The sequence below is a fragment of the Salvelinus alpinus genome, chromosome 11 (assembly GCF_045679555.1).
Source record: "Salvelinus alpinus chromosome 11, SLU_Salpinus.1, whole genome shotgun sequence".
Taxonomy (NCBI): domain Eukaryota; kingdom Metazoa; phylum Chordata; class Actinopteri; order Salmoniformes; family Salmonidae; genus Salvelinus; species Salvelinus alpinus.
The window spans coordinates 12,856,471-13,093,336 of record NC_092096.1 but is presented as its reverse complement, the minus strand read 5'-3'; the positions used below and the strand labels follow the sequence as shown (position 1 = coordinate 13,093,336).

Sequence of the window (236,866 nt, the reverse complement as noted above, 5' to 3'; positions counted from 1 at the left end):
TTGAATTGAATTGACAGAGAGAGAGAGAGAGAGAGAGAGAGAGAGAGAGAGAGAGACAGAGAGAGAGAGAACCAGATAGAGAGAGAGAGACAGAGAGAGAGAGAGAGAGAGAGAAACAGAGAGAGAGACAGAGAGAGAGACAGAGACAGAGAGAGTGAGAGAGAGACAGAGAGAGAGAGAGAGAGAGAGAGAGAGAGAGAGAGAGAGAGAGAGAGATATACAGAGAGAGAACCAGAGAGAGACAGAGAGAGACAGAGACGGAGACGGAGACGGAACGGAGACGGAGACGGAGACGGAGACAGAGACAGAGACAGAGACAGAGACAGAGAGACAGAGACAGAGACAGAGACAGAGACAGAGACAGAGACAGAGACAGAGACAGAGAGAGCTCACGAAGAACAATGTTGGAAGTCTGATTTGGAAGTGTTTCCATCTGAAGTCCAGTGGTTATTCAGCGTTGTCCGTTTGGGAGGTCTGACAGCATGCCAAGCCTGACTCTCATAACACAATTTAGGCTGATCATTATTTGTGTATATTTTGAGAGAGATTACATCGCATTTGTCTCGACCGGAGGGCTTCAGGGGAGGGAGGAGTAGATGAGAGGGGGCTGACTATACCAACAGGGGAGGGAGGAGGAGAGGAAGAGAGGAGAGGAGGAGGGGAGAGGAGGAGGGGAGAGGAGGAGATGGGGTTGACTATACCAACAGGGGAGGAAGGAGGAGAGGAAGAGAGGAGAGGAGGATAGGAGGAGAGGAGGAGAGGAGGGGAGGAGAGGAGGAGATAGGGTTGACTCTACCAACAGGGCATAGTTCCAGCCCTTTCCTCTCTCTCCTCTCTGCTCGGGCAATAATCAGTCCAACTATCTTGAATCTCAGTATGCCAGTTTTACATCCTCTGTTGTTAAAGAGGAAAACGTTAATGCCTCCCCTAGGAGTTTAGCGAACATTCACAAGCCTCACTTTTTAACTACATGTGCAGGTTTTTGTTCCACCCCAGCACCACAGCTGAGCAGGGACTAATTCAATTCCCAAAGGACTACTTGATCTATCCTTTTGGATGTGCTATAGATTTGATACCTAGCCAGGAGTTGTATTAGAATACATCTAGGGCCATCGTCCTCTCCCTCCATGGCCAACCAGCTAACATAAAGGTAGTATATAGTAGTATAGCTAGTAACGCAGCAGCATAAAGTACAAAAAGAGTATAGCTAGTATAGTGGTAGTACCTAGTAGTATAGCAGTATAGCTAGTATAGTGATAGTATATAGCAGCACAGCATTATAGCTAGTATAGTGGTAGTATATAGCAGCATAGTATTACAGCTAGTATAGTGGTAGTATATAGTAGCATAGTTTTATAGTTAGTGTAGTGGTAGTATATAGCAGTATAGTATTATAGCTAGTATAGTGGTAGTATATAACAGTATAGTAATACAGCTAGTATCGTGGTAGTATATAGCAGTACAGTATTACAGCTAGTATAGTGGTAGTATATAGTAGCATAGTTTTATAGTTAGTATAGCGGTAGTATATTGCAGTATAGAATTATAGCTAGTATAGTGGCAATATATAGTAGTGTGGCTAGTATAGTGGTAGTGTACAGTGGTATAGTAACATAGCTAGTATAGTGGTAGTATATAGCAATATAGTATTATAGCTGGTATAGCAGTAGTATAAAGTAATATAGTAGTATAGTGGTAGTATATAGTAGTATAGTAGCATAGCTAGTATAGTGGTAGTGCATAGTAGTATAGCCAGTAAAGTGGTAGCACATAGTAGTATAGCTAGTATAGTGGTAGTATATAGTGGTATAGCTAGTATAGTGGTTTTATATAGCAGTGTAGTATTATAGCTAGTATAGAGGTAGTATATAGTTATATAGTAGTGTAGCTAGTATAGTTGTAGCATATAGTAGTATTGTGGTACAGCTAGTATAGTGGTAGTATACAGTAGTATAGTATTATAGCTAGAAAAGTGGTAATATATAGTAGTATAGCTACTATAGTGGTAGTATACAGTAGTGCTGTAGTATAGATAGTATAGTGGTAGTATATAGCAGCACAGCTAGTATAGTGGCAGTATATAGTAGCATGTAGTATAGCCAGTATAGTTTTAGTATATAGTATTATAGCTAGTATAGAGGTAGTATATAGTAGTATGTAGTATAGCTAGTATAGTGGTAGAATATGGTAGTATAGCTGATATAGTGGTAGTATATAGCAGTATGTAGTATAGCTAGTATAGTGGTCGTGTATAGCAGTGCAGAAGTATAGATAGTATAGTGGCAGTATATAGTGGTATAGTATTATAGCTGGTATAGTTGTTGTATATATAGTAGTACAGTACCATAGGTAGTATAGTGGTAGTATATATAGTAGTGCAGTACTACCATAGGTAGTATAGTGGTAGGATATAGTAATATTGTAGTATAGCTAATATAGTGGCAGTATTTAGTCGTATAGTGGTATGGCTAGTATAGTGGCAATATATAGTAGTATAGCTAGTATAGTGGTGGTATACAGTAGTGCAGTAGTATAGATAGTATAGTGGTAGTATATAGTAGTATAGCTAGCATAGTGGCAGTATATGGTAGTATAGCTAGTATAGTGGTAGTATATAGTAGTGTGGTAGTATAGCTAGTATAGTGGTGGTATATAGCAATGCAGTAGTATAGATAGTATAGTTGTAGCACACAGTATTATAGCTAGTATAGTGGCGGTATATAGTAGTTTAGTAGTATAGCTAGTATAGTGGCAGTATATAGTAGTATAGCTAGTATAGTGGTAGTATATATACTGGCGTAGTATTATAGCTAGTATAGTGGCAGTATATAGTAGTTTAGTAGTATCGCCAGTATAGTGGTAGTATATAGTAGTTTAGTGGTATAGCTGGTATAGTGGCAGTATACAGTAGTATAGTATTATAGCTGGTATAGTGGTAGTATATATAGTAGTGCAGTACTATAGATAGTATAGTGGTAGTATATATAGTAGTATAGTATTATAGCTGGTATAGTGGTAGTATATATAGTAGTATAGTATTATAGCTAGTATAGTTGTAGTATATATAGTAGTGCAGTACTATAGGTAGTAAAGTGGTAGTATATATAGTGGTGCAGTACTATAGATAGTATAGTGGTAGTATATATAGTAGTATAGTTTTATAGCTGGTATAGTGGTAGTATATATGGTAGTATAGTATTATAGCTAGTATAGTTGTAGTATATATAGTAGTGCAGTACTATAGGTAGTATAGTGGTAGTATATATAGTGGTGTGGTACTATAGATAGTATAGTGGTAGTATATATAGCAGTATAGTATTATAGATAGTATAGTGGTAGTATATATAGTAGTGCAATACTATATATAGTATAGTGGTAGTATATATAGTAGTGCAATACTATAGATAGTATAGTGGTAGTATATATAGTAGTGCAATACTATAGATAGTGTAGTGGTAGTATATATAGTAGTGCAGTACTATAGATAGTATAGTGGTAGTATATATAGTTGTGCAGTACTATAGATAGTATAGTGGTAGTATATATAGTAGTGCAGTGCTATAGATAGTATAGTGGTAGTATATATAGTAGTGCAATACTATAGATAGTATAGTGGTAGTATATATAGTAGTGCAGTACTATAGATAGTATAGTGGTAGTATATATAGTAGTGCAGTACTATAGATAGTATAGTGGTAGTATATATAGTAGTGCAGTACTATAGATAGTATAGTGGTAGTATATATAGTAGTGCAGTACTATAGATAGTATAGCGGTAGTATATATAGTAGTGCAGTACTATAGATAGTATAGTGGTAGTATATAGTAGTGCAGTACTATAGATAGTATAGTGGTAGTATATATAGTAGTGCAGTACTATAGATAGTATAGTGGTAGTATATAGTTGTATAGTATTATAGCTAGACAAAGAAAGCGTACATATCTCTCAAAACTAATTGTAATATTGGAACCTCTGAGATGCGTGTCAGAACGTTGAGACAGAGTCCAGATTTCATTCCTCACATTCTTGGAGATGACCCCGAAGCAACACTTTCCACAATATTTGAGATCACACACACACACACACACACACACACACACACAGACACACACACACACACACACACACACACACACACACACACACAATACAGATGGAGTGACAAGTCGAAAAGGTCATTGAGGGTAGAGGGCTGAGGTCCAGAGGTTTGAGGGTGGAGGGTGGAGGACTGAGGTCCAGAGGTTTGAGGGTGGAGGGCTGAGGTCCTGATGGTGGAGGGCTGAGGGCTGAGGTCCAGATGGTGGAGGGCTGAGGGCTGAGGTCCAGATGGTGGAGGGCTGAGGTCCAGAGGTTTGAGGGTGGAGGGCTGAGGTCCAGAGGTTTGAGGGTGGAGGGCTGAGGTCCAGATGGTGGAGGGCTGAGGTCCAGAGGTTTGAGGGTGGAGGGCTGAGGTCCAGATGGTGGAGGGCTGAGGGCTGAGGTCCAGATGGTGGAGGGCTGAGGTCCAGAAGTTTGAGGGTGGAGGGCTGAGGTCCAGATGGTGGAGGGCTGAGGCCCAGAGGTTTGAGGGTGGAGGGCTGAGGTCCAGATGGTGGAGGGCTGAGGCCCAGAGGTTTGAGGGTGGAGGGCTGAGGCCCAGAGGTTTGAGGGTGGAGGGCTGAGGTCCAGAGGTTTGAGGGTGGAGGGCTGAGGTCCAGATGGTGGAGGGCTGAGGTCCAGAGGTTTGAGGGTGGAGGGCTGAGGTCCAGATGGTGGAGGGCTGAGGGCTGAGGTCCAGATGGTGGAGGGCTGAGGTCCAGAGGTTTGAGGGTGGAGGGCTGAGGTCCAGATGGTGGAGGGCTGAGGCCCAGAGGTTTGAGGGTGGAGGCTGAGGTCCAGAGGTTTGAGGGTAGAGGGCTGAGGTCCAGAGGTTTGAGGGTAGAGGGCTGAGGTCCAGAGGTTTGAGGGTGGAGGGCTGAGGTCCAGAGGTTTGAGGGTGGAGGGCTGAGGTCCAGAGGTTTGAGGGTGGAGGGCTGAGGTGCAGATGATGGAGGGCTGAGGTCCAGAGGTTTCATTATTCCTGGAGGCTGGACAACAATATAAATGTTGATAGGAAAACAAATCCAACAAAACTACGGTCCATCTGTTCTGTCGTATCCACCTCCAATTCAGCTTCATCACTTTCTGCATCCATAGTCTACCTCTCGTGCAACCTTTCTGGCATAGTGTTTAATAATACCAGCCACGCTGAGTTGAAATGGCTCAAAGGTCAAGGAATGTCTGTCTTCTAAAGAGTGGGCTGCAAGTTCATCTACTGTACTGACCAGGCCCTCTGTCACACACACACACACACACACACACACACACACACACACACACACACACACACACACACACACACACACACACACACACACACACACACACACACACACACACACACACACACACACACACAGACACACACACACACACACACACACACACACAGACACACACACACACACACAGAGACACACAAACAAGCCATCTCCTCGGCTCCATCTCTGCACAGTGGAAAATAAACACCATGCAAACAGGATGTCACTTGTCAACATAGCCCTGGTTGAATTGGCCAGAACGAATGGATGTCAAACATCATCCTCCAAGACAAGTCCTACTAAACTGGCTGGATTACCCTTTAGCGTTTTAAGGTCTCAATATTCAATATCATGATTGCACTGATAGCTTCATCTGTATGTAAAATGGATGTCAAGCCCAGAATCCATCTAATCTGCTTTGTGGGAAATTCTTCCTTGTTTTTTTGTGATGCATCCGATTACGAAAATTGATAAACAAACTGTAACTTGTTAAATATTGCAAAAATACTCCACTACTTTTCTCCAATAACCAACATGAGTACATGACCATGTTCTGGTTGTCAGGATCAAAGATGGTAGAGACAGCTGACAACAGACAATAAACAGACACAAGCCTACAGCTCAAACCCAACGTCTGTAGCATTAACGTCTGTACCATTAACGTCTGTAGCATTAACGTCTGTAGCATTAACGTCTGTACCATTAACGTCTGTAGCATTAACGTCTGTACCATTAACGTCTGTAGCATTAACGTCTGTAGCATTAACGTCTGTACCATTAACGTCTGTAGCATTAACGTCTGTACCATTAACGTCTGTAGCATTAACAAATATGGGATCCCATTCGGGTTTCGCTGACCTAGGATTTGTCCTTTCACTGAAGGACAGACTCTTGATCTTCAGACAGGAAACCTTCATCACTTTAATAGTCTTCAATATAATGTGGACAGAGCAGGACAGGATGACAGTGAAAAATAAAAAATGAACTAATGCCGTGAGTGGAAGCTGGGATGCTCAAGTTTCAAAAGGGTGTATGTTACATTTGATAATCAATGTCTATCTTTAATACTGTGGCATAACAGTGACGTGGTTCTCCTGTCTCAGTTGATAAGAGTGTGTTGAGGTCAGGGGTTAAATTCCAAGAAGGATCACAGACACTACAAACATATTCAGTCACTGAACTGTAAGTCATGTTGGATAAGTAGCACATATTATTCTATTATCGTCCATACTCGCTACCGGAAAACATTGTTTAAGAGGACAGTTACTACTCTTAAAAAGATAATGGGACTTATCTTTACGACCCAGCGGTTAGCTGTCCTTTTGTTCACATGAGATCTCAGAAAGCTGGGCGGTAGTATCAGAGATGGAATAGAGCTGGGACCTCTCCGTGTGTATAATGCATAGGGTTTATCATGCTGCACATCTGGAGAGCAGATGAGAAGAGGGAAAAGGAGAGAGAGAGAGGGAGGGAGGGGAGAAAAGAAGGAGAGAGAGAGAAAGACCGAGAGAGAGAGAGAGAGAGAGAGAGAGAGAGAGAGAGAGAGAGAGAGAGAGAGAGAGAGAGAGAGAGAGAGAGAGAGGGAGAGGGAGAGGGAGAGAGAGAGGGAGAGAGAGAGAGAGAGAGAGAGAGAGAGAGAGATGACAGTAAAAGGGGGATCCATAGTGTTTAATTTGGTTCAGCCTGTGAAGCTGAGGAGGGCACATCAAACTTCGTTGACTGTCAACATTACAAAGTAGCCTGACCGCCCAAGGAGACAGGGACATCAATATTGTGTGAGAAATTAAATGAGTAACACTTGAGCAAATCTGTGCGGTGAGCATGTGGGTAATCAGTGTGTGTGTGTAAAACCAGCCTTCTTTCAACAATGAATCGTCTCCAAGGTCTTGTCAGATGGAACGTGAGCACTTTTTTTATACAGAGAGGCAGAGCTATCTGAAGAGACATGAAACAAACAATAGACGGTTTGATTGGATTTAACAATTATATTTTAAAAATCTGATTACACAATTTCGAAGAAGGGACTGAAAAAGGCTCTTAAACAGGTGTGCTTCCTTCTTCATTCTCCCCACTAGAACTGAAACGTAAACGTTTCAAATCCTTGATTGTGCTTAGAGGTTAAACCCGTTTGTTAATACAGATAAATAAATGTTGAGACATTGAAACCATAGATATGACTGAACTTGTCACGCCTGCTCCCGCTCTCCCTCTCTGGCACTCAAGGGCGCCAGGCTTCCCTTCATTACGCACACCTGTCACTATCATTACACGCATCAGCGCTCATTGGACTCACCTGGACTACCTTCACATTTTGATTGCCTTCCCTATATCTGTCTGTTTCATCCCCGTCAGCATTATTGTCGTTTACGTTTCCCCTGTCCAGATGCTGTCCGTATTCTGTTCCTGTTCGGGGTTATTAAATGTTCACTCCCTGTACCTGCTTCTCATCTCCAGCGTTGATCCTTACAGAACTAAAGAAGTACTCCACCTAGACACCTCCATGCTTCCCAGCCCTAAGACAGAGATATGACTGAAGGAAAGAGATACACCTCCTAGACACCTCCATGTTTCCCTGCCCTAGACAGAGATATGACTGAAGGAAAGAGATACTCCACCTAGACACCTCCATGTTTCCCTGCCCTAAGACAGAGATATGACTGAAGGAAAGAGATACACCACCTAGACACCTCCATGCTTCACTGCCCTAAGACAGAGATATGACTGAAGGAAAGAGATACTCCACCTAGACACCTCCATGCTTCACTGCCCTAAGACAGAGATATGACTGAAGGAAAGAGATACACCTCCTAGCCATCTCCATGTTTCCCTGCCCTAAGACATAGATATGACTGAAGGAAAGAGATACTCCACCTAGACACCTCCATGTTTCCCTGCCCTAAGACAGAGATATGACTGAAGGAAAGAGATACTCCACCTAGACACCTCCATGTTTCCCTGCCCTAAGACAGAGATATGACTGAAGGAAAGAGATACTCCACCTAGACACCTCCATGTTTCCCTGCCCTAAGACAGAGATATGACTGAAGGAAAGAGATACACCTCCTAGACACCTCCATGTTTCCCTGCCCTAAGACAGAGATATGACTGAACTAAAGAAGTACTCCACCTAGACACCTCCATGTTTCCCTGCCCTAAGACAGAGATATGACTGAAGGAAAGAGATACACCTCCTAGCCATCTCCATGTTTCCCTGTCGTAAGACAGAGATATGACTGAAGTAAAGACATACTCCTCCTTGACACCTCCATGCTTCACTGCCCTAAGACAGAGATATGACTGAACTAAAGAGGAACAACAGCTCCTAGCCACCTCCATGCTTCACTGCCCTAAGACAGAGAGGTATGACAGAACTAAAGAGGAACAACAGCTCCTAGCCACCTCCATGCTTCACTGCCCTAAGACAGAGATATGACTGAAGTAAAGAGGAACAACAGCTCCTAGCCACCTCCATGCTTCACTGCCCTAAGACAGAGATATGACTGAACTAAAGAGGAACAACAGCTCCTAGCCACCTCCATGCTTCACTGCCCTAAGACAGAGATATGACTGAACTAAAGAGGAACAACAGCTCCTAGCCACCTCCATGCTTCACTGCCCTAAGACAGAGATGGTGCTAGAGCTGAGTTAGAGGTATCAGGTGTCGGGCTTAGTGTTGTGGACACGGTGGCTGCCTCCTTCAGCATCAGTCTACAGTAGAGCAGTATCTGAGGCATCTGGGAGCAATGTTCCCTCAACATTTTGGGTCTTGTGAGCGGAAACTTGAACATTGTGAGAATGTTCTTTATATTCCGCCGCGTTTACAGTGAACACAAAACCAATGATATGATATAGCCCACAGTAGCCTATTTGTGGTGTTCAATGCAGGTCTACATTGCATGAGACTTTAAAAAAAACGTTTTTACATTATGAAGGGCTTGACATTAATTTATGATTTTTTTCCTTGGTCTGTAACACCATGGGCTAAATAGGTGACTGTACATTGCATTGTGTTGTATGATGCAAGAAACCACTTTCCAAAATACAATGTATTATTATTACCATACAGAGAATTAGACAATGTAGGCTACCCCTCTGCATATTGGCTTATTTGCATATTCAAGACTGTCTCAAAATACAACACTGCCCCTTTAATTAAGACATACGATTTTTTACCTGACGGGGTTTTCAGAGACAGCTTGAATTGTAACCTACAGGTTTTGTGCTTTTGTAGGAAGCGGTACCTCCCCATTGCTGACCTATACTTATCTATAAGTACGCTAATAACGTTCTAACTGGCAAAGAATATCACAAAATGTGCACACGTGCGGCACTGCGCATTGATCTGAAAAGCGCACCGCTCGTGGGCCCGAATTCTACTCCGTTGCGCTCTGGCTCTGACTACAACAAAATCACAGATTCAGTCTTGCAAAGGTAGATTTGTTTTGATTTGTTGCTTTGAAAACGAGCTGATATAATTTTGATTCGATCACAGAAAAAACGTTGATCTATATAGTGGAAACTAATGGGCGAACTCAGTGACGTTCAATCCCTTGCATTTCTACTGCGTGTCAGTCCTGGAGGGAACATTGTCTGGGAGTGTCTCCTCCCTCCTCAGACATTATCACTCAGTGTGACCTCCCCTCATCCCCTCCCTCCTCAGACATTATGACTTGGTGTGAACTCCCCCATCTCCTCCCTCCTCAAACATTATCACTCAGTGTGACCTCCCCTCATCCCCTCCCTCCTCAGACATTATGACTTGGTGTGATCTCCCCCCATCTCCTCCCTCCTCAAACATTATCACTCAGTGTGACCTCCCCTCATCTCCTCCCTCCTCAGACATTATGACTCAGTGTGATCTCCCCTCATCCCCTCCCTCCTCAGACATTATGACTTGGTGTGATCTCCCCTCATCTCCTCCCTCCTCAGACATTATCACTCAGTGTGACCTCCCTCACCTCCTCCCTCCTCAGACATTATCACTCAGTGTGACCTCCCTCATCTCCTCCCTCCTCAGACATTATAACTCGGTGTGATCTCCCCTCATCTCCTCCCTCCTCAGACATTATCACTCAGTGTGACCTCCCTCACCTCCTCCCTCCTCAGACATTATCACTCAGTGTGACCTCCCCTCATCTCCTCCCTCCTCAGACATTATCACTCAGTGTGACCTCCCCTCATCTCCTCCCTCAGACATTATCACTCAGTGTGACCTCCCCTCATCCCCTCCCTCCTCAGACATTATCGCTCAGTGTGACCTCCCCTCATCTCCTCCCTCCTCAGACTATATGACTCAGTGTGGCCTCCTCTCATCTCCTACCTGCTCAGACATTATCACTCGTCATCTCCTCTTGCCTCAGGGCGCCACCTGTCAGACTGTTCAGCCATCATTTATCTTCCTTCAGAGAGCTCACACCGCCTCACCGCTCCGCTGCTCACCACTGTGTGTGTGTGCGTGTGTGTGCGTGCGCGTGTGTGTGCGTGCGCGCGTGCGTGCGTGGTGTCAATGCCCCACTGCTGAGGCCCTCTGATAAACATCCATACTGTATCATCTGAACCAGATAGACCCTACCCACAGGAAAATATACTACAGTTTACTATAGAATACTACAGTACTTACAATATAATTATTTCGTAAACTATAGTATACTTTAGAATAATATACTACACACTGTAGAATCCCTTGATCATGTGGATGGCAGGTAGCCTAGTGGTTAGAGCATTGGGCCTGTAACCGAAAGGTTCCTAGATCGAATCCCTCAGCTGACAAGGTAAACATCTGTTGTTCTGCCTCTGAACAAGGCAGCACTGTTCCTGGGCTGTTTGTTCTTATCTGACTTGCCTAGTTAAATAAAGTTTAAATTAAAAATTATAATGTGTAGTACTTGTTGTAGAATACTACAGTAAATAGTACAATGTTACCCCCCAAAAACACTGTAGTAAATACTACGGTAATGTCAGCAAAAACACCACAGTCCACAAAAACTCTACACTTTTTAAACTATAGTAAATACTACCGTATTTAATTTGCATATAACCTCCCTATTCCCCTCTCCATATCTCAATTTGTGCCACCCATAAGTGAGAAACCTATATGCCAAGTATAGTACATATTATGTTACCTACAGTTTACAGAGAAGAACAGAAGCTCTGAGTTACCCGTTCAGACTGCAGTCCTATCTACCTACAGGTTATAGAGAAGAACAGAAGCTCTGAGTTACCCGTTCAGACTGCAGTCCTATCTACCTACAGGTTATGGGAAATGTGCTATTTTAGTATTTCTCCAGTCTCCTGAAGGAGAAAGCCTCCACCTCTATGTTCAGGATAGTAAATACTACAGTCCGCAAAAACACTACAGAAAATACTATCTTATACTACAGTCTGCAAAAACACTACAGTAAATACTACCGTATACTACAGTCTGCAAAAACCCTACAGTAAATACTACAGTATACTACAGTCCGCAAAAACACTACAGTATACTACAGTCTGCAAAAATACTACATTAAATACTACAGTATACTACAATCTGCAAAACACTACATTAATTACTATAGTATATACTACAGTTTTCTTTTAAGACAGTATTTATGCTATAGTTAACTGGAAATACTACAGTATAATATAGTAAATACTACAGTATAATATAGTAAATACTACAGTAAATACTACAGTATAATACGGTATAATACAGTAAATACTACAATAAATACTATGGTATTCAGTGTAGTGTTTTTACAGACTTTAGTCATTAAAGTCTTCAAAAACACTACGGTGAATACTGTAGTATTTATACCATAGTACACAATAGTATGTTTTCATGTGGGTATTCAGCCCACACAAATCCCCTGTGGACGCCTCATGAAGGACCAGATTATCATTAGTCTGTTTACCATGACAACTGTTGGAGCTGCGTTCAAGTGGCCCGTCTGATCCATCACTAGAAAAGTCAGCTCGTTTGATAAATGCTCTTTGTTTCCAAAGCTAGATGGTCTTGTATCTACGTCTCTGCGTTTCTCCGTTATTTAAATATCTAATTGATTCCAAGAATTCCTTCCCGGGGGAACAACAGCTCACAGGAGATATGATTTTATTTAAGGAGGTGAACGCTAACGTGATTCACTCTGTAAGTGTCATCTAACGGTCGGAATAACGTTTTAACAAGCCTGTTTTTCCCGAAGCATTCATTCCACCATGTTTTCCCCTCAACTGATTCAGCCTGACTTCACCTGACGAGTCAACGCTATGACTAATGCTATAATGAGCCATACATACGGCCATGACTAATGGTTTTCTTTCATCTTTCATTCCTCTAATCTCGGTAATGTTCCGTTGCCAGAGAAGGGGCTGTCTCCTCGGCAACCTTCACTGATGGAACTCTCAACGATCTCTCAACGCTCCATGAGGAGGGCGAGCGTAAAGGCAGGAACTAGAAAACAGTCATTTAACAGGATCTCTATGAGGGAAGAGAACATTCTAGAATACAATAATGCCATTCTTCTCCATTATTGCTCAACTGCTTTTTACATTACATGATGCTTTGATTGTGTGTGCGTGTGTGTGTGTGTGTGTGTGTGTGTGTGTGTGTGTGTGTGTGTGTGTGTGTGTGTGTGTGTGTGTGTGTGTGTGTGTGTGTGTGTGTGTGTGTGTGTGTGTGTGTGTGTGTGTGTGTGTGTGTGTGTGTGTGAGTGGAGTCATAGATTAGATACTAGGTTCAAGTGGTCAGAGGGCATCCGGGGTTTGAGTTGGTCACTACTCTGACGTAATGGCTCAGTTTCGTGCCGGGAAGTAAAAACCTGACCACAGTCACACACACACAACAGAAACAGTTTTATCCCTCCCATGAAATCAACAGTCAACGTCACGGGTGTGATTTATACACTCAATACCTTCTTTGTTCAAATCCAAAAGTCAAATTCGGAGGTAGGAACAATTTCTCTTCAAAAAATCGAATGACCTAACATAGGTCGATAAAATATATTTATAGGTCGATATGTTATAATATCTTTGGGTGGTCATAAAAGAGGGGGATGACCTGGGGTTTGTCTCTCTACTTCCTGGGGTCTAGACATTCAACAGTGACTGCTGAGGATGGAAGAGCATCAGAAACATACAGTACCTATAGAACCCAGGACATCTGTTGAGATGAGGTGATCCTCGTGTTCATAACCAGCTGTTATAGCGTAGCCACCGACTGAACACTGCACAGTGGAAACCAAGCAGGCATGATGCCTGGACGGTGTGTTCACCATACTGTGGCAGAGGGAAAGTCTTAACGCCATGTCACATCATTAATAACCCACAGATCTGAGTTAGGAAATAACATTAGGGGAGAGTGGGGTAAATTGAGCCAAAGGGGTCAATTGAGCCAAAGGGGTCAATTGAGCCAAAGGGGTAATTGAGCCAAAGGGGTCAATTGAGCCAGAGGGTTAAATTGAGCCAAAGGGGTCAATTAAGCCAAAGGGATAAATTGAGCCAAAGGGTTAAATTGAGCCAAAGGGATAAGTTGAGCCACACTTGTTTCTAGGAAACCATACACAAAATGTATAATTTGACCAAATATTTAAGAAGAGGTCATCGTTTCATGGAGTCTGGGAAGGAAGAAACCACATGGTTAAAAGTGGTAGGTAAAGATACGTCCAGAAAACAGATTTTTCCCAAGTCAAATAAATGTATTGTGTTAGAGGATTCATGGTGCGTGTTTCCAAACCAAATTAGATCATTTTAAGATTGTTCTATACATCAGTTGGGGTCTCCAAAAGCTTCAATATGAGGTTCTAAACCTGGCATGAAAGTACATCATTATAGCTGTGTGGGCTAATATAGTCAAAATGTCTGCCTTGGGGTAAGTTGAGCCAATGGCCTTGATGTAAGTTGAGCCAATGGCCGTCGGTTGAGTTGAGCCAATGGCCATCGGTTAAGTTGAGCCAATGACCATCGGTTAAGTTGAGCCAATGGCCATCGGTTAAGTTGAGCCAATGGCCATCGGTTAAGTTGAGCCAATGGCCATCGGTTAAGTTGAGCCAATGGCCATCGGTTAAGTTGAGCCAATGGCCATCGGTTAAGTTGAGCCAATGGCCATGGGGTAAGTTGAGCCAATGGCCATCGGTTAAGTTGAGCCAATGGCCATGGGGTAAGTTGAGCCAATGGCCATCGGTTAAGTTGAGCCAATGGCCATCGGTTAAGTTGAGCCAATGGCCATGGGGTAAGTTGAGCCAATGGCCATGGGGTAAGTTGAGCCAATGGCCATGGGGTAAGTTGAGCCAATGGCCATGGGGTAAGTTGAGCCAATGGCCATGGGGTAAGTTGAGCCAATGGCCATGGGGTAAGTTGAGCCAATGGCCATGGGGTAAGTTGAGCCAATGGCCATCGGTTAAGTTGAGCCAATGGCCATCGGTTAAGTTGAGCCAATGGCCATCGGTTAAGTTGAGCCAATGGCCATCGGTTAAGTTGAGCCAATGACCATCGGTTAAGTTGAGCCAATGACCATCGGTTAAGTTGAGCCAATGGCCATCGGTTAAGTTGAGCCAATGGCCATCGGTTAAGTTGAGCCAATGGCCATCGGTTAAGTTGAGCCAATGGCCATCGGTTAAGTTGAGCCAATGGCCATCGGTTAAGTTGAGCCAATGGCAAGTTACGCAAATTGAAGGGTTTTCTTCCCAGGCGTAATGCAAGGCATTATCACCGGTTTATGAGGTAACAACAATTACAAAGTGTTTGTTAGGTATTAAGCCTGTGTTAAAATATGCTTCAAAAGACCAAAAAGTGATTGTGATGAATTGTGTTGAAGAAATAAAAATAGACATGATTTTTAAGTCGTCGTGGTAATATTTCATTCAGTACAGACATTTGTAGGCGGCTTAACTTACCCTGTCCTGCAGACAAGCTACGTTTTCAAAGCTGTTATGTTTACATGAATTCAGATTGTTTCCAGGGATACAGAACATCCTGGAATACATTTAGAGATCTTTGTTAGAAGGAATATTATATTTCCCTTTGACAGCGTGATGCTGATTGTAAAAAAGGGCTCAACTTACCCCACTCTCCCCTACCTCAACAAGGGGGGAGATTCTAAAGAGCTCAACTTACCCCACTCTCCCCTACCTCAACAAGGGGGGAGATTCTAAAGAGCTCAACTTACCCCACTCTCCCCTACCTCAACAAGGGGGGAGATTCTAAAGGGCTCAACTTACCCCACTCTCCCCTACCTCAACAAGGGGGGAGATTCTAAAGAGCTCAACTTACCCCACTCTCCCCTACCTCAACAAGGGGGGATATTCTAAAGGGCTCAACTTACCCCACTCTCCCCTACCTCAACAAGGGGGGAGATTCTAAAGATATCCCAGTGACTGAATATATCCATGATCATTTCTTTGTCCCCATGGTAGGTCATAAAGACAGACATTGTTGTTTCTGCTTTGAGGTTGAATGGGCATATAATATATCCCTATCCGCTATCCTATTGGCCTACATTCACTCATTCATTCTGCAGAAGAAAAACAAACTGTGGTAACCGCATCCTCGGGAAGGCCATGTTAACCTGATGACCTCATCCGGTGACCTCATAGCTTAGCTCAGAGTTCTAAGGTCCTCTGAAGTCCCTGAATCCCATCACATCCCAAATGGCACCCTGCTCCCTAAATAGTGGACTACTTTTGAACAGAGCCCTATGGGATTCTGTATGGACCCTGGTCAAAAGTAGTGCACTATGTAGGGAATAGGGTGCCTTTTGGGATGCACACTGGGTTTCCTTTCCGACAGTAATGTGGATCATTGTTGTTACGTTTGATAAATCACCCAGAGATCAGAGGACAGCTAATTGGGAGGTTTTCTGTGCCTGAAGGGGTGATTCTATTAGGCCAGTTTTGAAGGAACGTTTCCTAGTTCTTCCATGTTGTTATATTGCTCATCTGTGTGTGTGTGTGTGTGTGTGTGTGTGTGTGTGTGTGTGTGTGTGTGTGTGTGTGTGTGTGTGTGTGTGTGTGTGTGTGTGTGTGTGTGTGTGTGTGTGTGTGTGTGTGTGTGTGTGTGTGTGTATGTGTGATCTACGAGAGAGAGCAACGCACCACCCTGCACCTCCACCCTTTGAACCTCCGCCCTGCCCTGGGTTGGGTTGCCTCTAAGTCAGGGCTCTGCTTCCGGGCCCCAGGGTGAAACTGAGGGATAGAGGGATAGATTGGGTTAACAAGGCCAGGCAATGTTTGTGTTTCTGTGTTCTATTCACCCATTGTGATTTCTGACTGAATGGACCAGATGACCTGGACTTAAGTGGTGTGGTTGGGTAGTCTATCTCTTTCTCCTGGAGGGGTAGAGTTACCTTGCTGAAATCGGAGGCCATTCAGAGTGTGAGACAGGAAGTGGGAGTGATATGCTTGTGTCATTCCTGCACTGACAAACCTGTTCAAATGACCCGGTGACCTTCTATCCTTCCAGTTGTGGAGAAGAGAGCTGGGAACTGGGACAGCTAGAAGCTGAAGAAATGTCTAGCCTTCAGTCCTCCTACTGGACACATGAAGTACTGTAGCCTTCAGTCCTCCTACTGGACACAGGAAGTACTGTAGCCTTCAGTCCTCCTACTGGACACAGGAAGTACTGTAGCCTTCAGTCCTCCTACTGGACACATGAAGTACTGTAGCCTTCAGTCCTCCTACTGGACACATGAAGTACTGTAGCCTTCAGTCCTCCTACTGGACACAGGAAGTACTGTAGCCTTCAGTCCTCCTACTGGACACATGAAGTACTGTAGCCTTCAGTCCTCCTACTGGACACATGAAGTACTGTAGCCTTCAGTCCTCCTACTGGACACAGGAAGTACTGTAGCCTTCAGTCCTCCTACTGGACACATGAAGTACTGTAGCCTTCAGTCCTCCTACTGGACACAGGAAGTACTGTAGCCTTCAGTCCTCCTACTGGACACATGAAGTACTGTAGCCTTCAGTCCTCCTACTGGACACATGAAGTACTGGAGCCTTCAGTCCTCCTACTGGACACATGAAGTACTGTAGCCTTCAGTCCTCCTACTGGACACATGAAGTACTGTAGCCTTCAGTCCTCCTACTGGACACATGAAGTACTGTAGCCTTCAGTCCTCCTACTGGACACAGGAAGTACTGTAGCCTTCAGTCCTCCTACTAGACACAGGAAGTACTGTAGCCTTCAGTCCTCCTACTGGACACATGAAGTACTGTAGCCTTCAGTCCTCCTACTGGACACATGAAGTACTGTAGCCTTCAGTCCTCCTACTGGACACATGAAGTACTGTAGCCTTCAGTCCTCCTACTGGACACAGGAAGTACTGTAGCCTTCAGTCCCCTCCTACTGGACACATGACGTACTGTAGCCTTCAGTCCTCCTACTGGACACATGAAGTACTGTAACCTTCAGTCCTCCTACTGGACACAGGAAGTACTGTAGCCTTCAGTCCTCCTACTGGACACAGGAAGTACTGTAGCCTTCAGTCCTCCTACCGGACACATGAAGTACTGTAGCCTTCAGTCCTCCTACTGGACACAGGAAGTACTGTAGCCTTCAGTCTTCCTACTGGACACAGGAAGTACTGTTGCCTTCAGTCCTCCTACTGGATACAGGAAGTCTGTAGCCTTCAGTCCTCCTACTGGACACAGGAAGTACTGTAGCCTTCAGTCCTCCTACTGGACACAGGAAGTCTGTAGCCTTCAGTCCTCCTGCTGGACACAGGAAGTACTGTAGCCTTCCGTCTTCCTACTGGACACAGGAAGTACTGTAGCCTTCAGTCCTATGAACTGTACTGTAACCTTCAGTCCTATGTACTGTACTGTAACTTTCAGTCCTATGTACTGTACTGTAACCTTCAGTCCTATGTACTGTACTGTAGCCTTCAGTCCTATGTACTGTACTGTAACCTTCAGTCCTATGAACTGTACTGTAGCCTTCAGTCCTATGTACTGTACTGTAGCCTTCAGTCCTATGAACTGTACTGTAGCCTTCAGTCCTATGTACTGTACTGTAACCTTCAGTCCTATGTACTGTACTGTAGCCTTCAGTCCTATGTACTGTACTGTAGCCTTCAGTCCTATGTACTGTACTGTAGCCTTCAGTCCTATGTACTGTACTGTAACCTTCAGTCCTATGTACTGTACTGTAGCCTTCAGTCATATGTACTGTACTGTAGCCTTCAGTCCTATGTACTGTACTGTAGCCTTCAGTCCTATGTACTGTACTGTAGCCTTCAGTCCTATGTACTGTACTGTAGCCTTCAGTTCTATGTACTGTACTGTAGCCTTCAGTTCTATGTACTGTACTGTAGCCTTCAATCCTATGTACTGTACTGTAGCCTTCAGTCCTATGTACTGTACTGTAGCCTTCAGTTCTATGTACTGTACTGTAGCCTTCAGTTCTATGTACTGTACTGTAGCCTTCAGTTCTATGTACTGTACTGTAGCCTTCAGTTCTATGTACTGTACTGTAGCCTTCAGTCCTATTTACTGTACTGTAGCCTTCAGTCCTATGTACTGTACTGTAGCCTTCAGTCCTATGTACTGTACTGTAGCCTTCAGTCCTATGTACTGTACTGTAGCCTTCAGTTCTATGTACTGTACTGTAGCCTTCAGTTCTATGTACTGTACTGTAGCCTTCAGTCCTATGTACTGTACTGTAGCCTTCAGTCCTATGTACTGTACTGTAGCCTTCAGTTCTATGTACTGTACTGTAGCCTTCAGTCCTATGTACTGTACTGTAGCCTTCAGTCATATGTACTGTACTGTAGCCTTCAGTCATATGTACTGTACTGTAGCCTTCAGTCATATGTACTGTACTGTAACCTTCAGTCCTATGTACTGTACTGTAGCCTTCAGTCCTATGTACTGTACTGTCTGGATTCTCAGGGTTTTTTCTTCTGCCAATCTCAATCCCTTTACTCTACCTCTATCTCCTGCTCCCTATTTCTGTCACACACTCACACTCACACACACACACACACACACACACACACACACACACACACACACACACACACACACACACACACACCCACACACACACACACACACACACACACACACACACACACACACACACACACACACACACACACACACACACACACACACACACACACAAACTGAAAGGTTACGATTTGATTACAAACTGAAAGTGTCTCTCTCATAAATCAGAGGGAGGCTCTGTAAACCAAGCTGGCAGAAAAGAGGTAAAGTTCTTGGGAAATCAAAAGGCCAATACAATCATTGAGTCCCAAATGGTACTGTATTTCCTATAAAGTCCATTCGGTTCTGGTCAAAAGTAGTGCACTATGTAGGGAATAGGGTATCATTTAGGGCGCAGATAATCACTCCATACATCACATAGATACCTGCTGTTTTGGCACAGTGAACACACAAGCATTGTCTTTAACTATCTGGCACAGAGACAACAGATCGCTTCGGCAAAATATAAATCAATAAAAGAAGGAGAGAGAAACCTTTAAGTAAATCCATTCATCCATGGATTCAGACATAGAGTTGTCTCCCTCTATTTGGTGGAAGAAACGGTGGACAAGCTAAAACATGTAGCATCTGAATGATCTTAACTATCCTCCTCCTGGATGAACAGGAGTCACTGATCTGATCTGTCCTCCTCCTGGAAGAACAGGAGCCACTGATCTGATCTGTCCTCCTCCTGGATGAACAGGAGTCACTGATCTGATCTGTCCTCCTGGAAGAACAGGAGCCACTGATCTGATCTGTCCTCCTCCTGGAAGAACAGGAGCCACTGATCTGATCTGTCCTCCTCCTGGATGAACAGGAGTCACTGATCTGATCTGTCCTCCTCCTGGATGAACAGGAGTCACTGATCTGATCTGTCCTCCTCCTGGATGAACAGGAGTCACTGATCTGATCTGTCCTCCTCCTGGAAGAATAGGAGTCACTGATCTGATCTGTCCTCCTCCTGGATGAACAGGAGTCACTGATCTGATCTGTCCTCCTCCTGGATGAACAGGAGTCACTGATCTGATCTGTCCTCCTCCTGGAAGAATAGGAGTCACTGATCTGATCTGTCCTCCTCCTGCAAGAACAGGAGTCACTAATCAGACACACACACACACACACACACACACACACACACACACACACACACACACACACACACACACACACACACACACACACACACACACACACACACACACACCACTGGAGAAGAGCCTTTAGATGATCCAATCACAGTCTCACAGGAGAACTGTTCCAGAAATATGTTTTTCTCTGGAGTGTCAGTAAGGCATGCTACAGTATATGAAGTGTCAGTAAGCCGTAAGGCATGCTACAGTATATGAAGTGTCAGTAAGCCGTAAGGCATGCTACAGTATATGAAGTGTCAGTAAGGCATGCTACAGTATATGAAGTGTCAGTAAGGCATGCTACAGTATATGAAGTGTCAGTAAGGCATGCTACAGTATATGAAGTGTCAGTAAGGCATGCTACAGTATATGAAGTGTCAGTAAGCCGTAAGGCATGCTACAGTATATGAAGTGTCAGTAAGCATCCAATACCCACCTCCCTGGTCCAACTCCCCTCACTCAAGTCTCTCAGCACAATGTCAGGTAAGGGTGTCAGGTAAGAAGAATGTCAAGGGCCTCTAGGCCATAACGTATATCAGGTCAAAGTGGATCGTTTACTGTATACTGTAATTCTATATAAAGTAGGGCTGTCAGACTTAACCAGTAAACTCAAGTTAACTTTTTGTAATTTCAGTGCACAATAAAAAATATAAAAGACATTGTTAATCACATTGTTTGACATTTTCATGTAGGAGTGATTGTGTGCCAGGCAGTGTCAACAGCAGACAGACAGACAGACAAGACAGGGAAACATTGTGGTCTGTACACCACAAGAGCTTCTGCCACATTTGGTTTTGCATTCTGAAAAGTAGTGTTAGAAATGACAGCCTTGGTGGTGAAGAGCTGACAGACAGCCGAGCCATGTGTCAGACCACAAGGAGACCAATCTTTTTCTCTCTCTGACTCTCTCTCTTTCTATCTCTCTCTTTTCCTTTCTGTCTCTCCCTCTCACAGACTTGCTCTTTTCTCTCTCTCTCTCTCTCTCTCTCTCTCTCTCACTCTCTCTATCTTCTACCTCCCTCTCTTTCTGACTCTCCTTCTCTTTTACCTCTCTCTCTCTCTCTCTACCCCCCCCCCCCTTTCTCTCTCTCTCTCTCTGAGACACTACCACATGATACAGCATCCAAGCTGGCAGCACTGTCAGACCATCATCTCTCACATCGGGCCATTACCTCCATCAATGTCTTATCATCCAAATCTTATCAACCCAAGACACTACATCCTCCACATCGTGTAGCTTGGCTGACATGTCTCCTCAGTCTCTGACAGCTATGGCATCAGGGGAAAACAGAAAACAGCAGAGTGGGAGTTTCCATGCTTCCAATGTCTTTCCATGACTAACGTTCCAAATGGCACCCTATTCCCTATATTGAGCCCTATGGACCATGGTCAAAAGTAGTGCACTAAATAGTGAATAGGGTGCAATTTGGGACGTAAGCCCATGTTTTCGTGGAATTACTACAGTATCAGTCAACTGGCACAGTTTTTAAGCAATTTCTATCAAGGGCAGAGCGCCTCCCTTTACCCGGTGTGCTGTGTACACTGGGGCTGCGTCCAAACCGAACTCTACTCCCTTTACCCCGGTGTGTTGTGTACACTGGGGCTGTGTCCAAACCGAACTCTACTCCCTTTACCCCGGTGTGTTGTGTACACTGGGGCTGCGTCCAAACCGAACTCTACTCCCTTTACCCCGGTGTGTTGTGTACACTGGGGCTGTGTCCAAACGGAACTCTACTCCCTTTACCCCGGTGTGTTGTGTACACTGGGGCTGCGTCCAAACCGAACTCTACTCCCTTTACCCCGGTGTGTTGTGTACACTGGGGCTGCGTCCAAACGGAACTCTACTCCCTTTACCCCGGTGTGTTGTGTACACTGGGGCTGCGTCCAAACGTAACTCTACTCCCTTTACCCCGGTGTGTTGTGTACACTGGGGCTGCGTCCAAACCGAACTCTACTCCCTTTACCCCGGTGTGTTGTGTACACTGGGGCTGCGTCCAAACCGAACTCTACTCCCTTTACCCCGGTGTGTTGTGTACACTGGGGCTGTGTCCAAAAGGAACTCTACTCCCTTTACCCCGGTGTGTTGTGTACACTGGGGCTGCGTCCAAACCGAACTCTACTCCCTTTACCCCGGTGTGTTGTGTACACTGGGGCTGTGTCCAAACCGAACTCTACTCCCTTTACCCCGGTGTGTTGTGTACACTGGGGCTGCGTCCAAACCGAACTCTACTCCCTTTACCCCGGTGTGTTGTGTACACTGGGGCTGCGTCCAAACCGAACTCTACTCCCTTTACCCCGGTGTGTTGTGTACACTGGGGCTGCGTCCAAACGGAACTCTACTCCCTTTACCCCGGTGTGTTGTGTACACTGGGGCTGTGTCCAAACGGAACTCTACTCCCTTTACCCCGGTGTGTTGTGTACACTGGGGCTGCGTCCAAACCGAACTCTACTCCCTTTACCCCGGTGTGTTGTGTACACTGGGGCTGTGTCCAAACCGAACTCTACTCCCTATGTGGTGCACTACATTTGACCAGGTCCCACAGGACTCTGGCCTAAAGCAGTTCACTAAATAGGGAAAAGGGTGTCATTTGGGATGCAGCCAGGCGCCTTCTTGTTTTTGATGTCCCTCTTCTACTCAAGTCAAAATGGCTTCAACTCACCTTGACTACTGGGTGAGCAGCATGCCACAACTTTCAGACAGACCACATCCAAGGAGTGTTTGGAAATAACATCTCACTTTCCCTTCCCATCTCACTTTCTCTTCCCATCTCACTTTCCCTTCACATCTCACTTTCCCTTCCCATCTCACTTTCCCTTCCCATCTCACGTTCCCTTCACATCTCACTTTCCCTTCACATCTCACTTTCCCTTCCCATCTCACTTTCCCTTCACATCTCACTTTCCCTTCCCATCTCACTTTCCCTTCCCATCTCACTTTCCCTTCACATCTCACTTTCCCTTCCCATCTCACTTTCCCTTCACATCTCACTTTCCCTTCCCATCTCACTTTCCCTTCACATCTCACTTTCCCTTCCCATCTCACTTTCCCTTCACATCTCACTTTCCCTTCCCATCTCACTTTCCCTTCCCATCTCACTTTCCCTTCACATCTCACTTTCCCTTCCCATCTCACTTTCCCTTCCCATCTCACTTTCCCTTCACATCTCACTTTCCCTTCACATCTCACTTTCCCTTCACATCTCACTTTCCCTTCACATCTCACTTTCCCTTCACATCTCACTTTCCCTTCACATCTCACTTTCCCTTCCCATCTCACTTTCCCTTCACATCTCACTTTCCCTTCACATCTCACTTTCCCTTCACATCTCACATCTCACTTTCCCTTCACATCTCACTTTCCCTTCACATCTCACTTTCCCTTCACATCTCACTTTCCCTTCCCATCTCACTTTCCCTTCACATCTCACTTTCCCTTCACATCTCACTTTCCCTTCACATCTCACTTTCCCTTCACATCTCACTTTCCCTTCCCATCTCACTTTCCCTTCACATCTCACGTTCCCTTCACATCTCACTTTCCCTTCACATCTCACTTTCCCTTCACATCTCACTTTCCCTTCACATCTCACTTTCCCTTCACATCTCACTTTCCCTTCCCATCTCACTTTCCCTTCACATCTCACTTCCCCTTCACAGTGCTGGGAGTATCATCCTTAGTTTATATAAGGCAGCCATTGGTGAAATAACTCTATATGGAAGTGTCCCAAATGGCACCCTATTCCATATATAGTGTAGCACATTAGTCTGGATAAAGCCTGGTCAAATGTAGTCAGCGACATAGAGAATAGGGTGCCTTTATTTCATTAACCCCTCTCTGTCTGTGGTCATCAGTAGGGTGCCTTTATTTCACCAACCCCTCTCTGTCTGTGGTCATCAGTAGGGTGCCTTTATTTCACCAACCCCTCTCTGTCTGTGGTCATCAGTAGGGTGCCTTTATTTCACCAACTCCTCTCTGTCTGTGGTCATCAGTAGGGTGCCTTTATTTCACCAACCCCGATCTGTCTGTGGTCATCAGTAGGGTGCCTTTATTTCACCAACCCCGATCTGTCTGTGGTAATCAATATGTTGCACATGGAGACACTAACCATCTCTGTCTGTGGTAATCAATATGTTGAATATGGAGACACTAACCATCTCTGTCTGTGGTCATCAATATGTTGAATATGGAGACACTAACCATCTCTGTCTGTGGTAATCAATATGTTGAATATGGAGACACTATCCATCTCTGTCTGTGGTAATCAATATGTTGAATATGGAGACACTAACCATCTCTGTCTGTGGTCATCAATATGTTGAATATGGAGACACTAACCATCTCTGTCTGTGGTAATCAATATGTTGAATATGGAGACACTAACCATCTCTGTCTGTGGTCATCAATATGTTGAATATGGAGACACTAACCATCTGTCTGTGGTCGTCAATATGTTGAATATGGAGACACTAACCATCTCTGTCTGTGGTCATCAATATGTTGAATATGGAGACACTAACCATCTGTCTGTGGTAATCAATATGTTGAATATGGAGACACTAACCATCTCTGTCTGTGGTCGTCAATATGTTGAATATGGAGACACTAACCATCTGTCTGTGGTAATCAATATGTTGAATATGGAGACACTAACCATCTCTGTCTGTGGTCGTCAATATGTTGAATATGGAGACACTAACCATCTGTCTGTGGTCGTCAATATGTTGAATATGGAGACACTAACCATCTCTGTCTGTGGTCATCAATATGTTGAATATGGAGACACTAACCATCTGTCTGTGGTAATCAATATGTTGAATATGGAGACACTAACCATCTCTGTCTGTGGTCATCAATATGTTGCACATGGAGACACTAACCATCTCTGTCTGTGGTCGTCAATATGTTGAATATGGAGACACTAACCATCTGTCTGTGGTAATCAATATGTTGAATATGGAGACACTAACCATCTCTGTCTGTGGTCGTCAATATGTTGAATATGGAGACACTAACCATCTCTGTCTGTGGTAATCAATATGTTGAATATGGAGACACTAACCATCTCTGTCTGTGGTCGTCAATATGTTGAATATGGAGACACTAACCATCTCTGTCTGTGGTCATCAATATGTTGAATATGGAGACACTAACCATCTCTGTCTGTGGTCATCAATATGTTGAACATGGAGACACTAACCATCTCTGTCTGTGGTAATCAATATGTTGAATATGGAGACACTAACCATCTCTGTCTGTGGTCATCAATATGTTGAATATGGAGACACTAACCATCTCTGTCTGTGGTCATCAATATGTTGAATATGGAGACACTAACCATCTCTGTCTGTGGTCGTCAATATGTTGAATATGGAGACACTAACCATCTCTGTCTGTGGTAATCAATATGTTGAACATGGAGACACTAACCATCTCTGTCTGTGGTAATCAATATGTTGAACATGGAGACACTAACCATCTCTGTCTGTGGTCATCAATATGTTGAACATGGAGACACTAACCATCTCTGTCTGTGGTAATCAATATGTTGAACATGGAGACACTAACCATCTCTGTCTGTGGTAATCAATATGTTGAACATGGAGACACTAACCATCTCTGTCTGTGGTAATCAATATGTTGAACATGGAGACACTAACCATCTCTGTCTGTGGTAATCAATATGTTGAACATGGAGACACTAACCATCTCTGTCTGTGGTCATCAATATGTTGAATATGGAGACACTAACCATCTCTGTCTGTGGTAATCAATATGTTGAACATGGAGACACTAACCATCTCTGTCTGTGGTCATCAATATGTTGAACATGGAGACACTAACCATCTCTGTCTGTGGTAATCAATATGTTGACATGGAGACACAAACCATCTCTGTCTGTGGTAATCAATATGTTGAATATGGAGACACTAACCATCTGTCTGTGGTAATCATTATGTTGAATATGGAGACACTAACCATCTCTGTCTGTGGTCATCAATATGTTGAACATGGAGACACTAACCATCTCTGTCTGTGGTAATCAATATGTTGAACATGGAGACACTAACCATCTCTGTCTGTGGTCGTCAATATGTTGAATATGGAGACACTAACCATCTCTGTCTGTGGTCATCAATATGTTGAACATGGAGACACTAACCATCTCTGTCTGTGGTAATCAATATGTTGAACATGGAGACACTAACCATCTCTGTCTGTGGTAATCAATATGTTGAATATGGAGACACTAACCATCTCTGTCTGTGGTAATCAATATGTTGAACATGGAGACACTAACCATCTCTGTCTGTGGTCATCAATATGTTGAACATGGAGACACTAATCATCTCTGTCTGTGGTCATCAATATGTTGAACATGGAGACACTAACCATCTCTGTCTGTGGTCGTCAATATGTTGAATATGGAGACACTAATCATCTCTGTCTGTGGTCATCAATATGTTGAACATGGAGACACTAACCATCTCTGTCTGTGGTAATCAATATGTTGAATATGGAGACACTAAACATCTGTGGATGGATGCTTCTGTAAAAGTAACTAAACTCAGCAAAAAAAGAAACGTCCTCTCACTGTCAACTGCGTTTATTTTCAGCCAACTTAACATGTGTAAATATTTGTATGAACATTACCAGATTCAACAACTGAGACATAAACTGAACAAGTTCGACAGACATGTGACTAATAGGGGAGGCAAGTAGCCGAGTGGTTAGAGCATTGGACTAGTAACCGAAAGGTTGCAAGATCGAATCCTCGAGCTGACAAGGTAAAAATCTGTTGTTCTGCCCCTGAACAAGGCAGTTAACCCACTGTTCCTAGGCCGTCATTGAAAATAAGAATCTGTTCTTAACTGACTTGCCTAGATGAATAAAAATAGAAATGGAATAATGTGTCCCTGACCAAAGTCGGGGTGAAAAGTAACAGTCAGTATCTGGTGTGGCCACCAGCTGCATTAAGTACTGCAGTGCATCTCCTCCTCATGGACTGCACCAGATTTGCCAGTTTTTCCACCAAGCTCCTGGACATTTCTGGGGGAATGGCCCTAGCCCTCACCCTCTGATCCAACAGGTCCCAGATGTGCTCAATGGGATTGAGATCTGGGCTGTTTGCTGGCCATGGCAGGAAATCACTCACAGTATGAATGGTGGCATTGTCATGCTGGAGGGTCATATCAGGATGAGCCTGCAGGAAGGGTACCACATGAGGGAGGATGATGAGGAGGATGTGTTCCCTGTAAGGCACAGCGTGGAGATTGCCTGCAATGACAACAAGCTCAGTCCGATGATGCTGAGACACCGCCCCAGACCATGACGGACCCTCCACCTCCAAATCGATCCCGCTACAGGCCTCGGTGTAACGCTCATTCCTTCGACGATAAACGAGACTCCGACCATCACCCCTGGTGAGACAAAACCACGACTCGTCAATGAAGCAGCACTTTTTGCCAGTCCTGTCTGATCATAGGCAACAATGTTGCCGGTGATGTCTGGTGAGGACCTGCCTTTGAACAGGCCTAGTGATATGAATGTAAAGGCTGTATGGATAGATTCAGATGGAGAATTTAAGGTCGATGTAGGGCTCTGCAGAGGCGAGCGAGGCTCTTCTGAGTGGTTCTGTTCTCTTCTGGGTATTGGAAACACACCAATACCCATTGGGTTGATTGGTTGACTGGTTGATTCTGTTATTGTTCCAAGAACTGCCATAGGCTAAGCACAGGACCAAATCTTTATTGACCATGGAATCCAAAAGATCCATCTCATGGTTGGTAAATAATGTCCTAGTTTTTCTGTGTATTTCATCTCTCTCTCCTTCTCTCTGTCTCTCTTTCAAGTATGCATGCACACACGCACATGCACACACACACACATACACTACACATACAAACACCAACACACACACACATACACTACACATGCACACACAAACACACACACACACACACATACACATACACACATACATTACACATACAAACACCAACACACACACATACACTACACATACACACACATAAACAAGCACCGCCGCCCCACCGTCCACACACAACTACTGGGAAGCAACACAGAGACTTGCTCCCCGAGGGAGTGCATTATGAGCATGATGGCCTGGGCCAGTAAAGGGAATACTGGCCATTCTTCCCCAAGCAGACTGAACATCGTGACATCACCTAGTTCTGGGAACAGAGGTCTATGTATGCACCCATAGAGATACAACTGTGTTCTATGTTCTAGAATCTAACTAGTGTTCTGTGTCCACCCTAGTGTTCTGTTCTAGAATCTCACTAGTGTTCTGTGTCCACCCATAGAGATACAACTGTGTTCTATGTTCTAGAATCTAACTAGTGTTCTGTGTGTCCACCCATAGAGATACAACTGTGTTCTATGTTCTAGAATCTAACTAGTGTTCTGTGTCCACCCATAGAGATACAACTGTGTTCTATGTTATAGAATCTAACTAGTGTTCTGTGTCCACCCATAGAGATACAACTGTGTTCTATGTTATAGAATCTAACTAGTGTTCTGTGTGTCCACCCATAGAGATACAACTGTGTTCTATGTTCTAGAATCTAACTAGTGTTCTGTGTGTCCACCCATAGAGATACAACTGTGTTCTATGTTCTCTAACTAGTGTTCTGTGTCCACCCATAGAGATACAACTGTGTTCTATGTTATAGAATCTAACTAGTGTTCTGTGTGTCCACCCATAGAGATACAACTGTGTTCTATGTTCTAGAATCTAACTAGTGTTCTGTATCCACCCATAGAGATACAACTGTGTTCTATGTTCTAGAATCTAACTAGTGTTCTGTGTCCACCCATAGAGATACAACTGTGTTCTATGTTCTCTAACTAGTGTTCTGTGTGTCCACCCATAGAGATACAACTGTGTTCTATGTTCTAGAATCTAACTAGTGTTCTGTGTCCACCCATAGAGATACAACTGTGTTCTATGTTCTAGAATCTAACTAGTGTTCTGTGTCCACCCATAGAGATACAACTGTGTTCTATGTTATAGAATCTAACTAGTGTTCTGTGTCCACCCATAGAGATACAACTGTGTTCTATGTTCTAGAATCTAACTAGTGTTCTATGTATCCACCCATAGAGATACAACTGTGTTCTATGTTCTAGAATCTAACTAGTGTTCTGTGTGTCCTTGTTCTAGTGATGTACTGGGCCGTCTACACCACCCGCTGGAGGGCCTTGTTCTAGTGATGTACTGGGTCGTATTCACCACCCGCTGGAGGGCCTTGTTCTAGTGATGTACTGGGCCGTCTACACCACCCGCAGGAGAGCCTTGTTCTAGTGATGTACTGGGCCGTCTACACCACCCGCTGGAGGGCCTTGTTCTAGTGATGTACTGGGCTTACTGATGTACTATACCATGAGACATACCCCACTATAACATGAGACATACCCCACTACACCATGAGACATACCCCACTACACCATGAGACATACCCCACTACACCATGAGACATACCCCACTATACCATGAGACATACCCCACTACAGTGATCCCTCGCCACTTCGCGGTTCACTTATCGCGGATTCGCTATTTCGCGGATTTTCATAATGCATTTTTTTTTTTTTTTTGGTGCATTGTGCTCTGCATTCTGATTCGCTAAAAACTCACTCCCGCTTCTTGTATCAAAACATGCTACGAATTGTGCTATCATTTTGTCGTCTCGTGCAGTTATGTGTACGTACATAAAACAGCTTGGCAAATTTACATTAAGTTGGCCAAATTATCTTGTAATTTCGAACATCTCCTAAACCCATAATGTCGACGAAACGGCCTACACGTGAGTCACTGTATTTGTATACATGTAATAGTTGCTAATTGTAAAAAAAAAAAAAGTTTTCTATTTCGCGGATTTCACTTATCGCGGGTCATTTTCGGAACGTAACCCCCGCGATAAACGAGGGATTACTGTATACCATGAGACATACCCCACTATACCATGAGACATACCCCACTATACCATGAGACATACCCCACTATACCATGAGACATACCCCACTATACCATGAGACATACATGTCTTCATCACCTCATACCCCACTATACCATGAGACATACCCCACTATACCATGAGACATACATGTCTTCATCACCTCATACCCCACTATACCATGAGACATACCCCACTATACCATGAGACATACCCCACTACACCATGAGACATACCCCACTATACCATGAGACATACCCCACTATACCATGAGACATACCCCACTATACCATGAGACATACCCCACTATACCATGAGACATACATGTCTTCATCACCTCATACCCCACTAGACCATGAGACATACCCCACTATACCATGAGACATACCCCACTACACCATGAGACATACCCCACTATACCATGAGACATACCCCACTATACCATGAGACATACCCCACTATACCATGAGACATACATGTCTTCATCACCTCATACCCCACTATACCATGAGACATACCCCCACTATACCATGAGACATACCCCACTATACCATGAGACATACCCCACTATACCATGAGACATACCCCACTATACCATGAGACATACCCCACTATACCATGAGACATACCCCACTATACCATGAGACATACATGTCTTCATCACCTCATACCCCACTATACCATGAGACATACCCCCACTATACCATGAGACATACCCCACTACACCATGAGACATACCCCACTATACCATGAGACATACCCCACTATACCATGAGACATACCCCACTATACCATGAGACATACCCCACTATACCATGAGACATACCCCACTATACCATGAGACATACCCCACTATACCATGAGACATACCCCACTATACCATGAGACATACCCCACTATACCATGAGACATACCCCACTACACCATGAGACATACCCCACTACACCATGAGACATACCCCAGTATACCATGAGACATACCCCACTATACCATGAGACATACCCCACTATACCATGAGACATACCCCACTATACCACGAGACATACCCCACTATACCATGAGACATACCCCACTATACCATGAGACATACCCCACTATACCATGAGACATACCACACTATACCATGAGACATACATGTCTTCATCACCTCATACCCCACTATACCATGAGACATACCCCACTATATCATGAGACATACCCCACTATACCATGAGACATACCCCACTATACCATGAGACATACCACACTATACCATGAGACATACATGTCTTCATCACCTCATACCCCACTATACCATGAGACATACCCCACTATACCATGAGACATACCCCACTATACCATGAGACATACCCCACTATACCATGAAACATACCCCACTATACCATGAGACATACCCCACTATACCATGAGACATACCACACTATACCATGAGACATACCACACTATACCATGAGACATACATGTCTTCATCACCTCATACCCCACAATACCATGAGACATACCCCACTATACCATGAGACATACCCCACTATACCATGAGACATACCACACTATACCATGAGACATACATGTCTTCATCACCTCATACCCCACTATACCATGAGACATACCCCACTATACCATGAGACATACCCCACTATATCATGAGACATACCCCACTATACCATGAGACATACCCCACTATACCATGAGACATACCCCACTACACCATGAGACATACCCCACTACACCATGAGACATACCCCACTATACCATGAGACATACCCCACTATACCATGAGACATACCCCACTATACCATGAGACATACCCCACTATACCACGAGACATACCCCACTATACCATGAGACATACCCCACTATACCATGAGACATACCCCACTATACCATGAGACATACCACACTATACCATGAGACATACATGTCTTCATCACCTCATACCCCACTATACCATGAGACATACCCCACTATATCATGAGACATACCCCACTATACCATGAGACATACCCCACTATACCATGAGACATACCACACTATACCATGAGACATACATGTCTTCATCACCTCATACCCCACTATACCATGAGACATACCCCACTATATCATGAGACATACCCCACTATACCATGAGACATACCCCACTATACCATGAGACATACCACACTATACCATGAGACATACCCCACTATACCATGAGACATACATGTCTTCATCACCTCATACCCCACTATACCATGAGACATACCCCACTATACCATGAGACATACCCCACTATACCATGAGACATACCCCACTATACCATGAGACATACCCCACTATACCATGAGACATACCCCACTATACCATGAGACATACCCCACTATACCATGAGACATACCACACTATACCATGAGACATACATGTCTTCATCACCTCATACCCCACAATACCATGAGACATACCCCACTATACCATGAGACATACCCCACTATACCATGAGACATACCCCACTAAACCATGAAACATACCCCACTATACCATGAGACATACCCCACTATACCATGAGACATACCACACTATACCATGAGACATACATGTCTTCATCACCTCATACCCCACAATACCATGAGACATACCCCACTATACCATGAGACATACCCCACTATACCATGAGACATACCACACTATACCATGAGACATACATGTCTTCATCACCTCATACCCCACTATACCATGAGACATACCCCACTATACCATGAGACATACCCCACTATATCATGAGACATACCCCACTATACCATGAGACATACCCCACTAAACCATGAGACATACCCCACAATACCATGAGACATACCCCACTATACCATGAGACATACCCCACTATACCATGAGACATACCCCACTACACCATGAGACATACCCCACTACACCATGAGACATACCCCACTATACCATGAGACATACCCCACTATACCATGAGACATACCCCACTATACCATGAGACATACCCCACTATACCATGAGACATACATGTCTTCATCACTGGAAAAGATAAACGGTATCATTTAAAAGCTTACAAACACGGAACTTGTCAAACGTTTTAAAATAATTTCTTGAGACAAAATAGATTTTTTTTAACCTTACATATCAATTATATAAAACGTGTAAACTTCGATTTGTTTTCATATTCACATATGTTGTAGCTTAGTCACTATCTTACATCATCTTAGGTTTTTGTGTTGGGCCCACCATCAGTTGAGACACAACATGCTCTTGAATACAGGGTGGGTGTCACGTTTCGCCTGATTAATGTACTAAAATAGGAATATAATTGAAATGTAAACTTTCAAATGTTACCACAAAGATGGTTGGAGGTCCACACATAAGAGAATGTTGACTCGGTGTCCACATCACTAATGAATTATCATGGTCCACACACACCAACACAGTCGTGAAGAAGGCACGACAACATCTCTTCCCCCCTCAGGAGCCTGCTCAGATTTGGGGCCCTCAGATCCTCAAGAAGTTATACTTCTGTACCTCTTGGTATGGCAACTGCTCGGCGTCTGACCGTAAGACGTCACAGGGGCCGGTGCGTATGGCCCAGTACATCACTGGGGCCGAGCTACCCGCCATCCAGGACTTCTATACCAGACAAGGTGTCAGAGGAAGAGCCTAAAAATTGTCAAAGACTCCAGCCACCCAAGTCATAGAGTGTTCTCTCAGCTACCTCACAGCAAGCGGTACCGATGCACCAAGCCTGGAACCAACAGGACCCTGAACAGCTTCTAACCCCAAGCCATAAGACAGATAAATAGCTAGTTAAATAGTTAATCAAATACAGTAGCTACCTGGTCTATCAGCCAGTCAAAATCATGAATCAGCTGGCATCATTTTGATGGATATATGGAAAGAAATGTCAATTGAAAAAAAGTCAAACGAAACGAAGTGCAGCTAGTTTTCAGACTTTCCATCTTCAGTTTGAAGTGATTGTGTTAGCTGTGTTGTTAGCTGTGTTGTTAGCTAGCTCCTCTGAACAACAGTGTCCTGACGACTGAGCACATTTTCTATGCCAGGCAAAATCGCTCCACATTAGCTCATTGTTATTGATGTATCCAAATAAATGTCGCTAGAAAACAGCTTAAACAAATGAAAATGCAGCTACTGTTGTTATTCTGGCTGCACTGTTTGACGTGACTGTAAGTTAGCCATAGTTGGCTAGCTAGCTAGCTAGCACGGGATAAGAACTTTGCCAGCCAGTATGGAATGGAACTTTTAGAAGGAACGACTGGGTAACGTCCATAGATACAGACATAAAGACTTAACGATTGGGTCCTGTCTCTGGCAACCGAACCGATAGAACGAACGACCAGCCGGGTTTAGGTAGCAACAACCCTAGATTTGTGTTGGGACTATATCTTGTGGAAGGATGAAATAGTATGAATAAATTAATAAAAATAATGTTTTTAATGAAAATATGTCAATCATTATTTGAATATGTTGCTAACCCATTGTATAAAAGTGATAATGCCGTCGAAGCCGGTGTTTGGAGGATATATTGGCACGGTTTGCCGGCCCTCGACGAACTACACCCCCGTGTCAATATATCCTCCAAACACCAGCTTCTCGGGCATTATCACTTAAACGCCAACTGCTTGAGAGTGCTTAGTCATTATGAGTATAATGTGTGTCTGTCATATCCTTTATATTGATGTTCTAGACTGAGCAGAATACATGGGTTGAAATCTGGATGGAAATCTGGATTGAGTGGATTCATTGATCATGGATTGATGTGATTCAAAGTGGGGTGAGATCCCCCTCTACTGGGCGGATATTGTAACTACAGGTATCCTGTTCTACTCTTGAAATAGTCCACTGTTGTCTAGGCCCAGGCCTGGGGTTTTATTGGGTGTTTTGTAACTCTGATAGGCCTATTCATTAATTAGTCTCGGTCCAGCCTTGGGGTTTATCGGGGGTTTTCAACTTTGATAGACCTATTACTTAATTAGTATGTCCAGCCTGGGGCTTTATCAGGCGGGATTTGCAAATCTGATTGGCCTATTCCTTAATTCATGTTGCAAGAATTTCCCCCACAGATGTCCCACAGAACAGACGTGGTTACTACTCTGACTTAGATACGGTCTAAACCCTCTATGAATGTATATAAATGTAATGTATGTCTTTCAGTTCGTCTTTCTAGAAGGCAGGGCACATTGAAAATAATAATTGGAACTAATAAATATTTTAACGACATACTTCTGAGATAATGTCCGTGTGGTTGAACTGTTGGAACCAACACGCCACTGTGAAGCCGTGGTTTCCTGGTATTACAGGAAAACAGCTATGAAGTTTCCTGGTATTAGAGGGCTCAATCAAAGAGTCCTCAGTCAGTGGCGGGGGCTTCTTGATATCACGTCATACGACAAATTATTTGACATGCTTTTTGATTCAGGGTGAATCCAAGTCCGCTTTAATAAAAAGTCATTATGACTATTTGATTTCAGAAGCTAGTGATAGAGGATTTTCGACCAGCAGACAATTTCGTTATATTTGGGTAGGTAACAAGGGCTTTTAACCATAATGCTTTATAGTGTACACACTATTGTACTTTGATGGTAAACTATTGATGGTGAGTTTGTTTGTAGAAAGAGTGTTATGTTTAGCTTTTATTTGAACAGAAGACCACTCCACTCCCTGGAACTGAAAGTTGATCGTTTTATGAAATCGCAGTAATAGCCAATGCCTGCTAATGACTACTCTTATATTGACACACAGGTGAATTAATTGTACATAAGTATATTAAACATGTAAAATAGGCTAGTGGAAAGGTTGTCTCGGTACTTGCTTAGCTAGTACCACTTCCTCGGATTCGATCCACATCTGACGCGAACTCGGGACCTCAGCCTTCTTCCATTAAAAGAACGGTCATGTTACCTCAACAGCTAGCTAATGAGGTGATGCAAGCGGGACACCTAGGCTAAGGAGGAAGTTTCACACATCTCCATGTGCCACGCTAGCCACTATAACATGCCTGGTTTACACTCTTTATAAAATATCAGGGGCCTCATTTATCAACATTGCTAGAAACTATTCTAAAATACTACTTATGAACGGAATGTAGAATGTTCCTACGCATAGAAAAAGTGTGATTTGTTTATTTATTTTATATAAACAAATCACACTTTTTCTATGCGTAGGAACATTCTACATTCCGTTCATAAGTAATATTTTAGAATAGTTTCTAGCAATATTGATAAATGAGGCCCCCTATAAATATATATATATATATATATTAATTAACCTTTATTTAACTAGGCAAGTCAGTTAAGAACAAATTCTTTGGCGAACGATATCTGATAAATCAATCTGTACTTTCTGTAAAAAGTACCACCGGTCTCTAAAAACGCGCTCTGCGAAATGCAGTGTGTGCCAGATCTTCTAACAGCGCATGATAAGCCATCTCTCATTTGATTTCCATTATCTCAGTCTTTTATAGTATTTCTACAATGGTTTAACTTTAACACTTGCCTTTAATTTAACATATTACTGTACATTATATGGATTATTATCATAACAAATGCACCGATGTGGTCAAATTATATATAGCCTGTCAATATGTATGTATGTGTTGCATGAATTCACAATTGAAATACAATTCAATCGAAAAATGATGTAATTATTCCTCGAAAAAATTTCACACATTTCCAACATATATTTTCCACACGCTTGACAAGCAGTTCCCTTAATCCACCACTTGGCACTGTGCCTACGCATGTTTATGGCTGTGCGTAAATTTACTCAGTCACACTCAAGCAAACGTTCATATTGATAAATCTCACACTTTGCGTGGAAATGATCCCACGCATGGTTTATGCACAGATTTGTGCCTGCACATGGTTGATACATGAGGCCCCTGAAATTCATGATGTTTAAATGTATGTAAGTAATACATGGATATCCTAATAGTGAAAAAAATCACATAAACGCTCAATAATATATTTGATTTTGTATTTATTACTCAAACGTATTGATGGATTTGTGTTTGGTGAATCATTTATTTTTATGAAATATGAGCACTGAAGCTTTAATCTGACAGATTAGCGGAAATACGCATTTATTTCTTTAAATCCACATCCAGTTCTCAGTCAACAATGAAAGTGACCCGCTGGGAAATCATAAGGGAATGTAGTATTTCATTATGCATTACGTTTTCTTAGGGAGTTGAGAAAATTGGGTAGGATTTAGACATTCCCTGTCTTTGGTCCACGCTCCAGTCCAGTTGGTGGCGGTAATGCACCTTAAAGTTGGATTCCAACCGCTATAAAACATCCACAGAAGATAAACAAAGAATCCTGTGTTTTGAAATCTGACTACGCTACAGTACTGTGACAGCTGTGAATCGTCTCATCTCGCTAAGTTATCTTATAGGGACACGTTACATTAGCTAGTTGTTTTGGCACTTCTCCACAATGGAAGAAGCAGGATACACAAGCCATGGCTTCGGCTACTTCAGGTGCAACCTTTACCCTATTTTCTTTATCCCACTTTCTGACGTATTAGCTTGCTAGCTAGCTGCTAGTTCCACACCAGTAGACATCTAACGTTAGTTAGCTAGTTGGCTAGCGACATATGGCGCAGTCCGGTCAGTCTTACGTTTTTAGGGGTAATGGCCTGGTCCTACCTAGCCTGGTCCTACCTAGCCTGGGCAGCTGTTAGTGGGTTTATGATGGAGATCCATAAAGCCCACCAGCGTCTGCCCAGACTAGCCTGGTCCTAGATCTGCCTGGTGTGTCAATGTGCCCACAGGAGTTGGCAAGACAGTACAAACAGACCTTGGACCAGGCTACTAACTGTCCCCTGTAAGCCATCTGTCATATAACTAAACAAGTGCCTAAGGTAATGTCGATGACGTCCACAGGTTCTATTCACTTCTTCCACAATGATTTTTGAGGATGAGATACTAATGAAAGAATACCTGAAGATGATGACTGATATGATTGTGTTGTGTGCCACCCTGGCCATCTCCCTCTTCTTCTGGATCATTTCCATCACAGCCAGCACATATTATGGTAAGACACACGTGCGTGCACATGCTCACACACACCTTGTCAGTATGTCCAGTGTTTTCCCTAACATAGTTGGTTATAAAAAGTTTGTTAACCCTTTAAAAAAATAATAATAATCTTCTGCATAAATGTGCCCTAAAATGTCATCAGATCTTCATCTAAGTCCTACTCCTAATAATAGATCAAGTTAATCTGATTTAAACAAATAACACAAAAACTATTGTACTTTTGAATTTCTTTATTGAGAAAATGTATCCAACATTTCTTCGTGGGAAAAAGTATGTGAATCTCTAGATTAATGAGCTCAAAGTGGATTAATGTAGTCAAAAGTTTAGTATTTGGTCCCATATATAAGTAAGAATAGAAGATGTTTCAGAACACTTAAATTAATCCTGATAGTGCCATGATTAAGAAAAAACATGAATCATGAATACGGATGAGTGAGAAGTTTAGAGGCTGCAAAACATGCTCACATGCTCTCACCGTTACCCATAAGAGGGGAGAACATGTTTTGTTGCAGAAATAGAGACAATGCTAAAGGGTGGAAACTTTCTCTCAACACTATATAAACAAGATTGGTACCTCCTTCCTAGCTCTGTTGCCCCCCCACCTAGCTCTGTTGCCCCCCCCCCCCCCTTCCTAGCTCTGTTGCTCCCCCCACCCCCCCGCCTAGCTCTGTTGCTCCCCCCACCCCCCCGCCTAGCTCTGTTGCCCCCCCCCCGCCTAGCTCTGTTGCACCCCCCACCTAGCTCTGTTGCCCCCCCCCCCACCTAGCTCTGTTGCCCCCCCCACCTAGCTCTGTTGCCCCCCCCCCCACCTAGTTCTGTTGCCCCCCCCACCTAGCTCTGTTGCCCCCCCCCCCACCTAGCTCTGTTGCCCCCCCCCACCTAGCTCTGTTGCCCCCCCCCCCACCTAGTTCTGTTGCCCCCCCCACCTAGCTCTGTTGCCCCCCCCCACCTAGCTCTGTTGCCCCCCCCCCACCTAGCTCTGTTGCCCCCCCCCCCACCTAGTTCTGTTGCCCCCCCCACCTAGCTCTGTTGCTCCCCCCCCCCCCCCCCCCCCCCGCCTAGCTCTGTTGCCCCCCCCCACCTAGTTCTGTTGCCCCCCCCACCTAGTTCTGTTGCCCCCCCCACCTAGTTCTGTTGCCCCCCTGCCTAAAAGTGAGAGGCTTCTATTCACCTCATTCCAGAGTATAGACAAGGAGAGCTGGTTTCAGTAGTAGATGTTTGTTCAAGAGGAGGAAGCACTGCTTGATGAAACACTATTATCTAGAGCTATAACCTAATTCAATGCGTACGTGTGTGTATAGCTGACCTTCTGTCATTCCAGGCACTCTCCAGCCGGTGTCTCCATGGCGATGGTTGTTCTCCATCCTGGTTCCTCTGACTCTCACCACACGGGCCCTGAAGAGGAGGAGTCTGGACCACAGCGGAGCCCTGGGAGGTAAACAAACATTAGAACAAGAAATCAATGAATCAAAATAAAACATTCCTGCTCATGAGGTTTTCTATGACTTCCAGGTAAGAACTGCCTGTGTCTTCACCTTGTAGTTCTGTGTGTTTAATCAATCAAGACGTGTTATGACAGCCTCAACTACATTTTAATTCCCACGGATGTGTTGTGTAACCAGCAGCACGCCCCTGCACTTACTTAGGCCTACTTCATGTAGGAATTCAGCAGGAAATATGTAGCAAAGGAAAAAAGGTCACTTATATACAGATATTTAACTTGGCAAGTCAGTTAAGAAAAAAAATCTTATTTACAATGGCGGCCTAGGAACAGTGGGTTAACTGCCTTGTTCAGGGGCGGAACGACAGATTTTTACCTTGTCAGCTCGGGGATTCGATCCAGCAACCTTTCGGTTACTGGCCCAACGCTCTAACCACTAGGCTACCTGCCGCCCCAATATGACAAATATGGGAAAAAATAGTTGTTGTGTGTTGATGCAATGTCTTCCACTATATCCTCAATCCCTCATGGGACCAGCTGCTTATCTATTGGTCCTGTGGTGACTCGCCTACTCAGGAATGGAAGGTGCTCTACCAACAAGTCTGAACAATTTACCACTGCTGCCTGGGGGGAATTACTTCCAGACTGAAGTACAGTCCTTCAGTTTCACCAAGTCTGCACACGGAATAGGAGCTTCCCTTAAACAGACTCACTTGGCGTTGAGGACTCTGGAGGACTGCTTTTCCTTCTTAAGGATTCGGACAGGTTCAGACTTTGACTGTAAACGGGACAGGTTTTGACAGTTCATATTATGAAAGAGGATCTTCTGAATGATAGCTGCACAGCGGATAATCTGCCCTTGTACACATTTTACGCCTCTGTGATGATTGTGGAGTTCACCCTGGCTCTGCCTCTTAACCTCTCAGTGCTTTACCTCTTCATCTTCAAGCTGGAGTTCTGGAAACGGGACTCCAACAACCTTTTCCTGTTCAATCTCGTGTTGGCTGACCTTCTTCTGCTCGGCTGTTTGCCGGTGAACACGTACAACTTCCTTCACGGAGAGCGGCAGAGTGTGGACAGAACCATCTGCAAAGCCATGCTCTTCATGCTGTTCCTGAACCGAGGCGCCAGTATCGGCTTCCTGGCTGTCATTTCACTCGATCGCTACTTCAACGTGGTTCATCCTGGGAACAAGGACGTTGTCCTCAAAAAGTCCCCTCATATATCTGTCATGATCTGGCTAGTACTGCTCCCTTTGACAATCCCCACCATGCTGAAGACTGGCTGCTGTAGCAGTCACGGGGACATCACTGACACTCTGAGAGAGGTTGTGTTCTTCACCCAGATTCTCATCCCTTTCTTTGTGTTGGTCTACTGCACGGTCCGCATTGTCAACAGACTCAAAAAGAAGACAGTAGGTGACACGACCAAGCTGCGCCGAGCAGTGTTTCTGGTCACCTCTGTCATGCTGGTCTTTTCTTTCTGTTTCCTGCCTTGTACCATAGCTAGAATTGTTCTGTTGATTGTCAGAGCCATGGATCTACAGAATGCTGAGAATATAGCTGTTCAGGTCTATGATGGTTTCATAGTTTTTTCCCACATGGATTGTCTAGTGGACCCAATTGTTTACTGCTTAAGCAGCACTAAGTTCAAACGCCTCTACCTGAGAACTTATTGCCCCTGTCTACTGAGAAACAACACAGAAACGGCTGAAAGAACAAACCCAACACCAACCAACTTAAATCTAAAACGCAACAACAATACACTGTAGCTAGTAGGTAATAATGCTTCTGGGTGTGGTAGTGGGCGTGGCCACCGTTTTTAAAAGAGTTTCTTGCAATTATACACTTTCATGGGGCTGAGAATTTTTGGTATTTAAAAAAAAAAAAAAGATAATTTCCTGGAATTCTACACATTTTGCCATGGCTTATGCCGTATAACTAAAACGTTCTTAATAAAACAAATCTATTGGGGCCCCATGCCATGCCATTTCTAACATTTTAGATTCTCTATGACTGTCTAGTTTTTATTTTGGTGATGGTTAGTTCTCAAAGATGATCTTATTTAAAAAGATATAGCTCCATTATCTTTTCGACATACTTTATATCTGGGTTTTAGTCGTTTAAAGTTCACACTGAAAACGTTTTTACCGTATTCATATTTATTTTGGTGTGGCGGCCCGCCGCTGCTAAATGAATGTAGGGGAAGCACTGGCATGTTCAGCTTTTGTTTGCCAAATCAGACTGTGATTCAATACTGGTTTCTGTTATGATCAGTCATCGGTTTCTTTCCCCTGTGATGTCATCATGTTAAACAAACAGATTAATTGTCTGGGTCAAATAAATATTCTCCACAAATGATGCTCCCATAAAAATGATTGTTACTACTACTACTACTACTACCACGACAACAACAACAGCTGATAAGAGCTACCCCCTCCTCCCTTGGAGAGGTAAGACCACATTATATACTACTACTACTAGTACTACCACCACTACTACTTCTAGTACTACAACAGCTGATAGGAGCTACCCCCTCCTCCATTGGAGAGGTAAGACCACATTACAGTTGAAGTCGGGAGTTTACATACACTTAGGTTGGAGTCATTAAAACTATTTTTTCAACCACTCCACACATTTCTTGTTAACAAACTGTAGTTTTGACAAGTCGGTTAGGACTTTTACTTTGTGCATGACACAAGTCATTTTTCCAACATTTGTTTACAGACAGATTATTTCACTTATAATTCACTGTATCACAATTCCAGTGGGTCAGAAGTTTACATACACTAAGTTGATTGTGCCTTTTTAAACAGCTTGGAAAATTCCAGAAAATGATGTCATGGCTTTAGAAGCTTCTGATAGGCTAATTGACATCATTTGAGTCGATTGGACGTGTACCTGTGGATGTATTTCAAGGCCTACCTTCAAACTCAGTGCCTCTTTGCTTGACATCATGGGAAAATCTAAAGAAATCAGCCAAGACCTCAGAAAAAGAATTGTAGATCTCCAGACGTCTGGTTCATCCTTGGGAGCAATTTCCAAACACCTGAAGGTACCACGTTCATCTGTACAGGCAATAGTATGCAAGTATAAACACCATGGGACCACGCAGCCGTCATACCGCTCAGGAAGGAGACGCGTTCTGTCTCCTAGAGATGAACGTACTTTGGTGCGAAACGTACAAATCAATCCCAGAACAACAGCAAAGGACCTTGTGAAGATGCTGGAGGAAACGGGTACAAAAGTGTCTATATTCACAGTAAAACGAGTCTTATATCGACATAACCTGAAAGGCCCCTCAGCAAGGAGGAAGCCACTGCTCCAAAACCGCCATAAAAAAGCCTGACTACGGTTTGCAACTGCGCCTGGTGACAAAAATCATACTTTTTGGAGAAATGTCCTCTGGTCTGATGTAACAAAAATACAACTGTTTGGCCATAATGACCATCGTTATGTTATGAGGGAAAATGGGGAGGCTTGCAAGCCGAAGAACACCATCCCAGCTGTGAAGCACAGGAGGTGGCAGCATCATGTTGTGGGGGTGCTTTGCTGCAAGAGGAACTGGTGCACTTCACAAAATAGATGGCATCATGAGGAAGGAAAATTATGTGGTTATATTGAAGCAACATCTCAAGACATCAGTCAGGAAGTTAAAGCTTGGTTGCAAATGGGTCTTCCAAATGGGCAATGACCCCAAGCATACTTCCAAATTATTGTCAGGATTAAATGTCAGAAATTGTGAAAAACTGAGTTTAAATGTATTTGGCTAGGGTGTCTGTAAACTTCCGACTTCAACTGTATATACTACTACTACCACTACTACTACTAGTAGTACTAGTACAACAGCTGATAGGAGCTACCCCCTCCTCCATTGGAGAGGTAAGACCACATTATCTACTACTACTACCTCCACTACTACTACTACTACTACTACCACCACTACTTTGAGGTCAATTAATAAATACTTTTTATATAGTGTGAGAGTATTTGTATTAAATTCTAATTATACATACTGTACCTCTCATTTTATGATATCTATATCCACTGTATAATACTATTCAGTGTCTATATATGTACTGCATGCTAATATTCAGTATCTTTATATCTACTGTATAATACTATTCAGTATCTTTATCTACTGTATAATACTATTCAGTATCTATATATCTACTGTATAATACTATTCAGTATCTATATATCTACTGTATAATACTATTCAGTATCTATACAGTGGGGCAAAGAAGTATTTAGTCAGCCACCAATTGTGCAAGTTCTCCCACTTAAAACGATGAGAGAGGCCTGTAATTTTCATCATAGGTACACTTCAACTATGACAGACAAAATGAGAAAAAAAAATCCAGAAAATCACATTGTAGGATTTTTAATGAATTTATTTGCAAATTATGGTGGAAAATAAGTATTTGGTCACCTACAAACAAGCAAGATTTCTGGCTCTCACAGACATGTAACTTCTTCTTTAAGAGGCTCCTCTGTCCTCCACTCGTTACCTGTATTAATGGCACCTGTTTGAACTTGTTATCAGTATAAAAGACACCTATCCACAACCTCAAACAGTCACACTCCAAACTCCACTATGGCCAAGACCAAAGAACTGTCAAAGGACACCAGAAACAAAATTGTAGACCTGCACCAGGCTGGGAAGACTGAATCTGCAATAGGTAAGCAGCTTGGTTTGAAGAAATCAACTGTGGGAGCAATTATTAGGAAATGGAAGACATACAAGGCCACTAATAATCTCCCTCGATCTGGGGCTCCACGCAAGATCTCACCCCGTGGGGTCAAAATGATCACAAGAACGGTGAGCAAAAATCCCAGAACCACACGGGGGGACCTAGTGAATGACCTGCAGAGAGCTGGGACCAAAGTAACAAAGCCTACCATCAGTAACACACTACGCCGCCAGGGACTCAAATCCTGCAGTGCCAGACGTGTCCCCCTGCTTAAGCCAGTACATGTCCAGGCCCGTCTGAAGTTTGCTAGAGAGCATTTGGATGATCCAGAAGAAGATTGGGAGAATGTCATATGGTCATATGAAACCAAAATATCTCTATGTACTTTGCGCCGTTCATCTTTCCCTCAATCCTGACTAGTCTCCCAGTCCCTGATGCTAAAAAACATCCATGGTGCCAGGTTTCCTCCAGACGTGACGCTTGACATTCAGGCCAAAGGGTTCAATCTTGGTTTCATCAGACCAGAGAATCTTGTTTTTCATGGTCTGAGAGTCTTTAGGTGCCTTTTGGAAAACTCAGAGGGCTGTCATGTACTTTTTACTGTGGTCTGAATATGTAAATAAGGTATTATTTAAAAATGATTAATAAATTTGAAAAAATTCTAAACCTGTTTTCGCTTTGTGATTTAAGGGGTAATGTGTGTGTATATTTAATGTTTAAATCCATTTTAGGATAATGTGGAAGAAGTCAAGGGGTCTGAATACTTTCCGAATGCACTAATATAATACTGTTAAGTATACAGTACTAGTCAAAAGATTGGACACCTTCTCATTCCAGGGTTTTTCTTTATTTTTACTATTTTCTACATTGTAGAATAATAGTGAAGACATCAAAACTATAAAATAACACATATGGAATCATGTAGTAACCAAAACAGTGTTAAACAAATCTAAATAATATTTTAGATTCTTCAAAGTAGCCACTCTGGAATGAGAAGGTGTCCAAACGTTCTGAATATCTCAGTGTCCAGTATGAAGGAAGTTACATGTAGTTTCGTGAGCCAACGCTAACTAGCATCACCCATATACTTCCAGGCAATGTGCTATCTACATCTAACTTCCTTTATACTGGACACGGAGACATACAAATGTTATCCGAGAGTTCATCGGACTCTGGGGAAGTAGATAAAGGACCTCATTGCCAGAATCCCAAGTATCACTTTAACCTTAGGGGTCTCTGTTGGCTGTTTTAATGCTATGATTCATTCTAAGATGCATTCCACACAGTTCCAGCAGCCCCAGGCGTACGCGTGTGAGGAGAGTGGTTGCTCCTGACGCCAGTCACACATTAGCCAGGCCATCAGCAGTCCTCGTGATGTAGTGATCTGGATCTGGGAGGAATTAATTAGTCACCATTGTTTTAATCAGGGTCTGGGCTGAGTCACATTATTCAACTGACTGAAGCAGTCTATTCATGTACTAATTGGTACATTCCACAGCAGAATAGCCCAGAAATATTTTTGGTATAGCAGATTGTTCTGGCAATTCTCACATAGAATCTGTGAGGAAGGTCATTTTGACATTTGTATCACAAACTATTTTTGAGAAAATCATGAGGGAATTGTTCATTTTAGGCTCTTTTTAAAGCTATACATGCCTCCTGTAAGACCCTATGACCCTTACCTTACATGATACAGACAACATCTTGGAGTCAATATACTCATTATAGTGTCCTCTCAAATATGGAGTACATCTAGATTCAGAAATAAGTGTTACCACATTTACTTTACCCAACATAACAAAAAATATGAATATTAATTCAACAATATACTCTTCAAAGATGTCAAATTTCAGATTGGATTCTCTGGTACTTTAAGATATAACCCATTTTATACATAGAAATGTACATTATAGGTCATTAACCAATCACATGATTGCACATTCAGCAAATCACCAGCAGAGGGAGTTCTTTTTGAATCCATTTTCCCATTCACTGTGTTAGTGGTGTTCATAAAATGTACCATAACTTAAATTATCAGAGAGCCCACTCTGGTAATGTGATGTATTTGTAGAGTATATTGTTCCAAACAATGTCTTAAAATGAACTAAATAAAAAATAAAGAAAAAATTCAGAAATTTATATGAATATTTAATGTTTAATAAATGAATGTTAAAAAAATAAAAAAATGTATTTCATAATCAAGACATACTCCATATGGTACACTATAAGGAGTATATTGACGACAAGATGTCTGTATCGTGTACAGATCATAAGGTCTTACAGGAGGCATATATACAGTAGGTCTAAAAAGGGCATAAAATGGCCACTTTCATCAGGATTTTCTCAAACATTATACGGCGAGAGTAGATGTTCTGATAAGGTAGTTAGACCTAGTTTGTAACCTGGTCCCAGATCTGTTAGAGCCAGCTCCTGTGGCTGTTGTTATGTCAAACAAACACGTGGTCGTAACAACGGCCAAAAGAGTTGGCTATAAACAAGTACAAACAGATCTGGGATCAGGCACGTGTGTTAGAGTTGCATTGTTTTCATGCTCTTGTTCCCTGTCCCTACAGCCCTGCTGGTCGGCTTCATCCTCACCATGGCCAACATGAGTTTCTTCTCCGCCCTGCTGGCTTTCTTCATCACCTCCTCCAAGCTGACACGCTGGAAAGAAGAGGTCAAGAAGAAGCTAGACTCTGACTATAAAGAAGGTAACGAGTTACAGCAGCTAGGGACCAGCAGCTAGACTCTGACTATAAACAAGGTAACGAGTTACAGCAGCTAGACCAGTAGCTAGACTCTGACTATAAAGAAGGTAACGAGTTACAGCAGCAAGGGACCAGCAGCTAGACTCTGACTATAAAGAAGGTAACGAGTTATAGCAGCTAGACCAGTAGCTAGACCAGTAGCTAGACTAGCAGCTAGACTAGTAGCTAGACTAGCAGCTAGACTAGCAGCTAGACCAGTAGCTAGACCAGTAGCTAGACCAGTAGCTAGACCAGTAGCTAGACCAGCAGCTAGACTCTGACTATAAAGAAGGTAACGAGTTACAGTAGCTAGGCCAGCAGCTAGACCAGCAGCTAGACCAGTAGCTAGACCAGCAGCTAGACTAGCAGCTAGACTCTGACTATAAAGAAGGTAACGAGTTACAGCAGCTAGGCCTGCAGCTAGGCCTGCAGCTAGGCCTGCAGCTAGGCCAGCAGCTAGGCCAGCAGCTAGACCAGCAGCTAGGCCAGCAGCTAGGCCAGCAGCTAGGCCAGCAGCTAGGCCAGCAGCTAGGCCAGCAGCTAGGCCAGCAGCTAGACCAGTAGCTAGACCAGTAGCTAGACCAGCAACTAGACCAGCAGCTAGACCAGCAGCTAGGCCAGCAGCTAGACTCTGACTATAAAGAAGGTAACGAGTTACAGCAGCTAGACCAGCTGCTAGACCAGCAGCTAGACCAGCAGCTAGACCAGTAGCTAGACCAGCAGCTAGACCAGTAGCTAGACCAGCAGCTAGACTCTGACTATAAAGAAGGTAACGAGTTACAGCAGCTAGGCCAGCAGCTAGGCCAGCAGCTAGACCAGCAGCTAGACCAGCAGCTAGACCAGCAGCTAGACCAGCAGCTAGACCAGCAGCTAGGCCAGTAGCTAGACCAGTAGCTAGACTAGCAGCTAGGCCAGTAGCTAGACCAGTAGCTAGACCAGCAGCTAGACTCTGACTATAAAGAAGGTAACGAGTTACAGCAGCTAGACCAGCAGCTAGGCCAGCAGCTAGGCGAGCAGCTAGAACAGCAGCTAGACCAGTAGCTAGACCAGCAGCTAGGCCAGCAGCTAGGCCCGCAGCTAGGCCCGCAGCTAGCAGCCCGCAGCTAGGCCAGCAGCTAGACCAGCAGCTAGACCAGCAACTAGGCCAGCAACTAGGCCAGCAGCTAGGCCAGTAGCTAGGCTAGCAGCTAGGCCAGCAGCTAGACTAAATGACTCTCTAGAGACATTCAGTCCACACCCCAGTCAGGCCACACTCCAGTAAGCAACAGCCTGCTACTGGATGGCTTAGTCTGCCTCAGTCAGTGATATGTGTTTTTTTAAACATACAAACACCTGCGTAAGTCATTTGATCTTAAAGGGATAGTTCACCTTTTTTGAAGTGTAGCTTATTTAACAAAGAAACCCACCCCCAGGGAAGTCAAAAGGAAGTGAAACATTTTGGAGGTGAACTATCATTTTAACGTGTGTCCCCTTTGCCCTCCAGGTGGTCAGAGGAACTGGATACAGGTGTTCTGTAACGGTGGTGTCCCTACAGAGCTGGCCCTGCTATATATGATCGAGGTCAATCAATCAATTCATTATATATTTGAATACATATAACAGCTGCCTCAGCCAAGTGAGCCAACCTTACATCTATCACTCATCTGAGGTTATTTCCATTGTGTGGTCCTGGTTCTAATCAGGTGGGTCCAGGGGAGATGCCGGTGGACTTTGGGAAGCAGTACTCAGCCTCCTGGATGTGTCTGTCTCTGCTGGGGGCCTTGGCTTGCTCTACGGGGGACACCTGGGCATCAGAGGTGGGGCCCGTCCTCAGTCAGACCAAACCCCGCCTCATCACCTCCTGGAGAGAGGTCCCTACAGGTACACACTCACCTGGGCATCAGAGGTGAGGCCCTTCCTCAGTCAGACCAAACCCAGGGTCATCACCTACGTAAAGGGCCATAGAGTGTGTGTGTGTACACTACCATTCAAAAGTTTGGGGTCACTTAGAAATGTCCTTGTTAAAAAAAAAAGAAAAAAAGAAATGGTCCATTTAAAATAACATCAAATTGATCAGAAATACAGTGTAGACATTGTTAATGTTGTAAATTACTATTGTAGCTGGAAACGGCTGATTTAAAAATATATATATAATAATAATCATAATGGAATATCTACATAGGCGTACATAGGCCCATTATCAGCAACCATCACTCCTGTGTTCCAATGGCACGTTGTGTTAGTGAATCCAAGTTTATAATTTTAAAAGGCTAATTGATCATTAGAAAACTATTTTGCAATTATGTTAGCACAGCTGAAAACTGTTGTGCTGATTTTAAAGAAGCAATACAACTGGCCTTCTTTAGACTAGTTGAGTATCTGGAGCATCAGCATTTGTGGATTTGATTAAGGACTCAAAATGGCCAGAAACAAAGACCTTTCTTCTGAAACTCTTCATTCTATTCTTGTTCTGAGAAATTAAGGCTATTGCATGTGAGAAATTGCCAACAAACGGAAGATCTCGTACAACGCTGTGTACTCCTCCCTTCACAGAGCAGCGCAAACTGGCTCTAACCAGAATAGAAAGAGGAGTGGGAGGCCCCGGTGCACAACTGAGCAAGAGGACAAGTACATTAGTGTGTCTAGTTTGAGAAACGGACGCCTCACAAGTCCTCAACTGGCAGCTTCATTAAATAGTACCTGCAAAACACCAGTCTCAACGTCAACAGTGAAGAGGCAACCCCGGGATGCTGGCCTTCTAGGCAGAGTTGCAAAGAAAAAGCCATATCTCAGACTGGCCAAAGAAATAAAAGATTAAGATGGGCAAAATAACACAATCTTATTCTTTTATTTCTTTGGCCAGTCTGAGATACGCCTATGTAGATATTCCATTAAAAATCAGCCGTTTCCAGCAACAATAGTCATTTACAACATTAACGATGTCTACACTGTATTTCTGATCAATTTTATGTTATTTTAATGGACAATTTTTTTTTGCTTTTCTTTCAAAAACAAGGACCTTTCTAAGTGACCCCAAACTTTTGAAAGGTAGTGTATGTATGTATGTATGTATGAATGCCAGTCAAAAATGTGGACACCTACTCATTCCAGGGTTTTCTTTATTTTTACTGTTTTCTACAATTTAGAATAAGTGAAGACAAACTATGAAATAACACACAAGGAATCATGTGGTGTTAAACAAATGAAAATATATTTTAGATTTTAGATTCTTCAAAGTAGCCACACTTTGCTTTGATGACAGCTTTGCACATTCTTGGCATTCTCTCAACCAGCTCCATGAGGTAGTCACCTGGAATGCATTTCAATTACCAGGTGTCCCTTGTTAATTTGTGGAATTTCTTTCCTTCTTAATGCGTTTGAGCCAATCAGTTGTGTTGTGAAAAGGAAGATAGCCCTAGTATACAGAAGATAGTCCTATTTGATATAAGACCAAGTCCATATTATGGCAGGAACAGCTCAAATAAGCGAAGAGAAACAACAGTCCATCATTACTTTAAGACATGAAGGTCAGTCAATTCTTGAAAATGTCAAGAGTTGGAAAGTTTCTTCAAGTGCAGTCGCAAAAACCATCAAGCGTTATGATGAAACTGGGTCTCATGAGGACCGCCACAGGAAAGGAAGATCCAGAGTTACCTCTGCTGCAGAGGATAAGTTCATTAGTTACCAGCCTCAGATTGCAGCCCAAATAAATGCTTCACAGAGTTCAAATAACAGACACATCTCAACATCAACTGTTCAGAGGAGACTGTGTGAATCAGGCCTTCATGGTTGAATTGCTGCAAAGAAACCACTACTAAAGGACACCAATAAGAAGAAGAGACTTGCTTGGGCCAAGAAATACGATCAATGGACATTAGACCGGTCGAAATCTGTTCTTTGGTCTAAAGAGTCCAAATTTAAGATGTTTGGTTCCAACCGCCGTGTCTTTGTGAGACGCAGAGTAGGTGAACAGATGATCTTTGTATCTGTGGTTCCCACCGTGAAGCATGGAGGAGGTGGTGTGGGGGTGCTTTGCTATTTATTTGGAATTCAAGGCACACATAACCAGCATGGCTACCACAGCATTCTGCAGCGATACGCCATCCCATCTGGTTTGCGCTTAGTGGGACTAACATTTTGTTTTTCAACAGGATAATGAGCCAAAACACACTTCCAGGCTGTGTAAGGGCTTTTTGACCAAGAAGGAGAGTGATGGAGTGCTGCATCAGATGACCTTGCCTCCACAATCATCTGACCTCAACCCAAATGAGATGGTTTGGGATGAGTTGGACCGCAGAGTGGAAAAGGAAAAAGAGTGGAATAGCAGCCAACAAGTGCTCAGCATATGTGGGAACTCCTTCAAGACTGTTGGAAAATCATTCCTCATGAAGCTGGTTGAGAGAATGCCAAGAGTGTGCAAAGCTTTCAAAGCAAATGGTGGCTGCTTTGAAGAATATAAAATATACTACATGATTCCATATGTGTTATTTCAGAATTTGTCTTCACTATTGTTTTACAATGTAGAGTAGGTAAAAAATGTAAAGTAGTAAAAAATGAAGAAAAACCTTGGAATGAGTAGGTGTCAACTTTTGACTGGTACTGATATAGAGAGAGAGAGTTCAGACCTGGTGAGGTCTGTCAGTGGGCAGGGTTGGGTCACGCCCTGTGAGGTCTGTATGTGGGTGGTGTTATATAGTGATGCAAGCCCGGCTAGCTCAGTCGGTAGAGCATGAGACTCTTAATCTCAGGGTCGTGGGTTCGAGCCCCACGTTGGGTGCTGACCTTTTGATTTGAAAGCCTTTCTTCTGATAAATGTGTAATCAAATCAAATTTTATTTGTGTATATATGTACATACATATATATTATGATACACAGTACCAGTCAAAAGTTGACTCACCTACTCATTCAAGGGTTTATTTTTAATACATTTGGAACAATTTCTACATACCTGTTTTCACTTTGTCATTATGGGGTGTTGTGAGTAGATTGCTGAGGATTTTTTATTTAATCCAATTTAGAATAACGCTGTAACGTAACAAAATGTGTAAAAAACCAATGGGTCTGAATACTTTTTGAAGTCACTTGTATATAAGTAACGAGTAACGACTAAACTAATGTTTATAATGGTGTTATTGTGCTCTGTAATGGTGCGTTGTCGTATCACAAGTGAAAGTTCAGGGTATAGGACAGGATCAAAGGTCATGTCATGCTGCCATGAGGCTTGTTAACAGGAAGTTAAAGGATTTATGCATATTCAGGCTACGTCTGGCAGGCTCTGTCTCTCTACAGGGGGGATCATGAGACCTTTTGGACCATGGCTTTCAGCCCCACACTGAGTCCAGATGGCACAAATACCCTGGTCAAAAGTACTGCACTATATAGGGAATAGGGTGCCATTTGAGTTGCAGACTGTATGTAGAAAGAAGGTAATTATGTTTGAGAGTTGTTACTATATGTTACTGTCTCTAGACTAGACTAGTCATTTACTAACCTGGTCTAACAGTTATTTCATGTTGGTGTGTTATTTACCAACCTGGTCTGACAGTTATTACATGTTGGTGTGTTATTTACCAACCTGGTCTGACAGTTATTACATGTTGGTGTGTTATTTACCAACCTGGTCTAACAGTTATTACATGTTGGGCTGGTGTGTTATTTACCAACCTGGTCTGACAGTTATTACATGTTGGGTTGGTGTGTTATTTACCAACCTGGTCTGACAGTTATTACATGTTGGGCTGATGTGTTATTTACCAACCTGATCTGACAGTTATTACATGTTGGTGTGTTATTTACCAACCTGATCTGACAGTTATTACATGTTGGTGTGTTATTTACCAACCTGGTCTGACAGTTATTACATGTTGGGCTGGTGTGTTATTTACCAACCTGATCTGACAGTTATTACATGTTGGTGTGTTATTTACCAACCTGGTCTAACAGTTATTACATGTTGGGCTGGTGTGTTATTTACTAACCTGGTCTAACAGTTATTACATGTTGGGCTGGTGTGTTATTTACCAATCTGGTCTGACAGTTATTACATGTTGGGCTGGTGTGTTATTTACCAACCTGGTCTAACAGTTATTACATGTTGGGCTGGTGTGTTATTTACCAACCTCGTCTAACAGTTATTACATGTTGGGCTGGTGTGTTATTTACCAATCTGGTCTGACAGTTATTACATGTTGGGCTGGTGTGTTATTTACCAACCTGGTCTGACAGTTATTACATGTTGGGCTGGTGTGTTATTTACCAACCTGGTCTGACAGTTATTACATGTTGGGCTGGTGTGTTATTTACCAATCTGGTCTAACAGTTATTACATGTTGGGCTGGTGTGTTATTTACCAACCTGGTCTGACAGTTATTACATGTTGGTGTGTTATTTACCAATCTGGTCTGACAGTTATTACATGTTGGGCTGGTGTGTTATTTACCAACCTGGTCTGACAGTTATTACATGTTGGGCTGGTGTGTTATTTACCAACCTGGTCTGACAGTTATTACATGTTGGTGTGTTATTTACCAACCTGGTCTGACAGTTATTACATGTTGGTGTGTTATTTACCAACCTGGTCTGACAGTTATTACATGTTGGGCTGGTGTGTTATTTACCAACCTGGTCTAACAGTTATTTCATGTTGGGCTGGTGTGTTATTTACCAACCTGGTCTAACAGTTATTACATGTTGGGCTGGTGTGTTATTTACCAACCTGATCTAACAGTTATTTCATGTTGGGCTGGTGTGTTATTTACCAACCTGGTCTGACAGTTATTACATGTTGGTGTGTTATTTACCAACCTGGTCTGACAGTTATTACATGTTGGGCTGGTGTGTTATTACCAACCTGGTCTAACAGTTATTACATGTTGGTGTGTTATTTACCAACCTGGTCTGACAGTAAATACATGTTGGGCTGGTGTGTTATTTACCAACCTGGTCTGACAGTTATTACATGTTGGTGTGTTATTTACCAGCCTGGTCTAACAGTTATTACATGTTGGTGTGTTATTTACCAACCTGGTCTGACAGTTATTACATGTTGGGCTGGTGTGTCATTTACCAACCTGGTCTAACAGTTATTACATGTTGGTGTGTTATTTACCAACCTGGTCTGACAGTTATTACATGTTGGTGTGTTATTTACCAACCTGGTCTGACAGTTATTACATGTTGGGCTGGTGTGTTATTTACCAACCTGGTCTGACAGTTATTACATGTTGGTGTGTTATTTACCAACCTGGTCTAACAGTTATTACATGTTGGGCTGGTGTGTTATTTACCAACCTGGTCTAACAGTTATTACATGTTGGGCTGGTGTGTTATTTACCAACCTGGTCTAACAGTTATTACATGTTGGGCTGGTGTGTTATTTACCAACCTGGTCTGACAGTTATTACATGTTGGGCTGGTGTGTTATTTACCAACCTGGTCTAACAGTTATTACATGTTGGTGTGTTATTTACCAACCTGGTCTGACAGTTATTACATGTTGGTGTGTTATTTACCAACCTGGTCTGACAGTTATTACATGTTGGGCTGGTGTGTTATTTACCAACCTGGTCTGACAGTTATTACATGTTGGGCTGGTGTGTTATTTACCAACCTGGTCTAACAGTTATTACATGTTGGTGTGTTATTTACCAACCTGGTCTGACAGTTATTACATGTTGGTGTGTTATTTACCAACCTGGTCTGACAGTTATTACATGTTGGTGTGTTATTTACCAACCTGGTCTAACAGTTATTACATGTTGGGCTGGTGTGTTATTTACCAACCTGGTCTGACAGTTATTACATGTTGGTGTGTTATTTACCAACCTGGTCTGACAGTTATTACATGTTGGTGTGTTATTTACCAACCTGGTCTGACAGTTATTACATGTTGGTGTGTTATTTACCAACCTGGTCTAACAGTTATTACATGTTGGGCTGGTGTGTTATTTACCAACCTGGTCTGACAGTTATTACATGTTGGTGTGTTATTTACCAACCTGGTCTGACAGTTATTACATGTTGGTGTGTTATTTACCAACCTGGTCTGACAGTTATTACATGTTGGTGTGTTATTTACCAACCTGGTCTAACAGTTATTACATGTTGGGCTGGTGTGTTATTTACCAACCTGGTCTGACAGTTATTACATGTTGGGCTGGTGTGTTATTTACCAATCTGGTCTGACAGTTATTACATGTTGGTGTGTTATTTACCAACCTGGTCTAACAGTTATTACATGTTGGGCTGGTGTGTTATTTACCAACCTGGTCTGACAGTTATTACATGTTGGGCTGGTGTGTTATTTACCAATCTGGTCTGACAGTTATTACATGTTGGGCTGATGTGTTATTTACCAACCTGATCTGACAGTTATTACATGTTGGTGTGTTATTTACCAACCTGGTCTGACAGTTATTACATGTTGGTGTGTTATTTACCAACCTGATCTGACAGTTATTACATGTTGGTGTGTTATTTACCAACCTGATCTGACAGTTATTACATGTTGGGCTGGTGTGTTATTTACTAACCTGGTCTAACAGTTATTACATGTTGGGCTGGTGTGTTATTTACCAACCTGGTCTAACAGTTATTACATGTTGGGCTGGTGTGTTATTTACCAACCTGGTCTAACAGTTATTACATGTTGGGCTGGTGTGTTATTTACCAATCTGGTCTGACAGTTATTACATGTTGGGCTGGTGTGTTATTTACCAATCTGGTCTGACAGTTATTACATGTTGGGCTGGTGTGTTATTTACCAACCTGGTCTGACAGTTATTACATGTTGGGCTGGTGTGTTATTTACCAACCTGGTCTGACAGTTATTACATGTTGGGCTGGTGTGTTATTTACCAACCTGGTCTGACAGTTATTACATGTTGGTGTGTTATTTACCAACCTGGTCTGACAGTTATTACATGTTGGTGTGTTATTTACCAACCTGGTCTGACAGTTATTACATGTTGGTGTGTTATTTACCAACCTGGTCTAACAGTTATTTCATGTTGGGCTGGTGTGTTATTTACCAACCTGGTCTAACAGTTATTACATGTTGGGCTGGTGTGTTATTTACCAACCTGATCTAACAGTTATTTCATGTTGGGCTGGTGTGTTATTTACCAACCTGGTCTGACAGTTATTACATGTTGGTGTGTTATTTACCAACCTGGTCTGACAGTTATTACATGTTGGGCTGGTGTGTTATTACCAACCTGGTCTAACAGTTATTACATGTTGGTGTGTTATTTACCAACCTGGTCTGACAGTAAATACATGTTGGGCTGGTGTGTCATTTACCAACCTGGTCTAACAGTTATTACATGTTGGTGTGTTATTTACCAACCTGGTCTGACAGTTATTACATGTTGGTGTGTTATTTACCAACCTGGTCTGACAGTTATTACATGTTGGGCTGGTGTGTCATTTACCAACCTGGTCTGACAGTTATTACATGTTGGGCTGGTGTGTTATTTACCAACCTGGTCTAACAGTTATTACATGTTGGGCTGGTGTGTTATTTACCAACCTGGTCTGACAGTTATTACATGTTGGGCTGGTGTGTTATTTACCAACCTGGTCTAACAGTTATTACATGTTGGGCTGGTGTGTTATTTACCAACCTGGTCTAACAGTTATTACATGTTGGGCTGGTGTGTTATTTACCAACCTGGTCTGACAGTTATTACATGTTGGGCTGGTGTGTTATTTACCAACCTGGTCTAACAGTTATTACATGTTGGGCTGGTGTGTTATTTACCAACCTGGTCTGACAGTTATTACATGTTGGGCTGGTGTGTTATTTACCAACCTGGTCTAACAGTTATTACATGTTGGTGTGTTATTTACCAACCTGGTCTGACAGTTATTACATGTTGGTGTGTTATTTACCAACCTGGTCTGACAGTTATTACATGTTGGGCTGGTGTGTTATTTACCAACCTGGTCTGACAGTTATTACATGTTGGTGTGTTATTTACCAACCTGGTCTGACAGTTATTACATGTTGGTGTGTTATTTACCAACCTGGTCTAACAGTTATTACATGTTGGTGTGTTATTTACCAACCTGGTCTGACAGTTATTACATGTTGGTGTGTTATTTACCAACCTGGTCTGACAGTTATTACATGTTGGTGTGTTATTTACCAACCTGGTCTGACAGTTATTACATGTTGGGCTGGTGTGTTATTTACCAACCTGGTCTAACAGTTATTACATGTTGGTGTGTTATTTACCAACCTGGTCTGACAGTTATTACATGTTGGTGTGTTATTTACCAACCTGGTCTGACAGTTATTACATGTTGGTGTGTTATTTACCAACCTGGTCTAACAGTTATTACATGTTGGGCTGGTGTGTTATTTACCAACCTGGTCTGACAGTTATTACATGTTGGGCTGGTGTGTTATTTACCAACCTGGTCTGACAGTTATTACATGTTGGGCTGGTGTGTTATTTACCAACCTGGTCTGACAGTTATTACATGTTGGGCTGGTGTGTTATTTACCAACCTGGTCTAACAGTTATTACATGTTGGTGTGTTATTTACCAACCTGGTCTGACAGTTATTACATGTTGGTGTGTTATTTACCAACCTGGTCTGACAGTTATTACATGTTGGTGTGTTATTTACCAACCTGGTCTAACAGTTATTACATGTTGGGCTGGTGTGTTATTTACCAACCTGGTCTGACAGTTATTACATGTTGGTGTGTTATTTACCAACCTGGTCTGACAGTTATTACATGTTGGTGTGTTATTTACCAACCTGGTCTGACAGTTATTACATGTTGGTGTGTTATTTACCAACCTGGTCTGACAGTTATTACATGTTGGTGTGTTATTTACCAACCTGGTCTGACAGTTATTACATGTTGGTGTGTTATTTACCAACCTGGTCTAACAGTTATTACATGTTGGTGTGTTATTTACCAACCTGGTCTGACAGTTATTACATGTTGGTGTGTTATTTACCAACCTGGTCTGACAGTTATTACATGTTGGGCTGGTGTGTTATTTACCAACCTGGTCTGACAGTTATTACATGTTGGTGTGTTATTTACCAACCTGGTCTGACAGTTATTACATGTTGGGCTGGTGTGTTATTTACCAACCTGGTCTGACAGTTATTACATGTTGGGCTGGTGTGTTATTTACCAACCTGGTCTGACAGTTATTACATGTTGGGCTGGTGTGTTATTTACCAACCTGGTCTGACAGTTATTACATGTTGGGCTGGTGTGTTATTTACCAACCTGGTCTGACAGTTATTACATGTTGGGCTGGTGTGTTATTTACCAACCTGATCTAACAGTTATTACATGTTGGTGTGTTATTTCCCAACCTGGTCTGACAGTTATTACATGTTGGTGTGTTATTTACCAACCTGGTCTGACAGTTATTACATGTTGGGTTGGTGTGTTAATTACCAACCTGGTCTGACAGTTATTACATGTTGGTGTGTTATTTACCAACCTGGTCTGACAGTTGTGTTATTTTGGGATGTTGTGGGTTGTATCTCCAAGCCCGGCTAGCTCAGTCGGTAGAGCATGAGACTCTTAATCTCAGGGTCGTGGGTTCGAGCCCCACGTTGGGCGATGACCTTTTGTTTTGGATACCATTGATCCTCAGAGGCTCAGGGACAGTTTCCTGGACACAGATTATAGTCCTCGACTGAAAAGCACTACCTATGAACAATATCAAATGGGCATGCTTTTTAGACTAGGACTTAATGGGTGTCTGGGAAACCAGCCTTAGGGGTATAGTGGTTAATACACATGCTACATAAATGACCAGTAGTTGTTGGCTGTGTAGCTTCATCACCCGAGGGATAAGTACTAGGGTGATGAAATAGAGGACTGGTAAAATCCACGAGGCAGGGTTGGTTCACGCCCTGTGAGCTCTGTCAGTAGGCAGGGTTGGTTCAGACCCTGTGAGGTCTGTCAATGGGCAGGGTTGGTTCAGACCCTGTAAGGTCTGTCAATGGGCAGGGTTGGGTCACGCCCTGTGAGGTCTGTCAGTGGGCAGGGTTGGGTCACGCCCTGTGAGGTCTGTCAATGGGCAGGGTTGGGTCACGCCCTGTGAGGTCTGTCAGTGGGCAGGGTTGGTTCAGACCCTGTGAGGGCTGTATGTGGGGGGTGTTATATAGTGATGCAAGCCCGGCTAGCTCAGTCGGTAGAGCATGAGACTCTTAATCTCAGGGTCGTGGGTTCGAGCCCCACGTTGGGCGCTGACCTTTTGATTTGAAATCCTTTCTTCTGATAAATGTGTGAGCAAATCAAATTTTATTTGTGTATATACATACATACATATATATTATGATACACAGTACCAGTCAAAAGTTGACTCACCTACTCTGTCAAGGGTTTATTTTTAATACATTTGGAACAATTTCTACATACCTGTTTTCACTTTGTCATTATGGGGTGTTGTGAGTAGATTGCTGAGGATTTTTTATTTAATCCATTTTAGAATAACGCTGTAACGTAACAAAATGTGGAAAAAACTGAGGGGTCTGAAATCTTTTTGAAGGCACTTGTATATAAGTAACGAGTAATAACTAAACTAATGTTTATAATGGTGTTATTATGCTCTGTAATTGTGCTTTGCCCTATCACAGGTGAAAGTTCAGGGTATAGGACAGGATCAGAGGTCATGTCATGCTGCCATGAGGCTTGTTAACAGGAAGTTAAAGGATTTATGCATATTCAGGCTACGTCTGGCAGGCTCTGTCTCTACAGGGGGGATCATGAGACCTTTTAGACCATGGCTTTCAGCCCCACACTGAGTCCAGATGGCACAAATACCCTGGTCAAAAGTAGTACACTATATAGGGAATAGGGTGCCATTTGAGTTGCAGACTGTATGTAGAAAGAAGGTAATTATGTTTGAGAGTTGTTACTGTCTTTAGACTAGTCATTTACCAACCTGCTCTGAGAGTTATTACATGTTGGTGTGTTATTTACCGACCTGGTCTGACAGTTATTACATGTTGGTCTGGTGTGTTATTTACCAACCTGGTCTGACAGTTATTACATGTTGGTCTGGTGTGTTATTTACCAACCTGGTCTGACAGTTGTGTTATTTTGGGATGTTGTGGATTGTGTCTCCAAGCCCGGCTAGCTCAGTCGGTAGAGCATGAGACTCTTAATCTCAGGGTCGTGGGTTCGAGCCCCACGTTGGGCGCTGACCTTTTGATTGGGATACCATTGATCCTCAGAGGCTTGGGGCCAGTTTCCTGGATACAGATTATAGTCCTCGACTGAAAAGCACTACCTATGAACAATATCAAATGGACATGTTTTTTAGACTAGGACTTAATGGGTATCTGGGAAACCAGCCATAGATGTATAGTGGTTAATACACATGCAACATAAATGACCAGTATTTGTTGACTGTGTAGCTTCATCACCCGAGGGATAAGTACTAGGGTGATGAAATAGAGGACTGGTGAAATCCAAGAGGCAGGGTTGGTTCACGCCCTGTGAGGTCAGTCAGTGGGCAGGGTTGGTTCAGACCCTGTGAGGTCTGTATGTGGGTGGTGTCATATAGTGATGCAAGCCCGGCTAGCTCAGTCGGTAGAGCATGAGACTCTTAATCTCAGGGTCGTGGGTTCGAGCCCCACGTTGGGCGCTGACCTTTTGTTTTGGATACCATTGATCCTCAGAGGCTTGGGGCCAGTTTCCTAGACACAGATTATAGTCCTCGACTGAAAAGCACTACGAACAATATCAAATGGGCATGCTTTTTAGACTAGGACTTAATGGGTGTCTGGGAAACCAGCCTTAGGGGTATAGTGGTTAATACACATGCAACATAAATGACCAGTATTTGTTGACTGTGTAGCTTCATCACCCGAGGGATAAGTACTTGGGTGATGAAATAGAGGACTGGTGAAGTCCAAGAGGCAGGGTTGGTTCACACCCTGTGATCAAATCAAATTTTATTCGTCACATGCTCCGAATACAACAGGTACATTCAAATGCTTACTGACAAGGTCTTAACCAACAATGCAGTTCAAGAAATAGAGTTAAGAATATATTTAACTCAATAAATAAAAAATAAAATAAAAAGTAACCTTAAAGAACAATAAGGAGGCTATATACAGGGACACCAGTTAGTCAGACACGAGAGGCTTGGTTGGAAAGAAAGTCAATAATCTGTTGACTGACTGTTCAGTCAACAACTTTACACATTGAGTAAGAGGATCAAAGACTGGGTGAAATGTGAAAGGGGACAGGGTTGGAGGCAGTTAATTGAAATGTAATGTAAATAATGTCTATCTATTGACAGTGCGTCTCTACTAACAACTATTCACAGTGTTGCGTAAGAAGAGCCTGACAGTAACTGACTGTGGCAGGTGATGTGAAAACTAGGAAGGGGCGGGGTTCATTTTGACATGCCTATGTGCGGGGGAATTCCAGTTTTCCCTGAGGCCCGGCTAGCTCAGTCGGTAGAGCATGAGACTCTTAATCTCAGGGTCGTGGGTTCGAGCCCCACGTTGGGCGGCAGTGTTTTGTGTTGAGTGCTAGCCTCTGAGACAGACTTTGACACAGTTTCAAAGTAGATACAGTCATCACTTACTGTAAATAGTGTAGTCTTTCTGCATCCTGTTCCTAACAATGCTCCTCCCCATGAGACTAGTGAAACATGTTGTAAAGGGTGTTAACTGTTCAACTCTTCTTTTCACAGGGACCAATGGAGGAGTGACCCCAGTGGGTCTACTGGCTAGCTTCCTGGGGGGCCTGGCAGTGGGCGTGGCTTACTATATCTCTCAGATCCTATTGGTCCGTGACCTTCACCTGGCTGATCCCCAGTGGCCAATCATAGTCTATGGAGCCATGGCTGGCCTAATTGGGTCCATGTTGGACTCTGTCCTGGGAGCACACTGGCAGTACTCAGGTGGGTCTGTCAACGATGAGTTATTCATGTGTTATTATCAGGGATTAGTTATGTTATTATCAGGGATTAGTTATTAATGTGTTATTATCAGGGATTAGTTATTATCAGGGATTAGTTATGTTATCATCAGGGATTAGTTATGTTATCATCAGGGATTAGTTAATGTTATCATCAGGGATTAGTTAATATTATCATCAGGGATTAGTTAATGTTATCATCAGGGATCAGATATTCACGTTATCATCAGGGAAAAGTATACATAGCTAACTCAAGATATAGATTAATATATACAGTGCATTCAGACCCCTGAATATATACAGTGCATTCAGACCCCTGAAGATATAACAGTGCATTCAGACCCCTGAATATATACAGTGCATTCAGACCCCTGAATATATATGCGGTGCATTCAGACCCCTGAAGATATACAGTGCATTCAGACCCCTGAAGATATACAGTGCATTCAGACCCCTGAAGATATAACAGTGCATTCAGACCCCTGAAGATATACAGTGCATTCAGACCCCTGAAGATATACAGTGCATTCAGACCCCTTGACTTTTTCCACATTTTATGTTACAACCTTATTCTAATTTTTACATTTAAAACAAAAAGTCGCTCAATGCCCCATAATGACAAAGCAAAAACTGTTTTTTAGAAATTTGAATACATAAGTATTCAGACCCTTTATTCAGTACTTTGAAGCACCTTTGGCAGTGATTGCAGCCTCGAGTCTTCTTGGGTATGACGCTACAAGCTTGGCACACCTGTATTTGGGAATGTTTCTCTCATTCTTCTCTGCAGATCCTCTCAAGCTCTGCCAGGTTGAATGGGGAGTGTCGCTGCACAGCTATTTTTTAGGTCTCCAGAGATGTTCGATCAGGTTCAAGTCCGGGGTCTGGCTAGGCCACTAAAGGACATTCAGAGACTTTTCCCGAAGCCACTCCTGCGTTGTCTTGGCTGTGTGCTTAGGGTCGTTGTACTGTTGGAAGGTGAACCTTTGCCCCAGTCTGAGGTCCTGAGTGCTCTGGAGCAGGTTTTCAACAAGGATCTCTCTGTACTTAACTCCGTTCATCTTTCCCTCGATCCTGACTAGTCTTCCAGTCCCTGCCACTGAAAAACATCCCCACATCATGATTCTGCCGCCACCATCCTTCACTGTAGGGATGGTGGCAGGTTTCCTCCAGACGTAACGCTTGGCATTCAAGCCAAAGAGTTCAATCTTGGTTTCATCAGACCAGAGAATCTTGTTTCTCATGGTCTAAGAGTCTTTTAAGTGCCTTTTGGCAAACTCCAAACTCTTGGTGACCTTCAATGCTGCAGACAGTTTTTGGTACCCTTCCCCAGATCTGTGCCTTGACACAATCTTGTCTCTGAGCTCTACGGCTATGACCTTGTGAGCGCTGCGGACAATTCCTTCGACCTCATGGCTTGGTTTTTGCTCTGACATGAATTGTCAACTGTGGGACCTTTATATAGACAGGTGTGTGCCTTTCCAAATCATGTCCAATCAATTGAATTTACCACAGGTGGACTCCAATAAAGTCGTAGAAACATGTCAAGGTTGATTAATGGAAACAGGATGCAACCGAGCTCAATTTCGAGTCTCAAAGCAAAGGGTCTGTATACTTATGTAAATAAGGTATTTGTTTATTTTTTTATACATTTGCAAAAATTCTAAAAACCTGTTTTCACTTTGTCGTTATGGGATATTGTGTGTAAATTGAGTTGTTTTCTTCTTCATTGAATACATTTTAGAATAAGGCTGTAACAAAATGTGGGAAAAGTCAAGGGGTCTGAATAATTTCTGAATGCACTGTATATGTTATTCATTTATTTTTATTTTTTCATGTTGAATTGACCCCTTTTTAAAAAAATATATATTTATAGATGTTTGATATCCATGTATTAGCAGGTTCTTGAAGTGTCTTTCTTGAATTTTAAAATTAATTAAAAATGTCTGCTCCACTCTTACACATGTATGATGTCCCTTCTTCCCCAGGTTACGACGAAAGCCTCGGAAAGGTTGTTAACTATGCGTCTGTGACAACTAAGCGGATATGTGGGAAGCCTATCCTGGACAACAATGGCGTTAACCTCTTCTCTTCCATCATAGTAGCTCTGGTTCTTCCTGGTGTTGCATGGAGCTTCTGGCCTCACTAGGGAAGGAACTCTTTACGTTTCCCTGATTTCTGTTTTGTCAACAATTTTTTTTTTTTGCAAAAAAATGTTTTGCTTGTTGTATTGAAGTCGTGCCACTACTGTTTTATACTTTACCTAGTATGGTGTAGCTTGCTGTCTAAGGAAATAGAGTTACCATGCTATAACTAACCTCACAACTCTGTGTTTGTCTCCATGGTAATACATTTGTTGACCTTAGTTTAATCATCTAGATTTCAGTTGTTTACTAAAATGCATTAAGTGCATGGACTATAGGAGAGTCGTTTTTTTCTGTTTGATTGATTGAATATTTTGCTAAACTTGTTGTAATACTCTTGAGTAGGCCTACACCCTACACTCTACACCCTACACAAGGGAAGGGGTGAGAGAAGCCTACACCCTACACTAGAGAAAGGGTGAGAGAAGGGAAGGGGTGAGAGAAGCCTACACTAGGGATGGGGAAGGGGTGAGAAGCCTACACCCTACACTAGAGAAAGGGTGAGAGAAGGGAAGGGGTGAGAGAAGCCTACACTAGGGATGGGGAAGGGGTGAGAGAAGCCTACACCCTACCCTAGGGATGGGGAAGGGGTGAGAGAAGCCTACACCCTACACTAGAGAAGGGATGGGGAAGGGGTGAGAGAAGCCTACACCCTACACTAGAGAAGGGAAGGGGTGATAGAAGACTACAACCTACACTAGAGAAGGGAAGGGGTGAGAGAAGCCTACACCCTACACTAGAGAAGGGAAGGGGTGAGAGAAGCCTACACCCTACACTAGAGAAGGGATGGGGTGAGAGAAGCCTACACCCTACACTGGAGAAGGGAAGGGGTGAGAGAAGCCTACACCCTACACTAGAGAAGGGATGGGGTGAGAGAATCCTACACCCTACACTAGAGAAGGGAAGGGGTGAGAGAAGCCTACACCCTACACTAGAGAAGGGATGGGGTGAGAGAAGCCTACACCCTACACTAGAGAAGGGGTGGGGTGAGAGAAGCCTACACCCTACACTAGAGAAGGGATGGGGTGAGAGAAGCCTACACCCTACACTAGAGAAGGGAAGGGGTGAGAGAAGCCTACACCCTACACTAGAGAAGGGAAGGGGTGAGAGAAGCCTACACTAGAGAAGGGAAGGGGTGAGAGAAGCCTACACCCTACACTAGAGAAGGGAAGGGGTGAGAGAAGCCTACACCCTACACTAGAGAAGGGAAGGGGTGAGAGAAGTCTACACCCTACACTAGAGAAGGGATGGGGTGAGAGAAGCCTACACCCTACACTAGAGAAGGGAAGGGGTGAGAGAAGCCTACACCCTACACTAGAGAAGGGAAGGGGTGAGAGAAGCCTACACCATACACTAGAGAAGGGAAGGGGTGAGAGAAGCCTACACTAGAGAAGGGAAGGGGTGAGAGAAGCCTACACCCTACACTAGAGAAGGGAAGGGGTGAGAGAAGCCTACACCCTACACTAGAGAAGGGAAGGGGTGAGAGAAGCCTACACCCTACACTAGAGAAGGGAAGGGGTGAGAGAAGCCTACACCCTACACTAGAGAAGGGAAGGGGTGAGAGAAGCCTACACCCTACACTAGAGAAGGGAAGGGGTGAGAGAAGCCTACACCCTACACTAGAGAAGGGATGGGGTGAGAGAAGCCTACACCCTACACTAGAGAAGGGATGGGGTGAGAGAAGCCTACACCCTACACTAGAGAAGGGATGGGGTGAGAGAAGCCTACACCCTACACTAGAGAAGGGAAGGGGTGAGAGAAGCCTACACCCTACACTAGAGAAGGGAAGGGGTGAGAGAAGCCTACACCCTACACTAGAGAAGGGAAGGGGTGAGAGAAGCCTACACCCTACACTAGAGAAGGGAAGGGGTGAGAGAAGCCTACACCCTACACTAGAGAAGGGATGGGGTGAGAGAAGCCTACACCCTACACTAGAGAAGGGAAGGGGTGAGAGAAGCCTACACCCTACACTAGGGAAGGGGTGAGAGAAGCCTACACCCTACACTAGAGAAGGGATGGGGTGAGAGAAGCCTACACCCTACACTAGAGAAGGGAAGGGGTGAGAGAAGCCTACACCCTACACTAGAGAAAGGGATGGGGTGAGAGAAGCCTACACCCTACACTAGAGAAGGGAAGGGGTGAGAGAAGCCTACACCCTACACTAGAGAAGGGAAGGGGTGAGAGAAGCCTACACCCTACACTAGAGAAAGGGTGAGAGAAGCCTACACCCTACACTAGAGAAGGGAAGGGGTGAGAGAAGCCTACACCCTACACTAGAGAAGGGAAGGGGTGAGAGAAGCCTACACCCTACACTAGAGAAGGGAAGGGGTGAGAGAAGCCTACACCCTACACTAGAGAAGGGAAGGGGTGAGAGAAGCCTACACCCTACACTAGAGAAAGGGTGAGAGAAGCCTACACCCTACACTAGAGAAGGGAAGGGGTGAGAGAAGCCTACACCCTACAGTAGAGAAGGGAAGGGGTGAGAGAAGCCTACACCCTACACTAGAGAAGGGATGGGGTGAGAGAAGCCTACACCCTACACTAGAGAAGGGAAGGGGTGAGAGAAGCCTACACCCTACAGTAGAGAAGGGATGGGGTGAGAGAAGCCTACACCCTACACTAGAGAAGGGATGGGGTGAGAGAAGCCTACACCCTACACTAGAGAAGGGAAGGGGTGAGAGAAGCCTACACCCTACACTAGAGAAGGGAAGGGGTGAGAGAAGCCTACACCCTACAGTAGAGAAGGGAAGGGGTGAGAGAAGCCTACACTCTACACTAGAGAAGGGATGGGGTGAGAGAAGCCTACACCCTACACTAGAGAAGGGATGGGGTGAGAGAAGCCTACACCCTACACTAGAGAAGGGAAGGGGTGAGAGAAGCCTACACCCTACACTAGAGAAGGGATGGGGAAGGAGTGAGAGAAGCCTACACCCTACACTAGAGAAGGGATGGGGTGAGAGAAGCCTACACCCTACACTAGAGAAGGGAAGGGGAAGGAGTGAGAGAAGCCTACACCCTACAGTAGAGAAGGGAAGGGGTGAGAGAAGCCTACACCCTACACTAGAGAAGGGATGGGGTGAGAGAAGCCTACACCCTACACTAGAGAAGGGAAGGGGTGAGAGAAGCCTACACCCTACCCTAGAGAAGGGAAGGGGTGAGAGAAGCCTACACCCTACACTAGAGAAGGGAAGGGGTGAGAGAAGCCTACACCCTACACTAGAGAAAGGGTGAGAGAAGCCTACACCCTACACTAGAGAAGGGAAGGGGTGAGAGAAGCCTACACCCTACACTAGAGAAGGGAAGGGGTGAGAGAAGCCTACACCCTACACTAGAGAAAGGGTGAGAGAAGCCTACACCCTACACTAGAGAAGGGAAGGGGTGAGAGAAGCCTACACCCTACACTAGAGAAGGGATGGGGTGAGAGAAGCCTACACCCTACACTAGAGAAGGGAAGGGGTGAGAGAAGCCTACACCCTACAGTAGAGAAGGGAAGGGGTGAGAGAAGCCTACACCCTACACTAGAGAAGGGATGGGGTGAGAGAAGCCTACACCCTACACTAGAGAAGGGATGGGGTGAGAGAAGCCTACACCCTACACTAGAGAAGGGATGGGGTGAGAGAAGCCTACACCCTACACTAGAGAAGGGAAGGGGAAGGAGTGAGAGAAGCCTACACCCTACACTAGAGAAGGGAAGGGGTGAGAGAAGCCTACACCCTACACTAGAGAAGGGATGGGGAAGGAGTGAGAGAAGCCTACACCCTACACTAGAGAAGGGATGGGGAAGGAGTGAGAGAAGCCTACACCCTACACTAGAGAAGGGAAGGGGTGAGAGAAGCCTACACCCTACACTAGAGAAGGGAAGGGGTGAGAGAAGCCTACACCCTACACTAGAGAAAGGGTGAGAGAAGCCTACACCCTACACTAGAGAAGGGATGGGGTGAGAGAAGCCTACACCCTACACTAGAGAAGGGAAGGGGTGAGAGAAGCCTACACCCTACACTAGAGAAAGGGTGAGAGAAGCCTACACCCTACACTAGAGAAGGGAAGGGGTGAGAGAAGCCTACACCCTACACTAGAGAAGGGAAGGGGTGAGAGAAGCCTACACCCTACACTAGAGAAGGGATGGGGTGAGAGAAGGGAAGGGGTGAGAGAAGCCTACACCCTACACTAGAGAAGGGAAGGGGTGAGAGAAGCCTACACCCTACAGTAGAGAAGGGATGGGGTGAGAGAAGCCTACACCCTACACTAGAGAAGGGATGGGGTGAGAGAAGCCTACACCCTACACTAGAGAAGGGAAGGGGTGAGAGAAGCCTACACCCTACAGTAGAGAAGGGATGGGGTGAGAGAAGCCTACACCCTACACTAGAGAAGGGATGGGGTGAGAGAAGCCTACACCCTACACTAGAGAAGGGAAGGGGTGAGAGAAGCCTACACCCTACACTAGAGAAGGGATGGGGTGAGAGAAGCCTACACCCTACACTAGAGAAGGGAAGGGGTGAGAGAAGCCTACACCCTACAGTAGAGAAGGGATGGGGTGAGAGAAGCCTACACCCTACACTAGAGAAGGGATGGGGTGAGAGAAGCCTACACCCTACACTAGAGAAGGGAAGGGGTGAGAGAAGCCTACACCCTACACTAGAGAAGGGAAGGGGTGAGAGAAGCCTACACCCTACAGTAGAGAAGGGAAGGGGTGAGAGAAGCCTACACCCTACACTAGAGAAGGGATGGGGTGAGAGAAGCCTACACCCTACACTAGAGAAGGGATGGGGTGAGAGAAGCCTACACCCTACACTAGAGAAGGGAAGGGGTGAGAGAAGCCTACACCCTACACTAGAGAAGGGATGGGGAAGGAGTGAGAGAAGCCTACACCCTACACTAGAGAAGGGATGGGGTGAGAGAAGCCTACACCCTACACTAGAGAAGGGAAGGGGAAGGAGTGAGAGAAGCCTACACCCTACAGTAGAGAAGGGAAGGGGTGAGAGAAGCCTACACCCTACACTAGAGAAGGGATGGGGTGAGAGAAGCCTACACCCTACACTAGAGAAGGGAAGGGGTGAGAGAAGCCTACACCCTACACTAGAGAAGGGAAGGGGTGAGAGAAGCCTACACCCTACACTAGAGAAGGGAAGGGGTGAGAGAAGCCTACACCCTACACTAGAGAAAGGGTGAGAGAAGCCTACACCCTACACTAGAGAAGGGAAGGGGTGAGAGAAGCCTACACCCTACAGTAGAGAAGGGAAGGGGTGAGAGAAGCCTACACCCTACACTAGAGAAGGGATGGGGTGAGAGAAGCCTACACCCTACACTAGAGAAGGGAAGGGGTGAGAGAAGCCTACACCCTACCCTAGAGAAGGGAAGGGGTGAGAGAAGCCTACACCCTACACTAGAGAAGGGAAGGGGTGAGAGAAGCCTACACCCTACACTAGAGAAAGGGTGAGAGAAGCCTACACCCTACACTAGAGAAGGGAAGGGGTGAGAGAAGCCTACACCCTACACTAGAGAAGGGAAGGGGTGAGAGAAGCCTACACCCTACACTAGAGAAAGGGTGAGAGAAGCCTACACCCTACACTAGAGAAGGGAAGGGGTGAGAGAAGCCTACACCCTACACTAGAGAAGGGATGGGGTGAGAGAAGCCTACACCCTACACTAGAGAAGGGAAGGGGTGAGAGAAGCCTACACCCTACAGTAGAGAAGGGAAGGGGTGAGAGAAGCCTACACCCTACACTAGAGAAGGGATGGGGTGAGAGAAGCCTACACCCTACACTAGAGAAGGGATGGGGTGAGAGAAGCCTACACCCTACACTAGAGAAGGGATGGGGTGAGAGAAGCCTACACCCTACACTAGAGAAGGGAAGGGGAAGGAGTGAGAGAAGCCTACACCCTACACTAGAGAAGGGAAGGGGTGAGAGAAGCCTACACCCTACACTAGAGAAGGGATGGGGAAGGAGTGAGAGAAGCCTACACCCTACACTAGAGAAGGGATGGGGAAGGAGTGAGAGAAGCCTACACCCTACACTAGAGAAGGGAAGGGGTGAGAGAAGCCTACACCCTACACTAGAGAAGGGAAGGGGTGAGAGAAGCCTACACCCTACACTAGAGAAAGGGTGAGAGAAGCCTACACCCTACACTAGAGAAGGGATGGGGTGAGAGAAGCCTACACCCTACACTAGAGAAGGGAAGGGGTGAGAGAAGCCTACACCCTACACTAGAGAAAGGGTGAGAGAAGCCTACACCCTACACTAGAGAAGGGAAGGGGTGAGAGAAGCCTACACCCTACACTAGAGAAGGGAAGGGGTGAGAGAAGCCTACACCCTACACTAGAGAAGGGATGGGGTGAGAGAAGGGAAGGGGTGAGAGAAGCCTACACCCTACACTAGAGAAGGGAAGGGGTGAGAGAAGCCTACACCCTACAGTAGAGAAGGGATGGGGTGAGAGAAGCCTACACCCTACACTAGAGAAGGGATGGGGTGAGAGAAGCCTACACCCTACACTAGAGAAGGGAAGGGGTGAGAGAAGCCTACACCCTACAGTAGAGAAGGGATGGGGTGAGAGAAGCCTACACCCTACACTAGAGAAGGGATGGGGTGAGAGAAGCCTACACCCTACACTAGAGAAGGGAAGGGGTGAGAGAAGCCTACACCCTACACTAGAGAAGGGATGGGGTGAGAGAAGCCTACACCCTACACTAGAGAAGGGAAGGGGTGAGAGAAGCCTACACCCTACAGTAGAGAAGGGATGGGGTGAGAGAAGCCTACACCCTACACTAGAGAAGGGATGGGGTGAGAGAAGCCTACACCCTACACTAGAGAAGGGAAGGGGTGAGAGAAGCCTACACCCTACACTAGAGAAGGGAAGGGGTGAGAGAAGCCTACACCCTACAGTAGAGAAGGGAAGGGGTGAGAGAAGCCTACACCCTACACTAGAGAAGGGATGGGGTGAGAGAAGCCTACACCCTACACTAGAGAAGGGATGGGGTGAGAGAAGCCTACACCCTACACTAGAGAAGGGAAGGGGTGAGAGAAGCCTACACCCTACACTAGAGAAGGGATGGGGAAGGAGTGAGAGAAGCCTACACCCTACACTAGAGAAGGGATGGGGTGAGAGAAGCCTACACCCTACACTAGAGAAGGGAAGGGGAAGGAGTGAGAGAAGCCTACACCCTACAGTAGAGAAGGGAAGGGGTGAGAGAAGCCTACACCCTACACTAGAGAAGGGATGGGGTGAGAGAAGCCTACACCCTACACTAGAGAAGGGAAGGGGTGAGAGAAGCCTACACCCTACACTAGAGAAGGGAAGGGGTGAGAGAAGCCTACACCCTACACTAGAGAAGGGAAGGGGTGAGAGAAGCCTACACCCTACACTAGAGAAAGGGTGAGAGAAGCCTACACCCTACACTAGAGAAGGGAAGGGGTGAGAGAAGCCTACACCCTACAGTAGAGAAGGGAAGGGGTGAGAGAAGCCTACACCCTACACTAGAGAAGGGATGGGGTGAGAGAAGCCTACACCCTACACTAGAGAAGGGAAGGGGTGAGAGAAGCCTACACCCTACAGTAGAGAAGGGATGGGGTGAGAGAAGCCTACACCCTACACTAGAGAAGGGATGGGGTGAGAGAAGCCTACACCCTACACTAGAGAAGGGAAGGGGTGAGAGAAGCCTACACCCTACACTAGAGAAGGGAAGGGGTGAGAGAAGCCTACACCCTACAGTAGAGAAGGGAAGGGGTGAGAGAAGCCTACACCCTACACTAGAGAAGGGATGGGGTGAGAGAAGCCTACACCCTACACTAGAGAAGGGATGGGGTGAGAGAAGCCTACACCCTACACTAGAGAAGGGATGGGGTGAGAGAAGCCTACACCCTACACTAGAGAAGGGAAGGGGAAGGAGTGAGAGAAGCCTACACCCTACACTAGAGAAGGGAAGGGGTGAGAGAAGCCTACACCCTACACTAGAGAAGGGATGGGGAAGGAGTGAGAGAAGCCTACACCCTACACTAGAGAAGGGATGGGGAAGGAGTGAGAGAAGCCTACACCCTACACTAGAGAAGGGATGGGGTGAGAGAAGCCTACACCCTACACTAGAGAAGGGAAGGGGTGAGAGAAGCCTACACCCTACACTAGAGAAGGGAAGGGGTGAGAGAAGCCTACACCCTACACTAGAGAAAGGGTGAGAGAAGCCTACACCCTACACTAGAGAAGGGATGGGGTGAGAGAAGCCTACACCCTACACTAGAGAAGGGAAGGGGTGAGAGAAGCCTACACCCTACACTAGAGAAAGGGTGAGAGAAGCCTACACCCTACACTAGAGAAGGGAAGGGGTGAGAGAAGCCTACACCCTACACTAGAGAAGGGAAGGGGTGAGAGAAGCCTACACCCTACACTAGAGAAGGGATGGGGTGAGAGAAGCCTACACCCTACACTAGAGAAGGGAAGGGGTGAGAGAAGCCTACACCCTACACTAGAGAAGGGAAGGGGTGAGAGAAGCCTACAGTAGAGAAGGGAAGGGGTGAGAGAAGCCTACACCCTACACTAGAGAAGGGATGGGGTGAGAGAAGCCTACACCCTACACTAGAGAAGGGATGGGGTGAGAGAAGCCTACACCCTACACTAGAGAAGGGAAGGGGTGAGAGAAGCCTACACCCTACACTAGAGAAGGGATGGGGAAGGAGTGAGAGAAGCCTACACCCTACACTAGAGAAGGGATGGGGTGAGAGAAGCCTACACCCTACACTAGAGAAGGGAAGGGGAAGGAGTGAGAGAAGCCTACACCCTACAGTAGAGAAGGGAAGGGGTGAGAGAAGCCTACACCCTACACTAGAGAAGGGATGGGGTGAGAGAAGCCTACACCCTACACTAGAGAAGGGAAGGGGTGAGAGAAGCCTACACCCTACACTAGAGAAGGGAAGGGGTGAGAGAAGCCTACACCCTACACTAGAGAAGGGAAGGGGTGAGAGAAGCCTACACCCTACACTAGAGAAAGGGTGAGAGAAGCCTACACCCTACACTAGAGAAGGGAAGGGGTGAGAGAAGCCTACACCCTACAGTAGAGAAGGGAAGGGGTGAGAGAAGCCTACACCCTACACTAGAGAAGGGATGGGGTGAGAGAAGCCTACACCCTACACTAGAGAAGGGAAGGGGTGAGAGAAGCCTACACCCTACAGTAGAGAAGGGATGGGGTGAGAGAAGCCTACACCCTACACTAGAGAAGGGATGGGGTGAGAGAAGCCTACACCCTACACTAGAGAAGGGAAGGGGTGAGAGAAGCCTACACCCTACACTAGAGAAGGGAAGGGGTGAGAGAAGCCTACACCCTACAGTAGAGAAGGGAAGGGGTGAGAGAAGCCTACACCCTACACTAGAGAAGGGATGGGGTGAGAGAAGCCTACACCCTACACTAGAGAAGGGATGGGGTGAGAGAAGCCTACACCCTACACTAGAGAAGGGATGGGGTGAGAGAAGCCTACACCCTACACTAGAGAAGGGAAGGGGAAGGAGTGAGAGAAGCCTACACCCTACACTAGAGAAGGGAAGGGGTGAGAGAAGCCTACACCCTACACTAGAGAAGGGATGGGGAAGGAGTGAGAGAAGCCTACACCCTACACTAGAGAAGGGATGGGGAAGGAGTGAGAGAAGCCTACACCCTACACTAGAGAAGGGATGGGGTGAGAGAAGCCTACACCCTACACTAGAGAAGGGAAGGGGTGAGAGAAGCCTACACCCTACACTAGAGAAGGGAAGGGGTGAGAGAAGCCTACACCCTACACTAGAGAAAGGGTGAGAGAAGCCTACACCCTACACTAGAGAAGGGATGGGGTGAGAGAAGCCTACACCCTACACTAGAGAAGGGAAGGGGTGAGAGAAGCCTACACCCTACACTAGAGAAAGGGTGAGAGAAGCCTACACCCTACACTAGAGAAGGGAAGGGGTGAGAGAAGCCTACACCCTACACTAGAGAAGGGAAGGGGTGAGAGAAGCCTACACCCTACACTAGAGAAGGGATGGGGTGAGAGAAGGGAAGGGGTGAGAGAAGCCTACACCCTACACTAGAGAAGGGAAGGGGTGAGAGAAGCCTACACCCTACAGTAGAGAAGGGATGGGGTGAGAGAAGCCTACACCCTACACTAGAGAAGGGATGGGGTGAGAGAAGCCTACACCCTACACTAGAGAAGGGAAGGGGTGAGAGAAGCCTACACCCTACAGTAGAGAAGGGATGGGGTGAGAGAAGCCTACACCCTACACTAGAGAAGGGATGGGGTGAGAGAAGCCTACACCCTACACTAGAGAAGGGAAGGGGTGAGAGAAGCCTACACCCTACACTAGAGAAGGGAAGGGGTGAGAGAAGCCTACACCCTACAGTAGAGAAGGGAAGGGGTGAGAGAAGCCTACACCCTACACTAGAGAAGGGATGGGGTGAGAGAAGCCTACACCCTACACTAGAGAAGGGATGGGGTGAGAGAAGCCTACACCCTACACTAGAGAAGGGATGGGGTGAGAGAAGCCTACACCCTACACTAGAGAAGGGAAGGGGAAGGAGTGAGAGAAGCCTACACCCTACACTAGAGAAGGGAAGGGGTGAGAGAAGCCTACACCCTACACTAGAGAAGGGATGGGGAAGGAGTGAGAGAAGCCTACACCCTACACTAGAGAAGGGATGGGGTGAGAGAAGCCTACACCCTACACTAGAGAAGGGATGGGGTGAGAGAAGCCTACACCCTACACTAGAGAAGGGATGGGGTGAGAGAAGCCTACACCCTACACTAGAGAAGGGAAGGGGAAGGAGTGAGAGAAGCCTACACCCTACAGTAGAGAAGGGAAGGGGTGAGAGAAGCCTACACCCTACACTAGAGAAGGGATGGGGTGAGAGAAGCCTACACCCTACACTAGAGAAGGGATGGGGTGAGAGAAGCCTACACCCTACACTAGAGAAGGGATGGGGTGAGAGAAGCCTACACCCTACACTAGAGAAGGGAAGGGGAAGGAGTGAGAGAAGCCTACACCCTACACTAGAGAAGGGAAGGGGTGAGAGAAGCCTACACCCTACACTAGAGAAGGGATGGGGAAGGAGTGAGAGAAGCCTACACCCTACACTAGAGAAGGGATGGGGAAGGAGTGAGAGAAGCCTACACCCTACACTAGAGAAGGGATGGGGTGAGAGAAGCCTACACCCTACACTAGAGAAGGGAAGGGGTGAGAGAAGCCTACACCCTACACTAGAGAAGGGAAGGGGTGAGAGAAGCCTACACCCTACACTAGAGAAAGGGTGAGAGAAGCCTACACCCTACACTAGAGAAGGGATGGGGTGAGAGAAGCCTACACCCTACACTAGAGAAGGGAAGGGGTGAGAGAAGCCTACACCCTACACTAGAGAAAGGGTGAGAGAAGCCTACACCCTACACTAGAGAAGGGAAGGGGTGAGAGAAGCCTACACCCTACACTAGAGAAGGGAAGGGGTGAGAGAAGCCTACACCCTACACTAGAGAAGGGATGGGGTGAGAGAAGGGAAGGGGTGAGAGAAGCCTACACCCTACACTAGAGAAGGGAAGGGGTGAGAGAAGCCTACACCCTACACTAGAGAAGGGATGGGGTGAGAGAAGCCTACACCCTATACTAGAGAAGGGAAGGGGTGAGAGAAGCCTACACCCTACACTAGAGAAGGGATGGGGTGAGAGAAGCCTACACCCTACACTAGAGAAGGGATGGGGTGAGAGAAGCCTACACCCTACACTGGAGAAGGGATGGGGTGAGAGAAGGGAAGGGGTGAGAGAAGCCTACACCCTACACTAGAGAAGGGGTGGGGTGAGAGAAGGGAAGGGGTGAGAGAAGCCTACACCCTACACTAGAGAAGGGGTGGGGTGAGAGAAAGAAGGGACAGTGTTATGTCGCCAGCCCCCCAAACATAACACTGTCCTATAATATAAGTGGATGAACTCCTTTATGAATGTGGTTTGTAATGGTTGTTTTGATAAAGTGTCGGCATCCTGTGGTAAGTGATTCATTGATGCTGTAAAGCAATTAGCGTTGGAATAAATACTTAATGGATTTTTTGCCTTATTGCATCATATGAATGTTGAGAGGGCAACATTACCAGGGATGATTACCCTTTCTAGGACCATGACCTGAGTACATATTACACCAGCAGCTGATCTATAATCAGGGCCTGTATTCACAAAACCTTTTAGAGTAACAGTGCTGATATATGATCAGTTTTACGTTTAGATTTATATTGAATAAGATGACATGGACAGGAGGAACCTGATTCTAGATCAGCACTCCTACTCAGACGCTTTGTGAACGCAGTGGTGAACACGCCGTGTAATTACATCAGTCTTGGAGCGAGTTCTGTGTGAATTCCAAGAGGGCTGGAAGGGGGCAGGGTTCGCGCCTCATGGTTTGTAAAGGGGGAGTTTCCTTATGTTACGCAAGCCCGGCTAGCTCAGTCGGTAGAGCATGAGACTCTTAATCTCAGGGTCGTGGGTTCGAGCCCCACGTTGGGCGCATACCTTTTGAAAGATCGCTTTAATCCTTCTCAATAAATAATATACGAAGAAGTTCTTAGTTTGAACAAAAATGTTGATATTCTCTGTACACTTGAAGTCTGGTGCTGTGTGTTTGATATATAGAAAAAGTGCCTGTTCCTCCTGCACACAATGCTGAAGAATAGGGCTATCTACTTTTGAAAATGGCTTTTATGTGTTTGACAATAATTAAAAGTATTCGACTTGGAGTTTATTTCCCCCCCATAAAAATCACAACGTACACTGAGAAAATAAATTATGAAGTATGTCAAAACATGTTTTCTGAGAGGGTGGGGTTTGTTATGCTTGTGCCGTGGCAACTACCAATGAGAGGAGCGTATTTGAAAACGTCATGGAGCACCACTTTCGAAATGTCCTATTTGACATGAACTCAGCTGATCGTTACTAAACTAACTGGATCTCAAGCCTTGACTACTTTTTCCTGCTGCTTGACTGTGGCTAATAACATTTTTAAAAAGAAGGTGGGTTCTTAACGACTACAATTAAAATGTACTTGGTATAATCAATGACATAATTTCAACGATTAACAGTTCGTATTAGTAACAATATTACATGCAGCAACGCTACAGCGTACGTTATTGTATGCAAGTTACAACAATGTTTACATAATTGGCTATGGATACAATGTATCAAAACACTAAACTGTCGCTAATGTCATGATGGCTTTCTGCAGGGAAAATGAGCTCTGGAAAAGCACTGCAGTCGGTGTCTCCTCACAACAATCAACAGCCGCCGACACCAAGCCTGGCGAAAAGAAAGACAATTCAAGAGAAGTAAGTTGTGAAAGTAGGAATGATTGTTAGATTAATGCATGTTAAACCTACAGTTTTTATACAGTATCATTTATGCAATGTGTATTACAATAGTGGCTTGTCGCCTTCCTTCCCGCCCGAGAGCCCCTCAGTGGAGGTGTCATAATACCCATAAAACCTAGCGGTCAAGCAGGGAAATGGTTCCAATCGAGGGATTTGAAAAACACTCAAATAAGGGCTGTGTTTTGTGTAGGTTTACCCTGGCGTGACATTTTGATAACCATGTAAGTCTCTCGCGGACATGGTGATTTCTCAATATATACTGCTCTATATACTGTGTGATTTGAAAATGTTATTTAGCGTCAAAGTGGACATCGTGCAAGACTACAAATCTCTGCAAGCTCCAGGACATTATCTCTAGCTGGCACCTTTGCAAACAGGTGCATTTAAAGACATTTAGCCAATTTATTCATTACTACGTTTAGTTAGTTAATCCAGAGATTCTTACCTTTGCCTCGATTCGACTGTCTCGTCCAGAACATGGCATTTGTAGTTCTTTATGATAGCCACATTAGCAGCCAATTGGCATTTCATTTGTTGGGGGTAAATACAGGCAAATATGTTGATAAGAAGTCACCTTGTCCCGAGAGACTTGTTATCAAAACGTCAAGCCAGGGTAAGCCTACATGAAACACAGCCCTTATTGTACGTGTTTCTAAAATCCCCTATGAGGAGAAATGAATGGTGAAAAACCATTTAGAACCATTTCCCTGTTGGACCGCTAGGTATTATGATTCATACTGTGGTACTCTATTTTTGGGGTGGAGACATGAGCATCTCATATACAGATTTGTCTCCCCTCCTCAATTCAATTTAGAGAGGAAAATCTGTCTTCCTCCAGCAGGTGGTGTTTTTTTCTGCCCACCAAGTAAGGAGTTTGTATGGAGTGTTGAATTTGTTCAACCAAAAAATAATTCCACCAATCCAAAGCAAGGACAGGCGGGAGCTAGACAGTCCGCCGTGCCGCTTTGTGGACAACAACTCCCGTTAGAGCGGCGAGACGTGTATCTTGCCAGTATATACATTATCTTCATTTCAATTCACCCACTGGGGTATAATAAGCTCTCCCCTTGGCAAATAGTTCTGGTTACCATGTGAGAGATGACTTATAACCCACGGGAGAGTGCCCCTAGTCAGGGTCATGGCTAGAAGGGATTCAGCTTTACTCAAATTAATATAAAAATATATTTATTAGCATTTTAGCTAACCGTAACCCTTTTCTTAACCTAATTATCCTAACCTGCTACTGTAATTATCCTTTAACTACCCTGCTGTGTAAGTTCTCCTAACTTGCTACGAAAAAGTAAAACCTGACGTTAATTTGACAAAAGTTGGAATCCCTTCTAGCTAGTCAAAGCCAGAGGGTTGTTTTTTTTAAATCTTCACATTTTCAAACGGTCAATTTATATTTTCCAACGGGGCTGTACATTTGGGTGAGTTTTTTTTTTCTCGCCTGAGTAGCCTCGTTTCACTGCCAAAAATAAAATGAAACCATCTAATGTTCAGCGGAATAACAACACAATGTCAAATACATGTAGCCTAGTCAAATGATGAACATCAATCACATTGACCGTTACTCTCTGGCGGGAATTCCACTAAAGGTCCGTATGTAGCCAAACGTAGCTGCTGCTCATTCCCTTTGTTCGATAAATGGTTTTTAAAAAGTAAGCCCCCGCCCTATGGGACTCCCGATTACGGCTGGTTGTGATACAGCCCGGGATCAAACCAGGGTCTGTAGTGACGCCTCTGGCACTGAGATGCAGTGCCTCAGACCGCTGCGCCACTCGGGAGGCCATCTATACACACATAGTCTAAGTTCAAATACACCCAAGCTGCGTTAATTGTATGGTAATATACTTTTTATGAATTTTAAATCCGATCTAATTAAATGATGGACAGTTTTCATTGATCCAAGAAGTGATCTTGTGTGAAAACCCCTATGGAGGAATGTTGGTGTGCTGCCTGTAAACTAGTGGTATGTTATATATTTTATTTTTTAAGGGGGTAGATCAGCTTTAGTATTGTAAAGCTGTAATGTAATTGTTCTGCATAATTTCCAATCCCCCATATATTTTGTTTGTAGATATAAATACACATGCATACATACCAATACATATACAGTACCAGTCAAAAGTTTAGATACACCTATTAATTCCAGGGTTCTTCTTTATTTTTCTACATTGTAGAAAAACTATGAAATAACACACATGGTATCATGTAGTAACCAAAAAAAGAGTTAAATAAATCAAAATATATTTGAGATTCTTCAAAGTAGCCACCCTTTGTCTTACGTTTTCCAGCTTCCACTTGCCTCTTCCATTTTTGCGATAGTGCTGTAATTAGTTGGTTGTAATTTTGGGTAGAGCAGACATTTCCATGTGTCTGTGTTAGCTGCATGTGTGACAACTCCACCAGTTCTATTTATGATATCATTTACAAAGATTATATATTTTAATTTTTATCAACAATATTTTTATTTATTTTTTATCAATTACTATATTTGAGTTTAACCACTATTTGTTGTACTGTTTGTTCTGTCTGGTGGATTAAACTGAAATTGCAACCAATTTTCTACGGCTTGTTTTAAAAATAACGATATTTTGGAGATGATTTCGTTTTCAAATAATCAGAAGTGAGGTTGTAATATGAATAAAGGGGGAAAAAGCCATTCTTGAACATGAGGTGAGACATTCTTAAAACTTCGGCAGACCGAGTGAGAGGGTCGTCACACCCTGGATTTCTAAACCCTTAATATTATTGTTGGATCTGATTTTTAACAACTAACATTTCAATGGCAATAATAAATAGATATGCTGATAGTGGACAACCTTGTTTTACTTCTCTTGACAGTTTTTAAAAAATTCTGAGAAGTAGCCATTATTTACTATTTTACACCTAGGGTTACTATACATAACTTTAACCCATTTTATAAAAGATTCTCAAAAATTGAAATAATCCAGGCATTTGTATATAAACTTCAGTTGTACTTTATTAAAGGCCTCTTCAAAGTCGGCTATGAAAATCAGGCCTGGTTTCCCAGATTTTTCATAGTGTTCTATTGTTTCCAGTACTTGTCTTTATATTATCTCCAATGTATTGTCCGTGTAAAAAAAAAAAATGTTTGATTAGGATGAATAATATCCGGCAATACCTTTTTAATTCTATGCGCTAAGCATTTTGCTTGATTTTTTGCGTCACAACACTGAAGTGTAAGAGGCCTCCAATTTTTTTTAAATGGACTGGATCTTTATATTTACCACATGGCTCCTGTTTCAATAATAATGAAATCAGACCTTGTTGAGTATCTGATACCATGTGTATATAGAAGTGGTTAAAACATGCTAATAATGGTCCTCTGAGTATATCAAAAAAGGTTTGGTATACCTCCACTGGGAAAACTCAAGGGCGGGATGGCATACCAGACTTAAAGGCTTTAATTGCATCAAGAAGTACCTCATCTGTAATTTGGCATTCACTAGTTGGATGATTGCTTGATATATTCTCTTGCTCTCTTTCTTGCGCTACTCTCACTCTCTTTCTCTATTGCCTTGTGTGGCAATGTAGGTCTGCAATAAGGAGTCCAACAGACAATGTGATGTCCCCATGTACAAGACAGCTCATGAAGAAAGCTATCAAGGACATGTAAGTATAATTAAAATGTCTCTGTCAGACAAATGTTATTTGTTTTTGTTTCATTTGACTGACATTTGGAGTATGTGGAATTGACTAAATTTCTGTAACTGGAGCAGGCTGTGTAATCTAAATGCCATTTTTACATTTGTTTATTCTTGATTCCAGACCGTCATCTCCCAGACCCAGACGGGAAGCAAAAGAGAACACTGCAAATAAATGAATTACCTTTTTATGTACAGTGTGATGTCTTTACGGTATTCCTCTCTCTGCTACGATGGTCAGATCAATCAATCATTGACACTTTCCTGACATTATACTGTCTTAAGATGTTCTTACTAACCAAGCTGCTCACACTTTATTGATCCATTATGCAATATGGTGTATATGGGGGGGGTATATTCTACATTAATATGGTGTATATGGGGGGAGGGGGTTATATTCTTCATTAATATGGTGTATATGGGGGGGTTTATATTCTTCATTAATATGGTGTATATGGGGGGGGGGGGGGTATATTCTTCATTAATATGGTGTATATGGGGGGGTTTATATTCTTCATTAATATGGTGTATATGGGGGGGGGGTATATTCTTCATTAATATGGTGTATATGGGGGGGGGGTTATATTCTTCATTAATATGGTGTATATGGGGGGGGGGGTTATATTCTTCATTAATATGGTGTATATGGGGGGGGGGGGTTATATTCTTCATTAATATGGTGTATATGGGGGGGGGGGTTATATTCTTCATTAATATGGTGTAAATGGGGGGGGGGTATATTCTTCATTAATATGGTGTATATGGGGGGGTTTATATTCTGCATTAATATGGTGTATATGGGGGGGTTTATATTCTTCATTAATATGGTGTATATGGGGGGGGGGGTATATTCTTCATTAATATGGTGTATATGGGGGGGGGGTTTATATTCTTCATTAATATGGTGTATATGGGGGGGGGTTATATTCTTCATTAATATGGTGTATATGGGGGGGGGGTATATTCTTCATTAATATGGTGTATATGGGGGGGGGGGGTTATATTCTTCATTAATATGGTGTATTTTGGGGGGGGGTTATATTCTTCATTAATATGGTGTATATGGGGGGGGGGGGTTATATTCTTCATTAATATGGTGTATTTTGGGGGGGGGTTATATTCTTCATTAATATGGTGTATATGGGGGGGGGGGTTATATTCTTCATTAATATGGTGTATATGGGGGGGGGGGGTTATATTCTTCATTAATATGGTGTATATGGGGGGGGGGTTATATTCTTCATTAATATGGTGTATTTTGGGGGGGGGTTATATTCTTCATTAATATGGTGTATATGGGGGGGGGGTTATATTCTTCATTAATATGGTGTATATGGGGGGGGGGGGGGGGGGTATATTCTTCATTAATATGGTGTATATATGGGGGGGGGGTTATATTCTTCATTAATATGGTGTATATGGGGGGGGGGGTTATATTCTTCATTAATATGGTGTATTTTGGGGGGGGGTTATATTCTTCATTAATATGGTGTATATGGGGGAGGGTTATATTCTTCATTAATATGGTGTATTTTGGGGGGGGGGGTTATATTCTTCATTAATATGGTGTATATGGGGGGGGGGGTTATATTCTTCATTAATATGGTGTATATGGGGGGGGGGGTATATTCTTCATTAATATGGTGTATATGGGGGGGGGGTTATATTTTTCATTAATATGGTGTATATGGGGGGGGTATATTCTTCATTAATATGGTGTATATGGGGGGGGGTATATTCTTCATTAATATGGTGTATTTGGGGGGGGGTTATATTCTTCATTAATATGGTGTATATGGGGGGGGGGGTATATTCTTCATTAATATGGTGTATATGGGGGGGGGGGTTATATTCTTCATTAATATGGTGTATATGGGGGGGTTATATTCTTCATTAATATGGTGTATATGGGGGGGGGGTATATTCTTCATTAATATGGTGTATATGGGGGGGGTTTATATTCTTCATTAATATGGTGTATATGGGGGGGGTTTATATTCTTCATTAATATGGTGTATATGGGGGGGTTTATATTCTTCATTAATATGGTGTATATGGGGGGGGTTATATTCTTCATTAATATGGTGTATATGGGGGGGTTTATATTCTTCATTAATATGGTGTATATGGGGGGGGTTTATATTCTTCATCTAAATCGCACTGTTTGTGTTTTTCTTGTGAATGTTTAATGCTATTTGCACTTTAGAGGACATATGCTGTTTATTGTACACTGCTTTAAGTGGTGGGGGTGTTATCTCAAACAAGTGTTCTGTATGTATGCCCTTTGCACAGGTTGACTTCCATGGTTTAAAAACATTAAGTAGACTACTTTATATTCTGTTTGTACATTGGCTTTATGTTGCTCAGTTTTCAATATGTAACTAGCAAAAAAAGGACTTGGCTCACTGCTTTCAATAAACATATTTGATATGGAGGAGATCACTTGTGTGACTGAGTCATCAGGCATGTATGACAATTCCTGTCTTACGTTTGTTTTTTCCATTGAAGGTGATATTCAAGAGGTTTGTTGTGACCGTAACTAGTGTTGGATAAGGCTGTAGTGAAGCTCTGTTTGGTTTGATATGTCCTAGAGATCATTTCAATACCAATTTGACCAGAAGTCCCACCAGCGCGTTGCGACTCACATGAGACCCTGAACAAGGCCGGTGAGCCGCTCGTCGTTGGTGTGCTTAATTTTTTTTGCTATGCGATAGCTGCTAAAAGAATGGTGTTTTAACTTTTCCACAACAGTGCCTTAGATTTTTTGAAGTATGATCGTTATCTAGTTAAGATTAGGGTAGACATTGTAATAAATATCATTTATTATAACACAAGCATATTTGCTAATACATTGTTATAACTAACTTCTTTCCAAACAGGGTTTCTCACAAACTCATAGCAGATACGGAGACCCACACAAACCCAGAGACAGATGGCTGACACAGGCCTTTTCATAAAGACTGATAAGAAAAGGGGTGCCTGGTACTGCATATCACAGAAACTGAGACACACACATACCCAAGGACAGAGGGCTGACGTAAACCTTTCATAAACACAGATAAGACAGGAACATCTACGCACACACAAAAACTCCTCTTCAGTCTGAACATTTTACAGAGACACACAGAAATGTCAAAATAGGAACATCTACGCACACACCTAATCTCCTGTTTTAGCTGAACATTTCTGAAGACAAAGAACTCTACTCAGAGCCAATGGGACAGTGATACTGGCCTGAAGGAGACCTCGCCCAACTCATCAGAACCAACCAGAGGACCAGAACTTCCAGACTCAACCTACTTTCTGTACTGTATAAAATGTATATGCACTCTGTTATCTGGGCTTCTTTCAGAGAGTTCCATTTGAGCTTGATGAAAGGGTCCGTGCACGCTATTTCAGATATTTTTACCTCTGAATAAATTGCTTTTAATTAAACCTAATCCACCCTGTCCAGAGTCTCTACTTCGTCTCAGTTCTCCAGTAAATTTCTTTTATCAACAACATTCAGAAAATGACCCCTACGTCTCTAGTAGAAGTTTGAACAAAAAAAGCATACTTCTTTCTGAAACGAAGATTCAAAGCTTCGCTCACTGTGTGTATGTACAGCATGGGGGATTTCCGCATCTTGTTCTGGGAGCCTTTCAATAATTATGATATTTTGATGTGAAAATAAGTAGATTTGTCAGAAATGCATTAATAAAATAGCACTGCCATATGGCTCAGAGGAGAAATAGATTCCTCATGATTTATGTGTGACAAATTATTCTCACTTGGGAGGGTCTTGCAGTGATAATGATCCTGGTAAACCAACCAACCACAGTAATGATAACCTATCATTATACAATCAAAACAATATTCTGTTTTTAGGAGTTATTATACTGACTACTGGGCTTCTTACTTTTAGTCTTTCAAACTGTCTTATTTTGTTTACAGTTTTTCTAAATGTCCTAATTTCTGTATTCTTTACTCTAACATATAATATTATGATTGATGATCCATTGGGAAAATAGACTGAGCCTCTGTTCAGCTCCAGCACTTTCGGTTGTTGCTGTCCAGTTCATCATATGATCCCATAGCATGACGTAGAAGAGACGCCATTAGTAGTGGTTGAGAGGGGAGAGCAGAGCGAACCAGCGAGCTTAGGGTGGGGGAAATCAGTTTGGTCTACAAGAGCTGGGCGAGTGAGATTTGTTCCTATTCTGATTCGTAGGGGATTCGTGTCCTCGACTTCTTGATTTCGATTTGAGACATCTAATGTGATTAGAGGGAGATACTTCGACTGTGCTACTTATATTCCTAATCATATTTATTTCACCATGGCGGCTGGCGGCGGAGCAGGCAACAAAACCTACTCTTTCAAGGTGGTTTTGTTGGGAGAGGGCTGTGTTGGCAAGACATCGCTCGTGTTGCGGTATTGTGAAAATAAATTCAACGACAAACACATCACCACACTTCAGGTACGTTGATTACGTGGCTAACTGGATGTGTGATTCAATCTTGTCCAGACTCCAAAGGGTTAAATGTGCTATGTAGAAAATAGAAAAGGCGAGCTAGCTAACGTTATCCTAGCTGCTAGTGATAGCCTGTCACTAACACCACCAGTCATTCATCTGTGTCGCAGCTAGCTAACGTTAGCTAGTTTTTGGCAGTCCACTACAAGTCACTGCAACCTGTTCAACATGCTTATTTAGGGTGTTTACCAAGACGGCTAGCTAGTTAACAATTCTGATAACGATAATGTATTCTAATAACGATAAGCTAGCCAACTAAATTGATTAACGCCCGATAGCTATTGTAGTAAGCTAGCTTTTATAGTAGCCAACTGTCACAGCTTTAAAAATAAGCGATCTAAAAGCTTTATCTCAACTATACATTGGTGCTATTCATCATGAAACAAGTGTTCTTCAACGTGAATGTGGTAGAGGTGAATTTGCCCCAATGAACAGGAAGTAGCCCACTCACAGAGTAACCAAAACAACAACAACCAGCACCCAGGTTTAACTTCCTGTCCAGTGGTCAGAAAGCTTCGCCAGCTGCCCCAAACGTGGCCCTGCAGGACACTTGACTGAACGGAACAAGGAATGAACTACTATGACATAGCATTTTTGCAGAGTAGAGAAAGGGCAAGTTTACTCCACACCTAAAATCGCATTGAGATGGACAACACAGACCGGATCTGTCAGTAAGCTCAGTGCTTCTCATAGCAGTAGGTTGCACAATATGTTGTTTTGCATTGCTGGACGTGATAAGGGTTCTAGGTGTTTCTAGTAGGCCTTTCCAGTGCTGTTGCCAAACGTATCTTCTTCTATGAATCAATACGATTGTGCTGCCACATAATCACACATTACTAGGGTATCAAATTCAATCCTCTACGATCACAGTTGCTGTCAAGCAGTCTTAACTAGTGTACTAAGCAATTTCTTTGTACTTTGCATTAATGCAAATAGTTAAACCTGTTGCTGACTCTCTGGAAAGTGTTCAACTGTAGCGAAGTTGGCTTACCGGTAGGTTAGTTATGAACTTAGAATGGCCTGTGTTTATTGCTCTCCTGAAAGAAGAGGCAGCATAACTCCTTGTCATTTCCTACCAGGACATCCCAAGAGGGTGTTTATTACTCAAGGCAATGATGAGAGGAGATGAATAGGAAGGTGGTTCACTGCTGCACTGCCAGTGGGCCTCGAGTCTTAGAGACTAGAGAAGTGGTCTTCTCGGATCCTGAAAATGAGCTCCAAACTGAATAGGATCTGTGAAATTCCCATCCGAGAAAGACAGGACGCAGTCATTTCTTCTTCTTCAAAATCAGTATTGGATCTGAGATGGACCAGTGTCTGTATCACATCCAAAAGATTAAAAATGACGTTTTATTTACGCAAAAGCAAGCAAAATATACTGAAAAATATAAACGCAACAATTTCAAAGATTTTAACGAGTTAAAGTTCATTTAAGTAATTTATTAGGTCCTTATCTATGGATTTCACATGACTGGGAATTAAATAATGCAACATCTTTGGTGGACATTCCTGCATGCCAGTAGCACATAACCTCAACTTGAGACATCTGTGGCATAACTACATATTTTAGTGGCCTTTTATTGTCCACAGCACAAGGTGAACTTGTGTAATTATCATGTTTAATCAGCTTCTTGATATGCCACACCTGTTAGCTGGATGGATTATTTTGGCAAAGCAGAAATGCTCACTAACAGGGATGGAAACAAATTTGAGAATCTTTTTGTGTGTATGGACATTTTCAGGGATCTTTTATTTCAACACTTTACACATTTTAGTTGTGTAGTTTTGACTTGTCTGGCAGTGAATGTTAATGTTGCACATTTATTTTTAGATGTATTTAAAATAATTTATTTGTTGTTTATTATTTTAATAAATGACATCCAGAATTTAAAATGTTGGGACAAGAAGGGATAGGGTGTGTGGTGGAGATGCACCTGCGTGTCTCTCTACAGAATGCGCTCTGTCTCCTGCTAATTCGTGCACATTCATTATTTAATTGTTTGAGTTTACACTTTTTAATGTCTATTTGTTTTAATATATTTTGCTTGAGCACGCATAAAGTACCTGGCCTGCGTGCAGATGTAGGCCTATAGGTCTAAAAGTTTCCATTTGGTGATGTCTGATAGTATTTCTCATTAACGCACCATAACTTGAGCTGCGCAGCTTCTGAGTATTTTTTTGTGTCACATTACGTCAATGCCTCCATTGCAAATAGTTCCTTACTGTATTCAAAAAATCTTTTCAACACTCCTTTTTGATAGGCCTAACCATCGTGCCTCGGTGTGAATTAGGATCATATTTCTGAAACCCATATTTCCACTGGAAACGGGTCATAAAATAGGCTACCTTAACACTTATCCTTTGCACAAATACAGCTGTCTGTCCTGAGCGCATCATTGGCATGGGAGACAGTGAGGGCCCAAGCGGCCCAGTTGAAACAATGTGGCAAGTTCCCTGTAGGGAGAGCTCAAGCCAGACAGAGACAGGCGGAGGATAGGGATTAATATATTGAAAGAACCTGAACCAACTCTGCCATGCGCAGCAAAAGTGATTTTAATCTGGATATTTTCTTCTTCAAATATAATTTCAGATTGAGTCGGCATTTCACATATTTTCACACAGATCCGAGTTCCTTCTCGGGGTAATGGGTTTCGGGTATATTTGTGAAGACCTCTAGACTAGAGTTTGCGCTCTACTGCACTGCCAGTGAGCTTTGAGTCTTCAAGCTCAGACACTCCGGTAGGATTGTCAAATGTTTCCTGGAGACAGTACTTGGCACCTCTGACTGTCGACACTCAATCTCTTTTGTGTTCACACAGCAACGACCTTGGAAGTCGTCAGCCACTCAGCCTTGTTAAAATACTCCAAACCAGAAGGTGGCAGTGGCATTGTTTGGCAATGCATATCCGTGCGTATTGCTTGTGGTCTAGATTCCAAGCTGTCTGCGCTAATGTTGCCATTTTTTTGTAGAAAGCCCTTGTTTATACTAGCCAGATGGCCACAGCTAGATAACTACCTAGCAAGATGACAAATAAACATTTTAATTCACTCTCCATAACATACTCCATAGCATATTTGCTAGCTGGCACAACATTGCTAGCAAGCTAAGGACACTGCACTAACTCGGCAGCTGTTTCATGGAAACTAGCTAGTCCATTGTGATTTAATTATGTCAACTAGCTACAGTGGTTAGCTGGCTTGGAGGAAGCATTTAGTGTTGTGTGTATTTAGGCTGTGTGATGGTAGCTAGCTATGTAGCATATGAAGTGTGATTGGCTCATCCTTGGCTGTATGGAGAAAATGGCCTCTTTTAGTTAACTTTTACATTTTACATGCTCTCTGATTGGCTCAAAGTCAACTTGTTGGCCACTGACGAGCATTGTGATAGGTTGGTCGCCACCGGGTCGGCACGCCACAGGTACTGCTTTTGTTCTAGCAGGAGAAGGACCCGCCTCCCACTGTGATAAGTACCTATCGGCAGTTACGGTGTATCAAACAGTTGTTTCAAGGCCTATTGCAATAGGCCTAGTTGTCAGGTGACCATTGTCTCTTGTCAGTAGTGCTGTTATTGTTTTGTTTACAGTAGTAGGCCTACATTATTATTGTGTGATGCCTAAGTAAACAGACTTTCAGTGCCAGCTCATTGACAGCAGTAGGGTAGGCTACAGTTTCCTCATGACGATGGTGCTCTAATCTCACACCCACTAAGCAAGGTAATTGTGGTTAAAAGGGCAGCTGTGATACCAACAGGCTGGTATCACACCCGTATTACTAATACCAATATAATCTCTCCGGGAGTTTGCCCTTGCTTGTGGACTCTCTCACAGGTGACTGGTAGGTCTCTCTTGTCAGTGCAAAGTGAATATTAGTCATTCTTTGCTGTCAATCCTTTGTGGTCAAAGTAAAAATGTGGTAAACCTGTCTTGAATGGCCAACTTGAAACTGCTATTTCCCAGCGAACATCATTTCAATATTTGGAAACCCCCCCTTTGAAACTACACTCTCAGGCATAAAACAGTTGTGACACTGCTTGTGTGTGAACCAACTATAATTTCCACCTTGGTCCTACTTTATTTCCTGTTCACTGTGTGGTCATTGCACAGTTTCCTGAGATACAATAGGCAGCAAGAGACTGTTATTCATTTATTAGACATTTTGCAGGATAAAATCTCTTCAGATGCATATTCTCATTTTCAAGAGTCCACATTCTCATTTACAGGGGCATAGTTACAGGGCAGAGGAGGGGGGGGATGAAGGAGCCAATTGGAAGTTGGGGATGATGGGGGCCCATGGGGGCGCATGATGGTATGAAGGCCAGATTTTAGCTAGGACACCGGGGGTTAACACCCCTAATCTTACCATAAGTGCCATGGGATCTTTAGTGACTACATAGTCAGGACACCCTTTTAACGTCCCATCTGAAAGACGACGCCCTTCACAGGGCAATGTCCCCAATCACTGCCCTGGGGCATTGGGATATCTTTTTTTTGTTTTTACACCAGAGGAAATAGTGCCTCCTACTGGCCCTCCAACACCACTTCCAGCAGCATCTGGTCTCCCATCCAGGGACCGACCAGGACCATCCCTGCTTAGCTCCAGAGGTGGGATGCTGCTGGCTTTTATACACAAAAAAAACTCAAACAATCCTTAGAAACAAGAATAATATGTCAACTATTGTCTAATTACAAACAACTTAAATTAACAGAAAACAAGGCATCAGTAAACATGCCGTCCCCCACATGCACTCCCCTCCCCTTGGGCCAATTGAGATGGCTTGTGACCAACACGTTTCAGGAAATTACTATAGCTCCCACCTAGGGCCAATCAGCGTCATTTAATGAATGCTGGATCTCTATGGCAAGACTCATCATTTCACCCAAGTTTTGTCAAAATCGTGCCAGTGCTGTCTGAGATTGCGTGTGACTAATGTACTAATGGACGGAGACAGATCCACAGTTGCCTCCCCGATTTCATCGTGGGGGACAATGATATGTTGTACAACTAGGTATCCTAGTGGTTAGAGCTTGTAACCGAAAGGTTGGAAGATCGAATCCCCAAGCTGACATGGTAAACATCTGTCGTTCTGCCCCTGAACAAGGTAGTTAACCCACTGTTCCTAGGCTGTCATTGAAAATAAGAATTTGTTCTTAACTGACTTGCCTAGTTAAATAAAGGTAAAAAAATATAAGTTTATTAGCTAATGGTTTGTTTGAGAAATACAATGTGTGATCAGTGTAAAACAAAGTTCAATGGATAGATAGTGATGGCCTATAATGACCGGTGTTGTGGATCCTGGAAACAGGATGCACCTGTGCTCAATTTTGAGTCTCATAGCAAAGGGTCTGAATACTTATGTAAATAAGGCTACATTTGCATAAAATTCTAAAAACGTTTTTTGGCTTTGTCATGATGGGGTATTGTGATGTCATGATGGGGTATTGTGATGTCATGATGGGGTATTGTGATGTCATGATGGGGTATTGTGATGTCATGAGGTATTTTGTGTAGATTGCTGAGTATATCTTTTTTTGACTCCATTTTAGAATAAAGCTGTAACGTAACTAAATTTGGAAAGGTCAATGGGTCTGAATGCTTTCCGAAGGCACTAATTAAGCAGCCCATATGATAGGGCAGAACTTGTAGACTAGAACAGAAAGCAGCAGCACAGATCAAAGGAGGAACTAGTGATCAAACCTGAGTTGGTAAGTAGCCTGTCTTTGATCGAGCGAGAGCGGTTTTCCTTGCTCCCTCCCACTATCAAACAGTGAGGTTTTTTTTCTTCATTAAAGTAACACAGTAATATAACACATTACTTTCCACACAAAGTAATTTTGTAAAGTAATGCATTTACATTTAGTTAAATGTAACAAGTAATATTACTTTTTCAAGTAACTAATCCCAACACTGATTATGACGATGTCATAAACTGTTGCTTACAATCTATTTACCTAGTTTAGTAGGCCACTTCAGTGTCCAAATAATATGGTAGCCTAAACAAGCCTAGTAAACACACAGGCCTAGTGTTCAATCTTTTATTAATGATCATGATCTGTCCCGATGTTGGCGTACCCTAGGCTAGACTAAATGTCAACATCCATTGATGCCATGGAAACATCAGCCGAAATGACAACAGGAGAAGATTTGCCTGTACAGCCCCTAGTAGATGTTATGCCATGTTTGCTCTTTCCTCTGAAATGAGCCATGAAATGAGCCACTTAGAGACCACTACAGGCAGTCAGACTAGACTGTGAGTGAACTTTGGCACCAGCCCATAATTCTACTGTCATGTAAGCTAGTTGTAGTGTAGTAGTCTTGCCAACCCCAAGCTGTTCTGAACCCTGTCTTCAGGCCATCCTAGGCCTCAGACCCTTTTCACACTACTGAGCCAAGCTGTTCTGAACCCTGTCTTCAGGTCATCCTAGGCCTCAGACCCTTTTCACACTACTGAGCCAAGCTGTTCTGAACCCTGTCTTCAGGCCATCCTAGGCCTCAGACCCTTTTCACACTACTGAGCCAAGCCTCAACGACGCACTTAGTGACCGTTCTCTCTTCATGGTTTTGGGAAACATTTTACAACTTTGGCCGTTGTAGGAAAGATGCATCAATAAAACACTCGTAAGCCTAAGTTCCATCGCTATCTGGAAACTGGGCCCCGGTTGTTAGCTTAGCCTAGACGCGCTCAGGTTGTTAGCTTAGCCTAGACGCGCTCAGGTTGTTAGCTTAGCCTAGACGCGCTCAGGTTGTTAGCTTAGCCTAGACGTGCTCAGGTTGTTAGCTTAGCCTAGACGCGCTCAGGTTGTTAGCTTAGCCTAGACGCGCTCAGGTTGTTAGCTTAGCCTAGACGCGCTCAGGTTGTTAGCTTAGCCTAGACGCGCTCAGGTTGTTAGCTTAGCCTAGACGCGCTCAGGTTGTTAGCTTAGCCTAGACGCGCTCAGGTTGTTAGCCTGGCCTAGACGCGCTCAGGTTGTTAGCCTGGCCTAGACGCGCTCAGGTTGTTAGCCTGGCCTAGACGCGCTCAGGTTGTTAGCCTGGCCTAGACGCGCTCAGGTTGTTAGCCTGGCCTAGACGCGCTCAGGTTGTTAGCCTGGCCTAGACGCGCTCAGGTTGTTAGCCTGGCCTAGACGCGCTCAGGTTGTTAGCCTGGCCTAGACGCGCTCAGGTTGTTAGCCTGGCCTAGACGCGCTCAGGTTGTTAGCTTGGCCTAGACGCGCTCAGGTTGTTAGCCTGGCCTAGACGCGCTCAGGTTGTTAGCCTGGCCTAGACGCGCTCAGGTTGTTAGCCTGGCCTAGACGCGCTCAGGTTGTTAGCTTGGCCTAGACGCGCTCAGGTTGTTAGCTTGGCCTGGACGCGCTCAGGTTGTTAGCCTGGCCTAGACGCGCTCAGGTTGTTAGCCTGGCCTAGACGCGCTCAGGTTGTTAGCTTGGCCTAGACGCGCTCAGGTTGTTAGCTTAGCCTAGACGCGCTCAGGTTGTTAGCCTGTCCTAGACGCGCTCAGGTTGTTAGCCTGGCCTAGACGCGCTCAGGTTGTTAGCTTGGCCTAGACGCGCTCAGGCTGTTAGCCTGTCCTAGATGCACTCAGGTTGTTAGCTTAGCCTAGACGCGCTCCCGTTGTCCAGAGGTCAGCAAGGGTCAGGTGAAGAGAAAGTGTCCTGAATTGACTTGGCCTGCCACCACAGCCGTTTAACCTCCACAGTAATGGCTGCTGTGAAGTGTAAATGATAAATGTTAGGGCTATATATTTTCTTCTTGCATGTAAACAGTTAGGCCTAGATATCACCCATGTTTATGTATGGTTAACCTAATCAACCGTCCATTTTTAGAAGGCACCAAAGGTTTCGTCGACTAACTCTGAATTGTAATCAATAGCTCTTCACTGGCTTTGTGCTGTCAGTGTTGTAAACTCTTTAACAAACCCTCCCACACAGGCTCGCTCCTTGTTTCTACATGTCAGAAAAGGAAAGTGACTGTTTTCTAGCACAGCTACCTCAGAGCCAAGTTGCTTTTGTTTCTAGTGAAAACGCTGCCTTGGCTGTAACCTGACCCTCCCACAAGGAGAGAGGAAGGAAGGAAGGAGTACGAACTAGGGTCGTATTCATTAGGACACACAAATGAAAACAAATGTGAGTTTCTTATTGGACTCCAGGTTAAGTAGTCCGTCCCCTCGTTTCCGTCCTGTTTCTTCCGTTTGTTGCCTAATGAACACAACCCAGGCCTATTGTTTTGGGTAACTGTCTTTTAGGTTCACACACTCCTCAGCTGAACAGTAAAGGAGAAACGGGGGGGGGGGGGGGTGAGAATAACTTGCAGTTCGTTAGCTGGAGAGAATTCAGGTTTAGTTAATCATGACTGACTCTTAACTCTCATTTAAATACTCGTCCAAACTGTCAGCTCGATTAGGCAATGTTTGGACATAATCCCATGGTGACTAAGAAGTATCCCAAATGGCACCCTATTCGATATTTAGTGCACTACTTTAGACCAGGGCCCTATGGTCAAAGGTAGTGCACTATATAGGGAATAGGGTGCCATTTGGGATGCAGAGCTGTAATCCAGCTTTGTTTCATCACACTCAAATATGAATATAAGTTTTAGCCTATTAATCTTTTAAGCTACAGAACCCGGTAATATAATTCAATCATGGTTGGTGCGTTGTGTGAATAACAGTCTGTGTTTCTCTGGTCTAGTAGGCTACATGCTGGACTGGATCTTCTGGAGTGTTACAAAACCCAAACACGCATAACAATCATCCTTTTGTTGTGTGTCCCTGGGAAGTCATTGAAATGGCCAGTTAACAATGAATCTATAAGGATCTCATGTGTGTTGTTTTGAGAGAATATTCTTATTAGGTCACTTTTATATAATACCCATATTTATACTTTTCCCCCCATTTGCAATACAGCTGAATTGAGCTGTTTCGGAATATTGTTCCTTTCAAGAGATTCCAATCATTCACATGCAAATGAGGCCTAACTGCCATGTATACCCCTCTCATGTGAGCTGGGCTGTCCTGGGAGAGGCAGCCATGCCCTGGGCTGTCCTGGGGGAGGCAGCCATGGCCCGGGGGAGGCAGCCATGGCCCGGGGGAGGCAGCCATGGCCCGGGGGAGGCAGCCATGGCCTGGGCTGTCCTGGGAGAGGCAGCCATGTCCTGGGGGAGGGAGCTATGCCCTGGGCTGTCCTGGGTCGGAGGCAGCCATGTCCTGGGTCGGAGGCAGCCATGTCCTGGGTCGGAGGCAGCCATGTCCTGGGTCGGAGGCAGCCATGTCCTGGGTCGGAGGCAGCCATGTCCTGGGTCGGAGGCAGCCATGTCCTGGGTCGGAGGCAGCCATGTCCTGGGTCGGAGGCAGCCATGTCCTGGGTCGGAGGCAGCCATGCCCTGGGCTGTCCTGGGGGAGGCAGCCATGTCCTGGGGGAGGCAGCCATGCCCTGGGGGAGGCAGCCATGCCCTGGGCTGTCCTGGGGGAGGCAGCCATGTCCTGGGGGAGGCAGCCATGCCCGGGCTGTCCTGGGGGAGGCAGCCATGTCCTGGGGGAGGCAGCCATGTCCTGGGGGAGGCAGCCATGCCCGGGCTGTCCTGGGGGAGGCAGCCATGTCCTGGGTCGGAGGCAGCCATGTCCTTAGTCGGAGGCAGCCATGTCCTTAGTCGGAGGCAGCCATGTCCTTAGTCGGAGGCAGCCATGTCCTTAGTCGGAGGCAGCCATGTCCTGGGGGAGGCAGCCATGTCCTGGGGGAGGCAGCCATGCCCTGGGCTGTCCTGGGGGAGGCAGCCATGCCCTGGGGGAGGCAGCCATGCCCTGGGCTGTCCTGGGGGAGGCAGCCATGTCCTGGGGGAGGCAGCCATGCCCGGGCTGTCCTGGGGGAGGCAGCCATGTCCTGGGGGAGGCAGCCATGTCCTGGGGGAGGCAGCCATGCCCGGGCTGTCCTGGGGGAGGCAGCCATGTCCTGGGGGAGGCAGCCATGCCCTGGGCTGTCCTGGGGGAGGCAGCCATGCCCTGGGGGAGGCAGCCATGCCCTGGGGGAGGCAGCCATGCCCTGGGGGAGGCAGCCATGCCCTGGGGGAGGCAGCCATGTCCAGGGGAGAGGCAGCCATGTCCTGGGGAGAGGCAGCCATGTCCTGGGGAGAGGCAGCCATGTCCTGGGGAGAGGCAGCCATGTCCTGGGGAGAGGCAGCCATGTCCTGGGGAGAGGCAGCCATGTCCTGGGGAGAGGCAGCCATGTCCTGGGGAGAGGCAGCCATGTCCTGGGGAGAGGCAGCCATGTCCTGGGGAGAGGCAGCCATGTCCTGGGGAGAGGCAGCCATGTCCTGGGGAGAGGCAGCCATGTCCTGGGGAGAGGCAGCCATGTCCTGGGGGGAGGCAGCCATGTCCTGGGGGGAGGCAGCCATGTCCTGGGGGGAGGCAGCCATGCCCTGGGGGGAGGCAGCCATGCCCTGGGGGGAGGCAGCCATGGCCTGGGGGAGGCAGCCAATCCCTGGGCTGTCCTGGGAGAGGCAGCCATGGCCTGGGGGAGGCAGCCATGGCCTGGGGGAGGCAGCCATGCCCTGGGGGAGGCAGCCATGCCCTGGGGGAGGCAGCCATGTCCTGGGGGAGGCAGCCATGCCCTGGGCTGTCCTGGGGGAGGCAGCCATGCCCTGGGGGAGGCAGCCATGCCCTGGGGGAGGCAGCCATGCCCCGGGCTGTCCTCTTCTCCTGGGTCATATTCATTAGGCACCAAACTGGAGAAAATTTATAGAAATTGGGAAGGACTCCCTGAGTTTGAAATGCATGTTTTTCTGTTCCAAAACGTGTGTCCTAATGAATAGGAAACAGCCCCCAGTGATCCAGTTTCACTGACATCCTACTGCTGCTACCATCACCCACCTTTGTCTGCCCACTAATCTGGAAGGTCTGGTAGGAAGGCCCACTGTAGACTTGGTAAGTGGATAGATCAGTTGAACGATGGGTAGGTAGGTCATGGTGAAATATAACAGATCACATCGAACTGCTTTCCCTCTTCCTTACACATAGGCCTAGTTCTCACACACACACATTACACACAACCATGTGACGTATTGCAGATCAGGCATGGTCAGTGGAAAGGCCTTAGCAGCCAGCCAGAGATTTGTAATGATGTAAGTCTAGGTCAAAGGATCGTCATCTAGCCCAGCTCACATGAGAGGGGTACGCTTCTGTGCTGCTAATAGCTTCACCTGCGTGTTTCACATCCCCCAATGTTAAGCGTTATGGATCAGGATTGGAGGTGGATGCTCTAGGCCTATTTTAGTGTATTTTTCCATGCAGGTGGCAGTTAACCTTGTTCCTGGATCTGTTGGTGATGTCTTGCCAACTCTTATGGTTGAAATTAACATAGGGTTGGCCTGGCAAGACTGCACAAACAGATCCAGGATCAGGCTGACCAGTAAGTCTGAATAATGGGTTATTTTGCCTGGCAATTAGAGGTTCTGGGCCCTGCTATCTGGACCCAGCCCCTGGTCCTCTGCTGTACTATTGTCGTAGAAAATCACTTCAAATATAACTCTTACAAGAACTTTGTGAACTCAAATAAGATTTTTAATACAAATTGTATCACAATCTGGAATGTCCGCGGAACACCCCCCGCGGCACACACACCGCGGAACACCCACCGCGGAACCCCCCTCCTTTTCCCAGAGCCTTAGCTCCTATATTTATACACACATAGCACTATGTCCATCCCTTATGCAAATGAAGTCTCCCTTCTCAAGTCATTCGCCACCACTATCCTCTAGTTCAAGCTTCCCGCTTGTTCACGCCCAATAACGCCCACATCTGCTCTCAGCTAGACTACAATGGTGGCCGGACCCTCCATCCTAGTGTGTCAGCATAATGTGTCAATGTACTCTTTGTTTTGTTTGCCTTTATTGGAATCAGCAGATTCTGTCTTATAAACCTCTGTTTAGAAGCAGCTGACTATGGATCCCTCTATCTTTAGTGTGTCAGCATAATGTGTCAATGTACTCTTTGTTTTGTTTGCCTTTATTGGAATCAGCAGATTCTGTCTTATAAACCTCTGTTTAGAAGCAGCTGACTATGAATCTCTTTATCATTAGTGTCAGGTCAGCAGACCATGTGTTCTCTCCCTTTCATTAGTGTCAGGTCAGCAGACCATGTGTCTAATTGTCCTAGGCATATTTCTCTAGTATGTGTCTTATTGGAATTGTCAGACTATATGTCTCTTCTACCATTAGCATCCAGTTGCCTTGCCTTATGTTACTACTACAATCCCCCCTCTGGGGCTATTTAGCCACATAAATGATACAAATAAGACTTTGGGATAGTAAAAGAAAATACCTATGATAAACAAGAAAATACAAAAAATAAAAACAAAGTGAAGCATATAAACCAACTAGACCAAACATCTCCAATGTGAAATAGGAGTAAAAGATCTAATCAGAAACATAAAAAAAACAAAAACTAACTAGACCAAACATCTCCAATTGTCATAAAAGTAATAGATCAAATTTGGTATAAAAAATATAAGGATAAAATATTACATATTTGATGAAGCATGAGATATATCTAATTCTGTTGCTTTTTCAATGTTCTTATCTTGAGGTAGATCATTAGAGTTTATCAGAAAGTTTCAAATATCAGTAAAAACTCTCCTGACTGATGTCTCAGATTGCTTTGTTGGCACGGTGGTCTGCTTGGTAAGGGCAGTCGATGTCATCTAGTGGTAGCTACTGTGGTCGTCACAGCAGCCGCCACCCTTGTTGTTGTCACAGGTTCTTCCTGTTCAGGTGCAGGGGTAGGATCAATCTTAATGACCGTGGTGCTACTCCCTTCGGTCACTGTTGTTCTTGTTATTTCAACTATTAATTCTTCACCTTCAACTGGTTCAATCTGATTCATGATGAGCACCCTCTCGTCTTTCTCTTTGATTAATGTCAGGTCACATCCTTTCGGGTCCCAAACGACTTGTCCCTTTGTTTGGTGATGTGTCCATCCACAGAGGGCCATCTCCAGTAAGGGTTTGATCCTTATGATTGAGATAGACTTCAGTTCTCCTGCTTCTGTTATAAATTGAGGTGGAACAGAGATTCTAACCTTGTCAGTCTTTTTGGATTGTTCGGCTGATTCCTTTCTTCTCTTCCTGCTTCCACCATACATCTTGATTGTGCATTAGTCTGTTGTTTCTATACTAGCATTCACTGTTGCTTCTGTTATGTCAATGTCATTATTCTTTTGTTGTTCTAACTTCAATTGTCTGTAAAGGAGACCATTCAAAAGTTTAAAAGTCAATTGTGAGGAAATCCCCATTTTCTTCAGCTTGCGGGACTTTTCCTCCTCTTTCTTCACCTGAAGCTCCCTCCTCAGGCCGGACTTAGCTTCCATCTGGAAGGGTTTCAATTTTAGGAAAGAAACGTTCTTATTCTGTTCCTTGTGAGGCCTCTCCTCCTCTTCTGGGTGCATTAGTCGGTGCACTTGTCGTATTTTGGCTTTCACTTCATTTGCTGTTTTCTTGGCTCCTCCCTGGCGTCTCAATCGTTTCCGCTGCTCCTGCTCCCTCCAGGCTCCCTCCTGGTGAATCAGCATCCTCAGTGTCCTCATCTCTATGTGGTTGTATCCTTCTCTCTGTTGGGACTCAGCTGCAGTGGTTCAGATGGTACCACGTCTGGCTTCTTTTCACTTGGACGGCCGTTCTTGTTGCTTTGGCCACCTCATAGGGTCCATCTCTCCTCGGTTGATCCCACTTCCTCCGGAACACTCGAACGTGGACTAGATCTCCTGGTATCACTGGGAGAGGTCCTTCTGGTCCCCTTGGATCATCAGACGCAGAACCTCTCATCCTGGTTCAGGTTTCTGCCTACTTTCTGTGAAGCATTCATACTTAGAGACTTATGGCCTCTGTTCTAAGATTGCACCATACATCCTCTTACTTCCATCACTCATCACACAACAAACAGACATTCCAGCTGAAGCTGGCGAACCCCTCTCCTTCTGGTTTCCTAAACATAAGACTTGGAAAACAACAGACAAAACATAACAGCATTGACAATGTTATGTGTTATGCATAAATATATTCATGCAAACTGAAATCTGAGACCATGACAATTCCCACTCTCTCTTTACCTGACTCTATGCCTCCAGGATACTTTTCTGCTGGACTCCACAAAAATAAAAGCCCTAAAAAGCTTCCTCATGCTTCCACCCAGTCTTCCCCTTTCAGCCACAGGTTCTGAGAGGTGTTCCCAAATCATGTCATTTTTACTTAGTTTCCCATCTACTCCATTTCAACTGATAATCATGTGCATAACCTACAATTAACATTCTCTCTTCTTGAATTAATTCAACACTGTATATGCTTTCATATCAATCCCTTTAACATGTTTGTTTAGAGTATAATATCCTATTATCCATTCTCTTTCACATGATGTATTAAAAATAAAACAAGTAGCCTCCAAACTCAACCCAGTATGTCTATAGTGGAATCTAATCTCTCTCTCTTTCTCTCTCTGATTCCACATCCTCTGTCATGGTGTTTTCAAGCTCACCCATTATTCAGCTGGACCTTACTTCTCGTGAGACTTATGCACCCACCAAAGAGAGACATAAAGAACTTTACCACTGCAGTGTTGTAAGCAGTATACCACCAGCCTGGTGTATCTTGATGTACACTCAGTCTCCAGAATGCAGCCCAAGCCCTTCCATTTCTGGCTGTTTTTTCCTGAGGACATACACACTAACACATGGGTTATTTCCTGACAACATTAGCAAGATCACTAAATCTTAATTTTTAATAACAGCCCTATGTAAACATTCTGCCTCAATACCTGGCCTCCTGCCACAGAAATATTCATAATGATAGTTAAATGATGGTCCCTACGGCAACTGCTGTAAAATAACATGTAATCAGTCAAGCGTCTTCCAGTTGGAAGAATATCCAATCCTAACAAAACTATGTCATAAGTTTCTTAAACTTTTGCTCTAATGTTCAAAATGCCACCACTTATTCTTTTTACCATATCTTTAGATATGTGAATTGTTCTATTTACTTTTAGAATTGTCCCTATAGTTTACACAGCCAGCTGTCTTTCCTTTTCTGTGAATTATCTCTATTTTTATACATATTTCTAGAAATAACACCCCTTTACTACCATTACCTTCATTTATAAGTCCCCTAACCCATAACTGCCATTGTTTGATACATACTTAAAACATCCTTAAGTCAAAAATAGATATCATTCCCTCCTGAGGAACATATTCACAACCTTATGTTCCTCAAAACAAAGAAATTGACCAAACGAGAAAAAGAGAAAAAATAAATTATAATAATTGCACATTTGCAATATTACCACTATTTTTAATGTAATGGAAAACGTCCATCCGTTTCATTCTATGCCAATGTTATTGTTGGTCTCTGTCTTCTTCATCCTTGGGTAACATTGCACAACAGAATACCTTTTTATTCCATTATGTTATAAAAGTTTTATCATTACAATTCCAATGATATTATAAAACAAAATAAACAAAAAACCTTATCCAATCCTCTGTAAGTTGTCAACCTCCTTGTCTCAGGAGTATTTTCCAGAGTGGCCCTAGGCCTATTAAATTTAAACAGTGCTACATCTAAATAACTAAACAATTATTTTGAAATACTTTTCCCAATCCAATATTCAGGATAACAGTCCTTAGTGTTTACTTTAACTCAAATTTGACCTTATCTATTCAATACACAACATCCCTTTAATAATTAACATTTATACTAAACACTTTTATTACCAGTACTATCTATTTTCCCAATAGCCCTTTTGTCTCAGTTTCTCTCATGAGTGGCCTGATAATAAAAAAATCAGTACCCCAATAACCTTAAGTCATTATTCTCCCAACAAATATAACATAATTTCAGCATGTCTTTTTTTTTTTAGATACAGTTCACAGGTCATCAGACACAGTTGTCCCTCACTATTCAGTCGATTAGGGCGGGTTTGAGCTCCACACCCACTAGTAGTGATATTCTCTCCCATGCCTTAAAGCATTCTGACGTCACCTTCTATGATAACTCCCTTATTCTACCGGTGATTTCTCAGACGAAGTACAGATGAGGTATTTATCAACAAAACCCTTTGGAGTAACTTTCATCACTTTCTATATGCAGAATGAACAAAACACATTTGTGTATTTATCCAAAGACCATAACCCCAAGGAACTGATAGTTTTACCCATGAACCCATGTTATATCAAAATAAAAATTAAAATAAACCTATTCGAATAACTTATTCAATTTAAGGGTACAACTCTTCATAATTTTCCCAGGGACATAATAGATTTTCAAAGTAATTATACAGTTTGAATAGAGTCTGGTGTCTTAAACATTTTATAAGTATATCCCACCTGTTCCAACAATTTCTAGTAAAAGGTGATCAGTCTTTCACAAGAAATTCCTAGGATTCAGGGCATTTTGAGACCATTAATATGTTTCCACTCCCCCTTTCTTTAGGAGCAACTTAAATACATTTTTCAAAAACATGTTCATCCTTTTGCATACCCAATTTGAAACTGAATTGGAAAAAACCCTTCCAATAAACCTACTAATGTATATTCATTCCCAGTACATGGTGCACTTAGTAGTAAATCATAAGCCAATAATCGCAAAGGGACTGGACTCACTCATCCAGAACTCCATGTTTTAGCCTTATCCAGATATTTTTTATTTTTAAAGCGGCTGACTTTAATTAACTGCTTTCTACAGTAATGCAGTCTCCAATGACATTGTTGACCAGAGAAGATTAAAAAACCCTTTTTTTCCCTTATTCTTTCTGGAAAAGAAAGTGTACATATTGTTAATATTCACAACGTTACCTTTTAGTCAGCAAACCAATAATTTTACTTATCCATAGATTTTATTCTAAAGTGTCTTTAACAGTTCCAGAGAATTGTGGTATAGAATGTCTAACAATTAAAATTCCATCGTTATTTTACTAGATGTCAAACGTGATCCAATACTTCTTCTTGACCACATATAAACTGTAATCTCTATGAAACACTCATTGTTCGCTCAGAGACTATACACCGACAAGTAAAAAATTCCATTCTCACTAACCTCAAACCAATTAGTTGTTTGTTATTTTGACAAGGAAATAAACTCTTGTATAGCGGCATTTCCTACTACCGCACTAAGTTCTAATGTACACTACCCGATATACCTATATCCAGAACAGAGAGCTATTTTCTTATTGGTTCTTAGATCTTGTCAATAGTTCTGCCAATCACCCGCACGTCTGCGAGGACTAGAGGAACCACACACACAACCTCATCGCAATGTATTTTCTGATGATAGAATGTTGACATAAGAACGCCTACAAATCGAGCTTCACATTTTGGTCCCATGCGACTATTTATTTATTTATTTTTCCTAAATACTCCCATGTATTTCTACACCTTTTATTTACTATTTTTCCGAGTTAGAGCCAATCTCCTTTCCAATTAATAATTCATTTGTCACATCACTTAATTTCTTTTATCGAAGCCTACTCTATACAGTACATACATTATTTCTGAATACTACAGCATCAACTCTACTCTGTCACAGGAGAGCTGCGCGCTCCCTCTCCTGGACGTTCTGCCTACATACACACACAACTCGTCTTTCCTTCCTAATCTTCTATTTTTACACAGATCTACTCATTTCTTACAACATTATCATTCATCCTTTTATGTTTCATCCGTTCATTCAATCCCTTTGTTTTTACCTCAAAACAACTCAGTCTTTCTTTATTGACTTAATTCACTTCCTTCTACATAAGCCTAGACTTCTACAATATGACGAGACTACTGTCTAATCGGATCAGCTTGTCTTCATATCCTATTCAACCCCCAATACTTATCTTTTCTTCTATTCTTAGAGTAGTATTGTGGCATGACCTACTGAATTACCAAACCCTGGTAGCTAGACAGAGCGGTTTTTTATTCGCAGGATTTCTTTTGCATTTGAACGCCGCACAATCGGGCCAACGTTTTTCCTGCACCTACTACTTCACCCATACAATCCTCCTTTCAGAGCGGAAACTATGAATATTTATTTAACTACTGATTTATGTTTTGACCGTATAAGTTACTTTTGCAGTTGAACGCCGCACAATCGGGCCAACGTTTTCCTACAACCTACCGATTTATGCTTTGACCGTATAAGTTACTTTTGCAGTTGAACGCCGCACAATCGGGCTAACGTTTTCCTACAACCTACTGTTTTATGCTTTGACTGTATAAGCTACTTTTGCAGTTGAACGCCGCACAATCGGGCTAACGTTTTCCTACAACCTACTGTTTTATGCTTTGACTGTATAAGCTACTTTTGCAGTTGAACGCCGCACAATCGGGCTAACGTTTTCCTACAACCTACTGTTTTATGCTTTGACTGTATAAGCTACTTTTGCAGTTGAACGCCGCACAATCGGGCTAACGTTTTCCTACAACCTACTGTTTTATGCTTTGACTGTATAAACTACTTGTTGTAGCCCTGCGCCTGAGCCCAGCCGCTCAACTAGAGAGTACAAACAGTTGCGCCGATCAGCCCACACAAGGCTGCTCAAAATGAATGGTCCGACGAGAGGGGCAGTCCGAATCACACACACCCGACACGAGTCGCCCGCTCAGGTTGACTGAGGTGTGTTTACGCACATCCCAAAACAGATCCTGATACGGTCGAACCCGGCCAAGCAGAATCAGACGGAACAACTCCCCCAATCAAACCAGACACATGAACCTGTCTCGAGCAGTCCAACCAGAACAAATGCCCGCTCCCCCCAGCCAAACACCCGACACAATCAAAGTTCACAGTTCCAGTTCACTCAATCTCTAGACATGCGCATTCATACAAAACCCAAACTCACACATGCATGCACATTTATTTGAATTCAAAAGTTCTTTCGTTTTTATCGTTTTTAGGAAATTTGAGAGAGAGACCTACATGACATTCCTCCCGCTGAGACAGGACTCTGAAGCAATCTACACAAACATTTCAACTATTGTAAGAACTTGCTTACCGTATATAGTTGGGCGGCCACCTCTGTTTGTTTAGATTGTCCAAAGAACCCATCATCAGCCAAGAACGTCCCAGTCCCTATCAGCTCCTGGCTAGCTCGCCAATTATGTCGTAGAAAATCACTTCAAATATAACTCTTACAAGAACTTTGTGAACTCAAATAAGATTTTTAATACAAATTGTATCACAATCTGGAATGTCCGCGGAACACCCCCCGCGGCACACACACCGCGGAACACCCACCGCGGAACCCCCCTCCTTTTCCCAGAGCCTTAGCTCCTATATTTATACACACATAGCACTATGTCCATCCCTTATGCAAATGAAGTCTCCCTTCTCAAGTCATTCGCCACCACTATCCTCTAGTTCAAGCTTCCCGCTTGTTCACGCCCAATAACGCCCACATCTGCTCTCAGCTAGACTACAATGGTGGCCGGACCCTCCATCCTAGTGTGTCAGCATAATGTGTCAATGTACTCTTTGTTTTGTTTGCCTTTATTGGAATCAGCAGATTCTGTACTATACGCCTTCTTTTTAGAAGGAGCTGACTATGGGTCCTTTTTATCATTAGTGTGTCAGGTCAGCAGACCATGTGTCTCCCCCTTTCATTAATGTGTCCAATTGTCTTAGGCATATTTCTCTAGTATGTGTCTTATTGGAATTGTCAGACTATATGTCTCTTCTACCATTAGCATCCAGTTGCCTTATGTTACTACTACAATCCCCCCTCTGGGGCTATTTAGCCACATAAATGATACAAATAAGACTTTGGGATAGTAAAAGAAAATACCTATGATAAAAAAAAATACAAAAAATAAAAACAAAGTGAAGCATATAAACCAACTAGACCAAACATCTCCAATGTGAAATAGGAGTAAAAGATCTAATCAGAAACATAAAAAAACAAAAACTAACTAGACCAAACATCTCCAATTGTCATAAGAGTAATAGATCAAATTTGGTATAAAAAATATAAGGATAAAATATTACATATTTGATGAAGCATGAGATATATCTAATTCTGTTGCTTTTTCAATGTTCTTATCTTGAGGTAGATCATTAGAGTTTATCAGAAAGTTTCAAATATCAGTAAAAACTCTCCTGACTGATGTCTCAGATTGCTTTGTTGGCACGGTGGTCTGCTTGGTAAGGGCAGTCGATGTCATCTAGTGGTAGCTACTGTGGTCGTCACAGCAGCCGCCACCCTTGTTGTTGTCACAGGTTCTTCCTGTTCAGGTGCAGGGGTAGGTCTTCACCTTCCACTGGTTCAATCTTGTTCATGATGAGCACCTACTCGTCTTTTACTTTGATTCATGTCAGGTCACATCCTTTCGGGTCCCAAACGACTTCTCCCTTTGTTTGGTGATCTGTCCATCCACTGAGTGCAATCTCCGATAAGGGTTTGATCCTTATGATTGAGATAGACTACAGTTCTCCTGCTTCTGTTATACATTGAGGTGGAACATAGATTCTAACCTTGTCAGTCTTTTTGGATTGTTCGGCTGATTCCATTCTTCTCTTCCTGCTCCCACCATACATCTTGATTGTGCATTAGTCTGTTGTTTCTATACTAGCATTCACTGTTGCTTCTGTTATGTCAATGTCATTATTCTTTTGTTGTTCTAACTTCAATTGTCTGTAAAGGAGACCATTCAAAAGTTTAAAAGTCAATTGTGAGGAAATCCCCATTTTCTTCAGCTTGCAGGACTTTTCCTCCTCTTTCTTCACCTGAGGCTCCCTCCTCAGGCCGGACTTAACTTCCATCTGGAAGGTTCCAATTTTTAGAGAAAAGATCTTCTCATTCTGTGCCTTGTGAGGCCTCTCCTCCTCTTCTGGGTGCATTAGTCGGTGCACTTGTCGTATTTTGGCTTTCACTTCATTTACTGTTTTCTTGGCTCCTCCCTGGCATCTCAATCGTTTCCGCTGCTCCTGCTCCCTCCAGGCTCCCTCCTGGTGAATCAGCATCCTCTGTGTCCTCATCTCTATGTGGTTGTGTCCTTCTCTCTGTTGGGACTCAGCTGCAGTGGTTCAGATGGTATCACGTCTGGCTTCTTTTCACTTGGACGGCCGTTCTTGTTGCTTTGGCCACCTCATAGGGTCCATCTCTCCTCGGTTGATCCCACTTCCTCCGGAACACTTGAACGTGGACTAGATCTCCTGGTATCACTGGGAGAAGTCCTTCTGGTCCCCTTGGATCATCAGACGTAGAACCTCTCATCCTGGCTCAGGTTTCTGCCTTCTTTCTGTGAAGCATTCATACTTAGAGACTTATGGCCTCTGTTCTAAGATTGCACCATACATCCTCTTACTTCCATCACTCATCACACAACAAACAGACATTCCAGCTGAAGCTGGCGAACCCCTCTCCTTCTGGTTTCCTAAACATAAGACTTGGAAAACATCAGACAAAACATAACAGCATTGACAATGTTATGTGTTATGCATAAATATATTCATGCAAACTGAAATCTGAGACCATGACAATTCCCACTCTCTCTTTACCTGACTCTATGCCTCCAGGATACTTTTCTGCTGGACTCCACAAAAATAAAAGCCCTAAAAAGCTTCCTCATGCTTCCACCCAGTCTTCCCCTTTCGGCCACAGGTTCTGAGAGGTGTTCCCAAATCATGTCATTTTTACTTAGTTTCCCATCTACTCCATTTCAACTGATAATCATGTGCATAACCTACAATTAACATTCTCTCTTCTTGAATTAATTCAACACTGTATATGCTTTCATATCAATCCCTTTAACATGTTTGTTTAGAGTATAATATCCTATTATCCATTCTCTTTCACATGATGTATTAAAAATAAAACAAGTAGCCTCCAAACTCAACCCAGTATGTCTATAGTGGAATCTAATCTCTCTCTCTTTCTCTCTCTGATTCCACATCCTCTGTCATGGTGTTTTCAAGCTCACCCATTATTCAGCTGGACCTTACTTCTCGTGAGACTTATGCACCCACCAAAGAGAGACATAAAGAACTTTACCACTGCAGTGTTGTAAGCAGTATACCACCAGCCTGGTGTATCTTGATGTACACTCAGTCTCCAGAATGCAGCCCAAGCCCTTCCATTTCTGGCTGTTTTTTCCTGAGGACATACACACTAACACATGGGTTATTTCCTGACAACATTAGCAAGATCACTAAATCTTAATTTTTAATAACAGCCCTATGTAAACATTCTGCCTCAATACCTGGCCTCCTGCCACAGAAATATTCATAATGATAGTTAAATGATGGTCCCTACGGCAACTGCTGTAAAATAACATGTAATCAGTCAAGCGTCTTCCAGTTGGAAGAATATCCAATCCTAACAAAACTATGTCATAAGTTTCTTAAACTTTTGCTCTAATGTTCAAAATGCCACCACTTATTCTTTTTACCATATCTTTAGATATGTGAATTGTTCTATTTACTTTTAGAATTGTCCCTATAGTTTACACAGCCAGCTGTCTTTCCTTTTCTGTGAATTATCTCTATTTTTATACATATTTCTAGAAATAACACCCCTTTACTACCATTACCTTCATTTATAAGTCCCCTAACCCATAACTGCCATTGTTTGATACATACTTAAAACATCCTTAAGTCAAAAATAGATATCATTCCCTCCTGAGGAACATATTCACAACCTTATGTTCCTCAAAACAAAGAAATTGACCAAACGAGAAAAAGAGAAAAAATAAATTATAATAATTGCACATTTGCAATATTACCACTATTTTTAATGTAATGGAAAACGTCCATCCGTTTCATTCTATGCCAATGTTATTGTTGGTCTCTGTCTTCTTCATCCTTGGGTAACATTGCACAACAGAATACCTTTTTATTCCATTATGTTATAAAAGTTTTATCATTACAATTCCAATGATATTATAAAACAAAATAAACAAAAAACCTTATCCAATCCTCTGTAAGTTGTCAACCTCCTTGTCTCAGGAGTATTTTCCAGAGTGGCCCTAGGCCTATTAAATTTAAACAGTGCTATATCTAAATAACTAAACAATTATTTTGAAATACTTTTCCCAATCCAATATTCAGGATAACAGTCCTTAGTGTTTACTTTAACTCAAATTTGACCTTATCTATTCAATACACAACATCCCTTTAATAATTAACATTTATACTAAACACTTTTATTACCAGTACTATCTATTTTCCCAATAGCCCTTTTGTCTCAGTTTCTCTCATGAGTGGCCTGATAATAAAAAAATCAGTACCCCAATAACCTTAAGTCATTATTCTCCCAACAAATATAACATAATTTCAGCATGTCTTTTTTTTTTTAGATACAGTTCACAGGTCATCAGACACAGTTGTCCCTCACTATTCAGTCGATTAGGGCGGGTTTGAGCTCCACACCCACTAGTAGTGATATTCTCTCCCATGCCTTAAAGCATTCTGACGTCACCTTCTATGATAACTCCCTTATTCTACCGGTGATTTCTCAGACGAAGTACAGATGAGGTATTTATCAACAAAACCCTTTGGAGTAACTTTCATCACTTTCTATATGCAGAATGAACAAAACACATTTGTGTATTTATCCAAAGACCATAACCCCAAGGAACTGATAGTTTTACCCATGAACCCATGTTATATCAAAATAAAAATTAAAATAAACCTATTCGAATAACTTATTCAATTTAAGGGTACAACTCTTCATAATTTTCCCAAGGACATAATAGATTTTCAAAGTAATCATACAGTTAGAATAGAGCCTGGTGTCTTTTAAACATTTTATAAGTAAATCCCACCTGTTTCAACAATTTCTAGTAAAAGGTGATCAGTCTTTCACAGGAAATTCTTAGGATTCAGGGCATTTTGACACCATTAAAATGTTTCCACTCCCCTTTCTTTAGAAACAATTCAAATACATTTTTCAGAAAACATTTCCCTACCTTTTGCATACCCAATTTGAAACGGAATTGGAAAAAACCCTTCCAATAAATCTACTAATGTATATTCATTCCCAGTACATGGTGCACTTACTAGTAAACCATAAGCCAATAACACAAAGGAACTGGACTCACTTATCCAGAACTCCATTTTTTAGCCTTATCCAGATATTTTTATTTTTAAAGCGGCTGACTTTAACTAACTGCTTTCCACAGTAATGCAGTCTCCAATGACATTGTTGACCAGAGAAGATTAAAAAAACCTTTTTTTCCCTTATTCTTTCTGGAAAAGAAAGTGTACATATTGTTAATATTCACAACATTACCTTTTAGTCAGCAAACCAATAATTTTACTTATCCATAGATTTTATTCTAAAGCGTCTTTAACAGTTCCAGAGAATTGTGGTATAGAATGTCTAACAATTAAAATTCCATCGTTATTTTACTAGATGTCAAACGTGATCCAATACTTCTTCTTGACCACATATAAACTGTAATCTCTATGAAACACTCATTGTTCGCTCAGAGACTATACACCGACAAGTAAAAAATTCCATTCTCACTAACCTCAAACCAATTAGTTGTTTGTTATTTTGACAAGGAAATAAACTCTTGTATAGCGGCATTTCCTACTACCGCACTAAGTTCTAATGTCACCTTACACTAATTTTCCCCATAACCCGCTATATCCATATTCAAAACAGGGAGCTATTTTCTCATTTGTTCTTAGATCTTGTCAATAGTTCTGCCAATCACCCGCACGTCTGCGAGGACTAGAGGAACCACACACACAACCTCATCGCAATGTATTTTCTGATGATAGAATGTTGACATCAGAACGCCTACAAATCGAGCTTCACATTTTGGTCCCATGCGACTATTTATTTATTTATTTTTCCTAAATACTCCCATGTATTTCTACACCTTTTATTTACTATTTTTCCGAGTTAGAGCCAATCTCCTTTCCAATTAATAATTCATTTGTCACATCACTTAATTTCTTTTATCGAAGCCTACTCTATACAGTACATACATTATTTCTGAATACTACAGCATCAACTCTACTCTGTCACAGGAGAGCTGCGCGCTCCCTCTCCTGGACGTTCTGCCTACATACACACACAACTCATCTTTCCTTCCTAATCTTCTATTTTTACACAGATCTACTCATTTCTTACAACATTATCATTCATCCTTTTATGTTTCATCCGTTCATTCAATCCCTTTGTTTTTACCTCAAAACAACTCAGTCTTTCTTTATTGACTTAATTCACTTCCTTCTACATAAGCCTAGACTTCTACAATATGACGAGACTACTGTCTAATCGGATCAGCTTGTCTTCATATCCTATTCAACCCCCAATACTTATCTTTTCTTCTATTCTTAGAGTAGTATTGTGGCGTGACCTACTGAATTACCAAACCCTGGTAGCTAGACAGAGCGGTTTTTTATTCGCAGGATTTCTTTTGCATTTGAACGCCGCACAATCGGGCCAACGTTTTTCCTGCACCTACTACTTCACTCATACAGTCCTCTTTTCAGAGCAGAAACTATGAATATTTATTTAACTACTGATTTATGTTTTGACCGTATAAGTTACTTTTGCAGTTGAACGCCGCACAATCGGGCCAACGTTTTCCTACAACCTACCGATTTATGCTTTGACCGTATAAGTTACTTTTGCAGTTGAACGCCGCACAATCAGGCTAACGTTTTCCTACAACCTACTGTTTTATGCTTTGACTGTATAAGCTACTTTTGCAGTTGAACGCCGCACAATCGGGCTAACGTTTTTCCTGCGTCCTAAATATTCATCCGTTCAGTCCCCCGTTCTGGGGCGGTAGCCATGAAGTATTTATTTACTAAATATCCATCCACAGATCATTCTGCGGTAAATATCCCACCCAAGCAGACCTCTTCAAAAATGTTCCTTTTTTAAAGAGCGGTATCATGGCTTCCTACATACTTATTTATGCAGCTCTCTCTTTTTAAAGCCGCATCCATAAGTAACCTGTCCAAGCGTTCCTTCTACTAATTTTATTGAAGAGGTATTACAGGATTTTCTACCTACATTATCTGTTTTTACCGTATGGGCTGCTAGTTGTAGCCCTGCGCCTGAGCCCAGCCGCTCAACTAGAGAGTACAAACAGTTGCGCCGATCAGCCCACACAAGGCTGCTCAAAATGAATGGTCCGACGAGAGGGGCAGTCCGAATCACACACACCCGACACGAGTCGCCCGCTCAGGTTGACTGAGGTGTGTTTACGCACATCCCAAAACAGATCCTGATACGGTCGAACCCGGCCAAGCAGAATCAGACGGAACAACTCCCCCAATCAAACCAGACACATGAACCTGTCTCGAGCAGTCCAACCAGAACAAATGCCCGCTCCCCCCAGCCAAACACCCGACACAATCAAAGTTCACAGTTCCAGTTCACTCAATCTCTAGACATGCGCATTCATACAAATCCCAAACTCACACATGCACGCACATTTATTTGAATTCAAAAGTTCTTTCGTTTTTATCGTTTTTTAGGAAATTTGAGAGAGAGACCTACATGACATTCCTCCCGCTGAGACAGGACTCTGAAGCAATCTACACAAACATTTCAACTATTGTAAGAACTTGCTTACCGTATATAGTTGGGCGGCCACCTCTGTTTGTTTAGATTGTCCAAAGAACCCATCATCAGCCAAGAACGTCCCAGTCCCTATCAGCTCCTGGCTAGCTCGCCAATTATGTCGTAGAAAATCACTTCAAATATAACTCTTACAAGAACTTTGTGAACTCAAATAAGATTTTTAATACAAATTGTATCACAATCTGGAATGTCCGCGGAACACACCCCGCGGCACACACACCGCGGAACACCCACCGCGGAACCCCCCTCTCCCAGAGCCTTAGCTCCTATATTTATACACACATAGCACTATGTCCATCCCTTATGCAAATGAAGTCTCCCTTCTCAAGTCATTCGCCACCACTATCCTCTAGTTCAAGCTTCCCGCTTGTTCACGCCCAATAACGCCCACATCTGCTCTCAGCTAGACTACAATGGTGGCCGGACCCTCCATCCTAGTGTGTCAGCATAATGTGTCAATGTACTCTTTGTTTTGTTTGCCTTTATTGGAATCAGCAGATTCTGTCTTATAAACCTCTGTTTAGAAGCAGCTGACTATGGATCCCTCTATCTTTAGTGTGTCAGCATAATGTGTCAATGTACTCTTTGTTCAGTTTGCCTTTATTGGAATCAGCAGATTCTGTACTATACGCCTTCTTTTTAGAAGGAGCTGACTATGGGTCCTTTTTATCATTAGTGTGTCAGGTCAGCAGACCATGTGTCTCCCCCTTTCATTAATGTGTCCAATTGTCTTAGGCATATTTCTCTAGTATGTGTCTTATTGGAATTGTCAGACTATATGTCTCTTCTACCATTAGCATCCAGTTGCCTTATGTTACTACTACACTATCTGGGCACAGCCCCAAGCAGAGGGACCTAGCCTAATTATAGTGTCATGTTTATTGGACAACCTGTTGATATGACAACTTAACAGAACCATACCAAGACAGTGTTGATGACCAACCAAGAGTATCAGGATACGATCTAAGTGTTGATGACCAACCAAGAGTATCAGGATACTATCTAAGTGTTGATGACCAACCAAGAGTATCAGGATACTATCTAAGTGTTGATGACCAACCAAGAGTATCAGGATACTATCTAAGTGTTGATGACCAACCAAGAGTATCAGCATACTATCTAAGTGTTGATGACCAACCAAGAGTATCAGCATACTGTCTAAGTGTTGATGACCAACCAAGAGTATCAGGATACTGTCTAAGTGTTGATGGTAAGCAGAAAGTGTCAGTTGAGGCAGGCTAGCACTGCAGAGATGAGGCTTTGCAAATGGCACCCTATTCCAGGTGTCTAGGTCCAAAAGGTTTCTTCACAGCTTCTACCCCCAAGCCATAAGACTCCTGAACAGCTAGTCAAATGGCTACCCAGACCCCTCTTTTACACTGCTGCTACTCTCTGTTTATTATCTATGCATAGTCACTTTACCTCTACCTACATGTACATATTACCTCGACTAACCAGTGCCCCCACACGTTGACTCTGTACCGCTACCCCCTGTATATAGCCTCCACATTGACTCTGTACCGGTACCCCCTGTATATAGCCTCCACATTGACTCTGTACCGGTACCCCCTGTATATGGCCTCCACGCTGACTCTGTACCGGTACCCCCTGTATATAGCCTCCACATTGACTCTGTACCGGTACCCCCTGTATATAGCCTCCACATTGACTCTGTACCAATAACCCCTGTATATAGTTTCCACATTGACTCTGTACCGGTACCCCCTGTATATAGCCTCCACATTGACTCTGTACCAATAACCCCTGTATATAGTTTCCACATTGACTCTGTACCGGTACCCCCTGTACATAGCCTCCACATTGACTCTGTACCGGTACCCCCCGTATATAGCCTCCACATAGACTCTGTACCGGTACCCCCTGTACATAGCCTCCACATTGACTCTGTACCGGTACCCCCTGTATATAGCCTCCACATTGACTCTGTACCGGTACCCCCTGTATATAGCCTCACTATTGTTATTTTACTGATGCTGTTGAATTATTTGTTACTTTTATTTAAAAATGTTGACCTAACACTTAAACTCAGCAAAAAAATAAACGTCCTCTCACTGTCAACTGCGTTTATTTTCAGCAAACTTAACATGTGTAAATATTTGTATGAACATAACAAGATTCAACAACTGAGACATAAACTGAACAAGTTCCACAGACATGTGAATAACAGAAATGGAATAATGTGTCCCTGAACAAAGGTGGGGTCAAAATCAAAAGTAACAGTCAGTATCTGGTGTGGCCACCAGCTGCATTAAGTACTGCAGTGCATCTCCTCATGGACTGCACCAGATTTGCCAGTTCTTGCTGTGAGATGTTACCCCACACTTCCACCAAGGCACCTGCAAGTTCCCGGACATTTCTGCCTCACCCTCCAATCAAACAGGTCCCAGACGTACTGAATGGGATTGAGATCCGGGCTCTTCGCTGGCCATGGCAGAACACTGACATTCCTGTCTTGCAGGAAATCACGCTCAGAACGAGCAGTATGGCTGGTGGCATTGTCATGCTGGAGGGTCATGTCAGGATGAGCCTGCAGGAAGGGTACCACATGAAGGAGGAGGATGTCTTCCCTGTAACGCACAGTGTTGAGATTACCTGCAATGACAACAAGCTCAGTCCGATGATGCTGAGACACCGCCTCAGACTATGATGGACCCTCCACCTCCAAATCGATCCTGCTCCAGAGTACAGGCCTCGGTGTAACGCTCATTCCTTCGATGATAAACACTAATCTGACCATCACCCCTGGTGAGACAAAACTGCGACTCATCAGTGAAGAGCACTTTTTGCCAGTCCTGTCTGGTCCAGCAATGGTGGGTTTGTGCCCATAAGTGACGTTGTTGCCGGTGATGTCTGGTGAGGACCTGCCTTACAAAAGGCCTACAAGCCCTCAGTCCAGCCTCTCTCAGCCTAATGCAGACAGTCTGAGCACTGATGGAGGGATTGTGCGTTCCTGGTGTAACTCGGGCAGTTGTTGTTGCCATCCTGTACCTGTCCCGCAGGTGTGATGTTCGGATGTACCAATCCTGTGCAGGTGTTGTTACACGTGGTCTGCCACTTCGAGAACGATCAGCTGTCCGTCCTGTCTCCCTGTAGCGCTGTCTTAGGCGTCTCACAGTACGGATATGGCCACATCTGCAGTCCTCATGCCTCCTTGCAGCATGCCTAAGGAACGTTCACGCAGATGAGCAGGGACCATGGGGATCTTTGTTGTTTTTCAGAGTCAGTAGAAAGGCCTCTTTAGTGTCCTAAGTTTTCATAACTGTGACCTTAAATGTCTACCGTCTGTAAGTTGTTAGTGTCTTAACGACCGTTCCACAGGCGCATGTTCATTAATTGTTTATGGTTCATTGAACAAGCATAATGAAGATCTGTGAAGTTATTTGGATTTGTACGAATTATCTTTGAAAGACAGGGTCCTGAAAAAGGGACACTTCTTTTTTGCTGAGTTTATTTTTCTTAACTTCTTAAAGCATTGTTGGTTAAGGGCTTGTAGTGCTACTTTTGACCAGAGCCCTACATCGACCTTAAATTCTCCATCTGAATCCATCCATACAGCCTTTACATTCATATCACTAACAGCCCCTGAGTGAAGCTATTCTTACACCCCCTCTGTATGTTAATTTCCTTGCCTCCTGCGCTGCGATTGGATGCCAGGAAGCATGCTAGGAAATGCATTAAAATAATACCTTTAGATGGGCCTGTCAGGCTGCAGAGGCTGTCAGGCTGCAGAGGCGAGCGAGGCTATGCTGGAGAGGGGCTACATCCCAAATGGCCCCATATATCTCCTATTGAGTGCACTACTTATGACCCCTGGAATAGATAGAACGTAGCTCAGAGATTTAACATTCAAAATGGGTGAATCGTTCCTTTTTAAAGGGAAAACAATCTTAAGATTTCAAACAACACTTGAACCCAAGAGGTGTGAAGTGATGCAGGAGGTGTTGCAGCCAGGAGGCTTCCTGTTAGAGCTAGCTGCTATTTCAGGAAGATTCACAGACCAAGGGATTTAAATGGAAAGAAATAGCCTAAATAATGTCAGGTTGACAGGCCCTCATGATGTAATGAGAGGTTTTAATGTCAGGTTGACAGGCCCTCATGATGTAATGGGAGGTATTAATGTCAGGTTGACAGGCCCTCATGATGTAATGGGAGGTATTAATGTCAGGTTGACAGGCCCTCATGATGTAATGGGAGGTATTAATGTCAGGTTGACAGGCCCTCATGATGTAATGGGAGGTTTTAATGTCAGGTTGACAGGCCCTCATGATGTAATGGGAGGTTTTAATGTCAGGTTGACAGGCCCTCATGATGTAATGGGAGGTTTTAATGTCAGGTTGACAGGCCCTCATGATGTAATGGGAGGTATTAATGTCAGGTTGACAGGCCCTCATGATGTAATGGGAGGTAGTAATGTCAGGTTGACAGGCCCTCATGATGTAATGGGAGGTAGTAATGTCAGGTTGACAGGCCCTCGTGATGTAATGGGAGGTAGTAATGTCAGGTTGACAGGCCCTCGTGATGTAATGGGAGGTAGTAATGTCAGGTTGACAGGCCCTCGTGATGTAATGGGAGATATTAATGTCAGGTTGACAGGCCCTCATGATGTAATGGGAGGTATTAATGTTAGGTTGACAGGCCCTCATGATGTAATGGGAGGTATTAATGTCAGGTTGACAGGCCCTCATGATGTAATGGGAGGTATTAATGTCAGGTTGACAGGCCCTCGTGATGTAATGGGAGGTATTAATGTCAGGTTGACAGGCCCTCGTGATGTAATGGGAGGTTTTAATGTCAGGTTGACAGGCCCTCATGATGTAATGGGAGGTATTAATGTCAGGTTGACAGGCCCTCATGATGTAATGGGAGATATTAATGTCAGGTTGACAGGCCCTCATGATGTAATGGGAGGTAGTAATGTCAGGTTGACAGGCCCTCATGATGTAATGGGAGGTATTAATGTCAGGTTGACAGGCCCTCATGATGTAATGGGAGGTATTAATGTCAGGTTGACAGGCCCTCATGATGTAATGGGAGGTATTAATGTCAGGTTGACAGGCCCTCATGATGTAACGGGAGGTATTAATGTCAGGTTGACAGGCCCTCATGATGTAACGGGAGGTTTTAATGTCAGGTTGACAGGCCCTCATGATGTAATGGGAGGTATTAATGTCAGGTTGACAGGCCCTCATGATGTAATGGGAGGTATTAATGTCAGGTTGACAGGCCCTCATGATGTAATGGGAGGTATTAATGTCAGGTTGACAGGCCCTCATGATGTAATGGGAGGTATTAATGTCAGGTTGACAGGTCCTCATGATGTAATGGGAGGTATTAATGTCAGGTTGACAGGCCCTCGTGATGTAACGGAAGGTTTCCGTTTACAGCCCTTCTACTTGGTGACTTCAAGGTGCAGTCAGTCAATAATGACCTCCATAGAGAATGGATGCTAAGTGTGTTTTATTGATCAGATCTAATAGTAGCATATGAGAGAGAGGCTGTGCCTTGGTACTGTACAGTGTATAGGTCTAATGGGAAGGGAAATGAAGATCAATCCTGACTGGAAATGAAGCTTTCATGTCCTGCTTTTCCATAAGCTTCTATGTCTTCCATTCCATCACTTGTTACATGAGGAACAGAGCCATAAGCAATATCCATCTGATGAGGAAGAGATATGTTAAGGAAACGGTTCAAGGGGATTGGATCAGATTGTTGTAGGGGGTTAAACATCGCTGTAGGAAGCTTGGACGTTGACCTGAGCTGACCCTGGGGATTGGATCAGATTGTTGTAGGAGGTTAAACATCGCTGTAGGAAGCTTGGACGTTGACCTGAGCTGACCTTTGGGATTGGATCAGATTGTTGTAGGGGGTTAAACATCGCTGTAGGAAGCTCGGACGTTGACCTGAGCTGACCTTTGGGATTGGATCAGATTGTTGTAGGAGGTTAAACATCGCTGTAGGAAGCTTGGACGTTGACCTGAGCTGACCTTGGGGATTGGATCAGATTGTTGTAGGAGGTTAACCTGTTTGGGCTGCAAGCCCGACACCGGTACAATTATGACAACATCCAGCTCAAGTGCAGGGCGCGAAATTCAAAAGCTATTTTTTTTTTTTTATATTTAACTTTCACACATTAACAAGTCCAATACAGCATTTGAAAGATAAACATCTTGTTAATCCAGCCAACGTGTCCGATTTTTAAAATGTTTTACAGCAAAAACACCACGTATATTTATGTTAGTTCACCACCAAATACAAAAGAGGACAGACATTTTTCACAGCACAGGTAGCATGCACAAAGCCAACCTAACTAACCAAGATCCAACCAAACAAACCTAGAAACAACTTCCTCAGATGACAGTCCTATAACATGTTACACAATAAATCTATATTTTGTTCGAAAAATGTGCATATTTGAGCTATAAATCAGTTTTACATTGATGCTACCATCATAGCTACAGTCAGAAATAGCACGGGAGCAGCCAGAGTAAATACAGACACCAACGTCAACTACCTAATTACTCATCATAAAACATTTCAGAAAAATATATGGTGTATAGCAAAATGAAAGACAAAGATCTTGTGAATACAGACAATATTTCCGATTTTTGAAGTGTTTTACAGCGAAAACACAATATATCGTTATATTAGCTTACTGCAATGGCTAACACACAACAGCATTGATTCCAAGTAATCGGTAGCGATAGCATAGCTCGACAGATTTATGAAATAGCATCCCAAATTGGGTCCTTATCTTTGTTGATCTTCCATCAGAATGTTGTACAAGGGGTCCTTTGTTCAGAAGTGTCTTTGTTTGGATCCAGAACGAACTATTTCCCTCTTGAATTAGCAAGCACACTGGCCGTGCGGCGCTAACCTCTCCTTCTTGAAGAAATTCCTCCAACGCATCACGTCTAAAGTCCCGAAAAAATTTAAATAATATAATTAAACTATATTGAAAAAACATACTTTAGGATGATATTGTGACATGTATCGAATAAAATCGAAGCCAGAGATCATATTCATCAATAACGACGGTTTTCCAGGAGGCGACACCAGGTCCAAATCGTGCCTCCCAAAAAAAAAAAATGGCGGTCCTCTCAATCAAAGAGGTTGTATTCAACCCCTGAACGAGATAATCACCTAATTTCTGCTCTCACTTCCGCATGACACCTAGGGGAAGGTGTAAGGCGTGTTTCTACAGTCATAAGTGACATGCCCTTTTATAGACAAGCTTTTGAAGAGAGACCTCGATTTTGGAAATCTCACTTCCGGATAGGAAATGGGCTGTAAAAAGAGTTCTGTTTCACGTAGAGAAATAATTAGAACTGTTTTAGAAACTATAGAGTGTTTTCTATCCAATAGTAACGATAATATGCATATTGTACGAGCAAGAATTGAGTAGGAGGCCGTTTGAAATGGCCACCTCTTTCCAGGTTACTCAGTGCTGCCAGTTGCAGCCATAAGAAGTTAAACATCGCTGTAGGAAGCTTGGACGTTGACCTGAGCTGACCTTTGGGATTGGATCAGATTGTTGTAGGAGGTTAAACATCGCTGTAGGAAGCTCGGACGTTGACCTGAGCTGACCCTGGGGATTGGATCAGATTGTTGTAGGAGGTTAAACATCGCTGTAGGAAGCTTGGACGTTGACCTGAGCTGACCTTGGGTATTGGATCAGATTGTTGTAGGAGGTTAAACATCGCTGTAGGAAGCTCGGACGTTGACCTGAGCTGACCTTGGGGATTGGATCAGATTGTTGTAGGAGGTTAAACATCGCTGTAGGAAGCTTGGACATTGACCTGAGCTGACCTTTGGGATTGGATCAGATTGTTGTAGGAGGTTAAACATCGCTGTAGGAAGCTTGGACATTGACCTGAGCTGACCCTGGGTATTGGATCAGATTGTTGTAGGAGGTTAAACATCGCTGTAGGAAGCTTGGACGTTGACCTGAGCTGACCTTTGGGATTGGATCAGATTGTTGTAGGAGGTTAAACATCGCTGTAGGAAGCTCGGACGTTGACCTGAGCTGACCTTGGGTATTGGATCAGATTGTTGTAGGAGGTTAAACATCGCTGTAGGAAGCTCGGACGTTGACCTGAGCTGACCTTGGGTATTGGATCAGATTGTTGTAGGAGGTTAAACATCGCTGTAGGAAGCTTGGACATTGACCTGAGCTGACCCTGGGGATTGGATCAGATTGTTGTAGGAGGTTAAACATCGCTGTAGGAAGCTTGGACGTTGACCTGAGCTGACCCTGCTGACCCCAGCTGCTGCATGTACAGTAAAATAATCAGACGTGAGAGTTGGAGGCCCACAGCCTGACCATCTGCCAACAGATCCACAGATTCATGAATGTGTTAAACCATCAATTTGGCAGCGAGTTGAGCTGTGGTTCTGCTTCCTTGGAGACGAACGGTTTCTTTGGGTTGCTGTAGTCATTATATCTGCTGTCTGAAAGGTCTCTGACTCACTTCCTCACCTTCCCCGTCTCCTTGCCTAGTTTGCTGTAGGAGACCAATGCAAATAACAGTCGGCCTGGAAGTTATTTGTTTTATATCTAGTTTTTTAAATTTAACTAGGCAAGTCAGTTAAAAACAAATTCTTATTTACAATGACTGCCTACACCGGCTGTAATCGCTGCCAAAGGTGCCTCAACAAAGTACTGACAGTACAGAGTAAAGGGTCTGAGTACTTATGTAAATGTGATATTTCCGTTTTTTTTAAATATTTTTTAAATATAAATTAGCAAAACTTTCAAAAACTGTTTTTGCTTTGTCATTATGGGGTATTGTGTATAGATTTATGAGGGGGGGGGGAAACCAACAATTTAATCAATTTTAGAATAAGTCTGTAACCTAACAATGTGGAAAAAGTCAAGAGGTCTGAATGCTTTCTGAAGGCGCTGTATGTGATAGGTCTACCATTTTGTAAAACACAACAAAAAGACTGCGGTCCCGGACAGCACATAAAAAAGACCTGTGCTTACTGGGCTGTAGCCTACCATGTCGGTGTAACCGATGTGAAATGACTAGCTAGTTACTTGGCTGTAGCCTACCATGTCGATGTAACCGATGTGAAATGACTAGCTAGTTACTGGGCTGTAGCCTACCATGTCGGTGTAACCGATGTGAAATGACTAGCTAGTTACTGGGCTGTAGCCTACCATGTCGATGTAACCGATGTGAAATGACTAGCTAGTTACTGGGCTGTAGCCTACCATGTCAGTGTAACCGATGTGAAATGACTAGCTAGTTACTGGGCTGTAGCCTACCATGTCGATGTAACCGATGTGAAATGACTAGCTAGTTAGTGGGGTGTAGCCTACCATGTCAGTGTAACCGATGTGAAATGACTAGCTAGTTACTGGGGTGTGTGTTAATAGCGTTTCAATCGGTGACGTCACTCGCTCTGAGACCTTGAAGTAGTTGTTCCCCTTGCTCTGTAAGGGCTGCGGCTTTTGTGGAGCGATGCTTCGAGGGTGGCTGTTGTCTATGTGTGCAGAGGGTCCCTGGTTCGAGCCCAGGTAGGGGCGAGGAGAGGGACGGAAGCTGTACTGTTACATCGGCCCCCAATGGAATGTTCTGAATGTCCATCCGTGTGTTACGCCCACCGTCTGTAAAACAGGCCGTTACATTGGCTTTATTAGTCCTGATTCCTGTGACTAATCAATCTGGCTATTTAAACTGTGGATATCAGCTACCCAACTTTATCAGGAGGAGATATCCTGAGTCTGTTTGCATTGTGTTTACACAGCGGGAAATGCAGAAGTATTTTCTTTTTCGCTGTGATCAGCGTGTAACCACGTGAAACCACTGATTATAAAAGTTTCAGTCTCATTACTTTGTCATCCATTTTATCTCCAGCCTGAAGGCTACAGAAAATGCCACATACTCTTTCTACCTTATCCTATATCTGATACATTTATGTTAGATTAGTTTTTTGTCGTAATGTTGGTGGAGTGCTGCAGCGACCAATCTCTCCAACAGCTCCCTGGAGAGGAACGCTGGTAATGGACAAGATAAATATTTAGTGTCCCTGCCGTTGACAAAGTGGGTACTTCTTATCACAGGGCGGCATCAGCGCTCACCTAAAAAGCCAATATGCCACTGGTTGAGAGAAATTGTCATTGTTTTTGGGCAGAATTATGTGAGGTTTTATGTGTTGTTGGGGGTGCGTCTTGGTCAGTTGAGCTCAGAAAATGTTGCCCTTGTCAATCTGCCTCATCCTGCGAAATGAGAGGTCCGGCCCTGGTCTCACCTCATTCCTCTCATCTCTCTCTCTGTCAGAGCTCTTTGTCTCTCTCTCCCTCAGACCCCAATTCTCCTCAGGACACTTTATTTATTTCTCTGTTAGTCTCCACCTCTTCAGAGCAGCAAAAAGCTTTTTATTGGTCAGTCAGTCATCACTGGGCTGTTCCTTGCTGAGAGACAGAGGCTCCAGGCAGACAGCCGGGCCGTTAGCTCTGCCCAGAGCCGACTAGAGATACTGGTCAGCTCTAGAAGCTAATGAGAGGATCCTGGGTAAAATACCCTCCTGCTGGAGAAAGGTTGTCTGTGATTGTGATGCGGTATGTTGTCTGAGTTCACACCTTTTTTACTTTCATTGTTAGTTTCTGTCTTGGAGGAAAACCAGATGCTTTGGAGGTAACTGGTTTAGTTGTGGGGCAGGGAGTCAGGAACCAATATGCAGCCTTTATCCCATCCTCCACCAAGGCACATTTTGAACATGTCTCTACCCTAACTAGGCGTCTGGATGCCTGGCTGAAACGTGTGGAAATGGCCTGGCCTGTGTTGTCTTGTCTTATAGCTGCAGAAAGAAAAACCATAACGACAGGACAACATTTGAGAGGTGTTGCGTCATGTATGAACTGAACACTGATTGTCAATCATTTACCCAACTATCATACCTCACACAGTAGGCTTAGTCTTCAGATTACTTTCCCTGACATTCATCAGTTATGAATCTGTATCCAAATAAAAACCACATCTAAATGCTCCCCAATTGATTTTTTTAGTTATTTTTAACCCCTTTTTCTCCCCAATTTCGTGGTATCCAATTGGTAGTTAGTCTTGTCCCATCGCTGCAACTCCCGTACGGACTCGGGAGAGGCGAAGGTCGAGAGCCGTGCGTGTTCCAAAACAAGACCCAGCCAAGCCGCACTGCTTCTTGACACAATGCTCGCTTAACCCAGAAGCCAGCCGCACCAATGTGTGGGAGGAAACACCGTACAGCTGACAACCGTGCATGCGCTCGGCCCGCCACAAGGAGCGTGATGGGACGATGACATCCCAGGTGGCCAAACCCTGCCCTAATCTGGATGACGCTGGGCCAATTGTGCGCCGCCTCATGGGTCACCCGGTTGCGGTCGGCTGCAACACAGCCTGAAATCGAACCAGGATCTGTAGTGACGCAGCTATCACCGCTGCTCCCCAATGTTTTTAACAAGGCCTAGTAATCCCATCAGTATCCTCAAGTTTTCCTGGATTAGCCTACGTGACTGAGCTGTTCTACTGTACTATCTGGACAGCGTGTTACCGTGGATACAGGGGACTGACTGGAATTCTAGAACCCTGCTGAGCAACACGTGATTGTGATCATATGCTGGTGGACTGAGAGCTGGGATACGATGTGTCCTCAACTAGCCTAGTCAATCTGACTGGGCCTTAATGACATTAGCAGATGTTGTTGTATCTTCATGCTGTGTTGAGCTATTTTAAAACTCATCTGTTTCTCTCACTCTCTCAAACTGTCAGTTCTATTAAAAATCTAAAGCTCAGAGGCAGGCAGATGCTGAAATGTCAGTCTGAGAAAGAAATGAGGATCTCCTTTCTGGTAATCTTTCCTCTGACAGTGGGGTGAATTCTAAAGTTATTGCCTACCCTTTCCTGAGTAGGACACCCATTCAACTAAATATCTTCCTGTTACATCTTCATTTCTCAACAGAGCTCTTTTCATTATGGAATCCCTTTGTGTCTTAATGAGGAAGAGAATGTAGAGATGATGATGTTACCGCAACAGAGATACTTAGAACCAGATCATTACTGTGGATGGGAACAGAATGACTTAACTTACTAATGTTGTCAAAGTATATAGTGTAGTTGTTACATACTAAGAAGGAACGTGTTCCCCACAGCTGATGTCTGTCCCTGTTCACCAGGGCCCGTGTCACAGCTGATGTCTGTCCCTGTTCACCAGGGCCCGTGTCACAGCTGATGTCTGTCCCTGTTCACCAGGTCCCGTGTCACAGCTGATGTCTGTCCCTGTTCCCCAGGGCCCGTGTCACAGCTGACGTCTGTCCCTGTTCACCGGGGCCCGTGTCACAGCCGACGTCTGTCCCCTGTTCACCAGGGCCCGTGTCTCAGCTGATGTCTGTCCCTGTTCACCAGGGCCCGTGTCACAGCCGACGTCTGTCCCTGTTCACCAGGGCCCGTGTCACAGCCGACGTCTGTCCCTGTTCACCAGGGCCCGTGTCACAGCCGACGTCTGTCCCTGTTCACCAGGGCCCGTGTCTCAGCTGATGTCTGTCTGTCCCTGTTCACCAGGGCCCGTGTCTCAGCTGATGTCTGTCCCTGTTCACCAGGGCCCGTGTCTCAGCTGATGTCTGTCCCTGTTCACCAGGGCCCGTGTCACAGCTGATGTCTGTCTGTCCCTGTTCACCAGGGCCCGTGTCACAGCCGACGTCTGTCCCTGTTCACCAGGGCCCGTGTCACAGCCGACGTCTGTCCCTGTTCACCAGGGCCCGTGTCACAGCCGACGTCTGTCCCTGTTCACCAGGGCCCGTGTCTCAGCTGATGTCTGTCCCTGTTCACCAGGGCCCGTGTCACAGCTGATGTCTGTCCCTGTTCACCAGGGCCCGTGTCTGTCCCTGTTCCTCCCTGTGCGTCTTACGTGTTTCTTCACAGCACCTTGTTGATAGGAGCTGAATCTAGTTAATACTGTGTCAGTTAAAACAGGGCCTGTTACTGTGTGTGTTTCTCCAGACACATGACTAATGTGTTTTTGTCTCTTCCAGGCCTCCTTCCTCACCAAGAAGCTCAACATCACAGGGAAGAGGGTGAACCTGGCCATATGGGTAAGGCCTGCTCTCTCTCAGCGTGTCGGACACTCCTCTGGGTCCCAAATGGCATCCTGTTCCCTACATGGTGCACTGCTTTTGACCAGGGATCATATGGGGAACAGGATGTAGATCCCTTCATCTGCTTTGACTTCCTGTTCCTCCTCGAAGAAATGATATGGTCCTGCAGTGATCTCCCTCTGTCCAGTAACACATGGTCCTGCAGTGGTCTCCCTCTGTCCAGTAACACATGGTCCTGCAGTGATCTCTCTCTGTCCTGTAACACATGGTCCTGCAGTGATCTCTCTCTGTCCAGTAACACATGGTCCTGCAGTGATCTCTCTCTGTCCAGTAACACATGGTCCTGCAGTGATCTCTCTCTGTCCAGTAACACATGGTCCTGCAGTGATCTCTCTCTGTCCTGTAACATATGGTCCTGCAGTGATCTCTCTCAGTCCTGTAACATATGGTCCTGCAGTGATCTCCCTCTGTCCAGTAACACATGGTCCTGCAGTGATCTCCCTCTGTCCAGTAACACATGGTCCTGCAGTGATCTCTCTCTGTCCTGTAACACATGGTCCTGCAGTGATCTCTCTCTGTCCTGTAACACATGGTCCTGCAGTGATCTCTCTCTGTCCTGTAACACATGGTCCTGCAGTGATCTCCCTCTGTCCAGTAACACATGGTCCTGCAGTGATCTCTCTCTGTCCTGTAACACATGGTCCTGCAGTGATCTCTCTCTGTCCTGTAACACATGGTCCTGCAGTGATCTCTCTCTGTCCTGTAACACATGGTCCTGCAGTGATCTCCCTCTGTCCAGTAACACATGGTCCTGCAGTGATCTCTCTCTGTCCTGTAACACATGGTCCTGCAGTGATCTCCCTCTGTCCAGTAACACATGGTCCTGCAGTGATCTCTCTCTGTCCTGTAACACATGGTCCTGCAGTGATCTCTCTCTGTCCTGTAACACATGGTCCTGCAGTGATCTCTCTCTGTCCTGTAACACATGGTCCTGCAGTGATCTCTCTCTGTCCTGTAACACATGGTCCTGCAGTGATCTCTCTCTGTCCTGTAACATATGGTCCTGCAGTGATCTCTCTCTGTCCTGTAACATATGGTCCTGCAGTGATCTCTCTCTGTCCTGTAACACATGGTCCTGCAGTGATCTCTCTCTGTCCTGTAACACATGGTCCTGCAGTGATCTCTCTCTGTCCTGTAACACATGGTCCTGCAGTGATCTCTCTCTGTCCTGTAACACATGTTCCTGCCTCATTTGATGCAATAGGAACAGGAGTTTGTCATCCATTTTGATTTGAGTCAGTCTGTGTCAGGCAGAGAGAGATGCATCGTTTACATTATTTGGCTGAATCAGTCTGGCTTGCAGGTGTTTCTTCCTTCTTGTGTGTAATGTTGTTCTTGCCACCAATCTGTAGCCAGTCACTGTCCATGGTTAGTGTTTCAAACGGTCTTTTTCCAGAGGCTTGAACGGTGGTCTCTCTCTCTCTCTCTCTCCACCCCAGGATACAGCAGGTCAGGAGCGGTTCCACGCGTTAGGTCCCATCTACTACAGAGACTCCAACGGAGCGATATTGGTCTATGACATCACAGATGAGGACTCTTTCCAGAAGGTAGCTATAATCTCCTCGGGGGGAGAACAGCAGAGCTGTGTCTCAAAGAGCACCCTAATCCCTATACGATGCACTACATTTGACCAGGGCCCATAGGGAAACAGGGTGCTATTAGGAACACAGCCTCTGAAGAGAAGAACATAATTTCAAAAATGAGTTACATAGAAATGTCCAGATTATATTACTGAAATGTTTTCTATTGATTTACATATTCATATTTAATTTGCATCAGTGTCTCGTGTTCTAATGTTGAAATTTGTTTTCTTGAACTGTAAATCGATGTGAAATGTAATGTTTTTTGCTTTGTAGGTGAAAAACTGGGTCAAAGAATTGAGGAAAATGTTGGGGAATGAGATTTGTTTATGTATAGTAGGTAAGTTATTGCAGACCATAGCTAACTTTTCACTTTTCAACACTTCTTATTTTATTGTTTGTCACATTTCACCCTGTAAATGGATCGATCTTGAAGGGGCGCAGAGAATTTATTTTAGTTACGGGCCCTGCAATTAAATAGAAATCCTAATAATTTCATTAATGTTGCCAGGATGGAGGGAGTCTCGAACAGAGTTTGTTTGTCTCAGATATTCTGTTGCCTCCAAGTTTCAGTCACGTAAGACAAGCTGTCAGACAGCTAAATGTGCTCCAAACACATCCCATTGCTCTCGCCCTCTGAAATGTCAAAACTAAAGCCTAGAACTATCAACCCTGACGTTCACAAAGTTCTCTCCGACCAGCAGCTAGGGAACCTTTCAAATGCAGGACGAGTTGCACGGAGGAAATAATTGTTGACATTGTTGTGGTTACATCCTCCTCAATATTTATGTGATATCTTAACTAGAGCCCGACCCATATGGGATTTTAGGGAGGCAACAGTCACCGATTTCGATATATTGTTTTTTTAGAGGTGGAATTAAAAACACACTTTTTTCTCACATTGTGTTCTAAAGGTTTAACAGATACTCAAAATTATGATTTCTTAACGAAATATTAAAAATAACGCATCATTTAAGAACATTTTATTTGTTGTTTACAAGATAACCACCAAAAAGCTACTATATCCTAAATAAGTATGAAAGTAAATGCAAAACCTTTGTTCAGTTTACCTCCTTAGACAAATATTTAAGTTGTACCTATCTATGGCAGTGCAGAATACAGAGGTGTCTGTGCTGAAACACTAATTAACAAGGTCTCAAAGTCAATCTGAAACTGCACCGTTCACAACCTAGGCAGTGAGATGCAGTTCGTAATATCACCACTAGATGTCAGGTCATGTAAAGAAACACTTCATGGTAACCTCCCAATGAGAGCTTGTTATGACAAGCACACGCTAGTTGTTCATTATGAAACATGTTTTCTTACTGAAACCATCATGTAAATTACACACTTATTCAATAAAACATTTATTATTTCAACTAACGGCATGTGTTGATGACAAATTGTTCATGCTAGAAAATCCTTACCACACTGGTTTTAGTCACACGTTGTAATTTAACTAGCTGGCTAACAATCTAATCTCGTCATGAATGCAAGCACATGGCCTGAATGACAGATCTGAGGCTACTGTCTTGTTTTTTGCAGATTGTATATTTCAGAAAAACGACCTAAAACCCAGTAACATAATAGGGCTAGACAGTAACGGTATTCTTTTAGTATCAAGGATGACTGGTCACTTTGCCACCAGTCCAGTGTTCGCATACAAGTAGCACAGATTGCTAGCTAGCTAGGCTAACTACCGTGCTGGCTAGCTGCAAGCCTAACTAACGTTAACGAAGTGAAAAATGTGATGAGGACAGGGCTGCTTGCTTGGTGAAGTGTACTTTATTTACTTATTCAAATATGCTGTCGCTGGCTGTGGCAAACTACTCACTGTCAACCCACCATGTCTACGCTCTTTCACGTTGTGATGTAGAGCTGAATGATGCTCAGTGAGCAGTCCATAGAGCGCCCTCTTCAGACGGATTTGTTTATTCTATCTATATAATATCTGCGCTTTAGCTGTGGATCAACGATACAAATATTTTTGTAAAAGGCTAATATCGGCCGAAATATATATATATTTTTATATTGGTCAATCAATCAAATGTATTTATGTAGCCCTTTGTACATCAGCTGATATCTCAGTACTGTACAGAAACCCAGCCTAAAACCCCAAACAGCAAGCTATGCAGGTGTAGAAGCACGGTGGCTAGGAAAAACTCCCTAGAAAGGCCAAAACCTAGGAAGAAACCTAGAGAGGAACCAGGCTCTGAGGGGTGGCCAGTCGTCTTCTGGCTGTGCCGGGTGGAGATTATAACAGTACATGGCCAAGATGTTCAAACGTTTATAGATGACCTGCAGGGTCAGATAATAATAATCACATATTGGTCAACCGATTTATGGGATCTAATCTTAACTAGACAAACCTCCGTAGGAAAGTTATTTTAATTGTTTTCTCACAAAAATCTGGTGGAAAATGACCATATACTGAATAAAAATATTACCGCAACGATTTTACTGAGTTACAGTTCATATAAGGAATTCGGTCAATTGAAATAAATGCATTGGGCGCTAATCTATGGATTTCACATGACTGGGCAGGGGTGCAGCCATAGGTTGGCCTGGGAGGGCGTAGGCCCACCCACTTGGGAGACAGGCACATCCACTGAGCAATCAGAAAAATATTTTTTCCCCACAAAATAACTTTATTACTGACAGAAATTATGGTAGAGAAATGAACATTCAATCCCCTGGCAATAGCTTTGGTGCCAATTGCACGCTCCCTCAAAACTTGAAACTTCTGTGGCATTTTGTTGTGTGACAACTGCATTTTTTTTAGTGGCCCTTTATTGTCCCCAGCACAAGGTGCACCTGTGTAATGATCATGGCGTTTAATCAGCTTCTTGATATGCCACATCTTTCAGGTGGATGGGTTATCTTTGCAAAGGAGAAATGCTCACAAACAGGAATGTAAATACATTTGTGCACAATATTTGAGAGATATTTTTGTCAGTATGGAACATTTCTGCGTTCTTTTATTTTAGCTTATGGGACCAACACTTTACATGTTGCATTTTATATTTTTGTTATATATATATATAATACACACTGAGCAAATATATATATATATATATATATATATATAACACTATATGTCTATCTCTATATATATATATATATATATATATATATGGTGTAATTGTTTGTGATGGTCAATGACTTCTGCATTGTAAATCATGAGTTAAACTAACGCTGTCAAGATAAACATGACTGTTGCAGTCACGACCCCCATCACATGACAGGGTTCTAACCTCAATGGTCTCTTCCTGGTTAAATAAAGTGTGCCTTCAATCTACTATACGTACAGTTGGTGGTGCTAATGTCAAATATATAGTATGTGATCTCTAAACTAATACATCCTCTTTGTTCTTCTCTTAGGTAATAAAGTAGATCTGGAGAAAGAGAGACATGTATCAGTTGAAGAGGCAGAAGGGTTTGTTTTGTCACTCTTCTCCTTGTACAGCAGGGCTGTTCAGTCTTATCAGCTTATGGAGCTGTACTGCTTTTGGAGTACCTTTTCATAACGTTGTCTAAACAGGAAGTCGACAGCCTTCTTTTGTTTGTAAATGTCGATGTAATTGAATGGTGATTGGTCTGAATGTTAACTAAACGTGATTTGGTCGGAATATTGATAACTTAAAAACGCACATTTGTCTGAGTGTTGACAACTGAATGGTGATTGGTGTAACGGATTGGTCTGTCTTCTCTGTGGATTCCTCTCCTCACAGGTATGCAGAGTCCGTGGGGGCGAAACACTACCACACATCAGCCAAACTAAACAAGGGAATAGAAGAACTGTTCCTAGACCTGTGTAAAAGTAAGCAGCCGTTCTCACGTGTTATGGAATAGTGATGATGAATGTACCGGCTCAGGTTGAGACAAAAATCAAATACTGGAAACGATTATATTATGATGGACCAGTTGGTAGGACTTTTATATTTGTTGATAGTACTTCTGAATTTTGTAGATTGGACTTAAAGCTTTTGTTTGTAGGATGTTTGGCTTTTCTTGGTTGTAAGGACTTTCAGCTTTTGTTGGTAGGACTTTGGTCTCCCACAGTACTGACTCTCCCTCTCGTCTCCCTTTTGTTGACAGGAATGATGGAGACGGCCCAAGCAGAGGAGAGGGCGAAGGGTAACGGAGCCAGCCAGTCAACGACATCACGAAGGGGGGTACAGATCGTGGACGATGACCCTCAAGCCGCCACGGCCGCGGGGGGCTGCTGCTCATCCGCTTAACCTCCACCCTCCACATCCCAACTTACCCCCCCACCTCCATGTCCCAACTTAACCCCCACCTCCACGTCCCAACTTACCCTCCACATCCCAACCTACCCCCCCACCTCCACATCCCAACCTACCCCCCCACCTCCACATCCCAACCTACCCCCCCACCTCCACATCCCAACCTACCCCCCCACCTCCACATCCCAACCTACCCCCCCACCTCCACATCCCAACCTACCCCCCCACCTCCACATCCCAACCTACCCCCCCACCTCCACATCCCAACTTACCCCCACCTCCACGTCCCAACCTACACCCCACCTCCACATCCCAACCTACCCCCCCACCTCCACATCCCAACTTACCCCCACCCTCCATGTCCCAACCTACCCCATCCTCCCCTTTCCCCCCTTAAGCAACCAGGACTGTTGCCTCTGCCCTCAGCCTCCCCTCTCATCTCCCTCCTTATGACATGAAGACTGCTGTTCTCCCTCTGAGTCATCGTACACTTTACTCACTACACTTCTCCCTCTATGGAACAATGTGCTGGCTTATATACTATTCTTTATACTGTAATATTCATTCATTGGTGCCCCTTCCTGACCCATCCGTATGAGACTTCTGACACCCCCTGCTGACCCATCCGTATGAGACTTCTGACACCCCCTGCTGACCCATCCGTATGAGACTTCTGACACCCCCTGCTGATCCATCCGTATGAGACTTCTGACACTCCCTCCTGACCCATCCGTATGAGACTTCTGACACCCCCTGCTGACCCATCCGTATGAGACTTCTGACACCCCCTGCTGACCCATCCGTATGAGACTTCTGACACCCCCTGCTGACCCATCCGTATGAGACTTCTGACACCCCCTCCTGACCCATCCGTATGAGACTTCTGACACCCCCTCCTGACCCATCCGTATGAGACTTCTGACACCCCCTGCTGACCCATCCGTATGAGACTTCTGACACCCCCTCCTGACCCATCCGTATGAGACTTCTGACACCCCCTGCTGACCCATCCGTATGAGACTCCTGACACCCCCTGCTGACCCATCCGTATGAGACTTCTGACACCCCCTGCTGACCCATCCGTATGAGACTTCTGACACCCCCTGCTGACCCATCCGTATGAGACTTCTGACACCCCCTGCTGACCCATCCGTATGAGACTTCTGACACCCCCTGCTGACCCATCCGTATGAGACTTCTGACACCCCCTGCTGACCCATCCGTATGAGACTCCTGACACCCCCTGCTGACCCATCCGTATGAGACTTCTGACACCCCCTGCTGACCCATCCGTATGAGACTTCTGACACCCCCTGCTGACCCATCCGTATGAGACTTCTGACACCCCCTGCTGACCCATCCGTATGAGACTTCTGACACCCCCTGCTGACCCATCCGTATGAGACTTCTGACACCCCCTGCTGACCCATCCGTATGAGACTTCTGAGTGATGAAGAGGTGAAGAGAACATGAAAGGAAGGAATCTGCCTCCTCTGTCTTTCTACAAACTAGCAGATGGACTTCTAACACACTAGTGTGAAATACACACTCACACACTGTCGTGAAATACACACACACACTGTCCCCACCTCTCTGAAATGAACATAAACCAACAGACTACATTATAACTCATAAACACTCATACCCCAGATTTCTAGGCCTTTTTTTTTTAGCGAGGATAATGTGCATGATGAGGTGATCCGTCTCTGAAGGCTTCATTTAGTTTCACTTTAGAGAAAGAAGAAGAAAAAAACTGATCTTTATTGTTGATAAACTAAAGTACATGTTGTATGGAAATGTGTCCAAGCCTTCGGTACTGCTTCTTCTTCTGTGGTGGTGAAGTGGTGAAAGCCCTCTGATTCCGTCATCCAGCTCTTTTCTTGGCCTGTGTTCATAAAGCTTCTCGGTAGGAGTCCCACCTGTCTCTGTAACCTTATTGAGTTCTAAAAGAGTAAACTGATCCTAGATCAGCGTTTCTGCTCTGAGACCCTTTATGAATACATGCATTGTGCTTTTTCAATAACAAAAAAAGAACTGTAAGTTCTCTCTTCCCCTCCTTTCTCTTGATCTTTCTCTCTGATTTAAAATGCAGATTTTTTGCACTGACCCGTCACTATCAATGCTTTTGTTATACTGCGTTTTCTTCCTGTTTGCCGAGTTTCTCTGTGAAAAATGTAAATGACAACAACAAAAAATACATTTAAAAAAACAACCCAAAAAACGTATGAAGAGTATGAATAACGTTGATGTTTTATCTGCTTTTTACAGGCTCTGGGGAAACGATACGCAGGTGTAGGAAAGTGTACAATAGTCTTAATGATTGTAAAATGAAATAACAATTGTGGATGAAAGCACACTTTCTGGAATTGTAATTTTTTAAACTGCTAGTGTCGTGTTTTGTAATAGAACAATTATAACTATTTACAACGCAGAGGTGTCAAATACATTGTCATTCTTTTTTATGAAACAATGGAAGCTTCAGTACACATCCTCCAACCGTTTTGAACTTAGACTCAAACATATTCAGAATACATAGCGTTAGGTAGTCACGTACTGCTTCTGATTGGAGGAGAACATGTTCTACTGCTTCTGATTGGAGGAGAACATGTTCTACTGCTTCTGATTGGAGGAGAACATGTTCTACTGCTTCTGATTGGAAGAGGACATGTTCTACTGCTTCTGATTGGAGGAGGACATGTTCTACTGCTTCTGATTGGAGGAGGACATGTTCTACTGCTTATGATTGGAGGAGAACATGTTCTACTGCTTATGATTGGAGGAGAACATGTTCTACTGCTTATGATTGGAGGAGGACATGTTCTACTGCTTCTGATTGGAGGAGAACATGTTCTACTGCTTATGATTGGAGGAGGACATGTTCTACTGCTTATGATTGGAGGAGAACATGTTCAACTGCTTCTGATTGGAGGAGGACATGTTCTACTGCTTATGATTGGAGGAGGACATATTCTACTGCTTCTGATTGGAGGAGAACATGTTCTACTGCTTATGATTGGAGGAGGACATGTTCTACTGCTTATGATTGGAGGAGGACATGTTCTACTGCTTATGATTGGAGGAGGACATATTCTTCTGCTTCTGATTGGAGGATGACATGTTGTAAAAGTGTAACTTCCTGAGACGATACCAACGGACTGTGATCACCAACACCATGTACAGAAGTTCTCCTGGCGCCGGCTACACAGAGAGGAGACCTACGGGGAGGGAGACTTCATTCCAGATCTCATGTCAACTCATGTTATTTAATGACATGTCTATGGTGGATTTCTGCAGGGAAACGGGGAGAGATTCATGATTGGTCTCTACTCTACAGACCTGGGTTCAAAGACTATTCAACAATGTTTGCTTGAGCCTGATAGGCAGGGTTTTCACTTTTAGTTCCACACTCAGTCACAGCTAAAGTATTGGTAATGATATGGAATAGTGTTGGTAATGATATGGAATAGTGTTGGTAATGATATGGAATAGTGTTGGTAATGATATGGAATAGTGTTGGTAATGATATGGAATAGTGTTTGAACCCAGATGTGCTACTCTGCCCTGGTTTATCCTCACCAGGATGAAAAGCTTCATTTCATTTGCTGACTGGTTAAACACAGTCACTACAACCCTGGTCTCCATAAGACTTAACCATACAGTGCTGACTGGTTAAACCCAGTCATTACAGCCTCTGGTCTCCATAAGACTTAACCATACGGTGCTGACTGGTTAAACCCAGTCACTACAGTCTCTGGTCTCCATAAGACTTAACCATACGGTGCTGACTGGTTAAACCCAGTCACTACAGCCTCTGGTCTCCATAAGACTTAACCATACGGTGACCAGGTAGAACTACATACTGTATCCACACTGTGATAAAGAGAGATTCCCCTACACCAGGGCTGTCTAACCCTGTTCCTGGAGATCTACCGTCCCGTAGGTTTTCACCAACCCTGTTCCTGGAGATCTACTGTCCTGTAGGTTTTCTCTCCAACCCTGTTCCTGAAGATCTACTGTCCTGTAGGTTTTCACTCCAACCCTGTTCCTGGAGATCTACTGTCCTGTAGGTTTATACTCCAACCCTGTTCCTGGAGATCTACTGTCCTGTAGGTTTTCTCTCCAACCCTGTTCCTGGAGATCTACTGTCCTGTAGGTTTATACTCCAACCCTGTTCCTGGAGATCTACTGTCCTGTAGGTTTATACTCCAACCCTGTTCCTGGAGATCTACTGTCCTGTAGGTTTATACTCCAACCCTGTTCCTGGAGATCTACCGTCCTGTAGGTTTATACTCCAACCCTGTTCCTGGAGAGTTACTGTCCTGTAGGTTTTCACTCCAACCCTGTTCCTGGAGAGTTACTGTCCTGTAGGTTTTCACTCCAACCCTGTTCCTGAAGATCTACCGTCCTGTAGGTTTTCACTCCAACCCTGTTCCTGGAGAGTTACTGTCCTGTAGGTTTTCACTCCAACCCTGTTCCTGGAGATCTACTGTCCTGTAGGTTTTCACTCCAACCCTGTTCCTGGAGATCTACTGTCCTGTAGGTTTTCACTCCAACCCTGTTCCTGGAGATCTACTGTCCTGTAGGTTTATACTCCAACCCTGTTCCTGGAGATCTACTGTCCTGTAGGTTTATACTCCAACCCTGTTCCTGGAGATCTACTGTCCTGTAGGTTTTCACTCCAACCCTGTTCCTGGAGATCTACTGTCCTGTAGGTTTATACTCCAACCCTGTTCCTGGAGATCTACCGTCCTGTAGGTTTTCACTCCAACCCTGTTCCTGGAGATCTACTGTCCTGTAGGTTTTCACTCCAACCCTGTTCCTGGAGAGTTACTGTCCTGTAGGTTTATACTCCAACCCTGTTCCTGGAGAGTTACTGTCCTGTAGGTTTATACGCCAACCCTGTTCCTGGAGATCTACTGTCCTGTAGGTTTATACTCCAACCCTGTTCCTGGAGATCTACCGTCCTGTAGGTTTATACTCCAACCCTGTTCCTGGAGAGTTACTGTCCTGTAGGTTTTCACTCCAACCCTGTTCCTGGAGAGTTACTGTCCTGTAGGTTTTCACTCCAACCCTGTTCCTGAAGATCTACCGTCCTGTAGGTTTTCACTCCAACCCTGTTCCTGGAGAGTTACTGTCCTGTAGGTTTTCACTCCAACCCTGTTCCTGGAGATCTACTGTCCTGTAGGTTTTCACTCCAACCCTGTTCCTGGAGATCTACTGTCCTGTAGGTTTTCACTCCAACCCTGTTCCTGGAGATCTACTGTCCTGTAGGTTTATACTCCAACCCTGTTCCTGGAGATCTACTGTCCTGTAGGTTTATACTCCAACCCTGTTCCTGGAGATCTACTGTCCTGTAGGTTTTCACTCCAACCCTGTTCCTGGAGATCTACTGTCCTGTAGGTTTATACTCCAACCCTGTTCCTGGAGATCTACCGTCCTGTAGGTTTTCACTCCAACCCTGTTCCTGGAGATCTACTGTCCTGTAGGTTTTCACTCCAACCCTGTTCCTGGAGAGTTACTGTCCTGTAGGTTTATACTCCAACCCTGTTCCTGGAGAGTTACTGTCCTGTAGGTTTATACGCCAACCCTGTTCCTGGAGATCTACTGTCCTGTAGGTTTTCTCTCCAACCCTGTTCCTGGAGATGTACTGTCCTGTAGGTTTTCTCTCCAACCCTGTTCCTGGAGATCTACTGTCCTGTAGGTTTTCACTCCAACCCTGTTCCTGGAGATCTACCGTCCTGTAGGTTTTCACTCCTGCCCTACACATTTGACAAGCTCAGTCTTCAATGAAGCAGTCTTCATGGTTTGGGTTGTTCTAGAGGCTGGCAGCATGTAAATGATGGTCTTTCACTACTGTTGCTGTGGCTCTAAACACCGGTTCCATGCAAATATGTTCTTGGACTGGTGTAAGAGAGATGGTGGAAACTCCCTCTAGCCCAAGCACAGTCCTACACCAATTCAATGCTTTTAAATGTGTGTGGGAGGAGATCATGAGAATTGGTATGCATGTACATTGCAAACCCTGTCTGTCCCTGTGGTGAGCTCCTCTCACTCCAGTAACTACAACCAACCATGTCTGAAGCCTGGCTGGTTCCACACGAGGCAGGCAGCCATCAGAGCTGCGTCATTCTCTGGGGCTGGAGCTTCTTGCCTCAGATCAGCTGATTGTAACATTCAGTGAGGTGAAAGGTTCAGATTGTAGCAGATGGAAATGTAATGTATAGCTGATGTATTCAATTCACTGTTCTACACGACGGATATCTGTCCTACACGACGGACGATATCTGTTCTACACGACGGACGATATCTGTCCTACACGACGGACGATATCTGTCCTACACGACGGACGATATCTGTCCTACACGACGGACGATATCTGTCCTACACGACGGACGATATCTGTTCTACACGACGGACGATATCTGTTCTACACGACGGACAATGTCTGTCCTCCACACAATCTATTTATATTCTGTATATAATGCACCCTCCTGAACAGACCCTTAGTTACTCTACCATTCTGATCAGTCTATAGCCATGTGGAGGTCTACCTGGTCAGTCTATCACCATGTGGAGGTCTACCTGGTCAGTCTATTGCCATGTGGAGGTATACCTGGTCAGTCTATACCTGGTGGTCTACTTGGTCAGTCTATAGCCATGTGGAGGTCTACCTGGTCAGTCTATAGCCATGTGGAGGTCTACCTGGTCAGTCTATCGCCATGTGGAGGTCTACCTGGTCAGTCTATCGCCATGTGGAGGTCTACCTGGTCAGTCTATCGCCATGTGGAGGTCTACTTGGTCAAACTATCGCCGTGTGGAGGTCTACCTGGTCATGTTGAGGTCTACCTGGTCATGATGTTGCTTCAATATATCCACATCATTTTCTTTCCTCATGATGCCATCTATTTTGTGAAGTGCACCAGTCCCTCCTGCAGCAAAGCACCCCCACAACATGATGCTGCCACCCCCGTGCTTCACGGTTGGGATGGTGTTCTTCGGCTTGCAAGCCTCACCCTTTTTCCTCCAAACATAACGATGGTCATTATGGCCAAACAGTTCTATTTTTGTGTCTTCAAACCAGAGGACATTTCTCCAAAAAGTACGATCTTTGTCCCATGTGCAGTTGAAAACTGTAGTCTGGCTTTTTTATGGCGGTTTTGGAGCAGTGGCTTCTTCCTTGCTGAGCGGCCTTTCAGGTTATATTAATATAGGACTCGTTTAACTGTGGATATAGATACTTTTGTACCTGTTTCCTCCAGCATCTTCACAAGGTCCTTTGCTGTTGTTCTGGGATTGATTTGTACTTTTCGCACCAAAGTACGTTCTTCTCTAGGAACTCGTTTCCTTCCTGAGCGGTATGATGGTTGCGTAGTACCATTGTGTTTATACTTGCGTACTATTGTTTGTACAGATTAACGTGGTACCTTCAGGTGTTTGGAAATTGCTTCCAAGGATGAACCAGACTTGTGGAGGTCTACATTTTTTTTTCTGAGGTCTTGGATGATTTCTTTTGATTTTCCCATGATGTCAAGCAAAGATGCACTGAGTTTGAAGGTAGGCCTTGAAATACATCCACAGGTACACCTCCAATTGACTTAAATGATGTCAATCAGAAGCTTCTAATGTCATGACATAATTTTCTGAAATTTTCCAAGCTGTTTAAAGGCACAGTCAACTTAGTGTATGTAAACTTCTGACCCACTGGAATTGTAATACGGTGAATTATAAGTGAAATAATCTGTCTGTAAACAAATGTTGGAAAAATTACTTTTGTCATGCACAAAGTAGATGTCCTAACCGACTTGCCAAAACTATAGTTAACAAGAAAAGTGTGTAGTGGTTGAAAAACAAGTTTTAATGACTCCAACTGTATGTGCACCACGTCATTGATCTCTCTCTCTCTGCTGTGTCCACTGAGCCCTGCGAACTCATTGGATAACGCTGGGCAGGCCTCTTGCTAGCTGTCACTCAAATGCGAGAGGCTGACGCTCATTGGCTAGAACTTGAATTGCTGGCCCACGTTGGGGGAAATGTAGAGAAAATGTATTTTAAAAAAACAGTTGCTTTTAAACTAGGGATTTGATGGTTAATTGAGGTAAAGTAATTCTGCTCATAGATTAAGCATGTATGACCTATATATGGACACATCCAGCCCAAAGAGGGAGGTTTAAAAAAAATACTTTCTTAGTTGCCAAAGTACTGCATGTCTGTAACTGACTTTCTGCACTCTACATTGTATATATCTTTTTATAAGACACATGTTCGTTTCATTCTCTTAATATAAAGAATTATGTTAACACAGCAAGTATTTCAGAGAGTGTTTACTGTCTGCCAGTGGATCAATAAAAACTTTGAACTTAAACACCAGAACACGCAACATCGGCACCTATCCAAGGACAGTTAAGTATTAACAATAAATGACTGAGTAAATGGTTCACTATTCATCTGTATATAATTCTTGAGTTTAGGTGTTTGATACCAAAGGATCCCAGAGTTGATCTGAAAGATGAGGACCTTCGTTGTTCTGCTGTTTGTTCTCTGCAGCTGTCTCTCTGAGCATCAGGTTTTTCACATTACAGACAATGCCAAGAAGCCAATCTTTATGGAAACCACACTGAGGGCCAGCGAGAGCCAGGTGGAGGAACAGAGAGTCCTACTCCAGGAGCTGAGAGCCATTGTGGCTCAACAGAGCACCAAACTGAATGAGATGGCAGCCAGCGTGGAGGAACTGAAGAGAGAGAACAGAGAGAGACCGAAGGTGGCCTTCTCAGCCTCGCTGTCTGAATCCAAAGGACCAAATAGTGATGATGTCATCCTGGTCTACAAACATGTCTTCAACAATATTGGTGAGGCTTACAGTCCGGTGACGGGTATCTTCAGAGCACCGGTTAATGGAGTCTACTACTTCACATACACTGCCTTTACAACCTCCAGCAAGGGGAGAAGAGTGTCGCTGTTTAAAAACGAACTTCTAATGGTGACTGTGACCGATGACGTTTCAGACTCCGAGGACGGTGGATCCAATGGTGTCACACTGCAGTTGGATGCAGGAGATGAGGTCTACACTCGTCTGGTGGCAGAATTTAACGTCTTTGATGACAAGAACCACCACAGCACCTTCTCTGGCTTTCTGCTCTTCACGTAGAAAACAGTTCCTTCCACAGCTGAATCCTACTGCTTTGTAATGATTTGATGACATATAGTACTATGACATCACAATGTTTATGGCTTTTTGTGTGAACTAAGCATTGATAACAAGGTGAAAAACAAACAATCTTGTGTCTTCATCATTTAACCGAACGCATCAGAATCAGAACCAACCAGTCCAACAGGATGTATTAAGCTTGAGTTATTCAGTTATTTTTGTACGGACCGGATCGGGTGATGCAATCTTTGTGCTGCTTTGTGGAAGAATGAAAGTGTAGACCTGATTCTCTTCTTAATAACTGACTACTGAATGATTTTATAAATAATTTGTTTGATCAATGAGACAGAATGGGAAGTTGGGTAGTGTCCTCCATGTTTTGTCTAATGCTTAAAGAAATGTTCTTCTCCAATTAAGAAAGATAACGACTAAATAATATTTCAGTTAAATGATTTCTTTTAATTTTTGGGAGGTAAAGTAGTGCATAAATAACTGGTTATCATTTATCATTGGTTTCTCTTCACTCTTAGAAGCCAGATGGTACATTGAGAAACAACTGATCTAATATTAAATAAAATCAACGAAACAATAAGTCAAGAATATCTATTGGTTAGTAATAATATCATGATGTCTTCTTCTTTTTAAATATCATAAACCAAACAAGAAACAAAAATTAAAAATTAAATTACAAACAGAAAAAAAAGGCAATTTACATAATTTGAAAAATAAATCTGACTTCAACGTCCATTATCTAGTAAGAAACATAACATGTTACATGATCCTTACATGTTTTATATGTATATACTGAACTAAAGTAGAAATACAACATGCAACAATTTCAACTATTTTACTGAGTTACAGTTCATATAAGGACATCAGTCAATTGAAATGAATTCATTAGGCCCTAATCTATGGATTTCACATGACTGGGCAGGGGGCACAGCTGGGGAGCCAGGCCCAGCCAATCAGAATGAGTTTTTCCCCACAAAAGGGCTTTCTTACAGATATAAATACTCCTCATTTTCATCAGCTATCCAGGTGGCTGGTCTCAGATGATCCCACAGGTGAAGATGGCGGATGTGGAGGTCCTGGGCTAGGCAGAAAGCACTGAGCTGAAACACCTGCGTTTTGGAGCTGCCAAGAAAACAAGAAGACACCATGTTTGTATGCGGCTTCATTACCTCAATTATCTTTTTTTTGCAAACTGATATGTGACACGTATTAATGACAAAATAACATGCAAAACAGGTAGAGCAATTTTTTTTTGTATAAAGAGATTGGAACAGAGGGCAGCCCTGTATATACAGAGATCGGAGAGATTGGAACAGAGGGCAGCCCTGTATATACAGAGGTTGGAGCAGAGGGCAGCCCTGTATATACAGAGATTGGAGCAGAGGGCAGCCCTGTATATACAGAGGTTGGAACAGAGGGCAGCCCTGTATATACAGAGGTTGGAGAGATTGGAGCAGAGGGCAGCCCTGTATATACAGAGATTGGAACAGAGGGCAGCCCTGTATATACAGAGATTGGAACAGAGGGCAGCCCTGTATATACAGAGATTGGAACAGAGGGCAGCCCTGTATATACAGAGGTTGGAACAGAGGTCAGCCCTGTATATACAGAGATTGGAACAGTAGGCAGCCCTGTATATACAGAGATTGGAGCAGAGGGCAGCCCTGTATATACAGAGGTTGGAGCAGAGGGCAGCCCTGTATATACAGAGATTGGAACAGTAGGCAGCCCTGTATATACAGAGATTGGAGCAGAGGGCAGCCCTGTATATACAGAGATTGGAACAGAGGGCAGCCCTGTATATACAGAGATCGGAGAGATTGGAGCAGAGGGCAGCCGTACTACTGCATCCGTTGAGCATTTCAGGGGTTAATTGCCTTGCTCAAAGGCACAACGGCAGGTGATTGCATCTAGGTTATTGATACTTGCAACTCTTCAGTTCCTGGCCCACTTCCGAGCAGAATTCGAACGTTACTGGTCCGCTTCTCTAACCTCTAGGTTCCCTGCCACCCCCAAAGGAAATGATCATCCAACGGGGGGCTTGAACCAACGACACTGAGATTAAGAGATCAGGCTCCACCCACTGAGCTAGCCAGGTAATGAGTTGAACAATCTGGTTATGTGATGGTTTTTATCTGGTTATGTGATGGTTTTTATCTGGTTATGTGATGGTTTTTATCTGGTTATGTGATGTTGGTTTTTATCCGGTTATGTGTTGTCATTGTGTATCATTGTGTTGTTGTCATGGTGTATCGTTGTGTTGTTGTCATGGTGTATCATTGTGTTGTTGTCATGGTGTATCATTGTGTTGTTGTCATGGTGTAACATTGTGCTGTTGTCTTTGTTTATCATTGTGTTGTTGTCATGGTGTATCATTGTGTTGTTGTCATGGTGTATCATTGTGCTGTTGTCATGGTGTATCATTGTGTTGTTGTCATGGTGTATCATTGTGCTGTTGTCATGGTGTATCATTGTGTTGTTGTTCTGGTGTATCATTGTGATCTATGTGGATTTTACATGTTTTTTTACATGTCTCGTCCTTACCTGCTGCAAAACCAATTGCCCTCTGGGACAAATCAAATTCCATCCATAAATCCCTTTCTATATCATCAGTCACAAAGTGCTTTTACCGTAAGCCGGCCTTGATCCCTGTGCAAGCAGCAGTATAGTGACAAGTAAACATCTCCTTAGAAGGAAGAAACCTTGAGAGGAACAAGAGTCAGGGAGAAACTTAATTTCTCCTCGGCTCCTTCTCAAAACCCATTGGAGGAGAAGATCAGAGGGGAAGGACCTTTTTCCCAATGTGTTTTGAGAAGGAGACGAGGAGAGAGAGGACGCGAGGAGAGAGAGGACGCGAGGAGAGAGAGGACGCGAGGAGTATGCATTTGAGATTCTCCCTCAGACGGGAGGAGACCCATCCTCCTCGCAGGTTGACGTTTATTGTCATTAATCTTGCCCTGGAGGCAGAACTGCGTGATTTTCATTAGATGGGCCAGCAGCAAAGTCAAAATAGGCTATATTGTAAAAGTTCATGAAAACAAACATTTGCTTCTTGGTCTTCTTTTAAGTTTGGGATTAGTCATTAGGGTTAGCAGTGTGGTTAAGTTTAGGTTAAAATTGATATTTTATGACTTTGTGGCTGTGCCAGCTAGTGAACACTCTGCAGGCTGCCTCTAGGGCAAGGTTCATGACAATAAATGCCAAACTGCATCCTCCTCTTGCTGTACTGGTTAGAAGCTAATAATACATAAGACCACTAGGTGGCGACATCACACCAGGAAAACTAATGGGAACCGTGAACATAGACCAAGGTGGTGACATCACACCAGGAAAACTAATGGGAACCGTGAACACAGACCAAGGTGGTGACATCACACCAGGAAAACTAATGGGAACCTTGAACACAGACCAAGGTGGTTACATCACACCAGGAAAACTACTGGGAACCGTGAACACAGACCAAGGTGGTGACATCACGCCAGGAAAACTACTGGGAACCGTGAACACAGACCAAGGTGGTGACATCACGCCAGGAAAACTACTGGGAACCGTGAACACAGACCAAGGTGGTGACATCACACCAGGAAAACTAATGGGAACCGTGAACACAGACCAAGGTGGTGACATCACACCAGGAAAACTACTGGGAACCGTGAACACAGACCAAGGTGGTGACATCACGCCAGGAAAACTACTGGGAACCGTGAACACAGATCAAGGTGGTGACATCACGCCAGGAAAACTACTGGGAACCGTGAACACAGACCAAGGTGGTGACATCACACCAGGAAAACTACTGGGAACCGTGAACACAGACCAAGGTGGTGACATCACGCCAGGAAAACTACTGGGAACCGTGAACACAGACCAAGGTGGTGACATCACGCCAGGAAAACTACTTGCCAGGTTTCCTGGAGAAGTTCACTGACACTTTTTACAGAATGACATCAATAACCTCATGAAAACAGTGACCTGTGTTGTTAAAGACGTTAGTCGGTGTGTGTGTGTGTGTGTGTATATTCGTGCTCGTGCGTGTCCGTGCGTGTGTAGGAGGGCACCATGGAGAGAGTATTCATTTTTAATCATATACGAAACTGCACTCGTCCTCTGTCTAACTGTGGGAGTCATCATCATGTTTGTGGTTGAGTGAACCAGAGACCGAGCAGTTCTTCACGGAGTGTTTGTACTTGAACTTAGAGCGTTATTACTGACTGCTGCAGCCTCCAGTGGGAACAGACTGAGTGGTGAGTTAGAACAGTTTATGAGAAGGTGATACACTCTTCCCTTCAGACTCATCCAGGGGTCATCCCAGATACCCCTTCTCCCTCTGTCTCTCCTGAAATATTAGCCTCATCCATCCCAGAGACCCCTTCTCACTCTGTCTCTCCTGAAATATTAGCCTCATCCATCCCAGAGACACCTTCTCCCTCTATCTCTCCTGAAATATTAGCCTCATCCATCCCAGAGACTCCTTCTCCTTCTGTCTCCTCTGAAATATTAGCCTCATCCATCCCAGAGACCCCTTCTCCTTCTGTCTCTCCTGAAATATTAGCCTCATCCATCCCAGAGACCCCTTCTCCTTCTCTCCTGAAATATTAGCCTCATCCATCCCAGATACCCCTTCTCCTTCTGTCTCCTCTGAAATATTAGCCTCATCCATCCCAGATACCCCTTCTCCTTGTCTCTCCTGAAATATTAGCCTCATCCATCCCAGAGACTCCTTCTCCCTCTGTCTCTGCTGAAATATTAGCCTCATCCATCCCAGAGACTCCTTCTCCCTCTCTCTCCTGAAATATTAGCCTCATCCATCCCAGAGACTCCTCCTTCTCCCTCTGTCTCTGCTGAAATATTAGCCTCATCCATCCCAGAGACACCTTCTCCTTCTGTCCTGAAATATTAGCCTCATCCATCCCAGAGATCCCTTCTCCCTCTGTCTCTGCTGAAATATTAGCCTCATCCATCCTAGAGACTCCTCCTTCTGTCTCTCCTGAAATATTAGCCTCATCCATCCCAGAGACTCCTTCTCCTTCTGTCTCCTCTGAAATATTAGCCTCATCCATCCCAGAGACTCCTTCTCCTTCTGTCTCTCCTGAAATATTAGCCTCATCCATCCCAGAGACTCCTCCTTCTCCCTCTGTCTCTCCTGAAATATTAGCCTCATCCATCCCAGAGACTCCTTCTCCTTCTGTCTCTCCTGAAATATTAGCCTCATCCATCCCAGAGACTCCTCCTTCTCCTTCTGTCTCTCCTGAAATATTATCCTCATCCATCCCAGAGACTCCTTCTCCCTCTCTCTCCTGAAATATTAGCCTCATCCATCCCAGAGACTCCTCCTTCTCCTTCTGTCTCTCCTGAAATATTATCCTCATCCATCCCAGAGACTCCTTCTCCTTGTCTCTCCTGAAATATTATCCTCATCCATCCCAGAGATCCCTTCTCCCTCTGTCTCTGCTGAAATATTAGCCTCATCCATCCCAGAGACTCCTTCTCCCTCTGTCTCTCCTGAAATATTATCCTCATCCATCCCAGAGACCCCTTCTCCTTCTCTCCTGAAATATTATCCTCATCCATCCCAGATACCCCTTCTCCTTCTCTCCTGAAATATTAGCCTCATCCATCCCAGAGACCCCTTCTCCTTCTGTCTCTCCTGAAATATTATCCTCATCCATCCCAGATACCCCTTCTCCTTCTCTCCTGAAATATTAGCCTCATCCATCCCAGATACCCCTTCTCCTTCTGTCTCTCCTGAAATATTATCCTCATCCATCCCAGAGACCCCTTCTCCTTCTGTCTCTGCTGAAATATTAGCCTCATCCATCCCAGAGACCCCTTCTCCTTCTGTCTCTCCTGAAATATTAGCCTCATCCATCCCAGAGACTCCTTCTCCTTCTGTCTCTCCTGAAATATTAGCCTCATCCATCCCAGATACCCCTTCTCCCTCTGTCTCTCCTGAAATATTAGCCTCATCCATCCCAGAATACCCCTTCTCCTTCTGTCTCTGCTGAAATATTATCCTCATCCATCCCAGAGACCCCTTCTCCCTCTGTCTTTCCTGAAATATTAACCTCATCCATCCCAGATACCCCTTCTCCTTCTGTCTCCTCTGAAATATTAGCCTCATCCATCCCAGAGACTCCTTCTCCTTCTGTATCTCCTGAAATATTAGCCTCATCCATCCCAGAGACCCCTTCTCCTTCTGTCTCTGCTGAAATATTAGCCTCATCCATCCCAGAGACCCCTTCTCCTTCTGTCTCTCCTGAAATATTAGCCTCATCCATCCCAGAGACCCCTTCTCCCTCTGTCTCTGCTGAAATATTAGCCTCATCCATCCCAGAGACTCATCCTTCTCCTTCTGTCTCTGCTGAAATATTATCCTCATCCATCCCAGAGACTCCTCCTTCTCCTTCTGTCTCTGCTGAAATATTATCCTCATCCATCCCAGATACCCCTTCTCCTTCTCTCCTGAAATATTAGCCTCATCCATCCCAGAGATCCCTTCTCCTTCTCTCCTGAAATATTAGCCTCATCCATCCCAGAGATCCCTTCTCCTTCTCTCCTGAAATATTAGCCTCATCCATCCCAGATACCCCTTCTCCCTCTGTCTCTCTCTCTAACTCTCACACTATTTCTCCCGCTTCTCTCTCTCTTCTGTGAAGACAAAGAGGTCTTACAGGAGCCAGAAGAGGTAAATGTGTGAGCTGGTCTGTAAATGGAGCATTTCCAGCTTTAATTTGCTATTAAGTGAGAACAAGATGCACTAAATTATACATTAGAAAGAGAGAGAGGAGAAAGAGAGAACCCACTGACTCCCCTATCAGATCACAGCAAAATCACATTCTACTTGAACAGAGCAATATTCAATCATGAGGCATCAAAGCCGAACAAACTGCATACTATTAGGAAATGCTATAGATGGAAGGAAAGTAGTGTAGAAACCTACCAGAAAGTAATTCATCAACAACAAATTCAATCTCTTTTAGACAACTTCCTGGACAAAACGTTTCACTGCAATAGCGAAGTTGTAAACTTGGCAGTAGAAAGCCTAAATTGCTTCACTATCAAATCTAAACATTTCAACCAGACAACCTAAGAAAATGAACAACAATGACAAATGGTTTGATGAAAAGTGCAAAATCCCAAGAAAGGAATTGAGGAACATATCTAACCAATAACACAGAGACCCAGATAACCTGAGCCTACGCCTTCACTATGGTGAATCACTAAAACAATACAGAAATACACGACGGAATAAGAAGGAACAGCACGTCAGAAATCAGCTCAACGTAATTGAAGAATCCATAGACTCTAAACACTTCTGGGAAAATTGGAAAACACAAAATAGTTATCTATCCAAAATGGAGATGTATGGGTTAACCACTTCGCAAAATATTGTTTTTATAACAAAGAACAAACAGCAAAAACACATACATGAACAATAGAAAATATTAGTCAGCTATTAAAGACTCCCAAAACCCACTGAATTCTCCAATTACATTGAATGAACTACAGGCCAAAATACAAACCCTCCAACCCAAAAAGGCCTGTGGTGTTGATGGTATCCTACATGAAATTATAAATTATACAGACAACAAATTTCACTTCGCTAAACTTAAACTCTTTAACATCATCCTCAGCTCTGGCATCTTCCCTAAAACTTGGAAGCGAGGACTTGATCACCCCAATCCACAAAAGTGGAGACAAATCCGACCCCAATAACTACAGTGAGATATGTGTCAACAGTAACCTTGGGAAATTCTCTGCATTATCACTAACAGCAGACTCGTACATTTCCTCAGTGAAAACAATGTATTGAGCAAATGTCAATTTGGCTTTTTACCAAATTACCGTACGACAGGCCACATATTCACCCTGCACCCCCTTATTGACAAACAAAACACAACAAAAGCAAAGTCTTCTCATGCTTTGTGGATTTCAAAAAACTTTTGACTCAATTTGGCATGAGGGTCAGCTATACACATTTATGGAAAGTGGTGTTGGGGGAAAAACATACAACATTATAAAATCCATGTACACAAACAACAAGTGTGCGGTTAAAACAGGCAGAAAACACACCCATTTCTTTCCACAGGGCCGTGGAGTGAGACAGGGATGCAGCTTGATCCCCACCCTCTTCAACATATATCTTAATGAACTGGCGAGGGCACTAGAACAGTCTGCAGCACCCGGCCTCGCCCCACTAGAATCTGAAGTCAAATGTCTACTGTTTGCTGATGATCTGGTGCTTCTGTCCCCAAGCAAGGAGGGCCTACAGCAGCACCTAGATATTCTGCACAGATTCTGCCAGACCTGGGCCCTGACAGTAAATCAATCAATCAAATGTATTTATAAAGCTCTTCTTACATCAGCTGATGTCACAAAGTGCTGTACAGAAACCCAGCCTAAAACCCCAAACAGCAAGCAATGCAGGTGTAGAAGCACGGTGGCTAGGAAAAACTCCCTAGAAAGGCCAGAACCTAGGAAGAAACCTAGAGAGGAACCAGGCTATGAGGGGTGGCCTGATAGATGACCAGCAGGGTCAAATAATAATAATCACAGTGGTTGTAGAGGGTGCAACAGGTCAGCACCTCAGGAGTAACTGTCAGTTGGCTTTTCATAGCTGATCATTCAGAGTATCTCTACCGCTCCTGCTGTCTCTAGAGAGTTGAAACAGCAGGTCTGGGACAGGTAGCACGTCTGGTGAACAGATCAGGGTTCCATAGCTGCAGGCAGAACAGTTGAAACTGGAGCAGCAGCACAACAAGGTGGACTGGGGACAGCAAGGAGTCATCAGGCCAGGTAGTCCTGAGGCATGGTCCTAGGGCTCAGGTCCTCTGAGAGAGAGAGAGAGAAAGAAAGAAAGAAAGAAAGAAAGAAAGAAAGAAAGAAAGAATAAAGAAAGAAAGAAAGAAAGAAAGGAGAGAGAGAATTAGAGAGAGCATGCTTAAATTCACACAGGACACCGGATAAGACAGGAGAAATACTCCAGAGATAACAGACCGACCCTAGCCCCCCGACACATAAACTATTGCAGCATAAATAAGACAAAAATAATGGTGTTCCAAAAAAGGTCCAGTCGCCAGGACCACAAATACAAATTCCATCTTGACACCGTTGACCTGGAGCACACAAAAACGATACATACCTTGGCCTAAACATCAGCACCACAGGTAACTTCCACAAAACTGTGAACGATCTGAGAGACAAGGCAAGAAGGACCTTCTATGCCATCAAAAGGAACATCAAATTTGACATCCCAATTAGGATCTGGCAAAAAATACTTGAATCGGTTATAGAACCCATTGCCCTTTATGGTTGTGAGGTCTGGGGTCCGCTCACCAACCAAGAAAAAACGGAGAAAACTATAACGCTGTTTGTCCCTAAACAGAGAGTTCACAGTGGCAGAATACCTGACCACTGTGACTGACCCAAGATGAAGGAAGGCTTTGACTATGTATAGACTCAGTGAGCATAGCCTTGCTATTGAGAGAGGCCGCCATCGGCAGACCTGACTCTCAAGAGAAGACAGGCTATGTGCACACTGCCCACAAAATGAGGTGGAGACCGAACTGCACTTCCTAACCTCCTGCCAAATGTATGACCATATTAGAGACACATATTTCCCTCAGATACACAGACCCACAAAGAATTTGAAAACAATCCAATCTTGATAAACTCCCATATCTATTGGTTGAAATACAGTACCACAGTTGTGCCATCACAGCAGCAAGATTTGTGACCTGTTGCCACAAGAAAAGGGCAACCAGTGAAGAACAAACACCATTGTAAATACAACCCATATTTATGCTTATTTATTTTCCTTTTTGTACTTTAACTATTTACACATCGTTACAACACTGTACATATCCATAATATGACATTTGAAATGTCTCTATTCCTTTTAAACTTTTGTTGTTTATTATTGTCTATTTCACTTTTGTTTATTATCTATTTCACTTGCTTTGGTAATGTAAACATGTTTCCCATGACAATAAAGCCCTTTGAATTGAAGAGAGAGAGAGTTGATTTTATCACCTGCTCGCTTAAGGTATGACCAGTCTTTGACCGGTACCCCCTGTACATAGCCTTGCTAGTTATTTTATTATTGCTCTTTAATTATTTGTTATTTTTCTATTTTCTTATTTTTAATTTTTTACTTCAGTTTATTTTAGTAAGTAATTCTTAACACTTATTTTTCATTAAACTGCATTGTTTGTTAAGGACTTGTAAGTAAGCATTTCACTGTAAGGTCTACATCTGTTTTATTATGGTCTACACCTGTTGTACTCGGTACATGTGACAAATACAATATGATTTGACTGAATATGTACAGGGTTTTTCAACCTTTGTCTGGAATAATAGCCCTAAATTAAACATTAAACAACATCCTATTACAACGTCCAAAGGTGCCTCCTCCCACTCTTACTGCTGGGTGTAATCCTTAGTCCAAACAGTTGCAAAAAAAACGAGAGATTCTATTGGACAGATTAAGGTAGGTCCCTCCCCGTTTCGTTCCGTTTACGAAACGTTTTGCAACAGAATTGGGATAATGACTACACCCCTGTTAACGCTAATGTTCCCTGGCGGATGTTTGCGGAAGTGGAAGCTTAAACAACAAACAGTTCAATAATAATCTCTGTTGTATGCGAGATACACTCAACTATTTCAATGATCTCGTTAATTGCGTCGTTGGTTTACAATGAATGTGTCAAAGATCATATAGACTTTTTTTCCTACTGTATTATTGCCTGTATGTTTGTTTATTCCATGTGTAACTCTGTGTTGTTGTTTGTGTCGAACTGCTTTGCTCCATCTTGGCCAGGTCGCAGTTGTAAATGAGAACTTGTTCTAAACTAGCCTACCTGGTTAAATGAAGGTGAAATAAAAAGAAATGTGAAAAACGGATTCAGCAACACCCAATGACGAGTATTTAGTTATTTATTCTTCCCCCCTCCCACAAGTCAAAACAACTGGAAACACGTGAGCTGTGCTACTACGTCGTCGTCAGCTGAGACAGGCGACATGGCGACTTCAACGGGCGTCAAGGTGCTGAGAAAACAGATTTGTGGCATTTCGTATTTTTTTAATGTGCTTTGTTTTGTTCGCATTGTCAATGGATCATGTTGTCTGTGAGGTTTTGTAAATAGTTTAAACGAAATCATTTGGCTAGAAGTTGAACAAGCCATTGTCGACACTTGACAGCTAACGTTAGCTAGTAGAAGTTGCCTGTCCAGTTGGCAGAGTAGTTTCAGGTGAAACAAAGTGGTTTGCGGACATAAGAAGTTACTTGTAAAACTCGTAAAACTGTCGACTTCCAGAATACCAACAGGCTCGTGTTGTTAGCTTTCATAGTGACAAGTTGAGCTAACTTGTTGTACTAGCAACCACCAAAACAAACATGCAAAACAGTTTAAAAGTGGTCAGGAAGTTGGTTGAGCCAGCTACCTAGTTAGCCACATCACACTGCTGAAAATGTAGAACGGTGAAAGAATGTGAAATTGGTCCATGTTCAAAGAGCCGCCAGCAAAATTGTAAACAATACAGCAAATGTATCCCATTACATTGTCACATGGAAACGGCACTTGATTTGGATGAAGTTAGCAAGCTAGCTAGGTACATTAGACCTATTTGTTTACCAAGTCTCCAACAACAACATAACATGAGTTGTATTAATCTCTGAATGTATTTCCCTCGTTCTCTCCCAGGTTCTATATGAGCATGATGGAGTGTTTATACACACCAACCCAGAAAGGCGTGAAGAGCAGGATTCTCTCACTTCAGGATCCCTGCGTGTCCTGGACCAGGTATGTCAATATGGAACAGAATGAGATGTCTCCTTCCCTGTTATAATGTCCACAGATCAGACTGAACATTCCTTCTCGTCATTTCTACCAGGATGGAGACCTAGTGCTGGAATATAAACCCATGGAAGATGTCGACCACTCTGCCATGCTGTGTGCTGCCAAGGTTAGACTTTATTTACATATCTTTTTTTATTTAATATTCCTTGTTTCAGGTCATCATAAACAAAGTGTACACATGTACATATATTAGAATACTAACAAGATTTAGACTCTTATCAATCTTACTGGTAAATTCATATAGAAACACTGCTAATTGGCTCGGCCACAACTGTTGTCCGGTGCTGATAATACAGACACAGTGCAATTTGTTTAACATGGAAATAGCTGTTCTATCGTTCAGCCTACAGTAGCAGCCAATGTGTGGTGTTCAATGTAGGCCTACATTCCATGAGATTTTTTAACAAAATACACCCAGGTCTTGACATGAACCTGTTTTATCCACTCGTCCTTCAGACAAGGAGGTGACTGAAAATGGTGTTTGATGCAAGAAACCACTTTACAAAAGAAAATGTCATTATTATTCCAACATTATTACAGAGAACCAGACAAATTATACTACCCTCTGCCTATTGGATACTTAGATTATTCAAGCTTGTCTCAAAATACAACACTGCCCCTTTAAGACAAAAAAAAAGCTCTTTACCTGACTCACGTTTCAAAGATGTCTAGAAATGTACAGGTTTTGTGGTCTTGCAGGAAGCAACCACTATCCTATTGCTGACTACAGATGATCTATAACTGGGCTAATACCAATGTAATTAGAACAGTAAAACAATGTTTTGTCATACCCGTGGTATACGGTCTGATATACCACGGCTGTCAGCCAATCAGCTTTCAGGGCTTGAACCACCCAGTTTATGTATATATAGGCCTACTGCAGCTCTGATTGGTTATGCCACCGGTCTGTAGAGTACGGGCTGAGTGGTGCCTGTCAATGCAATAGAATCATACACCGATGTGTTCTGCCTACAAAAAACAAATCTCTTGCATAGTTAGTTTTGCCTACTAAGTCTTGCACAATTAGTTTTGTTTCGGGATGTTGCGTTGAAAGTGGCTAATAACGCATTGACTCGGATCACAATTCCCACAGTGAAGGGAAACGTTGATAGTGTTAACTAAAGGGGGGAAAACTCTCTAAAGTTGAGTGAAGTTCAATCTCGTGCTTCTCTGCGCGGGCTGATATTTCTTCTGCGGGGTGTCGGCGCAGCTTAAAGGGAACATTAGTCACGATTTAGGATGACAACACTCCACATTGTATACAGTGGGGAGAACAAGTATTTGATACACTGCCGATTTTGCAGATTTTCCTACTTAAAAAGCATGTAGAGGTCTGTAATTTTTATCATAGGTACACTTCAACTGTGAGAGACGGAATCTAAAACAAAAATCCAGAAAATCACATTGTATGATTTTTAAGTAATTAATTTGCATTTTATTGCATGACATAAGTATTTGATACATCAGAAAAGCAGAACTTAATATTTGGTACAGAATCATTTGTTTGCAATTACAGAGATCATACGTTTCCTGTAGTTCTTGACCAGGTTTGCACACACTGCAGCAGGGATTTTGGCCCACTCCTCCATACAGACCTTCTCCAGATCCTTCAGGTTTCGGGGCTGTCGCTGGGCAATACGGACTTTCAGCTCCCTCCAAAGATTTTCTATTGGGTTTAGGTCTGGAGACTGGCTAGGCCACTCCAGGACCTTGAGATACTTCTTACGGAGCCACTCCTTAGTTGCCCTGGCTGTGTGTTTCGGGTCGTTGTCATGCTGGAAGACCCAGCCACGACCCATCATCAATGCTCTTACTGAGGGAAGGAGGTTGTTGGCTAAGATCTCGCAATACATGGCCCCATCCATCCTCCCCTCAATACGGTGCAGTCGTCCTGTCCCCTTTGCAGAAAAGCATCCCCAAAGAATGATGTTTCCACCTCCATGCTTCACGGTTGGGATGGTGTTCTTGGGGTTGTACTCATCCTTCTTCTTCCTCCAAACACGGCGAGTGGAGTTTAGACCAAAAAGCTCTATTTTTGAATCATCAGACCACATGACCTTCTCCCATTCCTCCTCTGGATCATCCAGATGGTCATTGGCAAACTTCAGACGGGCCTGGACATGCGCCTGCTTGAGCAGGGGGACCTTGTGTGCGCTGCAGGATTTTAATCCATGACGGCGTAGTGTGTTACTAATGGTTTTCTTTGAGACTGTGGTCCCAGCTCTCTTCAGGTCATTGACCAGGTCCTGCCGTGTAGTTCTGGGCTGATCCCTCACCTTCCTCATGATCATTGATGCCCCACGAGGTGAGATCTTGCATGGAGCCCCAGACCGAGGGTGATTGACCGTCATCTTGAACTTCTTCCATTTTCTAATAATTGCGCCAACAGTTGTTTCCTTCTCACCAAGCTGCTTGCCTATTGTCCTGTAGCCCATCCCAGCCTTGTGCAGGTCTACAATTTTATCCCTGATGTCCTTACACAGCTCTCTGGTCTTGGCCATTGTGGAGAGGTTGGAATCTGTTTGATTGTGTGTGGACAGGTGTCTTTTATACAGGTAACGAGTTCAAACAGGTGCAGTTAATACAGGTAATGAGTGGAGAACAGGAGGGCTTCTTAAAGAAAAACTAACAGGTCTGTGAGAGCCGGAATTCTTACTGGTTGGTAGGTGATCAAATACTTATGTCATGCAATAAAATGCAAATTAATTACTTAAAAATCATACAATGTGATTTTCTGGATTTTTGTTTTAGATTCCGTCTCTCATAGTTGAAGTGTACCTATGATAAAAATTACAGACCTCTACATGCTTTGTAAGTAGGAAAACCTGCAAAATCGGCAGTGTATCAAATACTTGTTCTCCCCACTGTATGTTGGCTTGGCTGTATCCATGGTGACACATCAGTTGTCTTGAGAGCTCGATGATGACTGTCAAACCACACTCTGGCTCCAATCACCTTGGTCATGTGACAGCAGCATCGCTTCATGTTTCCTGTCTCTGTTTCTCTGCTGCGCTAGAATAAAGATGTTCTAGTGATCTCTGACTGAAATAAAAACCCTGATAGCAGAGATGCAACAGGAAACCAAAGCCCTAAAGTATATCCTGAATCTATAATGGTTCATCCCGGTTGAGATGAACACACATAGCTAGCTCATCTCTTCATAGAAACTAACTCTCCTCTCTCTATCAGCCACTCAGGACAGATGTCTGTCCGTTAGGTTCTCTGTGGAGGAAAAAAAACATCCCCTATTCTCTTTCTCTGTCAAAACCGGTTTAATTTTATTAGCCTCTCTAATAGTATTTCCAGCCTTTTATGTATATATCTGTACCACTACCTACACAGCCAGCCAGAACTATGTACTGTATATATATAGTACTGTATATGGGTGTGTGTGTACTGTATATAGATAGTACAACATTTTGGGGTCACTTAGACATTTCAAAAAATTGCAGATTTTTTATGGAATATCTACATAGGCGTACAGATGCCCATTTATCAGCAACCATCACTCCTGTGTTCCAATGACACGTTGTGTTAGCTAATCCAAATGTATCATTTTTAAAGGCTAATTGATCATTAGAAAACCCTTTTCACAGAACAGTGCAAACTGGTTCTAACCAGAATAGAAAGAGGAGTGGGAGGCCCCGGTGTACAACTGCGCAAAAGGGCAAGTACATTAGTGTGTCTAGTTTGAGAAACAGACGCCTCACATGTCCTCAACTGGCAGCTTCATTAAATAGTACCCGCAAAACACCAGTCTCAACGTCAACAGTGAAGAGGCGACTCCAGGATGCTGGCCTTCTAGGGGCAGAGTTGCAAAGAAAAAGCCATATCTCAGACTGGCCAATTAAAAAGAAAAGATTGAGATGGGAAATAGAACAGACACTGGACAGAGGAAGATTTTGGGGGGAAAAAAGTGTTATGGACCGATGAATAAGAGTTTGAGGTGTTCGGATCACAAAGAAGAAGATTCATGAGACGCAGAAAAGATGATGGAGTGCTTGACGCCATCTGTCAAGCGTGGTGGAGGCAATGTGATGGTCTGGGGGTGCTTTGGTGGTGAAGTGGGAGATTCGTACAGGGTAAAAGGGATCTTGGAAGAAGGAAGGCTATCACTCCATTTTGCAACGCCATACCCTGTGGACGGCACTTAATTGGAGCCAATTTCCTCCTACAACAGGGCAACGACCCAAAGCACAGCTCCAAACTATGCAATAACTATTTAGGGAAGAAGCAGTCAGCTGGTGTTCTGTCTATAATGGAGTGGCCAGCACAGTCACCGGATCTCAACCCTATTGAGCTGTTGTGGGAGCAGCTTGACCGTATGTTACCTAAGAACGGCCCATCAAGCCAATCCAACTTGTGGGAGGTGCTTCAGGAACATGGGGTGAAATCTCTTCAGATTACCCCAACCAATTGACAACTAGAATGCCAAAGGTCTGCAAGGCTGTAATTGCTGCAAATGGAGGATTCTTTGACAAAAGCAAAGTTTGAAGGACATAATTATTATTTCAATTAAATCATTATTTATAACCTTGTCAACATCTTGACTATTTCCTATTCATTTTGCAACAAATTTCAGGTATGTTTTCATGGAAAACAAGGACATTTCTGAGTGACCCCAAACTTTTGGACAGTAGTGTAGATAGTACAGTATATGGGTAGTTGTGTGTACTGTATATAGTACCGTATGTGGGTGGGTCTGAGTATACCTGTATTCTCTCTCCCAGGAGTCTAGCTCCGTGTTTGAATGGGGCCAGCGGCACCAGGGTCCGAGCCACGACCCAGGAGACCACCCACCCAGGCAGGTGGAGCACCAGCTGAGCTGTGAGACTGAGTGGGACATGGTTCACACTGTTCAGTTCAGGAAGAAACCCAGCAACAATGGAAAAGGTGAGTGGGAGAGAACACAGCAGAGCACCCTAGGACACAGCAGAGCACCCTAGGACACAGCAGAGCACCCTAGGACACAGCAGAGCACCCTAGGACACAGCAGAGCACCCTAGGACACAGCAGAGCACCCTAGGACACAGCAGAGCACCCTAGAACACAGCAGAGCACCCTAGAACACAGCAGAGCACCCTAGAACACAGCAGAGCACCCTAGAACACAGCAGAGCACCCTAGAACACAGCAGAGCACCCTAGAACACAGCAGAGCACCCTAGAACACAGCAGAACAGAGCAGGCCACGGAAGAATGGCCATTTTTTAAAACCTTTTTATTTAGTCAGGGGAAGTCATGGAGAACATATCAATGATTTAGCATCATCATGCTTCCTCTATGGAGAGCCAAAATGTCACACTTCGTTACCTGTCCAGCTGATATATTGTCATTACCTGTAGCTGTAAACATGTCTGGTTTCTTTGAACTGTCAAGTCTAGTACTGGAACCACAATGCAACATAATTGTTGTTCTTGGCCTTGCCGTTCTGTGGTTCTTCCTGGCAAGACTAAACAAGGTTAAGCGTGCAGCAGTCTCTCTCATATATATATGTGTGTGTGTGTATATATACATATCATTTCTCTCCCTCCCTCCTCTCTGGCTGGAATTCCAAAACACCTCTCCTCTTAACGTCCAGAAGCTGCTTTAGCGGAGCGACCATGATTAAGTTGGTTGGAGGAGAGGAGACTAATTGCTTCAGTTTCCCCACAGTACGATCAATCTTTTCCAGCAGGCCCCTGGGGATTAATCAGGCCTCCTGCTACTTCCTGCTCTGCAGACATTTAAATGTCAAGAGAGTCAAATTAAAAAGCATTACACATGGATCTATACAACTCTAGATGAAGTGTGGCATGGACGTTGTGTTGCTTGTCTCTCTGCATTAGGAAAACCCCTAGAGAGAATACACACACACACTCTCATTATGTGTGTCTCTTCTGTGTGTGTGCATCTGTAGTGTTGGGTATCTAAGCCCCTCTCTCTCTCTCCCTCACCTCATTGTGTGTGTTTCTATGTCTGTGTATATCCTGTATCTAAACCCCTCTCTCCCTCCTCTCTCTCTCTCTCTCTCACCTCATTGTGTGTGTTTCTATGTCTGTGTATATCCTGTATCTAAAACCCTCTCTCCCTCCTTCTCTCTCTCTCTCTCTCTCTCTCACCTCATTGTGTGTGTTTCTATGTCTGTGTATATCCTGTATCTGAACCTCTCTCTCTCTCCCTCTCTCTCCAGGTGCTCCTCCTAAACCCACTCCCATCCCAGAGAAGAGTAAGGGTTCCCGGCTGTTCTTCCGTCTCCGTGACCTGGCCTCGGTCAGGGTGAAGGAGGAGGGCTGGTCCTACCTGGTGTTCACCCTCCGAGACCGCAACATGGGGGTGGAGCTGCCTGCCCTGCACTTTCACCAGGGAGGTAGTGAAGACTTCCTGGACTGTCTCAGGAAGTACATGCTGCTCACAGAGTACGTAGACCAGACAGTAAATGTACATGCTGCTCACAGAGTACGTAGACCAGACAGTAAATATACATGCTGATCAGAGAGTACGTAGACCAGACAGTAAATATACATGCTGCTCACAGAGTACGTAGACCAGACAGTAAATATACATGTTGAGCTCCATGCTGCTGACAGAGTACATAAACACACTCAATTTAGTCTCTCAAAGACAGAACTGAGGGAGCGGGGCTAGGTGAGGGAGCGGGGCCAGGTGAGGGAGCGGGGCCAGGTGAGGGAGACGGGGCCAGGTGAGGGAGACGGGGCCAGGTGAGGGAGACGGGGCCAGGTGAGGGAGACGGGGCCAGGTGAGGGAGACGGGGCCAGGTGAGGGAGACGGGGCCAGGTGAGGGAGACGGGGCCAGGTGAGGGAGACGGGGCCAGGTGAGGGAGACGGGGCCAGGTGAGGGAGCGGGGCCAGGTGAGGGAGCGGGGCCAGGTGAGGGAGACGGGGCCAGGTGAGGGAGCGGGGCTCGGTGAGTCTAATACAACTTATTCCACTTCATTCAAATTTTCTAAAAGTTTTTTAAAAACTTTAGCAATGAAAAAGCCAGGGAATAGTGTTGTATGTATTGCCACTGGTTACACTGGGTGTGTGGTGATCTTTGTGTTCCTCAAAGGGCCACTATCCTATGTCAGCCAAGGCCCAAGCCCAGTCCCATGATGAACACAATTACAGGTTATACAGACAGTCACTAGTGGACCGAGCAGAGCTGTCACGCCCTGGACAGATACAGTCCAGAACACAATCACAGGTTATACAGACAGTCACTAGTGGACCGAGCAGAGCTGTCACGCCCTGGACAGATACAGTCCAGAACACACCGCGCTCCAGAATTGAAAGTCTTTCCCAGTGCTGGAGATGATTGCTTGTAGGAAAGTATGAACCCCCCCCCCCCCCCAGCCAGATGTAGACTATTCTGCTGTAAAAAAACAAAGTGACCCGGCGCCCACACACCAGGTGGTCTGGTTGGTTCTGTGGCAGCATGTGAACAGGCGTTGAAACTGAGTGTGTGTCCCAAATGGCACCCTATTCCCTATATAGTGCACTACTTTTGGCCATGGTCCTATGAGCCCTGGTAGAAAGTAGTGCACTATATAGGGAATAGGGCACCATTTGGTACACATCCTGAAAGTGGTTTCTGTTCAGCTTCCGCTCTGCCAGGTTCAGTTAAAAACTAAAAATGTAATGCATTTTATTTGTCACATGCTTTCCTAAACAACAGGCAGGTTTAGACATTGAAATGCTTACTTTAGGGCTTTACCTTTTCCAACTATGTAGAGAGAAAGATATAACTAGAAACACATGCTGTGTCTGAGGGGGAGAGGCTAGGGGGGGAGGGGGAGAGGCTAGGGGGGGAGGGGGAGAGGCTAGGGGGGGGGGGGAGAGGCTAGAGGGGGGGGGAGAGGCTAGGGGGGGAGGGGGAGAGGCTAGAGGGGGGGGGGGAGAGGCTAGAGGGGGGGGGGGAGAGGCTAGAGGGGGGGGGGAGAGGCTAGGGGGGGGGGGCTAGAGGGGGGGGAGAGGCTAGGGGGGGAGGGGGAGAGGCTAGAGGGGGGGGGAGAGGCTAGAGGGGGGGGGGGGGAGAGGCTAGAGGGGGGGGGGGAGGCTAGAGGGGGGGGGAGAGGCTAGGGGGGGGGGAGAGGCTAGAGGGGGGGGGGAGAGGCTAGGGGGGGGGGGAGAGGCTAGAGGGGGGGGGAGAGGCTAGGGGGGGGGCTAGGGGGGGGGGGAGGCTAGAGGGGGGGGGAGGCTAGGGGGGGGGGAGAGGCTAGAGGGGGGGGGGGATGGGGGCTAGAGTGGGGGGAGAGGCTAGAGTGGGGGGAGAGGCTAGAGTGGGGGGAGAGGCTAGAGTGGGGGGAGAGGCTAGAGTGAGTGGGGGGGGAGAGAGGCTAGAGGGGGATCTCAAGTCTCATGTTTATCACGGACAGTCACAACAGGTACATGGTTAACTCTGAAGAAGGCAGAATACATTAATTATCCCCCTGTAGGTTCCTCTCTGCTGTTATCCCCTTGTAGGTTCCTCTCTGCTGTTATCCCCCTGTAGGTTCCTCTCTGCTGTTATCCCCCTGTAGGTTCCTCTCTGCTGTTATCCCCCCTGTAGGTTCCTCTCTGCTGTTATCCCCCCTGTAGGTTCCTCTCTGCTGTTATCCCCCCTGTAGGTTCCTCTCTGCTGTTATCCCCCTGTAGGTTCCTCTCTGCTGTTATCCCCCCTGTAGGTTCCTCTCTGCTGTTATCCCCCCTGGAGGTTCCTCTCTGCTGTTATCCCCCCCTGTAGGTTCCTCTCTGCTGTTATCCCCCCTGTAGGTTCCTCTCTGCTGTTATCCCCCCTGTAGGTTCCTCTCTGCTGTTATCCCCCCTGTAGGTTCCTCTCTGCTGTTATCCCCCCTGTAGGTTCCTCTCTGCTGTTATCCCCCCTGTAGGTTCCTCTCTGCTGTTATCCCCCCTGTAGGTTCCTCTCTGCTGTTATCCCCCCTGTAGGTTCCTCTCTGCTGTTATCCCCCCTGTAGGTTCCTCTCTGCTGTTATCCCCCCTGTAGGTTCCTCTCTGCTGTTATCCCCCCTGTAGGTTCCTCTCTGCTGTTATCCCCCCTGTAGGTTCCTCTCTGCTGTTATCCCCCCTGTAGGTTCCTCTCTGCTGTTATCCCCCCTGTAGGTTCCTCTCTGCTGTTATCCCCCCTGTAGGTTCCTCTCTGCTGTTATCCCCCCTGTAGGTTCCTCTCTGCTGTTATCCCCCTTTAGGTTCCTCTCTGCTGTTATCCCCCTGTAGGTTCTTCTCTGCACCTTTGTTAGCAGATATAATGGCCAGAAAGAGAGGTTAAACGGTTTCCTTGCGTATGATGGTAATTTAAGTGGGTGTCAGTGTAATTCCTATATTCACCACTAGAGGGCTTCAGGCTCTATGGAAGTCAGTCCATTTGTTGCAGTCAACTATATTAATATCATTTCACAATTCAATATTTCTTCTAACATATGTCAAATTTCACCAATCTAATGGTGTTTGATTTACAACTGGCACAGGACCCCCAAAAAATGTGACCGAAACTGAAATTCAGGGCTCCCGAACGGCGCAGCGGTCTAAGGTACTGCATCACAGTGCAAGAGGCGTCACTACATTCCCTGGTTCGAAATCCAGGTTGTATAACATCCGGCTGTGATTTGGAGTCCCATAGGGCAGCGCACAATTGGCCCATCGTCGTCTGTGTTTGGCCGGGGTAGGCCGTCATTGTAAAAAAAATCTAAACTGACTTGCCAAGTTAAATAAAGGTTAAATAAAAAAATATCTATTTTTTTTATTAAGATTTTTCACTTCCAACTAAAAAATGGTCTGGACCAAATTATTCAAAAATCGAATAATTTTCTTTGGAGGCAAGTAATTCTCGGCAAGTGTAATTTATTCTACTTGTAGTAAGTTGCAGGTGCCTACAGGGTTAAAATGGCCGTCCTCCAGTTTTGAAAAGCATCTGTAGTACTTCATCACATCAAATGTTTATTTGTCACATGCTTTGTAAACAACAGGTGTAGACTAACAGTGAAATGCTTCCTGACGGGCCCTTTACCAACAACGCAGAGTCGAACATAAAAAATGTAGAACGTGACACGAGGCATAAATACACAGTGAGTAAAAATAACATGGCTATATACAGGAAGTACCAGGTAATAACATGGCTATATACAGGAAGTACCAATACTGAGTTGATGTAAACGGGTATGAGGTAATAACATGGCTATATACAGGAAGTACCAGGTAATAACATGGCTATATACAGGAAGTACCAATACTGAGTTGATGTAAACGGGTATGAGGTAATAACATGGCTATATACAGGAAGTACCAGGTAATAACATGGCTATATACAGGAAGTACCAATACTGAGTTGATGTAAACGGGTATGAGGTAATAACATGGCTATATACAGGAAGTACCAGGTAATAACATGGCTATATACAGGAAGTACCAATACTGAGTTGATGTGGAGGGGTATGAGGTAATAACATGGCTATATACAGGAAGTACCAGGTAATAACATGGCTATATACAGGAAGTACCAATACTGAGTTGATGTAAACGGGTATGAGGTAATAACATGGCTATATACAGGAAGTACCAGGTAATAACATGGCTATATACAGGAAGTACCAATACTGAGTTGATGTGGAGGGGTATGAGGTAATAACATGGCTATATACAGGAAGTACCAGGTAATAACATGGCTATATACAGGAAGTACCAATACTGAGTTGATGTGGAGGGGTATGAGGTAATAACATGGCTATATACAGGAAGTACCAGGTAATAACATGGCTATATACAGGAAGTACCAGTACTGAGTTGATGTGGAGGGGTATGAGGTAATAACATGGCTATATACAGGAAGTACCAGGTAATAACATGGCTATATACAGGAAGTACCAATACTGAGTTGATGTGGAGGGGTATGAGGTAATAACATGGCTATATACAGGAAGTACCAGTACTGAGTTGATGTGGAGGGGTATGAGGTAATAACATGGCTATATACAGGAAGTACCAGTACTGAGTTGATGTGCAGAGGTACTAGGTAATTGAGGTAGATATGTACATTTAGGTAGGGGTAAAGTGACTAGGCAACAGGATAGATAATAGACGGTGGTAGCAGCCTATGTGGTGAAAGCGAGTGTGTGTGTGTGTGTGTGTGTGGGGTCAGTATGTGTGTTGGGGTGTGAACTGTGTGTGTGTGAGCACGTGGGTCGAGTCCAGTGTGTGTGTGTGTGTTGGGGTGTGAGAGCATGTGGGTAGAGTTGAGTGTGTGTGAGTCTTGTTTAGCAGTCTTATGGTTTGGGGATAGAAGCTGTTCAGAGTCCTGTTGCTTCCAGACATTGGTACCGTGTGGTAGCAGAGAGAACAGTCTACGACTTGGGTGGCCTTCCTCTGACACCACCTGGTATACAGGTCCTGGATGGCAGGAAGCTCCACCCAGTGATGTCATCACGTGAACAGATGCTCCGTTCTTCTTCGTTGTCTGTAGGCTACTAGAAGATGTAGTATTGTTGTGTTTCACGTCATCAGTGCAGCACCCTGTATAATAACTGTGACTGTATCCAGTTAGGAGTCTGGTAATATACACAGTGCATTCAGAAAGTGTTCAGACCCCTTCACTTTTCCCACATTTTGTTACGTTACAGCTTTAATCTAATATGGATTCACTTTTTTTTCTTCTCCCTCATCAATCTACACACAATACCCCATAATGACATCACCATACCCCATAATGACATCACCATACCCCATAATGACATCACCATACCCCATAATGACATCACCATACCCCATAATGACATCACCATACCCCATAATGCAAAGCAAAAACAGTTTTTTATACTTTTCCCCCCAAATGTATTAAAAATGTCAAATATAATTTTCGTAAGTATTCAGACCCTTTACACAGTACTTTGTTGAAACACCTTTGTCAGCGATTACAGCCTCGAGCCTTCTTGGGTATGACGCTCCAAGCTTGGCACACCTGTATTTGTGAAGTTTTTCCCATTCTTCTCTGCAGATCCTCTCAAGCTCTGTCAGGTTGGATGGGGAGCGTCACTGCACAGCTATTTTCAGGTCTCTCCAGAGATGTTCGATCGGGTTAAAGTCCGGGCTCTGGCTGGGTCATTCAAGGACATTCAGAGACTTGTCCTGAAGCCCCTCCTGCATTGTCTTGGCTGTGTGCTTAGGGTTGTTGTCCTGTTGGAAGTTGAACCATTGCCCCATTCTGAGGTCCTGAGCGCCTTGGAGCAGGTTTTCATCAAGGATCTCTCTGTACTTTGCTCTGTTCATCTTTCCCTCGATCCTGACTAGTCTCCCAGGCCCTGCCGCTGAAAAACATCCCCACAGCATGATGCTGCCACCATGCTTTACCGTAGGGATGGTGCCAGGTTTCCTCCGGACGTGACACTTGGCATTCAGGCCAAAGAGTTCAATCTCGGTTTCATCAGACCATGGTCTAAGAGTCTTTAGGTGCCTTTTGGCAAACTCCAAGCGGGAGGTGATGTACAGTTTACTGAGGATTGGCTTCTGTCTGGCCACTACCATAAAGGCCTGATTGGTGGAGTGCTGCGGAGTTGGTTGTCCTTCTGGAAGGTTCTCCCATCTCCACAGAGGAACTCTGGAGCTCTGTCAGAGTGACCATTGGGTTCTTGGTCACCTCCCTGACCAAGGCCCTTCTCCCCTGATTTCTGTTTGGCCGGGCGGCCAGCTCTAGGAAGAGTCTTGGTGGTTAAAAAATGATTGGGAACCTTCAATACTGCAGAAATGTTTTGGTTGCCTTCCCCAGATCTGTGCATCGACACAATCCTGTCTCGGAGCTCTACGGACAATTCCTTCGACCTCATGGATTGGTTTTTTTCTCTGACACGCACTGTCAACTGTGGGACCTTATATAGACAGGTGAGTGCCTTTCCAAATCATGTCCAATCAATTTAATTTACCACAGATGGACTCCAATCGTGTTGTAGAAACATCTCGAAGATGATCAATGGAAACAGGATTCACCCGAGATCAATATCGAGTCTCATAACAAAAGGATCTGAATACTCATGTAAATAAGGTATTTCTGTTTATTTATTTTTAAGACATTTGCAAACATTTCTAAATACTTGTTTTTGCTTTGTCATTATGGGGTTTTGTGTGTAGATTGGTGAGTATTTTTGTTTCTTTCATCAATTTTAGAATAAGGCTTTAACATAACAGAATGTGGGGGAGAAAATCACGGGGTCTGAATACTTTCTGAATGCTCTGTGTGTCCCTTATGAGTACCGGTAGCCTAGTTTAATTCATATGATTATTATTGGCAATCTCATCAACTGGTGTTACTGCTGATATTGTTTACAACATATTATAATGTTTTATGAAGGCGTGACTGTATCCATCACAGTATTGATGTGAATGTGTCCTGTTGGCCAGCGCTTAGTGTACACGTTCTGGTACAGTAACCAGGACTGTGGTGACTCAGTGTACACGGTCTGGTACAGTAACCAGGACTGTGGTGACTCAGTGTACAGTAACCAGGACTGTGGTGACTCGGTGTACACGGTTTGGTACAGTAACCAGGACTGTGGTGACTCGGTGTACACGGTTTGGTACAGTAACCAGGACTGTGTTGACTCGGTGTACACGGTTTGGTACAGTAACCAGGACAGTAACCAGGGCTGTGGTGACTCAGTGTACACGGTTTGGTACAGTAACCAGGACTGTGGTGACTCAGTGTACACGGTCTGGTACAGTAACCAGGACTGTGGTGACTCAGTGTACACGGTTTGGTACAGTAACCAGGACTGTGGTGACTCGGTGTACACGGTTTGGTACAGTAACCAGGACTGTGGTGACTCAGTGTACACGGTCTGGTACAGTAACCAGGACTGTGTTGACTCGGTGTACACGGTTTGGTACAGTAACCAGGACTGTGGTGACTCAGGAGTAGAGCTGTTAACACGGACTACCTGACATCTATGAAAGGACACTACAGGACCACCATGGGCATGTCTGTTTTGGTTTTGTGTTTGTTTCATTATTTCCCTACACATTGATGACCTCCCCATAAGGAGTAGAAAGTAGTGTGGTTTGTTTTACCATATACTGTGACATCAGCATGGTGCTATACATAGCGGTGCTATGAGAACACAGCCCCCAGCGGTGCTGTGAGAACACAGCCCCCAGCGGTGCTATGAGAACACAGCCCCCAGCGGTGCTATGAGAACACAGCCCCCAGCGGTGCTATGAGAACACAGCCCCCAGCGGTGCTATGAGAACACAGCCCCCAGCGGTGCTATGAGAACACAGCCCCCAGCGGTGCTATGAGAACACAGCCCCCAGCGGTGCTATGAGAACACAGCCCCCAGCGGTGCTATGAGAACACAGCCCCCAGCGGTGCTATGAGAACACAGCCCCCAGCGGTGCTATGAGAACACAGCCCCCAGCGGTGCTATGAGAACACAGCCCCCAGCGGTGCTATGAGAACACAGCCCCCAGCGGTGCTATGAGAACACAGCCCCCAGCGGTGCTGTGAGAACAGAGCCCCCAGCGGTGCTATGAGAACACAGCCCCCAGCGGTGCTGTGAGAACACAGCCCCCAGCGGTGCTGTGAGAACACAGCCCCCAGCGGCGCTATGAGAACACAGCCCCCAGCGGCGCTATGAGAACACAGCCCCCAGCGGCGCTATGAGAACACAGCCCCCAGCGGCGCTATGAGAACACAGCCTCCAGCGGCGCTGTGAGAACACAGCCCCCAGCGGCGCTATGAGAACACAGCCCCCAGCGGCGCTATGAGAACACAGCCCCCAGCGGCGCTATGAGAACACAGCCCCCAGCGGCGCTATGAGAACACAGCCCCCAGCGGCGCTGTGAGAACACAGCCCCCAGCGGTGCTGTGAGAACACAGCCCCCAGCGGTGCTGTGAGAACAGAGCCCCCAGCGGTGCTGTGAGAACAGAGCCCCCAGCGGTGCTGTGAGAACACAGCCCCCAGCGGTGCTGTGAGAACACAGCCCCCAGCGGTGCTGTGAGAACAGAGCCCCCAGCGGCGCTGTGAGAACACAGCCCCCAGCGGCGCTGTGAGAACACAGCCCCCAGCGGCGCTGTGAGAACAGAGCCCCCAGCGGCGCTGTGAGAACACAGCCCCCAGCGGCGCTGTGAGAACACAGCCCCCAGCGGCGCTGTGAGAACACAGCCCCCAGCGGCGCTGTGGGAACACAACCCCCAGCGGCGCTGTGAGAACACAGCCCCCAGCGGCGCTGTGAGAACACAGCCCCCAGCGGCGCTGTGAGAACACAGCCCCCAGCGGCGCTGTGAGAACACAGCCCCCAGCGGCGCTGTGAGAACACAGCCCCCAGCGGCGCTGTGAGAACACAGCCCCCAGCGGTGCCGCGAGAGCAGAGCCCCCAGTTAAGCGGACCGGTGTTTGTACGGTCGGCGTTACTTATCATGAATGTCATTTACAGGAGGCTTCATTGCTCATCCAGCAGTGATTTATGGGGGTTCTGCTGCGCTGCTACAGAACCTGGGAGGAGAGACACTCACTCACATGGGCTCTGGTCTAACGTAGTGCAGTAAACAGGGAATAGGGCTCTAGTCTAACGTAGTGCAGGTAACAGGGAATAGGGCTCTGGTCTAATGTAGTGCAGTAAACAGGGAATAGGGCTCTAGTCTAACGTAGTGCAGGTAACAGGGAATAGGGCTCTGGTCTAACGTAGTGCAGGTAACAGGGAATAGGGCTCTGGTCTAACGTAGTGCAGGTAACAGGGAATAAATCAAATCAAATTTTATTAGTCACATACACATGGTTAGCAGATGTTAATGCGAGTGTAGCGAAATGCTTGTGCTTCTAGTTCCGACAATGCAGTAATAACCAACAAGTAATCTAACCTAACAATTCCACAACTACTACCTTACACACACACACAAGTGTAAAGGGATAAAGAATATGTACATAAAGATATATGAATGAGTGATGGTACAGAACGGCATGGCAGATGCAGTAGATGGTATAGAGTACGGTATATACATATGAGATGAGTACTGTAGGGTATGTAAACATAAAGTGGCATAGTTTAAAGTGGCTAGTGGTACATGTATTACATAAAGATGGCAAGATGCAGTAGATGATATAGAGTACAGTATATACATATGAGATGGGTAATGTAGGGTATGTAAACATTATATTAAGTGGCATTGTTTAAAGTGGCTAGTGGTACATTTTTACATAATTTCCATCAATTCCCATTTTTAAAGTGGCTGGAGTTGAGTCAGTATGTTGGCAGCGGCCGCTAAATGTTAGTGGTGGCTGTTTAACAGTCTGATGGCCTTGAGATAGAAGCTGTTTTTCAGTCTCTCGGTCCCTGCTTTGATGCACCTGTACTGACCTCGCCTTCTGGATGATAGCGGGGTGAACAGGCAGTGGCTTGGGTGGTTGTTGTCCTTGATGATCTTTATGGCCTTCCTGTGACATCGGGTGGTGTAGGTGTCCTGGAGGGCAGGTAGTTTGCCCCTGGTGATGCGTTCTGCAGACCTCACTACCCTCTGGAGAGCCTTACGGTTGTGGGCGGAGCAGTTGCCGTACCAGGCGGTGATACAGCCCGACAGGATGCTCTCGATTGTGCATCTGTAGAAGTTTGTGAGTGCTTTTGGTGACAAGCCGAATTTCTTCAGCCTCCTGAGGTTGAAGAGGCGCTGCTGCGCCTTCTTCACAACGCTGTCTGTGTGGGTGGACCAATTCAGTTTGTCCGTGATGTGTACACCGAGGAACTTAAAACTTTCCACCTTCTCCACTACTGACCTGTCGATGTGGATAGGGGGGTGCTCCCTCTGCTGTTTCCTGAAGTCCACAATCATCTCCTTTGTTTTGTTGACGTTGAGTGTGAGGTTATTTTCCTGACACCACACTCCGAGGGCCCTCACCTCCTCCCTGTAGGCCGTCTCGTCGTTGTTGGTAATCAAGCCTACCACTGTAGTGTCATCCGCAAACTTGATGATTGAGTTGGAGGCGTGCATGGCCACGCAGTCGTGGGTGAACAGGGAGTACAGGAGAGGGCTCAGAACGCACCCTTGTGGGGCCCCAGTGTTGAGGATCAGCGGGGTGGAGATGTTGTTACCTACCCTCACCACCTGGGGGCGGCCCGTCAGGAAGTCCAGGACCCAGTTGCACAGGGCGGGGTCGAGACCCAGGGTCTCGAGCTTGATGACGAGTTTGGAGGGTACTATGGTGTTAAATGCTGAGCTGTAATCGATGAACAGCATTCTCACATGGGTATTCCTCTTGTCCAGATGGGTTAGGGCAGTGTGCAGTGTGGTTGCGATTGCGTCGTCTGTGGACCTATTGGGTCGGTAAGCAAATTGGAGTGGGTCTAGGGTGTCCGGTAGGGTGGAGGTGATATGGTCCTTGACTAGTCTCTCAAAGCACTTCATGATGACGGAAGTGAGTGCTACGGGGCGGTAGTCGTTTAGCTCAGTTACCTTAGCTTTCTTGGGAACAGGAACAATGGTGGCCCTCTTGAAGCATGTGGGAACAGCAGACTGGGATAAGGATTGATTGAATATGTCCGTAAACACACCAGCCAGCTGGTCTGCGCATGCTCTGAGGACGCGGCTGGGAATGCCGTCTGGGCCTGCAGCCTTGCGAGGGTTAACACGTTTAAATGTTTTACTCACCTCGGCTGCAGTGAAGGAGAGCCCGCAGGTTTTGGTAGGGGGCCGTGTCAGTGGCACTGTATTGTCCTCAAAGCGGGCAAAAAAGTTGTTTAGCCTGTCTGGGAGCAAGACATCCTGGTCCGCGACGGGGCTGGTTTTCTTTTTGTAATCCGTGATTGACTGTAGACCCTGCCACATACCTCTTGTGTCTGAGCTGTTGAATTGCGACTCAATTTTGTCTCTGTACTGGGACTTAGCCTGTTTGATTGCCTTGCGGAGAGAATAGCTACACTGTTTGTATTCGGTCATGCTTCTGGTCACCTTGCCCTGGTTAAAAGCAGTGGTTCGCGCTTTCAGTTTCACTTTCAGAATAGGGCTCTGGTCTAACGTAGTGCAGGTAACAGGGAATAGGGCTCTGGTCTAATGTAGTGCAGGTAACAGGGAATAGGGCTCTGGTCTAACGTAGTGCAGGTAACAGGGAATAGGGCTCTGGTCTAATGTAGTGCAGGTAACAGGGAATAGGGCTCTGGTCTAATGTAGTGCAGGTAACAGGGAATAGGGCTCTGGTCTAATGTAGTGCAGTAAACAGGGAATAGGGCTCTGGTCTAATGTAGTGCAGGTAACAGGGAATAGGGCTCTGGTCTAATGTAGTGCAGGTAACAGGGAATAGGGCTCTGGTCTAATGTAGTGCAGGTAACAGGGAATAGGGCTCTGGTCTAATGTAGTGCAGTAAACAGGGAATAGGGCTCTGGTCTAATGTAGTGCAGGTAACAGGGAATAGGGCTCTGGTCTAATGTAGTGCAGTAAACAGGGAATAGGGCTCTGGTCTAATGTAGTGCAGGTAACAGGGAATAGGGCTCTGGTCTAATGTAGTGCAGGTAACAGGGAATAGGGCTCTGGTCTAATGTAGTGCAGTAAACAGGGAATAGGGCTCTGGTCTAATGTAGTGCAGGTAACAGGGAATAGGGCTCTGGTCTAATGTAGTGCAGTAAACAGGGAATAGGGCTCTGGTCTAATGTAGTGCAGGTAACAGGGAATAGGGCTCTGGTCTAATGTAGTGCAGGTAACAGGGAATAGGGCTCTGGTCTAATGTAGTGCAGGTAACAGGGAATAGGGCTCTGGTCTAATGTAGTGCAGGTAACAGGGAATAGGGCTCTGGTCTAATGTAGTGCAGTAAACAGGGAATAGGGCTCTGGTCTAATGTAGTGCAGGTAACAGGGAATAGGGCTCTGGTCTAATGTAGTGCAGGTAACAGGGAATAGGGCTCTGGTCTAACGTAGTGCAGGTAACAGGGAATAGGGCTCTGGTCTAACGTAGTGCAGGTAACAGGGAATAGGGCTCTGGTCTAACGTAGTGCAGTGAATAGGGCAATGGTCTAATGTAGTGCAGTAAACAGGGAATAGGGCTCTGGTCTAACGTAGTGCAGGTAACAGGGAATAGGGCTCTGGTCTAACGTAGTGCAGGTAACAGGGAATAGGGCTCTGGTCTAATGTAGTGCAGTAAACAGGGAATAGGGCTCTGGTCTAATGTAGTGCAGGTAACAGGGAATAGGGCTCTGGTCTAATGTAGTGCAGTAAACAGGGAATAGGGCTCTGGTCTAATGTAGTGCAGGGAACAGGGAATAGGGCTCTGGTCTAATGTAGTGCAGGTAACAGGGAATAGGGCTCTGGTCTAATGTAGTGCAGTAAACAGGGAATAGGGCTCTGGTCTAATGTAGTGCAGGTAACAGGGAATAGGGCTCTGGTCTAATGTAGTGCAGTAAACAGGGAATAGGGCTCTGGTCTAATGTAGTGCAGGTAACAGGGAATAGGGCTCTGGTCTAATGTAGTGCAGGTAACAGGGAATAGGGCTCTGGTCTAATGTAGTGCAGGTAACAGGGAATAGGGCTCTGGTCTAATGTAGTGCAGGTAACAGGGAATAGGGCTCTGGTCTAATGTAGTGCAGTAAACAGGGAATAGGGCTCTGGTCTAATGTAGTGCAGGTAACAGGGAATAGGGCTCTGGTCTAATGTAGTGCAGTAAACAGGGAATAGGGCTCTGGTCTAATGTAGTGCAGGTAACAGGGAATAGGGCTCTGGTCTAATGTAGTGCAGTAAACAGGGAATAGGGCTCTGGTCTAACATAGTGCAGTAAACAGGGAATAGGGCTCTGGTCTAACGTAGTGCAGGTAACAGGGAATAGGGCTCTGGTCTAACGTAGTGCAGGTAACAGGGAATAGGGCTCTGGTCTAACGTAGTGCAGGTAACAGGGAATAGGGCTCTGGTCTAACGTAGTGCAGGTAAGAGGGAATAGGGCTCTGGTCTAATGTAGTGCAGGTAACAGGGAATAGGGCTCTGGTCTAATGTAGTGCAGGTAACAGGGAATAGGGCTCTGGTCTAATGTAGTGCAGTAAACAGGGAATAGGGCTCTGGTCTAATGTAGTGCAGGTAACAGGGAATAAGGCTCTGGTCTAATGTAGTGCAGTAAACAGGGAATAGGGCTCTGGTCTAATGTAGTGCAGGTAACAGGGAATAGGGCTCTGGTCTAATGTAGTGCAGGTAACAGGGAATAGGGCTCTGGTCTAATGTAGTGCAGGTAACAGGGAATAGGGCTCTGGTCTAATGTAGTGCAGGTAACAGGGAATAGGGCTCTGGTCTAATGTAGTGCAGTAAACAGGGAATAGGGCTCTGGTCTAATGTAGTGCAGGTAACAGGGAATAGGGCTCTGGTCTAATGTAGTGCAGTAAACAGGGAATAGGGCTCTGGTCTAATGTAGTGCAGGTAACAGGGAATAGGGCTCTGGTCTAACGTAGTGCAGGTAACAGGGAATAGGGCTCTGGTCTAACGTAGTGCAGGTAACAGGGAATAGGGCTCTGGTCTAACGTAGTGCAGGTAACAGGGAATAGGGCTCTGGTCTAACGTAGTGCAGGTAACAGGGAATAGGGCTCTGGTCTAATGTAGTGCAGGTAACAGGGAATAGGGCTCTGGTCTAATGTAGTGCAGGTAACAGGGAATAGGGCTCTGGTCTAATGTAGTGCAGTAAACAGGGAATAGGGCTCTGGTCTAATGTAGTGCAGGTAACAGGGAATAAGGCTCTGGTCTAATGTAGTGCAGTAAACAGGGAATAGGGCTCTGGTCTAATGTAGTGCAGGTAACAGGGAATAGGGCTCTGGTCTAATGTAGTGCAGTAAACAGGTAACAGGGTGCCATTTGGCCCAGTCTCAGCCCTGTATGTGTCCAACAGAATCACACCACTGTCTGTTCATCTATCAGGCGTTTTGTTAGACAGTTTCTCAGTGGCCTGTAGCAGCGGTTTCCCCTCTCTAGTAACAATAATAACCGTCTTCACACCGCGTCTGCGTCCCAAACACCACACTATCCCCTCTATAGAGGGGCTCTGGTAGGAGTTAGTGCTCTCTATATGGGATAGGGTGCCATTTGGGACGAAGGCTGTGTGATTTATTTGCGTGCGGGGAGCTGCTATTGTAGTTTATTCCTTCCTAGATGCTGCTGTGATTGGCTGTTAAAGGCTTCTCTCCCCTTCAATGGGACGGTTTTAACCGGTGTGTTTCAACACCATTTCTATGCTAATGCTGTGGGTGGTGAGTTGCAGTGTGTTCTGTGTGTGACTACATTGTGTTGGTGTGTGACCTTTTCTTACCTTCCACCTGCTGTGTCAGGTTAAGAGTCTACTGGTCTCTTAGGACCAATTGGGGAGGGGGGGGACGTGAGAGAGAGAGAGACTCTCAATTCCAATAACCCCTCTTAGCCCTCCCCTCGTTTTCGAGTGTCCCTCGGTGGGGGAGTGTCCCTCAGACGGAGCGTTTAGTCGTAGGGAGAGATAAATAGCCCTATGGAATGGGACATCACTCATGCACAGCAGACGCCGCCACAGGATTGCTTACCTCGCAGTTCATTGAAGACGAGACTTGTGTTTTTCTCAATGCCAGTACTGACGGCAGTAATGGCTTTCCACATACTGTATTTGTCATGCAACAACACCTACTTACCATATGAGAAACAAATGAGAACTGCAAAACAACGATGTGCCTGTAATGTACGCATTCCCTGGCTGTGGTTCAATGTAGAGTGGTAATGTAGCTGTCCTCTGGCTGTGGTTCAATGTGGAGTGGTAATGTAGCTGTCCTCTGGCTGTGGTTCAATGTGGAGTGGTAATGTAGCTGTCCTCTGGCTGTGGTTCAATGTGGAGTAGTAATGTAGCTGTGGTTCAATGTGGAGTGGTAATGTAGCTGTCCTCTGGCTGTGGTTCAATGTGGAGTGGTAATGTAGCTGTCCTCTGGCTGTGGTTCAATGTGGAGTAGTAATGTAGCTGTGGTTCAATGTGGAGTGGTAATGTAGCTGTCCTCTGGCTGTGGTTCAATGTGGAGTGGTAATGTAGCTGTCCTCTGGCTGTGGTTCAATGTGGAGTGGTAATGTAGCTGTGGTTCAATGTGGAGTGGTAATGTAGCTGTCCTCTGGCTGTGGTTCAATGTGGAGTAGTAATGTAGCTGTGGTTCAATGTGGAGTGGTAATGTTGCTGTCCTCTGGCTGTGGTTCAATGTGGAGTAGTAATGTAGCTATCCTCTGTCTGGTTCAATGTGGAGTGGTAATGTAGCTATCCTCTGGCTGTGGTTCAATGTGGAGTAGTAATGTAGCTATCCTCTGGCTGTGGTTCAATGTGGAGTAGTAATGTAGCTATCCTCTGGCTGTGGTTCAATGTGGAGTGGTAATGTTGCTGTCCTCTGGCTGTGGTTCAATGTGGAGTAGTAATGTTGCTGTCCTCCGGCTGTGGTTCAATGTGGAGTAGTAATGTAGCTGTCCTCTGGCTGCGGTTCAATGTGGAGTGGTAATGTAGCTGTCCTCCGGCTGTGGTTCAATGTGGAGTAGTAATGTAGCTGTCCTCTGGCTGCGGTTCAATGTGGAGTGGTAATGTAGCTGTCCTCTGGCTGTGGTTCAATGTGGAGTGGTAATGTAGCTGTCCTCTGGCTGTGGTTCAATGTGGAGTGGTAATGTAGCTATCCTCTGGCTGTGGTTCAATGTGGAGTGGTAATGTTGCTGTCCTCTGGCTGTGGTTCAATGTGGAGTAGTAATGTAGCTGTGGTTCAATGTGGAGTGGTAATGTAGCTGTCCTCTGGCTGTGGTTCAATGTGGAGTAGTAATGTAGCTGTGGTTCAATGTGGAGTGGTAATGTAGCTGTCCTCTGGCTGTGGTTCAATGTGGAGTAGTAATGTAGCTGTGGTTCAATGTGGAGTGGTAATGTAGCTGTCCTCCGGCTGTGGTTCAATGTGGAGTAGTAATGTAGCTGTGGTTCAATGTGGAGTGGTAATGTAGCTGTCCTCTGGCTGTGGTTCAATGTGGAGTGGTACTGTTGCTGTGGTTCAATGTAGAGTGGTAATGTAGCTGTCCTCTGGCTGTGGTTCAATGTGGAGTAGTAATGTAGCTATCCTCTGGCTGTGGTTCAATGTGGAGTAGTAATGTAGCTGTCCTCTGGCTGTGGTTCAATGTGGAGTAGTAATGTAGCTATCCTCTGGCTGTGGTTCAATGTGGAGTAGTAATGTAGCTGTCCTCTGGCTGTGGTTCAATGTGGAGTAGTAATGTAGCTATCCTCTGGCTGTGGTTCAATGTGGAGTGGTAATGTAGCTGTCCTCTGGCTGTGGTTCAATGTGGAGTAGTAATGTAGCTATCCTCTGGCTGTGGTTCAATGTGGAGTAGTAATGTAGCTGTCCTCTGGCTGCGGTTCAATGTGGAGTGGTAATGTAGCTGTCCTCTGGCTGTGGTTCAATGTGGAGTGGTAATGTAGCTGTCCTCTGGCTGTGGTTCAATGTAGTGTGGTAATGTAGCTGTCCTCTGGCTGTGGTTCAATGTGGAGTGGTAATGTAGCTGTCCTCTGGCTGTGGTTCAATGTGGAGTAGTAATGTAGCTGTCCTCTGGCTGTGGTTCAATGTGGAGTAGTAATTTGACAGTCGCATTTCCTTCACTCTGTAATTTTCTGCAATTTCTATGGGATTAATGATTAACCAGTTGGAGCAATTAAAACCAGTGTTCTGAACTATTATTTATACCAAACGTTTTAGGGTCCATACAGATGGGCCACACAGCTCCATAGGCATGTTTATCTTTTCATCATCCACTACACAATAAGATAGATTTTCACAAACATCTTCAATCTCTAACTTTACTACAATAAAGAACAATGACTAGTGTTTGACTTTGAAACATGTTTTAAAGAACAGCAAGGCAAGCTTACAACATTGTTCATTTAATTTGTAGTAAATGCTTTAGCTAGATTCTTTTACATCCACTGGTTCACAAGATGACCGCTTGGTTTGCTGGTTTATGGAAGTACCATACTATAATAATGTTCCATTTTAACAATGGAAAAAAATAAAATTTCTCAGGCAAGAATGCCCTGGGAGGGATCTAAGTGAGGAGGGGAAAACAGAACTAGCTTTTATTGGCAGAGAGGTTTGGAACTCTTTTTGTTATTGGTCTATTAACCAATCTACCGCATTGTGATGTCACCATGGAAAGCCGAGACTCCCGCCCATGCCAACCTGCTGATCAGAAGGTCCTGTGTATATAGGGTTTTTTCAACGAGAAACTATCAGGAAATAAAACTGATAAAATGTTTTCACTCTTTTACAGTGTCAGTTTCATCAGCTCTTGTACAATATGATATAAAACACATCAGTTGTACGATATGAAACACTGAATTTGAACCACACTGGGCCTTTCAAACAACACAAATGACAATTCATTCAAATGTCAACCTTCCATATATAGCAAGCTAAATGTATAGCTAGCTGGCTAATGTGAGCTAGTCGGATAGCTTGTTGGATAGCGATTTTCGTAAATTAAATTAATGACAACAAAAATGCATAATCGTTGCTCAATACATTAACATTAACAACATTTGATGTCGCTGCCGATCCCCAAGAACGACTTTGAGATCGTTCTACCAGAAAACGCAGAGACTGAACTGGAGGAAATGGAGACGGAGACTGGATACATGGAGGATGCCTCAGAGATAGAGCTACGCAAACAGGCTGCCCGGGATGCAGAGCAGGAGAAAGAGCTGAAGCTGAGACACACTGCTGTACAGAGGATTCTACCCAGACCATCAGAGGTGAATGAGTCTATCCTGCGTCCGTTGGGAACAGATCCTCTGTCAGAACTGCAGCAGGCTGAGGAGATGCTCAAGAAGGAGATGATCACTATGCTGCACTTTGACTGTCTACACCACCCACCAGCCAACCAACAGCGCAGCAAACAACGAGGGCCTGCCTCCACCTCCAACAACGCAGAACACATCGCCCACCTGGACAGACACCCCTACAAGCCAATCAGCAATGAGGAGCTGGCACATGCCAGTGAGTTGCTGAGCCAGGAGATGGAGGTGGTGAAGGCAGGTATGGGTCATGGGGACCTGTCCATGGAGGCCTACAGCCAGGTGTGGGAGGAGTGTTACGGCCAGGTGCTGTACCTCTCCGCCCAGAGCCGCTACACCAGGGCCAACCTGGCCTCCAAGAAGGACCGCATAGACTCCCTGGAAAAGAAACTAGAGATCAACCGAGGCCACATGACGTGTGAGGCCCGTCGCGCTGCTCGTCTGGAGCGTCGTCTCAAGGTGTTACTAGGAGGGTACCAGTCCCGTGCTGTAGGCCTACTGAAGCAGCATGGTGAACTGTGGGAGCAGGTTGAGCAGGCAGCTACGGAGCTCCACACCTTCACTGAGCTGAAGAAACAAGAAGACACAGCGATACCCCGCAGACAAGAGGCTCTAAGGGAGGACGTGGAGAGACAGCAGGAGAGAGAAAAGGAGCTTCAGCAGAGATATGGAGACTTGCTGCTGGAGAAAGAAGCTCTGCTGTCTGCTAAATACTAACACACACCCCTACTAGAAACCCCATACATGCTTTCTATACACACACACAAATCACTAACACATATTATAAAAACATGTTAAGCAAATGCACACATACTGGAGAAAGTGTCTGCTCAAACACAGGGTCCCGTGTGGCTCAGTTGGTGGAGCATGGCGTTTGCAACGCCAGGGTTGTGGGCTCATTCCCCACGGGGGGACCAGGATGAATATGTATGAACTTTCCAATTTGTAAGTCGCTCTGGATAAGAGCGTCTGCTAAATGACTTAAAATGTAAAAAAATGTAAAAAAAAACATATTCCTGTTAAATGTACATAATTATTTGCATGATTTGTTATGAAGTTATAATTACTTATTTGCTTCCATCCTAGTATAGGAATACTCATCCACAGATAAAAGGCCATTACAATCAGCTTTCATTTGTAATCAACCTTTTTCCCAAATATCAATTAGGAATGTTTCCATGTCACTGAATTGGCACCAGGAGTCTGGAGGAGTTACAGAATGGACCCTCCTATAGTTCTTCACTGTGTAATCCTCGACCCGCCTGTCTCTGTCCTCATTTTCTCTCCTGGCCGGAGTGGGATTAGGCCACCCGTTATACCCCTATAAATGGCACCCTATTCCCTATGAAGTGCACTACTTTCTAAAGTACTTTATAGGGAACGGGGTTGTCGTTTGGGACGGAACCTCACTCTCTCCTCTGCTTTTAATGAGCCAAACTGAGCACAGTTGAGTTTATTTGAAATGGCTCTGAATATTAAAATCACAGAGTATATTACAGCTGGCAGAGGTTTTTAATGAGTTGCACGCCTTAACAACTGTGTTGTTGGTTTTCTGGGGTTGCAGGACTATTCAAACAGGCTAATTAACGTTGCATCACACTACTGTCACAAATGTCACCCTATTCCCTATATAGTGTACCTCTTTTGAAGCAGTGCACTATAAAGGGAATAGGCTACCATTTTGCCAGATGGCGTTTTTTATATTTGTTTATTTTTCATTAGCATCATCGCTAACGGCTACAGAAAGTGGTAGACAAACGGGCGCACACAGACAGGGGCGTTCCTGTGACCTGGCCTCTTCAGGAAGTTGAAGGAATTTATTCATCACTGACTTATCTTCATGTTTTATGATCATTTTGGGAAAATTATAGAATTTTCTAGAAGTTCAATACATTTAGGTGATGTCCTACTAGCTTCAATGCATTGTAGGTGATGTCCTACTAGCTTCAATACATTGTAGGTGATGTCCTACTAGCTTCAATACATTGTAGGTGATGTCCCACTAGCTTCAATACATTGTAGGTGATGTCCCACTAGCTTCAATGCATTGTAGGTGATGTCCCACTAGCTTCAATGCATTGTAGGTGATGTCCCACTAGCTTCAATACATTGTAGGTGATGTCCCACTAGCTTCAATGCATTGTAGGTGATGTCTACTAGCTTCAATGCATTGTAGGTGATGTCCTACTAGCTTCAATGCATTGTAGGTGATGTCCTACTAGCTTCAATGCATTGTAGGTGATGTCCTACTAGCTTCAATGCATTGTAGGTGATGTCCCACTAGCTTCAATGCATTGTAGGTGATGTCCCACTAGCTTCAATACATTGTAGGTGATGTCCCACTAGCTTCAATACATTGTAGGTGATGTCCCACTAGCTTCAATACATTGTAGGTGATGTCCCACTAGCTTCAATACATTGTAGGTGATGTCCCACTAGCTTCAATGCATTGTAGGTGATGTCCCACTAGCTTCAATGCATTGTAGGTGATGTCCTACTAGCTTCAATGCACTGTAGGTGATGTCCTACTAGCTTCAATGCACTGTTGGTGATGTCCTACTAGCTTCAATACACTGTTGGTGATGTCCTACTAGCTTCAATACATTGTAGGTGATGTCCTACTCGCTTCAATAGTTAAATGTTTTAATATTGTTGAATTCTGTTTTAATGTCTGGATTCCGTGATCCCGTTGTCCGCAACGCAGATCTTTGTAGGGCCCTACATTTGGGACGCAGCCCCTGTCTGAACCCACTGTATGATATGCATAACACTAGTCACTGAGCCTACCTTCTATAGTACAGAGATGTTACTGAACTAAGTGTGTTCGTGTTTCCACAAGCAGCAGACAGTGTTTCCCCGTGCTACGCCCCGATGTGAAGCAACCGTTGTCAGACCTGGTGTTTTTTTTTTTTACCTGTTACATGTTTAGTCTGTTAAGAGTCACTATTCAATTTCCATGAAAAGTCAATGGAGCTCTTCAATAATTCATGGAGGAACAAGTCCTAGTTGGTATCATCTTAACCATAGAAAAGACTCTCCCCACGTCCCAAATGACAGCCTGTTAACTATTTAGTGCACTACTTTTGACCAGAGCCCTGTGGACTATAAAGGGAATAGGGTGGTGCCATTTGGGACACAGCCATTGGTTGTGGGGCTGTTGGCACTAGAAGTAGTTTACTCCACACATCAGCCAGACACTAACAACACACAGTTAAGTCCTGTGACTTGTAGTAGTCTACAGGGTGGATCTGAGTACAGCTTAGTGAAGGACTGTTATGGCCTTCTGTAGTAGTCTACAGGGTGGATCTGAGTACAGCTTAGTGAAGGACTGTTATGGCCTTCTGTAGTAGTCTACAGGGTGGATCTGAGTACAGCTTAGTGAAGGGCTTCTGTAGTAGTCTACAGGGTGGATCTGAGTACAGCTTAGTGAAGGGCTTCTGTAGTAGTCTACAGGGTGGATCTGAGTACAGCTTAGTGAAGGACTTCTGTAGTAGTCTACAGGCTGGATCTGAGTACAGCTTAGTGAAGGACTGTTATGGGCTTCTGTAGTGGTCTACAGGCTGGATCTGAGTACAGCTTAGTGAAGGACTGTTATGGGCCTCTGTAGTAGTCTACAGGGTAGATCTGAGCACAGCTTAGTGAAGGACTTAAGTGGTTGTCACAATATTGGATTCTGTAGTGGCAGAATCCAATACTGGACACGCTTGTTCCCTGAGACCAGAGACTCTGAGCTTCTCTTCCAGACAAGCTTGTTCCCTGAGACCAGAGACTCTCTGAGCTTCTCTTCCAGACACGCTTGTTCCCTGAGACCAGAGACTCTCTGAGCTTCTCTTCCAGACAAGCTTGTTCCCTGAGACCAGAGACCCAACTTTCACTGGGGGCGTGGGATTTTATCATTTTATCCCCCCCCCCCCACACTTCTAAACCAAAGTTGCTCCCCTGAAACCACCGACTCCTGGAGCTTCTCTTCCAGACTCGTCTCATGATGAGTCCATGATACAGACACTCTGAGGATTGAACTTTCCTCCTCTATTCTCTATCATATCTCACTTATTCTAACTTTTCTCTCTCTTTCTCTCTCTCTCTCTCTCTCTCTCTCTTTCTTTCTCCCTCTTTCTCTCTCTTTCTCTCTCTCTTTCTTTTTTTCTGTCCTCCCTATTAGGTCTACCACAGATGCCTCCCTCCTCCAGGTCAGCCCCCACAGCAGAGCTATGTCCCAGTCCTTTGAGAACCTTCTAGATGATGCCACCTTCGGACTTATTACGGTACAACCTGCACACCCTAGTCTACACCTGCCTCCTCACACCCTAGTCTACACCTGCCTCCTCACACCCTAGTCTACACCTGCCTCCTCACACCCTAGTCTACACCTGCCTCCTCACACCCTAGTCTACACCTGCCTCCTCACACCCTAGTCTACACCTGCCTCCTCACACCCTAGTCTACACCTGCCTCCTCACACCCTAGTCTACACCTGCCTCCTCACACCCTAGTCTACACCTGCCTCCTCACACCCTAGTCTACACCTGCCTCCTCACACCCTAGTCTACACCTGCCTCCTCACACCCTAGTCTACACCTGCCGCCTCACACCCTAGTCTACACCTGCCGCCTCACACCCTAGTCTACACCTGCCGCCTCACACCCTAGTCTACACCTGCCTCCTCACACCCTAGTCTACACCTGCCTCCTCACACCCTAGTCTACACCTGCCTCCTCACACCCTAGTCTACACCTGCCTCCTCACACCCTAGTCTACACCTGCCTCCTCACACCCTAGTCTACACCTGCCTCCTCACACCCTAGTCTACACCTGCCTCCTCACACCCTAGTCTACACCTGCCTCCTCACACCCTAGTCTACACCTGCCTCCTCACACCCTAGTCTACACCTGCCTCCTCACACCCTAGTCTACACCTGCCTCCTCACAGCCTAGTCTACACCTGCCTCCTCACAGCCTAGTCTACACCTGCCTCCTCACAGCCTAGTCTACACCTGCCTCCTCACAGCCTAGTCTACACCTGCCTCCTCACAGCCTAGTCTACACCTGCCGCCTCACACCCTAGTCTACACCTGCCGCCTCACACCCTAGTCTACACCTGCCGCCTCACACCCTAGTCTACACCTGCCGCCTCACACCCTAGTCTACACCTGCCGCCTCACACCCTAGTCTACACCTGCCGCCTCACACCCTAGTCTACACCTGCCGCCTCACACCCTAGTCTACACCTGCCGCCTCACACCCTAGTCTACACCTGCCGCCTCACACCCTAGTCTACACCTGCCGCCTCACACCCTAGTCTACACACACCCTTGCCGCCTCACACCCTAGTCTACACACACCCTTGCCGCCTCACACCCTAGTCTACACACACCCTTGCCGCCTCACACCCTAGTCTACACACACCCTTGCCGCCTCACACCCTAGTCTACACACACCCTTGCCGCCTCACACCCTAGTCTACACACACCCTTGCCGCCTCACACCCTAGTCTACACACACCCTTGCCGCCTCACACCCTAGTCTACACACACCCTTGCCGCCTCACACCCTAGTCTACACACACCCTTGCCTCACTCAATACAGTCAATTCCTCCTTCACGCTCCAGCAATACTTTCCCATGTAGTCACTGCCTTCATTCCCCTACCTCCCGGTCCTCTATACGGCCCCCTCCCGGCCTCTATACGGCCCCCTCCCGGCCGGCCTCTATACGTTCTCCTCCCGGCCGGCCTCTATACTGTCTCAGGGTTCACAGAACAACTCTGCTGTTATTTTAATGAGTTTGTTCTGAGCAGGGCAGTGACTTAATGAGAGCAGCACATTTTGTTGGTTTGTTTTATGAGGCCTCTCTGAAAGCCTGGGTAGGAGAAATGAAATGTGTCCCAAATGGCACCCTATCCCCTTTATAGTCCATAGGGCTCTGGACTAAAGTAGTGTACTATATAGGGAATAGGGCTCTGGTCTAAAGTAGTGCACTATATAGGGAATAGGGCTCTGGTCTAAAGTAGTGCACTATATAGGGAATGGGGCTCTGGTCTAAAGTAGTGCACTATATAGGGAATAGGGCTCTGGTCTAAAGTAGTGCACTATATAGGGAATAGGGCTCTGGTCAAAAGTAGTGCACTATATAGGGAATAGGGCCCTGGTCTAAAGCAGTGCACTATATAGGGAATGGGGCTCTGGTCTAAAGTAGTGCACTATATAGGGAATAGGGCTCTGGTCTAAAGTAGTGTGCTATATAGGGTGCTTTTTGGTGTGCAGTCTTGCTCGGAATAGGGGAGAACTGGATAATAAAGGATGGGGGTTACAGGGGGGTACATGCTCTGAATAGGGGAGAACTGGATAATAAAGGATGGGGGTTACAGGGGGGTACATGCTCTGAATAGGGGAGAACTGGGTAATAAAGGATGGGGGTTACAGGGGGGGTACATGCTCTGAATAGGGGAGAACTGGGTAATAAAGGATGGGGGTACATGCTCTGAATAGGGGAGAACTGGGTAATAAAGGATGGGGGTTACAGGGGGGGTACATGCTCTGAATAGGGGAGAACTGGGTAATAAAGGATGGGGGTTACAGGGGGGGTACATGATCTGAATAGGGGAGAACTGGATAATAAAGGATGGGGGTTACAGGGGGGGTACTTGCTCTGAATATGGGAGAACTGGGTAATAAAGGATGGGGGTTACAGGGGGGGGTACATGCTCTGAATAGAGGAGAACTGGGTAATAAAGGATGGGGGTTACAGGGGGGGTACATGCTCTGAATAGGGGAGAACTGGGTAATAAAGGATGGGGGTTACAGGGGGGTACATGCTCTGAATAGGGGAGAACTGGGTAATAAAGGATGGGGGTTACAGGGGGTACATGCTCTGAATAGGGGAGAACTGGGTAATAAAGGATGGGGGTTACAGGGGGGGTACATGCTCTGAATAGGGGAGAACTGGGTAATAAAGGATGGGGGTTACAGGGGGGTACATGCTCTGAATAGGGGAGAACTGGAAAATAAAGGATGGGGGTTACAGGGGGGTACATGCTCTGAATAGGGGAGAACTGGGTAATAAAGGATGGGGGTTACAGGGGGTACATGCTCTGAATAGGGGAGAACTGGGTAATAAAGGATGGGGGTTACAGGGGGGGTACATGCTCTGAATAGGGGAGAACTGGGTAATAAAGGATGGGGGTTACAGGGGGGGTACATGCTCTGAATAGGGGAGAACTGGGTAATAAAGGATGGGGGTTACAGGGGGTACATGCTCTGAATAGGGGAGAACTGGGTAATAAAGGATGGGGGTTACAGGGGGGGGTACATGCTCTGAATAGGGGAGAACTGGAAAATAAAGGATGGGGGTTACAGGGGGGTACATGCTCTGTATAGGGGAGAACTGGGTAATAAAGGATGGGGGTTACAGGGGGTACATGCTCTGAATAGGGGAGAACTGGGTAATAAAGGATGGGGGTTACAGGGGGGGTACATGCTCTGAATAGGGGAGAACTGGGTAATAAAGGATGGGGGTTACAGGGGGGGTACATGCTCTGAATAGGGGAGAACTGGGTAATAAAGGATGGGGGTTACAGGGGGTACATGCTCTGAATAGGGGAGAACTGGGTAATAAAGGATGGGGGTTACAGGGGGGGGTACATGCTCTGAATAGGGGAGAACTGGAAAATAAAGGATGGGGGTTACAGGGGGGGGGGTACATGCTCTGAATGGGGGAGAACTGGATAATAAAGGATGGGGGTTACAGGGGGGGGGGGTACATGCTCTGAATGGGGGAGAACTGGATAATAAAGGATGGGGGTTACAGGGGGGGGTACATGCTCTGAATAGGGGAGAACTGGATAATAAAGGATGGGGGTTACAGAGGGGGGTACATGCTCTGAATGGGGGAGAACTGGATAATAAAGGATGGGGGTTACAGGGGGGGGGGGGGTACATGCTCTGAATGGGGGAGAACTGGATAATAAAGGATGGGGGTTACAGGGGGGTACATGCTCTGAATAGTGGAGAACTGGGTAATAAACCTTGTACGCCATCAGCACCAGGCTACATGGCCGGCAGACAGAGGGAATAGTTGGCAGGAGTTGTTTTTAGGTCGCCTCAGGGACTTTTAACTGCATATCATTTATCTATTGTCCTTCTCGTTGACATTTTGACTCTTGTAATACAAATCTTTTCCCTGTTTGAAATATAACCTCCTTCAGCGCAGGTCTTAGTGTTGTCCTTTATAATTAACAGTGGGCCGTGCCTCTGCTCTCGCCAAACCAACCGGGACACGTTTTTAACGGCATCTGCTAATGCGTTGTGGGCAGATAACAGGCCTGACTGTAGTGGCACATTGTTTTAGATCCCGACTGCGCGTTATGGAATAGCGGCGACATCTCATAGACATTAGGTTGGCTGCCGAGGCTGAGTGAGAGTACTGTACTCATTATCATTAAGGTTCACGGTGCCTCCCTCCCCGGCCCAGCCTTCTCTCTCTCCTGCCCTATATCAGTATTACAGGAGCCATTTAGTAAAGCAGGGATTGTGGAGGAGAAGCTAATGAGCCTTGACTTGCTAATACCGTTGGGTGGCCTCTCTTCACAAAGGGGTTAACGCTGCTGGAATATTGTTTTCTAATACGACTAAAAAATCCAATTGCAAAGATGAATGAGCAGCGTCTCAGCCGGCCGGTAACCAACGGCAGCAGAAATGGATTGGCCTGTTTTCAATAAAGTCTTTGATTCTTGTGGTACTTTTGTAGCGAGAGTATTAAAAAAAATGAGGCCTTGAAAAGCATTAGTTTTCTTGGTGATGTGATATTGTAGGCTTTTACTTCTTCATAGTAAGAGTACGCAGTCTGGAGAGTTGGAGGTGTTTCAGGCAGCGGGGGGGGGGGGGTCGGGGGATGGTTCTAGGTTGGGAGTGTTTCAGGCAGCGGGGGGGGGGGATGGTACTAGGTTGGGAGTGTTTCAGGCAGCGGGGGGGGATGGTACTAGGTTGGGAGTGTTTCAGGCAGCGAGGGGGGGGGGTCGGGGGATGGTACTAGGTTGGGGGTGTTTCAGGCAGCGGGGGGGGGGGGTGGGGTACTAGGTTGGGAGTGTTTCAGGCAGCGGGGGGGGGGGGGGGATGGTACTAGGTTGGGAGTGTTTCAGGCAGCGGGGGTGGGGGGGGGGATGGTACTAGGTTGGGAGTGTTTCAGGCAGCGGGGGGGGGGGTCGGGGGATGGTACTAGGTTGGGAGTGTTTCAGGCAGCGGGGGGGGGGGGTCGGGGGATGGTACTAGGTTGGGAGTGTTTCAGGCAGCGGGGGGGTCGGGGGATGTTACTAGGTTGGGAGTGTTTCAGGTAGCGGGGGGGGGGTGGTACTAGGTTGGGAGTGTTTCAGGCAGCGGGGGGGGATGGTACTAGGTTGGGAGTGTTTCAGGCAGCGGGGGGGGTCGGGGGATGGTACTAGGTTGGGAGTGTTTCAGGCAGCGGGGGGGGGGGGGGGGTGGTACTAGGTTGGGAGTGTTTCAGGCAGCGGGGGGGGGTGGTACTAGGTTGGGAGTGTTTCAGGCAGCGGGGGGGGGGGGTGGTACTAGGTTGGGAGTGTTTCAGGCAGCGGGGGGGGGATGGTACTAGGTTGGGAGTGTTTCAGGCAGCGGGGGGGGGGGATGGTACTAGGTTGGGAGTTTCAGGCAGCGGGGGGGGGGGGTGGTACTAGGTTGGGAGTGTTTCAGGCAGCGGGGGGGGGGGGATGGTACTAGGTTGGGAGTGTTTCAGGCAGCGGGGGGGGGTGGTACTAGGTTGGGAGTGTTTCAGGCAGCGGGGGGGGGGGGGGGCGGGTCGGGGGATGGTACTAGGTTGGGAGTGTTTCATGCAGCGGGGGGGGGGGGGGGGTCGGGGGATGGTACTAGGTTGGGAGTGTTTCAGGCAGCGGGGGGGGGGGGGGGGGATGGTACTAGGTTGGGAGTTTCAGGCAGCGGGGGGGGGGGTGGTACTAGGTTGGGAGTGTTTCAGGCAGCGGGGGGGGGGGTGGTACTAGGTTGGGAGTGTTTCAGGCAGCGGGGGGGGGGGTGGTACTAGGTTGGGAGTGTTTCAGGCAGCGGGGGGGGGGGGATGGTACTAGGTTGGGAGTTTCAGGCAGCGGGGGGGGTGGTACTAGGTTGGGAGTGTTTCAGGCAGCGGGGGGGGTGGTACTAGGTTGGGAGTGTTTCAGGCAGCGGGGGGGGGGGGTCGGGGGATGGTACTAGGTTGGGAGTGTTTCAGGCAGCGGGGGATGGTACTAGGTTGGGAGTGTTTCAGGCAGCGGGGGGGGGGTCGGGGGATGGTACTAGGTTGGGAGTGTTTCAGGCAGCGGGGGGGGGTCGGGGGATGGTACTAGGTTGGGAGTGTTTCAGGCAGCGGGGGGGGGGGGGGGGTCGGGGGATGGTACTAGGTTGGGAGTGTTTCAGGCAGCGGGGGGGGGGTCGGGGGATGGTACTAGGTTGGGAGTGTTTCAGGCAGCGGGGGGGGGGTCGGGGGATGGTACTAGGTTGGGAGTGTTTCAGGCAGCGGGGGGGGGGTCGGGGGATGGTACTAGGTTGGGAGTGTTTCAGGCAGCGGGGGGGGGGGTCGGGGGATGGTACTAGGTTGGGAGTGTTTCAGGCAGCGGGGGGGGGGGTCGGGGGATGGTACTAGGTTGGGAGTGTTTCAGGCAGCGGGGGGGGGGGGGGGGTCGGGGGATGGTACTAGGTTGGGAGTGTTTCAGGCAGCGGGGGGGGGGGTCGGGGGATGGTACTAGGTTGGGAGTGTTTCAGGCAGCGGGGGGGTTCGGGGGATGGTACTAGGTTGGGAGTGTTTCAGGCAGCGGGGGGGGGTCGGGGGATGGTACTAGGTTGGGAGTGTTTCAGGCAGCGGGGGGGTTGGGGGGGGGTCGGGGGATGGTACTAGGTTGGGAGTCTGTGTTTCAGGCAGCGGGGGGGGTCGGGGGATGGTACTAGGTTGGGAGTGTTTCAGGCAGCGGGGGGGGGTCGGGGGATGGTACTAGGTTGGGAGTGTTTCAGGCAGCGGGGGGGTTGGGGGGTGCTGTGGGCACTTCCAAAGGTAACATTTCACACCTGTGATGAGGTGAAAATAGTGTAGCTAAAATAAGCTCTTGTCATCTTTAAAGTGCTTATAATGAGACGGCAGCTAAAATACATCTGTCTGGTGCCACAGCGTTAACATTGACCTCCTTCATGACCCCTGTCATCTCACCTCCTCCTCTTCCTCTCTCCATCTCTCCTCCTCTCCCTCTCTCTATCTCTCCTCTCCTCCTCTCCCCTTCTCCTCCTCCTCTCTCCCCTTCTCCTCCTCCTCTCTCCCCTTCTCCTCTCCTTCTCCTCCTCCTCTCCATCTCTCCTTCTCCTCCTCCTCTCCATCTCTCCTTCTCCTCCTCCTCTCCATCTCTCCTCCTCCTCCTCCTCTCCATCTCTCCTCCTCCTCCTCCTCTCCATCTCTCCTTCTCCTCCTCTCTCGTCCCCGCAATCCTCTTCCTTTTTCCTCTCTCTCTCTCCCCTGTTCCGCTTTTACTCCCTCTCTCCCCCAATCAACTGTCTCTCCTTCCTCTCTTCCCATCTCCCCCTCTTACTCCCACCTACCCAACAGAAGTTTTCTCAGGACCCAGTCACCACTACGCTGGGTGGTTTCTCCAAGGTGACCAACTACCTGTTTGATGCGTTCCGGGGTCCAGACGCGGAGCTACTGCAGCAGAGGCCCGTCGGGGAGGTGGCTGACCTGCTGAATGAGTCCATACCAGGACTGGACATCAACCAGCTGGAGGAACCAGGCTTTGAGGTTATCACCAAGGTGAGTTAGAGTAGACACTGGGAGTGAATGCACATACTCACATACTCTCACACACATACTCACACACACACACACACACACACACACACACACACACACACACACACACACACACACACTCTGGAACTGGAAAATGGCGCCGGAAGAAATGGCAGTAGTTTTACAGGCGCCCAACCAATTGTGCTATTATGTGGTTGTTATTTGTATCTTACGGCAAAAAAAGAGCTTCTGGATATCAGGACAGCATCACTCACCTCGGATTAGACTGATGTTTTTCTTCAACAAGCAGACGTACAGGACATTCTCCAAACACCCGACAAGGCCAACATCCCCGTTATTTGCAAGAGGAAGAGACGCAGGTACAGAGGCGCAGGTACAGGGGCGCAGGTACAGGGGCGCAGGTACAGGGGCGCAGGTACAGGGGCGCAGGTACAGGGGCGCAGGTACAGAGGACACAGAGCGGGATGCCTTGTGAGGATCCGCAGAAGGTGCGTGGGAAAGCTGCCGTTACCGTAAATATTACTCGCCAACGTGCAATCATTGGACAATCAATTAGGCGAGGTACGATCACGAATATCCTACCAACGGGACATCAAAAACTGTAATATCCTATGTTTGCACCGGCTAGATAGAACAGCACACTCCGGTAAGACGAGGGGGGGGGGGGGGGGGGGGGGGCGGTCTGTGTGTATTTGTAACCAGCTGGTGCACGAAATCTAAGGAAGTCTCTAGATTTTGCTCGCCTGAAGTAGAGTATATTGTGATAAATTGCAGGCCACACTACTTGCCTAGAGAGTTTAAAGCTATACTTTTCGTGGCTGTTTATTTACCACCACAGACAGATGCTGGCACTAAGACTGCACTCAGTCAGCTGTATAAGGAAATAAGCAAACAGGAAACCACTCACCCAGAGGCAGTGCTCCTAGTGGCCGGAGACTGTAATGCAGGGAAACTTAAATCAGTTCTACCAAATTTCTATCAACATATTAAATGTGCAACCAGAGGGAAAAAAATTCTAGATCACCTTTACACCACACACAGAGACGCGTACCAAGCTCTCCCTCGCCTTCCATTCGGTAAATCCGACCACAACTCTATCCTCCTTACAAGCAAAGATTAAATTAGGATGCACCTGCCATTTGGGACAGCTGCCTGCCATCCAGGACCTCTACACCAGGCGGTGTCAGAGGAAGGCCCTAAAAACTGTCAAAGACACCAGCCTCCCCCGTCATAGACTGTTCTCTCTACTACCGCACGGCAAGCGGTACCGGAGTGCCAAGTCTAGGACAAAAAGGCTTCTCAACAGTTTTTACCCCCAAGCCATAAAACTCCTGAACAGGTAATCAAATGGCTACCTGGACTATTTGCATTGTGTGCCCCCCCCCCCCCAACCCCTCTTTTTACGCTACTGCTACTCATAATCACTTTAACTATACATTCATGTACATACTACCTCAATTGGCCTGACCAACCAGTGCTCCCGCACATTGGCTACCCGGGCTATCTGCATTGTGTCCCGCCACTCACCACCCGCCAACCCCTCTTTTACGCTACTGCTACTCTCTGTTTATCATATATGCATAGTCACTTTAACCATATCTACATGTACATACTACTTCAATCAGCCCGACTAACCGGTGGCTGTATGTAGCCTCGCTGCTGTATGTAGCCTCGCTGCTGTATGTAGCCTCGCTGCTGTATGTAGCCTCGCTGCTGTATGTAGCCTCGCTGCTGTATGTAGCCTCGCTGCTGTATGTAGCCTCGCTGCTGTATGTAGCCTCGCTGCTGTATGTAGCCTCGCTGCTGTATGTAGCCTCGCTGCTGTATGTAGCCTCGCTGCTGTATATAGCTTCGCTACTGTTATTCTTCACTGTCTTTTTACTGTTGTTTTATTTCTTTACCTACCTATTGTTCACCTAATACCTTTTTTGCACCATAGGTTAGAGCCTGTAAGTAAGCATATCACTGTACGGTCTACACCTGTTGTGTTCAGCGCACGTGACAAACTTTGATTTGATTTGACATGTCTTGGAGATAAAGACAGGCTTAGGAAACACATACAGGTGATCAGATCGTGTTTAACGTCTCCAGAACCACATCAATATGACCTACTGTAGCAATCTTGTGAGGTGTGAAGCACGGCTGCTTACTGCCTAGTGCCCACCTGTCTCACTGGCTAGATGGGACTCTCAGCCAGGACCCGAGCAGACTGGCTAGATGGGACTCTCAGCCAGGACCAGTGCAGACTGGCTAGATGGGACTCTCAGCCAGGACCCGAGCAGACTGGCTAGATGGGACTCTCAGCCAGGACCCGTGCAGACTGGCTAGATGGGACTCTCAGCCAGGACCCGTGCAGACTGGCTAGATGGGACTCTCAGCCAGGACCCGTGCAGACTGGCTAGATGGGACTCTCAGCCAGGACCCGAGCAGACTGGCTAGATGGGACTCTCAGCCAGGACCCGAGCAGACTGGCTAGATGGGACTCTCAGCCAGGACCCGAGCAGACTGGCTAGATGGGACGCTCAGACAGAAGTTCCCTTTTTCCTCACACAGACACAGCTCTACCGTCTGTCTCCATTTAAACCAGGAGGTTGTGTTAACAGCCACCCAGTTCCTCTCTAATTGCCTCTCTGTTTTAATTAGAAGTGACCCTCTGCTCTCAGCGTTGCCAAGGCAACCTGCGCTGCTAGCTAGCCTCTCCTCTCCACAGGTGTGGTTGAGTGTGACGTTGGATGACACGTGCTTTGCTAAACATAGGAATAGTCACCACACACAACCCACTCAGTGGAATGCCACCCAGAGTGGAACGGCAAAATGGCACACTCACTGTGCTTCTCAGAAATGGCTGGAAATGAGATATCCACAGAATTTCTTTTTGTTTCTCAGTAGGTCTGTAGGACAGAGTGGGGACATCGGTAGGACAGAGTGGGGACATCGGTAGGACAGAGTGGGGACATCGGTAGGACAGAGGGGGGACATCGGTAGGACAGAGGGGGGACATCGGTAGGACAGAGTGGGGACATCGGTAGGACAGAGTGGGGACATCGGTAGGACAGAGTGGGGACATCGGTAGGACAGAGTGGGGACATCGGTAGGACAGAGTGGGGACATCGGTAGGACAGAGTGGGGACATCGGTAGGTCTGAATCACCTCCTCCTGGTTCTTTTATTTATTGATTTCACCTTTATTTAACCAGGTAGACAAGTTGAGAACAAGTTCTCATTTACAACTGCGACCGGGCCAAGAATAAAGCAAAGCAGTGCGAAACAAACAACAACACAGAGTTACACATGGAGTAAAACAAACATACAGTCAATAATACAGTTGAAAAATAAGTCTATATACAATGTGAGCAAGGGAGGTAAAGGCAAAAAAAAGGCCATGGTGGCGAAGTAAATACAATATAGCAAGTAAAACACTGGAATGGTAGATTTGCAGTGGAAGAATGTGCAAAGTAGAGATAGAAATAATGGGGTGCAAAGGAGCTAAATAAATAAATAAATACAGTAGGGGGAGAGGTAGTTGTTTGGGCTAAATTATAGATGGGCTATGTACAGGTGCAGTAATCTGTGAGCTGCTCTGACAGCTGGTGCTTAAAGCTAGTAGGGAGATAAGTGTTTCCAGTTTCAGAGATACAGGTCGCAGTGGTGGGTAGTATATGGGGCTTTGGTGACAAAACGGATGGCACTGTGATAGACTGCATCCAATTTATTGAGTAGGGTATTGGAGGCTATTTTGTAAATGACATCGCCGAAGTTGAGGATCGGTAGGATGGTCAGTTTTACGAGGGTATGAGGGTTTTCCTGACTAGGTCTCCCCTTTCAACATCAGGACTGTTTTCCTCAACTGACTAGGTCTCCCCTTTCAACATCAGGACTGTTTTCCTCAACTGACTAGGTCTCCCCTTTCAACATCAGGACTGTTTTCCTCAACTGACTAGATCTCCCCTTTCAACATCAGGACTGTTTTCCTCAACTGACTAGGTCTCCCCTTTTAACATCAGGACTGTTTTCCTCAACTGACTAGATCTCCCCTTCCAACATCAGGACTGTTTTCCTCAACTGACTAGGTCTCCCCTTTTAACATCAGGACTGTTTTCCTCAACTGACTAGGTCTCCCCATCCCCTATCCCATTTTTCAGATACTTTTATCAAAACAGACTTACACTCAGTCATGTGCATACATTTAACATATGGGAGGCTCCAGCGAAAATCTAACCAACTACCCTTGGCATTGCAAGCGCCATGTGTTCTCAATCTACCTGGTTTAAATAAAGGTTTATACATTATTTAAATAGATCTGTGGTGGGTAAATAGTAAATAAATTAGACCTCTTTCTCTCGCGCGCGCACACACACACACACACTTCGATTGGCTGATGATGCAGTGTGTAACCTCTGAGTCGCGCAGGAATGCAACGCACGCCAGATTTTTTTAATTAGATTTTGATTACATGAACCTCCTGGCTGGCCACTTTATTACCTTGTGGAAATCATTAGAAAAGAGGGAGGACGATCAATAGTGTAAATATGCTGCTTTACCTTTTAAAACAACCTCTGTATAAAGAGCCACACTATACGAAGTTGATCAGATATGCAGCTTTGAAGGTCCCCAAGAACACAGTGGCCGTCGTCATTTATTAAATGGAAGTAGTTTGGAACCACCAAGACTCTTCCAGGAGCTGGCCGCCCGGCCAAATTGAGCAAATGGGGGAGAAGGGCCTTGGTCAGGGAGGTGACCAAGAACCCGATGGTCACTCTGACAGAGCTCCACGGTTCCAGACGGACAACCATCTCTGCAGCACTCCACCATTCAGGCCTTTATGGTAGAGTGGTCAGACAGAAGCCAATCCTCAGTAAAAGACACATGACAGCCCGCTTGGAGTTTGCCAAAAGGTACCTAAAGGACTCTCAGACCATGAGAAACAAGATTCTCTGGTCTGATGAAACCAAGATTGAACTCTTTGGCCTGAATGCCAAGTGTCACGTCTGGAGGAAACCTGGCACCATCCCTACGGTGAAGCATGGTGATGGCAGCATCATACTGTGGGGATGTTTTTCAGCGGCAGGGCCTGGGAGACTAGTCAGGATCGAGGGAAGGATGAACGGAGCAGAGATCCTACAGAGAGATCCTTGATGAAACCTGCTCCAGAGTACTCAGGACCTCAGACTGGGGCGAAGGTTCACCTTCCAACAGGACGACCCATAAGCACACAGCCAAGACAATGCAGGAGTGTCTTCGAGACAAGTCTCTGAATGTCTGAGTGGTCCAGCCAAGAGCCCAGACATCTCTGGAGAAACCTGAAAATAGCTGTGCAGCGACGCTCCCCATCCAACCTGACAGAGCTTGAGAGGATCTGCTGAGAAGAATGGGAGAAACTCCCCAAATACAGGTGTGCCAAGCTTGGAGCATCATACCCAAGAAGACTCAAGGCTGTAATCGCTGACAAAGATGCTTTAACAAAGTATTGTGTAAAGGGTCTGAATACTTATGGAAATGTGAAATGCCAGTGTTTATTAAAAAAAATCAAAACATTTTAAAACTTGTTTTTGCTTTTTCATTATGGGGTATTGTGTATAGATTGATGAGGGAAAAAAATGATATAATCCATTTTAGAATAAGGCTGTAAAGTAACAAAATGTGGAGAAAGTCGACGGGTCTGAGTACTATCTGAATCCACTGTATGTAGAAGCTTCGTGGACTCTCTCTTGTTCTGTTTATACAACCCACACCTTCAGCAAAATATTTTCACAGACATGAGAAAAGTTATTCCTAAATCTCTTCCTAGTTATTTTCCAATGAAGGCTTAACAAAATAGCGTTTTATATTGTGTATTAGCTGGCTGGATGTTGGATAGTTATGGTGCTGCATGCACACACACACACACACACACACACACACACACACACACACACACACACACACACACACACACATCCCTGCTTATCACAAAGCTCATGAATTATTGACTCCTATTTACAGTCCATCCTTCTCTCCCCCCCTCCCTTATCAGCCCTGTCCCCATGGAAACAGCTCTCCGCTTCGTAGCTTAGGCTTTAGTTAGTCTGTCTTTCTTCCTGGCTGACTCCGCTTCTTCTATCTCTATCTCTCTGAGCAGAACTGTTCAATTGACTTAAGTGGCTGAAATGAGGACAGAGTGTAGTAGCTACTGTACCAGGCTGTTGGCCTGGCAAACAGAACATCACACAGCTGTCAATTGGACATGTGTGTGTAGGCTAGTGCTGGACACAGTTTTATATATGACGCACACACACACACACACACACACATTAGAAATAGTGTTTTAAATGATTTCCATTTAAAACGGCCACAACATAACGATTGGTCCAGCCAGAGCTTGGGGTTCTGTTGGATTTCAACGGGGTCGTGACCCTCATGACTTGGACTTGACACCCCTTATCCTGTCTCTCTCTCTTTCTCTGTCTCTCTCTCTTTCTCTGTCTCTCTCTCTTTCTCTGTCTCTCTCTCTTTCTCTGTCTCTCTCTCTCTCTTTCTCTCTCTCTCTCTCTCTCTTTCTCTCTCTCTCCTCTCTTTCTGTCTCTCTCTTTCTGTCTCTTTCTCTCTCTCTCTCTGTCTCTCTCTCTCTTTCTCTGTCTCTCTCTCTTTCTCTGTCTCTCTCTTTCTCTGTCTCTCTCTCTTTCTCTGTCTCTCTCTCTCTCTTTCTCTCTCTCTCTCTCTCTTTCTCTCTCTCTTTCTCTCTCTCTTTCTCTGTCTCTCTCTCGGCTTTATTGGCTATATTGGCATGGGAAACATATGTTAACATTGCCAAAGCAAGTGAAATAGTTAAACAATTTACAGTGAACATATGTCTATATACAGTGTTGTAATGATGTGCAAATGGTTAATACAGAAGGGAAAATAAATTAACATTTTAATATGGGTTGTATTTACAATGGTGTTTGTTCTTCACTGGTTGCCCTTTTCTTGTGGCAACAGGTCACAAATCTTGTTGCTGTGATGGCGCACTGTGGAATTTCACCCAGTAGATATGGGAGTTTATCAAAATTGGCTTTGTTGATTTGTGTGATCTGAGGGAAATATGTGTCTCTAGTATGGTCATACATTTGGCAGGAGGTTAGGAAGTGCAGCTCAGTTTCCACCTCATTTTCTGCAACTGTGTACTCACTGTTTAGGGCAAAATAGCGTTCTAGTTTGCTCTGTTTTTTTGTTAATTACTGGACACATTGAAAATAGTCATCTTTTTGTTTTCTCATGATTTGGTTGGGTCTAATTGTGTTGCTGTCCTGGGGCTCTGTGGGGTCTGTTGGTGTTTGTGAACAGAGCCCCAGGATCAGCTTGTTTTCTATGGTGTCTCTATGGCCAGGCTATGGTCACTGAGTCTGACCTTCCATGTGTCTCTATGGCCAGGCTATGGTCACTAAGTCTGACCTTCCATATTTTCTATGGTGTCTCTATAGCCAGGCTATGAGTTTTTATCAGTCACTGAGTTTTTACGTTGTTAATGTCTTTCTTTGTTTAAATTCTTAGATTTTGACAAGGTGTTTTGCTAATTTGATATCTCAGTCCCCTCCCTCCTCTCTATGGTGTGTTATTGGTGTAGCAGTAACATGCGTAGGTAATGCAGTATTTCCATACTCTCCCTCCCTGGTAGATTGATCTTGGCGTGCGGCCAGCAGTCCGGCGTAGGGAGCCTGTTGGGGCTGAAGAGTGGAACACCAACATGGGCCCTGAGGGACGCATGAGGAACATCTCACACCTCAAACAGACCATATTCAAAGGGGTAAGGAACACCTCAAACAGACCATATTCAAAGGGGTAAGGAACACCTCAAACAGACCATATTCAAAGGGGTAAGGAACACCTCAAACAGACCATATTCAAAGGGGTAAGGAACACGTGGGGCCAGGAACCAGCTAAAGACAGTATGATGTAACACACTGAAACACCAGGATGTAACACACTGAAACACCAGGATGTAACACACTGAAACACCAGGAACCAACTAAATACAGCAGGATATAACACACTGAAACACCAGGAACCAACTAAATACAGCAGGATATAACACACTGAAACACCAGGATGTAACACACTGAAACACCAGGAACCAACTAAATACAGCAGGATATAACACACTGAAACACCAGGAACCAACTAAATACACCAGGATATAACACACTGAAACACCAGGATGTAACACACTGAAACACCAGGAACCAACTAAATACAGCAGGATATAACACACTGAAACACCAGGATATAACACACTGAAACACCAGGAACCAACTAAGTACAGCAGGATATAACACACTGAAACACCAGGATATAACACACTGAAACACCAGGAACCAACTAAGTACAGCAGGATATAACACACTGAAACACCAGGATATAACACACTGAAACACCAGGAACCAACTAAATACAGCAGGATATAACACACTGAAACACCAGGAACCAACTAAATACAGCAGGATGTAACACACTGAAACACCAGGAACCAACTAAATACAGCAGGATGTAACACACTGAAACACCAGGAACCAACTAAATACAGCAGGATGTAACACACTGAAACACCAGGAACCAACTAAATACAGCAGGATGTAACACACTGAAACACCAGGAACCAACTAAATACAGCAGGATATAACACACTGAAACACCAGGAACCAACTAAATACAGCAGGATATAACACACTGAAACACCAGGAACCAACTAAATACAGCAAGATATAACACACTGAAACACCAGGAACCAACTAAATACACCAGGATATAACACACTGAAACACCAGGATATAACACACTGAAACACCAGGAACCAACTAAATACAGCAGGATATAACACACTGAAACACCAGGAACCAACTAAATACAGCAGGATATAACACACTGAAACACCAGGAACCAACTAAATACAGCAGGATATAACACACTGAAACACCAGGAACCAACTAAATACAGCAGGATATAACACACTGAAACACCAGGAACAAACGGGACAGTCTCTGTATCTCACACACACACCACACACACACGCCCTCTGCTGTTAATTAAGAGAGTAGCAACAGCACAAACCCATCAGTGCTTTTAATTCCTACATATACTGTTCATCCTTGACAGAGCTAGCTACAGTAGCTCATCCATACTGCATTGTGAGTCTATGGCCTATGGTTCTGGCCTTGAGCAGTGAGGCAGAACACTCATTAAAGGCAGTATCTGAGGCCTCTGTAGTCTCTCTACATGAAGGATATAGAAGTGGGGGTCAGCCGCGTTTCAGAGATTGTTTTGTCTCCCGACATCGCCTCTCTCTCTGACGCAACAGTTGGAAGTCGAAGGCTGAGTTGAAACTGGAATAGCTCTGTTAGGCCTGTTTTGTTTGTTACTTACTGCAGGACTGTGGAAATAAAAGCTGTCTGTCTCTCTCCTCTTTTACTTTCTCTCTCTCCCTCCCCATCCCTCTTTCTGTCTCTCCGTCCCTCCTAGGGTCTGTGTCATGTGTTGAGGAAGGAGGGATGGAAGTTTCTGCTGGGCTACTTCCCCTGGGACAGCACCCAGGAGGAGAGGAGTCGTCTGACCGAGAGGAAAACGTAAGAGACACTCCTACTCATTAGGAGACTGGGAGCTCCTCCGTGGTTGACACATGCTCTCTGTCAGATCTGCATCATAACAGCACTGTTGATATAATACTAGGACAGGAAAACCCAACACCTCTCACTTCATGTTGTCTTTGTGCTCGTAGAGAGATCTTCACAACGTTTTATGAATCAGTACGCGTTACATTTACAAGTAATATGACTTGTATTTATGAATGACTAATACATTTCAGTTTTAAAACATGTTGCTGTTCAGATGGCGTTGAGAGCACTGTGTGAAGAGAGTACTAGTTCTCATAGCACAGCACCCGGTTATGTTGAAAACCAGCTGAAGGGAAGTGGTCCATACTATTCTGTTTAAACGTCACACAGTCAACACACCCTGAATGAGGGCTGGGAATTGTCAGGGACCTCACGATACGATATGATGACGATACGATATGATGACGATATGATCACGATACGATATGATCATGATCGCGATATGATCACGATATGATTATGATCAAGATACGATATGATCACGATACGATATGATCACGATATGATATGATCACGATACGATATGATCACGATACTTATGTGCTGATTCTATATGTATTACGATTCGATATTTGCGATTTGCGAACTAATTGTCTTTTTGATCAGTCATGGAAATAACTACTGAAAACACGTTGGGTCACTATTTAAAGGTCCAATGCAACTGTTTTTTGTTGTTGTCTCAATATCAAATTATTTCTGGGAAACAATGATGTACCTTACTGTGATTGTTTTAAATTAAAATGGGCAAAAAGAAACCAAAAAATGTTCTTCTCAAGCAAGAATTTAGCCAGGACGTTCTGGAAGTAGTCTGAGTGAGGGGGAACTGAAAACGAGCTGTTATTGGCAGAGAGGTTTGGAACTCGCTATCTTATTGGTCTATTAACTAATTTAAGGCCAAAAACTCCATCCCACCAAAACAGCTGGAAATTTCAGGCAGTCTTTTCAAACAGCTCTTACACTAAAATGGCATTATAATTTTCACAATATTATTCCAACTTCAAAATCAAGTTTTTGACTGCACTGGGCTTTTAAAAAGAAGATGGAGAACAAGCTATAGGACAAAATACCAGTGTTTTGGCACAGGTAAAGTGAACTAGCGCTAGCTAACACTACCTAGCAAAATCAAAAAATAGATACATTTATATATTTTTTACTTGGAGTCAAGGTATCTATAATATGGTCCAAAGTAATATTGCGATATGTAACTCGATTTTCCCTCTATCACCTAATGTAATGTGAAATATTTTCTGTCGTCTCACTCCTTTACTTTCCTCTCTTTCCTCAGGGAAAAGTACTTATTCCCCCTCTCTTCTCATCCTCAGGGATAAGTACTTATTCCCTCTCTCCTCATCCTCAGGGATGAGTACTTATTCCCCCTCTCTTCTCATCCTCTTTCCTCAGGGATGAGTACTTATTCCCCCTCTCTTCTCATCCTCTTTCCTCAGGGATGAGTACTTATTCCCCCTCTCTTCTCATCCTCTTCCCTCAGGGATGAGTACTTATTCCCCCTCTCTTCTCATCCTCTTCCCTCAGGGATGAGTACTTATTCCCCCTCTCTTCTCATCCTCTTTCCTCAGGGATGAGTACTTATTCCCCCTCTCTTCTCATCCTCTTCCCTCAGGGATGAGTACTTATTCCCCCTCTCTTCTCATCCTCTTTCCTCAGGGATGAGTACGTATTCCCCCTCTTCTCATCCTCTTTCCTCAGGGATGAGTACGTATTCCCCCTCTCCTCATCCTCTTTCCTCAAGGATGAGTACTTATTCCCCCTCTCTTCTCATCCTCTTTCCTCAGGGATGAGTACTTATTCCCCCTCTCCTCATCCTCTTTCCTCAGGGATGAGTACTTATTCCCCCTCTCTTCTCATCCTCTTTCCTCAGGGATGAGTACGTATTCCCCCTCTCCTCATCCTCTTTCCTCAGGGATGAGTACTTATTCCCCCTCTCCTCATCCTCTTTCCTCAGGGATGAGTACTTATTCCCTCTCTTCTCATCCTCTTTCCTCAGGGATGAGTACGTATTCCCCCTCTCTTCTCATCCTCTTTCCTCAGGGATGAGTACTTATTCCCTCTCTTCTCATCCTCTCTTCTCATCCTCTTTCCTCAGGGATAAGTACTTATTCCCCTCTTCTCATCCTCTTCCCTCAGGGATGAGTACATATTCCCCCTCTCCTCATCCTCTTTCCTCAGGGATGAGTACTTATTCCCCCTCTTCTCATCCTCTTTCCTCAGGGATGAGTACTTATTCCCCCTCTCTTCTCATCCTCTTTCCTCAGGGATGAGTACTTATTCCCCCTCTCCTCATCCTCTTTCCTCAGGGATGAGTACTTATTCCCCCTCTCCTCATCCTCTTTCCTCAGGGATGAGTACTTATTCCCTCTCTTCTCATCCTCTTTCCTCAGGGATGAGTACTTATTCCCTCTCTTCTCATCCTCTTTCCTCAGGGATGAGTACTTATTCCCTCTCTTCTCATCCTCTTTCCTCAGGGATGAGTACTTATTCCCCCTCTCTTCTCATCCTCTCTTCTCATCCTCTTTCCTCAGGGATGAGTACTTATTCCCCCTCTCTTCTCATCCTCTTTCCTCAGGGATGAGTACTTATTCCCCCTCTCTTCTCATCCTCTTTCCTCAGGGATGAGTACTTATTCCCCTCTCTTCTCATCCTCTTCCATCAGGGATGAGTACTTATTCCCCCTCTCTTCTCATCCTCTTCCCTCAGGGATGAGTACTTATTCCCCCTCTCTTCTCATCCTCTTCCCTCAGGGATGAGTACTTATTCCCCCTCTCTTCTCATCCTCTTTCCTCAGGGATGAGTACTTATTCCCCCTCTCTTCTCATCCTCTTCCCTCAGGGATGAGTACTTATTCCCCCTCTCTTCTCATCCTCTTTCCTCAGGGATGAGTACTTATTCCCCCTCTCTTCTCATCCTCTTTCCTCAGGGATGAGTACGTATTCCCCCTCTCCTCATCCTCTTTCCTCAAGGATGAGTACTTATTCCCCCTCTCTTCTCATCCTCTTTCCTCAGGGATGAGTACTTATTCCCCCTCTCCTCATCCTCTTTCCTCAGGGATGAGTACTTATTCCCCCTCTCTTCTCATCCTCTTTCCTCAGGGATGAGTACGTATTCCCCCTCTCCTCATCCTCTTTCCTCAGGGATGAGTACTTATTCCCCCTCTCCTCATCCTCTTTCCTCAGGGATGAGTACTTATTCCCTCTCTTCTCATCCTCTTTCCTCAGGGATGAGTACTTATTCCCCCTCTCTTCTCATCCTCTTTCCTCAGGGATGAGTACTTATTCCCTCTCTTCTCATCCTCTCTTCTCATCCTCTTTCCTCAGGGATGAGTACGTATTCCCCCTCTCCTCATCCTCTTTCCTCAGGGATGAGTACTTATTCCCCCTCTTCTCATCCTCTTTCCTCAGGGATGAGTACTTATTCCCCCTCTCTTCTCATCCTCTTTCCTCAGGGATGAGTACTTATTCCCCCTCTCCTCATCCTCTTTCCTCAGGGATGAGTACTTATTCCCTCTCTTCTCATCCTCTTTCCTCAGGGATGAGTACTTATTCCCTCTCTTCTCATCCTCTTTCCTCAGGGATGAGTACTTATTCCCTCTCTTCTCATCCTCTTTCCTCAGGGATGAGTACTTATTCCCCCTCTTCTCATCCTCTTTCCTCAGGGATGAGTACTTATTCCCCCTCTCTTCTCATCCTCTTTCCTCAGGGATGAGTACTTATTCTCCCTCTTCTCATCCTCTTTCCTCAGGGATGAGTACTTATTCCCTCTCTTCTCATCCTCTTTCCTCAGGGATGAGTACTTATTCCCTCTCTTCTCATCCTCTTTCCTCAGGGATGAGTACTTATTCCCCCTCTTCTCATCCTCTTTCCTCAGGGATGAGTACTTATTCCCCCTCTCTTCTCATCCTCTTTCCTCAGGGATGAGTACTTATTCCCCCTCTCTTCTCATCCTCTTTCCTCAGGGATGAGTACTTATTCCCCCTCTCTTCTCATCCTCTCTTCTCATCCTCTTTCCTCAGGGATGAGTACTTATTCTCCCCCTCTCTTCTCATCCTCTCTTCTCATCCTCTTTCCTCAGGGATGAGTACTTATTCCCCCTCTCTTCTCATCCTCTTTCCTCAGGGATGAGTACTTATTCTCCCTCTCTTCTCATCCTCTTTCCTCAGGGATGAGTACTTATTCCCCCTCTCTTCTCATCCTCTTTCCTCAGGGATGAGTACTTATTCCCCCTCTCTTCTCATCCTCTCTTATCCTCTTTCCTCAGGGATGAGTACTTATTCCCCCTCTCTTCTCATCCTCTTTCCTCAGGGATGAGTACTTATTCCCCCTCTCTTCTCATCCTCTTTCCTCAGGGATGAGTACTTATTCCCCCTCTCTTCTCATCCTCTCTTCTCATCCTCTTTCCTCAGGGATGAGTACTTATTCCCCCTCTCTTCTCATCCTCTTTCCTCAGGGATGAGTACGTATTCCCCCTCTCTTCTCATCCTCTCTTCTCGTCCTCTTTCCTCAGGGATGAGTACTTATTCCCCCTCTCTTCTCATCCTCTTTCCTCAGGGATGAGTACTTATTCCCCCTCTCTCCTCATCCTCTTTCCTCAGGGATGAGTACTTCCGTATGAAGCTCCAGTGGAAGTCAGTGAGTGAGGAGCAGGAGAAACACAACAGCATGTTTAGAGACCACAGGAGTCTAATAGGTAATCACCATCATCATCATCACTTCTAACAGAATGTTAGTCAGGAGTCTAATAGGTAATCACCATCATCATCATCACTAATAACAGAATGTTAGTTAGGAGTCTAATAGGTCATCTTCATCATCATCACTCTGTCTGGGGGGGCTCTGTCTGGGGTTGTTGGAGAAGCCAGAAGCCAGTTTTCCCTTCTAACCGATGGACAATAGTTGTATTCCATTGGTCTGACAGTAGGATGGTTACGTGGTTTGAACAATGGGCACTGTGACAAACAGGAGACCTTTCCAATATGTTAATGAGTTAGACTCCTTGTTCCAACAGCCTCAGTCAGCAACTTAACTCCCCCCCCCCACAGCCAGTGAAGAACAAAAGTTGGCCACATTTGTCCGGGTCTGAACCCCAAACTGCTCAGCAAAAACCATTTGAAACAAAGTGTGACACCTTTCCTAGTTTAGCTACTTGAAGTCTGAGCTGAGACTGGAATCAATCTGGCTCCCATCGGATCAGCCCCGTGTTTTATTTATTCAATATTCCATCAGCGTCGTCAGCCTGTAGAACCCAGCCCCGTGGCCGCGTCCCAAATGACATCTTATACCCTGTATATAGTGCACTACTTTTGACCTGAGCCCTATGTCCACTAAATAGGCAGTAGGTTGTCATTTGGGACAGGGCCCATGTCAGCCAGGTAATGGGATCTCATCTCCTCCTGATCGTTGAGGAATGATCCATACTGGATCTGGCTGGCTCCTCAATGGACTTGGCATTTCTGTTCTCTCCGTCTCGTTATTCTCTCTCTCTCCCTCTCTGAGTCGCTCCCCCCTTCTATTCAAAGGATTGAAATTAGGCTCCGGTTGTAACAGGGTTAGAGTTGTGTGCTCTCTGTAAATGTCAGCTGAAATGAATATGGAAATGAGCGGCGGCTGGCACGGAGAAATGCTGAACTGTTTGAAGTGCTTCTGATTTCAACTCCTGGTAGTAAACTTTATGTCTGAGGACAATCGGGCAGACCAGACCAGTGGTGAAGTCGGGGCCTGTATTCATAAAGCGTCTCTGAGTTGGGAGTGCTGATCTACGATCAGGTTCCTTCTGTCCATGTCATCTGACCCTCCTATTCTTTATGAATACTGGTGGCTGTTAGTTCCCTCTGCAGAGAAAGACCCTCCTATTCTTTATGAATACTGGTGGCTGTTAGTTCCCTCTACAGAAGAAAGACCCTCCTATTCTTTATGAATACTGGTGGCTGTTAGTTCCCTCTACAGAAGAAAGACCCTCCTATTCTTTATGAATACTGGTGGCTGTTAGTTCCCTCTACAGAGGAAGAAGTAAACAGGTCAGAAACTTTGTCAGTCCGTCACGATGGATGGTGTAAATTCTACATCTATATATTTAGTCTGTTATTGTCTGTGTGTAACCCTGTAGCAGCACCGTTTCACTGAGTCAAATCCTCTACATCCAAATGTATTTGGTGATTGAAGGGGATTCTGAGGCCTGTGACTGTGTTGATTTCCTCCACAGAGAAAGACGTGAACAGGACAGACAGGACCAACACTTTCTATGAAGGACCAGACAACCCAGGACTGATTCTGCTGCACGATGTCCTCATGACCTACTGCATGTATGACTTTGACCTGGGTAAGACCACGCTTGTCCTACTGCATGACTTTGACCTGGGTAAGACCACGCTTGTCATACTGTATGACTTTGACCTGGGTAAGACCACGCTTGTCCTACTGCATGTATGACTTTGACCTGGGTAAGACCACGCTGGTCCTACTGCATGACTTTGACCTGGGTAAGACCACGCTGGTCCTACTGAATGACTTTGACCTGGGTAAGACCACGCTTGTCATACTGTATGACTTTGACCTGGGTAAGACCACGCTTGTCCTACTGAATGACTTTGACCTGGGTAAGACCACGCTGGTCCTACTGCATGTATGACTTTGACCTGGGTAAGACCACGCTGGTCCTACTGAATGACTTTGACCTGGGTAAGACCACGCTTGTCATACTGAATGACTTTGACCTGGGTAAGACCACGCTTGTCCTACTGCATGACTTTGACCTGGGTAAGACCACGCTTGTCATACTGAATGACTTTGACCTGGGTAAGACCACGCTTGTCCTACTGAATGACTTTGACCTGGGTAAGACCACGCTGGTCCTACTGCATGACTTTGACCTGGGTAAGACCACGCTTGTCCTACTGAATGACTTTGACCTGGGTAAGACCACGCTTGTCCTACTGAATGACTTTGACCTGGGTAAGACCACGCTTGTCCTACTGCATGACTTTGACCTGGGTAAGACCACGCTTGTCCTACTGAATGACTTTGACCTGGGTAAGACGAAGCTTGTCATACTGAATGACTTTGACCTGGGTAAGACCACGCTTGTCCTACTGCATGACTTTGACCTGGGTAAGACCACGCTTGTCCTACTGCATGACTTTGACCTGGGTAAGACCACGCTTGTCCTACTGCATGACTTTGACCTGGGTAAGACCACGCTTGTCATTCTGAATGACTTTGACCTGGGTAAGACCACGCTTGTTATACTGAATGACTTTGACCTGGGTAAGACCACGCTTGTCATTCTGAATGACTTTGACCTGGGTAAGACCACGCTTGTCATACTGAATGACTTTGACCTGGGTAAGACCACGCTTGTCATTCTGAATGACTTTGACCTGGGTAAGACCACGCTTGTTATACTGAATGACTTTGACCTGGGTAAGACGAAGCTTGTCATACTGAATGACTTTGACCTGGGTAAGACCACGCTTGTCATACTGAATGACTTTGACCTGGGTAAGACCACGCTGGTCATACTGAATGACTTTGACCTGGGTAAGACCACGCTTGTCATACTGAATGACTTTGACCTGGGTAAGACCACGCTTGTCATACTGTATGACTTTGACCTGGGTAAGACCACGCTTGTTATACTGTATGACTTTGACCTGGGTAAGACCACGCTTGTCATACTGAATGACTTTGACCTGGGTAAGACCACGCTTGTCATACTGAATGACTTTGACCTGGGTAAGACCACGCTTGTCCTACTGCATGACTTTGACCTGGGTAAGACCAGGCTTCTCATTCTGTATGACTTTGACCTGGGTAAGACCACGCTTGTCATTCTGAATGACTTTGACCTGGGTAAGACCACGCTTGTCATACTGAATGACTTTGACCTGGGTAAGACCACGCTTGTCATACTGAATGACTTTGACCTGGGTAAGACCACGCTTGTCATTCTGAATGACTTTGACCTGGGTAAGACCACGCTTGTCATACTGAATGACTTTGACCTGGGTAAGACCACGCTTGTCATTCTGAATGACTTTGACCTGGGTAAGACCACGCTTGTCATACTGAATGACTTTGACCTGGGTAAGACCACGCTTGTCATACTGAATGACTTTGACCTGGGTAAGACCAGGTCATACTGAATGACTTTGACCTGGGTAAGACCACGTCAAACTGAATGTACTCAGCCTCTACTGGGTTGTGACTGCGGATTCACCAACAATAAATACTACATGCCACTCAGCACCAGACGTGATCAGTGGAGGCTGCTGAGGGGAGGACGGCTCATCATAATGGCTGGAACGGGGCGAATGGCATCAAACACATGGAAACCATGGAAACCATGTGTTGGATGTATTTGATACCATTCCACTGATTCCGCTCCAGTCATTACCACGAGCCAGTCCTCCCTGATTAAGGTGCCACCAACCTCCTGTGGTCAAGATTGTGTTTGTATGAAAGCTCTCCAGAACTGTTTCAAATCCTCTCTGTCACCACCAGGCTTTGACTGGCTGACTGGCTGACTGACTGGCTGACTGGCTGACTGGCTGACTGACTGGCTGACTGACTGGCTGACTGGCTGACTGACTGGCTGACTGGCTGACTGACTGGCTGACTGGCTGGCTGACTGACTGGCTGGCTGGCTGGCTGACTGGCTGGCTGGCAGACTGGCAGACTGGCTGACTGGCAGACTGGCTGACTGACTGACTGACTGGCTGGCTGCCTGGCTGGCTGACTGACTGGCTGGCTGCCTGGCTGGCTGACTGACTGACTGACTGACTGGCTGGCTGGCTGGCTGACTAAACCGGGTTCTTTTCTCTCTGTCACCAGGCTATGTCCAGGGTATGAGTGACCTGCTGTCTCCGATCCTCTATGTGATGGAGAACGAGGTGGACGCCTTCTGGTGCTTTGTCTCCTTCATGGACCAGATGGTGAGACTGACAACATAGAACTAGATATACTAGAACAGACATAATGTAATAAGACCATAGAATTAGGCTAGATAAACTAGCAGGGACATAACCTTCTAGTGATTTGTCTCCTTCATGGACCAGATGGGTAAAACTGAGAACATCTGAATTATTAGAACATACGTAACATAGAAATATAATTACTAGAATGGACAAAGCCCCTCACACCAAAGCAAATTAAATGAGGATATCCATTCTAGTCAGTCCATGTCTGTGGGTGAGACCTTCACTGACCTCTGTGTAGGTATATGACAGCACAGTTCTTCCTGTTTAACGAGAGAAGGAGACCAACTAGGGAAGTGTTGGTAGAGTGTGACCTGATTACCTGACCACGCTGGGTTCCCATGGTGCATTTCACAAAGGATGCATCCAAGACCACTCTCTCACAGCCTCCACCAATAGCTGAGCAGAGCCCTCGCGCTTTTTGATGTCACTCCAGCTCCATGATTTGTGTTCTGAATTCATTTTTTTCTGTCTTATTATCCAACCTATTACAACACCATCCAGCTTCCTGTCTGTTACAACACTGTCCAGCTTCCTGTCTTCTGTTACAACACTGTCCAGCTTCCTGTCTTCTGTTACAACACTGTCCAGCGTCCTGTCTTCTGTTACAACACTGTCCAGCTTCCTGTCTTCTGTTACAACACTGTCCAGCTTCCTGTATTCTGTTACAACACTGTCCAGCTTCCTGTCTTCTGTTACAACACTGTCCAGCTTCCTGTCTTCTGTTACAACAACGTCCAGCTTCCTGTCTTCTGTTACGACAACGTCCAGCTTCCTGTCTTCTGTTACGACAACGTCCAGCTTCCTGTCTTCTGTTACGACAACGTCCAGCTTCCTGTCTTCTGTTACGACAACGTCCAGCTTCCTGTCTTCTGTTACGACAACGTCCAGCTTCCTGTCTTCTGTTACGACAACGTCCAGCTTCCTGTCTTCTGTTACGACAACGTCCAGCTTCCTGTCTTCTGTTACGACAACGTCCAGCTTCCTGTCTTCTGTTACGACAACGTCCAGCTTCCTGTCTTCTGTTACGACAACGTCCAGCTTCCTGTCTTCTGTTACGACAACGTCCAGCTTCCTGTCTTCTGTTACGACAACGTCCAGCTTCCTGTCTTCTGTTACGACAACGTCCAGCTTCCTGTCTTCTGTTACGACAACGTCCAGCTTCCTGTCTTCTGTTACGACAACGTCCAGCTTCCTGTCTTCTGTTACGACAACGTCCAGCTTCCTGTCTTCTGTTACGACACTGTCCAGCTTCCTGTCTTCTGTTACGACAACGTCCAGCTTCCTGTCTTCTGTTACGACAACGTCCAGCTTCCTGTCTTCTGTTACGACAACGTCCAGCTTCCTGTCTTCTGTTACGACAACGTCCAGCTTCCTGTCTTCTGTTACGACAACGCCCAGCTTCCTGTCTTCTGTTACGACAACGCCCAGCTTCCTGTCTTCTGTTACGACAACGCCCAGCTTCCTGTCTTCTGTTACGACAACGTCCAGCTTCCTGTCTTCTGTTACGACAACGTCCAGCTTCCTGTCTTCTGTTACGACAACGTCCAGCTTCCTGTCTTCTGTTACGACAACGCCCAGCCTCCCGTCTGTTCTCTGTTACGACACCATCCTGTTTCCTCTATTCTTACCTCCACATAGCTGCTGAAGTCATTTAAAAGGGGTTTTGTGTTCATTATCCATTCATAGCTTTATAGGTACTGTAGCCCAGGGCTGGTCTACTCTGGTAAACAGACACACACACACACACACAGAGGTTAGGGTAAACAGCAATCATGTTATTATTACTCGGCTGAATGGTCTTGTACCTGACAGACCCTTGTTATTCAAAGGAAACCCACAGACCATGTCATCTCCAGCACTGTAGCTGTCATCCCACCCATTAATACATTAAACATGGCTACATCAGGGTTATTGATTTAAACACCTGCCACATAGCAACTTGTTAGTGAGGAAGGTAAAAGGAAAGCTGGAGATTGAGGAGTAGAGAGCATCAATATGGTGTTATGTGACTGGCTGGCTGGCTGGCTGGCTGAATGACTGGCTGGCTGGCCGACTGGCTGGCTGAATGAATGAATGGCTGGCTGGCTGGCTGAATGACTGGCTGGCTGGCTGGCCGACTAGCCAGCAGACAATGACTGGCTGGCTGGTTGAATGACTGGCTGGCTGAATGACTGGCTGGCTGAATGACTGGCTGGCTGAATGACTGGCTGGCTGAATGACTGGCTGGCTGAATGACTGGCTGACTGAATGACTGGCTGGCTGAATGACTGGCTGGCTGGCTGAATGACTGGCTGACCGGCTGGCTGGCTGGCTGAATGACTGGCTGGCTGAATGACTGGCTGGCTGAATGACTGGCTGGCTGAATGACTGGCTGGCTGAATGACTGGCTGGCTGAATGACTGGCTGGCTGAATGACTGGCTGACTGAATGACTGGCTGGCTGAATGACTGGCTGGCTGGCCGACTGGCTGGCTGGCTGGCTGAATGACTGGCTGGCTGAATGACTGGCTGGCTGACTGAATGACTGACTGGCTGGCTGACTGAATGACTGGCTGGCTGGCCGACAGGCTGGCTGGCTGAATGACTGGCTGGCTGAATGACTGGCTGAATGACTGGCCGACTAGCCGGCAGACTGAATGGCTGGCTGGCCGACAGGCCGATTGACTGGCCGACTGTCATCAACATGTTGTTGCTTTAACAGCATCCCTAGTTCATCTGTCTGTATTACTGTATAAACTCTATATACAGCAGTATGTGGACACTCCTTCACATCAGTGGATTCGGCTATTTCAGCCACCCCCGTTTCTGACAGGTGTATAAAATTGAGCACACAGCCATGCAATCTCCATAAACAAACATTGGCAGTAGAATGGCCTTACTGAAGAGCTCAGTGACTTTCAACGTGGCACCTTCATAGGATGCCACCTTTCCAACATGTCAGTTCGTTTAATTTCTGCCCTGCTAGAGCTGCCCCGGTCAACTGTAAGTGCTGTTATTGTGAAGTGGAAACGTCTAGGAGCAACAACGGCTCAGCATGCAAAGTGGTAGGCCACACAAGCTCACAGAATGGGACCGCCGAGTGCTGAAGCACGTAAAAATCATCACTCCTCGGTTGCAACACTCACTACCGACTTCCAAACGGCCTCTGGAAGAAACATCAGCACAATAACTGTTCGTCGGGCTTCATGAAATGGGTTTCCATGGCTGAGCAGCCACACACAAGCCTAAGATCACCATAACGCAATGCCAAGCGTTTGGTGGAATGGTGTAAAGCTCACCGCCATTGGACTCCAGTGGAAACGCATTGTCTGGAGTGATGAATCACGCTTCATCTGGCAGTCCCACGGACGAATCTGGGTTTGGCAGATGCCAAGATAACACTACCTGCCCCATGAGTAGTGCCAACACTACCTGCCCCATGCGTAGTGCCAACACTACCTGCCCCATGCGTAGTGCCAACACTACCTGCCCCATGAGTAGTGCCAACACTACCTGCCCCATGCGTAGTGCCAACACTACCTGCCCCATGCGTAGTGCCAACACTACCTGCCCCATGCGTAGTGCCAACACTACCTGCCCCATGCGTAGTGCCAACACTACCTGCCCCATGCGTAGAGACAACACTACCTGCCCCATGCGTAGTGCCAACACTACCTGCCCCATGCGTAGAGACAACACTACCTGCCCCATGCGTAGAGACAACACTACCTGCCCCATGCGTAGAGACAACACTACCTGCCCCATGCGTAGTGCCAACACTACCTGCCCCATGCGTAGAGACAACACTACCTGCCCCATGCGTAGAGACAACACTACCTGCCCCATGCGTAGAGACAACACTACCTGCCCCATGCGTAGAGACAACACTACCTGCCCCATGCGTAGAGACAACACTACCTGCCCCATGCATAGAGCCAACTGTAAAGTGTGGAGGAGGAGGAATAATGATCTGGGCTGTTTTTCATGGTTTCGGCTCCGTAGTTCCAGCGAAGGGGAATCTAACGCTACAGCATACAATGACATTCTGGATGATTCTGTGCTTCCAATTTGTGGCAACAGTTTGGGGATGGCTCTTTCCTGTTTCAGCATGACAATGCCCCCGTGCACAAGGCGAGTTCCATACAGAAATGGTTTGTCAAGATCGGTATGGGAAGAACTTGACTGGCCTTCACGGAGCCCTGACCTCAACCCCCAATCGAACACCTTTGGGATGAATTGGAACGCTGACTGCGAGCCAGGCCTAACCAGTGCCCGACCTCACCAATGCTCTTGTGGCTGAGTGGAACCAAGTCCCCCACAGCAATGTTCCAACATCTACTGGAAAGCCTTCCCAGAAGAGTGGAGGATATTATAGCAGCTAAAGGGGGGACCAACTCCATGTTTTTGGAATGAGATGAATGACCAGCAGGTGTCCACATGGTGTCGATCATGTCGTCTATATAGTGTAAATGTATTTCTATTCTGTCTACATTCTCAGCACCAGAACTTTGAGGAGCAGATGCAGGGTATGAAGACTCAGCTGATCCAACTCAGCACTCTGCTACGACTACTGGACCTGTCCTTCTGGAACTACCTGGGTGAGGGGAACACACACACACACACACACTGCTATGACTACAGGACCTGTCCTTCTGTAACTACCTGGGTGAGGGGAACACACAAACAGGGCATGCTTAAAATAAAAAAAATCCTTACAGAAAATTAAGTTTAGCGTCCATTATTGGAGTCCGGGTAGTCCAGTCCCTGTCCAATGAATAACTCCCATTTACTACCATTTAGAATCCACAGAATAAGAACGTTCACCGTGACAACGGATCACATTCATCCTCATCATAAGTGTACTAGATAGTCATCTTGATCGAGCCAATGAAATATTACCCGTGTGATTTTTCTCTCTCAAGTGACGACGCCACATTTGTCTTCGAGAGAAAAACAAGAGTTTTTTCCAAGTTTGACTAAGTCTTCCTAATGAGATAAATATGGTGTGTTCTGTTTGGAAAGTCTTTCCTATTTGCTGGAGGTCGTAGGGGGCAGCTGCATCCCTAAACAGACCCTGATAAGTTGTTTTGAATTAGGCTGTTTTAAATGCGGCTGGCGCTAACGGTGCAGTCTGATTGGGACGATGTTGATTTATCACCGCGTACTTTATAGTCATTAATTTTCTTGATTAATTTGGGCTCGCTCAGCCACCTTACTAAAACTGGCCTGCTGTTCGTTACCTCGCCGGATAACAACAACGGCTCCTCTGGAATTTAGAGACCTTCCAAGAACAATAAACCAAGTAAATTCAATAATATGTAAATGAAACGTGTTATTTATCGCTTTAATTTGAGCAGGAAAGGTTAGATTGAGGGCAGGAAGAGGATGACAGTGATGGACGTGATTGTCTTTTTGGGGGGGTGTGGTGGGGGGGAGAAAGAAGAGATGGAGATGGGACGTAAAAGAGGCTTAAGGTCTATGATTGGTTGACTTTAATTTACGAGCCTCCACTTTCTCACTATTGATCTTCCTGCAGCTCCTTGATCAGAGTTGCTCACAACTCTGACACGTTCAGAGTGGATTTAACCCTCTCAGGGATGGTTGGATCGATGCCAATGGCTTTTAAGCTCATGATGTCTAAAGACAATACCTCAGATGTTGTCGGGTTCCCTTCATTCTAACCTTGTGATGTTACAGAGGCTACCTGTACTTCTGCTAACCTCGTGTGTGTGTGTGTGTGTCCATCTTACAGTGGCCCAGGACTCTGGTCACCTGTACTTCTGCTAACCTCGTGTGTGTGTCCATCTTACAGTGGCCCAGGACTCTGATCACCTGTACTTCTGCTAACCTCGTGTGTGTGTCCATCTTACAGTGGCCCAGGACTCTGGTCACCTGTACTTCTGCTAACCTCGTGTGTGTGTCCATCTTACAGTGGCCCAGGACTCTGGTCACCTGTACTTCTGCTAACCTCGTGTGTGTGTCCATCTTACAGTGGCCCAGGACTCTGGTCACCTGTACTTCTGCTAACCTCGTGTGTGTGTGTGTCCATCTTACAGTGGCCCAGGACTCTGGTCACCTGTACTTCTGCTAACCTCGTGTGTGTGTGTCCATCTTACAGTGGCCCAGGACTCTGGTCACCTGTACTTCTGCTAACCTCGTGTGTGTGTGTCCATCTTACAGTGGCCCAGGACTCTGGTCACCTGTACTTCTGCTAACCTCGTGTGTGTGTGTGTCCATCTTACAGTGGCCCAGGACTCTGGTCACCTGTACTTCTGCTTCCGCTGGCTCCTGATTCGCTTCAAGAGAGAACTGAGTTTCCCTGATGTCCTGCGTCTTTGGGAGGTGAGTCAGACATTTCAAGGCGTTTACCGTTAATCAATCGGCTGTTCTCTAATGATCGATCAGCCCACACAGTCAATCCAGCCAATCAATCAAAGAGACCAATCAGTCATTACAGTGAGCACTTGATCAATCAGTGGCCTCTCTCTGTCCCCTGACTCTCTGGTCCTGCTCTCATCCTCCTCTCTCTGTCCCCTGACTCTCTGGTCCTGCTGCTCCTCCTCCTCCTCTTATCCTGCTCCTCTTCCTCCTCTCTCTGTCCCCTGAATCTCTGGTCCTGCTGCTCTTCAGTCTTACCACCTCCTCTCTCTGTCCTCTGACTCTCTGGTCCTGCTCTCCTCCTCCTCCTCTCTCTGTCCCCTGACTCTCTGCTCCTGCTGCTCCTCAGTCTCTCCTCCTCTGCTTCTCCTGCTCTCCTCCTCTCTCTGTTCCCTGACTCTCTGGTCCTGCTGCTCCTCAGTCTCTCCTCTTCTTCTCCTCCTCCTCAACTCCCCGGAGATGAATCAGTAACCTGATTTAAAGGGCCCGTAGTTTAGTTTTCATTTCATCATCTCTCCATTCGTCCAGAGGCATTGCGAGGAAACACAAGCCAATTAGCATTCATTTAATTATGTTTCACAGAATCACAACAATTAGTTTGATTTATCAGACATAATGATGCAGATACTGTATCCACACACACACACACACACACACACACACACACACACACACACACACACACACACACTGACTCTGATTGTCTCTGGGTTGGCTTCAGGTAATGTGGACTGGGCTGCCGTGCCAGAACTTCCACCTGCTGGTGTGCTGTGCCATCCTGGACTCAGAGAAACACCAGATTATGGAGGAACAATACGGCTTCAATGAGATCCTCAAGGTGTGTGTTCTTACATTTTGTGTGTGTTCACTTGTATCTGTCTCTGTGTGTGTGCAAGGCTGGTTGGGTCAACATTATACTAAATATGACCTGCCCTACCTCTTAAAATAAAAAGGGTCCTTTTAACTCCTGTCAGAGGAGAGTGGGGGATGAGGAGGAGAGTGTGGGAGAGTGTGGGATGAGGAGGAGAGTGGGGGAGAAGGGGAGGAGAGTGGGGGAGAAGGAGGGGAGAGTGGGGGAGAAGGAGGGGAGAGTGGGGGAGAAGGAGGGGAGAGTGTGGGGAGGAGAGGAGCGTGTGGGGGAGGAGAGGAGAGTGTGGGAGAAGGTGAGAGCGGGGACAGCACCACAGACACATTGATGTCTGGTCCCCTCTGTCTTTTAGTGGTGTTCAACCACTCTCTATTAAAAGTCTCCTCCATCTAAATGTAGGCTGGCAGAATTTGACTCCTCCTCCATCTAAATGTAGACTGACAGAATTTGACTCCTCCTCCATGTAAATGTAGGCTGACAGAATTTGACTCCTCCTCCATGTAAATGTAGGCTGACAGAATTTGACTCCTCCTCCATGTAAATGTAGGCTGGCAGAATTTGACTCCTCCATGTAAATGTACTGATGACGGTCAATGAAAACCATAGAACTAGTTTTCCCCCCTGTTTTCTCAGTAGTGTATTGGGATTGTTTTAGTGCATGTTTAGTGTGTTTGTATGTTGAAAATGACTAATGGCAGGTCTGGTAATCTCTCTAGAAATATAGGCTGATGTAATCTGGAGTTATCTTGGCTGTGTCATATACATGATGGCCTGTAAGGATGCTTAGAACCATTTAAATCATTCAACATTTTACCTTGAGGTTACTTCCTGTTGTGATCACAGCTGTTCTTTCTGCAGTTGGTAGACAGCTAGTAGATGGTAACCATGGAGACCTTGCAGGCTCGATCTATCTATACAGTAGCTACAACACCAGGTGGGAGAGAGAGAGGGAGGGGGCAGTAGATAGAGAGTGGGGAGAGCGAGGGGGGGACTTTTAGGGAGTGAGGAAGAGAGAGAGGGAAAGAGAGTGGGGAGAGAGAGAAACATGGAGAGAGAGAATGGGCTTTACACTGTGTTTTATGATGGCTGAAGGAAGCAGTTAATTATCACCTAGCAGGAGCATGTGTTCTTCTAAGTAACAGGCTCTCACAGCCTAGTCGCATTACAACACACGTGTTATATCCACACAGAATACACTGTCTGGTTTGTGTTAAAGGAGTCAACTGAAAATGGTATTCAGTGTTGAAGTGTTTATCCGTGTCATCACTTTAGCACAGAGGGACGTGCAACTTCGATGGGGTGGGGGCCACCAAAAACATCTGTCCTCATCACGAGGGGCCGCAGTGGCTCGCTGGGCTGCACACCCACATCCACACATGCAGTCAGGGCTGGCTCTAGCATTGGAGGCCCTAAGCAACATTTTGTTGGGGGCCCCAGCCACCTTGCAGGCAACTTTTTTTAGCGGCCCCCCTCTTGAAAGCGGAGAGAAAAAGTTTTACACAATTCTACACATTTTGGATAGAAAGACATGTTTGTAGTGAGAGAGTAACTAACAGCCCCAAGTCGACCACAAGTTTTTATTTTTAATACATTTGCAAAAATTTCCAAACTGTTTTTTGTCATTATTTTATTTTTTTTGACCTTTTTATTTAACTAGGCAAGTCAGTTAAGAACAAATTCTTATTTTCAATGATGGCCTAGGAACAGTAGGTTAACTGCCTTGTTCAGGGGCAGAACGACAGATTTGTACCTTGTCAGCTCGGGGATTCGATCTTGCAACCTTTCGGTTACTAGTCCAACACTCTAACCACTAGGCTACCTGGCCTAACCACTAGGCTACCTGGCCTAACCACTAGGCTACCTGCTGCCCCATACAGTACCAGTCAAAAGTTTGGACACACCTACTCATTCAAGTGTTTTTCTTTATTTAATTTTTTTTTTTGTTCTACATTGTAGAATAATAGTGAAGACATCAAAACTATGAAATACCTCATATAGAATCATGTCGTAACCAAAATGGTGGATTGGAAATGATGCAGACAACTGCATTGATAGAAGCCACAATCTATCTGCAGTATTAAAGCTGATCTGCCCCCTAAAAATATATAAATATAATAATACTTCGCAATCAAATATTTGTTTTGATGACATGGTCTTATTGAGTGACTATCAAAAGGAGCATCAATATCACTGTGCACTTTCACCGCCCTGTGGCGTTCATCACTTATTTCATCTGTAGCCTAATAAACTGCACGGTTTCCCGAGTCGTAGTTGGAGGATCAGCCATCACGTGATTTGATGGTTATTATATCAATATTTGCGCATAAAGGCGTTTCCGCCGCCATTTCTCACAATACATTTTACCGAACAAATTGTGTCTTATTTATATAATTGTAACGAAACTTCCTGTTTCCATCATAGATGTTGTGATTTATTTATTTTTCAGTATGACTTTACTTGCATAAAATCTGTGGATGGAAACGTGGTTACTGACTGACATGAGAGAAACTGCTGATGTACAACCAAATGTATGAATGGCACCTTGTGTACCTCTCAACAGTGAGTCTCCGCCCCCCCAAAATACCTCTCAACAGTGAGTTCCCCCCCCCCCCCCAAATACCTCTCAACAGTGAGTCTCCGCCCCCCCAAAATACCTCTCAACAGTGAGTCTCCGCCCCCCCAAAATACCTCTCAACAGTGAGCCCCCCCCCCCCCCCCCAATAATACCTCAACAGTGAGTTCCCACCCCCAAAATACCTCTCAACAGTGAGCCCCCCCCCCCCCCAATAATACCTCAACAGTGAGTTCCCACCCCCCAAATACCTCTCAACAGTGAGCCCCCCCCCCCCCAATAATACCTCAACAGTGAGTTCCCACCCCCCAAATACCTCTCAACAGTGAGTTCCCCTCCCCCCCCAAAAAAATACCTCAACAGTGAGTTCCCCTCCCCCCAAAATACCTCTCAACAGTGAGTTCCCACCCCCCAAAATACCTCTCAACAGTGAGTTCCCACCCCCCAAAATACCTCTCAACAGTGAGCCCCCCCCCCCCCCAATAATACCTCTCAACAGTGAGTCCCCCCCCCCCAAAAAAAATATATATACACTACCGTTTAAACGTTTGGGATCACTTAGAAATGTCCTTGTTTTCGAAAGAAAAGCATATTTTTTTTGTCCATTTTAATATAACATCAAATTGATCAGAAATACAGTGTAGACATTGTTAATGTTGTAAATGACTATTGTAGCTGGAAACAGCAGATTTTTTTTTTTAGGGAATATCTACGTAGCTGTTAGGTTCTAATTCTCAGAGTTAAAACTCAACGGTCACTATGAAAGCTTTTAACCAGGTTTATTCTTCCCAGAGGGTCAACACAGCTGCATTAGACAAAGCCATGGTTTCACCCGTGGTAGTATACATACCCCACTATGGATGGAGTCTCCTCGTTATCGCCAAACATTGCATCATAGCCTGGCAGGGAGCTGAGTGATCTGGGCCTTAAACGGTTCCTCTTATCTGTACTGCCACGTGATCGTTTCCCCTCCACTCAGCTCCTTCCAAGCATTCATTCAAGCTCAGAAACCTATCAGTACCCCCTTTTTTGAACATCTGATATCATACACTTAGAAATTACTTTATAAATGGAAAAGCAATGATAATATAACACAAACAAAAAATAAACAACTCTCATTCACAGTGAGGTTTACAAACTCAGACTTATGGCCTCTGTTCTATGATCACACCAAACACTCTCATTTCCATTTATTACACAACAGTGATAATAACTTGTCCACTGGAGCTGTTGACTTATGTTTCAACTTTCTCCTTCTGGTTCCTAAGAGAGTGATAGCACAAGACTTGCAAAGTAAATATAAACACCAAAGCACAACAGCATTAACAACGTGTTAAGTTATGCACAATTATATATGCATGACAACATGACATTTCCCACTCTCTCTTCGCCTGACTTTGTCTTCAGGACACTTTTCTGCTGGATTCCACAGAAATGAAAGCCCTAAAAAGCTGATAGGCAGGTCACCTGATAGGCAGGTCACCTGATAGGCAGGTGCGTTGCCCTAATCAACGCTACATCCTCTTGAGGTAACTCAGGACTGGATAGACTTTCACATTAATGCCTCCAACATGTTGTTTAGAGTACAATTACCCCACCATCTTAACTTTCATCTCATCCATTAACTTCTTACGGCTGAAATCCCGTTAAGGGGATCGATATGACAACAGCCAGTGAAAGTGCAGGGCGCCAAATTCAAACAACAGAAATCTCATAATTAAAATTCCTCAAACATACAAGTATTATACACCATTTTAAAGATAAACTTGTTAATCTCACCACAGTGTCCGATTTCAAAAAGGCTTTACGACGAAAGTACACCATCTGATTATGTTAGGTCAGCGCCTAGTCACAGAAAAACACAGCCATTTTCCAGCCAAAGAGAGGAGTCACAAAAAGCAGAAATAGAGATAAAATGAATCACTAACCTTTGATGATATTCATCAGATGGCACTCATAGGACTTCATGTTACACAATACATGTATGTAAATCTGAGTTTACATTGGCGCCTTATGTTCAGTAATGTTTTGCCTCCAAAACATCTGGTGATTTTGCAGAGAGCCACATCAATTTACAGGAATACTCATCATAAACGTTGATAAAAGATAAGTGTTAGGCATAGAATTAAAGATATACTTCTCCTTAATGCAACTGCTGTCTCAGATTTCAAAAAGACTTTATGGCAAAAGCACACCATGCGATAATCTGAGTACAGCGCTCAGCCACCACACAGATACCCGCCATGTTGTGGAGTCAACAAAAGTCTGAAATAGCGTTATAAATATTCACTTACCTTTGATCTTCATCGGAATGTTCCACAATAAATGTTAGTTTTGTTCGATAAAGTCCATAATTTATGTCCAAATACCTCCTTTTCTTTCGCACGTTTAGTCCAGTAATCCAAATGCACAACGCGCGAGAGCACTACATCCAGATGAAAAGTCAAAAAAGTCATATTACAGTTCGAAGAAACATGTCAAACGATGTATAGAATCAATCTTTAGGATGTTTTTATCATAACTTCAATACTGTTCCAACCGGACAATTCCTTTGTCTTTAGAAACTAAATGGAACAGAGCTCGCTCTCACATTCGCGCGCGTGACTTAGCTCATAGCATTCTGCAAGACCTGGTTCAAACAGCTCTTATTCGCTCCCCCTTCACAGTAGAAGCCTGAAACAAGGTTCTAAAGACTGTTGACATCTAGTGGAAGCCTTAGGAAGTGCAATCGGACCAAATTTACACTGCATCTTGGATAGGCAAAGACTTGAAAACCTACAAACCTCAGATTAACCACTTCCTGGTTTGATTTTTTCTCAGAGTTTTGCCTGCCATATAAGTTCTGTTATACTCACAGACATCATTCAAACAGTTTTAGAAACTTCAGATTGTTTTCTATCTAAATATACTAACAAATTGCATATCTTAGCTTCTGGGCCTGAGTAGCAGGCAGTTTACTCTGGGCACCTTATTCATCCAAGCTACTTAATACTGCCCCCCAGCCATAAGAGTTTAACCAATAAAGCAGCTAACCCAACCCAACTATGGCGTTTAAAGTGGCTCCCAGACCCAACCCATCTGCGTGTCTACAGTGGAATCTAGTCTTTCTCTCTCATTAGCTCCACTTCCTCTGTCATGGCGTTTTCCAGACATGACGATCTTTACCGCTGCAGCTGCTGTAAGGAGTACTGTGTGGACCAGACCAACGCTGTCCCAACTGGTCCCGCCTGGTGTATCTTGATGTACACTCAATCTCCAGAATCCAGCACGTGTCCTCGGTTATCTCCTGCTCCTCATGTGCCTCTTTCACCTGGGAATATACACACTGCAACGCACCGGTCATTTCCTGATAACATAGACTCTCCCATAGTGGTCAGATCACTAATCTGTGAGGTGAATAACAGTCCCCAGTACTCCCATCGGTCCCCCAGTTACCAGCTACCAAGCCATGTGACATGAGTCCTCATAAACTGATATCCCAGCAATGATACTAAAGTAACCCCTGCTACTACTAACATGACCCCTGACTATAACCTCCTTCACTTACTGTTACTATTAACATGACCCCTGACTATACCCTCCTTCACTTACTGTTACTACTAACATGACCCCTGACTATAACCTCCTTCACTTACTGTTACTACTAACATGACCCCTGACGTTAACCTCCTTCACTTACTGTTACTACTAACATGACCCCTGACTATAACCTCCTTCACTTACTGTTACTACTAACATGACCCCTGACTATAACCTCCTTCACTTACTGTTACTACTAACATGACCCCTGACTATAACCTCCTTCACTTACTGTTACTACTAACATGACCCCTGACCTTAACCTCCTTCACTTACTGTTACTACTAACATGACCCCTGACTATAACCTCCTTCACTTACTGTTACTACTAACATGACCCCTGACTATAACCTCCTTCACTTACTGTTACTACTAACATGACCCCTGACGTTAACCTCCTTAGCTTACTGTTACTACTAACATGACCTCCGACCTTAACCTCCTTCACTTACTGTTACTACTAACATGACCCCTGACTATAACCTCCTTCACTTACTGTTACTACTAACATGACCCCTGACCTTAACCTCCTTCACTTACTGTTACTACTAACATAACCCCTGACTATAACCTCCTTCACTTACTGTTACTACTAACATGACCCCTGACCTTAACCTCCTTCACTTACTGTTACTACTAACATGACCCCTGACTATAACCTCCTTCACTTACTGTTACTACTAACATGACCCCTGACTATAACCTCCTTCACTTACTGTTACTATTAACATGACCCCTGACTATAACCTCCTTCACTTACTGTTACTACTAACATGACCCCTGACTATAACCTCCTTCACTTACTGTTACTACTAACATGACCCCTGACCTTAACCTCCTTCACTTACTGTTACTACTAACATGACCCCTGACTATAACCTCCTTAACTTACTGTTACTACTAACATGACCCCTGACTATAACCTCCTTCACTTACTGTTACTACTACATGACCCCTGACCTTAACCTCCTTCACTTACTGTTACTACTAACATGACCCCTGACTATAACCTCCTTCACTTACTGTTACTACTAACATGACCCCTGACCATAACCTCCTTCACTTACTGTTACTACTAACATGACCCCTGACTATAACCTCCTTCACTTACTGTTACTACTAACATGACCCCTGACTATAACCTCCTTCACTTACTGTTACTACTAACATGACCCCTGACCTTAACCTCCTTCACTTACTGTTACTACTAACATAACCCCTGACTATAACCTCCTTCACTTACTGTTACTACTAACATGACCCCTGACCTTAACCTCCTTCACTTACTGTTACTACTAACATGACCCCTGACTATAACCTCCTTCACTTACTGTTACTACTAACATGACCCCTGACTATAACCTCCTTCACTTACTGTTACTATTAACATGACCCCTGACTATAACCTCCTTCACTTACTGTTACTACTAACATGACCCCTGACTATAACCTCCTTCACTTACTGTTACTACTAACATGACCCCTGACCTTAACCTCCTTCACTTACTGTTACTACTAACATGACCCCTGACTATAACCTCCTTAACTTACTGTTACTACTAACATGACCCCTGACTATAACCTCCTTCACTTACTGTTACTACTACATGACCCCTGACCTTAACCTCCTTCACTTACTGTTACTACTAACATGACCCCTGACTATAACCTCCTTCACTTACTGTTACTACTAACATGACCCCTGACTATAACCTCCTTCACTTACTGTTACTACTAACATGACCCCTGACTATAACCTCCTTCACTTACTGTTACTACTAACATGACCCCTGACGTTAACCTCCTTCACTTACTGTTACTACTAACATGACCCCTGACTATAACCTCCTTCACTTACTGTTACTATTAACATGACCCCTGACTATACCCTCATTCACTTACTGTTACTACTAACATGACCCCTGACCTTAACCTCCTTAACTTACTGTTACTACTAACATGACCCCTGACTATACCCTCCTTAACTTACTGTTACTACTAACATGACCCCTGACTATACCCTCCTTAACTTACTGTTACTACTAACATGACCCCTGACTATAACCTCCTTCACTTACTGTTACTACTAACATGACCCCTGACTATACCCTCCTTCACTTACTGTTACTACTAACATGACCCCTGACTATAACCTCCTTCACTTACTGTTACTACTAACATGACCCCTGACCTTAACCTCCTTCACTTACTGTTACTACTAACATGACCCCTGACTATACCCTCCTTCACTTACTGTTACTACTAACATGACCCCTGACCTTAACCTCCTTCACTTACTGTTACTACTAACATGACCTCCGACCTTAACCTCCTTCACTTACTGTTACTACTAACATGACCCCTGACTATAACCTCCTTCACTTACTGTTACTACTAACATGACCCCTGACTATAACCTCCTTCACTTACTGTTACTACTAACATGACCCCTGACCTTAACCTCCTTCACTTACTGTTACTACTAACATGACCTCCGACCTTAACCTCCTTCACTTACTGTTACTACTAACATGACCTCTGACCTTAACCTCCTTCACTTACTGTTACTACTAACATGACCCCTGACTATACCCTCCTTCACTTACTGTTACTACTAACATGACCCCTGACCTTAACCTCCTTCACTTACTGTTACTATTAACATGACCCCTGACCTTAACCTCCTTCACTTACTGTTACTACTAACATGACCCCTGACCTTAACCTCCTTCACTTACTGTTACTACAGCGACTGTCCTGAGAATAACTACTGCATGTAATCTGTCAAGTGTTCGCCGGCTGTTAGAAATGAGGAAGGAGAGTAATGACGTTGGACCTAACAACCTCACAGGTTTCTGGGAAAGTTGACCATAGTGTCTGAAATGCCAACACGATCTCTGCTACTGTCACCATGTCCTGGGTCTGTGCAATAGTCCCTATATTGGGCACAGTTAGCTGTCCTCCCTCTCCTACGAGCCATCTCCTGTCACAACATACACATTCTCTGTGGATGATACCATTCTATCACCCCCATCACATTCCATCCCACTTAACAGTCTGATGTAAACATTCAGTCTCAAACACAGGCCTCATGTGTACCTCACCTCCTGTAAACATTCTGTCTCAAACACAGGCCTCATGTACCTCACCTCCTGTAAACATTCTGTCTCAAACACAGGCCTCATGTACCTCACCTCCTGTAAACATTCTGTCTCAAACACAGGCCTCATGTACCTCACCTCCTGTAAACATTCTGTCTCAAACACAGGCCTCATGTATACCTCACCTCCTGTAAACATTCTGTCTCAAACACAGGCCTCATGTGTACCTCACCTCCTGTAAACATTCTGTCTCAAACACAGGCCTCGTGTACCTCACCTCCTGTAAACATTCTGTCTCAAACACAGGCCTCGTGTACCTCACCTCCTGTAAATATTCTGTCTCAAACACAGGCCTCATGGACCTCACCTCCTGTAAACATTCTGTCTCAAACACAGGCCTCATGTATACCTCACCTCCTGTAAACATTCAGTCTCAAACACAGGCCTCATGGACCTCACCTCCTGTAAACATTCAGTCTCAAACACAGGCCTCATGGACCTCACCTCCTGTAAACATTCAGTCTCAAACACAGGCCTCATGTATCTCACCTCCTGCTACAGATACATTTACACATATATCATTCCATCTAACCCGTAATACAATAGTCACTACTCCTAATGCACTAGTCACTACTCCTAATGCACTAGTCACTACTCCTAATGCACTAGTCACTACTCCTAATGCACTAGTCACTACTCCTAATGCACTAGTCACTACTCCTAATACACTAGTCACTACTCCTAATGCACTAGTCACTACTCCTAATGCACTAGTCACTACTCCTAATACACTAGTCACTACTCCTAATGCACTAGTCACTACTCCTAATGCACTAGTCACTACTCCTAATGCACTAGTCACTACTCATAATGCACTAGTCACTACTCCTAATGCACTAGTCACTACTCCTAATGCACTAGTCACTACTCCTAATGCACTAGTCACTACTCCTAATGCACTAGTCACTACTCCTAATGCACTAGTCACTACTCCTAATGCACTAGTCACTACTCCTAACGCACTAGTCACTACTCCTAATGCACTAGTCACTACTCCTAATACACTAGTCACTACTCCTAATGCACTAGTCACTACTCCTAATGCACTAGTCACTACTCCTAATACACTAGTCACTACTCCTAATACACTAGTCACTACTCCTAATGCACTAGTCACTACTCCTAACGCACTAGTCACTACTCCTAACGCACTAGTCACTACTCCTAACGCACTAGTCACTACTCCTAACGCACTAGTCACTACTCCTAACGCACTAGTCACTACTCCTAACGCACTAGTCACTACTCCTAACGCACTAGTCACTACTCCTAACGCACTAGTCACTACTCCTAACGCACTAGTCACTACTCCTAACGCACTAGTCACTACTCCTAACGCACTAGTCACTACTCCTAACGCACTAGTCACTACTCCTAACGCACTAGTCACTACTCCTAACGCACTAGTCACTACTCCCAATGCACTAGTCACTACTCCCAATGCACTAGTCACTACTCCTAATGCACTAGTCACTACTCCTAGTACACTAGTCACTACTCCTAGTACACTAGTCACTACTCCTAACACACTAGTCACTACTCCTAACACACTTCTACAGTTATAAACATGCCTAAAACATTCCTAAATCAATTAGGTCAATATACATCAGTTCCTCCTCTGGAACAATGATCAGTCTTTTGTTCCACGACACCTAAAAACATATTGACTTGAACAGGGAAGAGAGAAAGAGCCTGTTTAATAATTCACCCTTGATGCTACTGGGACTGTGGACAGAACCGTCCACCCGGTACGTTCTATGGTCATGTGATCCTGGTCTCCATGCCGTCTCCTTCATGTTCATCCTTGGCTGTTATCGCAAGACGCAGACTATGAACCTCGTATGCAATTAATTATACCGTATCATCCAGCAATCTCTATGTATTGATGCGATTTAACATTAATATTCTGATGACATGGTTAAAAAACCCAAGCTATCATCCAGTGAGTTCTCCAATACCTCCCTTTCGGAGGACACTTAAAGATAAGGTTTCTAGGGCCTTCCTGGGCCTAATACATTTTAGCAGTGTCCCCCACGCCTCCAGTTTGAGAACAACTCTCTCTCGCTGAATCCTAACTAAAACATTTATATATATGAACCAACCCAAATGTAGAATGACAGTCCTTAGTGCTTTACTTTGAGTCTTCTGAACCTAGCACACATCAACCCGGTTAATATGTACATTTATAAATGGGAACTTTTATTGCCGGTAATAACTCTTCTCATTACAGCTCCCCTTTGACCCTGTTTTCCTGTCGCGAGTGGCCTGCTAATGAAAGATCGCTATCTCAATGCGTACTTAGTCTAAATTGTTTGCAGTGTGTAGACCTCCCTTCTCCCGGCACTAGCGTGTCTTCTTCAGATAGCGTTGCAGTTCATCTTCCCAACGGCTCATGTAACACATGTAACACATGTAACTCTTGCCTGTCACATTTGATGGCCCTTGATAATGTCCCGATTTCAATATAAAGTTATGTTTTTCCCACTAATACAAGTCTCTCACCTGAGCCACTATCACCATTCTGTCTGGTCAATTTCTCCCATCAGCACGCTAGCATGAGGTTGTATGTTATATCTCTCCATGCTCACTCCACATGCGCGGTCTCAGCGTCCCTGCCGCCCGTACCCAAGTTTGGCTCGGACACAGATAAGTGTTAAAGGTCACTGTCACATTGACCGCCTTTGTCGCTGTTTCTTCAGCCGGTTTGGGAGGGTTTTGAGGTTCACACACACTGTTTGTGGCCAAATTATTCCTACATGCATTAAGACATCATCTGACGTCACCTTCCATGATAACCTAAAGAGAGGACAGATCAGAACAACAGTTTAGTTCAATTCATTTCTGTTTCAGGAAATCCAGACAAGCTTTGACTATATGACAAATTATTACATTCCCAATTTTCTTAATAACATTATCTCTACGACAAATGTCAAATAACATAACATACTGTTACTGTTGAAACCATTTTCCTACTTAGTTCAGACTCCCTTATTTGACTGGCGAGCTCTCGGAAGAGTTGCCAGATCAGGGAGTTAACACCCTAACCCCTGGGGAGAATCCCAACACTCCAGCAGACCCAATCTGGTGACATTTCTATCGAAACTAAATCAGCAATACACATCACAATCCATTTCATGAAATCAGCAATACACACATCACAATCTATTTGGAGTAACTGTCAACCCTCATTAACATATTTTTCTTTCTATATTCAGACTGAACATAATACATTTGTATATTTACCCAAAGGCCAGGACCCCAGGAAACTGGTAGTTTCCACATGGAACACATGATTGACATTGTGATTCAAAAACAAACACTGCAATAAACACAATTTGAATACCCAATCATCTTAGCATTACAATTCTTGCTAATTGTTTATTTATTTAACCTTTATTTAACTAGGCAAGTCATAACTCCATAAGGAAATAATGGTATCTCATTAAGTAATGGTAAAATAGAATAGAGACTGGTGTTTCTCATTCATTTTGTAATTAAATCCCACATGTCCCCTTCATTGATCAAACACCGCTATGTGAAATGTTCCTGTCCCGCGGCTCTCAAGAGGATTTGTTGTTGCTCTTTTGAAAAAGATGGAAACGCTTGTATAGCGTAATTTCCTCCGAATGCAGCAGGCTCCATTCCTACTTTACACTCATTCTTCCGATGTCCGATAGCTCCCTGTTTTACATGTGGGACTATGCCTACACTTAGATTATTTATTTCGCTACCCAAAACACTAGTCTCAACGTCAACATTGAGTTCCTCTGTCCAGTGTCTGTTCTTTTGCACATCTTAATCTTTTATTTTCATTGGCCAGTCTGAGATATGGCTTTTTCTTTGCAACTCTGTCTAGAAGGCCAGCATCCCGGAGTCGCCTCTTCACTGTTGATGTTGAGACTGGTGTTTTGCCGGTACTATTTAATGAAGCTGTCAGTTGAGGACTTGTGAGGCGTCTGTTTCTTAAACTAGACACTCGAATGTACTTGTCCTCTTGCTCAGTTGTGCACCGGGGCCTCCCACTCCTCTTTCTATTCTGGTTTGAGCCAGTTTGCTCTGTTCTGTGAAGGGAGTAGTACACAGCGTTGTACGAGATCTTCAGTTTCTTGGCAATTTCTCGCATGGAATAGCCTTCATTTCTCAGAACAAGAATAGACTGACGAGTTTCAGAAGAAATTACCATTTTGAGCCTGTAATCGAACCCACAAATGTTGATGCTCCAGATACTCAACTAGTTTAAAGAATGCCAGTTTTGCTTTTTTTTTATCAGTTCAACAGTTTTCAGCTGTGCTAACATACTTGCAAAAGGGTTTTCTAATGATCAATTAGCCCTTGGATTAGTTCAAACAACGTGCCTTTGGAACACAGGAGTGATGGTTGCTGATAATGGGCCTATTTAGATATTCCGTTAAAAATCAGCCGTTTCCAGCAACAATAGTCATTTACAACATTAACAATGTCTACACTGTATTTCTGATCAATTTGATGTTATTTTAAATGGACAAAAAATTTGCTTTTTAAAAAAACAAGGAGGTTTTCAAGTGACCCCAAAGTTTTGAACGGTAGTGTATGTTGTACTGATCTGCCCGCTGGCCGTCAGTTACCCATCTCTGCTTTAGCAAGTCACTAATCAAAGAATGTCCTCTTCTTTCCAGCTCATAAATGAACTGTCGATGAACCTGGACATCGGGGCCATCCTCAACAAAGCTGAAGCTATATGCCTGCAGCTGAAAAGTTGTAAGGTATGTATCCATATATAGATGTCCTATCTTCAGAACGTTTGTGCTTCCAGTATATTCTGAAATACATGCATGGGTTTTGAGAAGCTCACCCATCCGGCTCGAAGGACCATGGTACATAATGGAGGGTTTGCCGAGTGTGGCGAGGGAAAGGAAGTGGGATACAATTTGGTTTGTGCAGTTTCCAGTAGAAGGGTGTGAAGGGGGTTTTAACTTTTTTGTTTATTCCGACAATATCTTAATAGAATTTACCCAACGGTGGTAGAAACACACAGGGGGTATGAATGAATGCAGTTGAATCTAACCCACATTCAAAAAACCTATCTGTGACATATGTTTTTGATATTTATTTTTATTTATTTTATGAAAATAAGAAAACTGTGTAGGATTTCCCCAACTTGGTGGTATAACTATATACAAAGGGTGTGTGAATAAATCCAGTTGAAACTAAACCTCATTAAAACTGTCTGACACACATTTTTAATAGTTTCTTCTGATGATATCCTTGTAGGATGTGTCCAACTCCATGGCAGAACATTAGATACCTTCAGAATGTTTGTGCCTGTATTCTGAAACCCTTACTGAACTCACATTCGATTGTACCTATATTCATAGCGAACACTCTTTCAACACCTTGTTATTGACCTATGGTTCTAACCAGATCTTTAACCTGATGTTTATTATCTGTGTAGGATTTGCCCAACTCAGTGGTTGAGATCCTTGGATTCAACAGCACAGATACTGAGTCATCATCCCAGTCAGCGGACACTGAGAGAACGGACAGACCAGACTCTCCGGAACCTTCTACACCGTCAGACGACGCAGCAGGACTCAGTCTCTGACTACAGCCCCAGCGGCAACAACAGACACTTACGGGACGCAGCGCGTGACGTTTACAAATTAGCCTACCTATCGTAGCCAGCCTGGCTAACAGTAGTCTCTCGTCCAGTGAGAGAGTTGGCTCTGGTGGCTGAGATGGGGCTCACAGCCTAGTGAAAAGGGTGGATTGCCTCTCTTCCACCTCACAGACAGAGGAGAGATAGGAAACGGCTTCTCGGGGCAGTATCTTTATAATAGGGCCCAAGAGGTATTCATTTAAAGGAAGTTTTGCAAATCAAATCATTTTTGTAATGATTCTCTGTCTGTTAATCATCTAATTTTTCTTGTTAGAGGTTGGTCTTTGAGTTTTTAGGATATTGTTCCTTATTGCCCCTGACTCCCAAGGTATTTAGTGTTCAGCAGATTGCTCCTTATTGCCCCTGACTCCAAGGTATTTAGTGTTCAGCAGATTGCCCCTTACTCCGAGGTATTTAGTGTTCAGCAGATTGCTCCTTATTGCCCCTGACTCCGAGGTATTTAGTGTTCAGCAGATTGCTCCTTATTGCCCCTGACTCCAAGGTATTTAGTGTTCAGCAGATTGCTCCTTATTGCCCCTGACTCCAAGGTATTTAGTGTTCAGCAGATTGCTCCTTATTGCCCCTGACTCCAAGGTATTTAGTGTTCAGCAGATTGCTCCTTATTGCCCCTGACTCCGAGGTATTTAGTGTTCAGCAGATTACTCCTTATTGCCCCTGACTCCAAGGTATTTAGTGTTCAGCAGATTGCTCCTTATTGCCCCTGACTCCGAGGTATTTAGTGTTCAGCAGATTGCTCCTTATTGCCCCTGTCTCCGAGGTATTTAGTGTTCAGCAGATTGCTCCTTATTGCCCCTGACTCCAAGGTATTTAGTGTTCAGCAGATTGCTCCTTATTGCCCCTGACTCCAAGGTATTTAGTGTTCAGCAGATTACTCCTTATTGCCCCTGACTCCAAGGTATTTAGTGTTCAGCAGATTGCTCCTTATTGCCCCTGACTCCAAGGTATTTAGTGTTCAGCAGATTGCTCCTTATTGCCCCTGACTCCAAGGTATTTAGTGTTCAGCAGATTGCCCCTTATTGCCCCTGACTCCGAGGTATTTAGTGTTCAGCAGATTGCCCCTTATTGCCCCTGACTCCGAGGTATTTAGTGTTCAGCAGATTGCTCCTTATTGCCCCTGACTCCGAGGTATTTAGTGTTCAGCAGATTGCTCCTTATTGCCTTGTTAATCTTGACTTGTTAATCGCTCCTGAATCGTGTGAATAGTCAAATGTAATGCTGAAGTAGTTGACATTTAAATAGAGGTGGAAGGGCTGAGGAATGGATAAGGTTTTATATAAACAGGGCTTATTATATTTCACTGTAGTATTCAGCTAATAGGAGCCCTACTGTAGGTGTAATTCAATTATAACTATTTAAGGAAGATGTGGTTGTATTATCTCAAGGCAAGGCCACTCTCCTCTACCAACTGAAGAGGATTTTCTGCCCTGCAGCCCATTGACATGGTTATTACAGTGTACAAAACATTAAGAACACCTGATCTTTCCATAACATAGACTGACCAGGTGAATCCAGGTGAAAGATATGATCCCTTATTGATGTCACTTGTTAAATCCTCTTCAATCAGTGTAGATGAAGGGGAGGAGACGTGTTAAAGGATGAGTTTTAAGCCTTTAGACATGGATTGTGTATGTGTGCCATTCAGAGGGTGAAGGGCCAAGACAAAATATTTAAGTGCCTTTGAACGGGGTATGGTAGTAGGCGCTAGGCGCACCGGTTTAAGTGTGTGAAGAACTGAAACGCTGCTGGGTTTTTCAACCGTTTCCTGTGTGTATCAAGAATGGTCCACCATCCAAAGGACATTCAGCCAACTTGACACAACTGTGGGAAACATTGGAGTTAACATGGGCCAGCATCCCTGCGGAACGCTTTCGACACCTTGTAGAGTCCATTCTCTGATGAACTGAGGCTGTTCTGAGGACAAAAGGGGGGTTCAACTCAACAGTAGCAAGGTGTTCTTAATGTTTTGTCCACTCAGTGTTTTTCTATGCAGATGCCTTACTGACATCTGATTTGGTATGACTGAAAGACACATGATTTATATCGAAAAATTTACTTTGTTTCTGAATCCATATTGTTAATCATCCTAGAATGTGTGGGTTGGCATGGTGATAATATATGTACACATATATTTTATATATATATATACACATATATTATCACCATGCCAACCCACAACCGGGGCCAGTCTGTTCACAGTTCCACATATATATATATATATATATATATATATATATGCATGTTCCTCAGGACTGGAGGTTCCCAGAAGTTGCTTCGTCAAACACCGAACCTTACAGCAACGTTTTTACAATGATGTAGAGTTCATGCTAAGCCAACCATGAGGCCTTTGTCAACATATACAGACAGACTTACTTCCATGTACTCGTTTATATCATCTGTTCGCTTACTCGCCTCCCAAAACGTAGTGAATATGCTTCTTGATGTGTTTAACGTTGACACGTCTTCTGAGAGGAAGATTGTAAAGGAGTTGATGTAGTCATTGATTATGTTGCTTGGTTGAAACTCGTAGCCTTCAAGTGATTTATCAGAAACAGTAATGCTGGAAGACTGTTCGCACCTGAATCTTTCTGTGTACAGATTTGTATATTTCAGCAGTTTGTACTGTGTATATATATATTTGATACCGTCTTTGACAACCAATTATGTTTTGAAATCTTTTAAAGAACCTGAATTTCATGACTCCTCTTTGTATTGCTTCCTGTGATAGGAGTATCAGTAGCCATCTCCTCTCTGTTCAGGAGTCTCTCCCAGTCCTGACGGTCGTCTTTGGGAGGATCTCAATGGCATTTCCTTGATTTCTAGCATCCTCGCTTCCTTCTCAACACCCATTGGATGAAATGGTCAGATGGGGAGGGAACTCTTACCTTCTCATCCAATGGGTTTTAAGGTGAGCAGAGATGATGCGAAGAATCAAGGAAAAGCAATTGAGGTTCTCTCCATGTCTCAACCGGCCGGGCCCAGTCTGTTCACAGTTCCACATATCCTGTGGCTAGAAATATAACAAAATGAACCATAATGTCCCTTTATTATGTTCCCTATTTTACACCGACACAAATGGACAACTATATACCTTTTTTTTGTTTTCCAATACAATGAATACTGCTCATTCGAAGGCTTAAGTTAACAGTGAGACAACAGAACACTCAGGTTAGTTATTTACCGATGCGACAATGAATCTGTTGGCTCTCAGCTGATGTGCTGTTCTCTCCGGTCTCTCTTGTTGTAAGAGATTTGGAGTCGTTCCTAGAAATAGAGCTTGCTTCCCAAATGGCACCCTATTCCCTACGTAGTGCACTACTTAGCCTAGTGCTCTGGTCAAAAGTAGTGCACTATATAGTGAATAGGGGGACAATCAGTGTCTGAGATTCAGCATCTGAATAGGACCGTCTGAATGATACAGTATCACTAGTCTGTTCAGTGTTCATTGCGTTTGTAGCAACAAAAAAAACCAGCGTGAGGATTTTCATATCCTTGTCCCATAGGAAATGACCTCAGTTGCTATGTCACTTTCTAGGCTACAGTCTGAGGCCCCTAACTCTGCATGCCTGCCCTCCTGTCACCCAGGAATGTGAGTAAAACCAACATACAAGGGTTCTGTTGGCCTCGCCTTGAAGAATAAACTGAGATCAGATATCAAACACTTTTCTAAATACTTTATTTTCTCTGGGTTAAGTTTTTTTTTTTTTTAATGAGAGCTATAGGTGCTATCGTGGTTTTGTAACAAACTACTTGTCAGGAATGGATGTGTGTGCTGGTGAATTGGCTGTGCATGTTTGAAAGCCTGCAAATTGTGCAAAAAAATTGCACTTTACAAATGTAGAACTTCACACATCGTGAGACCGCCAGATGGCTCATAGCAAGCGCCAGTATTAATAATATAGCTAAGACTACCAGCTGTTGTAAGTGTCGTGGAACATCGTCTCAGAAATATAACACTCGTAAGAACTTGTGAAATCAAATAGACTTTTTAATACAATGTATCACAAGCCGGAACGATCTGCGGATCCCGCCCCGCTTTCCAGAGCCCCGGCTCCTGTATTTATCCACATATAGCATATGGGTCCAACCCATATGCAAATAATCATTATTCCCCTAATTCTCCTGCCACCATTATCTTTTAGTTCAGGCTTCCTGCTTGTTCACGCCTACTAACGCCCATATCTGCTTTCAGTTAGATTATAATGGTGGTAGGACCCTCTCTTATCCTAAAAATAATATATGTCTATCTATCCTATAGGCCTTCGTCTTTTTAGAAGCAGCTGACTATGGGTCCCTCTATCACTAGTGTGTCAGCAAACCATGGGTCTCTTTCTTTCATTAATGTGTCAATGTACTCTTTGTTTAGTTTGCCTTTATTTGAATCAGCAGACTCTATCCTATAGGCCTTCTTTTTAGAAGCAGCTGACTATGGGTCCCTCTATCATTAGTGTGTCAGCAGACCATGTGTGTCTTCCTTTCATTAATGTGTCAATGTACTCTTTGTTTTGTTCTCCCCTATCCTTAGTGTGTCCAGTTGTCTTAGGCGCCTATGTGTCTCCCTGTCTTCCTGTGGTCTGTTTTTAATGTTCAGCTGTCCTATACGTCTCATTTACTCCTACATAAGCCGTCTGAAACAGCACGTAGCTGAACACTGAATATCCAGTAGCAGCTCAATCAGGTGTCAGAACACTGAATATCCATCCAGTAGCAGCTCAATCAGGTGTCAGAACACTGAATATCCATCCAGTAGCAGCTCAATCAGGTGTCAGAACACTGAATATCCATCCAGTAGCAGCTCAATCAGGTGTCAGAACACTGAATATCCATCCAGTAGCAGCTCAATCAGGTGTCAGAACACTGAATATCCATCCAGTAGCAGCTCAATCAGGTGTCAGAACACTGAATATCCATCCAGTAGCAGCTCAATCAGGTGTCAGAACACTGAATATCCATCCAGTAGCAGCTCAATCAGGTGTCAGAACACTGAATATCCATCCAGTAGCAGCTCAATCAGGTGTCAGAACACTGAATATCCATCCAGTAGCAGCTCAATCAGGTGTCAGAACACTGAATATCCATCCAGTAGCAGCTCAATCAGGTGGAAGAACACTGAATATCCATCCAATAGCAGCTCAATCAGGTGTCAGAACACTGAATATCCATCCAGTAGCAGCTCACTTTGTGGAAGCATCCCATCTCCTCCCTCAAATACACAGGCGTTGAGCATGTTGCTCTACCAAGGAGAGGAGGTAACATGGCGGTCCTACTACTACTGAGGAGAGGAGGTAACATGGAGGTCCTACTACTACAGAGGAGAGGAGGTAACATGGAGGTCCTACTACTACAGAGGAGAGGAGGTAACATGGAGGTCCTACTACTACAGAGGAGAGGAGGTAACATGGAGGTCCTACTACTACAGAGGAGAGGAGGTAACATGGAGATCCTACTACTACTGAGGAGAGGAGGTAACATGGAGGTCCTACTACTACAGAGGAGAGGAGGTAACATGGAGGTCCTACTACTACTGAGGAGAGGAGGTAACATGGAGGTCCTACTACTACTGAGGAGAGGAGGTAACATGGAGATCCTACTACTACAGAGGAGAGGAGGTAACATGGAGGTCCTACTACTAGAGGAGAGGAGGTAACATGGAGGTCCTACTACTACTGAGGAGAGGAGGTAACATGGAGATCCTACTACTACAGAGGAGAGGAGGTAACATGGAGGTCCTACTACTACAGAGGAGAGGAGGTAACATGGAGGTCCTACTACTAGAGGAGAGGAGGTAACATGGAGGTCCTACTACTACAGAGGAGAGGAGGTAACATGGAGATCCTACTACTACAGAGGAGAGGAGGTAACATGGAGGTCCTACTACTAGAGGAGAGGAGGTAACATGGAGATCCTACTACTACAGAGGAGAGGAGGTAACATGGAGGTCCTACTACTACAGAGGAGAGGAGGTAACATGGAGATCCTACTACTACTGAGGAGAGGAGGTAACATGGAGGTCCTACTACTACAGAGGAGAGGAGGTAACATGGAGGTCCTACTACAGAGGAGAGGAGGTAACATGGAGATCCTACTACTACAGAGGAGAGGAGGTAACATGGAGGTCCTACTACTAGAGGAGAGGAGGTAACATGGAGGTCCTACTACTAGAGGAGAGGAGGTAACATGGAGGTCCTACTACTACAGAGGAGAGGAGGTAACATGGAGATCCTACTACTACTGAGGAGAGGAGGTAACATGGCGGTCCTACTACTACTGAGGAGAGGAGGTAACATGGAGGTCCTACTACTACAGAGGAGAGGTAACATGGATGTCCTACTACTACAGAGGAGAGGAGGTAACATGGAGGTCCTACTACTACAGAGGGAGGCCTACTGGATATCCTGTTTAAAAACATTGACCCCTTGTGGTCTGAATTATTGACTTAGATCTCAGACACTTCTTATGAACACGTATTTAAAAAATCAGTATATTCTTTCTCCAGGTTATCAGCGTACACCCAATATGTTCCCCCTGTTGTTGATGCTTATTATGCATTAGGGTTGAACCAAAAGATTATTGGAAACAATTATTTATTTATATATATATATATATATATATATACATATATATATATATATATATATATATATATACATACATGTGTGTATATATATATATATATATATATATATATATATATATATATATATATATATATATATACACATGTATGTACACATGTATATATATATGTATATATATATACACATGTATGTACACATGTATATATATGTATATATATATGTATATATATATATATATATATATATATATATATACATATATATATATATATATATACATACACATGTATATATATACATATATATATATATATATATACATACACATGTATATATATACATATATATATATATATATACATATATATATATATACATGTACATATATATATATATATGTATATATACAGTGGGGAGAACAAGTATTTGATACACTGCCGATTTTGCAGGTTTTCCTACTTACAAAGCATGTAGAGGTCTGTAATTTTTATCATAGGTACACTTCAACTGTGAGAGACGGAATCT

At 44.9% G+C, this 236,866-nt stretch overlaps 4 protein-coding genes, 1 long non-coding RNA gene and 7 other non-coding genes across 15 annotated transcripts; all 12 read left to right on the top strand.

Annotated features, from left to right (window-relative positions):
* Positions 1-35,828: 35,828 nt before the first annotated feature.
* On the top strand, positions 35,829-64,655 carry LOC139533587 (transmembrane protein 19-like). 2 transcript variants are annotated; one of them, XM_071331736.1, is made up of 8 exons: positions 35,829-35,936; positions 38,301-38,451; positions 39,778-39,891; positions 47,164-47,301; positions 48,821-48,897; positions 49,020-49,197; positions 62,011-62,220; positions 64,223-64,655. In XM_071331736.1, the coding sequence occupies exons 2-8, from the start codon at positions 38,322-38,324 to the stop codon at positions 64,381-64,383; spliced, it is 1,008 nt and encodes a 335-aa protein (XP_071187837.1). In that variant the 5' UTR covers positions 35,829-35,936; positions 38,301-38,321; the 3' UTR covers positions 64,384-64,655. The 2 variants fall into 2 exon arrangements, with proteins under 2 accessions (XP_071187837.1, XP_071187836.1); XM_071331735.1 differs by lacking the exon at positions 35,829-35,936 and adding an exon at positions 37,714-37,895.
* On the top strand, positions 40,217-45,256 carry LOC139533588 (hydroxycarboxylic acid receptor 2-like). Its single transcript, XM_071331737.1, has one exon. The coding sequence runs from the start codon at positions 40,709-40,711 to the stop codon at positions 41,666-41,668; it is 960 nt and encodes a 319-aa protein (XP_071187838.1). The 5' UTR covers positions 40,217-40,708; the 3' UTR covers positions 41,669-45,256.
* trnak-cuu (transfer RNA lysine (anticodon CUU)) lies at positions 52,021-52,093 on the top strand. Its single transcript has one exon. It is a non-coding gene; the product is annotated as a tRNA-Lys (tRNA).
* Positions 58,844-58,916, top strand: trnak-cuu (transfer RNA lysine (anticodon CUU)). The gene has a single exon. It is a non-coding gene; the product is annotated as a tRNA-Lys (tRNA).
* Positions 59,476-59,548, top strand: trnak-cuu (transfer RNA lysine (anticodon CUU)). The gene has a single exon. It is a non-coding gene; the product is annotated as a tRNA-Lys (tRNA).
* Positions 60,432-60,504, top strand: trnak-cuu (transfer RNA lysine (anticodon CUU)). The gene has a single exon. It is a non-coding gene; the product is annotated as a tRNA-Lys (tRNA).
* Positions 60,879-60,951, top strand: trnak-cuu (transfer RNA lysine (anticodon CUU)). The gene has a single exon. It is a non-coding gene; the product is annotated as a tRNA-Lys (tRNA).
* trnak-cuu (transfer RNA lysine (anticodon CUU)) lies at positions 61,754-61,826 on the top strand. Its single transcript has one exon. It is a non-coding gene; the product is annotated as a tRNA-Lys (tRNA).
* A 12,142-nt stretch (positions 64,656-76,797) lies between the features above and the next one.
* Positions 76,798-76,870, top strand: trnak-cuu (transfer RNA lysine (anticodon CUU)). Its single transcript has one exon. It is a non-coding gene; the product is annotated as a tRNA-Lys (tRNA).
* Positions 76,871-77,250: 380 nt separating this feature from the next.
* On the top strand, positions 77,251-81,588 carry LOC139533586 (uncharacterized). Its single transcript, XR_011666821.1, has 4 exons — positions 77,251-77,372; positions 77,585-77,684; positions 81,288-81,365; positions 81,522-81,588. It is a non-coding gene; the product is annotated as an uncharacterized lncRNA (long non-coding RNA).
* A 3,901-nt stretch (positions 81,589-85,489) lies between these two features.
* LOC139533585 (ras-related protein Rab-21) lies at positions 85,490-140,715 on the top strand. Its single transcript, XM_071331734.1, has 7 exons — positions 85,490-85,854; positions 125,492-125,551; positions 127,054-127,161; positions 127,471-127,534; positions 130,576-130,630; positions 130,926-131,014; positions 131,293-140,715. Exons 1-7 carry the CDS (start codon positions 85,714-85,716, stop codon positions 131,433-131,435), a joined length of 660 nt encoding a protein of 219 aa, XP_071187835.1. The 5' UTR covers positions 85,490-85,713; the 3' UTR covers positions 131,436-140,715.
* Positions 140,716-151,544: 10,829 nt separating this feature from the next.
* On the top strand, positions 151,545-232,460 carry LOC139533584 (TBC1 domain family member 15-like). Of its 3 annotated transcripts, none has more exons than XR_011666820.1 (18): positions 151,545-151,641; positions 152,301-152,399; positions 152,491-152,562; positions 157,187-157,349; positions 158,627-158,852; positions 181,340-181,442; positions 188,766-188,966; positions 196,599-196,727; positions 198,437-198,540; positions 203,195-203,289; positions 204,802-204,918; positions 207,429-207,529; positions 212,051-212,150; positions 213,797-213,894; positions 214,652-214,768; positions 228,766-228,852; positions 229,542-230,119; positions 230,754-232,460. XR_011666820.1 is itself a non-coding variant. In XM_071331732.1 (17 exons), exons 1-17 carry the CDS (start codon positions 151,618-151,620, stop codon positions 229,689-229,691), a joined length of 1,986 nt encoding a protein of 661 aa, XP_071187833.1. In that variant the 5' UTR covers positions 151,545-151,617; the 3' UTR covers positions 229,692-232,460. The 3 variants fall into 3 exon arrangements, 1 of the variants encoding a protein (XP_071187833.1); XR_011666819.1 differs by having other exon boundaries at positions 230,156-232,460; XM_071331732.1 differs by having other exon boundaries at positions 229,542-232,460.
* Positions 232,461-236,866: the final 4,406 nt, after the last annotated feature.

Coding starts and splice junctions, on each gene's coding strand:
- LOC139533588 (XM_071331737.1), top strand. CDS start 40,709: ATGAAAGAGGATCTTCTGAATGATAGCTGCACAGCGGATAATCTGCCC.
- LOC139533584 (XM_071331732.1), top strand. CDS start 151,618: ATGGCGACTTCAACGGGCGTCAAG. Junction 151,642..152,300: donor CGACTTCAACGGGCGTCAAG/GTGCTGAGAAAA, acceptor GTTCTCTCCCAG/GTTCTATATGAGCATGATGG. Junction 181,443..188,765: donor CCACCTTCGGACTTATTACG/GTACAACCTGCA, acceptor CCTACCCAACAG/AAGTTTTCTCAGGACCCAGT.
- LOC139533587 (XM_071331736.1), top strand. CDS start 38,322: ATGATTTTTGAGGATGAGATACTAATGAAAGAATACCTGAAGATGATG. Junction 39,892..47,163: donor CCACAGCGGAGCCCTGGGAG/GTAAACAAACAT, acceptor CTGTCCCTACAG/CCCTGCTGGTCGGCTTCATC. Junction 47,302..48,820: donor AGACTCTGACTATAAAGAAG/GTAACGAGTTAC, acceptor TTTGCCCTCCAG/GTGGTCAGAGGAACTGGATA.
- LOC139533585 (XM_071331734.1), top strand. CDS start 85,714: ATGGCGGCTGGCGGCGGAGCAGGCAACAAAACCTACTCTTTCAAGGTG. Junction 130,631..130,925: donor TCAGTTGAAGAGGCAGAAGG/GTTTGTTTTGTC, acceptor CTCTCCTCACAG/GTATGCAGAGTCCGTGGGGG. Junction 131,015..131,292: donor GTTCCTAGACCTGTGTAAAA/GTAAGCAGCCGT, acceptor TTTTGTTGACAG/GAATGATGGAGACGGCCCAA.